Below are 288,358 nucleotides of genomic sequence, written 5' to 3'. Positions count from 1 at the left end.
TTTCCTCGTACCTTCTCAGGAACTCTCCCTATCTGAGTCTTCCAATAGCCTCAACTCTATCCCATCTCAAAACACAAAATCACAATACTCCCTTCAGCCACACACCCTCTCTAATCACTCTCTTTCCTCCCCTTCACTCTCAGACGTTTCAAAGTAATTTCCTATCGTTGTTTCGTTGGCGTTCTTCTCATTTCCCAGGCACTCTTCAGGCCACTTGAATCTGACGACACACCCACCCTCACCAAAATAACTTTTACTAAGGTTGCCGTTGACCTATTTCCACATTGCTAAAAGACACGGACATTTTCTAGCCCTCTTCCTTAGGTGACTCACCAGCAGAATTCTGCATTATCAACAACTCCTTCTTTTAAAAGTCCATGCTGTCTTCTTGAAACTTCCTGGACATTATACCTTCATAACTTTCCTCTTACCTGTCAGCCAGTCCCCCTCAGTTTGCTTTGGGAATTCAGCCTCCTCTGTCTGGCTTTAAGCATTAGCATTTCTCAAGACTCAATCCTGGCCTCTTCTCTTCTCACTCTGCTCTTTCTCCTCCGGAAATCTCACCATCACCCAAAGCTTTAAACACCACTCACACACCAGTAAGATTCAGAGTCAGACCTCTAGCCCTAACCTCTTTTCTGAGCTCTCAGCTTGGCTCTCCAAATTTTTAATGTATTTTCTTCATTTGGTCATCTTAAGGACACCTCAAAATCAACCTGTTCAAAGCTCAATTCATCTTCTTTCTTTCCCGTCTAGTCCTTCATCCTGTTTCCAGTCTTAGAAAACAGAGTGTCCTACACGCAATAATGAAAGCTAAAAAAGGAGGAGTTGGCAAGGACACCAGTCTCCTTAATTCTCTCCTATAATCCTTCACCAAATTCTGCCAATTCTGCCTCTTAAATATCTCATCTGCTCTCTTCTCCTCTGCCCTTTCCCTCTAATTCCCTTGCTGCCAACTCAGTCTAATCTACTGTTATCCATCAACTTTTATTCTACTTGGTCTCCCCTTTTCCTCATGCTCACTCTGATCTGTTCTCTACAAGGCAAACAGAGAGAGGTTCTCAAAACACAACTCTGATTGTTCTATGTCTCTACCTAAAATCCTTTAGTGGTTTCCCAATGCACTTCAGATAAGACCAAAATCTTCACCATGCATTGCAATGTCTGAAGGAGTGGGTCACCGTATTCCTCTTACACCTACCCCATTCCCTACCCTTCAGACACCCAGGTCCTTAGTGATAGATGGTGAGCTATGCCTCTCACTACCCTGTGGCCTTTTGCCATGCTGTTACCTTTGTATCCAAGAACTTTTCTCACCTAGTTTTGCCTAATTCCTTCCTATTCTTTGCTTATTCTGCTATCTCAGTTCTCAACTCAAATTTTGTAGGGAAAATCATTCTGAGCACCAGCCTGAAAAAGGTTCTCCTACTATACATCCTAATAACTACCTATATTTTCCTTCTGAAACATTCATTTCAGAGAATAAATATACTTATACTTCACTTAATCATTGCTATGTTAACTGATATCTTAGAGGTCCACAGTTTTTTAGTATAATTTCCTAGACTTTATAAGATGAAGATATACTACTTTAATATTACTTTTACATTGGAGGAGAGAAAAATTATTTTTAAAATAAGTGTGCACTAAACAGTTAAGTGATAGTATTTGTTTTCCAGAAATAAAATTATAGACACTGTCATTATTTGACATCACGATTCTAAAATACCAGCTAATGTGTAGGTCCCATCTCTAGACTTTTCTGATGTAATTGGTCTGAAATGAAATTTAGGCATTGAGGTTTTTTAAATCTCCCCCCAGCCCAGGTGATTTTCATGTGCAGTCAGTCAGGTTTGAAAATCACCACAGAAAAAGATGCTTATAACATACTTATCAATACCCTTTTCATAAACTGAGTATACCACAACAACAAATGTACTAATGCGTATGAATACAGCAAAGACCACATCAGTTAATGGCCTTGTGCAGCACTGGGCAGAGTACCACGTAATCATAGGCATGTAGTAATGAAGTCTAACTGGGGAATCATTCGAGTGAAACGATTCAGGGAGTACTCCTTGTTCCTACTGATTTGGAATGTGACTTATATCTGAAGGAGATGTTGCCCAAATGTTCATCCCAAGAAACAGTGCTGAGTCCCTCCAGTTAGGAAGCCAGCAGCTCAATAGCTGGTAAGTCAGGATAGCAGACACTTTTCATGCTACAACAATGCCAAGAACCTGGCTCTGGGCTCCGAATGGTTGGGTTTCACACTTGGCTCTGCTACTTGCTAGGCTATGGTCTTGCACAAGCCCTTCAAAGTTTCTAATCCTCAATCTCTATTTTTAATACTGGGGAAAGGATAAATGTAAAACAAATATATATAAGAGTAATAATCTCAAAGTCTTGGTTTGAAGGTTAAGTAAAATAATGCATGAAAAGCATTGAGGAGAGTGGCCCATAGTTAGCACTAAATACACGTTAGTTAATAGTACTTTCTCAAATTAAACTTGGAAATTCCTACCCAAGGATGGAAACCTGACCATTTTGTTATTCTAAGGCCAATCTGTAGATCAAAGAAAATCAAAACTGAAATTTCAGCATACCGAGATAGTATTGTAAACAGAACTAAAAATAGCACTACATTCTTAAATCCTTATTCCCATGAAGAAAAACGACTCCAAATGGTGAAATAAATATGAACAACAAGGTAAACTTAAGGAAAGCAAAAAAGGAAGGGTTAATAGACCTCATGTGAAGAGTTGACTCATTGGAAAAGACTCTGATGCTGGGAGGGATTGGGGGCAGGAGGAGAAGGGGACAACAAAGGATGAGATGGCTGGATGGCATCACTGACTCAATGGACGTGAGTCTGAGTGAACTGCAGGAATTGGTGATGGACAGGGAGGCCGGGCGTGCTGTGATTCATGGGGTCACAAAGAGCTGGACATGACTGAGCGACTGAACTGAACTGAAAAGAGCTAGTAGCAAACGTTACCAAATAAGATAACAGAAAATTATAGAATGTATAAAAGAACATACTGTACCCCACAGGAACTCAGTTCATTGCAATGACCTGAATGTGAAGTCCAAAAGGGAGGGCATCTATGAGTATGTGTGGCTGATTCACTTTGCTATACAGTGGAAACTAACACAACATTGTAAAACAACTATACTCCAGTAAAAGTTAATTTTAAAAATTTGTAACTTTTATACTTTGTGAGAACCAACTGAACTGACTTATGTTTCAAAATTTGCATGATTAGTATTTTTTGGCACTTTTGACAACCCTATTTAAAAGCTTTTTTCTCTGGGATGGTAGAGCATGCATCCCTCCTCACTTCTCCCCTCCTTCACCCAATCTCTCATGAACACACACACATTACATCTGAGGCTAAGATAGTGAGCAAGTAAATAATCTCTCCAGGGGAGTTGGGGAGGGAGGTAGAAAGCCCTGATTTGTAGTGTCTGACAATTTCTATTGTATGAATATTCTCACCATAGCTGGTTTCAAGCCTCAAGCAGTTTTGCAACAACTGGCTTTCAAAATTTCTGAATATTTAAGACCAGCTCTCATGAGCCTGTTCCATCCTACCCCCAAGTTGCTGCTGGGACTGCATCTTCTTTGTATTGCGCTCCCTATCTTTTTTTAAAAAACTTTCCATTTTGTATTGGAGTATAGCTGACTAACAATGTTGTGATAGTTTCAGATGGACAGCAAAAGAATTCAGCATACAGATCAGTTCAGTTCAGTCGCTCAGTCGTGTCCGACTCTTTGCAACCCCATGAATTGCAGCATGCCAGGCCTCCCTGTCCATCACCACCTCCCAGAGTTTACCCAAACTCATGTCCATTGAGTCAGTGATGCCATCTAACCATCTCATCCTTTGTCATCCCCTTCTCCTCCTGACTTCAATCTTTCCCAATATCAGGGTCTTTTCAAATGAGTCAGTTCTTCTCATCAGGTGGCCAGAGTTTTGCAGTTTCAGCTTCAGCATCAGTCTTTCCAGTGAATATTCAAGACTGATTTCCTTTAGGATGGACTGGTTGGATCTCCTTGCAGTCCAAGGGACTCTCAAGAGTCTTCTCCAACACCACAGTTCAAAAGCATATACATGTATCCATTCTCCTTCAAACTCCCCTCCCATCCAGGCTGCCACATAACATTGAGTAGAGTTCCCTATGCTGCACAGTAGGTCTTTGTTGGGTGTGTGTGCATGTGCATGTGCATGTGCATGTGTGTGTGTGTGTGTTAGTTACTCAGTCATATCTGACTCTTTGCAACCCCATGGATTATAGCTCTCCAGGGTCCTCTGTCCATGGGATTCTCTAGGAAAGAATACTGGGATCTTCTCTACTCAGGGATTTAACCCAGGTCTCCCACACAGCAGGCAGATTCTTTACTATCTGAGCCATCAGGGAAACCCCTTGTTGGTTATCCATTTTAGATATAGCAGTGTGCACATGTTGGTCCCAAACTCCTTATCGCTTCCCCCATCCTTCCCCTCTGTATGTTCCTTATCCTTGAGCACTTAATCTTCAGGCAGTTTGTGAGCTGGAAAAAAAAATAGTACACAATTAAGGTTCAGAACATAAAAAGATACAGATAGCATCACCTTGGGCTTCCCAGGTGGCACTGGTGGTAAAGAGCCCACTTGCCAATGTGGGAGACCTAAGAGACACAAGTTTGATCCCCGGGTTGGGAAGATCCCCTGGAGAAGGGCATGGCAACCTACTCCAGCGTTCTTGCCTGGAGAATCCCATGGACAGAAGAGCCTGGCAGGCTATAGCCCATGGGGTCACAAAGAGTCAGATATGACTGAAGCAACTTAGAATGCATGCATCACCTTGCAGGTCAAGCAGATTTGTTCCACCAGGATAATTTTGTTTGGTGTGGAATTGGAGGAGGATTCAAATGAAAGATCTTCTCATACCCACAGGAATTCATGGCTACCTGTGCCAACAAGACAAACAAGGAGATATTAGTAGAGAATCATCAGCTACACTTCATTGACAAGACAGCTTTAATCAGTAAAAACCTGGATGATACAAGACTACTTAAAGTCCCTGAAGGTACACAAGAACCATCGAGATCTAAAGAAAGAGTATCAGAAGAAGCGTACATAAACACTCTTCAGAATTTTTATGTAATGTGAGAAAAGGAAGCACATGGGAAAGAGAAACAGCCCAGAGCAGCTTTGGGGAAAATGGGTATTGTGAGCAGTTCAGACTCTACTGCTGTCTGAGGACAGTTGGCAGTAAAGACCAATCCATGGATGGTAAGTGCTAAAGACACAACAGCTTCTGAAATAAAGTGTCATGAATGCAGATGAGCCCGCTCTAGTTAAGGCACAAGGGATGGTGCAGTAAAGTTGTTTGCGTCTGAAGTCTATATTTATCCTGAGTCATCAAGTGGAACTGAGGCTTGCTGGCCACATGTGGGGGCAAAAGGGCAGAGAGCAGGTCCTGGGCCATGTGCAACGTCTCCTTAGAACCATCTGGTTTTGCTTATTTTAGCTATGTCTACTGACAACTCTTCAGGCCACAAAATACAGGGAGTGATAATTATTCCCCAGCTTTCACAGCTGCTAAGATGGTTCTACCTGACACCTCTATACCAGTAGCTATAACCCAGAGACCTCTGGGTGTTTTTTTTTGTTTGTTTGTTTGTTTTTTGCATGTGAGCAGATGGTGTGAGCTAAGAGCTGAAGGGTCTTAAGGCATTTTAGGCAGTTCTCTACTTCAGTGTTTGCTTCTTTGAGTTCCTGTCAGGGTTTTGTTCCTCTTCTGTTCCTATCATTGTTTACACCATAGATTTAAAGGATTTGGTTAGAATATTTCCAGAGCCACTAAAAGCTGGTAGGAAGTCTTCTTCTTTTTACCTACTTCCCTGTCCCTGCACAAGACATGAAAAATAAGGCACCAATACATGCTGCGTGAATTAACATATAGCAATAATCATGATCCTACCTATGCAAAAGTTATGCGAAGTCGGGTGGGAAAAATAACCAGCCCATATTAGTAGAAATGGGAGAATGATAAATCCCAAATTGAAACAATGGAAATTAAATAGCATAGAAATGCTGAAGCAGAAGTGGAATTCAATGGAAACGGTCTTGATGACTTTTCCCCAACTTGAAGGAAGCCCACTTGGCTTCCATCTCTGCTCCTCATGTTCAGTTTGCTCCAGCTCACTTTCCATGCTTCCCATCTCCTGCATTTTCTGGGCACCCTCCCTCCTGTTTAATTTCCTCTCTCATTCTCTCCCAAATGCAGTCTTCTGGCTTCAGCTCAGAATTTCCTTTGGAGCAAGTCACTTCAAAGCCACTCGGATGTAAGGTAACCATGGCTACCACTCTTCAGGGTTGTCCATAAACAAGGGGTAACGTGAAGACTAGATGCCCATCACCTACTCAGGATGTACACACTGAAGAAGCACCATCCAAGGAGCACTCTCAGGTATCAAAGGAAAAATAACCTCAGTAAAAATGTCTCCTAAGGAAGAAATCACAGCCAAAGAAATCATTTAAAAAGTTGGCATGCGACATGACACTAAAGATCTGCTGTCCTTAAAATGCAAAATCAGCAAACATTTTTCTAATCCCAAGACTGACACTGGGTAAAATTTTAAAACAAACACTGCTTATATTTTTATTAATTTCTATTTTTACCCAAGTGGCATATGTAGAATTTACAAATCAAATAGAAGGAGTATCATTCTGTGGGTAAGAGTGCATGCGTGCATACATGCTAAGTTGCATCAGTTATGTCTGACTCTTTGCGAACCCATGGACTGTAGCACGCCAGGCTTCCCTATCCTTCACTCTCTCCCAGAGTTTGCTCAAATTCATGTCCATCAAGGGGGTCATGCTAATGACCATCTCATCCTCTGCTGCCCCTTCTTTTACCTGCAATCTTTCCCAACATCAGGGTCTTTTCCAAAGAGTCAGGTCTTCACATCGGGTAACCAAAGTATCGGAGTTTTAGCTTGAGCATCAGTCTTTCCAGTGAATATTCAGAGTTTATTTCCTTTAGGATTGACTGGTTTGATCTTCTTGCTCTCCAAGGGACTCTCAAGAATCTTCTCCAGCACCAAAATTCAAAAACATCAGTTCTTTGGTGCCCAGCCTTCTTTATGGTCCAACTCTCACATCCATACATGACTACTGTCATATGAAAACCATAGCTATGATTAGACAGACCTTTTTTGGCAAAGTGATGTCTCTGCTTTTTAATATGCTGTATAGATTTGTCATAGCTTTCCTTCCAAAGAGGAAGCATCTTTTAATTTCATGGCTGCATGAAATGCATGTGAATGCATATATTAAGAACCATTTTGTTTTGAGGAACTTCTTAATGGTTGGATGGATGGCTAATCCAATTGATGCATACATTATGAATGACTTACTGCTTTAAAATCTGTAAAATCTTGTTTGAGTAAAAGGAAAGTTTAAGTGCCAGGCAGCAAGAAACAGTGGATTTGGATTTCATTTTATTTTACTTTTGGGGGGATTTGGATTTTAGTAATACAAATCCATTATTCCTGTTCTTGATCTCAAATAATTTTTTCGAGCTAAAAAGCATATTGATTCTTAGTAAACAACTGAGATCCGCTCTTGAGTCACCCAGTCCCACTTAGAACAGTCTGGAAGCATCACACTGACGTCCAGTTCTTTCGTGTGAACAGACAGATATCACCACCTGCCCCGCACCTGACTCACAAGGATACTGAGTATATTAACTAATAATGACTGTGAATTGCTTTTGAGGTTCAGGGAGATAACCACTATGTAGGCATAGAAAATATTAATTAAAAAGATCAAACATTTGGCAGTGTTTCAATAAACCTTGCCAACTTTACCAAGGTCAGACAGGAGCAGAGGAGCTAGCTTTTCTTTAAACAGAAATCAAAAATGCTCTACATTCTGTGTCTGCTTCTTTCCTAGAAACTTCATGTATTTGATGCATAGAACTCTTTCCTTTAAAAATATGAATGGAAATGTCACATCAAAAACCTGGGAGGAATAGGTGAAGAGAAATAAAAATATACTACTAAATTATCAGGATGGAACCTTTTTTAGTATGACATAGTAGGAGAGAAAAAAAACTCAAGAATTCTGCTAAGTACTTACAACCAATTTCAAAGACAATAACATAAAATTGAACTACACTCCAATACTTTGGCCACCTGATGCGAAGAACTGACTCATTGGAAAAGACCCTGATGCTGGGAAAGATTGAAGGCATGAGGAGAAAGGGACGACAGAGGATGAGATGGTTGAATGGCATCACCAACTCGATGGACATGAGTTTGAGCAAGCTCAGGGAGTTGGTGATGGGCAGGGAAGCCTGGAGTGCTGCAGTCCCTAGGGTTGCAAAGAGTCAGACGTGACTAAGCGACTGAACTGAAGGGCCTTCCAGGTGGCACAGTGGTAAAGAATCTGCCTGCCAATGCAGGAGACACAGGAGATGAGGGTTTGAACCCTGGGTCAAGAAGGTCCCCAGGGGGAATAAATGGCAACCTACTCCAGTATTCTTGTCTGGAAAATTCCATGGACAGAGGAGGCTGGTGGGCTACAACTCAGGAAGAAGCATAAGATTCAGACACGACTGAGCACGCACACTTTTAACTATATTTCAGCTTCCCTACTTTTGAATCTGGCAAAATGAGAGTCACCTCCCAGGGATGCTGGGAAGATAACATGGCACGAAATAGAAGGTTGCTGGGGAAGAGGTTGTTTATCAAACAATACCTTTGGTTTTTATGAATCAATCATTGGCATTTTGTTATGATGGAAATGATACTTCAGCATGATACTAATGACCTCCTGAATGTACAGTTTATTACAGTTTATAGAGATCTCTTACAAACATATTCCTGATTAATCTACCCAATAATGCTGTAAAGTGGATATTAGCATTTCCACTTTATACATAAATGAGTATAAGAAAAGCTTAGTGAACAGCTGAAGGTCATGATTAATAAGTGGCAGAGCTGAAACTTCCACCCAGAACTTTTGGCTGATCTTCAAAGTCAAATGCTCTTTCTACCACAGTGTGGTATAATGTATAATGAGAGGAAAAGAGAAAGAGAGAGAAAGAGAGAGACAAAGGGACAAAGAGAGAGGGAAAAATAAAGACAAAGAATTTCCTAAAATTTCATAAACCAACATTTGCCTAGAACAATAATGCTAGGTTCCAAATTGAGTGATTCTAAATCCAGCTTATTTAGGAGATCATTTCAATTCTCATATTCTCAACTTTGATACTAATCAGAAAAATTCTAACAACAATATTTTCTTGGTAACCAGACAATTCTACATAAAATCATAAAATTTCTCATGAAATCCTAATGTCTTAACTCTAGAAGTTATTTTCATAATCAGCACATCCAACTCCTTCATTTTACAAATCTGGAAAATGAGGTTAAATGATATCAAATTATTTGCCCAAAGAGGTAGTTAGTTAAGGAATAAACAGATCTAGAACCAAATCTCTGATTTTCAAATCTATCTTCAATCTATTTTCCTATAGTAGCTCTCTTAGCTTGTATTCTGGTGAATCATGAGACAGGAGAGGAATAGAAGATTCTGATACAATTGTATTTTACAAATTATGAAAGCATCAACACTAAAAATATCAAGGTTGGGCTTCATTCCTCACTACTGGGGAGGAATTATCCCTAATCTCTTCTCTATTCTGCTTGAGAGGCTTGGGGCAGGAACAGGAAAGAGATATAATCAGAAGTCATCCCTTCTCTTCTGCCCACTCCCACCCCCTGCTGGTTTCTCTTTTGAATTTTTTACCTCTAAGAAGGCTACCTTTTCCAGCTGTTCCAGGTATTATCAAGGCAAGAATGCTGAAGCGGTTTGCCATTCCCCTCTCCAGTGGACCTCCTTTGTCAGACTCTCCACCATGACCTATCTGTCTTTGGTGATCCTACACAGCCTGGCTCATAGTTTCACTGAGTTTATTTTCTTGGGCTCCAAAATCACCTTGGATGGTAATTGCAGCCAGGAAACTAAAAGACCCTTGCTCCTTGGAAGAAACGCAATGGCAAACCTAGACAGCCTATAAAAAGCAGAGACATCACTTTGCCTACAAAGATCCATATAGTCAAAGCTGTGGTTTTTCCAGTAGTCATGTACGGATGTGAGAGGTGGACAAAAAAAAAGGCCGACCACCAAAGAACTGATGCCTTTGAACTGTGGTGTTGGAGAAGACTCTTGATAGTCCCTTGGACTGCAAGGAGATCCAACCAGTCCATCCTAAAGGAAATCAACCCTGAATAGTCACTAGAAGGACTGATGCTTGAAGCTGAAACTCCAATACTTTGGCCACCTGATGTGAAGAACCGACTCATTGGAAAAGACCCTGATGCTGGGAAAGATTGAAGGCAGGAAGAGAAGGGAACAACAGAGGATGAGATGGTTGGATGACATCACCGACTCAACGGACGTGAGTTTTAGCAAGCTCCGGGAGTTGGTAATGGACAGGGAAGCCTGGCGTGCTGCAATTCATGGGGTCGAAAAGAGTCGAACACAGCTGAGTGGAGAAACAACAACAAAGAAGGCTGCTCTCCTCTAGTGCTGAGGGACTCAAGAGCCACATCACATTTAAAGAATGTGGTGCCTTTGGGCAAAATAAGAAAAAGTATCCCTTCCTCAGGACTCTTTTCTTGCATCTTCTGAAAAGTCATCAAAATTAATACAAAATCTATGTGCATGATGGGAGCCTTAGAGCTGTACAATGCACTAGCCTTGTGTGCAGGGAACTGCTTCTTCCTTATTCTTATTCAGAAGATCCTAGCCCTACTAGAGACTCTATCTTAGTCTTAATTTTGCCTAAGAGGTAGATGCCTTTCTTGCTGAGAGGTGATCTGTTGCCTTTCTTCTGGTTCAATCTTATCCAGGTAGTCATTGCATTAAAATTTCATCAAAAACACATGTAATACATTTTTAAAAGTCATTGTTATCAGGCAATTCTAGACAGCAAAGAATCCAAGTAGTTGCATAAGGGATATCTGAGGTCCAAGCAAGCCAAATATTGGGTTGATGAGTAGGCTTAGTCTTGAAGTCTTTCTCCTTTTTATACACACCCACAGCCTAGGGGATCCTGGATGGTTTTACATACCAACCATAATAGGCAGCTTCCCTATCTTTATGAACCTGACCAAACTCCTCCCTAAGCTGCATTCTCCCATGTAGAATTTCCTGCTCAAAGTTTCTCTTCGTTTTTTTTTGTGTGTGTTGCAGTAAATGATTCTGGAGAAGATGGCAGGTCAGTAGAGGGTGGTGGGATTCTGATGATTAAATAAGATAGCAGACATAAAATCTAGCTCAAGATTGATAGTCAACATGTAATTTCTCTTCTTTCCTCTCCAACCATTCCAGTAAGATCCATCTAAATTCTATCCTCCAGATTCATGACCACAGTAGTTGATACAGGGGACATGCCCTTGACTTTAATAGAACACAGTATACAGATAACCACATTCACACGTAGGCTGAGTTAGGGGATGGCTATTTGTGTTACCAATCCGGTGCTCACTTAACCAATAAATTGGTTACAAGTTTCCTCAAGGTATCCAAAATCTTCAGTGTACTTAAAATGTCACTTAATTGGCAAACTTTCATTTACAAGTGAACTATTTAAGTCTAATGAATTTATAGGTTTCCAGGAATTTCTCAGCCACAATAATATTTCCCAAAGTCAAAATTTGTCCTCTGATGTATTAGGGAAACTGATAATTGGAAGGCTAAAATGTCCCTGAAAATAACCTCTGCCATGAGGTTCATTTATACTGTGGCTATGGAAAATCTGATCCAGTGGGAACAAATAACTTCCTCTCTCACTGAAATAAAATGGGAGAGAAAGAGACAGAGAAACAGAGCCACAGAGACAAACCTCATAGGTTGGAGAAAAAAGACTTAGGTCATAAGGATTCCATTTACATGTTAACTATTATCAAATATATTTTATTTTGTAGAATTTTAGCATCAAGTGGGTGAACATGATAAAACATCTCTTTCTCCAAAGTTTTGCTTAAATCCAGTCTTCAGAATGAAGGTTCTGGTTTAAAGTTGACTTTGTGAAGTAATATTTGGATACATATTTTTATGTATTAAGAATTCACTCGGATAGAATGATGAGATAGTGGCAAGATTTTCTGGCATTGTGCATTTAGTTTGTTTTTGTTTTGCTTTCCATAATCCTGAAATGAAAAAAATAAAATATGGAAAAACAATGAAGCTGAAAATGGATTCATGTATTATACAAGCACTGATAACTCATTAAATATGAGCAGCTGAAGCTAAAATACTGCTCTCAAAATATGGGCTAAGGACTCCTGCATCACAGTTGTCTAGATTCCAATTAAAAATAACTTCTGGACTTACTCCAGGTCTTCTGTGAATAAGCCCAGAGACAAGTCCTAAGGTTTTTACCCAACATGCCCATGTAATTTTTCAAGCTGGATATTTTGAGACTTTCTGGACTTAATACTGGAATGGAGGCCAGGAAGCAGGTAGGAAAGAGGAAGAAAAGAACTAAGAGAAAATGTGCTATAACTAGGCAAAAGAAAAAGCAGATGAAGGCAGTTGAAAGAGCCTTTTCCACAACCCAGAGAAATGCTATATTGAGCCCCTGGCTATCAAGCTGGTTTTTAAAAATGCCCCAAAGCCTGATGAAGGTTTCCCAGGTGGCTCAGTGGTAAAGAATCTGCCTTCCAATGCAGAAGATATGGGTTCAATCCCTGATCTGGGAAGATCCCCTAGAGAAGGAAATGGCAGCCCACTCCAATATTCTTGCCTGGAGAATCCCATGGACAGAGGAGCCAGGTGGGCTATAGTCCATGGGGTGGCAAAGAATCAGACACTACTGAGCATGCTCTAGAGGCGTTATGAAAAACACAGTTCTCAAACACTATTCTGTTGGATTACTGTCTCTGCTCTGTGGGTGTATGATGTTTAGTGACCGTCTATAGAAGCAGGGTGTTTGAAAAACCAGTCTCCATTCTGGAGAGGATAAACAGCTTCACAGGGTGACCCCAGGGTACTTTTGTGTCCAGAGCACCCTGAGTGGGATGAATAGTGTTGGCAGCTGTAATAGTGCCACTGGGAACTAACAGGAGGTCCTGCAAGGCTTAGTTGAAGAGAGAATTGCTGGGGAAGACCTTCACTTACAGGATAGACAAACTTCTGTGCCCTAGGCAACCCCTTTTCAGGGGGGTCTGGATCACTTCTCATTCATTCTCTGTAGACACTTTGTTCATATGTACAAATCCCACTGTAACTGACCGTGCACTGGAAAAGGACAGAGAGACGTATAAGGTCTTCCCCACTGGAGACCCCATTATTTATTGCCAACTAATACATGCTTGCTCAAATCTCCAGAATTTAAGTGATCTTCTCTTCTCATTGTGGCCCCCACCCTGACCACCCTGCTTCAGGCCACTGCAAGCAGATACCTCTCCTGGATGCCAACTTCCTGCCCCCACAGACAGTGGTTTTCAGAGGCTAATAAACACAAATTCCCTTGTAACTCACTTCTCTTCTTCCTGCTTGAGAGAGTGAAGATATAAAGCAGGCACATTTTAAAAGAAAAAAAAAAAAAAGAGCCTGTTTTCATGCTTTGTGCTTGCACTGTGCAGGCAGGGCTGATGACTTGATCTGGGAGTGCTGCCCTTGCGATGATGGGGGTGGAAGAGGCAACCCAAATGCACCTGATTGTGTTAGGAGATGATGATATGTGGTAAGAATGGTGGATGAGCTCCATAAATTACAGACTCCTTTCCTGGGAACTAGGACACATGTTGAAAGTGGAAAGGTCAAACTCCAAAGAGACCTTCCCTCTCTCTCTTGCAGAGGTCCTTTCCCTCCCCTGATTTAATGTCTCCATGCTGCAGAGGGCCCGAAGGCACAATCATTGCAGAATTTGAACGTTCATTGCTACCTCCAGGCTGCACTATGCCTTCCCAAGACTAAGAGTGAATGAGAAATCCTTTTTTAATACAACATTCAATTTTCTTTTTTACTGCAACATTTAATTTTCTTTGTCTAATTGATTTGTTATAATTTTGGGCTGTGCTTGGCTTTGTTGCAGTGCATGGACTTTCCATCGCAGTGGCTTCTCTTGTTGTGGAGTGCAGGCTGTAGGTGTACAGGCTTCCGTAGTTGCAGCTCACTGGCTTTAGAGAGCTGGCCCAGGCTTAGTTGCGCGGAGGCAAGTGGGATCTTCTGGAACCAAGGATAGAACCTATGTCCCCTGCATTGGCAGGCAGATTCTTAACCACTGGACCACCAGAGAAGTCCTAAAAGAGAATTTCTTCATGAGAAAGTATATTTGTCTAGTTTACATAGTAGAGGCATAACAATTTGGAGGGAACCTAGGGGAGAAAGCCTTTTAATCCTTCTGGAGGCCTTCAGTCCCATTTGTAGTCCTACTTCTAAACAAATACAAGCTGTCCAAGGAACCCATCTCCTCCACTTCCTGCCTTCTTATTTCTCCTCTTCCTCATTCTCCTTTTTTTCCTATTGCTTCTGCAGAGCCTCAGTGCCAGAGCATTATTTCCTGGCTTTAGCACAATGGACAGAACACTCCCAGGTCCTTTTCACACACTTCACGCTTGGTCTGCTAACTATAGGTGGTGCCTGCCATGAGCTTCAGAATATCTGAAGGAAGAGACGCTATCAGGACTGAGACCTTATACAACAGCTATTAAGAATTGTCCTTCTTGTATCAGAACATGCTTACATCTAGGACTCAAGAGAAAAATAGGTAAGCATGAATGAAAGATGTTAAGAGTTCACTGGAAATCTACAGATTGGTTCCTATATTAGTTAGGGTTCTCAAGAGACATAACCAATAGTATTGGGGGAAGAAAGAGAGATAGGACAAGGAATCAATTCACGCTGTTATGGAAGCTGACAAATCTCGAGATTTGCAGGGTGGGTTGGCAAGCTGCAGACCCAGGAGGGTCAACGGCAGACTGGGGACCCAGGAAGAGCTGATGTTTCAGTTCAAGTCCAAATGCAGAAAAGAATCAATAGTCCAGTTCAAAAGCAGTCTAGCAGGAGGAAGTCTCCTTACGTGGCAGCAGGTCAGTCTTTTTATTCTGTCCAGGCTTTCAACTGATTGGGTGAAGTCCACCCATATTAGGGAAAGAAACTTGCTTTACTTGGTCTACTGCTTTAAGTGTTAATCTTATCCAGAAACTCCCTCAGAGACATATCCAAAATAATAGTTGGCCTAATATCTGGGCAATTTGTAGCCCAGTTAAGTTTACATATAAAATTAGCCATCACCAACAGCTGAGTGTTCATAAATCGGGACTCTTGTGAAATATAATAGTAAGTATACCATTATGTGTGTGTATACTCAGCCCTGTCCAACTCTTTGCGACCCCAGGGACTATAGACCACCAGGCTCCTCTGTCCATGGGGTTTTCCAGGCAAGAATACTGGAGTGGGTTGCCATTTCTTTCTCCAGGGGATCTTCCCTCCCCAGGAAATCGAATCTGGCTCTCTTGAACTGGCAGGCAGATTCTTTACAACTAGCGCCACCTGGGAAGGAAGTATACCATTAGGAAAGATTATAACAAACATATTCTTTATCATTATGGAATCCTATCTCAGGAGCTGTTCACTTGAGTTTTAAGAACAATAGCTGTGTGACATACCACTGATTAGAGGTCATATCCATAGTAATATCCCTTTGGAGAGAAGAAATATTGGTTAAATGGTAAAAAGATTCCCAACTATAACACAAATGTAAGTGATGGGCTTAGTTCCTTATTGGAGGTATTTGGAATTGAGGAGTTTTGCTATTAGAATAGCCTTCTAACCCCGAGAGCCCAGAAGCCTCCAAAGGCAAGGAATAGAGTGATAGGATATCTATCCATTTAATTCTTATATTCCATGCCTCCTTATTGGTTATTTGAAGCTCAGACTATGCCTCAGCTCTGAGCTATGATTAGTTTCACAGATTGTTCTGTAGCAAAAGTCCTCAGGACTTTCCTATTAATGGTCCCTTTTGGGGGATACTGATCTTCATGGGAATATTGCTTGCATCCTGACACATACCAAACTTATGGCTTTTATTTTGATCCCAAACCAATCAACCTTTACTATGCAGACAAGACAAATACACTTTGTGTTTGGTCCTTTTGACCATTACCTTTTCCGGGTCAATCTTGGAGAAAAATCTAGCCTCTCTGCAAACTTCCCAAAAAGTGGGATCTACTTTCAAAGACTAAAAAGAGTACATGAATCTCAACCTCCAACAAAGGTGAGTAGAAGGAGCCACTTGAGTGCTTACCTGGTCTCCCCCTGAGCCTGAGAATGTCCGGACCACCTGGACAGTTTGCCTGAGTGTATATCAAGGATGCCAGTACATGAAGGAAAAATAAGAATGCCAGACAGCAGTAGCAAAAGAGGCATCCTCACACAAGCATGCAGCTCCCAGGGCAACCCTATCTATCAAAGACCGTGCCATTTATCCCAATTAATCAAGAAGAGAAGGAAGGCAGTGAAATTGCTTAAAGCCAACTCAGAGCTAAACTTAAGCTCAAGGGACATGTAAAGACCTGGGCCTTAGTATAATTGCATAATAAAGTGGCACAATTGATTTATTTAAACATTACCTCATTGGCGGTAACAAATATTCTGATATTAAAAACATTAACCTGAAGAGCAGCAATAAATTCCCTTCAGAGGGACAGGCTGTGGTCTCTTTGTATCATCAGTAAAACCATGCCATCCGCTGTCTAATGTAATAATACACACCCAGACTCTCCCTCACATACACTTAAACTACTTTTGGAGGATATGAGGAGCGTGTCTTCCAAACAATCAATCGATAATATTCTGTTCTGAGAATCATCAACATCCAGAAATGGCAGCTCATCCCTTTTGATTCAAGTCCCATGTATTTATAGAACAAAACAAAGTTCATTGCTTAGGTAGAGAGCTGTTTCCAGGTACTTTTTTCTCTTTTCTCTTTTAACTTATATAAATGAAAAGCAGCCATCCTTTTGACTATGTATATAATTATTTTTTAATTTAACTGTAAGGATTGAAAATCAAAATCCTTTTCAAGGATCTGAAGAAAAGGGAACTATTTGCATTTCCACCAACAATGAAAGAGGCTTCCCTTTTCTTCACATCCTCTCCAGCATGTATTGTTTGTAGTTTTCTTCATGATGACCATTTTGACCAGTGTGAGATGATACTGCATTGTGGTTTTGATTTGCATTTCTTTAGTAATAAGTGATGTTGAGCATCTTTTCACGTATTTATTAGCCATCTGTCAGTCTTCTTTGGAGAAATGTCTCTTTAGGTCTTTTGCTCACTTTTTGATTGGGTTCTTTGTTTTTCTGGTATTGAGCTGCATGAGCTGTTTCTGTATTTTGGAGATTAATTATTTGTCAGTTGTTTAATTTGCTATTATTTTCTCCCATTCTGAGTGTGGTCTTTTCACCTTACTTATAGCTTCCTTCATTGTGCAAAAGGTTTTAAGTTTAATTAGGTCCCATTTGTTTAATTTTGTATTTATTTCCATTACTCTGGGAGGTGGGTTATAGAAGATCTTGCTGTGATTTATATTGGAGAGTGTTCTTTCCTCTAAGAGTTTTATAGTTTCCGGTCTTACATTTAGGTCTTCATCCATTTTGAGTTTATTTTGTGTATGGAGTTAGGAACTGTTCTAATTTCACTCTTTTACACATAGTTGACCAGTTTTCCCAGCACCACTTGTTGAAGAGACTGTCTCCATCATATTTCTTTTCTTGCCTCCTTTGTCAAAGATGAGGGGGCCATAGGTGAGTGGATTTAACTCTGTGGTTCCTATTTTGTTCCATCAATCTGTATTTCTGTTTTTATGCAAAAAAGAAAAAGAAACCATTGAAGTCTGTCGGTGGGAATATAAATTGGTACAACTAATATGGAAACAGTATGGAGGTTCCTCGAAAAATTGAAAAACAGAACTTCTGTATGATCCAGCAATTCCACTTCAGGGTGTATATCTGAAGGAAATGAAACCAGAAGGATATCTCAAAAAGGATTGTTCACAATAGCTAGGATGTGGAAACAATCTACAAGTCGAATGAATGGCTCTTTTCAAAAGGATAAAAAATATGTACAATCAGTTCAATTCAGTAGCTCAGTTGTGTCCGACTCTTTGTGACCCCATGGACTGTAGCACACCAGGTTTCCCTGTCCATCATCAACTCCCGGAGCTTGCTCAAACTTATGTCCATCAAGTCAGTGATGCCATCCAACCATCTCATCCTCTGTCATTTCCTTCTTCTCCTGCCTTCAATCTTTCCCAGCATCAGGGTTTCTTCTGATGACTCAGTTCCCGTATCAGGTGGTCAAAGAATTGGAGCTTCAGCTTCAGCAACTATCCTTCCAATGAATAGTCAGGACTGATTTCTTTAGGATTGACTAATTTGATCTCCATGCAGTCCAAGGGACTCTCAAGAGTCTTCTCCAACACCACAGTTCAAAAGCATCAATTCTTTGGTTCTCAGCTTTCCTTACAGTCCAACACTCACATCCATACATGACTACTGGAAAAACCATAGCTTTGACTAGATGGGCCTTTGTCGGCAAAGTAATGTCTTTGTTTTTTTAATATGCTGTCTAGATTGGTCATAGCCTCTCTTCCAAAGAGTAATTGTCTTTTAATTTCATGGCTGCAGTCACCATCTGCAGTGATTTTGGAGCCCCCCAAAATAAAACCTCTCACTGTTTCCATTGTTTCCCCATCTGTTTGCCATGAAATGATGAGACTGGATGCCATGATCTTAGTTTTTTGAATGTTGTGTTCTAAGCCAACTGTTTCACTCTCTTCTTTCACTTTCATCAAGAAGCTCTTTAGTTCTTCTTCACTTTTCTCCCATAAGGGTGGTGTCATCTGCATTTCTGAGGTTATTGATATTTCTCTCAGCTCGTGCTTCATCCAGTTTGGCATTTCGCATGATGTACTGTGCATATAAGTTAAATAAGCAGGGTGACAATATACAGCCTTGACGGACTCCTTGATATAAATGATTGACCACTAAAAAGAAGGAGATAAAATCTCAACTGTTACACTGAGGACCGTTCATGTAATGGCACAGATGTATCCATCATACTATTAGAAAGAGTGAAGTCGCTCAGGTGAGTCCAACTCTTTGCAACCCCATGGACTGTAACCTATCAGGCTCCTCTGTCCATGGGATTTTCCAGGCAAGAGTACTGGAGTGGGTTGCCATTTCCTTCTCCAGCGGATCTTCCCAACCCAGGGATCGAACCCAGGTCTCCCGCATTGTAGACAGACGCTTTACCGTCTGAGCCACCAAGGAAAGAGTACCAGACCTAAAACCAAAGATTAGTCTTTGAATTCTTGCTCTATCATATACACTAACTATGGAACATGAAGCAAATGATTTAATTTCAGTAGGCTTCTGAGTCTTCAGCTGTGAAACAAAAATAACTACTATAAGCATGCGGGAGGGATGAACTGAGATGCCATATTTTAGAGCATATAGAACACGTTTTCTGATGCCTCTTAGAGACTACATTAATTGTTTTAAGAGCAGAGCATTGAGCAGCCCAGTGTGGCTAATAATACTATATGTCTAACCAGTAGTTATTTTCCTCTTTTTAAGTAATCAGATTTTGCCCAGGGTAACAGTGGGCCAGATTAAAATAATTCTTACCAGCCATGAGCAACCTACCTCTGGACAAGAGACAATAGACCCGTATCTAATCAAGTCATTAGAGCTGGGGCTCTATTAGCTGCAGCCAGATGCAAACCTGACTGACAGAAGGAGAGACAAGAAGCAAAGGGAGGCATCTGAAACCCAGGTTGCTGGTTGGACTATAAAGAGTACTCAAGGCAGGATGCTAAAGCAGGCAAGGTAGATGTAAAAGGGGAAAGGTAGAGGTTTATTACAAAAAAAAAAAAACTGAAGACCTGCTGGCTATCAGCCACAGGAGGGACTGAACACGTGCTGAGCAGTTCTCAGCAGTCTGCCTTCCTGTAGACTAGATTTCCTATTCCTGCAGAAAAGTGTTCCTGGGTACCACGTTTCTATTTTATTTGGTGCAAACTCATTTAACAACTCAAATTATTTTTTAACCATTTGTCATGTTTATGTTTCAAAAAGGCTTTTTTGTTGCCAGACACACAGAGGGTGATAAAAATGGCTGAATTTATTTCAGTCCAAGAGCAATGGTTTCTTACTTTTTTCAGTGCTAAATTGAAGCATGGCTGGACTTGGTTAAAGAAATTCAATTGATTTTAACTAAACTTTGTGTATAAAGGCATCCTTAAGAAGAGGTCCACTAGAATCAAACCCACAGAAATATCTTACCATCTCACCTAGGTGCTGGGACAAAACATGTCTGTCCATCATCTCAGGATACCATTCCTTAAATTCTGTGGGCACCCACTGGAGAAACATCAGTTTGGCCTGTTCCTGTTTAAATTATATCTTAATATGAAGCAAGGATCAAAACATGGAACTAAGCTGATGCAAGTAAGGCATGCGCCTCAAGCACCAAACTTAAGCGTATTCAATTAAACTCAGTAATCAAGGTAAATAATATTTTATGAAATATTTTAAGAAAAGTAATCCCCCCAAATCCATACTGAACAAAATAGAAAGTTTTAAACAAAGACAAAATCTGACCTTGCGTTTGCAGGAGTCACCTCGTCTTAATCCCAGTCCTTTTGTCATATTCAACTGGAAAATCTTCTCTGGTTCAGATCTGATGCTGCTCTGATTTTTGGATGGAAGAGTTGCAAAATAAAAGCACACAGAGAGAAAACAAGAGCCACTGGGATAAAACCATGGGAAGTCATTGACTGCTCATGGAGGCTCTGAGAGCCCTCATTGATAGTGTTAATGGGCTTCCCCAGAAAACCAGTGTTCCCTTCCATGGTCCCATCTCCAGGATCAGGGTGAGGTCCAGTTGGCCTCAGAGGGATCAAGCATAGTGTGGGATGTTTCCACACTACTGTCTGTGCACTCCTTGGATGGGACATCCTTGCCCCAGCTCCACTGAAATTGGTGTATCCCCATGGAATCCGGGCCTGAATGACACTCAGAGGTCCTCTCTGAACCCAGGCTTTGATCATGTCACATCATGCCTTATGCCCACATCTTCCTGATTCTAACAAAGTTTGTTTGTTTGTTTTTTAAATCAAGTCAGTAAGCAACAGTAAGTTGATACTTTTTATTTTTTAAATGTATTTGAAAAAGTTAACACTCTGTATTTCTCTTCTATTTTCATACAAGTAACTCAATAAGGTGACTTCCTGTTAATGGATGTTTTATTTCTCCCTCAAGTGTGGCTAGAACTCTCCAGGCTGAGTTGGTCTTCATTGTGAAGCCCTCATTAGTGCAAATAGCACAAGAGTTATAAATGGAGCTCCATACCCCAGCCTTATTTTAAATATCGTAGCCATGTGTGCTCATGAGTCATCAATTGTGTTTTTAGGCAATCCTGCTAGCAACAATACTTGATTCAGGAAGGTGTCTGACCTGAGGCATTAACTAGAGAAAATAATTTCTTCCTTCAATTCTGTCCCAGCAGAGCACCACATTTTGAAAATGAAAACAACTGATGTGGATCATGCAGAGGGGCATGCATTCTCCAGAAGTAAATGTTTCCCCCAAATCTTGCAGATCCCATTGGAGATGGTCTTCATCATCTCCTGGTAGTCGTTCTGAATGATACAATTTGACTGTCACTCATGCCATTTGATACAGGCAAAACTCTAATCCTTCCAGCCTAGGATAGCCAAAAATATTCCTGAAGTTCCCCCTTTTGGGAAGTGAAATGCTGTGATTTTCCATAACTTCGAGTTGAAATGGACCTTAATTTGCTGGTTTCCTCCCACGTCTTTTCATACGAGGCATCCTAGTGTCAATCATGGAACCGTATGTCACATTTATAGCCTTTGTTTCATAGCAGAAATTATTCCAATGTTATGTTTCCCTTAATTTTTATGATAAATACAGTATCTATCTACTTCTTTCATATTGTAATCTATTTGCCTTTGAGAAATTGGACCAAATGGAAATGGACAGTTTCATCTAATTTAGCCCATTCTTTCTTACTTTCCTTATTCTGGGCCTTTATTGTTTCCTACTAGAGCACCTCAGCTTCCAGGTGGCGCTGATGTTAAGGAATCTGCCTGCCAATACAGGAGATGCAGGAGACGTGGGTTCAATCCCTGGGTTGGGAAGATCCCCTGAAGGAGGAAATGTCAACACAGTCCAGTATTCTCATCTGGAGAATCCCATGGACAGGGGAGTCTAGCAGGCTACACAGCCCATAGGGTCACAAAGAGTAAGAAACGACTGAGCAAGCACACACAGAGATCCAAGCGAGAGAACACCTCAAAGAGATGTTGGCTCTGTATATACCGGGGACATCGGATGAAGGCCAGCTCTGAAGGCACAGCACTACCTCAGAGGAAGACCAGCTCTGTATACAGTATGGTCCCTCAGAGTTAGAGCGGCTCTGGATGTCCTGTAGTGGTTGTACAGAGCACACGAGAGGAGGCCTTGAGGCCCACTGGGGGATGGGCTTTTCTACTGAGTGCTCTGGGAAGCTTACTGTCCTCAGTAATAGTGTTGCAAGGTCCAGAGGTAATGAGAGCAATATTTTTTCTATCAAAATATAGTTGGTTTATAATGTGCTAATTTCTGCTATAAAGCAAAGTGATTCTGTTACACATGTATATACATTCTTTTTTATATTCTTTTTCATTATTTCCCTGTGCTGTACAGCAGGACCTTGTTGTTCATCCGTTTTCTATATACTAAATAGTTTACATCTGCTAGCCCCAAATCCCATGGACGGAGGAGCCTGGTAGGCTGTAGTCCATGGGTTCGCAAAGAGTCGGACACGATTGAGCGACTTCAGTTGCACTTTTTTTTTTTCATGCATTGGAGAAGGAAATGGCAACCCACTCCAGTGTTCTTCCCTGGAGAGTCTCAGGAACAGGGGAGCCTGGTGGGCTGCTGTCTATGGGGTCACACAGAGTCAGACACAACTGAAGTGACTTAGCATCAGCAGCCCCAAACTCCCACTCCATCCCTCCCAACCCCAGGGGATTAATCTTGAGTGTGTGTTTGTGAGTGAGGGTAAAGCCTGAACTGAAGGAAATGTGATTGCCTGGGGTCAAGGGTACAAAGGAAAGAAAAGAGTCTTTTGTCTTGCATGGAGCCTTGTTTTAATATTTGTTTTTGTCCCAGGTATTCAAGCCACTCAGAAACCAACCTCATTTTCCATCCCTCCTTCTGCCCCACCCCCCTGCCCTGTTTTACTCTTCGTTTCTTCATCTCTCTCCATCTTCCTTTCTTCTCTGTCTTCTCTCCACTAAAATAGACAGCAGGAAAAAACGCCAGCCCTCTCAGGATCTGAGTGAGATGTCGTGGTATGGATGCAAATAGGTGGTGTGGAAGCAATCCTATGGTTTTAGCTGCTGAATCAGATTCTGGGGTCTGTTCTATGAGACCCCTGTTCTCTAACAATTTCAGCAGGAAGTCTGAATACAGAACCTCAGCAAGCATCTCGCTTCAGAAAGCAGACCTGGCCTCTGATTGTCTGGAACTCCAGGCTCACAGAGTGTACTCATTGCTGATACACAGACAGTCATTCAGGGTTTCAGTTCAGTTCAGTTCAGTTGCTCAGTCGTGTCCGACTCTTTGTGACCCCATGAATCACAGCACGCCAGGCCTCCCTGTCCATCACCGACTCCCAGAGTTCACTCAGACTCACGTCCGAGTCAGTGATGCCATCCAGCCATCTCATCCTGGGTCGTCTCCTTCTTCTCCTGCCCCCAATCCCTCCCAGCATCAGAGTCGTTTCCAGTGAGTCAGCTCTTCGCATGAGGTATCCAAAGTATTGGAGTTTCAGCTTTAGCATCATTCCCTCCAAAAAATCCCAGGGCTGATCTCCTTCAGAATGGACAGGTTGGATCTCCTTGCAGTCCAAGGGACCCTCAAGAGTCTTCTCCAACACCACAGTTCAAAAGCATCAATTCTTCTGCATTCAACTTTCTACACAGTCCAACTCTCACACCCATACATGACCACCGGAAAAACCATAGCCTTGACTAGATGGACCTTTGTTAGCAAAGTAATGTCTCTGCTTTTCAATATGCTATCTAGGTTGGTCATAACTTTTCTTCCAAGGAGTAAACATCTTTTAATTTCATGGCTGCAGTCACCATCTGCAGTGATTTTGGAGCCCCCCAAAATGAAGTCTGACACTGTTTCCCCTGTTTCCCATCCATTTTCCCATGAAGTGATGGGGCCAGATGCCATGATCTTCGTTTTCTGAATGTTGAACTTTAAGCCAACTTTTTCACTCTCCACTTTCAATTTCATCAAGAGGCTTTTTAGTTCCTCTTCACTTTCTGCCATAAGGGTGATGTTATCTGCATATCTGAGGTTATTGATATTTCTCCCGGCAATCTTGATTCCAGCTTGTGCTTCTTCCAGTCCATCATTTCTCATGATGTACTCTGCATAGAAGTTAAATAAGCAGGGTGACAATATACAGCCTTGACATACTCCTTTTCCTATTGGGAACCAGTCTGTTGTTCCATGTCCAGTTCTAACTGTTGTTTCCTGGCCTGCATACAGGTTTCTCAAGAGGCAAGTCAGGTGGTATGGTATTTCAATCTCTTTCAGAATTTTCCACAGTTGATTATGATCCACACAGTCAAGGCTTTGACATAGTCAATAAAACAGAAATAGATGTTTTTCTGGAACTCTCTTGCTTTTTCCATGATCCAGTGGATGTTGGCAATTTGATCTGGTTCCTCTGCCTTTTCTAAAACCAGCTTGAACATCTGGAAGTTCACGGTTCACATATTGCTGAAGCCTGGCTTGAAAAATTTTGAGCATTACTTTACTAGCATGTGAGATGAGTGCAATTGTGTGGTCATTTAAGCATTCTTTGGCATTGCCCTTCTTTGGGATTGGAATTAACACTGACCTTTTCCAGTCCTGTGGCCACTGCTGAGTTTTCCAAATTTGCTGGCATATTGAGTCCAGCACTTTCACAGCATCATCTTTCAGGATTTGAAATAGCTCAACTGGAATGCCATCACCTCCTCTAGCTTTGTTGGTAGTGATTCTTTCTAAGGCCCACTAAGATGCTTTCTTAGGCCCACTTCACATTCCAGGATGTCTGGCTCTAGGTGAGTGATCACACCATCGTGATTATCTGGGTCATGAAGATCTTTTTTGTACAGTTCTTCTGTGTATTCTTGCCACCTCTTCTTAATATCTTCTGCTTCTGTTAGGTCCATACCATTTCTCCCCTTTGTTGAGCCCATCTTATCAAGCCCACAGCCTTGTCTAACTCAATGAAACTAAGCCATGCCCATGGGGCCACCCAAGATGGGCGGGTCATGGTGGAGACGTCTGACAGAATGTGGTCCACTGGAGAAGGGAATGCAAACCACTTCAGTATTCTTGCCTTGAGAACCCCATGAACAGTATGAAAAGGCAAAATGATAGGATACTGAAAGAGGAACTCCCCAGGTCAGTAGGTGCCCAATATGCTGCTGGAGATCAGTGGAGAAATAACTCCAGAAGGAATGAAGGGATGGAGCCAAAGCAAAACCAGTACCCATTTGTGGATGTGACTGGTGATAGAAGAAAGGTCTGATGCTGTAAAGAGCAACATTGCGTAGGAACCTGGAATGTCAGCTCCATAAATCAAGGCAAATTGGAAGTGGTCAAACAAGAGATGGCAAGAGTGAACGTCGACTTTCTAGGAATCAGCAAACTAAAATGGACTGGAATGGGTGAGTTTAACTCAGATGACCATTATATCTACTACTGCAGGCAGGAATCCCTCAGAAGAAATGGAGTAGCCATCGTGGTCAACAAAAGAGTCTGAAATGCAGTACTTGGATGCAATCTCAAAAATGACAGAATGATCTCTGTTCATCTCCAAGGCAAATCATTCAATATCACAGTTATCCAAGTCTATGCCCCAAACAGTAACGCTGAAGAAGCTGAAGTTGAACAGTTCTACGAAGACCTACAAGACCTTTTACAACTAACACCCCAAAAAGATGTACTTTTCATTATAGGAGACTGGAATGCAAAAGTAGGAAGTCAAGAGACACCTGGAGTAACAGGCAAATTTGGCCTTGGAATACAGGATGAAGCAAGGCAAAGACTAATAGAGTTTTGCCAAGAAAATGCACTGGTCATAGCAAACACCCTCTTCCTACAACACAAGAGAAGACTCTACACATGGACATCACCAGATGGTCAACAGCGAAATCAGATTGATTATATTCTCTGCAGCCAAAGATGGAGAAGCTCTATACAGCCAACAAAAACAAGACCAGGAGCTGACTGTGGCTCAGATCATGAACTCCTTATTGCCAAATTCAGACTCAAATTGAAGAAAATGGGGAAAACCACTAGACCATTCAGGTATGACCTAAATCAAATCCCTTATGATTATATAGATTTAAGGGCCTAGACCTGATAGATAGAGTGCCTGATGAACTATGGACGGAGGTTCATAACATTGTACAGGAGACAGGGATCAAGACCATCCCCATGGAAAAGAAATGCAAAAAAGCAAAATGGCTGTCTGGGGAGGCCTTACAAATAGCTGTGAAAAGAAGAGAAGCGAAAAGCAAAGGAGAAAAGGAAAGATATAAGTATCTGAATGCAGAGTTCCAAAGAATAGCAAGGAGAGATATGAAAGCCTTCCTCAGCGATCAGTGCAAAGAAATAGAGGAAAACAACAGAATGGGAAAGACGAGAGATCTCTTCAAGAAATTAGAGATACCAAGGGAACATTCAGGGTTTAGCTAAGGTAAATGGCTGTGGTTCGACAGGCATGACACGCCTTTGCAGTCAGCCTGGAGGAGACTGATCACCTCAGTTGACAGGAAACTGTCCTCACAGGCGGCGCCTGCTCTCGCCTTGACCCAACTCAGATCAAATATTCCTCTGGAGCCAGCCTCTCATTCTCTTCTCTCATTCAGCCCTAGGATCCCCACTGATATCAAAGGATATTCCCACAGGGCATGATGAAAAAGGCCAGGCTGGCCTCTCTAATTGAGCTAGCAGGACCACAGAAGTGTGGAAGTTAAGATTCCTTTGAAATGTGCTTGTAACATGCAGGCTAGCAGGGGAGTCAGGAGCCCTGGCAACACAGTCATCCTTGCCTCGCCTCACCTTTGCCAGTTTCATTCTAGAATTTCTGCTCCAAAGAAAAAATGTGTAAATAAACTCATTCATTCCACGATATTTAAAAATAAGAGCACAGAACATATTTTTAATCTGGTATGTCACAATTTGTAGACATTTTCTGGTTTCCTTTATTGCTTAATGAAAGCAAGCTTATCAATCTATTCATTACAAAAGTGTGCTCTTGATAAGACAGAGCGATAGAGCCTGATACTGATCAGGTCAAAGACGTCACTGCCAGAAGGACCAGTTAGTTTTACTTCATTTCAAGCCTTCATTATTCATGTATCCCAAACAGCTGGGATATATCTGCCACTGTCACATGAGAGACAAGAAGATGAATGGTTTTGTACCACCTTTTGTGGGATCTGCACCATCACATCCAAGAGATAACTTTGCTTTGTTGTTCTTGTCGTATCATAGCATCACATGGTGTTCTATAATGGCTAAGAGAGGCTTCAGCCAGAAGTAGAAAGCAAAAGACCCAGATTGTTCTTTCTGCCAGTTCCTAGGTGTGTGACTTTGGGTAAATCACTATCCTTCTGTTTCTTCATCCCTAAAATAATAACTAATCCCTGTATTACTTTCTGCACAAGACTGCTTTGAAGGACTTCCCTGGTGGTCCAGCGGTTTCAAATCTGCCGGGTAGTGCAGGGGACATGGGTTGAATCCCTGCCTAGGGAACCAAGGTCCTACATGCCATGCAGCAACTAAGTCCACGCCCTGCAGCCCACCAGCCACAACAAGGGAACCATGAGCCACAGCAAAATATCCCGCATGACACAACGAATGTCCTATAAGCCACAGCTAAGACCCATTGGAGTCAAATAAACAAATAAACATTTTTTAAAAGACTGTTTTGAAGTTCACAATAGATCAAAACATCCAAAAGCAGTTAAATATTATAACATCTTTAACAATTACTCAGTAGTGATTTTCATTCACCATTTTGAGCTATAATCCCCCATAAGTTGTGGGTAGAAGCTAGCTAGGTGCAACCTGAGATGGTACACAGCTCGAGTTTACTGCTAGGACAGTGCGTTCATTGACTTGGAGTGGGGAGAAGGTCCTCTCTCATATTATATACTGGGACAGGATTCTAAGAGCCCACTCCCTCCCAAATCAGGTGAACCAGATATGGAAAAGGGGGCTTTCATCCATGAAGTCAGAGTTTGGAAAGAATTGATGTAAAGGAAAGCCATTATTAGCAGTAGAGACACCCACTGAATTTGTGGAAAGAAATGTAAAGGAAATACCAACTTGGGACAGATAGTATGGGGATGAGACATTTCTGAGCAGAAAGATCCTTTCTTCAACACATCTTTGTCACAAAACTCCCAAGATTCTTTGAATTCTGAGAGGACCCAAGTTGTCATCACTAATTCATTTCTTATATCACTATAGACCCTTATCACTGTGGATAGACAGATACAAGACACACAAGTGCTTGTCTCTCAGTCATGTCTGACTCTTTGGGACCCCATGGACTGTAGCCCACAGGGCTCCTCCATCCATAGGATTTTCCAGGCAAGAATACTGGAGTGGGTTGCCATTCCCTTTTCCAGGGGATCTTCCCAATTCAGGGATTGAACCCAGGTCTCCTGTGTGGTAGGCAGACTCTTTACCTTCTGAGCCACCAGGGAAGCTGGGTAGACAGAGGTTTCATGAAAAAGATGTGTGATGCCTGGGACCCTGGGGCTTTGAATAGCCAGTGCTAAGTTTCCCAAATTGATAATAGATGAGACACTGCCTGAACCCCGGCAGCATCTCATAGCCTCCAGGCTGTGAGACAGAGAGCAAGCTCAAAACATCATGTGTTCGACAGTCAGCCCGGCTGATGCTCACGATGGAAATTTGGAAAGCAAAAGTAAATGAACAACCCTGAGAACTTCCGACTTTAGCTTAGGACAGTTTTATTTTGTGAGTCTTTGGTCTATTGTGCTAATTCAGTGTGTCTGGAGGATTCAATTTGCAGTACTTTGTTACCTATCTCCTTACAACTTAACAAATAATAACTTTCAGATCTTTTATTAAGATGTTTGAAAACAAAACCATTAATCTGCTTCTCTCTGGGTAATTTCAAAGCACTTATCTCCAGAGTATCCAGGAAGGAAGAAGAAGATAAATTTAATAACAAGGGAAGAGAAAGCATCCTTGGTGTTTCCCACAGAGAAACCAGGTGAATCTGAACGAACCCATGTGTTGAGTACCCTTCTTTCTGCCAAATACAACACTGAGATATGGTCAGCCAAGCTTTTCAGGATGCTAAGGTTTTCCTCCCTTGGTTTTTGGTTGTTTGGATGCGATTCCTCTGCTCTACTGAAAACATTTGCTAAACTGAATTATTTCAATCTGTTGTTGATCAGATTGGGCTTCCCTGGTGGCTCAGCTGGTAAAGAATCTGCCTCCAATGCCAGAGACCTGGGTTGGGAAGATCCCCTGGAAAAGGGATAGGCTACCCACTGCAGTATTCTGGACTGTATAGTCCATGGGGTCACAGAGAGTCGGGTACAACTGAGCAACATTCACTTCACACTTCATTGATCAGACTGTCTAAATTTTACATAAGCTGGAGAATTTGTCTTCCCCACAGCTTGCCAGGTAACTAACTAGTCAGGTGCAAACATTGTGTGTACAGGATAGAGGTGTATTTTTCTCATCTCCCTCTCTCTAATCCCAAGTCTAGTCATGTTAGAAACAGAAACAATATTAAATTTTATTGGAAGAACTATTATCTCATGAATATTGCAGTGTGCCTGTGAAGTCAAGACTGTATCGTCTGTACTCTTCAACTCTACCCACACAACTCACATAAGTTATTTGACACTGTCACAAAATATGGTGTTTCACATAAATGAATCTTCCAGGTAACTATAACTTACCTGTTAGAGCCAGTGAACATGTTTTATTTGAACTATTTTATTTGAAGATATTTCAAAAATTCATTGAATGTTTCTCTGCCTCTTGAACAGAGGTTACCTGTCATGATTTTATCTCTATTTTGCCTGACAATTCAGGGTCAGCGCAATGAACATCCGATTACCCTGCAGGGTTGTAATACAAAAACACTTTCCAATCCGATTGAAGAGAGCCATACGAAATGGCCTTAGGCTACTTAAGTGTTTGTTTATTTGTAGTTCTTGAATCTGCCTTTTCTCATTTTTCTGCCTGCCCCATCTGGATATGATTATTTTTGCGACCCTTGCTCATTCAAATAGGTTTGCTCTTTCTGATATATTGTTTCTAATATATTATGAACTAATAAACTATATTCCTAGGCTTGTTAAAGTTGTGTATACTGAAAGAATATACTAGCATAAAGTGAAGATCAAAAGGACTACACAAAAAGTACATGAACTTAATACATGGATATTGAGAAATCCATTTGGCTGTTTATAGGCTTTTTAAAATATTACTTTCTGGCCATTACATTTCAGATAGAACTAGTGACCAATAAAAAACAGGGAAGCATTGCAGCATTTAGACATGTGAGATGGCTCTGAGTACTATTTGTTCAGAGCATATTTCTTGTAAAAACATAGTTCAACAGCCAACTTATAATTTTGAGTGAGAGGCAGATGTTGAAGGAGGTTTCTGTGTTAGAAAAAAATCTCAAACATTATTAACAAGTCAGTAATCAGAGTCTCTGATCGTTTGATCATTGGCAATATTAATTTGCCCATTTTATTTATTAGCAGTCACTTAAGCCTTGATTAGCAAAGTTTGTTAACGTCATGCCTTGCCGTTTCCCGAAAGGTTTTAAATTACTTTATTTATTTGGCTGAATCAGGTCTCAGTTGCAGCCTGGGGGCTCTTCATTGCACCTTGCAGGATTTCTGTTGCAGCACACAGACTCTCTAGTTGTGGCACACAGGCTTCGGATTACGTAAGCTCAGTAGTTGCGATGCGTGAGCTTAGTAGCTCCATGACATATAAGATCTTAGTTCCCTGACCAGGGATCAAACCTGCATCCCCTGGATTGCAAGGCAGATTCTTAACCACTGGGCCACCAGGGAAGTCCCCATAAAATGCTGAAAGGAGAAAGTGGCTCTGGTCATGCCAAGCTTCGTCATCTCCATGAGCTGTGTGGGATGGCCACAGATGGTCTTATGCTCTGTAGAGGCAGCAAGGGAGAGAAATGAGAGTCCTGAGGGTCTGAGTAGGATTGTCACCACCAGGGTCATCCAGAAAGATGGAAACTGGCCCTGAGATAAGTCAGAAGCTGCTAATTGCAGAACTATTAGCATGGGGGTTTCTGACTCTCCGTTAAACAGATGTCTCTAAAAACAGATCTTGCCTTTTCTCCCAAACATCTGATACCACAGGAAGCTAGAAATTGGGGCAGCCAAGTATAGTCAAAGGACTCTCACAGAGAACCTGACAGAAAAGGAAGAAACGTCCTTGATGTAGATCCCCATGTCTCTTCCTAAATAGTCAAGAAGCTCAGGTCCCCAAAAGGAAATAAGTTAAATCCCTTTTACTTCTAGTACCTAGAGAGGCTACCAGTGAAAATATTTACAGTTTGGTCTGTTCTCTTTGTATTTTTAAGTAGAATCTAACGATTTTTGTTAAATAATTTTAAAAAGCCTCTTCTCAGCCTATTAAAAATTGACAAATGGCAAAAGTTTAAATATCTGAAACACACTTGGCTCTCTTTTAGCTACTTTATGGCCATCAATTTCAGCCAGTTTATCTTGTCATCTGACCCTGGCTTCTATCTTTTCAAAGGATCAAAAAGATCCTTCTATAAGTCAGAAACAATTTAGAGCTCTAAAAAGGGCTGTGACAGATCAGCCTCAATCAGCTTATTTTAAAAACTTGGCCTCTGACATAATATTTCTTTTGACTATATATGTGGTCCTTGAGTGTGTGCACGCTTAGTCATGTCCAACTCTTTGTGACCAGGCTCCTGTCCATGGGATCTCCCAGGCAAGAATTCTGGACTGGATTGCCATTTCCTTCTCCAGGGGATCTTCTCAACCCAGGGATCAAACCCACATCTCCTGTCTCCTGCGTTTGCAGGCAGATTCCTTACCACTACACCACCCATAAAGTCATGTGGTCCTTAGCCCAGACCTAAACAAAAACACAGTCTTTAAAATACGTCAGTGCTACAACAAGGAAGAGCTCTTTTGTGAGATGTAATAGCCAGGCATCTATCTAGGCAATCAACAAATATGTATTGAACTGCTAATACCTACTCAGACTGTGCCCCAATTTGAGACCATAATGAAGAGCAAAACAACCCAAACTGGGTGCTGATGGAGCTGGAAGTCCAGTGGGGCAAACAAGCATCAAAAAAAAAAAACAAAAACCCTCACACAATTAATAATTTAAGTATCATTGTGGAGAGTGCCCAGAAAGAAATCAGGGAATTCTGTAACTGGAGTCACAACTAAGCCTGGGAGTCAGCAAAGATTTCCTAAGAATGAGACATGGAAGTCCTGAGTCCTGAGACTGAGCAGGCATTACAGTAACCTGGTGAAGATGGGGAGGAGACCATGCCCAGGTGAGAGAAGGGCAAGCACCGACCCTGGGAGAAGCTCTGTTCACACAGACCCCTCACGTGAATCCTGAGGCGGCACATTCCAAATGTGCATGGTCTTTTTTTTTTTTTTTTGGCTGCACTGGGTCTTTGCTGTGATGTGCAAGCTCCTCATTATGGTGGCTTATCTTGTTGTAGGGCACAGGCTCTATCTAAGGCATGTGGGCTTAGGAGTTGTGGCCCGTGGGCTCAATTGCCCCATGGCATGTGGGATCTTCCCAGACCAGGAATTGAATCCATGTCCCCTGCATTGCAAGACAGACTCTTAACCACTGTACCACCAAGAGAGTCCCTGTGTGGTCATTTTGTGTTTTTGCTTGTGTCAGCCACTTCCTCTTCCCAACCTCGCTGAGTCCTGGGAGCCTTATCTGACCACCACAGATGTTCAGATTCCTCCCTCCTCTCAAATATTTTATTATAGTCATCACTTACTGCTAAGCACTTACTACTTTGAGCTACTTCTTAAAAGCATCTTCCTTGTATCATCCAGCTCGAGCTACAAAAACAAAACACCATGAGCCAGGTGGCTTAAATAATAGAAATTTATTTCTCATAGTTCTGGAGACTGGGAAGTCCAAGATCAAGGTTCTGGTAAGGTAAGTTTCATTCTGAAATTTCCTCTTGGCTTGTAGGTGGTACCATCTCTCTGTGTGCTCATTGGCCTCTTCTTTGAGGGCACAAGGGAGAAAGAGAAGGAGTAAGGAGCTCCCTGGTGTCTCTTGTTAAAACGGCACTAATCCCACCATGAGGACCCCACCTGCATAAACTCATCCAACCCTAACTACCTCCCAAAGGCCCCATCACAAAAATGCCATCACACTGGGGGTTAAGAACTTCAACATGTGAATTTGGGGGAGATATATAGACCTTTAGTCCATAACTGTCCTCTATGATTATACATCTTGCCTCTACAACAAGACTGTCAGCAAGAAGAGTTTTTACATATTCATAAATCCCCAAAGCCTCTTATACATATCAAATGCCCATAGCATTTAACAGATCACCATGAATTATTTCTGCCACTATGCAACTAATCAAACACACAGAACCAATTATATACACCAAGTCATTCAAGGGTAAAGCTCTATGTCAAATGATTCAATATTTTACTAGAAATATGTATCGTTTCCATTACTTTTTATCTCTGCGTTTATGTGTGTATGTGTGTGTGTGTGTGCTGGGGAGTACATTTCTTCTACCTGATTATTTTAGCTGCTTGTTACTGGCATGTTCTATTTCTTGGTGAAATATTTATTTCTATATCCAATTAGGATGAGTATAACCAAGAAAAAGAACTATATGAATGCATGCTGAAGACATATAGTTAGATACAAAATTAAAGAACAGGAATACATAACATGATTCCAATTTTGCTGTCTAGGGGTAATGAGATATATGCATATAGGAGATATGTATATATGTAGAGCGAATGGTTAAGAATGGGACTCAAATCAGACTGTGTAAATTTGCATGTGAGTTCCACCATTCATCAGTTATGGAATTCCAGACAAATTACTTAACCTGTCTCATTTATATTATGGGAATAATAATAGTACCTGCTTCTTAATATTACTATGAAAATTACTAAGCTAATATTTATAAAGCATATAGAATGGTGCATGGCACAATGGAATCTGTACATGTTTTCATACATAAAGTGAAATGAAATAAATTGAAATGCAATAATATAAAATAAAAATGAGTCACATAAAAGGCCATAAATAGATATGAAAATATACTGACTGAGGTGATCTCTGATGACTAAGTTATTTGATAACAGAATGTTTATATATATATATTGGGCTTCTCAGGTAGCACAGTGGTAAAGAATCCACCTGCCAACGCAGGAGATGCAAGAGACACAGTCTCTATCCCTGGGTCAGGAAGATCCCCTGGAATAGAAAACAGCAACCCACTCCAGTATCCTTCCCTGGAAAATTCCATGGACAGAGGAGCCTGGTGGGCTACAGTTCATGGGGTTTCAAAGAGTTGGACACGACTGAGGAATTGAACATAGATAGATAGATAGATATACACACACACACACATATATATAATTGCTTCACTGCTTACAAGTTAGTTTCCTTTTCTGAAAAACTGGGACAGTAATTATCTTGGAAGGATATTGTAAGGATTAAATAGGTAATCCATGCAAAGGGCTCTATTTACCCTTTTACATATAAACCCAACCGTGTACACCCGTGGCGGATTCATGTTGATGTACGGCAAAACCAATAGAGTATTGTAAACTAAAATAAAGTAAAAAAAAAAAAACCACCCCGTCTCTACCTTGACCTATATGGACTATACCTAGGGGCTCTATTGACCTCTGGCTTCAGATTGAATTTGGCCACTGAAGAGCCCTGGCACTGGGTCATAGGGGAGGAGAATGAGGGTGTGGCATGTATTTCCTGAGCCCCTCCCTTTGAGGTCATTGGGCAGGCTGGCCATATTTCCTCCAGCTAAGGTCAGGCTCCATCAAGCCAGCCTCTCCTCAGAACTGACTCCAAGTTTGAATAACGGCTTCTCTCTCACCTTCACTAGGGTGGTGATGGTCCCACTCCTACTAGCCTAGGGGTCTGGCCCTCTTCCTCCTGGGTTTCCTGTACCTTGCCCACACCTTTGTGCATGTTTTTTTTGTTAGACGCTCTGTGATTCTGTAATTTATCTTAATTGAGCCTGCAGTCTGCTTCCTGTTGTGACTGCATGAATATAGAACAGACATCATCTGACCCAGGGTGACTGCTCAGTAATTGCAAGGTGGGTATTACCGTATGGGTGAGAACAAGTGCAAAGGCTGAATCTCTGGGGCTGGACCCTAATGACCTACCAGTGGTGCAAGTTCTTTGTCCTTTCCAGAACCTGATGCCTTGTTTCAGAGGAAAGAGCACATATAAGTATATATCCTATACGAGGTTAATTAACCAGGTAACTAAGTAGTGTCTGAAGTGTCTAGGTCCAAAATGTATCCTCTTTATAGGCATTCCAAGGCTCCCTGGGCAAAGGTCACCCAAAGCCAGCAGGGGCTTCCACCTTTGAGGGGACTTCTCAATTTCCAATGATGCTAGAGGAAATTGAACCCCAGCAATGGCAACTAGCAAGGGCAACCCTGATCTGGAAAGAGAGGGCTATGATAAGAGCATTTTGATGACACTGAAGTCCCTGGTTGTCAGGAGCCAGTTTTCTTTCCATCATGCAGGGTGATAGAGTCAACCACTTGGTTGGTACAGAAGGATGACCGTTCAGTTTGTCTTTCTTCAGGTCTGGTTGGTGTCACCTTTGGAGGCTACATAGTGGGTTATAGACCTCTTCCATGGCAGGGCTGGAACTCTTAATCTGATCTAACCCCATCTTTTGTCAATCTGCTTATATAATCATGACACTGCAAATAAACAAACCACTTTTGTTATAAGTATGATTTATTAACAACATGCAGAGCAGGCTTTCTCCCTCAGTGTCTCCCTTTGTGCATGCGTCCCTTTCTACATGCACTATAATTTCAGGAACTCAGTAGTTTTGAAATAAAGAGTTTGGTGCTATAGTCATTGAAGACACAGCATGTCTAGTGATTAGGACTGTGAATTCTAAAGCCAGATTACCTGAGTTCATCTCCAATGCTCTCACTTTCCTACTGCCTCTCGCTTTTCTCGTCTGCAGCATGAGGATAACTATGGTATCTCCTTCACGGAGTGGTTGTAAGGAGGAAAAGAGTGCATGAATACCAAGTGCCTGAAACATTGTTTTGTGTGTGACACATATATGTACTACAGGAATATTAACAATAACTATATTTGACCAGGAACTAGAGCAAGTGTTTCTGAAATCTTGACAGGGCAGGGAGAGAGATGTTAGGAATTATGAGCATGGGGGTGGCGGTGGTGTTAAAGTAACTTACTTTCTTGCAAGTTTTAAAATCACTACACCCTAAAAGGAATAAAATACCATGGCTTCTCAGATGATTCATTCATTAAATACTTTTGAGCACCAAATATGGGCCAGGCAGTCTTTACTAAGCATTAGAGATACAGCAGTGAGGAAAACAAGCAACAAAAGGCAAATAGGAAGGTAAGCAAAAGCTAGTATTATATAATATTTGAGTTTAGTCACTAAGTCGTATCCGACACTTGCTACCTCATGGACTGTAGCCAGCCAGGTTCCTCTCTACATGGAATTCTCCTGGCAAGAATACTGGAATGGGTAGCCATTTCCTTCTCCAGGGGATCTTCCCAACGCAGGGATTGAACCCGGGTCTCCTGCACTGGAGGCAGATTCTTTACCAACTGAGCTATCCAGGAAGCCCATAATATTTAATAGTTATTAAATATCACATTGATTGTGTTCAGTTGAGTTACTGTGCTAGTCACCAGGATCAAGACCTAAGGCCCCATCTCATAAGACATTTCATTCTCTTTGGCAACCCTGGGCAGTTATGTGGAAAGGTCTTTTTTTTTTTACCAAAGGCCAATGAGTGTTACTGATAAGTGTTGAAGATAGATAGAGGTGGAAAAAGTCTGAGAAGGAGGCCTTCTAGATGCCAGATATTCACTAAGCAGGATGTAGTGGAGTCACCCTGATCTAGGTTTTGGGCCTCTTGTTTGCAGATTCAGAAGCTCAGTTTAGTTATGGTGGCAGTGCTGTTGAGAATGTGGGGAAATGACTCCCAATAACCATGTTCACAAAAGACTGATGCATAAATCAATACATCAAAGTATTTGCAAAGGTGTTTCTATTCCTGTGACAAAACTACAAGTTCGATGCACGAAACAGGGCGCTCAAAGCAGGTGCACTGGGACAACCCTGAGGGATGGGATGGGGAGGGGGGTGAGAGGGGGGTTCAGGATGGGGGACACGAGTCATGTCAATGTATTGCAGAAACCACTACAATATTGTAAAGTAATTACAATAAATAAATTAATTTTTTTAAAAACCCAATTGAACCTGATGGGACAGCCTCCTGGTAGAACTCAAGATACCTGAGGAGGTGGGGAAAGGGCAGAGGAGCCTGATTTTATTAATGAGGTAAAATCAAAGAAAAATGAATTAGTCACAGCACTTACCTAGATAGGACCCTATACAGATTGTTCAGGAAATGTGAGTTTTGTTCATTCAGCAAGCTGTCAGGTGAGGAGGCAGCTTCCAAATGATACTATCATGAATAATGAGGACCAGGCCTCCAAGAAACTGTAGCAAGCTCCCTGGGGCAGTCGTTTGAAGCTCTGTCTTTCCACATGTGCCTGGGGCAGAGTAAATCCAGTGAATCTGTGAAACCCTGGCAGGATGAAGGGGCTGAGCTATCAATCAGCTCAGTTTAGACAGTGCTGAGCTGTGGGGTGTAGGGGTGCTGCAGGCTCCAGATCACTCCCACTCTTATAAACTTCACTCTCCTTCCCCTATAACCCATTATCATCCCCATTTCTCCTGGGGATTCTCAGAGCCACGGTACTGCTGCAGTGCTGGGATAGTAATTCTGTAAACCACACTGTAAACCAATCCTCACCGCATTGCTAACCCCTCAAAAGAATCTCAGGATGCTGAAGGAAGACGTGACCCATCTTCTGTTAAAGGGGAAATCTATTTGCGTCCCTGCACGAGTTTCTCTATCTGAAGACTCAAACCTAAATGTGCAAAAGCCCCCACTTAGTGGGAGCTGAGTTTTATTCATGGAAATATCTTTTCCACTGAGTTTTGAGCATATCTGAAAGCTATCTCAGAAGTTAGAACTCTTAACTCAGCTGTTTCTTTCCCATCATGCCCCAATGAGGCTCTATGATACGAAGAAACACATTCCCATTCTGTGGACTTCTGAAGCCAGTTAGGGGACTTGATTTTCTACATTGTACTTCCATTTGGACTGGTTGAATGTCATTCCTTTCCTAAAATATGCCTAATTTTGAACAGGTGGGCTTCTTGATTCAGTTCATTATAACACTATTCCCAAACTGGCTAATAGAATCCTTGATGTCCTGCTTAGATGTAACTGGCGCAAATGTCTTCCTTAATAAAGCTGAACATCTAGGGGTAGGGTTTTCTCCCCCCTGAAAAACGCCAAGTCTAGGCTGAGTGCAACACATTTACTCCAAATTCCCTGCTTCAGTCAGGAGAGATTTGTCCCCATGTGACATGATTTACATTTCCTTATAACACATCAAGAGTCTCTGAAAGATATATTACTTCAATTAGGTATGTCAAACCATCTGCCACAGAGGATTCAAAATGTCCTCTCTGCCACCTGATGGCACATAGTTAATTTATTCAGGAGGTGGCTGGAAAGTTGGCAAAGGCTTAGTGCTTCATGGAGGGAAGCTTTGCTGTTATGAAACTCAGAAACAAAAGCCTCACTCGTGATAAAAGAGGCATGCCTGCTGAAGGCAACATGAAAGTGATCGCAACAGATGCCCTTATTAAACTAGTTTAGTTTACAATAGATTGCAGATCCCAGGTGGGCTTCATGTGAATGAATCTTGGCATAATCTGTGGACCTTGGAAACATGATCAGTTATTCTGCAGCTGCCTGGCCATACCACTTGCATATTTTGCCTGCTGATGACATGCAGCTTCTAAAAACCTCCTCATGAAAGGTTGACATGCAAATTGCCACGTATGAACAATCTACAGTCCCTCATATATTTGGGTGGAGGTGATTAGAAATAGGATGGGAGTAGGGCAGGTCATAAATTTACTCTGGATTTCTTTCCTCCCTGAAGGCTTATTGGGAAGTGGGGGAGTAAACGCTGGATGCTTTACCATCAGCAGTGAGGTGTGAGCATTATTAATGAAGTTCCTAAAGGAGAATGGGGGCCTTATGTCTTTCTCATAACAGGAATGTTCTGAATTAGATTTTATCACTACCAAATTGACCCTTTTCATAGCCAATGTGGAGTGGATCCGACCCAGGCTTATGGTTCATTTTCCCAGTCCCCCATCAGCTGTCTCTGAAACCTATTACCTCAAAAACAGGGTTTCTCAATCTCAGCATTATTGACATCTTATATCTGATAATTCTTGTTGTGGAGGGTTGTCCAGTGCATTGTAGGATGTTTAGCAGCATCCCTAGAGTCTACTGGGCTTCCCTGGTGTCTCAGCTGGTAAAGAATCCCCCTGCAATGCGGGAAGCCTGGCTTCAATCCCTGGGCTGGAAAGACCTCCTGGAGAAGGGAACAGCTACCCACTCCAATATTCTGGCATGGAGAATTCCATGTACTGTATAGTCCATGGGGTTGCAAAGAGTTGGACGCAACTGAGCAACTTTCACTCACTCGCTGGGGTCTACCAGGTTTCCCTGGTGGCTCAGATGGTAAAGAATCTGCCTGCAATGCAGGAGAGACGGGTTCAATCCCTGGATCAGTAAGATCCCCTAGAGAAAGGAATTGCTGCTCCAATATTGTTGCCTGGAGAATTCCATGTACAGAGAAGTCTACCTACTCGATGCCTGCAATTTCTCCCCAGTCACAACAATAAAAATTGTTTCCAGACATTTCTAAGTGTCCCTTGAAGTGGAAGGGGTAAACTGTCCCCAGTTAAGAACCACTCCATTAATGGGCTTTTGGCGGGGAGGGCAGTGAGAGAAACCAGTGTTAACTATGGCAAGTCACATGACAGTTTTCAACGAACTGCAGCCTGTTGGCATGTCAGGGTGGTAGCTGTCTCTGTTACTAAGGAGTACCCATTGTTTTTATGCTGGTAATGGAACTAGCATGAGACCAAATTCTTGGACTTCAGTGATTTTTGGCTACAGGATTATTACAAGCCTATTGTTGGAGAAGACTCTTGAGGGTCCCTTGAACTGCAAGGAGATCCAACCAGTCCATCCTAAAGGAGATCAGTCATGGGTGTTCATTGGAAGACTGATGTTGAAGCTGAAACTCCAATACTTTGGCCACCTGATGCGAAGAGTTGACTCATTTGAAAAGACCCTGATGCTGGGAAAGATTGAGGGCAGGAGGAGAAGGGGATGATGGAGGATGAGATGGTTGGATGGCATCACTGACACATGGACATGGGTTTGGGTGGACTCTGGGAGTTGGTGATGGACAGGGAGGCCTGGCGTGCTGCCGTTCATGGGGTCACAAAGAGTCAGACACAACTAAGTGACTGAACTGGACTGATTCCCTTTTATGAGCTGAATTAAACTGTTCAAAGTCATAAGGTGTCTAGTGGTCTTCCCAGTGAAACCAAGGCAGGGCAGAACAAGAACTCATAACCTTCATTTCTCATGTTGTTAGTCAACCACAACAAAAACAAAGCACTATTCAGTCGGATGACAAGTGATAACACATCAGACTTCAACTCCATCTCCTGTATGAGTGTGTCAGAAAGCAGTGATTTGGGCTTCCCTCCAGCTGATGAATGATGAGGGCAGTGAGCACTATGACACTCAGGAGAGTACAACGATCACACACGCAAACGATACTGTAAACTGACACATTTTGGGGAAATGCTTTATGCTTTAAATCAAAAAATAAATGTTAGTTAAGGAAAATGGCATTTATCATTGACAGTCTCTCTCTCTCCCTCCCCCTCTCTTTCTCTCACTGACCCATACACAAATAGAATTTCTCACGGCATATTTTAACCTAGGATTTGGAGTCTATTCTACTCAATAAAGAATCTGGCCTTGGGTCCTAAATCACTGGTATTCATGATCTAGAAGTTATCCTTTTATCATTACTCATCAAACTGATTAAAAACACTTTAATGACTCAAAAAAAAAAAAAAACCCTTTTCTAAAATTCTACTTCAGTCCTTATGAAATGCAAAACATATTTTTCCAAAGGGGAGATGTCCCCTTCTTATACATCTATTGGATGCTTCTTATATCTTAATTCTTATAGCATCAGAGTGTAATATTCCTGGCTAATAACAGCAAGATCTTACACATTTTTATAATGCTGCCCCTTATAGCACTTAGCACTTTTCCACATATTACCTCAATTAATTTTTACAAATACAATCATCTTCATTTGAAAACTGAAACTTTAGGTTTTTCTCAAGATCATCTTGGGAGGGAAGGAACGGAGAAGATTAAACACTGCTCCTCTGATTTACAACAAACAAAAAAGACAGCTTTAGCCTTTGCATTTTTTGTACTTGTTGGAATATAAAAGAAACAAACTGCTTGCTGAAACTGTGCAGTGCTGTAAGTTGAGATGTTTGCATCTGAATGGTGGAAGATGAAATGTTTAAAAGAGAAATGGTAAACTGCACTGTGACATGTTAGACCGGTTCTTCAAGAAGGAGATAATGCTTGGTGGATTATATTCTTTAAATAGTGCAGTTTCAGGCATCAAGTACAATTGCAAGGCAATTGCAATCTCCGGACATATCACACGTGTGTTCCTCTTACTCCTTCCTTCACAAATGTACTCAGGTTAAATCAGAGAAACCTGAACACCAAGCTTTGCTCTGCAATGAAAGGAAAATCATAAAAAGGCAAGAGAAGACATGTTACATGGCTAGGGGAGGGATCCATTTTCATTATTGTATTTTGGTGATTGTAGACAATTTATACATGTCATCTTTAGGTACTTTTTTTTTTTTTTTAGCACCAGAACCTTTTTTCTCTCAAGCCAGCTGCGTTTTCAAGTCATTGTCTTCTTAGCAGCAAGCCCAGGTCAGTCTCCCACTTACCACCCCAGCCCCCCACCCTCAGCTGCCTGCTGTATGGCCAGTGTTCTTATTTTAGGGTGGTATTGACAGTGGGAGTAAAAAATGAAACATTGCTTCCTAGTTCAGCATATAGGGAAGAATGAGCCACCAAAGTGTCATGGTCTCACACTCCTCTTAGGAACTAATTCACCCTGAAATATGTTTTCATGTTCAGTGGCTTATGGGAGAATTGAGGCTCCTAATATGAGCCAGCCTCCCTAAGGTGATGTGAATAACTCATAACAAAACAATTTTGACTCAGCCAATGTTCAGCAGACAGTTATAAAAAATAGGGCCCAGGTGATGGGCACTGTATAAACCTGAAGCCGAATAGATTAAAGAATTAAAGACTTCAGAGCTTGTCAGCTGCTCCCCCATAACAATGTGTGGTCCTGCCAAACGGTGTTGTCTACGCTTGCCATCCTTTTGCAGTCACTGGGCACCAATTACCTCCACACGTTTATCCTCATTATCTCTGATTATAATAATGCGGATCTACATTTTCGTGGAGCCTTAGGTTACTTCCTGATACCGAGAGGACAAACATTAACTCTTTCAAGTATTTACGGCATCATTAAGGATACAGAATGCTAAATAACATCTACTTGGGGAAAATAATCTACTTCTTTTAGTGCTTGGCACAAAACCATGAGTTCCGTTCAGATGACAACATGATAACCCTGTCACATAAAATAGGGATATGAATAGTAATCCTAATCTGTGTATAAAGTTGCAGTGAAAAACTAGTCCTGATATTTATGGACCTCTCTTGGGTGCAGCTAAGATTTTAATTTCTCCTGAAGAGTTTTTGCAGCACAGTCAAAGCCAAGATAAAACTTTGATTTTTTTTTTTGTACTTAGTTCCATGGCTCTTACTAAACAGTAAGGTCTTGGGCTTCATAAGTCCGAGTCTCTTGAATCTGATAGCACCAGCAAACACATTTTGAAGAACTCCAAGACTTTCATGAAGCCTCCCAAGAGAAGTAAGGTCTCTAGGATTTACAGACTATTTGGAGACCATAGAAAGATGTCATATTACTGATCTAGGAACCAGCTACTCCTCAGTGAAAATTATTCAACAAAGAGTTGAAACAACAGAGCTGTCCTTCCAGCAGCATCACTTGCCTTCCTTAAACAGTCCAGCTTCTTTCTCAGTATTCATGGGAGTTCCAACATCTATAGAAACCCAGCTTATATCATGGAACATTTGTGTTCAAAATGTTTTTCATCATGCCCAATCCTGTAAACATAGCAGATGTCATTCCAATTTGTCTAGGAAACTCCTTGAGAGATTATGTTTTTGCTCATTATAATGATTTTATTTTAGACCCTGACATTTTGGCATATACACCATCACTATAGTGTTTGACTATCACTGAACCAGTATCACTCTTGTCCTGAAAAGAGGACATGTGTTCATTTGCTCTCAGATTTGATGTTTTATATTTGATGAAATATAAATAACAGGATGAGAATTTTTAGCTTTTCAATTCAGTTTCTGGCCATGATGTTAATATAAAGGCTTATATTCCCATTGTATAAATAAAAAGAAAGAAGGAAGTTTCTTCAAAACAAATAATGTTTTCCATAGGTTCGTAGGCTTTTTTACATTATTATTGCAGTGTATTTCTTCTGAGACCATTTCACATTTTGAATTGAGACACTTACCTATCTTATGTATAGTAATAATGTCCAAAGCAACCCTCCTTCTCTTTAATTTTTTAATATTGTCATTTTAAATGTAGATTATCTGGTTGTGTGGTTGCATCAATCACAGGTCCAAGAAAATGGAATTCATTAAAAATGTGCATAACATTGTGGTCTAATGTCTTTAGAAATGAAAGAATTTTCAATAAAAGCCCAGTTTTTCATTATCATGTAGCTTTTACCTATTCTTTCTCACAGTTTTAACCTCTGTACTCTTGCCAAAAAGAAAAAAAAATAAGCCAGAAGAAACAAATACTTTAAAAGTTGAGCCTATCATCGAAGTAGGGGCATCCATGGTGATTCAGATGATAAAGAATCTGCATGCCAACATAGGAGACCAGTGTTCGATCCCTGGGTCAGGAAGAGGCCCTGGAATGGGAATGGCAACCCACTCCAGTATTCTTGCCTGAAGAATTCCATGGACAGAGGAGACTGGCGGGCTGCAGTCCATGGGGTTGCAAAGAGTCTGAAACAACTGAATGACTATCACTTTCATTTTCACTATCATCAAAGTTGTTTCTGTTTTATCTTACCTTACTGTAGCAGCTGAAATGGGACTCCAGAGAGTTTTACATTCCTGAAACAGCTTCTTCATAGATTTTAAGAGAGACACCAGATAATCTTAAAAATCCTTGACAAACACTGCTAAAGGAAAAACATTCCACGAAATATATCATACACTGAATCTAGAGACATCCATGTGAACAGTTACCGTTCTATTTCAAAGTTTGATCAGGTAGAAACCTTCTCACAGACAGTTGCATCTCCAGAAATATTTCTTTCACCCCATCCCCCTTCTACCCATGTTACGTCCATCAAACCCTCAGCAAACAAGCGCCCCTGAAGCTTTCTTCCTGGGTATCCTGGTATTACACTTGTACCTGCCTTCACAGGTCATCTGCGGAAGCTCTTTTTGCAACATGGCTGGGTTTCCCAAGTGAACGTGACAGTCGCTCAGTCATGTGCAACTCTTTGTGACCCCATGAACTGTAGTCCATGGAATTCTCCAGGCCAGAATACTGGAGTGGGGAGCCTTTCCCTTCTGCAATGGATCTTCCTCACCTAGGAATCAAACCGTAATCTCCTGCATTGCAGGCAGATTCTTTACCAACTGAGCTATCAGGGAAGCCTGGGTTTCCCAGGGCTTCTAAAAAACAGAGTCAGTGACTCAGGAATTCATAAACCTCTTTTGTCTATATCTCTGCAAGATTTCCTCCCAGAGTGCAATGCTTTAGAGAGCCCCACGGATCACATAAATCAAAGTTTTTAAAAACACAAGGCACCTCTGTCACTTAGAATTTAGTGCTCAGTTATGGTAACATTCAAATCATAACCTGAAACATTCATGCTTATAACCGATACCATTCAAGTCCTAGGAAAACTCTTCTGCTCCTCTCTGTATATCCTAGAAACAGTAGGTACTATAACCAAACCCCACAAAGGTTTTGGACTGTATACCTATTGACACTGAAGATGGGCACAGCTATGAAGGTCAGAGGAGGATTAAGGCAAAAAAAAAAAAAAATTTCACCTTTAAATTAAATTGACAATTGTGAATATTGTTTTATAAAGCTACATAAAAACAATAGCCTAATCCAAAATTCTCACTTTGTCATTTATGAAGGTGAAATCTCAAGGTTCAGTTCAGGTCAGTCACTCACTCATGTCTGACTTTGCAACCCCATGGACTGCAGCATGCCAGGCTTCCCTGTCCATCTCCAACTCCCAGAGTGGGCTCAAACTCATGTCCATCAAGTCAGTGGTGACATCCAACCATCTCATCCTCAGTTGTCCCCATCTCCTCCTGCCTTCAATCTTTCCCAGCTTTAGGGTCTTTTCTAATGAATCAGTTCTTCACATCAGGTGGCCAAAGATTGGAGTTTCATCTTCAGCATCAGTCCTTCCAATGAATAATTCAGGGTTGATTTCCTTTCAGATTGACTGGTTTAATCTCCCTGATGTCTTAGGGACACTCAGAAGTCTTCTTCAACACCACAGTTCAAAAACATTAATTCTTCAGTGCTCAGATTTCTTTATGGTCCAATTCTCAGAGCCATACATGACTACTGGAAAAACCACAGCCTTGACTAGATGGACCTTTGTTGGCAAAGTAATATCTCTGCTTTTTAATATGTTGTCTAGGTTGGTCATAGCTTTTCTTCCAAGGGGCAAGTGTCTGAATTTCATGGCTGCAGTCATCATCTGCAGTGATGTTGGAGCCCAAGAAAATAAAGTCTCTCACTGTTTCCACTGTTTCCCCATCTATTTGCCATGAAGTGATGGGACCAGATGCCATGATCTTTGTTTTCTGAATGTTGAGCTTTAAGCCAGCTTTTTCACTCTCTTCTTTCACTTTCATCGAGAGGCTTTTTAGTTCCTCTTCACTTTCTGCCATAAGGGTGGTGTCATCTGCATATCTGAGGTTATTGATCTTTCTCCTGGCAATCTTGATTCCAGCTTGTGCTTCATCTAGCCTGGCATTTTGCATGATGTACTCTGCATATAAGTTAAATAAGCAGACTGACAATATAGAGCCCTGACATACTCCTTTCCCAATTTGGAACCAGTCCATTGTACCATGTCTGGTTCTAACTGTTTCTTCTTGGTCTGCGAACAGATTTCTCAGGAGGCAGGTAAGGTGGTCTGGTATTTCCATCTCTTTAAGAATTTTCCACAGTTTGTTGTGATCCACACAGTCAGAGGCTTTAGCATAGTTAATGAAGCAGATGTTCTTTTGGAAATCTCTTGCTTTTTTCTATAATCCAACAGATATTGACAATTTGATCTCTGGTTCCTCTGTCTTTTGTAAATCCAACTTGAACATTTGGGAGTTCTCAGTTCATGTACTATTGAAGCCTAGCTTGGAGAATTTTAAATTGAGCATTACTTTGCTAGCATGTGAGATGAGTGCAGTTGTGCAGTAGTTTGAATATTTTTTGGTATTCCCTTTCTTTGGGATTGGAATGAAAACTGACCTTTTCCAGTCCTGTGGCCACTGCTGAGTTTTTCAAATTTGCTGGCATATTGAGTGCAGCACTTTCATAGCATCATCTTTTAGGATTTGAAATAGGTCTGTTGGAATTCCATCACCTCCACTAGCTTTGTTCATAGTGATGCTTTCTAAGGTCCACTTGACTTCCCACTCCAGGATATCTGGCTCTAGGTGAGTGATCACACCATCATGGTTATCTTGGTCATTAAGATCTTTTTTGTATAGTTCTTCTGTGTATGCTTGCCACCTCTTCTTAATATCTTCTGCTTCTGTTAGGTCCATATTGTTTCTGTCCTCTATTGTGCCCATCTTTGCATGAAATATTCCCTTGGGATCTCTAACTTTCTTGGTAGGAAGATAGAAAAGTGAACGTGTTAGTCACTCAGTCATGTCCAACTCTTTGCGACCTCATGGACTATAGCTCACCAGGCTCCTCTGTCTGTGGGATTCTCCAGGTTAGAATACTGGAGTGGTCAGCCATTCCCTCTTCCAGGGATCCTCCTGACCCAGGGATCGAACCTGTGTCTCGTGCATTGCAGGTGATTCCTTACTGTCTGAGCCATCCAGTTAAATGGGAAGACAGAACACATTTTAATTATCAATTTGTCAATTGACTTATGATGCCCAGGCCACACAAATGTTAGAGGTAAGCCTGTTCTTTGCCTTTAATCAAGAATTCCCAATTTCGTGTTCAGCTCTGTGTTACCCATATGACTTCTCACCAGACTTCTCTCTCTTCACTGCTATTCTAGAGTTTTCTTCAGAATTCTTGAGAGGGCATAAAGATGGACAGAAGCAATAAAGCTTCTCCAGCCTTCACCCAGGACTTTATCTTCCGTGTCCTTCTCTTTCTTCTAGCATTCATAAATTCACAAAGATATAAGCTCAATGCTTAGGGAAATTAAAGCTATGAAATTCTCACCAGAATTCTGGGGGAACCTACTCCCAAATTTATCCTAGGATATGTGTCCAAATGAAAACTTTCCCTCTTGCCCTTCATGTTTGACTTTATGACCTATTCTAAAGCTATAAATGGTTTCTTATCAGGCACATAATACATATTCTGTGAACAAAGCAAGTGTTTTCTGAAGAGTGAGTCATTCTCTTAAAAAATAAAAAAATAAAAATTATTCATGTGGGCTACAATTATTTGGTGAAAGTTTCTGGAACATTACTTTTTAACACTCCTCATATTTTTAGATCTTTGCTTTAAGGTCTAAATTTAAGTTAAACAGCCCTTTGAACTTCATTTAGAATAAACTACTCTTCTATCACTATTTTAAGAATACCAGGATCTAGCTTGGGGAGGAGGCTATTTCACCAGTCCATGCTGTAAAGTCTGTAGGGATCTGTCTCTCAAGATGCGTCATACACGTGTGAGTTGCTATTAATAATAATTTGTCATGATTAGGAAAAAAAATTAGGTAGTCCTTTCACTGTCAGGTTGTTGTCCTAATGAAAAGCTGTCAAGATAATTTTGTTTTACTCTGAAATGTCTCCATCAATTAACTTCAGCTGATTGCCAGAACATTAACCTTGGTTTGCCTTTCAGATCTGCTGTTCCCAGAATATGTAAGTAAAGATAGGGTATCAAATATCTCACTGTTTGAAGTTGATTTGTTGGACTTTTTCCAAGCTATGTAAATAAAAATCTGTTGTCCTAATCATTTAAGTATTGCTCCTGGGATTAAGAACATATACCTGAAAGTGCCAAATGAACTCTAAATCTTATGGCAGGTGCAGGTCTTATTTGGGTTTTTTAATGTCCATAGAACTGCTGCTGCTGCTGCTGCTGCTGCTGCTCCTGCTGCTAAGACACTTCAGTCGTGTCCAACTCTGTGCGACCACATAGACAGCAGCCCACCAGGCTCCCCTGTCCCTGGGATTCTCCAGGCAAGAACACTGGAGTGGGTTGCCATTTCCTTCTCCAATGCATTAAAGTGAAAAGTGAGAGTGAGGTCGTTCAGTCGTGTCCGACTCTTCACCACCCCATGGACTGCAGCCTACTCCTACTCTAATATCCTATGAAGTTGTAAGATAATTGACCAAGTGACATCCATTGTTATGATCAGTACTGGAAGTGACACATATGGGATCTCCTTAACAACACTGGTTATTACAGTCTCCCCGGAAGGTCATACTGATGGTTCACATAAGTGAGGCAGGTTCAGACAACAGGAGATAACAGACTATATCAATTTTTTTAATGGACCCAAGAGAACAAAGTTTACAAAGATAAAGAGAGCAAACTAGAGGTTGCCATTGATGGAGGGCAAATATCTCACTGGGGATGGGCGGGAGGGACGTGGGAGGTACAAACAGTTGGGAGTAAGACAGGCTCAGGGATATGTTGCATAGCACAGGGTATATAGCCTATATTTTGTAATAGCTGAAAATAGAAAGTAACATTTTAAAATTGCATTAAAAATTTTAAATTGTATTTTTAAGCTCTTAGTAATATCCTTGGAACCCTCATCCCCATCCTAGTTTTGTTCCTAAGTTTCTTTCTCTTAAATCTCTGTTCCCTCATAGGAGCCAGAAAATATTGGGGGTGTTAATACGGAGAATAATGATTCACAAATTTCTTCCCACAAAGCTAGATTCTTAGTACTTGAATTGCATTTGGGAAAAACATAGACATTGCATTGTAATTAAAGTTAAACTTCTCTACTTCTGTTCATAAAACTTATACATTGATTAGTCTTCACGTACTTCCTCCTGAACTTAACTGTAAGCTCTTCATGACATGAATAATATCCAATATATAATTGCACCCCCCAAATACCCAGCTCAGTAGCAGATATCCAATAATCGTTTGTTGATTGAGAGAATAAATGAATGGACTTCTGTTCATGAAGGGTTTCCCCAGTGGCTCAGCTGTAAAGAATTCACTTGCAATGCAAGAACTGCGAGGAGAACCCAGGTTTGATCCCTAGGTTGGGAAGGTCCCCTGGAGGAAGGAGGCCATGGCAACTCACTCCAGTATCTTGCCTAAAGAATCCCATGGCCAGAGAAGCCTAGTGGGCTACAGTTCAGAGGGTTGTAAAGAGTTGGACATGACCAAAACTTAGCACGTGCTGTTCATGATAAAATATTTGGCCAAGTATCCAACTGAAACCAACTAAAAAGACAGGAAAGTAATTTTTAAGCCTTCTTAGTTGCATTGAAGACCTTAAAAGATTATAGGAATTTTTCAGGCCCAATTCTTCTTGTAGGAGAAAAACATAGAAGTCCCTTCTTATAGGAGAAAGCTACTTTCTCATGAGAGCATTTGCTAACCTGGCAAACTTAAATTTCAGGTTCTATGGCCTCATTGGTACAGGAACAGAAAAACATGCTAAGAATGGATAAGTGGGTAGTTGAATAGGAGACCTTCTTCTCATAAAGCTAGATCTCAGTTTAAATCTGAATCAGATGTAAACCACATTTTCTTCCAATATGAGGACACTACAAGGAAAGTTACTTTGGTGCTGAACAAAAAATGGAGAATTGTCCTGAGAAGTTATATATATATGTATATAAGTTTGTTATTATGCAGCTTTGTAAACTATATTTAAATTCACCAGGGAACTGTAACAAATGTACCCTATTAATATGAGATGTTGAGGATGGGGAAGGCTATGTATAGGGAAAGACTGGAGTATGGGGAAATCTATTTCACACTCAGTTTTGCTGTAAACCTAAGAATTCTCTAAAAAATAAAGCCTATTATTTTTTAAAAGCTCACTAAGATGAGTCTTCAAAAACCTGAAACTAATGTTTTGTTTTAAAAGGGTTCTAGAATGGGACTTCCCTGGAGGTCCAGTGGTTAATACTCTGTGCTTCCATTGTAAGGAGCATAGGTTCAAACCCTGGTCAGGGAACTAAGATGTCACATGGTGTGGTCAAAGGTGGGGATGGAGGAAGGGGGTGGGGAGAAAAGGGTTCCAGACTGCTGATGCTCCATGCTTTACAAGCAAATGAAAGTCTTCAGTGAAAAAATGAACCTTCATTCTACACTTCAAAAGTTCCCAAAACACTTTTGTGAGGATTATACAGAGAGTCAAAAATCAAAAATACTCAAGGAAACAAAACTTCATGAGCAAAATCAAGCAGGAATGAAGCCTTTAAAATGTCAAATATTAAAGTAATATTGCTCACAGTTTAAAATAAGTCAAATACATACTTAAAAAGAGTTTCAAGAAATATGAAATTATGGTGTAAGAGATTTGAATGGCAATGAAATATTACTTTTAGAAATGATAAATATAATAATTATAATAGAAAACCCTCTGTATGGATTTATCAGCAGATTAGATACATCTGAACAAATATATCATAAACTGAAAAACAGACCAAAGGAAATGCTTCAAAATTCAGCACAGGAAAAAAGAGTTAGAGAGACAGATGAAAAGCAGCCAAGAGACAGAGAAGATAGAGTAAGAAAATGTAACATACGTTTAACTGAAGTTCCAGAAAGAGGAAGAAGGAAGAAACTGAGGCAAGAGTGAAGAGGAAATCTTCCACAACTGATAGAAGGCATTGATTTATAGATTTAGGAACTTAAAAAATTCCCAAACAGGAAAAATATTTTTTTTTAAAACCTCATATCTAGTCATATCATAGAGAAACTGCCAAACAAAGGCCACTGGAAAATTTAAGGCAATCAGGGAGAAAAAGATGATTACCATCAAAGGAACAACATTTAGACTAATAGCCACTATAGTAGTCATAGGAAGCCCACAGGATCAGAGCCCATATAACTGAGCCTGCCATTTTGTCTGTAGCCTTATTTCAGAATATTTTCCTCATTGTCTTTATTCCAGTTTGTCTGGATTTCCACTGTTCTTTCTTGCACTAGAGTTGCTGCTGCCTCAGAGCATACTTCCCTGGTGACTCGAATGGGAAAAAATCTGCCTGCGATGCAGGAGACCCAGGTTCGATCTGAGGGCAGGGGAGATCTCCTGGAGTAGGAAATGGCAACCCACTCCAGTATTCTTGTCTGGAGAATTCCATGGTGGGCTATAGGTCCAGGGATTGCAAAGAGTCTGACAGGACTGAGTGACTAACACTTTCACTTTCAGAACATTTAAAAGTTATGCCCACTCAGAATTCTGTTTCTTCAGAAATACTCATGACTCTCTCTCTCATCTCCTTCAGGTCATTACTCAAAAGGTTTTCAAAGAGACCTGATTGAGAAAAGATATTCAGGAGGACAACTTCTAATCAACAAGTAATGTTATATTCCTCTTATTACTTAGGTGTTTGATCTATAATCATTCTTTAAAACTATTACATATAGTTTATATAACTCTTGGTATATTTCAACACTTCTAAAATGAAAATAAATAAATAAATAAATAAATGAACTAACAAAAAATGAACAACGACTGTTGACTAGAAATCATCTTTTCCAGACATCTCTTACCTTGAGATTCATATGACATTGCTGCTCACTTTTGGGGAAAGCTACTTGAGCCAGATGCCATCCCTGAAACTGCTAGCAGTCCTATGTTGCTTAAAAGAATATGAAGTTTTTCTTTTAAAAAATAGCAATAGCCATTCTTAGAATCTCATTCAATAACATTTTTAAACAATCATTTTTTTTTTCCTTTTTAAAAGCTTTTTATCTTCAAAGTTCCTGCTAAAGCTTTGGATTTTGTTTGCTTTTTTGTTGTTGTTGTTCCTAAGCCAGGCACTCTAGATAAAACTGTATTTCATTTGAAAATTCCACACTGTTGTCAGAAGCTAGCTGCCTGCCCACTGTTTGTAGCATGATATTGGTATAGCTGAGGATTAGCCAACTAAAGTAATAGTTATAATTATTTATGTTGTGTTTAATTCCTGCTCCTTTCCCAAGCTTGTGGACAAGCTTTAGACTTCTTTGATGTCCCCTGCATTGGCAGGAGGGTTCTTTACCTCTAGTGCCACTTGGGAAGCCAGAACTAAACCTGCCTGTGGTTAAATCCTACCTTTGTTATTTACTAACTGTGTAGCCTGGAGGAATTCTATTAATATCTCTGAACCTCTGTTCCTTTAACTTTGTAAGGTAGATGTAAAGATTTGAAATAATAGTATATTCAAAAGCAGAGACATTACTGTGCCAACTAAGGTCCGTCTAGTCAAGGCTACGGTTTTTCCTGTGGTCATGTATGGATGTGAGAGTTGGACTGTGAAGAAGGCTGAGCACCGAAGAATTGATGCTTTTGAACTGTGGTGTTGGAGAAGACTCTTGAGGGTCCCTTGGACTGCAAGGAGATCCAACCAGTCCATTCTGAAGGAGATCAACCCTGGGATTACTTTGGAGGGAATGATGCTAAAGCTGAAGCTCCAGTACTTTGGAAACCTCATGTGAAGAGTTGACTCATTGGAAAAGAGTCTGATGCTGGGAGGGATTGGGGGCAGGAGGAGAAGGAGACGTCAGAGGATGAGATGGCTGGATGGCATCACGGACTCAATGGACGTGAGTTTGAGTGAACTCCGGGAGATGGTGATGGACAGGGAGGCCTTGCTTACTGCGATTCATGGGGTTGCAAAGAGTCGGATACGACTGAGTGACTGAACTGAACTGAACTGAAGATACCTCTCACCCATATCTGATGCATATTAGACATTCACTAAACAGAAACAGTAACTATATTAGAATTGAACTGAACTACCTCATGCGAAGAGTTGACTCATTGGAAAAGACTGTGATACTGGGAGGGATTGGGGGCAGGAGGAGAAGGGGATGACAGAGAATGAGATGGCTGGATGGCACCACTGACTCAATGGACGTGAGTCTGAGTGAACTGCGGGAGTTGGTGATGGACAGGAAGGCCTGGCGTGCTGCGATTCATGGGGTCGCAAAGAGTCGGACACGGCTGAGCAACTGAACTGAACTGCACTGAAAACAGAATACATTGATTTGACTGATTCAGAGCCAAATAATATGAGAATGGGAGTAAAAGAGTCTAGGAGGAAGACTAGAATCCATTTCTTTCTCAAATGCTTTCTTCAAAAGATAAACAGGATTTAGGTCATTAGCAGGCTTTTGTGGACGGTAGGTGATGCCTGCCATCACAGGCATACAGGAGCTAAGACAGGAATGCGGAGTTCTCAAGAGACCATCAGGCCAACAGCCTTTCAAATAAGGCTCAATGCTCTAGGGACATCTAGCTTTATTTAGTGCCCTTCTGAAATGCTTTATGGGTTATCTTGGTTCCAACCTGCACCTGGATCTGGCCCCTGGGGTCTTAAAAATATCCTATGTCCCCCATGAAGTCTTCATTAGCTCTTTTAGCCTAATTCTCTTTCTGACTCCAGCAGCACCTCATGATTATCGTACAGTTTCCTAGGGACCCAAAGTCCCCTCGAATGAGGTTCCTGAGGCCATTGTTCTCTCAGTCATTAGAAGTTCCTCATCTTTTGGTCTGTATTAGTCCTGTATTCCCTCACACTGTGAAGTTACACACTGATGCTGGCCTCTCTTCTCTTCCATTAACTTAACCTCAGAGTAAATCTAGTACTGGAATGAACAAGATGGAAATAACCATTCCTGGCAATTGTAGGTCTCTCTACAAATTGTGCTCATTTTTCCTTGTCTTAGTTTTTGCCTGAATTTTTGAAAAAAAATCTAAGTTTTACATTTTCCTAAGAGAAACAGGACTATGAATTATGTCTCACAATTTACAGAGTTAAATATATAGCCTATCATTTTTTGTGTTCTTGCAACAGCTTCCTTCCTACAGTTCCCTTCCTCTCTCCCCATACTCCATTTTGTGCATTCATCATGTAATGCTTACTTTGCATTATTATGAAGGACTTGTCATATTTTAATATGATTAGGTCTCTTTCTTACAATATTTTGCTTATCTAGAGTAGGACCCAATACAAAGTTCTGTTTGTGTAGAACCTAGTAGATTTCCACACAAGACAGAAAAAGGTAATGATTTAAAAGCTCTGATAAGGAAAAGAATGTTCCTTCTGCAACAAAGAGAATGACTTATTTCTTTTATAAAATATCTTAAAAAAAAATTATTTGCTTATTTTTGACTGCCCTGGATCTTCACTGCTTTCTGCATGGACTTTAGCTGCAGTGAGCAGGGGATACTCTTCACTGCAGTTTGCGGCTTCTCATTTCAGTGTCTTCTCTTGTCCTGGAGCACAGGCCCTAGGTGCGTGGGCTTCAGTAGTTATGGTATACAGGCTCAGTACTTGCAGCTCACGGGCACTAGAGCTTGGGCTCAGTAGTCATGGCACACAGGCTTAGTTGCTCCTTGGCATGTGGCATCTTCCTGGACAAAGGATCAAACCCATGTCTCCTGCATTGGCAGGTGAATTCTTATCCACCATGCTACTAGGGAAATCTGTGACTTATTTCTGAAATTGCCTAAATTGAAGTAACTGATAGCCAATTAATATCTTTTTCTCTTCATTCTACCACATATAAAAATTTTTTCCATATGGATTTGAGAGAGTGATTTTCTCTTCTGGTCCTTTCCGTTCCCCAACCTCCAAACAGATTTTTATTCTTTTTTAGCCTAATGAGAGGGGGCACTACGTTTGCCCCTCATACTGCTACAGAGGCCTTATCTTAATTTTATGTTGTCTTTATGTCATTTCCATAGTAGAATTCCAGTAAAACAGATTTCTAACTGAACATACAATTTAAGATTATACTATCACTCTGAACAACAGTAGAGTGTACTCCATAATTTAAGACAGAAAATATCACCTATTCATTTATCTATGCCCTTAGGAAATATACCATCTGCTACTGGATTAAGAAGTAAACACAAATAGGGATTCATTAGAGAAAGAGAAAACATCCAGCTTCACTGAAAAGACATCATTGAGCTGGACCTTGAAGGGTGGGAAGGATTTAAATGTGTAGAAAGACATTCCAGGGAGAGAGAATAGAGTGAGCAAAGGCTGTTAAGTGGGAGGGGGTCAAGAAAAACATAAATATCAGAAAGGTGCTTGTTGTCTTGCTGTCTCAATTTCTGGCATTATTACCTGCAAAGCAGTAACACAATATTTGTCTCCAAAAGAATTTTTATCTCCCACAGATTTATGTAGAACACTGAAATAATGTCACATTAGACAATTACCATCTTACTTAAAATTACAAATGCTGTTTCTGTTGTCAAGTGGTAAAGGAAAGGCTCTCCCATCATTTCCATATATTTTCTCTACTACTCTTTACTCATATCATCCTTGATCACGTAGTAAAGAAAGAGGCTGAAACATGGCCTAATTGTCTTTGCAGAATGTTTCTGATTAGCTGAACATTCCAGAGACCGAGGATGCTTGATCAACCTATTGCAACATCAGTGTCACTGCACTGTGGGTGGTGTGATTGCATTCAGAAGGAATAGAAATTGGTTGTTGAGGATGTCGACTAGCTGTGATGCAGTTTCCCTGGCCCACCTGGACCCTGCCACTATATTATTGTGTCTTTCCTGTTCACTAAATGTAGTTTTCAGTTTCCACCATATTTGTTGTCCATAGTATATTTGTTGAATCCATAAAATGTTTACCAGCCAGGTGGTCTCCTGTGGTTTCAATCTCTGTACTTCTACTATGAGGATCTCATGACAGAATCAGTAATGATCATCTCTTAACATTCTTCTGATGGTACACGCTAAGGAAGAGTTTGCACAGTGACCCATAGATGCATTTTGTCTGGTCTGCACAGTGACCTAAAATTTCTAAATTAAATGCCCAAATCCTGGAGATTCACATATGAATTACACTTGAAAAATCAAAAGACATAACAACATTGTGCCAAGCAATTTACTCGCCTGATGTGAGTCAGTTGGTTTAAGTGAGATCTGATCACTCCAGTGGGCTTCATTACACATCATTCCCTATTACTCACCACAACTCATTTCATCTGTTTTCTTTAACTCTCTGGTTTCTGTAGACATTTGACTTAAATCTTACCTAAAACACAACCCCTTCCCATTTAGGATATGGGGCTATAGACACTAAAAAATCATGCGTGTTCAATTTCCCATTGAGTATCAAAACCTGAAAATAGAATTCAAATTCACTCAAATTCAAACTATCCACGCCACTGTATATTTCTCCTAGTTCTGAATTTTTTTCACTGCCAAGATTTCAGCTCTCTTTCATGTAAAACTTTCTCAAGACTCATTTGGAATAGACAAATGTAAAACTCTATAAAATTGTATAAAGTAGGTTTTGTAGAAACTGTGTGTGTGTTTAGTCACTCAGGTGTGTCCAAATCTTTGCGATCCCATGGATTGTAGCCCATCAGGCCCCTCTGTCCATGGGGATTCTTCAGGCTAGAATACTGGAGTGAGTTGCCATGCCCTCCTCCAGAGGATCTTCCCAACCCAGGGGTTGAACCCAGATCTCCCACACTGGAAGTGAATTCTTTACTATCTGAGCCACCAGGGAAGCCCATAGAAACTGTAGTAGCATCTATATTTTACAGTTATGAATCCATGATTTTGAAAAGATTATTTTTTCCATGAAGCATTAAGCTGTATTTACTCATGCCATTAGAAAATTTGCCTCTTCCTTGACCCTATAGAATATTATTTCTTGCATTGTTTGGAATGACAGTATTAAGGATCTAAGAGACTTTCTAGTCCATTGTCAAAGTCATTTTCGACTGTCTATAGAAAGTCTCTTTTGGACAATGGTGGCTGTCCATGTTTTCACTGACAGAAGGAGAAAACAGGCTCCCAAGGTTTGAGTGCTTGCACAGAGCAAATAAGTGGCAGAAATAGAAAAATAGCCTGTATCCCTTAACCTCTATTTGAGCTCTTTTTCCATTACACAGTGCTGACCATGCTGCTCCCAACTCCACTCTTTCCTTTTCCAAGCTGCAGGGAGAACTGTTACTTTGCAGAACAACGGTGGTAATATTTTAATTAGGGCCCAATTTACCAAGCATAGAGATGTCAACAAAATTGTGAAATTTCACAGGCTGCATGGCTTTTTCCTTATCTCTCTGAAATCCTTCCTGTCTAAAAATTGAACTATCACTCCTGGAGAAAACATTGATTAAAAATGGGAAATTCCACTGCTTTAATGTTGACCATGGCTAAATATTATTCCATATTTGGAGCATTCTCAAATCACTCAATCTAAGAAACTAATAAACCTATTAACCAATTAAGATTAATTACCCACTAATGGACCATTCATTGTGTGTGCTGGTGGGGAGGGCACTATAGGGTCTCTAAAACAAAGAGAAGTCCTAGGAAACAATTTAGATCAGTTGAAAATACAGTAGGAATTCAGTGAAGAAACTGATAAAGCAATCTGGGTTAAATTGAACAGGCTGCTTGGAGGAGATGGGACCCCCATCTGGATGCTAAGGTAGAAATAAATTACAGGTAAATGAAAAAAAAAAAAGTAGCTAAAATGCATGAGAATTTATAAAAATCAGGGCAAGTATAGCATGTATATAAATTGCAAACAAGTGTCTCCTGAATTACCATAGAAGGAAAATGTGGGGTGGGGAGTAGTGGAGAAAAAGATAGTAGGTACAGCAGGACTGAATGACTTTCAAGAAAGTGACTCTAAAAATAACCAAATGGAAGCAAAATTAAAATGATTAATTTCAGAATTAGCATATACACTAAAATATTAAATTTTAAAAAATAGCTAAAATCTAAAATCTAAAATAACTATTATTTGCTCATCTTGCTTATGATGGCTTTCCCTGTTAATAACTGCTTGCTTGCTTTAATTTCCCCAATAGCAATTTTTGTGTGAAGAGATTTAGCTTAAGTTCAGAATGCCAGAGGGGAGGTACTTAGCAATGTTGGATGGCCAGTCTTGCCTGGGAATGTCTTGGCTTGGTACTGCTTGGGAGGTGCCTCTTACTGTTACGACGATCGGCTACTTCTCTTCAGTACCCACCTCCTCCCGTTGTACCCTGTCTTCAATTTCTCTTTATTTTTGCATTTGTAGAATGATTTATTTCCCTCTTATTTGTCTCCTTCCACATCATGATCTTGGGGTCTCGTGTTTCATTTGCAAACTGGTCGGTCAAGGTATTTGACCGAGCCCCAAACCATCTTCTCCCCTAGGGATAAATGAAGCCAGTGCAATCAGTTACGGTTTAAATAGCCAATATAAGGGGGTGTGTAGAAAGATACAGATCGATGATAGATACACATAGATACACATAGATGATAGATAAAAAGAAGAAAGAGAAGAATGAAGCAAGGAAGGAGGGATGGAGGAAAGGAAGGGAGAGAGGGAGGAAGGAAAAAGAGTTTTCTTACCACTTATTTCTCTTACCATTACGTTCCTTCTTAAATATAGAATTTGATTTTTCTCCCTTTCAGAAAATGTTAGTACTGACATACTAAATGTAAATCATAAGCCTTTAAAAATAAACCAAATAAATCTGCCCTGGAAACAGGTCTGTGAATTTGCAGCTGATTAACTTGAAATAGGGCAAAGGTCCATTTCACCATTCCCCAGCACAAGATGGCATGAAAGAATTTAAGTGTGAAAAGGCTGTCAGGGTAAATACCTGGGTCTTATGATCCAAAGCCTGGAAAGTAAACAGAATTTCAACAGAAACATAGGTTCTTTTAGGCAGGCGTTGCTGAGGTCTTAATGGCAAGCATAACATGGGAGCAGGTGGGTACTGAGGATAAGGAGCACACGTCTCTGCACACAAAAATTGCTATTGGGGAAATTAAGGAAAGCAAGCTGAATCTCACGAATAGACCACTGGAGTGAAGAGAGGAGCAAGTGGATATGAGGGGTGAGTGAGTGAAAGAGTTCAGAAGGAACAGGAAATAGGAGCAAGGTCCTACCAAGAGAATGTAAACTCCCTGGAATTTGAAGAAATCTTGGTGAGTACTTCAGAATTTCCACTGGATGGGAATAGGATTTTAAAGTAAATCCAATGTAACATTTGGAGAAGGAAATGGCAACCCAGTCCAGTATTCTTGCCTGGAGAATCCCATGAACAGAGGAGCCTGGTGGGCTACAGTTCATGGGACCACAAAGAGTCGGACACGACTGAGCAAATAAGCATAGCACAATGTAATATTCAGGGTTGAACAATGTCATTGGCCTTACACTGAATATCTACACACTTTGTCTACATTTATATCTTTATTCAAAGAGAGATATACAGTCTTTGTGTGTAAGTTCCCTGCTCTGTGGATTGAAATCATAGTTTTAAGAACTTGTCAAGAAATTTAAATTATTGTACTAATAATCTCAGAGCCATTTACCTTGCAACTTTATTTAGTTCTATGGTTCTAAATGGTTATAGGTCACCTCTACCTCAGCAAATACACTTTCCCGTAATTCTCCCCTCTTCTTCCATCCTCCTTTTTCCTTCCATTTTTCTGTCTCTTGTCATATCTTTCTCCCAATTTCCTAATTAATAGACTGATGCCTATCTTTACTTTTTCTTTCCTTTTCCTTTACATTCCTCAAGCAAACCTTTGGGCGTTTCATTTATAATATATTCTGTGTGTGTCCTTGCTTTCAACTATTCTTATCACTAACAATTACAGATTCTCATAAATTTTATTCTCAATTATTAAAATATCTTAACTAGTCTTACCATCTTGAGTCTCCCTTCTTCAACAACCGTCTTTGCTTCCAAACTGTCTGCACTGAGTTTGTACTTAGCTAAACTGGAAGCATATTTTCTTAATTGTTTTCTTTGCCTGGCCCTCATAGCTCAGTTGGTAAAGAATCCGTCTGAGATGCAGGAGACCCTGGTTTGATTCCTGGGTCCAGCAGATCCACTGGAGAAGGGATAGGCTACCCACTCCAGTATTCTTGGGCTTCCCTTGTGGCTCAGCTGGTAACAAATCTGCCTGCAAAGAGGGAGACCTGGGTTTGATCTTGGGTTGGGAAGATCCCCTGGAGAAGGCAAAGGCTACCCACTCTGGTATTCTGGCCTGGAGAATTCCATGGACGAAGTCCACAGGGTCGCAAAGAGTTGAACACAACTGAGCGACTTTCACTTTCACCTTGCATGGTTCTGGGCTGGCAACAGAAGAAATTTATGTAAGATTGGGAAGTGAAAGTGAAGCCACTTACATGACTTTCTAAAGGTTGTTGTATGATATGAGGTACTTTACAGTTCATGCATGTTCTCACTGATCTGCTGGCTCACCTTTTGTTATAGGGAAGTATCCAGACCTCTAGCTGCTGCTAATTTCTTCCCTGGTTTCAGAGTCCTGACCCATGCGCATGTGAAGTTCCATGATGACAGGTGTGTGCGTCTTCCACATCAGTTATTGGGTTGGCCAAAAATGTTGTTTGGGTTTTCATAAGATGTTACAGAAAAACCCAAACCAATGTTTAGCTCACCCAGTATGTTATCAGACTGGAGATGAGACAGGTGCAGATTCTAGTTTGTCTCATGGGTTCCAGTGTGTATTTTCTCTCCCCTCTTTCATGTCCCGCTGGTGTACTGAGCTATAGTGATGTTACACTCATTTCCAGAAGCAGAGGTTATCCATGGGTTTTTCACCAGCTCCTACATTGCATCAGTTCTAATTCCTGTAATAAATCCCTTCTTTCTTATCTCTCAACATGGCCCTTCTCTCCTAGGTGATACTGCAGTTGGTACCAGAAGTAGTTCTAGGAAAACAGAGCTTTATGGGTAGGTTCTCTAGCTTCAGTTCAGTTCAGTTCAGTCACTCAGTCGTGTCCGACTCTTTGTGACCCCATGAATCGCAGCTAGCCAGGCCTTCCTGTCCATCACCATCTCCCGGAGTTTACTCAGACTCAAGTCCATCGAGTCGGTGATGCCATCCAGCCATCTCATCCTCTGTCGTCCCCTTCTTCTCCTGCCCCCAATCCCTCCCAGCATCAAAGTCTTTTTCAATGAGTCAACTCTTCACATGAGGTGGCCAAAGTACTGGAGTTTCAGCTTTAGCATCATTCCTTCCAAAGAAATCCCAGGGTTGATCTCCTTCAGAATGGACTGGTTGGATCTCCTTGCAGTCCAAGGGATTCTCAAGAGTCTTCTCCAACACCACAGTTCAAAGGCATCAATTCTTCGGCGCTCAGCCTTTTTCACAGTCCAACTCTCACATCCATACATGACCACTGGAAAAACCATAGCCTTGATTAGATGGACCTTAGTCGGCAAAGTAATGTCTCTGCTTTTGAATATGCGTCCAGGTTGGTCATAACTTTTCTTCCAGGGAGTAAGCATCTTTTTATTTCATGGCTGCAGTCATCATCTACAGTGATTTTGGAGCCCAAAAAAATAAAGTCTGACACTGTTTCCACTGTTTTCCCATCTATTTCCCATGAAGTGATGGGACCAGATGTCATGATCTTTGTTTTCTGAATGTTGAGCTTTAAGCCAGCTTTTTCACTCTCCTCTTTCACTTTCATCAAGAGGCTTTTTAGTTCCTCTTCACTTTCTGCCATAACGGTGGTGTCATCTGCATATCTGAGGTTATTGATATTCTCCTGACAATCTTGATTCCAGCTTGTGGCTTATCTGGAATTGTTCTCTGATTTAATTAAATTTAAAGACATTGACTAGTGGTAAAGAAGACACCATTGGTACATGGCATGCAATAGCAAATAACCATTCAAATGATCACTTATGGATACCTATAATTAAGTGCTAATAGAAGTAAGGCTTTGAGACGCCACATAGCTACTTTCATAAAATGTCTTAGTGAAAATAAGTATAATGGGATTATTGGTTGCGTTATGTATGGTGGAGAACTTGAGGGAAAAATTGATGAGTTCAAAGCTTTAAATTTCCAGATTAAAGTTCAAATAAATGACCAGAAAGTATTTATGTTTCCCCTGAAAGAAATCCTTATCTCCTATAGCCACAGGCCAATGATTTCTGAAAAATAAACCCAGACTCTACCCCTGTGGATGGCTATATTACTGCACAAATTGAATTCAAATCTCACAGGGTCTCTTATGTTAAAATTAGGACACGGATTGGTAAGGAGTAAACCTAAAAAATTTGGGTTGGGACATATATTGAAATAGATAAATTCTAAGTTTTGGTGAATAGAAGTCTAATTTGAATTATCACAATAGAGAGTTCCATTCTTGCAACCAATTCCCAGACCCAAGGTAGTTCACAAAACCACAAAACCTTGAAGGAAGGGGAAGTTGGGCCTCCTTGAGAAAGGACCTTGCAACATAGCCTAAATTTTATACTATAAATCTTCCTCTAGCCTTCCTCAAGCAGTTGTTTAGCAGACTGACCATATCTGGGAGATTGCTGACCACTTTCTGTGAAATGGCCAAAATTCACATAGACCCCCAGTTCCCTTGTGGTCCCCTAGTTACAGTAGAAGCTTCTGGTGGATAGATAATTAAGGGAGTTTGGCTTGAATACATCCTACCATTATTTCAGGGGATCACCAAATTCATTCTATGATTATTTTCCCAAATCTAGAAAGCACAGTTGGAACAGACATACCTAGCAGCAGCCATTGAAATCCCCACAAGTGTTCTTTGGCTCATGGGATGAGGGCTATTATGACAGTAGATGGTAGGTAGATAGATAAATAGAAAGATAGATGATAGATTATAGATAGATAGACAGACAGACAGACAGGGCTTCCCAGGTGGCTCAGTGGTAAAGAATCTGCCTGCCGATGCAAGAAAATGTAGGAGACACAGGAGATCCCTGGGCCAGAAAGATCCCCTGGAGGAGGAAATGGCATCACACTCCAATATTCTGACTGGGAGGATCCCATGGACAGAGGAACCTGTCAGACTATAGTTCATGGGGTAACAAAGGAGTGGGACATAATTGAGCTACTGAGCATGCACACACACACACACACACACACAGATAGATAGATATTATAATAGTAATAAAGTGGAAGCCACTGGTACTGCCTCTACCGACCAGAACTGTATACTCAAAGCAGTGTTGCATTGCAGGAGGGATTTGAGAGATTCATGCTACTATCAAAACTTTGAATGGTACACTGATAGTGATTTGTACCACATTCCCATTCAACTTATATGTTTGGCCCAACAGATCTACTTGGCCAGCAGATAACAGACAGATCTTAAAGAAAGACAGTGGATTATCTTAAACTTAGGTATCCACTTCAATTACAGCTGTTTTTCCAGATGTGTGGTTTGTTTTTTTTTGCTGGAGTGAATCAATACAAGTCTTGGCACTTGGTATACAGTTATTGATCTGGCTAATACTTTATTTCTCTGTATCTTTTGGTCAAGACCAACAGAAGCAGTTTTCTTTCAGTTCACAGAGCTCATAATAGACCTTCACTTTCTTATCTTACCACCTTGCATCATAATACCATCTGCAGGGACCTCCACTAAACCGGACATCACACTGACTGCGATGTGTCATCATTACATCGATGTCATCATTACGTCATTACATAAATGTGCTGATTAGATCTGGTGAGAAGGAAGTAGCAATTACTAATGCACCTTAAGGCATGTGTGTACCAGTGGTAGGTAATAAATTGCTCAAACATTCAGGGTCCTGTCACCTTGATGAAATTTATAAAGACCTGGTAATCTGGGGTATGTCAAGACATTCCTTCCAAGGTGATAGACAAGCTGTGGCCTCTGGAATAGCCTACACTAGGAAAGGAGGGTACAACACATAGTGAGTCTCTTTGGATTTTTGAGGGAACATATACCCAGTTTGGGTATATTCCACCGACCTGTCTACCAAGCAACCTAAAATCTTGCCAGCTTTGATTGGAGCCCTAAATAACAAAGCTCTACAGCTTGCCCAGGATATTGTGCAAGGGGTTTTGTCACTTGAGTCCCATGACATGATTCAATGGTGCTTGATGTGCAGGTGACATATAAGAATGCCATGTGGAATTTTTGCAGGCCCCTTCTCTGTAAGCTGGTCACAGTATCAGCCCTTAGGGTTTTGTAGCAAGCTATCCCAACCTCTGTAGGAAACTCTTCTATTGAGAAACATCTTCTGGCTTTCTACAAGCTTGACAATTGCTTTCTTTTAGCACTTAAAAATGTCACTCCACTCTCCCATTTTTATTTAAGAAGTCACTCTCCAACTTATTCTTCCTCCAATAAAAGTAATGTATCATTTGTTCTTTTGGCTGCTTTTAAGATTTCTTTTGGTCTTTGATTTTTAGCTACTGGCTTCTGGTATGCCTAAGTTTTTCTCTTTGTTTTGTTTTCATTCTGCTAAGGTTTGGTGGAGCTTCTTTGAATCTGTGACTTAAGTTCTTTTGGCAATCTTTAAAAACGTTGGTCAATATTTTGCCAATTAAAGCTCCAGCCTCATTCTCTATTTCCTCTTCTTCTCTAACATTTTACACAGATATTAGATCTTTTTCACTATGTACCATGTGTCTCTTACACACTTCTCAGTATTTTTTATTCCTTTATTCTTTCTGTGCTTCAGTTTGGATATTGTATATTATTCTATCTTCCAATTCACTAATCCTCTCTTTCACCATCTCATCTACTCTTATATTCATCTATTGAGTTCTTAATTTCACTTTATCATATGTTAGAATTTCTCTGGTTAAATTGTCTATCTCATCTATTTTCTTGAATGTATTCACCTTTTCTAATGTCTATGTCTGGTGACTCCAACATCTGGATCATCTATCAGTCAAATATCGTGGCAATAATTTGAGGGTTTTTCTGAGGTCCTCTTGAGGGGAGTTTTCTTTTTTTTTTTTTGTGGGGTGGAGTCAGATTATAAACAGATCACCTTATTCCACTCATGGAATGAGATGTTTCAGAAATGGGTTTTCATCTTTACAAAGGCTTGCCAACAGATACATGTGTCTGTAACTGAATCACTTTGCAGTACACGTGAAACTAACCCAGCATTGTTAATCAATTTTATCCAATGCAAAGCAAAAAAACATTTTTAAAAAGACTTATCTATTTCCAGGTCCACCCTTACTTCTGAGGTAGCCCTTCTGGGGAACAACTGGAATATTAAATTGTTAGCTAGGAGCTTTTCTTTCCTGCTGCCTTAATTTCTAATTTTTGTTTCCCCAACTTCATAAGGCAGTTTAAGCTCTTCCAATCTTTTCAGACTCTTTGCTGTCACTTTATATTTACTTTCTCAGTGTTTTAGCTATACAAGTCTTGTAAATTAGCAAGTACCTCAAGGAGAAGAATACCATGGAATGTCAAGTTTAACAATATAAAGCTAACCGGATTGTGCTTCTATTTTTGTTGAAAGTTTCAGCTGCCTTGTGTGCTCTTTGATACCCTCAAACCTTTTTTGTGTGGTGAAAGTGGATGTGGGGGGGGGGGGGGGGTCATGTGAAAATGGATATGTTATCCAGCTCTCCTGGCTGATTGCTTTCTGTGACCAGTTTTACCAGCAGCAGTCTGCAGCACCATTACTGAAGCAGAAAATTCCCTCCTTGCTTTTTAAAAGAGTAATTTTTCTCATTCTGCCATCAAAAATGCTTATTGTCTGCTTCACAAAAGTAGACAGACCTGGAAACACACATAATTACTGGTGGTGCAATGCTGGTTTTTTCATAACTTCTCGTAAGAAGGGCAGAACAAGCAATCATTGAATATTTTTACATTTTTACATCAAGTGTCCTTGGCGATAAATGAGCATTGATGAGAGACCACCATGAGAATTTACATTTGTCTTTAACAGCTTAATCTTTCAGCATTTTAAATCACCATTAATTTCAATGCCCATAATTCTTGATTTTATATGCTACACTTGGTTTGGAAGAGGACAGATAACTGAAACCCACAGATAATCCAATATCTCTTTTTGACTATTAGTTTTAAGCTTTTGTCTCCATAATGAAAAGTTTTACTATACATAAATATTTTTCATGTTCAGGGGCTACGCAGACACATAAGAAAATTAAACTCATAAGAAAATTTCTGAAGACAAAAGGAAAAGCAAAAGTAGAAGAGCAGGGGTCCTAAAAAATCTACAAATGAAAAAATTATCTCCAATGTGATGGATTTTTTAAAAATGGTTTCTATGTATTAGGCACTTAAGATATATTTTTTAATACTAATAACATCACTGTCAAGAAAATACTATATCCATTTACACCTTAGAAAATCAACTTATTTAACTAGTGAATGATATTCCTAGATAATAAACAACTTCCAATTATTAGTAGGAAGATTTCAACTTTTTTAAATTCCAAGTGAAAGAAAAAGTCAGAAAGAACATCTGCCAAAGTTTTGAGTAGGCAGTCTTTGAACTTTCAGTTATTTTTGCACTTATTTTTTCATTGAAACTTGTACTGAGATAATTTTACATTCTCATTCAGCTGGGAGAAATAATACTGAGATGCCTAATTCCCTTTACCTGTTTTCCTTCAATAGTATCATCTTACAATATCAGAAGCAGGTTAATAACATTGATACAAACCACCACTTTTATTGCATTTCTCATTTCTGTATGTGTTTAGCTGCCCAGTCATGTCTGACTCTTTGCAACCCCATGGACTGTATATAAATTTAGTTCTATGCAATTTTATCACATGTGGAGGTTCATGCATCCACCACCATGGTTAAGAAACAGAAAAGGTGAGGATCCCTGCTATGATTCTATGATAACCACACCCATCCCCCTTCCACTCTCATCAGATCCCTAATCCCTGGTAACCATTAATTTTTCATCATTTCAAAAATGTTACATAAATGAAATTATATAGGATATAATCTTTTGGTATTGGATTTTTTTTCACTCAGCATAATTAATCCTAGGGGTTACATGTCTCAATACCATTGGTTTATTATTTTTGTTGATGTGGACCATTTTTAAAGTCTTTTAAAATTTGTTATATATTGCTTCTGTCTTATGTTTTGTTTTTTTAGCCAGGAGGCATGTAGGATCTCAGTTCCCCAACCAGGGATCAAACCCACATCCCCTGCATTGGAAGGCAAAGTCTTAACCACTGGACCACCGGGGAAGTCCCATTCATTGCTTTTTAATGCTGAGTAGTATTCCATGGATCGGATTTACCATAGTGGTTTACCATTCATTCACCCACTGAAGGACATGTGGGCAGCTTCTAGGTTTGGGCTTTTATGAATGAAGCTATTATTGATACTCACTTACAGGTTTCTGTAGGCCATAAGTATTAATCTGGGGGAGATAAACGCCTGATAGTGAATTTGCTAGGCCATTGCTTGCATGTGTGCTCAGTCATGTCTGACTCTTTGTGACCCCGTGGACTGTAACACATGAGGCTCTTCTATCCATGGAATTTTCCAGGCAAAAATACTGGAGTGGATTGCCATTTCCTCCTCAGGAGATCTTCTCAACCCAGGGATCAATCCTGCATCTCCTGAATTGGCAGGTGGCTTCTTTAGCACTGAGTTACCTGGGAAGCCCTTGGGAGGCCATATGGTAATGCATATTTAGTCTTTAAAGAAACTTCTGAACTGTTTTACACAGTGGTTGCTCCACTTTACATCTGCAACAACAGCTATGTAGGACTTATGTAGTGTCTTCACATCCTCATCAGCATTTGGCGTTTTTGCTTTTTTATTGTAGTTATTCTGGTATGTTGTTATCTCATCAAGGTTTTAATTTGCATTTCCCCAAGGACTAATAATGTTGATTGTCTTTTCATGCTTTTTGCACTTGTTTTAATTCTATTTAGCATGAAGATTTGCTTTACTAGTGACTAGAAGAATTAAAAAAAAACTTAATTTAAAAAAATCCATCCTCACATCATCTTATCCACTGAGGCTACAGTTCCTCTTGACTAAATTTATTATCTAAAATCAAGTAGATCATCACTAAATATCCTTATTCAGAACTGTAGTTATTATAATGATATTGAAATGGATATTTATTTATACACTTCCTTTGAAAACTCTTTTAATATGAAAAAATTTCAAACACACAGGAAGTGAATAATAACAATTATTCCATTGTAACCATTCTCATGTAACAATTGCCCTCAGCTTCATTAATTACCACAATTTTGCCAATACTATTTCACCTAACTTTGGAATCTTTATTACTTTTCAGAGCATTTTAAGGCAAATGCTTACATCATATAATTTCACCCATGAATTAAATATCTTTTCTGATAAGGTGGACATGAGATTGTCTAAGCTTGAGGACATAACTTGATTGTGGAGCAAGGGTTCAAAATGCTCTTTTTCATATTATTGAAAAAAATCAGGGCAGAACATAATCTATGAAGCAGGTGTACTTCTCAGAATGTTTTATTGAATTACTTTTCAACACAATTACCCTTTTTCTGGACTGGACACCACTTTTTATACATATAAGTAGATGGTTCATTTTGTGCTATAGTCAATAAAATAAAAAAGACCTTATTAAATGGAAGGCCATATGAGATAAACAGAAGCGCTATCTACTTCCATGTATAGGAGAGTTGTTTCTCTGGCTTTAGGCCTTCATTTTTTTCCTTGCTGCCATAAGAAATGACTTTTAAGTTTGCGCCTCAGTTAACTTTTGCAAACATGTTCTGCTGTCCTTGGACTATTTCTGCTTCTCCATGATACTGTAGATGACAATGAGGTCATTTCACAATTACTTCTTTTCTGAAAAACACAGCTGGCTCAGTTTGGTCAGCAATGTTCTCATTGCTGCATTTTCCAAGCAACACAGCATTTCAATTGACCTCTTCAGAGCAGATTGTATCTATGTCATATCCTTCCACAATAAAACCTCCATAATCAAATGAGTACAATAGCCACTGAGTGGTATGCACCTTACTCTGAACCAGAATTGTTCTATCCCATATCCTTTCAATAACTCTAACTCACTGACACTTTCAAGTTCAGATTTTCTCAAACCAAACATAACTGATGGTTGATGTTCGTCTTCTAACCACTCCTTGCCAGGAGTACTGCATTGTTTGGGACAGAATTCCTTTTGATTTTGTATATATCATAATACTCACAAATTACTTGATTTCTCTATTGTTCGTTTGTATCTCATTTTTATTTTTGATTCTTAAGAATCACTTTAGCTCCTTTTTCTAAACATGGTTACACATTTTATTGAGCAACTTGGATATTTAAGGATGTGCTAAACAAAAGCAAGTATGTTCAAGATCCTTCTAAATAATCTCTCATGGTACACATATTTTTCCTTTATAGGAAAATAATTTTTATGTTTACTCTTAATTATGATTATTTGATTAAGCTATATGCAGGTCAGAAAGCAACAGTTAGAACTGGACATGGAACAACAGACTGGTTCCAAATAGGAAAAAGAGTACGTCAAGGCTGTATACTGTCACCCTGCTTATTTAACTTCTATGCAGAGTACATCATGAGAAACGCTGGGCTGGAAGAAACACAAGCTGGAATCAAGATTGCTGGGAGAAATATAAATCACCTCAGACATGCAGATGACACCACCCTTCTGGCAGAAAGTGAAGAACTAAAAAGCCTCTTGATGAAAGTGAAAGAGGAGAGTGAAAAAGTTGGCTTAAAGCTCAACATTCAGAAAACGAAGATCATGGCATCTGGTCCCATCACTTCATGGGAAATAGATGGGGAAACAGTGGAAACAGTGTCAGACTTTATTTTTCTGGGCTCCAAAATCACTGCAGATGGTGATTGCAGCCATGAAATTAAAAGATGCTTACTCCTTGGAAGAAAATTTATGATCAACCTAGATAGCATATTAAAAAGCAGAGACATTACTTTGTCAACAAAGTCTAGTCAAGGCTATGGTTTTTCCTGTGGTCATGTATGGATGTGAGAGTTGGACTTGAAGAAAGCTGAGCGCTGAAGAATTGATGCTTTTGAACTGTGGTGTTGGAGAAGACTCTTGAGAGTCCCTTGAACTGCAAGGAGATCCAACCAGTCCATTCTAAAGGAAATCAGTCCTGGGTGTTCTTTGGGAGGAATGATGCTAAAGCTGAAACTCCAGTACTTTGGCCACCTCATGCAAAGAGCTGACTCATTGGAAAAGACTCTGATGCTGGGAGGGATTGGGGGCAGGAGGAGAAGGGGACGACAGAGGATGAGATGGCCGGATGGCATCACGGACTCGATGGTAGAGAGTCTAAGTGAACTCCGGGAGTTGACGATGGACAGGGAGGCCTGGCGTGCTGCGATTCATGGGGTCGCAAATAGTCGGACACGACTAAGCGACTGAACTGAACTGAACTGATTAAGCTATATCTCTCCACTCTTACTGCTGTATCCTTAGAACCTAGCATACTTCTGGCTTATAATTGGTGCTATGTCAGCTATCAATTTATCACCGTTCATCTCCAACCCTACCCTTCACTGTCTGCTCCATGATAGTGGAGATGGACCCTGCAAATAGTACATCTTAGCCAATTGGCACAATGTTTTGTCAATAGAAGGTGCTGGATGGGCACTTGAAAGAAAAAGAGGTTCCTCCCTCTGCTATGGTGTGCTTCTCTTGTCAGGCCATGGTTTTTCCACTGTCCAGTCCCTGCAGCACATACAGCTTTTCTACATCCAGAAACAACCGCACAACCGACTTCTCCAATTCCTGGCTCTGATGGTGTGATGGCCAAGGGGACCCCATGCCAGAAGCTTCCCCCAACACTTCCTCAGAGTGCTTTTCAGTGGAGTGAGATATCTTCCTGTGAACACTTTCCCTGGCATCTCTTTAGGTGAGTTTCTGGCAGTGTCTGAAGTGTGGCACTCCCCCCATAACACCTTCCTTGGGCACTTCAGAGGCAGATTTCCAACAAGTTCTGCTGATGTGGCCCCATATCTCAACCCTCGGGTCATGGCTCCCCCTTATACACACTATTCCTATGTTGTGTGGGGTTTTTTGGTGAATATTTAGGGCATTTTTAATTAAGCAATTCTGTTATGACATTTTTGAACTGTAATCTCTTTCCACATGTCAACTGTTACCTTCAGGTATATAGAGCTATTGGTCCTTGGTATAAATGTTTAAAAGATCAAGTTCTGGAGTCAGGTGGTCTGGACTTATGTCCTAGCTATACTGTTAACACTTACTAGCTGTGTGATACTGGAAAAGTCACCTAACCTCTCTGTGCTTCAGTTCCACTATTCCTATTTTGAGTTGTTTTGAATTCTCTTTCCTTCTTATTAGCCAGTTTCTCATCACTTCAATCCCTGTTACAGTTAATAGCTTTTTATATTGAATTTTCCCTGTTCAACTTACCATGTAATATCTGTCTCCTGAGTAGACCTTGAATGATTAAATATCTATTGAAAGAAAATTAGGAACAAAAGAAAAAAGAAAAAGGAGGGAGGTAAAGAGAAAAGAGAGATCTAAATTATTACTGTCATATCACCAAATTAGCTATGTGGTTATTAGTTGTTATTATTTGAAATTAGAAATTTAAAAAGATCAAGTGAATTCTGTATGAATATAATCCTGTGCCATTAATTACTTGTAATTACTTTATCCACTTTTTATTTACTGTGTCACTAAAACTTTATTAAGAAATTAGTTTTTCGAGCATATAAAAGATTTCTTAGGATAATGAGAAGGTTGTTGTACAGGTAAAGAGAATACAGACCATAAAGTCAATAGAAATTTCCTTGAATATCAGACTTCAGGAACACTGGGTTTCACAACTGCCTTTTAATCAACTACAGATTACTTTTCCTGTCCCTCTTCTACTTCTACCAATAAAAGAATAAATGAATGAGTAAACAAATGAATAGGTAGATAATTAATTTCTGTTCTTCAAAATTTTACTGTCAGGACATGAGGCTAAATGTCTAAATTAAATTCCTCACCCACCTTGTGTTCTTCTTTCCTTCAGACCAAGGACATTCTTCATTAGTTATGCATAGCAGCTCTTTAAATTCTTATTAAATCACTACTCTCACTTCCCTTCTACAAATTAAATATTCCCATTTTATTCTCTCACCATAGTTTCATTCTTTTTTAAAACCTTTTATTTTATATTGGAGTGAGCAGAGGCTGCGCTTTGCTGGAGCAGCTGTGAAGAGATACCCCACACCCAAGGTAAGAGAAACCCAGGTAAGACAGTAGGTGTTGCAAGAGGGCATCTGAGGGCAGACACACTGAAACCATACTCACAGAAAACTAGTCAATCTAATCACACTAGGACCACAGCCTTGTCTAACTCAATGAAACCAAGCCATGCCTGCTGGGCAACCCAATGGGCGGGTCATGGTGGAGAGAGCTGACAGAATGTGGTCCACTGGAGAAGGGAATGGCAAACCACTTCAGTATTCTTGCGTTGAGAACCCCATGAACAGTAGGAAAAGGCAAAATGATAGGATGCTGAAAGAGGAACTCCCCAGGTCAGTAGGTGCCCAATATGCTGCTGGAGATCAGTGGAGAAATACTTTCAGAAGGAATGAAGGGATGAAGCCAAAGCAAAAACAATACCCAGCTGTGGATGTAACTGGTGATAGAAGCAAGGTCCGATGCTGTAAAGAGCAATATTGCATAGGAACCTAAAATGTCAGATCCATGAATAAAGGCAAATTGGAAGTGGTCAAACAAGAGATGGCAAGAGTGAACGTCAACTTTCTAGGAATCAGCAAACTAAAATGGACTGGAATGGGTGAATTTAACTCAGATGACCATTATATCTACTACTACGGGCAGGAATCCCTCAGAAGAAATGGAGTAGCCATCATGGTCAACAAAAGAGTCTGAAATGCAGTGTTTGGATGCAGTCTCAAAAATGACAGAATGATCTCTGTTCGTCTCCAAGGCAAACCATTCAATATCACAGTAATCCAAGTCTATGCCCCAACGAGTAACACTGAAGAAGCTGAAGTTGAACGGTTTTATGAAGACTTACAAGACCATTTAGAACTAACACCCAAAAAAGATGTGCTTTTCATTATAGGAGACTGGAATGCAAAAGTAGGAAGTCAAGAGACACCTGAAGTAACAGGCAAATTTGGCCTTGGAATGCAGAATGAAGCAGGGCAAAGACTAATAGAGTTTTGCCAAGAAAATGCACTGGTCATAGCAAACACCCTCTTCCAACAACACAAGAGAAGACTCTACACATGGACATCACCAGATGGTCAACACCGAAATCAGATTGATTATATTCTTTGCAGCCAGAGATGGAGAAGCTCTATACAGTCAGCAAAAACAAGACCGGGAGCTGACTCTGGCTCAGATCATGAACTCCTTATTGCCAAATTCAGACTCAAATTGAAGAAAGTAGGGAAAACCGCTAGACCATTCAGGTATGACCTAAATCAAATCCCTTATGATTATACTGTGGAAGTGAGAAATAGATTTAAGGGACCAGATCTGATAGATAGAGTGCCTGATGAACTATGGACGGAGGTTCATGACATAGTAGAGCAGACAGGGATCCAGACCATCCCCCATGGAAAACAAATGCAAAAAGCAAAATGGCTGTCTGAGGAGGCCTTACAAACAGCTGTGAAAAGAAGAGAAGTGAAAAGCAGAGGAGAAAAGGAAAGATACAAGCATCTGAATGCAGAGTTCCAGAGAATAGCAAGAAGAGATAAGAAAGCCTTCTTCAGCGATCAATGCAAAGAAATAGAGGAAAACAACAGATTGGGAAAGACTAGAGATCTCTTCAAGAAAATTAGAGATACCAAGGGAATATTTCATGCAAAGACAGGCTCGATAAAGGACAGAAATGGTATGGACCTAACAGAAGCAGAAGATATTAAGAAGGGGTGGCAAGAATACATGGAAGAACTGTACAAAAAAGATCTTCACAACCCAGATAATCATGATGGTGTGATCACTCACCTAGAGCCAGACATCCTGGAATGTGAAGTCAAGTGGGCCTTGGAAAGCATTGCTACGAACCAAAGCTAGCGGAGGTGATGGAATTCCAATTGAGCTGTTTCAAATCCTGAAAGATGATGCTGTGAAAGTGCTGCGCTCAATATGCCAGCAAATTTGGAAAACTCAGCAGTGGCCACAAGACTGGAAAAGGTCAGTTTTCATTTCAATTCCAAAGAAAGTCAATGCCAAAGAATGCTCAAACTATCGCACAATTGCACTCATCTCACATGCTAGTAAAGTAATGCTCAAAATTCTCCAAGCCAGGCTTCAGCAATACGTGAACCGTGAACTTCCTGATGTTCAAGCTGGTTTTGGAAAAGGCAGAGAAACCAGAGATCAAATTGCCAACATTCGTTGGATCATGGAAAAAGCAAGAGAGTTCCAGAAAAACATGTATTTCTGCTTTATTGACTATGCCAAAGCCTTTGACTGTGTGGATCACAAGAAACTGTGGAAAATTCTGAGAGATGGGAATAGCAGTCCACCTGACCTGCCTCTTGAGAAATCTGTATGCAGGTCAGGAAGCAACAGTTAGAACTGGACATGGAACAACAGACTGGTTCCAAATAGGAAAAGGAGTACATCAAGGCTGTATATTGTCACCCTGCTTATTTAACTTCTATGCAGAGTACATCATGAGAAACGCTGGACTGGAAGAAGCACAAGCTGGAATCAAGATTGCCGGGAGAAATATCAATAACCTCAGATATGCAGATGACACCACCCTTCTGGCAGAAAGTGAAGAGGAACTAAAAAGCCTCTTGATGAAAGTGAAAGTGGAGAGTGAAAAAGTTGGCCTAAAGCTCAACATTCAGAAAACGAAGATCATGGCATCTGGTCCCATCACTTCATGGGAAATAGATGGGGAAACAGTGGAAACAGTGTCAGACTTTATTTTTCTGGGCTCCAAAATCACTGCAGATGGTGACTGCAGCCATGAAATTAAAAGATGCTTACTCCTTGGAAGAAACTTTATGACCAACCTAGATAGCATATTCAAAAGCAGAGACATTACTTTGCCGACTAAGGTCCATCTAATCAAGGCTATGGTTTTTCCTGTGGTCATGTATGGATGTGAGAATTGGGCTGTGAAGAAGGCTGAGCACCGAAGTATTGATGCCTTTGAACTGTGGTGTTGGAGAAGACTCTTGAGAGTCCCTTGGACTGCAAGGAGATCCAACCAGTCCATTCTGAAGGAGATCAGCTCTGGGATTTCTTTGGAAGGAATGATGCTGAAGCTGAAACTCCAGTACTTTGGCCACCTCATGTGAAGAGTTGACTCATTGGAAAAGAGTCTGATGCTGGGAGGGATTGGGGGCAGGAGGAGAAGGGGACGACCCAGGATGAGATGGCTGGATGGCATCATGGACTCGATGGACGTGAGTCTGAGTGAACTCCGGGAGTTGGTGATGGACAGGGAGGTCTGGTGTGCTGTGATTCATGGGGTCGCAAAGAGTCGGACACAACTGAGCGACTGAACTGACCTGAACTGATAGCTGATTTGGGGCTTTCCTGGTAGCTCAGATGGTAAAGAATCCACCTGCAATGCAGGAGGACTGGATTCAATCCCTGGGTTGGGAAGATCCCTTGGAGTAGGGAATGGCTACCCACTTCAGTATTCTTGCCTGGAAAATTCCATGGATAAAGGAGCCTGTTGGGCTACAGTCCATGGAATCTGTCCATGGGGTCACAAAGAGACAGACACGACTGAGCAACCAACACTTCCACTTTTCATAGTTGATAAACGATGTCGTGTTATATGATAACCTAGAAGGGTGGGATGGTGAGGGATAGGAGGGTCAAAAGCGAGGGGATATATGTATACATATAGCTGATTCACTTTGTTGTACAGCAGAAACTAGCACAACATTGTAAAGCAATTATACTCCAATAAGGAAGAGCAAAGCAATGTGTTAATTTCAGTTGTACAATGAAGTGATTCAGTTATACATATACATGTATCTATTCTTTTTCAAATTCTTTTCCCAGTTACGTTGTAACATATTAAGCAGTGTTCCCTGTGCTATATACTAGGTCCTTGGTTATTTGTTTTCCTGAAGTTTCTCCAAGTTTTTCACACTCTTCTTAGTTCAGGCTGCAAGTGCTATAGACTAGGTAGTTTAAACACTAAATATTACTTCTCACAGTTCAGGAGGCTGAGAAGCCCCAAATCAAGGTGCTGGCAAATTCAGCGTCTGATGAGAGCCCTCCCCAGGAAGGCTACAGATGGCTGCCTTCCTGTTGTATCCTCAGGTGGCAAAGAGTGTGGGGGATTCTGATCTCTTCCCTTCATAAAAGGGCACTATTCCCACCACTGAAGCTCCACCTCATGGTCTTCAGTTTAGTCACTCAGTCATGTCCGACTCTTTGTGACCCCGTGAATCGCAGCACACCAGGCCTCCCTGTCCATCACCAACTCCCGGAGTCCACCGAAACCCATGTCCATTCTGTCGGTGATGCCATCCAACCATCTCATCCTCTGTCATCCCCTTCTCCCCCTGCCCTCAATCTTTCCCAGCATCAGGGACTTTCAAATGAGTCAGCTCTCCGCATTAGGTGGCCAAAGTATTGGAGTTTCAGCTTCAACATCAGTTCCTCTAATAAACACCCAGGACTGATCTCCCTACCTAAATCTAATCTAGACCTCCTGAACAGCCTACCTGCAAATACTGTCACAATGAAGATTAGGGTTTTCAACATGTGAATTTGGGTGGAGGGGCAGAAACCTTTATTCCACAGCAACAGTCATCTCAAATGACAGTATACTTTCTTCAGCAATCTCTTGTCGAGTTTGATACTTTTGGCTTAATGAAAGTGCCTCCTCAAATGGCTTGGCCTTCCATGTTTATGTATTTGGGTATCAGTGATATGTTAAACACTTTTAGTTATAATATTAAAAACTTTTCACAGGTAGAGTAAACTTGTGTATACCTAAGATAGAAACTGTGTACACGGAAAAGATGGGAGTTAATGAAGGAGGAAATAGGGACATACCTGGAGGGCAAATTGTAATAGGAACATTACATGATAAGCACTTGACCTACTTGGAAGAATTATTTTAAAAACTATTTACACATACACACACTAATAAAATTATTGACTCTTTTCTATCCATAAAACAACTCCCTAAGAGTCTTTTTCTATGCAATCAGCTCCTTGTGTACTTGAGTTATAAAATAGGTCTCTTTAAAATATTCTTAAATCATACACTATGCTAATTCAGAAAATCTCAGAGGACCCTTTCAATTTATTGACCCCAATATGAATTATTCCCCACATGTTTAAGTCTTTGGAACTGGAATGCTTTCACAGCTGATGGAACTGTCCAAGTCCTTGACCCCTTCATCTTCCGGCAGCCCTACTGCTCCAGGAGAAGATGAGACAGGCACCTCAGCTCCCTCTCACCCTTATCATGACTGATCTCCAGCCCAGCCTGTTCCTTGGACAACTCGAACTCTCTTGTCAACGAGAAGCCCTGATAGTGAATGCACAAACTTCGGGAAGGGTGGATTTCCTTGGGCTATTAACTGCTTATGATGTCTATCAACTGAATAAAGCATCCATTAATGGCCCTTCTTTATTTTTGTTTTATATTTTTATTTTACTGAATATAGTTGATTTATAATGTTGCTAGTTTCTGCTGTACAACAAAGTGCTTCAGTTATACATACATTAAATCATACACTATTAAATAAAAGAATATATACATATATATTCTTTTTCATCTATAATTCCTTGGGCTATCTAGTAGGAGCATGTTGTTTATCTATTCTATGTACATAATAATTTGCATCTCCCAATCAAAAAAGGAATGCCAGGCCAACTCTCCTGAGACTGAGGGAAAGTCTAAAAATATCCTAATATGCATACAATAAAATAGGTGAGTGATAAAAAGCAAATAAAATCATAATGAATTTTTAAATGGATGTGTTTTATAGACCAATGGAAAAGAACACAGAGGCCAGAAATAAACCCTTGCATATATGGTCAACATTTGTTGGCAAAGCAACATCTCTGCTTTTTAATATGCTGTCTAGGTTGGTCACAACTTTCCTTCCAAGTAGTAAGCATCTTTTAATTTCATGGCTGCAGTCATCATCTTCAGTGATTTTGGAGCCCCAAAAATAAAGTCAGTCATTGTTCCACTGTTTCCCCATCTATTTGCCATGAAGTGATGGGACCGGAAGCAAACATTTAAATAACCTAATTTTAAAATGGGCAAAGGTACACTGTTGGTGGGAATGTGAATCTAGAGTTCTGTACTTAATAATACCATATTTAAGAGGGTAGATCTCATGCCAAATATTCTATTATTATGAAAAAAAAAAGATGGTGTCATATTCAAAGAAATACAATAGTAACAATTGGACATTCTCATATTAAGGCCCTAAAGCCTTCCCACACTTACACTCACGTTCAATAACAACATGGGTTTCAGTGCTGTGACTAGTTTTCTTCTTTCCAGCACCTGGTGACTGGAATGGCACTAGATCTCGCTGGGCAATGCTCTTGCTGTGTCACCATTTTCAGACTCCTTCCCGGTAGCTCAGCTGGTAAAGAATTCATCTGCAATGCAGGAGTCCCTGGTTCAATTCCTAGATCAGGAAGATCTCCTGGAGAAGGATTAGGGTACTCACTCCAGTATTCTTGGGCTTCTCTGGTGGCTCAGATGGTAAAGAATCTGCCCGCAATGTGGGAGACCTGGGTTTGATCCCTGGGTTGGGAAGATCCCTGGAGAAGAGAATGGCAACCCACTCCAGTATTCTTGCCTGGAGAGTCCCCACAGACAGAGGAGCCTGGTGGGCTACAGCCCACGGCGTTGCAAAAAGTCAGACATGAGTGAGTGACTAAGCACAGCACAGCATATCAACCATATCTCTGGGGTTCAACTGAATGAGTCTGAACTACAACTCTGACTTTGAAAGTGAGTTAAGGTTAATGTCATGAAAATCAAATTTCAGGTGTTCAGCTACAAAGATAAAGCAGTGTTCATCAGCCCCTCCTGCTGGTGTCAGATGAGCATCCTCACCTACAAGCCTAAATAGGTCTTTTATAGGAGCAAACCCAGTCATTACAAACCTTCCACATGCACAATTTACCTGGTGTTGCCATTAGCCTTTTTAATAACTACTGATTTCCTTGTAAATTGGGTGGACAATAGCGGTGTGGACAAGAACAAAACCTGAAGACATACACCATTAGGTTGAAAGGTTTTGAACTCTCTGCTTTGTAACTTACCAGAGAATAACAAATCTAGTTCTATTCAGGGGATAAAATTCACATTAAGTACCTGGGCAAAATTCAACATTAGCCCTGAAAAGTTAATCTGATTAAAGAGTTGATGGACATTACTTCTCTCAGACTAATAGTTAATTTTAATGGACTAATGTCTCCCTGGCAGATTACTGAGAATGAAATAACTAGCTAGGTGTTTTATACATTTACAAAATGCTCAACAAATGCAGGTCATTATCCAAGGCTCTATTCTTTTGTTAGCCTCCAGATTCTGCCTCTTATTTCCTTCCTTTTCTTTTCCTACATCTTCTTTAGAGACCTTAGTCTAATTATTTAGCTGATGGAAACCCTCAGGCCTGGCTTACTATCACCTCATGTTTTCAACTAGTAAATTGATTCAATAAACACACTTGGAAAACTACCATGGGCTTCCCTGGTGGCTTAGAGGTTAAAGTGCCTGCCTCCAATGCGAGACCTGGGTTCGATCCCTGGGTCGGGAAGATCCCCTGGAGAAGGAAATGGTAACCCACTCCAGTATTCTTGCCTGGAAAATCCCATGGATGGAGAAGCCTGGTAGGCTACAGTCCATGGGGTCGCAAAGAGTCAGACACGACTGAGCGACTTCACTTTCACTTTTCACTTTATACTAATATACAAGATATTGAAACAGCACACAGACATTGTATGCTACATTCCAAAGACAGACCATTACACACACATTTTGGAATATTTGGCTAAGAAAGAGATAACTCTGTATACCCTTGCTTACACTGGACACATGAAAGAGTTGAGAGAGATTAAGGTCATATCTGAGATTTGCAGACTGGGCACTCTAACCCAAGAATGCAAAGTAGATGCTACCTCCTATCCCCAAATCAAGAGAGAGGGGTCTCAAACGCAGCACCAGGATTTCTATATGAGCTTCTGCCCTGGCCTCTGATGTGCTCTTGAAAAAGTTATAGGTAACAGATGGGATGCCTAAAAATGAGACAAAATAAAATGACTACATGAGGGGCCTGGGCTTTCATGGTTTGTCAGTGGAAACCAGGAGTGTTTTGTATAGTTCCTATGTAATTCATGCTACAAAGAAGCCAGAATAGTGGCCTGACATCATTTCCCAGTGGAAACCCAGTGTGGCACCCCATTAAAGACAATAATGACCATGATAATCAAGAATGCTTAACCTTCACAAGTAAGTATCATTTGTGTGGTTTTTTAAAAAATATTTATTTATTTGGCTGCACTGGGTCTTAGCTGTGGTGCACAGGCCATCTATTTGTAATGTGTGAGCTCCAGAGCTGCGGGCTCAGGAGTTGCTGCATAAGGCTCAGTTACCTGGCATCTTGGACCCCTGCTCAGGGATCAAACCCACATTCCTTACACTGAAAGTATGGGATCTTAACCACTGGACAACCAGAGAAGTCACTCATTTGTGCTTTATTGCAGCTTTAAGGGAAGGCATTGTCTTAAGCAATTACTTACTTGGGTTGCTATTGGCATCACACTCATGAGACTTGCTGCGTGGTCCATGAAGAGTGCCTTTGGATGACTTCACATAGATATACTGAACACTATGGAAGCAGGAAACTTCAAATATATGTCACATAGCCATGTGCTCAGACCACATGACTTTTATTGACACGTTTAAATTGATTCTCAGTATGGCAGTGGAAGCAGAAAGATAGTGTTGAAAAATAAAAGGACAGAACAACTCATGATTCTGGTAATATTATGACACACATTTTTAAAAGGACTGTCAGTATTTTTACAATCATATGTTATTAATTATATTGTATTGAATCTATGGTAGAAGATACTAGATGCTTTCCTTTTCAAAAACAAAGAATCTGAAAATAGGCTAAAGAAACCCAAGATCTTATTTTTTGAGAAAAGGGAAAAGGTTAGTGCAAAGAAACTCATCCATTAAATAAATCTCTGCTTATACTTTCATTGGAATAATTTGCAAAGTTGTGCTGACTATGCTGAAACTGTAGAATGAAAGCCTCCACCCACAACCTTCCTGCCCACTGGGTAACACCTATAGATGCTCTTACATGTGTTCGATGGGTCCAGGGAGAAGCAGATTTGCTTATATTCTGCATACCTTCTATAGGAGACAGATCCCTCCCAGGACTTAAGAACTACCAAAGTTGCTTGAATTCACACTCTGGCTACAGGTGACAAAGGATCAAACAAGAAGGGAGACTTGTGGGCTCATGTCCAAGCATGGCTGCAGAGAAGTTGGCCTTAGATGGTACAGAACCAGAAACTCGAATACCACTGGGATGCCCCATCCCTACAGCTCAATGTTTGTGTTTCCATTTCTTTCTCTCTAACTGAAGCTCAGTGTGTTGGGGGGAGGGGGAGGTGGGTGTTGGTGCCAGACTCACATTCTTCTTATGGCTCAGTGAGCAGAGATGAATAAGAAAATTGGCTTCTCTCTCATCTTCAGTTTTCAACATAGTATAAATAACCTGAATCGTACATTTTGGGCCATACAGCCACCCCTTGTAAAATCACTCTGGACAAAGGAGAGTTACCAAAAGAGGCATACCTTTGGCTCAGCTCCTTGGACAGGGAGTGAGTCTGTTACAAGAGGAGCAACATAGATGCTGGTTAGACACCTGGGTAGGGCCACTTCAAAATGCAAGCAAAATCTACATATCACTGGAAAATTACTCATTACTAAAGAAATGTTGGACTTCCCTGGTGGTTCAGCGGTTAAGAATCTGCCTGCAATGCAAGAGATGTGGGTTTGATCCCTGGGTCTGGAAGATCTCCTGGAGAAGGGAATTGGCAACCCACTCCAGGATTCTTGCCTGCGAAGTCCCATGTACAAAGAAGCCTGGTGAGATACAGTCAGTCCATGGGGTTTCAAAAGAGTCAGACACGATTCAGCAACTAAATAGCAACAACAAAGGAATGTCAGATACATGCGAATAAATAATAACACATGGAAATCTGGGATAATCGATTTTTATAGACAAATAAATGATGACTCTGACAAGAAGCAAAGTCAGAATTCATGCAGGTAAACATTTCACTTGTTCTTTCATGAAGGGTAACATCTTTTCTTTGACAAGAGCAAAAGAAAAAACACTCACTTGATTAGAAGTAGTAAAGTGTGCTAACTTTATTATTGGCTATCACACCAATCACTGTTGTATCATTCCCACATTGAAACCATTCCCAAATGAGAAAAAGGACAACCACACTAATTGACATCCATTTGGAATATTTATTGTAGTTCTTAATGCATTTCCTAACACCTATGACACTCTTTAATCAAGAATATAAAGTCATCTACTTAGAATTTGCCACTCAACATGAGGTGCTTTCTTAGAATCACAGAAGTAAGTTTACAAATACAGCAACCATCAATATCATACATTTTCCAAACCATAACTCTAACACGGATGTAAATTATTCTCCAGACCATGAAAATTCTCTAGAAAGTCCATTTTACCAGTATTGGGAGAGGAAGCTTTCAAACACGCAGCCAGCCAGAAAGACCGTTTTATATATGGAGTGTGCTTCTCCTCTCCTTCCTCTAAAATGATAGAACTGTAGCTGTATCTGAAGAGAAAGTGAATTTAATGACAGCCATTAGCTAAAAACTTGCAGAAATGCCTATATCTGGTATGAGAGGAATGATATATTGCACTGTAACATGCCTACCTCTGTCCAGAGGACAGCAATCTGGCCTGTCTTCAGGTGCCTGGACTTTTCTCCAATTTGATACCCAGGATGCTTGGTAGACCCCCTGGGGAACTGTTTGATAACTGAGGATACCTCGGAGGAGAAGGTCCTTACAAAATCTAATCTACAATGTTTATTTTCTGAGGATGAAGTTCACTGCACTTCAAATCCTGGATTTGCTCATCGTTATTTTCCCTAGTTTGATAAAGCTGAATAAAAAGTATTTTGCTCAAGGAAGAAGCCTGGGCAGAAGAAAGAACACTGTTCTGTAGAAAAAGGCTTTCAATATTTAGAAACTTTCCCGAGAAGAAAAAAGAGACCCTGAAAAGAAAGAATTCTTAAAAAAAAACAAAACAAAAAACTAAACCTCTCCTGTCATTGTTACTGCAGGTTCATGATAAATTACTCCACAGCTCCTCTTACCTTAAAGAGGAGGTATTATACAAGAAGCCCACAATACCATAGAGAAAGACTTCTAAGGATCCTTCTGGATACACAGGAATACTGCACTGTTTGAAAATGAGAAAACTGACTAATCAGTTAGGTTTATAGCTGTCTTCCTAAAAAAAAAAAACAAACAAACAAAACTGTCATCTTTGGCAAAGCACAGGTAGTTATTTGGTTTGTTTATAAAGGCAACTTCTTGGTTGGATGTCAGCACCAACAGACTCTACACCCTTCGGTCTCTCCCACAAACCCGGTTATTTCTTTCACAGAGATGTTCCTGTTTGCTTTCTTGGGCATTTATTTTAGTTACCAAAAGTGGGGAGGGAGAAGGGATACTAAGGTGTAGCACAAAGTCAGAGGCTCCTAAAGAAAAGACAGAGAAGGCTAAAGGAAAAACCTAATCTTTAAGACAACATTTCTCCTAATTCAATCCACACAAATGTTATCTTTTAGAACTAGAACAATGCTGCCCTGGGTATACTCTGAGTGGAGTTCTTCTCCTCCCTCCTTTTTTTACTACATGTCATGATTTAGTTAGGAGGGAAAGCATACCAATGAAACTCTCCCTAAGGGCCCATCTTGGTACAAATTGTGCACAATTTAATGTATCTACCACAGAAGATGAAGATAAATCCAATGTGAGCACCAACTGTAAATATGACCTTCTCAGCACTTATAAAACAAATAAGCTAAACATACATATTTTTCCTTTCGGTTATTCATTAAAATGCCATAGCACGCTGGAGAGAACAAAATCTATATGGCTATAAAAGCAGTAAGATGCTAGAAGAAAACTAGACAAAAACTGTAAGATATACAATTATGATTACTGATGTCCTTCTAATAAACTCCTATGTGGTTAAAACAAAGAGCACAAGGCCTAGAACAATGGTTTACTACACATTTCAAGTTGAGATCTGCTGCATCGGTATGAGTTTTGGTGAAACCTGGTAAAAGAAAGAGAAAAAAAATTATGGACTTATGAAAAAAACTTCATGGTATAAAACATCTCTGCTTTGAGTTTCCAGAACTGAATGATGTAAGCAACAAGTAGTCTTGCCATAGACCCCACCTGGAGTTTCCTCATTATTTTCCCATTTGAGCCACCGAGAAAAAAACACTTTTATCCATTTACATTTTGTGTATCTGGTAGTTCTCAACCTTCTTGCATTATAGCTCTTAAAGATATTTAAGACTCGCAACCAGGAGGAGGTGGAGGACGAGCAGCAGGAGATGAACAAGGGTCCAGATGACCAAACTCTCCTGAATGGCCCCCTGAGCTCTGAGACTGATGAAACTTCACTCAGAACAGAGCCATGGAGCAAGCCACAAGTTTCAGAATCCTTAAAATAGGTCCAGTCAATTCACAATTTTGCTAAGAGATAATGCAGTCTTTGGATAACACACTTTTATCAGAAATTTCATAATCAGAGTGGAAATGATAAAAGGGCAGTAAAAAGATACCAGGTTATTATAAAAAGGAAGTAATAGCATTACAAATATTAAATATTAACTATGATTATGTTCAAGGTACCAAATAGCAAATGAATTCCAAGGAGTCTTGAAGTAGAGAAATATGAGGGCAGATCTATATTTAATGCTAAAGCTGGTGGAGAAGGAAATCTTAATGTAAGTGTGTGTGTGTTAGTTGCTCAGTCATGTCCAACTCTTTGCGACCCCATGGACTATAGCCCACCAGGCTCCTCTGTCCATGGAATTCTCCAGGCAAGAAAACCAGAGTGGGCTGCCATGCCTTTCTCCAGGGATCTTCCCAACCCAGGGATCAAATTTGGGTCTCCCGCATTGTAGGCAGATTCTTTACCATCTGAGCTACCAGGGAAACCCTGGTGGTAAGTAGTCTGGCTTAATTTTGATGGATCTTTCAAGGTGTAATAGCAGGTAAATTTAATCCGGCAAATATCCATTAAGTCTTAGTTAACAGGCTACATGGAAAGCACAGTAAGGAATACTAAAATTTAGGTGATTTTTGAGCCCTTCATAGATGTGACAATTGAAGGGGATCTAATTTGTCTTCCAGAATAAACACTTAAAATTTTGATAAATGAATGAATAAATGAGTAGATAAGCCTCAAAGAACTAGAAGAAAGGTCTCCTAGTAGAGGTTAAGTCAGTAGGAAAAACACAAGACAATTATTTGGCTATGATGAGGTTAAATATTGCTATTCATTTGTAAATTGTTTTCTTATTAAGTCTTCACAATGTCAAAAGTTAATGTCCCCTCTTCCATTTTCCTACCTAAAAATGCCATGACCAGAATAAAAACGATCAGAATGGCTTGGTACGTATCTTAGGATAAATGAGAGCTCACTCAGACTTGCCAGCTCCAAGAACAGATATATAATAATAGACAAAATAAAAGATGTTAATATACAAAAGTCACAGATCTTCAATTCTACCGAAAAGAATGAAGATATATGGGCTCTGAATATTTGGAGAGTGTGTCTCATAAACAATTGATTTTCTTTTTTTAAACAACAGAGCATCGGTAGAAATAATTTAATGAAATAAAACTCTTCTTTGGAAACAGGTCATTTTCTAATAGATGCTTTATAGCATTGCCTTTAAAAGGAAACTGGACACCTTGATTTTTTCAAACTAAACATCTGATCCTTATCCTTGTCATGTTGGCCCTATTTTGAGCTCTTAGTAACCTTTATAGCCTCAGCATGGAACTTGACTTTTAACAGAAAAGAAGATGAACCTTTAGGTACACTGACTTGGCCTGTCTATTTCTGTAAAGAGAAACAGCTACTAACCCACCATTATTCATTTGTTTTCTCACAGTCTCATCAACATGGTGAACCCATGTAAGCTGAAGCAGATTATCCTGCCAAAGTGATCTACAGGCTAAGCATAGGACTACATGATTTATGAGCAGAGGATAAGCTAACAAGTTGTCTTCCTAGTCCACTGAAATCCAAAGAATATACTGTTTAATTCTGGTATAATACCAGTTCATAATAGACATTGAGAATACAAATTTATTCAACTTGGCAAAGAATGCCTGTAGCTGGCCTCTTTCAGATTCCCCTGCAAACGTATCAATAGGCAGGATTCTTATTTGACTTGTTGCCACTGGTGGTTTAGGCGTATTTTAACCTACAGAAAAGACCAAGGCTCTTGGGAGTAGGAACTATACTAGTTTGTCCTGTTTTATTCATATTTCATAGCTTAATATGGGAGATACACTAGGTGTTTAATAAATAACCATGGACAACTAATAACCTCTGAAAGTTTATTCTACTACATGATGTTCAACTATGGATTCAATTTATTTTTAAGTTTTTATATTAAAAAAAACAGAAAACTTAAAAAATAAAACAGTAATATTCTAGTTCAAAAAGGCCCACAGATACATGTTGTAAAGAAAAACCTATCTTATGTAATTCAAGCATGAATCAGAAAAGAAAGAAATGAATATCGAATTGAACCAACTATTTATTTAAAAAGATACTTTGGAATATAATGGAATTCAAGTGGTAGGATGCCACCTTCCTCTTTTTTTTTTTGGCTGCACCACACAGCTTGCATGATTCTCAGTTCCCCCGACGAGGGATTGAACTTGGGCTGCAGCAGAATCCTAACCACTAGGCCACCAGGGAGCTTATTTCCTTTTTCTATTTGGCCCATGAAGTAGGTGGCAGTAACACACTGAGTGATGTAAGTGTAGCCAGAAATAAATTTAATGTGTTCATTAGCTTATCACAGCTTTAATATGAGAACTGTACAATATCACTTTGGCTCTTTGAAAATGAATTATTACTGACTACTTATTTGAGAGATTTTTTTCAAAATGTGAGTGCTCTAGAAAAAAAGTAAACCAGAGAACTCCTTAGTCATAAAAATGTTTGGAGCTAAAATTATTAAAAAAAAAATAAAAAGCATTTTTGCACAGCATCACAGTCAAGCATTTGTAGGGCATGAACATGTGTGTATGGCTTTACCAACCAACAGTGCTGGTGTCAAGCATTTATTCCCCACTGCTCATGGGAAAGGACACTTATCAGTGTGATATTCTGGCCTCAAGTGTGTCCCCTAAGAATGATTTGGGCAGAGGAACTGGGGGTATGTGGAACACAGTCTGACCCTTCTTCCTCAGCCTTCTGTAGGGAGCATGTGCTGTTTTGCTTTCAGCCACATGGAAAGAAGTTCAGTAGTAAAGGCTCTCCCCTGCGTGGAAGGTCTCATATTTCAAGGCTGCCTATAACTGGGAGTGGAGGTCCCTCTCACTTCATGGGTTTGTAATTGGGAAAGTTTATATGGCTGTACATCTAAGCCATATTCTTCATCCTAAGCTTTATAACATGATATTTTAACCTCTGCTTGTCCAACTCATTTATCTCTCTCGATAGATTTGGAACTCAATCTCCAAGAAATACAGAGGCAAGTCCCTTTCTTTATAACAACTGCATTTTGAAGGACAGCAATCATATGGAACAAAACCTCTGTCCATTATGGTTGGCTTCTTTTGCTGTCAACTACTCCTGACGAGAATCGTATTTTAGAAGTGTGAGGAAGTTTCCTGAAATATAGTCAACATTTGCATTTCTTTTACAAAACGTCTACTGCTTTCTCTGGAGTTTCAGACGTAACATGACAGAGACTTTCCTACTAACTGAAAAGAAAATTCCTTTCTACTCACATTATGGTTACTATAAATTTTTTAAGAAGCTATTTCAAGTGATACCTAAAGGACACATTTCCCTTCACATTTTCTGTTTTTGCTAATTGTACTGTGACAACTGAAGACATAAGTCTTCAGTTCAGTTCAGTTCAGTCACTCAGTCATGTCCAACTCTTTGCGACCCCATGAATCGCAGCATGCCAGGCCTCCCTGTCCATCACCACCTCCCAGAGTTCACTCAGACTCACGTCCATTGAGTCCATGATGCCATCCAGCCATCTCATCCTGGGTCGTCCCCTTCTCCTCCTGCCCCCAATCCCTCCCAGCATCAGACTCTTTTCCAATGAGTCAACTCTTCACATGAGGTGTCCAAAGTACTGGAGCTTCAGCTTTAGCATCATTCCTTCCAAAGAAATCCCAGGGTTGATCTCCTTCAGAATGGACTGGTTGGATCTCCTTTCAGTCCAAGGGACCCTCAAGAGTCTTCTCCAACACCACAGTTCAAACGCATCAATTCTTCGGCACTCAGCCTTCTTCACAGTCCAACTCTCACATCCATACATGACCACAGTCACTTTTTTTTTTAATGCTCAGATATTTCATTACCATTATTTTTTATACCCTGAAACCTCAATTTTGTCATGTCCTGTTATCTGATGTTGTCATATTTGTCTTTTTCTTTGAAATTCTCAGGATTTTCTCCATCAGCTCACATCCACATTCTATATCCTTTGCCCAGTCCCTTACCCATATTCTTAGGTACATGGGATTTTTACCAACACATTTTCATATTTACTTTGATCAAGGTCTTTAGCTTTCTTTGGGCTAACTATTCCTTTCTAAAATGTTCACTTCTCAGTATACAGTGAAGGCTGAGTGGCCTTCGCCAAACAGAGATCTTGAGTAAGCTGTAAGTAAGCAGTCACATAGAGTAAAATGCTATCTATGCTGTAATAATCACGAGATATCTTTTGAATTATTAAATAAAGAGATGTTATCCCAATGTACTTTATTATTAAATGTAGCTTGTTGAAGAAGTGAAGTGAAGTCGCTCAGTCGTGTCTGACTCTTTGCAACCCCGTGGACTGTAGCTTATCAGGCTCCTCCGTCCATGGGATTTTCCAGGCAAGAGTGCTGGAGTGGATTGCCATTTCCTTCTCCAGGGGATCTTCCCGACCCAGGAATCGAACCCGGGTCTCCCGCACTGCAGGCAGACGCTTTACCGTCTGAGGCACCAGGGAAGCCCTGATAACCCAGCTATTAAACAGAACTTCTTATGAATAAGAACACTTCAGTCTCTAGTCTTACAGAGAATTTGATACATGTGGCTTCATCTGTCAGGGTCTAAAGAGATGCCATTGATCATTAGATCCTCAAAATCCAGTTGAGATGGCTTAGCTGATACTACTAGATTTTTTTCATTTTCAGAGCAATGTTGACATAAAAATTAACACTTCATTTCAACAGCCTCATTTGGAGGAAACAAAATTATACGTCAATACCAAAAGAGGAGGAGGGTTGCTACTGCGATTAGAGAGATGCCACAGAGATATTTTTCAATGTATCAAGACATGGAAACTAGCACTTAAAAAACAAAGCAAAAACAGTAAAAATCCATCTTTTTCATTCTTGATTTACCTACATGACTTAAAAAGAAAAAAAAAACTGATAACAGTGAGGATCTTCTATTATAATTCTCTTCTGTAGCAGAGATTTGAATATTCTATAGAATGTCTCAAAAATGTCATCTGCTGAAGAAGAGGTTAACTTATCCACAGAGGGAAAAAATATAAAGAATAGCTAATTAAGGAAGAAAAACTGTTTGCTTTCATCACTGGAGTAAGGAATTCTAAATTTAAACTATAAACAAATCCCATTTGTTACCCACTGAGGTCACTGAAAAGTTAATTAAAGATGCACTTTTCATGTAAGGAATTGTTGGAAGACTTCTTTTTTCTGAAAGGAAATTCAAAGAAGGTTAATAGACAAAGACCTTCACACAGTATCAGAAACAGTTATATGTGGATCATGAATTATGCAGAACAATTGTGTTTACAGATGTTTGTTAAGCACTAATAGGTACCAACCAATCACGTAGTACCTCAGGAAGAAATGTATGAAATACATGCATGATTTATCAAGTAAGTTCCTTGGTTGCTCATATGGTAGAGAATCTGGCTGCAGTGTGGGTCAGGTTGATCCTCATTGGGTCAGGAAGACCCCTAGAGAAGGAAAAGGCAACCCACTTCAGTATTCTTGCCTAGAAAATTCGGCGGACAAAGAAGCCTGATGGGCTACAGTCCACAGGGTGGCAAAGAGTCAGACATGACTGAGCGACTAACAGTTCGTTAAATTACTTTCTCCAGGATGGGTAGCTGCAATATTTCTTCTCATTATAAATATATTTCATTTTAACATGTTCTTAAAAAGGTACGTGAGAAGCAAAGTCTATTTCTTCATTTTTCAGACACATTTCACCTTTACTTTCAATTAACTCCAAAGGGACTGAACTCTCTGCCCAATCCCATCAGTTTGGTGACTGGTGATTCACAAATAAGCTCTTATATTAAAAGGCCATTATTTATATTATCAGGCCCAAGCTGGTCTCAGTAGTAAAGAATCCACCGGCCAATGCAGGAGGCACAGATTCACAGGTTTGATCCCTGGGTTGGGAAGATCCCCTGGAGAAGGGAATGGCTACCGACTTTAGTATTCTTGCCTGAAGAATTCCATGGACATAAGAGCCTGGCGGGCTACAGTCCATGGGATCGCAAAGAACTGGACACAACTGAGTGACCCCGTGGACTTTATTCTCTGTTTAAAAAAAGGATTTGGAGATTTCTTAGCGGATACTCCTGATGTTCTAATATGCTTTGTAAGTCAGAGTTTTAAAGCACACAGTTTTTCTTCAAATACAGGAATCATCTATTTTGTGATTATCAATCCAGTGGTGTTAAAAGCTCAACATTCTAAGATCGCCCATAGATGGAATGATCAGGCAAAGAAGTTAATCAGAGAGAAAATCAAATTCCACACATACATTTCAAAATAAGGAAGAATCATTTGTCTGTGTGTGGCTCACATTTTTTAGTTAATTCAGTTTGGCTGTGCCCAATACATAACCCAGGAACAGAGGACTGCAAGGAATGTTACAGCAAATAGCTTAGAGCTCAAGCTCAACCTGCTGTTCGCAGCAGCTCCTGGTGGTTCCTCCCCCTCCTGCTTCTGATCCCTGAGCCAACCCTGTCCCCTGAGTCAGAGCCTGTTCCTGCTCCCACCTGCTCTCACTGGAGGCACCCATCCTTCCACTTCTGTTCCCGCAAAGGTCAACTCCAAAAATGATCACAAATTAATGGTTCATGTTCCATAAATACCCATTAATCAAGCTCGGGGTACAGGACAAGTGGCTGGATTTGTTCATAGAAACACTTACTGTGAAATCACACCCAGTGCTCTTTTTTATGTCATCCACTGTCAGGCCTTCCCAGAGTTCAATGAGAGTCAGACCCTTCTTGTTGTCCACATCAAACACAGCCTGTCAAAATCAAGAAAATGACAATGACTATTCCTATCACTGTAATTATTCTATAGCACCAAACAGAAATAAGCTCACAAGTTTTTTAAGGACAGAAAAGACCCAGGGTAAAAGACTGAAAATCAGCAATGAAAACATGTCAACTGTAACTACTATATTTTGGTGAGAATAAACGCCAATGCCTTAATTGGCAATTAGTTGGGGAGTGCTGTTGATGCCAGAAAATAAATGAATGCTGACTATTAATGGCATTTGCCACTATTATAACCAGTTTTTTTTTTTTTTTTAACTACTTTCCTTTTGTTAGATCTAACACTTTTTGGTCAAAATTTAATTTGGCAATTAATGATCTGAAAAAAAAGGAGGAAGAAAAGCAAGGAGGGAGGAGAGATTTAGAAGGTAAAAGTACAGGGATGATGGGGGAAAGTTGACTGATGCTTCTCAGTAAATTACCAGAAACAAAAGCAGGTAGTCTGAAGTAGCTAGGAGTTAACTGTAAAGGGACAGTTCGCCCTGAAAGACAACCCCCTCCCCTAGGTAAATATTAAAGCTTTCCCTTAAGTCCTGTGAAAACACACAAATCTGAAAGCATAGAGACTCTCCCTCTGGTATGGAAATCAAATGAAGATGCTTACGCTTAGGACAAGCATGAGAAGGCTCACCTCACCCTAAACACTGCATTTCAACATTCTGATTGGTTATACTAGGTGATGGTGGTGCCAGTTGGTATAGCTTGACCCAAGCAGGTAGATTCAACCAGCTGTGTCTGATACAGAACACATGTGGTCACTCTTGGTAATGCAACAAATTGAGTAGAAGGGACCCACAAAGTCATGCAATAAAATCTTCCACACAAGAATTCTTCAAAGCATCCTTCTGAGATGGTCTCTGGGGCTTTGTTTAGAAACTTCCAGTGGTAGAAGGCTCACTTTCTAAGGCAGATTACCTACCAATGGGAAGCTCTAACTGCAAGAAGCGAAACTGCTTCCCTAAACATTCACCCATGGACTCTACAGTAAATTGTCCTCCCATGCACTGGAATTGTTCCCTCTTCCAGTTTTCAAGGTCAGTCTTCCAGACTTAAATTTTATGCTTCCCAGACCTCTCCTCTCCTCTGGAATTACCTTAAATTCAACTATTATTTGCAGCCTTAGAATCTTTATTTTCATCTAGCTTGGAAGTCCATAACAAATTGACATTTTTAAACACACTCCTGGAGGCTATTAAAAAGACACAGTACTGTGTACTCCAATATAAAATAGAAAATTTTAAAATAATAAAAAAGAAGACAAAACAATATGTAGCGGAAAGAATCCTGGCTTTCAAGATGAACTGGAATTCCAGCTCAGCTGACAATAGCTATGTAATCTTCATTGAACCTGTCTTCACATCTGTAGATGTATGTCCAACAAACCTAGTCCCCAAGATTGTTCTACAGGACAAATATAATAACAAACCTACTCTGAGCAGCTGGCCTCATGCCTGAGACATAGCAAGGACACCACAGAGGCATGTTCTTTCTCCCACATGTGTGTATGTGTGTGAACACAAATTAAAGCCTCCAAATGATTATCTGTCTCCAGATAACTGATATTTCTCCTCAGGAGCAAAACATTAAGGGAACTAGTGATATTTGCTTTGTTTGATGAATACATAGACACCTGATTGGTTTTACTGGAAAAGATGATTTAAACTTGGGATGATAAATTTCAGCAAACTTTTCTGTTTCCACATTTTTATGTTCCTAAAGAAACTTTTTTCAGCTGAAATATGTTTTGAGGGGGAAGAAATTATCAGTGAGGAATGTCCATATGAGGCAGTACGTTATTCAATTTCAAAATGACAATTACAATTTTTTTTTAATTGGCAACTTTTTATTTGCAGAAAATGTGTCTGGAGCATCATTCATACTATATTCTTTCCCTTGTATTATGAACAACCACAAATTTATCAAAATGGAACAAATAAGAGGAAAAGAGCCTTATTGTGTGTAACTGTGGTATTATGAGTATAAGGCTTCGGTGATCAAGAAGATAAACTCTGTGGCAAATGACACTGCTTTTAAAAACCTTTTATTAACATCTTTATCAATCCCTAATTAGCTCTCAAGGTCATATATTAGAAAACTAAGCATTATGAATTTTTAAAAAAATGAGAAACCTACTTTTGAAATATTGAGGGAGATTCCCCACTTAGTCATATAAAGTGTAAACAAAAACTTGATAAAAGACAGACACTAAAATCTAAAAGCTACAACCAACTGTTCAACTACCAAGAATAATATTTCAATTACTTTGTTTTACAAATGAATAATTTTATTATTTTTTTACCACCATAACAGGCTGCATTATGGATAAAGCAATTAGTCACAGCCCAAGTGCTGTGGAGGAAGGCATCTATCATCCCATCATTCTAGCAACACAAAACCAAGAAAGCCGAGTTGTAATATCTCTGAAGCCTCTTTCAAATGGCAGGCAACTAATGGAACTTTCCTTAAGAGCTGAAAATGGAATTCTAGTCCCACATCTGCTCTGGCAGAGTGGTCACAGTCATTAAACTTAATAGCAAGGCAGCATTTATTAAGCATCTACTGTGTATAGAGCACAGGGGAAATAACCTACCTACTCCATTCTCTGAGGCACCCAAAGTGCCACACCTAGCTCCCTTTATCTACACAACGCCACCTATAGGTTAGGTTCCAGTTACCCCCGTCGGCTAATGAGTTCACACGTTCTTTCAAACAGTGACTTCTCTGAGCTCCAGATACCCATCTCTACTTGTTTATGAGAAATCTCAGACTGGATACTTTGCATGTCACCTTACTCAGGAGTATCAAGTTGAGTATGTTCAAACAAAACCTATTTTTTTCGCTGCCTCCCCTTGCTACTCCCTTTCTCTTCCTGAAGAGCCAGGCTTCATTAAAGATAAAAGAGGTAAACCATGACTCTAGCCAGAAAACTCAGGAATCACCTCTGCCTTAGCGACTATGCCCCATTCATCACCAAGTTAGGCTGAGTCCATCTCCTAAATCTTTCTGAAATCTCTCTTTGGGTCTTGCAGTTCAGGACCTTGATATTTCTGACCAAGATACCTGAAGGGGGTTTCATGGCTTCTCCCCCTATTCTATGTAAAAACCACATGGCTCTTTACAAAATGCAAATCTAATCAATGGTGTCCCCAACTATTAAAAATCATGAAAGTGAAAATGAAAAATTTGATCAGTTGTGTCCAACTCTTTGTGACCCCATGGACTATACAGTCCATGGAATTCTCCAGGCCAGAATACTGGAGTAGATAGCCTCTTCTCCAGGGGATCTTCCAAACCTAGGGATGGAACCCAGGTCTCCCACATTGCAGGCGGATTCTTTATCAGCTGAGCCACAAGGGCAAAGTCCATTAAAAATCATGAAGGGCTCCCAACTGCCCTCTATATAAAACCCAAATTTATTAACAATATATTCACATTCCTTCATAATTCAGCCCCTCACTGGCTTTTCACCTTCAGCCTTCAAAATCCCTGGCTATACCCTCACTCCATGCTGTCCCATGCTCCACACTGTCCCACATGCAAGTCCTTGAGTAAGCTGTGTTTTAATACCTCTGTGACTCTGCCTATTTTCTTCCTTTTGTCTAGAAGGGCCTCTTTGGTCTTATTTTCACTTATAAAAACTCATATTTGTTTTTCAAGACTCATCACTCAATCTATTAATTTTCTCATCAAGGAATGTATGGTATTTATTCAACAGGCATTCACTGTGTACAGGTCAAGCATTATGCTCAGTGTTGATAAACAGTAATGAGTGAGACAGGCAGAGCTCAGAGGTTATTTCAATACAGTGCTAAGTTAGGGTGGAGTCCTAAGATTCAGGGAAGCAATGACAAGACTTGGGGACAGATAGGGAAGGTTTGCCAGAAGAATAAATAGCTGAGACATAAAACATGAGCAGGAATTAGCCAGATGGCTAGGGTGGGACGAGCATGCCAGAGAGAGAGACAGGATGTGCAAAGTCCCAGAAGAACATGGTGTGTGTTAGGGGGGAAGGTGCAAGTGATGCCACATAGTTCATAGCATTTAGGATGGTAGAGGTGGGGAGAATGTTAAGGCAAAAAGAGAGCAACAGACTGGGGGAGAAAAGATTCAGACTGTGAAATGCCTTGCAGTTAAGAGCTTATATTTGATGGGAATTCCCTGGTGGTCCAGTGGTTAGGACTCAGCTCTCACTGCCGAGAGTTGTTCTGTTGTCACTGAGACCCTCAGTCCTGTCCAACCATTTGTGACCTCATGGACTGTAGCCTACTATGCGTCTCTGTCCATGGGATTCCCTAGGGAAAGATACTGGAGTGGGTTTCCACTTTCTTCTCCAGGGGATCTTCCTGACCCAGGAATCAAACCCATGTCTCCTGTGTTGGCAGGCGGATTCTTTACCGCTGAGACTACTAGGGCCTGGGTTCAAACCCTGGTGTTGGGGAACTAAGATCATAAAAGCTGTGTGGTGTGGCCAAAAAAAAGAGAGAGAGAGAAAGAGAGAAAAACTTATATCTGATACCACTTAGAAGCTTTCCTGAGACTCTCTTGAGCTGCTACGCAGCCTTCCTCTGTGTTCCCAACTCAGCATCCGACCTGGCACATCTCTCCTGTGCACTTTACTCCATGCATCACTCTAACTGCTGGCACCTCTGGATGCTGGATGTCAGCTCCCGCTGAACGTGCTCCTGGGCAGCAGACTGTCCTCCTTTCTGAGCCCACTGTTGGCAATAGCCTGCCTCAGAGAAGGAGCTCAGAAATACTTATGAAATGAAAGGATGTACAAAACAATAGTGCAGATGGAGAGAAAGCGTAGAAAGCTTTTTAAAATGGCAGTAAAGTTAAATAACATATAAGTAATCTCATGAGAAAATGCAGGCATGTAATCAGTAGTTCCCAAGCTTTTTTGGTGCCAGGGACTAGTTTAGTGGAAGACAATTTTTCCACAGACTGGGGGTAGCAGGTGGGATCGTTCAGGTGGTAATGTGAAAGCCAAGGAGCGATGGGAAGAAGCAGATGAAGCTTTGGTTGCTCATCTTAACGCTGACCTCTGGCTGCGCCAGCCAGGTTTAAGATGGGTGCCCGGCGGGCTAGGGGCCCCTATATTAGATGGTAAGTGCCAAAATGAATGGTGGGCCACTCTGAGGGTGAAATTGTGAGTACTAAGTTATCTGAAACCTCTTCATGATGAAGCTGAAAATTATATTAAAAGATGGGTAGAATTTGGGGAGGCAGAGTTGAATGGGAGTCGTTCCACATGAAAGCACTAAACTGGTAAGAACAAGGCAAGGGCGCACATGAAGGGGGGCCAGGGAGAAGAGGAAGATCGGGGGTAAAATGTGGCTGGGATTGCCCTTAGAAGCTGTACCGCATTACTTTATTAAAGAAAACAGGAGCAAGGACTGTTTTGTCTTTGATTTCAAAGTAATGGATTCTTTTCAACAAGTCCTGTCCATGATTGTGGAGGAATTTAAGAAATGATAAGACTTGGAATAAATAGTAGGTTAAATTTGTGCCCTTTTATCTGCTTGTTCTTCTCTACATGTCATCTTTATGGATATAAACTGCCCTAGGGGCAGGCACCATTTTAGGACAAAACTCTCCTTAAAATGTGGCTTCTGAAAAGTATTATAAGCCTTCTGCTTCAAAAGGCTGCTTTAGGGTACCTCGAACCACAACTGAATGAGGGTTCTAAACCAGACTGATGCCAAAAGGAACAGCACCATTATGAAAAAACAAATAAACAAACAAACTCTTGATCTAGAGAATTCTGTTCTGTGGTTCATCAAAATACTGAATCAAAACAATGGAAATGACACCCTCCTGGCTCACTTACCAGAACAATGTCATTCCAGCATCACAGGTTCAAATCTGTGTCGGAAAGGAACTACAGCACCTGCAGTGATGCTGCTCTCTCAGTTTCAATTTACCAGTAACAATTTTCTATCAAAGAAGATAGTATCTAGAGGCCCTCTAAAACGCAGGTGTGTTCTAAAGTCCACTTTATGCAAGAACCAAAGAACAGATTTTTCTGGTTCACTGTGGGAGCCATACTGCAATTTGTACCTAAATGGTTAAAACCTAATTTTTACTGAGTTTCCTAAAATGAGATCCAACAATGTGTACTTGTGATTCAGGAAATCAAAGAAGACAGAAATGATAAATATATTCTTAACTTTGTATAGATCATCTATTGTATTAGTCATAAGGCTCAATATAACTTTTCTTTGATTGTATCACACTGTCAAAGTTACCAAGGGGAGGAGTTCAATTTTGTGTGTATGTATACTTCCAGAGAAGTTCACTTAAGAATTATGCATCCAGAAACATTAAATTGATGAATCTTCCTACTCAGTCTACCCACAGATTAAATTAATCCCAAGACTATCAATGTAATACACTTTTAGAAAATAACAAAAAGTTCTAAAATGCTTATACATTTTTTTAAAAAGGTAGCAGGCACTAAAGGAAATAAAAGAGAAAGGCACTTTACCTTTTCAGTAATGATACGGTTGACACACTGCTTTCCTGTTAGAGGTAATGTACATTTCTCCATGATTTTATGTGCATTTCCCTGTTTTAAAAAACATCAAAAAGAGTAGTTAGGGGCTGATTCTTATTTAGAATTGGTATAAGATAGGACAATAGGAATTATCAGAGAAATTGTCTCCTAAGTACAGGCTGTTTCAAAACCTTGCGCTATCATGCTTTCACCTTTCTAGAGGCAGCTTGTGTTCCTGCAGTAATTTAAGGAGAAATACAAATGAGTAGCCAAAGGCATAACTGGTTTAATTGGGAAACAGCCAGCCACAGATTTGATCTCTCAAGTCTCCACCCTTAGATCTCCCAAGGAAGGGTCTCCTTGACAAATGAGTTATTTTTTTACCAAGGGTAGGGGGCATACATAGGATGCAAATGCATATTATACATTCCTTCAAGTTTTATTTTTATTTGTTGAAAAAGTAATATATTCACAGAAAACAGCAGTTCTGGACTCCCCTCTGTATCCTTAGACATACTCTGAACAGGAAATCAATTTCAACTTTATTTAGCATTTTTCTATATACTTTTATACATTTTCTTCTCACCTCTGCATTTAAAAATTTTTTATTTTATAACAAATTTTACTTTACTATCTACTATGGCTTACTACAGGATATTAAATATAGTTTTCCATGCTATATGACAGGACCTTGTTGTTTATCCACCCTATATACAATAGCTTACATCTACTAGACCCAAACTCCCAATTCAACCCTCCCCTGCCCACCTGCTTTCACAAGTCTGTTTCTTTTTATTTTTATTTTTTGGCTGAGCAACATGGCTTGTGGGACTTTAGTTTTCCAAAAAGGGATCAAACCTGAGCCCTAAGCAGTGAAAATGCTGAGTCCTAACCACCAGACTGCCAGAGAATCTCTTACAGGAATTCTGTTCTCTATGTCTGTGAGGCTGTTTCTGTTTCATAGGTAAGTTCATTGTGTTGTATCTTAGATACCACATGTAAGTGATATCATAGGTATTTTTCTTTCCCTGTCTGACTTACTTCACTCAATATGATCTCTAGACTCATCCATGTAGTTACAGATGGCATCATTTTATTCTTTTTTATGGCTGAGTAGTACTCTAGTATATATATATTAATTAATGTGGATATTATTTGATATGTAATATTGTATACGTGTGTGTGTGTATATATATATATATATCTTCTTTATCCATTCATTTGTCAATGGACGTGTAGGTTTCCATTTCTTGGCTATTGTAAGTAGTGTTGCTATGAACGTAGGCATGCCTGTATCTTTTAAAATTAGAATTTTGTCCAGATATACACCCAAGAATGGGACTGCTAACTCACAGGACAACTCTATTTTTAGTTTTCTGAGGAACCTTCATACTATTTTCCACAGTGGCTGTACCAATTTACATTCCCACCAAAAGTGTAAGAGGGTTCCATTTTCTCCACACCCTTTGCAGCATTTAGCGTTTGTAAACTTTTTAATGATGGCCATTCTGACTGGAATGAGGTGGTACCTCAACGTAGTTTGATTTGCATTTCTCTAATAACTAGTAATGCTGAGCATCTTTTCATGTGCTTATTGGCCATCTGTATGTCTTCTTTGGAGAAATATCTATTTAGGTCTTCTGCCCATTTTTTCATTGGGTTGTCTGGTTTTTTGTTATTGAGTTGTATGAGCTGTTTGTGTATTTTGGAAATTAAGACCTTGTCGGTTCCATTTTTTCAAATATTTCCTCCCAGCTTGTAGATTATCTTTTCATTTTATGGTTTCCTTTGCTGTGCAAAAGCTTATAAATTTGGTTAGGTTCCATTTGTTTATCGTTGCTTTTATTTCTATTGCTTTGAGAGACTGCTCTAAAAAATATTGCCATAATTTATGTTAGAGAATGTTTTGTCTATGTTCTCTTCTAGTTTTATGTTGTCATGTCTTATATTTAAGTCTTTAAGCCATTTTGAGTTTATTTCTGTGTATGGTGTTAGGTAGTGTTTTAATTTCATTCTTTTACATGTAGCTGTCCAGTTTCCCCACAACTTATCGAAGAGACGGTTTTTTCTCTACTGTATATTCTTGCCTCCTTTGTTGAAGATTAATTGACCAAAGGTGTGTGATTTTATTTCTGGGCTCTGTATTCTGTTCCATTGAAACTCTGCATTTTTAAATACTATGTTGACCAAGCTATTTATGTTTTAATTAATCAGCTTTAGGTATTATCTATTAACTTCTTACAGGGGCACAAGAAGACTTTCCTCTCCTGCAGACCTCTATGCTTCATCATCTTCAGTTCACCCAGCGTAGCTATGTCACAGTTCGTACATAACTCAATAGTCAGAATTTACACCATGCTGGCAAAATGATTGTAAAATGGCTCACTGATGCCCCAGGCAGTGTGGAAAACCATGATTATATTCACTTTCTTATATAGCTATTTGCCTTTCCTGGAATATATCTGGGCCTCTATCTGCTCACTGGTAAAATGTGTGTGCTGGTCTATAGTCATATTTTTTTTTCAAAGTTTCCTTCAGCTACACTACCTTTTCTTCAAATATGAAGGAGGGATTGAGATGGGAAGCAGGTTTCCAACCATCAGCCCCTTTCTGCCATTCCCTACTCCCCCAACCCCGCGCAGTACAGAGCTGACCGATGGGGCACGTCTCCGCCACACAGTTGAAACATTAGCTCTGATGATCTGATCTTCAGATCGTTTTCTTCTGAGTATGATGAAGCTCCTTTCTAAGGATCAAGCGCCAGAAGCCTAAATTACTATTTCCCTTGAGGCTGAAGGCTAATTTGTCACATTTTAGATCCTCTATTTAAAATGGCAAAAATGCTCCTACTGCTTCCATTTTGGGTCTAAAAGCACCACACATGATGCCATCATCATCTTAAGCCATCTCCAAGTTTACCTTCTCAATTATGCACCACTGTCTGACTTATGTCTCTCTCAAAACTGCTACCATACCAAGTATGATCAGAAGCAAAGGATTTCAAATAACTGGGCTTAAGATTTTACTCCTTCTGATAACATGTCAATGAACCAACATATGAGCAATTAAGAGGCTTTAGTATACTTAATCCAGTGTACAGCACAAAAGATATTCAGTGTTTTTTGAATGAATGAACGGGGAAAAAAGGGGAATTCCATTGGGAATCTTGGGTGAATCTCAAAAAATGACAAACTGTATTAATTTAGTCAAAATTAGTGCTAAATATATATAGAGAGAGTGGATAGACATTACACTTTTAACAAAAAACTGTATCTTTCTAGACTTTACTGTGTAAGAAAATTTATAGCTGTAGAAATAAAACCTCTTTTCTGCTTCATTTTTAATGATCTATTTTCATTCCCAGATTTCAAAGAAAGCTTGCACGTGTGACAGACGCTTACTTAAAGAGCTGAAATTAATGATGAATGTTCGAACTTCTACAGTTGTCAGGACTCCATGCATGTCATATAACTCAAATAAGACATGTCACAGTGAATTCCAGGTCTGCGGATGAACAAAGTGAACAATCTGTGGGCCTCCAAGGAACGTTTTCTGTGGGGAGCTCTTACTTAGTTCCCGTTATTTGAGCAAGATCTACATCTGGTGTGAAAGCAGCCACTTGGGTTCCAATGAACAACCAACTCTGGTTTCGGAGAACTTCAACTACCAGAATTAACTGTGCCCTACCAAGACAGAGGGCCTTCCCTGGTAGCTCAGCTGGTAAGGTATCTGCCTGCAATGCAGGAGACCTTGGTTCAATTCCTGGGTTGGAAGATCCCCTGGAGAAGGGATAGGCTACCCACTCCAGTATTCCTGGGCTTCCCTAGTGGCTCAGACAGTAAAGAATCCACCTGTAATGCAGGAGACCTGGGTTCAATCTCTGGCTTTGGAAGATCCCCTGGAGGAGGCCATGGAAACCTATGCCAGTATTCTTGCCTGAAGAATCCCCATGGATAGATGAGCCTGGCAGGCTACAGTCCATGGAGCCAAAAAGAGATGGACATGACTGAACAATTAAGCACAGCACAGCATATCACCAAGACATACCTTTCAAAAATCATTTTCCATGTAAACAGTACAGCTGAGTGATTCAGAGCAGAGTCAAAGGACCTGAGTGTAAAGCCTCACTCCACTCCACACTAGCCGGGCAAGGATCCTGTGTCTATGCTTATCCATCTGCTATATCTCAGGGGGGACTGTGAGTGTCCAGCACTTACCAAGTGCTCAATAACCTTGAACTGTTTACATAACGTATACTGAACATTTCCACAATCTACTAGGGAATTCTTTAGGCTTTCTTGGTGGCTCAGATGGTAAAGAATCTGCCTGCAATGAGGAGACCCAGGTTTGATCCCTGGGTGGGGAAGATCCCCCGGAGAAGGCAACGGCAACCCACTCCAGTATTCTTGTCTAAAGAATCTCATGGACAGAGGAGCTTGACAGGCTACATGGGGACCTACATGGACAAAGTCCATGGGGTCACAAAGAGTCCTACACAACTTAGCAACTAAACCACTAGGGAATTTTTCAGGGAAGTCTTAAGTTCCTCAATGAAGTTGAACACAGAATTACACAGAAAATGGCCTAAACAGACTTCCTGAGACCCACAGAACCAATGAAACTACAACCCATATTTGGGAGCAAACCATATGGCTGGCCTAGGATGGGAGCACCAACAGTATTCTTGCAGTGAGAACAAGGTATTTAGATGACTCCATTCACACTGAGCTTCAAGACATAACACAGATCAAGGAAAAAGAGAAAATGAGATGCAGAAGGATTAAAGAATGTCACAGTTTCAATATTCAACAATAGGTTAGCTATGAAGCCAAGATATGACTAACTCTCACTTGAGCACTCTATTCTAACCACGCCAGGCTGAGCCTTACAGTGTGCTATGATTCACAAAGCAGGAACAATCGCTGGGTTTTTAGCAATAAAAAATAAATCCCCCAAAAGAGATGCAGTGTAGTGGGGTAGCAAAGAACACTTTATTAGGAGTCCAAAGACCGGGTGTTTCATTTTAGCTCTTCCATTTAATTGTCATTTGGTCCTTTAAATTCTTTGTGCTGTTGTTTCCTTTTCAACTGCCAAGTCTTCTTCCTTACCTGATCACAGCAGGAAGGAATGTTCTGAAAGAGCAGTAAAGTGAGAGGGGTTGAATCTACATGTGAATTTTTAGGGTGAGTGGTGTCTTGTTCATCTCCATCAATCTGCTCCTTTCTTTCTCCACGAAGAAATGTCAGAAAAGGTAGATGACCAGACACCAAGTGAAGCATCAAAAAAGCTCTGACTGGTCCTCAAGGCTTCTGATTTTTATATATATTTCCTTCTTTGCTAACTTCGTCATAACCTTGGTGAACATTTAAATCTCTTTCCTCCACCTGCTTTCCAGCTTTTCTCTTCCCCACTACATCACTTACAGACCTCCTACAAAATCTAGGAAACCACCATTTTCTTTTTATCCAACCGAATGCTTTCTATACCTTGCTTCATGGTGATGTCTCTTTAATTCTTTAGATAACCTGTGTGCAATTTTGCTAAATTCTTCAGTATAAATAATTCTGGTTAAATGATAATAAACCCCTTGTCATCATTACAAGCTTCATGTTATCCCAATAAACTTAATCCCAGATAACAAGTTCTCTATTTTACAGTGATTTTTGCATTCCATGTCAACACTCATCTGAGGCAACAGAGCATTCATGTAAGACTTTGATTTACATAAAACCCCATTTCGTGCCCATCTTTTCTGTTAAGTGTTTCTTAAATGTGCCCCAATATTATTTCTTCTTTCACGTGTCTTTTTTGGGAAAGCCCTGTGATCAAGTACAAATAAGGCAAAGTCTAGAAGGTGGTTGCTCCTTAAGGGAACAAGTCTTCAAGGGTGTGTTCATGCCACCTGAAACACACTCCATGTACCCCTTCACCCCACATTTGAATGGCAACACCCGCCCCACTCTTCATGACTTGGCTCTGGTGTCATCTACCCTGGAGAAACCATCTCCAACATCCTCTGTAGAGTGCCCCTACCCCCAGTGTCCAAGGGACATTCCCAGTCTGCACTGCTTAGGCACTCCTGTGTTTGCTCTCCACAGATGTAACTGTTGCCTTCTCTTTACCCACCACTGGACTCTGAGCTCCCTGGATGCTGAAACAATTTATCTCTGTATCTTCAGCAATGAGTAGAGTACTAGACAAACCACAGTGAACAATAAATGCTGTCTGACTTTTACAATTCTGATCCAAGGAATCTAGCAGCATTAGAGTTGTAAAATATCGTATGGCTGAGTGTCTGTGGTCTACTGGAGGCTGCTTTAGTCCTAGGAAATGTACTTCTACCTCCTGAGCGTCTCTGAGCTCACTAGGAGAAATAAAGCTCACAGAAGTGTGCAAAGGAACTGAGGGGAGATAGACAGAGGCATGAGCAAAGGGAGAAGCAAAGACACCTCAAGAGTTACTATAGAGAATGCCCTTGTGGTCCACTGGTTAGGACTTCACATTTTCACTGCCCTGGCCTGGGTTCAATCCCTGGTCAGGAAACTAATATCTCACAAGATATGTGGCAAAGCCAAAAAAAAAAAAAAAAAAGGACTGCATTATGAAGCATACAAAAGTGGAAGACAGAAACTGAGTGAATTATACTTATTCTACTTCTTCTGCCTGCTCTCTCTTAAACCTGCAATGTTTACATTCATCTGCTGAAAAGCAAGGCTAAAAGGCTGACTCTGCCAAAGGAATACTCCATACTTTGTCTGGTGGCAAAACAAAACCAAGGACAGGTCTCTCTTACAGCATGCCAAAATATCATGGAAGAAACCTGAGTGTCACTGCCCTCACCCCTTTCTTCTATACAGACACACACAAGCACACACAGAACAGACATAAAAAACTGGGGAACACTCTATTACAAAACCCACGGCTGTCAAATCACTGTGATGATTGGTATGGTACCTAGAAGAGAAACATGTGACTTGCTAAAGAAAGAAAATCAAGGTACACAGAATAAAAGGACAGGATGATGATCATATTACTCACACTGAGTTTATCCTCATGGGATATTTTTAGCCTTTACATAGCACCTATTTGGTCAGGATGCCAACAATCCACATAGGACTTCAGTGGAAAGACTCAGCTAGCTCTGAAGTGGAGAGCAATTGCTATTACAAATGGTTTTTACAAGCGGATATAATAACAGTTTGTAGTTACACAGGCACATTCTCAGGGGAAGACCAGCCAAATGAGACAATAGATACAGCAAGTCATTTCCCTGAAAGTAGTCTTTAGGGCTTTGAGACCTTAGAATAGAAGGCCTTTTTTCTTCAATATAATACAAAGGTCTTTATCATGGCCTTTTATTTTCTCTCCAAAGACTGCATCCTATGGTCTCTAGACGAAGGATGGCAGAGTCCAGGACTGAGCAGAAATTGTTTTCTCTTTCCATCCCTGAACTGTTAGCTTTCCATCCCTGAAGTGTTAGCTCTCCTATCAAGAACTATGGATACTCAAGATCACAGGACTTAATGTTATTCATTAAATTCTATAAGACATTTTAAAGGGCTTTATTGGTTGCTGGGTTGTGTTCTGCTATTTTCTTCCATTATAACATTTTTTTTTGCAGGCATGTCCATCATTAAAGGACAAATAAAAAAGACAAAACCATGTGAGGATTTCTATTTTTAATGGTGAATATTGTTTTTTTTTTCCCAAACAAGCCTAGCCAAGAAGTTTCATTAACAAATTATAAAACAGAGACAAGCTCTTATGAATGAAAAAAAATTAAACCAAATGAAACTGTTAGTTATGGATTATCCTCACAAAAGAATACTTTATCTTGAGATACTTTTCAATGTTGTTGAAAATTATCTCAAGGACGTATCTGAGAAGGCATTTTTAAAAAAAACTCTTTGATATTTGCGGCTTTTGGTAATATATTTGATCCAAATTAAAAAGGATGAATAAATCTCATCTATACTTTGTATAATTCCTCTGCACAAAAAAAAAAAAAGAAAGCAAAGACAAGGTAAAACAGTATTCAAGATTTCCATATGACACCTTTCCTATCATATATGAAATGGACCTAATAAAAGTATTATTCACAAAGATTTATTCTCAACTTCATGACAAAAAAGACAAATGAACTTATATATGAAACAGAATCTGAGACCTAGAGAACAAACTTCTAACTGGGGGGAAAGGTGGGGAGGATGGACAGATGGGAGGTTGGAATTGACCTATACACACTGCCATATTTAAAACATAAAATCAACAAGAAGCTACTGTATAGTTCAGGGAACTTGGCTCAATATTCTATAATAACCTAAATGGGAAAAGAACTTGCAAAAGAATAGATATATGTAAATGTATAACTGAATCACTTTGCTGTGCCCCTGAAACTGATACAACATTGTTAATCAACTATAGCCCAATATAAAAGTTAAAAAATAAGTTACATTATATTTAAAAAGCAAAGACAAAGTAAAACAGTATTCAACATTTTGATATGACTGCTTTGCTATCAGATACGGATTAGACTTAATAAAAATATTATTCACAAAGATTTATCCTCATCTTCGTAACAATATAATTATGACTCTTTTTATCCTTTAGAATCCAAGCCTCCTACTGTAATAAAAATAAAACCTAAGCCTGTTTCAGAAATAGAGCTCTCATTTATGTTCTCAAAAATAAGTACTGGAGCTTTGCCTGTTTCCAATAAATGACAACTATGACTGAATTTCTTTGCTTTTGTGCTCTGAGAGTTATACCCTTAGGAACACATTTCCAGTACACAATACTGAGAACAAAACTTTCCTTTATATTGTTAGTGATGATGGTAGTTGCCAGACAGAAGAGTTTAGTAACAGAAAAGGGAGGCAGGATATATAGGTTCTCAGCTTGCGTCTGGTCTTAATTTTCTACTTGGTCTTAATTTTCTACTTGACCTTTATCAGAATGTTTAATCTCCATGAAATTTGGTTGGATTATCTTTAGAAGGAAAACAGTTAAGACTTACCTCAAAAGAGTGTTATAATGATAAAATAGAGGCAGTTTATGAACATGTAACTGCTTGGAAAAAGTTAAAACTGGTCAAGTATGTTCAAATTAATGAATTCAACAATTACTGATTCCTAATATGCACTGGGCATGATTCTCCTCAGCTGTTGTGATAGAAAGAGCCCCTGCCCTCATGGAACTCACATTCTAGTGCAGAAAGGAGATGAATAATCATCAGAAGAGGGGGGAATTTCACTTTGTGTAATAGTCAGGGGAAGCTGCTCTGGTATTCTCAAGAGAGATCTGACTGAACTGAGGAGGCGAGCCATGCAGATACCTGAGGAAGAGCTTTCCAGGCACAGAGAGCAACAAGCACAGAGGCCCCGAGGCAGAGGGTGTTTGGAATGTTCCAGAAACTTACAGGAATAGAGTCTGGCTAGAGCTCAGTCCACTGGAGAAGGAAATGGCAAATCATTTTAGTATTCTTGCCTTGAGAACCCCATGAACGGTATGAAAAGGCAAAATGATAGGATACTGAAAGAGGAACTCCCCAGGTCAGTAGGTGCCCAATATGCTACTGGAGATCAGTGGAGAAATAACTCCAGAAAGAATGAAGGGATGAAGCCAAAGCAAAAACAATACCCAGCTGTGGATGTGACTGGTGACAGAAGCAAGGTCTGATGCTGTAAAGAGCAACATTGCATAGGAACCTGGAATGTCAGCTCCATGAATCAAGGCAAACTGGAAGTGGTCAAACAAGAGATGGCAAGGGTGAACGTCCACTTTCTAGGAATCAGCAAACTAAAATGGACTGGAATGACTGAATTTAACTCAGATGACCATTATATCTACTACTGCGGGCAGGAATCCCTCAGAAGAAATGGAGTAGCCATCATGGTCAACAGAAGAGTCTGAAATGCAGTACTTGGATGCAATCTCAAAAATGACAGAATGACCTCTGTTCATCTCCAAGGCAAATCATTCAATATCACAGTTATCCAAGTCTATGCCCCAAACAGTAACGCTGAAGAAGCTGAAGTTGAATAGTTCTATGAAGACCTACAAGACCTTTTAGAACTAACACCCAAAAAAGATGTCCTTTTCATTATAGGAGACTGGAATGCAAAAGTAGGAAGTCAAGAAACACCTGGAGTAACAGGCAAATTTGGCCTTGGAATGCAGAATGAAGCAGGGCAAAGACTAACAGAGTTTTGCCAAGAAAATGCACTGGTCATAGCAAACACCCTCTTCCTACAACACAAGAGAAGACTCTACACATGGACATCACCAGATGGTCAACACCAAAATCACATTGATTATATTCTTTGCAGCCAGAGATGGAGAAGCTCTTTACAGTCAACAAAAACAAGACCAGGAGCTGACTGTGGCTCAGATCATGAACTCCTTATTGCCAAATTCAGACTCAAATTGAAGAAAATAGGGAAAACCGCTAGACCATTCAGGTATGACCTAAATCAAATCCCTTATGATTATACAGTGGAAGTGAGAAATAGATTTAAGGGCCTAGATCTGATAGATAGAGTGCCTGATGAACTATGGAATGAGGTTCATGACATTGTACAGGAGACAGAGATCAAGACCATCCCCATGGAAAAGAAATGCAAAAAAGCAAAATGGCTGTCTGGGGAGGCCTTACAAATAGCTGTGAAGAGAAGAGAGGCGAAAAGCAAAGGAGAAAAGGAAAGATATAAGCATCTGAATGCAGAGTTCCAGAGAATAGCAAGAAGAGATAAGAAAGCCTTCCTCAGCAATCAATGCAAAGAAATAGAGGAAAACAACAGAATGGGAAAGCCTAGAGATCTCTTCAAGAAAATTAGAGATACCAAGGGAACATGTCATGCAAAGATGGGCTCAATAAAGGACAGAAATGGTAGGGACCTAACAGAAGCAGAAGATATTAAGAAGAGGTGGCAAGAATACACAGGAGAACTGTACAAAAAAGATCTTGACGACCCAGATAATCATGATGGTGTGATCACTAATCTAGAGCCAGACATCCTGCAATGTGAAGTCAAGTGGGCCTTGGAAAGCATTGCTACGAACAAAGCTAGTGGAGGTGATGGAATTCCAGTGGAGCTGTTTCAAATCCTGGAAGATGATGCTGTGAAAGTGCTGGACTCAATATGCCAGCAGGTTTGGAAAACTCAGCAGTGGCCACAGGACTGGAAAAGGTCAGTTTTCATTCCAATTCCAAAGAAAGGCAATGCCAAAGAATGCTCAAACTACCACACAATTGCACTCATCTCACATGCTACTAAAGTAATGCTCAAAATTCTCCAAGCCAGGCTTCAGCAATACGTGAACTGTGAACTTCCTGATGTTCAAGCTGGTTTTAGAAAAGGCAGAGGAACCAGAGATCAAATTGCCAACATCTGCTGGATCATGGAGAAAGCAGGAGAGTTCCAGAAAAACATCTATTTCTGCTTTATTGACTATGCCAAAGCCTTTGACTGTGTGGATCACAAGAAACTGTGGAAAATTCTGAAAGAGATGGGAATACCAGACCACCTGACTTGCCTCTTGAGAAATCTGTATGCAGGCCAGGAAGCAACAGTTAGAACTGGACATGGAACAACAGACTGGTTCCAAATAGGAAAAGGAGTACGCCAAGGCTGTATATTGTCACCCTGCTTATTTAACTTCTATGCAGAGTACATCATGAGAAACGCTGGGCTGGAAGAAGCACAACCTGGAATCAAGATTGCCGGGAGGAATATCAATAACCTCAGATATGCAGATGACACCACCCTTATGGCAGAAAGTGAAGAGGAACTAAAAACCCTTTTGATGAAAGTGAAAGTGGAGAGTGAAAATGTTGGCCTAAAGCTCAACATTCAGAAAACGAAGATCATGGCATCCAGTCCCATCACTTCATGGGAAATAGATGGGGAAACAGTGGAAACAGTGTCAGACTTTATTTTTTGGGGGGCTCCAAAATCACTGCAGATGGTGACTGCAGCCATGAAATTAAAAGACACTTACTCCTTGGAAGAAAAGTTATGACCAACCTAGATAGCACTTTCAAAAGCAGAGTTATTACTTTGCCGACTAAGGTCCGTCTAGTCAAGTCTATGGTTTTTCCTGTGGTCATGTATGGATGTGAGGGTCGGACTGTGAAGAAGGCTGAGTGCCGAAGAATTGATGCTTTTGAACTGTGGTGTTGGAGAAGACTGTTGAGAGTCCCTCAGACTGCAAGGAGATCCAACCAGTCCATTCTGAAGGAGATCAGTCCTCGGATTTCTTTGGAAGGAATGATGCTAAAGCTGAAACTCCAGTACTTTGGCCACCTCATGTGAAGAGTTGACTCATTGGAAAAGACTCTGATGCTAGGAGGGATTGGGGGCAGGAGGAGAAGGGGATGACAGAGGATGAGATGGCTGGATGGCATCACTGACTTTATGGATGTGAGTCTGAGTGAACTCTGGGAGTTGGTGATGGACAGGGAGGCCTGGCGTGCTGCGATTCATGGGGTCGCAGAGTCTGACACGACTGAGCAACTGAACTGAACTGAGAGCTCAGAAGGCAAGTGGGAGAATCCCAGTAGCTGGAATCACAGAGGTACTGGGATTGATGCTGACAAACCAGGGAGCGCCTTAGAGATCATATGTAGCACTCTGAACTTGATCAAAGGGAGATGGGAAGCCATGGAGGGTTTCTGAGCCCAGGAAGAAGTAATATAATCTGATTTATATTTTAAAAACATCACTCCTTCCACTGTGTGGAGAACTGTGTGTGTGTGTGTGTTTCCACCCAACTCTTCTTTTTTTTCTCTGACAATAGGGATCTTAACTTGCATTGCCCTCCAACACCAGTGCCTATTCCTCTGACCTGCAACACACAGGTCCCTTCAAACTTTGCCCCATCCATCAGATCTCCATGCAAATGCTGCATCCCATGAGATGCACTTTGATGTGTAACTATTCTAAGTATTGGTTTATATGACTCTATCCCCATGAGACTCTGATCTGTCTAAATGAAGGACCACATCTTTCTATTTTTAACTTCCTCAGAGCCTATTATAGTGCTCGGCATATAGTAGGTACTCAACAAATATTTGGTGCCTGCAGAAACAAGTAAATTAACATACTTACATACAATAATTCTGCTAAATTTCCAGAAAAAGCATCAAAGAATATTCATCAGAGGATGGAAGGTGCTAAGCCAGCAAATTCATAAAAAGCTGGCTCATTTATATTTGATAGGGTAGAGGTCAAAGTGAACTATATATAAAAAAGAAAGAGAACAGAACATGGAAACAACTAAGAACTTGAAACAACACGATGTATTTGTAGAGATCCTAGAAGAAGTGAAGCCCTGGAAACAGAATGAGGTGGGCTGCTGGAAAGTTGATGATAAAAGATTGGGAGGCTCAGGTAAGCTAAATAATGTGGCCCTAATTCAATCCAGCTTTAGTTTGAGACTAGTCACTTTGGCAGTGGCATGGCATGACTGGTTACCAGGAAAGAAAGTCTGTCTAGCAGTAAGAGGACCTTTGGGATGCTATGCAGATGTGACAAGGACCTAAACAAGCAGAAATGGACAGGATGGAGCAGATCACAGGGGTGTTGTGGATGCGATACGTACAGTGCTTGGTGCCAGGGGAGGGGCAGAAATTCCATGGGTAATTTCCAGAAGGGGCAGGGACATCATCACTTCTCCAGCTGCACTAGCAGATGGAAGATTTTTAGAGGAAATGATGATTTTACTTGTATAAGTGTTATAGCTGAGGTAGTTATGGAACAATCAGGGGGAGTTATCTAATAGGGAAGAAATACAGTCCTAAAATTCATCAGACAATTCCAGTGTGGAAATAAGGATCAGGGATTCACTAGGTAAAGAATAACAGTTGGGGCCAAAAATTTATATAGCATCCAAGAAAGATGCAGAGGGTCAGAGGTGCAGAGGGCCTTGCATGAAGTTACATGGAGCCCTGGAGGAACTAATAAAAAAGATGTGGTGCCTAGGGATCCAGGTTGTTGAGAACAGCTTTGCACTGGGGTAGCATGTGGTTTACAACTTTGGGTCCAAGGCTATAGTTAAGGTCTTTCTCAGAAGACCAGAGAGGGGCAAAGAAAGTCCAAAGAAATGGGCTTTATCTTTAAGAGTATGATCCAGAAATTACATGGGTTCAAATGCTCAAATCCCACTGACTCAAACTTGGTCACATGGATTGACAGCAGGAGGAGAAGGGGATGACAGAGGATGAGATGGTTGGATAGCATCACTAACTCAATGGACATGAGTTTGAGTAAGCTCTGAGGGATGTGAAGGACAGGGAAGCCTGGCATGCTGCAGTCCATGGGGTCACGAAGAGTCAGACACGATTTCGTGACTGAACACCACCACGCAAGGGAGGTCTGGAGAATGTACTCTGTCACTGGGCTACAATGTGCCCAGCTAAAGCCTGGGAGGGTGCTAATACAAAAGGGAAGAAGGGGAGATGAGTACTAAGTGACACAATTCTGTTGCTTTCTTTTAAATATTTTGCTGAGAGAATTCTCTGGCGGTGGTCCAGTGGTGAGGGCTCCTTGCTGTCCCTGCTGAGTGAGAGCAAGGAGTTCAATCCCACAAGCCAAATGACATGACCAATAAAAAAATAAATGAATATTTTGCTGATATCCATCTCAACAAAGCAAGGAGAGCTTTGACCAGGAAAAATGAAAAAAAAGAAAGAAGTAATTCTGAAACCCGATGCTTCCAGAAAATGGCCAGTGTGGGTGGGATGGTGACACAGAGGTAACTCCTGTGAGGATGCAGCATGGAATCGTACGATGAACATGGACTAGACCAAACTGAGTAAAACTTCAAGCTCTGCCGCTGACCTGGACAAGTTTCTGACCTGCCTACATCCCAGCCTTACATTACAGGGTCACCGAGTGGTTAATAGACTCAGTATCTACAATGCCATACCCAGCGCCTTGCACCTAGTGAGGACTCAAACTCATACTCCTTTCCCCTATTTCTCCCCATTTTTAGAGGGCAAAAGAAGGACATGCCAAGAGATCAAAAGAAGAGAAAAAAGACGGTGGACAGACACCAAAAACTACCACTACTTTTTTGTAATTCTGCCTGGAACCTTGACGCCTAAGTGGAAATGAAAGCCATTCTACAATGCCAGTCTGACACCAGTGCGTGCTCTATGTCTCCAGGGGCAGTTTCAAGGCCAGGAAAATGTTATGATGGTTACTCTAGAGCAGCATGGTAGGCAGCCAGGCTTCAAATACCAGAAGCTGCTGGCTGGCTGCAAAGACTTGCAAGGAAAGTTTCCTTCATTTGATTAAAACATTTGTAAACATTAGGTCATGCTATTTTTGTAAGTAACCTACAACTATAACCCTATAGATGAAGAAAAGGAGCAGAAAGCTATACTTAAGACCAGCTGATGGCTCCATCCACTTACTGAAAAAAAAATTAGCAGCCCAAGAATACAAGATTATATTTCCTTTTTCAGATTTTAATTCGTCACTGCAAACTATCCACTCTGTATCTTAGAAAACTGTAGGGATTCTCCCCCTAGGCTGTCCGATTAGTCATAAGGCAGTAGAAGTTACCTGGCATGTCTAAAAGAACTGGTCATTAACTGGAGAGGCCACTAGGAGTGAAAGAACTCTCCTCTCTCTTTTCTTTCCAACCTCTACCAATCTTCAGGCAGACAAAAGATGCAGGAAAGAAGTGGTGAGGTCCTTGTGTTTCCTTAAGTTGGGCCAGTAACAATGAGTCCAGGTGAACAATATATAGTAGGAATCACATTCCAGGAGTAAAAGGTGAAGGTGGCAAGATAGGAAACCTCTTCTTTTGGTTAGTTTTCAAGGTTTGTTGCTATTTAGTTGCTAAGTCATGTCCCATGCTAGCAAAGTAATGCTCAAAATTCTCCAAGCCAACAATATGTGAACCGTGAACTTCCAGATGTTCAAGCTGGTTTTAGAAAAGACAGAGGAACCAGAGACCAAATTGCCAACATCCGCTGGATCATCAAAAAAGCAAGATAGTTCCAGAAAAACATCTATTCCTGCTTTATTGACTATGCCAAAGCCTTTGACTGTGTGGATCACAAGAAACTGTGGAAAATTCTGAAAGAGATGGGAATACCAGACCACCTGACCTGCCTCTTGAGAAACCTATATGCAGGTCAGGAAGTAACAGTTAGAACTGGACATGGAACAACAGACTGGTTCCAGATAGGAAAAGGAGTACGTCAAGGCTGTATATTGTCACCCTGCTTATGTAACTTCTATGCAGAATACATCATGAGAAACGCTGGGCTGGAAGAAGCACAAGCTGGAATCAAGATTGCTGGGAGAAATATTAATAATGCAGATGACACCACCCTTATGGCAGAAAGTGAAGAGGAACTAAAAAGCCTCTTGAGGAAAGTGAAAGTGGAAAGTGAAAAAGTTGGCTTAATGCTCAACATTCAGAAAACGAAGATCATGGCATGAAGTCCCATCATTTCGTGGGAAATAGACGGGGAAACAGTGGAAACAGTGTCAGACTTTATTTTGGGGGGCTCCAAAATCACTGCAGATGGTGACTGCAGCCATGAAATTAAAAGACACTTACTCCTTGGAAGAAAAGTTATGACCAACCTAGACAGCATTTTCAAAAGCAGAGACATTACTTTGCCAACAAGGATCCATCTAGTCAAGGCTATGGTTTTTCCTGTGGTCATGTATGGATGTGAGAGTTGGACTGTGAAGAAGGCTGAGTGCTGAAGAATTGATGCTTTTGAACTGTGGTGTTGGAGAAGACTCTTGAGGGTCTCTTGGACTGAAAGGAGATCCAACCAGTCCATTCTGAAGGAGATCAGTCCTGGGATTTCTTTGGAAGGAATGATGCTAAAGCTGAAACTCCAGTACTTTGGCCACCTCATGTGAAGAATTGACTCATTGGAAAAGACTCTGATGCTGGGAGGGATTGGGGGCAGGAAGAGAAGGGGACGACAGAGGAGGAGATTGCTGGATGGCATCACTGACTTGATGGATCTGAGTCTGAGCGAACTCTGGGAGTTGGTGATGGACAGGGAGGCCTGGGGTGCTGCGATTCATGGGGTCGCAAAGAGTCGGACACGACTGAGCGACTGAACTGAACTGAACTGAACTGAAGTCATGTCCAACTCTTTTGCAACCCCATGGACTGTAGCCCACCACGCTCCTACGTCCATGGGATTTCCCAAGCAAATATACTGTAGTGGGTTGCCATTTTCTTTTCCAGGGCATCTTTCCAACCCAAGGATCGAATGTGTGTCTCTTGCATTGGCAGGTGGATTCTTTATCACTGAGCAAACAGGGAAGCCCAGTTTTCAAGGTTATCTAACTATGAAGTATGAAGAAATCACTATTATTACTGCATCCTCCTGTCAATGGTTGTTCAACTGCTACTTGTGATTTTGGGACTCTCGTAAGAGGAGATAGATAAACACACGTCCTTCTATTCCACCATCTTGAACCAATCTCTTAATCACAAGAATACTTTTTGTTAGTTTGTTCAATTGAAAGTATCTAGGGAAAATATCTAACTTCAGTTCTGGTCTAAAAGTCACTGCCAATTTCCTCACTGTGAGAAGAAAAACAAGAAATGCTAAAAAAAAAAAAAAAAAAAAGCAGAGTATCTTCCTTCTATGAAAAGCTTTAATAAGGGCTTCTAATCAGAAGTTTGAAGTGCCATATTTCCTCTATCAAAAATTCCAGCTGAGGAGAAAGAAAACAGTTTGGGGGTAAAAGAGAAGTGAGAGAGAGAGAATTTGCTAAATACAGGCCCAATGTTTTGAAAACGAATGCACAAAAATAATCTGAAATGAGTCGGACTTCACTGCCTATGTGTCAACATTGAAGGAACAACAAAAGGAAAGTCGGCAAGAGTTTCCTCCAAATAGACATTATGTTCTGGAAAAAATCTGGATTTGATTTGCACGTTTGGCATTCTTTTGTCTCTGAAATGGAGTGTTTTGGATGCTTTTTGCCAGGCACTGCTCAGAAGTCACCTGTGCTGGTTTCATTTCTATTGTTCCATATTTATGCTTCACGGCTCAGTTTTCAGTGTTTACTAAGCAATTTATGATAATTTTGTATTTATTACAGTTTTCACAATGAAACTGCTTCATCATACATATCATTCTGTAACAGAACTCCCCATGGGAAGCAAGTCAAATGCAAATCTTTCAGATCCAGGCTCTCCAACAACACTTCATCACCAAATAAAAAAAGTGAAAATGAACTACCACTTCCACTCAAAACAGCAGGTATCAAGGAAAAGACCCTGATGCTGGGAAAGATTGAGGGCAGGAGAAGGGAACGACAGAGGAGAAGGGAATGACAGAGGGCAAGATGGCTGAATGGCATCACTGACTCAATGGACATGAGTTTGAACAAAATTTGGGAGATAGTGAAGGACAGGGAAGCCTGGCGTGCTGCAGTCCAGGACTTAGCAACTGAGCAACAACAATAAGGTGAAAACAAATAGTTTTTGTTTCAAAACTAAGAATTTTAAAAGGAGAATGATCAAAGGGCATAGAGAGTGAAAAGCGTACTTGTCACTCAATATCAACTTTGCAAATTATCAGAAGCCCAGGGATTCGGGTCAGGAAGGCAATTAAGCTCAGCTGGTTCAAATATAAATAAAAAAGGAATAAGAAAGGAAGTCATACTGATAGCTTGGCATTTAGAAGACTGGGCTTCAAAGTCAGAGATACCAGGACTAATCTCAGTTTCACTAGTTATGTGACCTCAGGCAAGTACTTTACTTCACTGAAACTCTGTTTCTGGACCCACAACAAATACCTATATCAAGCTCATGGGCTTGTACAGGCAAATACACACAGAGCTTAGCGTACCTTTGGAGCAGAGTAAGCTCAATGAATGGAAGCCATCAACACTGTAGGATAATGATATCATCATTATCATTAATTACACACCACGAGGTCAAGGATTCTTGTCCATTTTTAGTCACAGCCAAATTTCAGCAGTGCCCAACACAGAATAGGCATTCAATAAACACTGAATAATTTATCAAAATAAAAGTGTAATATTCTTCAGAATAGACCACTTGCTGTTACCAAGTCCATCATTTTCTAACACTTTCTCAAAATGGCAACTCCACAGCCTTGGTAAAAGGCCATATTATCCATATGAAAATAACTGCTTTTAAAAACCCACATTCTGTTGCATTTTCATTTTTCACAGAAATAGCAACCACTATAACCATCTTTTAACCTGAATCAGAATTCACTGGCAGTCCAGTGGTTAGGACACTGAGCTTCCACTGTATGGCAGAATGAGTTCAATTCCTGGTTGGGGAACTAATATCCCTCATGCCGCCGGGTGTGGCCCCCAAATTAAAAATATCTACAAACCTGAATCAACACCTCTTCCCTAACATCTTTTCACTGCCTTTGAAGACATTATAGCTTTTACCTTTAATGCGCATGTGAGGCAAATAATCAAAGAATGCCCTGATGTTTGCTTCAAAGTTAAACCATTTAGCTGAAGGATAGTAAATAACTGTCTTTATTTGCAATGTTTTGGTCTAAAATATAAACACTATCAAGTTGAGTGATCCAGAGCAAACAATAAAAACCACAGCCACATGACCTGGTGCACAGGATTTCAGCCTCGTGTGAATTTCCAAAAGTAGCCCTCCTTACCTTTGCAGAATGTTCCATGGTGACCACTACTTTGGTTCTGGCACTGGACACTAGATCCATAGCCCCTCCCATTCCTTTCACCATCTTTCCCTGCAAAACAAATAGAAAATAAGAAGTAATTATCTTTCAACCTTTCAGTATGTGGTGTAACAAAATTAACTTGCAAGAAGTTGCTGGAATAATTAATCAGAAAAACTCATTGACCGTCATTGCTTAGTACTTGAACTTTATCACCTTAATATTCTGCTGTTCTCTATTATTCTGTGGCTGAAGGATAAGTTCAGGATAAATATTACTATGTCACATTTATTAAATATAGCTAACATTATTACATCAAAGAAATATTAGCAATAAGGCAATCAGTGGATAAGAAAAGCCTCAAGAATCTTCCCAAAATTCTGGGCACATTACTACTATCAGAATAACAGGAGATTAAAATCTATATACCCCTGACATTAATTTCTTTCTTTTTAAACATACAATTGGCACCAGAGTCTTCAATCACAGACCCTTTCTAAAGCACTCTCTTGAATGTCGTGCAGATTAAATGCCACTAGGTAATAAACTAATGGATTAGTGGTATTTCCCTAGTAATGATTAATATGAAAGGTGGGTCTGTCTTTCTAAAACTTGGCACTCCTCTTGCTCTTACAAAAATAAACCAAAACAAAAATATTTATTTCTGTGAAGCAAAAACGGAAAACAGAAGCAGAGTTCAGGATCCTTTCATCAAGACATTTCTATTGTTGTTCATCTGTCCAGCTCCTCATTCATTAAACATTTACCAACCACATTCTCTGTGCCATATACTCTGAATAATTCCCACTGCCTAGTCTGTCTCCTGGTTACAGAATTTTGAAAAAAGCAAGCGCTTCCAGAGATGATGAAATAAATTCTTACTCAAGTAGATTGACGAGAAATGTTTCTAACACTGAAACCTCCTGAAAATTTAATATATTTTTTCATACAAGTCCTCTTGCTGATTTGACAGTAAATGCTTACAGGGCTCTTGGCTCCTTTCCCCTAATTTCATAGCTTTAAGGAGATTAGGCAATATACTCACACCTGGCTTTAAAACAGTCTCAAATCCCCTGATTTCAGAAACATTTTAGAGGTCAATGCAACACTGCATGAACATGAATTAGGAAACAGAAAAGGGAGTAAGTAGTCAGGATATCTTCGTGGTCTGGAGCTTGTCATTAAATGACATGAGAAGCATGGCAATGGTTGGAGAATGGAGCAAGAAAGGAGTAGAAGAGACCAAATGAGTCTGTCTTCAGACATTAAGATTACCATGAAGCAGAATATCCATGTAGAAATGTCTAATTTTATGTTTCTATAAGTCATGCCTTCAACCTTACTTGACTGCAATTTTAATAAGTTAAGCACCAAGTCATAATATTTCTGTAGAGAACACTGATATGTCATGGTACAAAATACGAAAGTTATAGATGGAAGCAGTGAATGTCTATCATAAACTCCAATTCTTAGAAGTTTGAGATTTTTAAAGCATTAGAAGACACTAAAGCTAGTCCATTTTAAAATATCTCCAACTGCTGTGGTAAGAATATCAGCCAGTCTGAGCTTCCACACAGGGTTTCCCTAGGCAGACTAAGAGTGTAAGTGCCAAAAAATGAGAAAGCCAAAGAAAATTGGAAACTAAGTTAGTGCATTAAACGTTCCTTGAATTAAAACAAAATTCTTTGAATTAGAATATACCACAGTCCAATTTTGTCCATTGTGACACAATGATACTGGTAAAAGTTTATGACAGCCTCTAAAAAGAAGCTTGTCCATTTTAGGTGAATCTGATGTATGTATTTTAAACCACTGTCAATTATTTAAGAAAGACTTATAGAGTACCAACTAGGAACATAAAACCATAGTGGCACGAATATGAAGAGCTATAAAACATGCTGAAAAGAACTACCTCTTGTTTCTGTTAAAAAGAACTTTATCCCTCGACTCAATGTAAATAAACAGCCTTCACCATGCAAAGGAATTCAAGAGATCTAATGTCCTGTCCTCAAAGCACATGCTATGCTTCAAAGCACTCTTCTGAAACTTACACATTTGTTTCCAAGAGTGAAAAATGCAAAAGATTAAGTGCAGAACACCTGAGATCTATTAACCCATTGTGTGTCATGTGCAAAAACACCGAGAGACAGGTTAATCCCTGGGTCATGATCCCCTCAGGAGGCCATGGGAACCCACTCCAGTATTCGTGCCTGGAGAATCCCATGGACAGAGGAGCCTACAGTCCATGGCTACAGTCCATGGGGTCGCAAAGAATTGGACACGACTGACGTGATGTAGCATGTACACTCACAAATCTCTCTGAATTTGGGCTCATTCTTCATAATTCAGGAATAAGAATATCTGCCCTACCATAAAGCTGTTGTGAGAAATGGATGAAATAATGTATGAAAACTGTGGAATAAACAAAAGTTTCTAAGTTTACCGACTTACATATTCAGTCAATTCCGTTTCCTGAGTGTTTTAACATAAGCCTGACTGTACTCGGTGCTAGAGTTAGAGATGATCAAGACAGGCTTCTTTCCTCGTAAATTTCACCACTGAGGGAAGGGAAAGCATCTTTGTGCAATTAAAGAGACTGGAACCAAATCTCTTCCCTGTAAAAGAAGCATTCTCCACCTCTCCCTCATCCCAAGGCAGAGCTAAGTGCCTCTTCCTGTGTCCTTGGCACTATTCGGTATGTGATTCTATCACAGTGAATGTCAACTCTCCTTTTCTTTCTGTCACTGTACTGTTCATTATTATTATCACTACATTATAGGGGCTCGGATGAATAAGTGGATAAATGGCTTCAACTAACATAGGTATGTTGGAGCTCTAGCAGAACACTGCAGATGCAAATGCTAACTGTGCCTGGAGAGGAAGGAATGGGAGGAAGAGGCTGGGGCAGGGGGGTGTCACAGAAGAGATGCTTCACAAAAGCAGCCTGCCAAATGGGAAAGAGAACAGCAGTGACCCCTGAGGGAAAGCAATTCTAGCAAGTTAACAGGAAAAACCTTCAAATGTTTGTTTTCACATTTTTTAAGTAAGTCCATTGTGTTAGAAAAAGAAAATACAACATTTCCTTCCATTTCAATTCCCAAGTGATTTCTGAAACAGAATCAATTACTAAAGGAAAACAACTTATTCTATCTATACCAGCAGAAAAAAACAGTTATATAAGACATACTCTCTGAAGCAGGTGGGAAATTCAACACAGTCTCTCAGCCCCACTCAGCAGGCACTCTTCTGGGACTCTACTTGCATATCTCAGTTCTCTGCTGCAGCTGGGAAAGACATCTGCCTGAGTGCTAGACAACGGAAGAGAGGGAGGAGACATCTGTGGTTTCAGGTTCTGGCCCATAAAAACCTCTCACATGGAATCCATCATGCTCCTTCAAGTTCTATAATCTGCACACTGACATTGTAGATGACTGAGCTTCCTTCAGCCTGAGTCCTTCAATGACCATGTGGAGCAGAGCCCACTTATTCAGAAACAAACTGCATTGTTCAATACAAGTGAAAAATAAACATATAAGGTGCTAAACCACTGAAGTCAGGAGGCTTATCTCTTACATCAGCTAGTGTGACTAATAAAATGGTGTATTGTCCAAAACAGTTCTATGTAAGAGACAGGATTCTGCACAGAAACAGAACTAACTGTTACAGCTGCACAACAGTGGGGGACCTGAGGCCTCCTAAGGAGACGTTTTACCACTGCTCTTTTGTGGGGGGGTGGGCGGGGGGGGGGGGGGGTTTGTGACTCAGCCAGATACTGTCATAGGCACTGTAATTACCTGTTTATCCAAATGTCCTACACACTGATTGACATTTGATAGAGTTGAGATACAGATCTTATCTCCATCTTCATCTCCCTCCTAGAAACCCTATATCCTATTCAATATACAAAATAAAAAGCTGATAAAACAGAGAGGTTAAGGAGCTAAAAATATACTTTTAAATAAATCACAAGAGAGAAAGTGGTATTTAGAGAAAAACAGGCCTATAATAAAGAAGAGATTCTGGGCACGATTGAAGCACTGGGCCAGGGTGACACAAAGTGTGGCTTTCTTTAGAATCTCATCAGCAAATACACATTTCTTGAATGGGGCAACTTTAGTTCTGAAATGTATTCTGGCTAGCATAATGGGGAGATGATTGCTGGATACTCATTTCATAGCCAGCTCATTTTATGGATTGACTCTGACATCAAGTATGAAAAGAATACTGAAATAAAATGCACTAGAATGCTGCATCCTGTATTATTTAATACGACAGTTATAAAACTTTTCTAAAAAGATACTGACTCAAGTGTTATCCTCCATTCACAAATACTTCCAGGGTCTATTATGAACCAGGAACTAAAGAATTAGGAATAAAAAATGAATATGATCATCTACCTCTTTTTCCTAGGAAATATATTTAAACCCAAATAAATATGTTAAACACATTTTTATTTACTTTGATACTATTTCCTAATATCAGAATTCTGAAGAAAAGTGAAGGAAACTGTTAAAATACCATTTAAAATAAAACATGAAACAACTTTTAAAGCATTTTAAACTACTGCTATGTGCCCCACTGAAAAATGTGAATCAAGTGTAAGAAAAAGGGAAAGATAGCTGTTATTTATTAATAAAGCTAGGGTTTGTTGTTCAGTATTAAATACCAGAACATTAAGAATTCTTCTCAACCCAAATGTAAGCTTCTTTACTTCTATTTCAGTTCCCCATTATTAAAAAATGTTCTAGGATAGAAAAGGGCCTCTAAACATGTTCCCAGCTAAAGTGCAGGATAGAGGGAAAGTAAAAACCATAATAATCAACATTGTTTAAACAAAGAGAGAAAGGTTATAAAAGATTTAAATTTTGTTTTAGCTTAGCAAAGTTATAACAGAAGTACAGCAGAATATTTCTCTTTTCTGTTATACTTTGTATTCAGAACCAAGAAAAACGTGACTTTCTTTTCTAAGATTAATGTGTATTTCCCAGGACAGGTGAATTGATCATGTAAACCAATTAATATGTAACTATGAATGAAATAATAGTCTCTACTGCTAAGTAAATTGACAAAATTGCTTGTAACCAATATCAGTTATCAATCATAATATGGGCTGAAAAGAAAAGCATTATATAAAAAGCAATACTTGAATAAACTCAAAATTTCATTTTAGTAAGCACCCTTGCTCCTGTTCTCTCTCAGATCTTGTTTCATCAATTATCCCCCTCTTTGTAGACTCTTAATACACTGAGGTCCGATTTCTGTCTTGATCATGCCCTTGAAGTGAGAACTACTCAATCCATTCTCTAATATTTAATCATTTGATTCAGTAATACTGAGGGTTTATTTTATACATTCCTGGGACTTTTCACAACGTTTTACACTCTTGTCCACCAATTTCTGAACACTCGCTATACTCACTGGCTTCCACGGTTCATAAAATACCTCCTACTCTCTTTCAGGCCCCTTCTCACATCCTTTTTCCCACACCAGCTTTGTGTGCTGGCCAACTTAAAACCTCTACCCTTGGGCTCCTGCTCTTGTCACTACTTGTTCTCCACGAGTGACTTCATCTGTGTGCTCATGATATAAATCACTCCATCTCTGATGTTTCTAAAACCACACTTCAGCTCAAATCTTGGCTCTGAGTTTCAGATTTCAATATCCACCAGTCAACCCTGTGGCACAATCTATTGGCTGATTCCCAAAATAATTTCCTCTTGTTTCTGGGCAACTGGCTACATTTCCCAGCCTTCCTTGAAGTTAGGGTTCATCATATGGATAATCTCTGACCAATGGAACAGGGTGAAAGTGATATATAATACTTCCAGGACTGGACCATAAAATCTTCCAAGAACAAGTTTCCATGTTTTTCCCCTTCCTGCAAACTACATGTTGAAGATGGTGCAGCCACAGAACAGCAGAAATCTCAATCCCTGAATTACCGAACAGAAGACAGCTGTCTGCCAATAAGGAGTACTCATTCTGGTCCTGTGGGTGTGAGAACTAAAAACTTCTATTATAGTATGTTAATTATTCATGCCTCAACTCAGTATAGTCCAAATGAAATTAAGCATCTTTTCCAAGGCAAATCTCATCTGTCCACCAACTTCCTATTTCTGTTAGTGGCCAACCATCTCAGGGACTGAATCAGAAATGTTCCTATCTCTTGCTTCTCCTTCACTATCTACGTACAATCAATGAGTCATTCAATCACAGTATTTCTTGAGTTTGACCATTTCTTACCCTAGATAAGATCTTTAAGACTTCTTCCTAAGTGGTGTTATAACATCCCTAGTAGTCAACCTGTGTTCAGCGTTGACCTTGGTGCTATGCTGTGCTTAGTCTCTCAGCGATGTCTGTTTCTTTGTGACCCCATGGACTGTAGCTCACCAGGCTCCTCTGTCCATAGGGATTCTCCAGGCAAGAATACTGGAGTGGGTTGCCATCCCCTTCTCCAGATCTTCCCAACCCAAGGATGGAACCCAGATGTCCCACATCGCAGGCAGATTCTTTACCATCTGAGCCACTAGAGAAGCCCCTTGACCTTCTCAAATCTTTCCAACTCACAACCTCAAAAATAATCTTCCTATAATTAGCATTTTATATCATTCCTCTGCTTAAGACTCTCCACTAGTTCCCCAGTGCTGCAGGGTAAAGCCTAAGCACCTCACTCCGTCTGGCATAGAAACTATGATGGCCTGGCCTGAACCCTCCTCATCTCCTTACACCCCAGTTCCCATGTTTACTCCAGGAACAGTGAGTTTCTGGTCTACCACATATGACTTTACATTATGCTATAAGGCTCCACCCTCATTCTTTCAAGTGTACTCCAGTTACCCTTTATGTATCAATCATGATTACCTCTCCCAGGAATCATCCACATGCGTCTGCCCTATCCCATCAACAAGACAGATTAGGGACCTCTCTTTGCTGCTCTCACAGCATCCTTGCTCAGTCTCACTGCAGAATCAGTCACATGGCCTGCATTAGGGTCAGAGCTGATGTTCCACTGGCAAGTAGTGATGAGGCCTCATCCCTAATCAATCCAGGTAACTATAACTGAAATTATTCCTCATGAGAAGCATACCATTTCCCTCTCTAACAAACTCGGTCCCACCCACCACCACCATCTAACAACTTTAAACACAATACCAGGCCTCCAAGACAATCCAGCTATGACTACCATATGCTGTGATCAATCACATCTATTGTGATTCATCAGTATCTGTGCACTAAAGAAATCAATTATCTTCAAATAGGAAAAAGGAGCCCTGGCTATTAATTACACTGATTCTCTCATTTTGTAAAAGTATAAATACCACTAAGTCAGTTCAGTTCAGTTGCTCAGTCGTGTCTGACTCTTTGCGACCCCATGAATCGCAGAACGTCAGGCCTTACTGTTCATAACCATCTCCCGGAGTTCACTCAGACTCACGTCCATCGAGTCCATGATGCCAGCCAGCCATCTCATCCTCTGTCATTCCCTTCTCCTCCTGCCCCCAATCCCTCCCAGCATCAGAGTCTTTTTCAATAAGTCAACTTTTCTCATGAGGTGGCCAAAGTACTGAAGTTTCAGCTTCAGCATCATTCCTTCCAAAGAAATCCCAGGGTTGATCTCCTTCAGAATGGACTGGTTGGATCTCCTTGCAGTCCAAGGGACTCTCAAGAGTCTTCTCCAACACCACAGTTCAAAAGCATCAATTTTTCGGCGCTCAGCCTTTTTCACAGTCCAACTCTCACATCCATACATGACCACAGGAAAAACCATAGACTTGACTAGATGGATCTTTGTCGGCAAAGTAATGTCTCTGCTTTTGAATATACTATTTAGGTTGGTCATAACTTTTCTTCCAAGGAGTAAGTGTCTTTTAATTTCATGGCTGCAGTCACCATCTGCAGTGATTTTGGAGCCCCAAAAAATAAAGTCTGACACTGTTTCCACTGTTTCCCCATCTATTTCCCATGAAGTGATGGGACCAGATGCCATGATCTTAGTTTTCTGGATGTTGAGCTTTAGGCCATCTTTTTCGCTCTCCTCTTTCACTTTCATCAAGAGGCTTTTTAGTTCCTCTCCACTTTCTGCCATAAGGGTAGTGTCATCTGCACATCTGAGGTTATTGATATTCCTCCCGGCAATCTTGATTCCAGCTTGTGCTTCTTCCAGTCCAGCGTTTCTCATGATGTACTCTGCATAGAAGTTAAATAAGCAGGGTGACAATATACAGCCTTAACGTACTCCTTTTCCTATCTGGAACCAGTCTGTTGTTCCATGTCCAGTTCTAACTGTTGCCTCCTGACCTGCATACAGATTTCTCAAGAGGAACGTCAGGTGGTCTGGTATTCCCATTTCCTTCAGAATTTTCCACAGTTTCTTGTGATCCACACAGTCAAAGGCTTTGGCATTGTCAATAAAGCAGAAGTAGATGTTTTTCTGGAACTCTCTTGCTTTTTCCATGATCCAGCAGATGCTGGCAATTTGATCTCTGGTTCCTCTGCCTTTGCTAAACCAGCTTGAACGTCGGAGTTCACGGTTCACGTATTGCTGAAGCCTGGCTTGGAGAATTTTGAGCATTACTTTACTAGCGTGTGAAATGAGTGCAATTGTGTGGTAGTTTGAGCATTCTTTTGCATTGCCTTTCTTTGGAATTGGAATGAAACCTGACCTTTTCCAGTCCTGTGGCCACTGCTGAGTTTTCCAAATTTGCTGGCATATTGAGTGCAACACTTTCACAGCATCATCTTTCAGGATTTGAAACAGCTCAATTGGAATTCCATCACCTCCACTAGCTTTGTTCGTAGTGATGCTTTCTAAGGCCCCCTTGACTTCACGTTCCAAGATGTCTGGTTCTAGATTAGTGATCACATCATCATGACTATCTGAGTCATGAAGATCTTTTTTGTACAGTTCTTCCATGTATTCTTGCCACCTCTTAATATCTTCTGCTTCTGTTAGTTCCATACCATTTCTGTCCTTGAAGGGATGGAGCCAAAGCAAAAACAATACCCAGTTGTGGATGTGACTGGTGATAGAAGCAAGATCCGATGCTATAAAGAGCAATATTGCATAGGAACCTGGAATGTCAGCTCCATGAATCAAGGCAAACTGGAAGTGGTCAAACAAGAGATGGCAAGGGTGAATGTCGACATTCTAGGAATCAGCGAACTAAAATGGACTGGAATGAGTGAATTTAACTCAGATGACCATTATATCTACTACTGCGGGCAGGAATCCCTCAGAAGAAATGGAGTAGCCATCATGGTCAACAAAAGAGTCCGAAATGCAGTGCTTGGATGCAATCTCAAAAATGACAGAATGAACTCTGTTCGTCTCCAAGGCAAACCATTCAATATCACAGTTATCCAAGTCTATGCCCCAACCAGTAACGCTGAAGAAGTTGAAGTTGAACAGTTTTATGAAGACCTACAAGACCTTTTAGAACTAACACCCAAAAAAGATGTCCTTTTCATTATAGGGGACTAGAATGCAAAAGTAGGAAGTCAAGAAATACCTGGAGTAACAGGCACATTTGGCCTTAGAATGCAGAATGAAGCAGGGCAAATCATAGAGTTTTGCCAAGAAAATGCACTGGTCATAGCAAACAACCTCTTCCAAAAACACAAGAGAAGACTCTACACATGGACATCACCAGATGGTCAACACCACAATCAGATTGATTATATTCTTTGCAGCCAAAGATGGAGAAGCTCTATACAGTCAACAAAAACAAGACCAGGAGCTGACTGTGGCTCAGATCATGAACTCCTTATTACCAAATTCAGACTCAAATTGAAGAAAGTAGGGAAAACCACTAGACCATTCAGGTATGACCTAAGTCATATCCCTTATGATTATACAGTGGAGGTGAGAAATAGATTTAAGGGCCTAGATCTGATAGACAGAGTGCCTGATGAACTATGGAATGAAGTTCATGACATTGTGCAGGAGACAGGGATCAAGACCATCCCCATGGAAAAGAAATGCAAAAAAGCAAAATGGCTGTCTGGGGAGGCCTTACAAATAGCTGTGAAGAGAAGAGAGGCGAAAAGCAAAGGAGAAAAGGAAAGATATAAGCATCTAAATGCAGAGTTCCAAAGAATAGCAAGAAGAGATAAGAAAGCCTTCTTCAGCGATCAATGCAAAGAAATAGAGGAAAACAACAGAATGGGAAAGACTAGAGATCTCTTCAAGAAAATTAGAGATACCAAGGGAACATTTCATACCACTCAATAGTGCCTACATAATTCACTTTTGAGTTGGGTGAATGTGGGTGAATTCGGCTCAACCCACTCTAAGTAAATAAAAAAATTTCAATGTGCATATAATTGATTGCAGGTCATTAACTCCATCGTTATACAAGAAATTGATTATAAATTTACTGTGAATAGTTAAAAGTAGAAAATTTTAATATTTTCTTTTCCTAAGGTATAAGCAATATATGATGAAGTTTCCCTGAGTTATAAATGAAGCATTTTGGGTAGGTTAACTTCTTATAAGGTCAGACAGATTGATAGTCTAATTACTCTGTTTGGTTAATAAAATGAACAGCAGGAGGAACACTCTGTTATTCTTAGCTCTGTTGTAAAGCTATAGTTTCAGTCTTCACAGACTCTATTCATTATTCTGCAAAGATGGAAACAAATATCAAATAAGGTGGCTAGGTGAGTTCACCTTGTTTTATCAGACCTCCTATAGAAGACATCAATAGAAAGAGCTTGAACAAGTGCTCCAGGATAGATGCAAGGGGATTTGTTTTTATTTAACATGATTAAGTATTGTTACAGTATAAATAAGTTATTTAATTGAACTTTCTTACAGTATAAATAAGTTATTTAATAAGAGTTTAATTGAATTTATTAAATACAGCTAAGCACTGGCATTTCTGGCCCTGTACATTATCCAGAAACAGGATAAACACAATATTTTAAAATCCAAGGGTAAGTTATTTTCTTCATTAACAACCTCTTCTTTGCATTGGGTCACAAAGAGAAATGCATTAGAATCATATGAAATTGTCCCTATGATGCAAAGAACTAACTCCTTGGAAAAGACCTTGATGCTGGCGAAGATTGAAGGCAGGAGGAAAAGGGTGCAGCAGAGCATGCGCTGGTTGGATGGCGGCCCGACTCCATGGGCATGAGTTTGTGCAAACTCTGGGAGATGGTGAAGGACAGGGAAGCCTGGAGTGCTGCAGCCCATGGGGTCACAAAGTTGGACACAACTGAGTGACCAAATAACAACAAAACAGAAACACACATGCCCTAAAAACACAGAAATTTCATACGGCTGGTTCAAATTAATGTTCTAATGGTGGGAACACAGATCCCATTTACTATCACACAGAATATTTTTAAGGGTTTATGTTATTTTTAGGAAATCCCTAGATAATCACAACAAAAATGACAGCTAAAATACAAATGGAAAGATAACAATCATTTTTATGTGTCTGAATGTACAAATATATATCAACATCCTTCAACAAGTCACTCACATGGAATATGAAATTATTACATTACTTTTGGAACTAGGAAATAATCTTTCTCACAAAGTTTATCATCTGCTTCTTCAGGGGGTGTGGGTTGGTTGGAATGAAATACAGGCAGTGAGCACAGAACCATGGGCAGAAGCACACTTGCTCCATCACCTCCTCCCACTGTCTGCAAAGCTCTAAAGAGCACAATTACAGAATTATTATAATTACACAGCCATCTCTGACAGCTGGATGGAATTTTCAGAGAGGGAGGCACAGTGACTGAAAGAACATTACTAAGGAATACATCAAAATCATTACCAGTGTTTTTAACCACAGTAGAAAAGATCAAAAAATAGTGTAGAAGATAATTTAAAAGCTAAACACATATATACTTAAGAACAATTGTGAAAGAGCATAAAGGCTTCCCAGGTGGGTCAGTAGTAGAGAATCCACCTGTCAAGCATGAGACGTGGGTTCAGTCCCTGGATCAGGAAGATCCCCTGGAGAAGGGAATGGAAACCCACTCCAGTATTCTTGCCTGGGAAATCCCATGGACAGAGGAGCCTGGTGGGTTACAATCCATGGGGGCGCAAAAGAGTCTGGTACGACTTGGCAACTAAACAAAGACAACAAATGCTATGTATACTAAATGTAGATTCCATATTAAGCAAGTTAGAGGGTTAGGTAAAAGAACAGGAAACCGTTTTGATTCTAAATTACTAAGTACTCTGTTTAACTTCCAAGGTATCCTCTAGATTCAGCTGAAGATCCTGTTTAATGATTGCTAATTACTCACAGAGTTAATATCTATGAATGTTCACAGTGAATTGATAACCCATTAGTCATTGGTGGAGTGTCTTTTAAATTTTTTTCTCCAAAGCAAATCCAGTTCTATAAAATGTGTACCCAGTGCCTCTCACATGTGAATACAGTTCTCATTCTGGTTTCCTCAGAGAGCATACTCTACTTTCAGGACTAAGAGAACCATGGCTTACATTATTCCAGAGATTCAGATCCTAGGACTAGCAGGAGGTTTGAGCTCGAAAAGGAAGAAGCATAGCATCTTTGCTAGAAAGACCCAATTCTGGTAGCCAACACAGAAAACTAAGGAGCCACGTCACTGTGGGAGGGTCCTGACATCACAGGCATCAGATGGTTTTAGGAATCAAGGACAAAATTTTTCCTCTGAAGACCCTGGAACTGCAAGTGCATGGAAGATAAAATGGCTCCTCCTCAAACTAGGGAGAAGAAGGCGGAAACCAAGAAACTTTTCAAACACTGTAATCAAGTTAAAAAAATTACTTTCTGGGGACTTCCTTGGCAGTGCAAGACTCTGTGTTTCCACTGTAGGGGGCACAGGTTCAGTCCCTGGACAGCACGGCCAAAAAAAAAAAAAATTTTTTTTTAAGCCTCTATATAAAAAATTGGAGATTTTCCACAAAGTTAATATTTTTGAAAGATACTTAATGAGGGAAATTGAGGAAGCATTAACTGGCTCAATGGTAAAAGAATCTGCCTGCCAATGGATTCTTAGAGACAAAGGAGACACTGGTTTGATCCCTAGGTCAGGAAGATCCTCTAGAGAAGAGCACGGCAACCCACTCCAGTACTCTTGCCTGGAGAATCCCATGGACAGAGGAGCCTGGTGGGCTACAGTCCACGGGGTCACAGAGTCAGACATAAATGAGCACATACACATTCCACACTATCTTTTAAGTCAACTGTGCCAGATAAAGCTCTTAGATGGCAAGAGGGAGGGGTCGGGGGAATGGTTCTAGGACTAAAAATGAAAAATGAAGTGTCTTTAAAGAAAATTAACAAAAAAAACCTCTTGGTGAAGGTCTTGATAATGTAGAAATCAAAACACCAAGGTCAGAATGACAAAAATATAAAAGATATTCTTCTGAAGCAATTAGAAGAGGGTAGAAAAATAAACATATAAACTAAGTTATTTCTTGATATGTTAGTGCTTTAACTCCCTATACTTTGTAAGTGACCTGATTTTAAGTTTCTGATCTTGATGGTTTCTGTAACTTTATCTCTGGTTGCTCAGATGGTAAAGCATTTACCAGGAATGAAGGAGACCTTGGTTTGATGATCCCTGGCTTGGGAAGATCCCCTGGACAAAGAAATGGCAACCCACTCCAGTATTCTTGCCTGGAAAGAATGGACAGAGGAGTCTGGTAGGCCACAGTCCGCGGGGTCACAAAGAGTCAGACACAACTGAGCTACTAACACAATAACAACTTTATCGCTAACTATTCGTGATATCAGAGACAGATTACATATATGGCAAAACAGCATTCAAAATCAATGAGAGGGCTTCACTGGTGGCTCAGTGGTAAAGAATCTGCCTGCCAGTGTGAGAGAATCTGGTTCAGTCCCTGGTCTGGGAAGATTCCACATGTCAAGGAGCAACGAGGCCTGGATGCCACAACTACTGAGTCTGCTCTGGAGCCCACGAGCTGCAACTACTGAGCCCACAGGTCACAACTATTGAAGCCCGAAGACTTTGGAGCCTGTGCCCCACAGGAAGAAAAGCCACTACAATGAGAAGCCCATGCACTGCATCCAGAGAGTAGCCCCTGAGAAAAGCCCACACAGCAGCAAAGACTCAGCAAATACATAATTTAAAAAATCGTGTAAACCCAAAACTTGATTATTTCACACCTGTTTTCCATGGAGCCTAAGTTGAGGTACATTCTAAATCTAATACTTACATTCTCAGGTGAGCAGCAAGAGCTGCAGTGAGAAAAAGTTTGTTCCTTTTACTGCTATAACACCCTATGGCAAAAATGACTTCATTCACATTCACCTAGAATTCACGTATGGCAAATATCTGGAGCTGTGATGTACTCCCAAAAATATCATTTTTATTCCTAAGAATGCTATCTTTAGGCTCCATATTTAGAATGAAACACGCTTTCTTGATAACCACTTGAGACACAGCTATTCAGGAAGGAGTTGCTTTTTTCTCTAACCTCAGTTCAGTTCAGTTGCTCAGTCATGTCTGACTCTTTGCGACCCCATGGTCTGCAGCACGCCAGGCTTCCCTGTCCTTCACCAACTCCCGGAGTTTGCTCAAACTCATGTCCATCAAGTTGGTGATTCCATCAAACCATCTCATCCTCTGTCATCCCTTTCTCCTCCTGCCTTCAATCCTTCCCAGCATCGGGGTCTTTTCCAATGAGTCAGTTCTTCATACTAGGCGGCCAAAATACTAGAGTTTCAGCTTCAGTCCTTACAATGAATATTCAGGACTGATTTCCTTTAGGATAGACTGGTTGGATCTCCTTGCTGACCAAGGGACTCTCAAGAGTCTTCTCCAACAGCACAATTCAAAAGCATCAATTCTTTGGTGCTCAGCTTTCTTTATGGTCCAACTCTCACATCCATACATGGATACTGGAAAAACCATAGCTTTGACTAAACTAACCTCAGTGAGCAGGTTTAAAATGGAAAGTTGTTTACCTTCATTATTCAAAACTGTATTAAGTGTGAGTTTACGTGCATATATATATATATATATATATATATATATATATTACTTAGCTTTGTTCATTGAGAAGGCTTAGAAGCAAAGATATCACAGTGGGAACAAGCACACCCAAACACCCAGATCTTGGTTTCAAATACCTTTCTCAAGCAAAAGAAACCAGGATTCCTTGGAGAAATAGCTGATACTGGGTACAATAAAAATATAAGATGAACACCCTGTGGTAACAGAAAGGAAGTACTCAATGAAAAAATTTTTAAATGAAGGTATATAGAAACCAGTGTGAAAAAATTCCCAGTGGCCATAGTTGGAATAACTTGGGCATGAAAATAAACAACATGGAATTGGATGATAACTCAAACTATAAAATATACTTGAGTCCATACTGCCATAAACAAATAAATGGTAGAGAAGAGACAAATCTCTCTCGAAGAACTGCAAATAATATATAATACCTTTCTTTTAAGAGATCTTTGAGGGTGGGCTGAATATACTGACTTCTAAAGAATAAAGTATGGAAATGGAAAAATAGTAACCTTATAGTAAACAAACCTTGTGAACAGTATCTTAATCAAAAGATAAAGGTTAATGTCAACAGTGTTATCATGTGGCTATCCTATACTCCTTAACATGATGCAAAAAGAAGAATATTTACCTCTATAGTATTCTTCCCAAAAACTCAGAACCTCACTCTAATGATGAAAAAAAAAAATCAGACAAACCCAGACTGGGGAACATTATACAGGATATCTGGCCAGCACGTCTCAAGACTATCAAAGTAATAAAAAACAAGAAAGACTAAGAGACTGTCACAGACCGGAAAAGACTAGGGAGATGTGACAACTAAGTGAAATGCAGTACTCTGAACTGGATCCTGGAAAAGAAAGGAAACATTAATGGAAAAACTGACAAAATTCAAACAGAGTCAGGAGACTGATATTGATGTACACAAAAGACCTGCACACTGAAAACTATAAAACACCTGCACACTGAAAACTATAAAACACTGATGAAAAAAAATTTAAATGAAAGAAACTCTATGTTCATGAGTTGGAAGACTAATATTATTAAAATGTCCATACTATCCAAAGTAATTTACAGATTCAAGGCAATACCTATCAAGATACCAATGACTTTTTTTTACAGGAATGTTTTAAAAATTCTAAAATTTATGTGAAGCCACGAAAGACCCCAAATAGTCAAAGCAATCTTGAGAAAGAAGAACAAAGCTGGAGGGATTATATTTCCTGATTTCAAAATATACTATAAAGCTACAATAATTAGAACAGTATCATACTGGTATAAAAACAGACACATAGATCAATGGAACAGAATATAGGGCTGTGAAATAAATCCACACATATACAGTCAACCAATTTTTGACCTAGCTGCCAAGAATGTACAACAGAGAAAATATAGATTTTCCAATAAATGGTGTTGGGAGAACTAGATATCTGCATGGAAAGAATATAACTGGGCTCTTATAGGGATAACAAAAGGCAAGAAAAGCAAAAATAGGCAAGGAGGACTACATCAAACTAGAAAATTTCTGCACAGCAAAGGAAATAATCAATGACATTAAAAAGTAACCTAAGAAATTGGAGACAATACTTGCAAACCACATATCTGATGAGGAATTAATACTCAAATATAAATGAAACTCCTACAACTCAACAGCAAAAAAATTAAATAATCCAACTAAAAAATGAACAAAGGACTTGAATAAAAATTTCTTCAAAGAAGGCATACAAATGGCCAAGGTATATGAAAGTGAAAGTTGCTCAGTCGTGTCCAACTCGTTGAGACCCCATGGGCTATACAGTCCATGGAATTCTCCAGGCCAGAATACTGGAGTGAGTAGCCGTTCCTTCTCTAGCAGATCTTCCCAAGCCAGGGATAGAATCCAGGTCTCCCACATTGCAGGGGGATTCTTTACCAGATGAGCCACAAGGAAAGCCCAAGAATACTGGAGTGGGTAGCCTATACCTTCTCCAGCAGATCTTCCCAACCCAGGAAGCAAACCAAGGTCTTCTGCATTACAGGTGCATTCTCTACCAACTGAGCTTATCAGGGAAGCATGAAAAGTATATGAAAAGATGCTTATAATCACCAACCTGCAAGGAAATGCAAATCAAAACCACAATATAGTATTACCTATTGTTAAAACAAAAAAAAAGATATGTGTTGACAAGGATATGAAGAAACTGGAACCCTTGAACACTGTCTGATGGAATGGAAAATGGTGCAGTTGCTACTGGAAAATAATATGCCAAATGTACCACAGTAATAAAGGATTATAATAATGATGGAAATCAAGTAAAGGGAATATGAAAACTCTTTGTACTATCTCTACAGCTTTTCTGTAAATCTAAAATTATTCCAAAACACAAAGTTTATTTTTTTAAAACCTCAATATGTGGCTTGTTCCTATAGTTTTTTTTTTTTTTAATGAAACCAATACAGATTAGTACTCAGATTTCCCTCAATGAGGGCCTCTCCTAGTAATTTTTTAGACAATTGCTTTAAAACTTTGCAAAATCTGACTCTAAAAACAATAAATTTATGACAGTTAAATGAATCTCTGTTTTGTTTTTAGCTATGATCTGTTTTCTTGTAGTAACTGAATTTTATTCCAATACAGAGTATACTAGCTTAACAGAAAGTCATAAGTTAGTATCTGGATAAAGAACAAGAAAGATAGTTCTGAGAACTGTTATGTGTGGGCTTTTCATTGTTCTTGTTATAATTTTCTTTTTGACATCCTTCACTCATTTTTCACACCTCCACCCCCAACCTCTAGCAACCACCAACTTGTTCTCTAAATCTAAAAGCTTGTTTTTGTTTTTCAGATTCCATATATAAGAGAGATCATATGGTATTTATCTTTCTCTGTTTGACTTATTTCACTTGTTGTAATCCCCTAGAGGTCCACGTATGCTAAGATCTCATTCTTCTTTATGGCTGAGTAATACTCTGTTGTGTTTGCTTCTGTGTGTGCATACATACATATAGCATAGCTTCTTTATTCATTCATCCATAGATTGTCACATAGGTAGCTACCATATCTCAACTACTATAAATAATCCCTCAATGAACACAGAGGTGCATATATCTTTTGAAGTTACAATTTTTGCTTTCCTCAGACAAATACACAGAAGTAGAATTGCTGGTTCTTATGGTAGTTCTATTTTTAATTTGGGGGAAACATCCATACCATTTTGCACAGTTGCTGGACCAATTTACATTCCCATTAACAGTGCACAAGGGTTCTCTTTTCACCACTTTATCACCAACACTTATTTCTCGTCTTTTTTATAGTAGCCATTCTAACAGGTGTGAGGTGATAACTCATGTGGTTAATTTACATTTCCCCAGTGATTAATGATGTTCAGCATCTGTTCATGTACTTGCTGGCCATCTGTGTATTTTCTTTGGAAAAATGTTTATTAATATCTTCTGTCCATTTAAAAATTAGATTGTTTGTTTTTTCTGCCATTGGATTGCATGAGTTCTTTAAATATTTTGAATATTAGCCCCTTAGCACATACATGATTTGCAAATAATTTCTCTCATTTGGCAGGTTGCCTTTTCATTTTGTTGAAGATTTCCTTTGCTCTATTTTATTTTTCCCAATAAATAAACTTTGCCATCTAAGTCATTATTATTTTGATAAGCCAATTCTGATATTAGACAGCTTAGGTTTTTGATAGAATTATTTTTTTAAAAAAAAACTTGAAACATGGTAATGAGGATCTTTTAAAACAATGTTCTACAACCATATTATTACAAGTTTGAAAAAATCAGAAATACAGACTGGATCTTTGTTCTAGGATACATAATGTACCATTTCTACTTTGTACTATTATTTCATTTTTCCTGTTATGGCTTACTTTTTCCACAGTGAGAGAGAATCTTTCAGTAAAAACAATTTATAAAGATAATTCCTCATTATAAACAGTACTTACAAAAAGTAAGTAGATATTATTTAAATTTTCCCTTACACAGAAAAGAAAACACAACAAAGAAAAGTTAAATAAATTACCTGAAGTTAAAAGAACAAGTCAGAAAAAAATTGAAGTTTTTAAGTTTTTTCTGGAAGTCATAACTTCCAGAAAAATGTAACTGAATCCCCACAGAAGATGCTTCCTATTTAAAATGTCCATTATGTTGGACCTACTGCACTATTTTTTCTCTTATTGTTCCTAATCTATTGTATGTTGTTAATTAATTTAGTTAAGTAGCAGACAGCAAGCCTAGAGATGATCTATACAGTTTCAGTTTAGACAACTTCTAAAAATACAGTTGGATCCTTAAGGACAAAAATTATAAAACTTTCCAAATGTGCTTATAAACAAACCATGTATCCTTCACCAACCTGAAAGCCATGATTTAAGAAAATTAAATTTCCTAAAAACTACATGACTATGAGCAGAAGTCACATTCAGGATGGAAAATGTTAGCTGATTAAGTTTCTAAGTGCCAGAGTAATAAGTTTATTTTTCATAATGTTCTGGTAGTAAGAAAAATATTGCAATTTTAAGGGAGCTAGTTCTATATTGTTTGTGGATTAGCTTTTCAGGTTCTGATTATATAGATGATAAGCTTTTTTTTTTTTTTTCATTTTAATATGTACTTTTTTGGCCCTTTATTATTTGGTAAGTACAGGATCCCCACCAGAAGGCGGTGTTTTGAAAAATAAATGATAAGACGCAAATCATGATAAGAACTCTCCAGTGAGGAATTCTCTTATCTAATTCTGTTAGTGTTCAAAGTTATAACAATATTCCATAAATACCAAAACAGATAATGAAAGGATAAAACATGTCAAATCTCTTATATATGAGTTAAAGCTTATGTTAGTGTTAGTTGGCTCAGTTGTGCCTAACTCTTTGTGACCCCATCGACTGTAGCTGCCAGGCTCCTCTGTCGACAGGATTCTCCAGGCAAGAACTCTAGAGTAGGTACCCATTCCCTTCCCCAGGGGATCTTCCAGACCCAGGTCTCCCACTCTGCAGGCAGATTCCTTACTGTCAGAGCCACCAGGGAAGCAAAGGACTCTGTGTCAAGCCTTTGTGCAAAACATACTTATGTTTTTTATGCATAATTGTAACAAGACTGGTAATCTGGTTTTCTATCCAAAATTATCCTTAGAAATTGGTACTTATATAGCCAAATTTGGGCTTCTCTGGTGGCTCAGATGGTGAAGAATCTGCCTGCAATGCGGGAGACCTGGGTTCTATCCCTGGGTTGGGAAGCTCCCCTGGAGAAGGGCAGAGCAACCCACTCCAGTATTCTTGCCTGAAGAATCCCCATGGACAGAGGTGCCAGACAGGTTAGTCAACGGGGTCGCAAGGAGTTGGACACGACTGAGCAACTAAGCATAGCACACAGCTAAATTTGGATAATCTGAAAAAAAAAAAATGGAATATCCTATTCTCTACTAATTTTCAATAAATAAAGTATTATTACAAATGATCCACTTTGAGTTAGCAAACAATAAATGGGCAATGTTATATTTATTATTGGGTATAATAAATGTTAAATTTATTATTGGGTACAATAAAGCTCAAAAACTCTATCTGCCTTTTACTTAAGAAAATTCTACCATACTGACTGAGGAGGGAAAAGAAAGGAGAAAGAGCTAAAATGTAAACTGTTAATGATTTTGCCTGGCATTCTATTTAGTCACTGAAGTTCTAGAAAGAGAGTAAGATGGGAGATGAGAAACTGATATTCACTCAGTCTCAATCCCATATGCTTCCAGCAATGAATATTTATCAAGATAATTCTAGGGTTTAAAGATACATGTTGTCATATCATATTTGTTTTCATTTAATCACTAAGTTGTATCTGACTCTTTTGCAACCCCATGGACTGTAGCTCACCAGGCTCCTCTGTCCACGGGATTTTCTGACCTCCTCAAAAAAAGTCAACTTCTCTAGTTCTTTGCAATGATAATCATGATCTAATTTAGTATTGCTCCTGAGGGTCTTAGCAATACACATCCCAGGGCTAATAGGATCAGATAACGGAAGTCCTAACATTGCCACACTGTATACATTACACTGGTAAGGAATGCAGGCAAGAAAGCCAGAAGGGCCAATTCACAGTATCTGCAAATAATAAAAGTATTTATGGCTCTCAACTTTTTTCTGAGTCTAATTTTAATTGTATTCTATAAGCTTTGACATAAAGTTTTATTCGCATTGATTTCTAGGTAATTCATAATTTAGGTTTTGATTTCTTTTTGATTCAATGCCCTAAGGGAAAGAATACAAAAAATACAAAGAATACATGATAGACTTTATGGGTCTTCCAACCTTTAACAAAGAAATAAAACACGTTCTTAAGTGTAATTTGAATAATGTGATTTTCACCTAAGGGCTGACATTTAGAAGCTAACCCTCAGTATAACTTAGTATTTCAAATTTAGATCACCAAAGGCTCAATCTTTTTAATGTTAGAAGCTTGGACTGAGTATGAAACTTCTGAAATTTTGCCACTTCTCAACTATTTATTTCTCTAAGCATTCAAATTTCCCAGTATATCACAGCATCTTTAGAAATACCTAATATGTAACTTTACAGTTTGAAAGTTAAAATAAAATTTATATGGTTGGGCTCCCTTGAGATTTATTGAGTGTAAGACTTTAATAGATTATACCTGCACTGTCCAATATTTGGCTATATAAATTTGAATTAAATAAAATTTAAAATTCAGTTATTCAGTAATACTAGCCACATTTCAAGTGCTCAAAAGCAACATGTTACTAGTGCTACCATATTGAACAAAGTATATGCAGAACATTTACACAATGGCACCAAGTTATTTTGGATAGAACTGGATTAGACCAAAAGAGAGAAAGTCATTTAAGATCACAATTTGTTAGCAGCAAAGTTAAAACTAGAATTCAGGTCTTTTGAATTCTCTTATTTGCTCTCTATTAAACCACATACTGTCCTTAAGAACTAGTGAATAAATAAAGGATATGACCACATTAAGTAATAGGCTGAATTTAATATAAAATTATTCTATTTCCATATGAAGTTCAGAAAAACAAATCATGTACTTGGCCACACAGAAAACTTAGTAAATTCAAAAAGTATAAAGAATACCTCCCAAATCGTTGAAGGGAAAAAATTCTTCTAAGAACTTATTGAATCAAAAATGAAATTAAAACTGAAATTCTGGGGCTTCTCTGGTGGCTCAGTGGTAAAGAATTTGCCTGCCAATGCAGGAGACACAAGAACAATCCCTGATCTGGGAAGATTCCACATGCAATAAAGCAACGAAGTACGCGCACCGCAACTGCTGAGCCTGTGGTCTAGAGCCCAGGAGCTGCAACTACTGAAGCCCATGAGCCCAGAGCCTACACTCTGCAACAAGAGAAGCCACCGCATGAGAAGTCTGCAAGCCACAACTAGAGAGCGGCCCCCACTGTCCACAACTAGAGAAAAGCCCATGCAGAAACAAACTCAAAGCCAAAAATGAAATCAGTGAAAGCATAAAAAGAAAAAGATTTCAAATGACCTAGAAATTAATGAAAATACAAACTTCACATTAAAGTTTATAGTATACAATTAATATTGTACTAAGAGAAAGCCCTAAAAGTTTTTATTATTAAAACAGAAAGACTGAAAATTAAGTAAGCAATTTATAAATCTAGAAACTAGTATAACACAGAGAATAAATAATAAAAAGAATAAAATTAACAAACCATATGCTTCTTAAACTTTATTAATTTAAAAATAATTAAGAGTTCTTACAAGCCTGGTGAAAACAGAAGAGAGAAAGTGAACATCTACAGAATTAGGAATAAAAAGCAGATACAAATTCCTAAGCTATTAAAGAAATTATACAAAAATATTACATGTTGTTTTGGACCAATAAATTTGAAAATCCAAAAGAAATAAATGCTATAAAGAAAAATATACGTTAACAAGATTGTCACAAAAAAGGTCACAAAATATGAGGAGACCAATAAACAAAAAAATTTTTTTGCAGATTGTTAAAAACTGATCATCTGTATTAAAAGAGTAACAATGATTCAACACCTATCAACTTAAAATATAACATTAACAAATTCCAATAATCCCAAAGAAAGGCAATGCCAAAGAATGTTCAAAGTACCGCACAACTGCACTCATTTCACACGCTAGCAAAGTAAAGCTCAAAATTCTTCAAGCTAGGCTTCAAAGCATCTGTCTACAATGTGGGAGACCCGGGTTCAAGCCCTGGGTTGGGAAGATCCCCTGGAGAAGGAAATGGCAATCCACTCCAGTACTATTGCCTGGAAAATCCCATGGACAGAGGAGCCTGGTAGGCTACAGTCCGTGGGGTCACAAAGAGTTGGACACGACTGAGCGACTTCACTTCACTTCACTTCAGGCTTCAACTGTACATGAACATAGAACTTCCAGATGTTCAAGTTGGATTTAGAAAAGGCAGAGGAACCAGAGATCAAATCGCCAACATCCACTGGATCATAGAAAGAGCAAGAAAATTCCATAAAAACATCTACTTCTGTTTCATTGACTATTCTAAAGCCTTGGACTGTGTGGATCACAACAAACTGTGGGAAATTCTTAAAGAAATGGGAGTACCAGATCACTTTACCTGTCTCCTGCCTCCTGCCTCCTGCCTCCTGTATGTAGGTCAAAAAAGCAACAGAACCGGACATGGAACAATGGACTGGCTCCAAACTGGGAAAGAAGTCCATCAAGACTGTGTATTGCCATTCTGCTTTTATTTAACTTATAGGCAGAATACATTATGTGAAATGATGGGCTGGATGAAGCAGAAACTGTAATTAAGACTGCCTGGAGAAATATCAATAATCTCAGATATGCAGATGACACTACTCTTATGACAGAAAGCAAAAAGGAACTAAACAGTCTCTTAATGAAGAAGAGAAGAGTGAAAAAGCTGGCTAAAAACTCAATATTCAAAGGAAGATCATGGCATACAGCCTCATCACTTGATGGCAAAATAGACAGAGAAATAATGGAAACAGTGACAGGCTTTATTTTCTTGGGCTCCAAAATTACTGTGGATGCTAACTGCAGCCATGAAATTATAAGATTCTCGCTACTTGGAAGAAAAGCTGTGACAAACCTGTGTGTGAGCTTAGTCACTCAGTCATGTCCAACTCTTTGCAACCCCATGGACTGTAGCCCAGCAGGCTCCTCTGTCCATGGGGATTCTCCAGCCAAAAGTACTGGAGTGGATTGCCATGCCCTCCTCCAGGGGATCTTCCCAACCCAGGGATTGAACCCAGGTCTCCCTCATTGCAGGCAGATCCTTTACCAACTGGGCCACCAGGGAAGCCCTAGATAGTGTATTAAAAAGAAGAGACATCACTTTACCTACAAAGGTCCTCCTAGGCAAAGCTATGGTTTTTCTAGCAGTCATATATGGGTGTGAGAGTTGGACCATAAAGAAGGCTGAGTGCCAAAGAACTGATGCTTTTGAACTGTGGTGTTGGAGAAGACTCTTGAGAGTCTGTTGGACTACAAGGAGATCAAACCAGTCCATCCTAAAGGAAATTAATCCTGAATATTCTTTGGAAGGACTGATGCTGAAGTTGAAGCTCCAATATTTTGGCCACCTGATGCAAAGAGCCCACTCATTAGAAAAGACCCTGATGCTGGGAAAGATTGAAGGCAGGAGAAGAAGGGGATGACAGAGGATGAGATGGTTGGATGGCATCACAGACTCAAAGGTCGTGAGTTTAAGGAAGTTCTGGGAGATAGTGAAGGATAGGGAAGTCCAGTGTGCTGCATAGTCCATGGGGTCGCAAAGAGTTGAATACAACTGAGTGACTGAACAATAGCCATGTGTAAATCAACAGATTAAAAATACATTGGATAAAATTCAACAGCCATTAAGTTTAAAAGCAATCAGAAACTTCTAGAACAATATAAACTTCTAGAACAACAATTACAAACAGCAAGCGTAGTATTACAAGCAAAAAGTTTAAATAAAATCTCATCAAAATCAAGAGAGTCCTCAATCACTGTGACTTCCTCATATTTGTTTGGGATAATACGTTAAAGAAAATAAACGTGGCAGGCATCTTAGAAAAGAAAAATGATTATTATTTGCAGATAAAAGAGATATGTAGAATATCTAAGAGAATTCTAAAAGAATCATGATAGCAAATAAAATAAATAGATTAGAAGTTGAAAGGGAATATCTAGCTCAATACATTGACAAACACTTAAAAATAATTAGGAGTAAATGTAATGCAAGAGGTAAAACAAGACCAATGACAAAGTAGGCCACACTCCTGGACAAAGTAACTTTACTATTGTAAACCTATCAGTCCTTTCTAAATCAACATAGTTAATGCTTAGTGCACTCCAGGAAAAAGATTCTTCCTGAAGAGGTGTGCTCACCACTCTATCCACAGTCCTTAATACAACACATAAAACCAAAGAAAGTAGGTATAAAACACAAAAAGTTGTATAAAATACAACCTATTGCATTCATCCCATTTTACAAACAAAGAGCTGAGGTCTAAAAGGTTAAGTGACTTCACAGAGACGCAGAGCTTCTTCTGAGTGTACTTAAAAGGAAAACGGAAGGCTTTTTACGTGAGATGTTGCATTTTAAAAGTAAACTCTTCCTCTTACAGTGCCTCTGGAAGTGCCATCCCTCTAAGACTACAAGGCTGGAGTGATGCATTATAGCACCGGCTGAGCTGCTGCCTAGTTCTGTGACCTGGGTCAAACCATCTCATTTCTTTGAATTCAGGTTCTCCATTAGTAGAAGGAGGGTGCTATATCGACGGACGATATTAAGGAATTGCATCCTTAATCGCTTATTGTTAAGGGAATACATAATTGTGGTTTATAAAAGGAACCTTTATCTTTCCGAAATAATGCTAAAAAGTTTATTGATAGGATGATATGACGATGAGATCTGCCTCAAAACAATTTGGGGAGGGCAGAGGTGAATAGGAGTATAAATGAAATAAGACTAGCCATGAATGGACAACTGCCTAAGCATTAGTGTTCTATTTTTGTACACATTTGACATTTTCCCTAATAAAACTTTTTTGACAATAAAAGTTCTAGTCAAAAATTATCTCTAAAGCAAAGGAGTAAAGTAAAAAGTAAAGCTTTCACCAACTGGAAATGCTAAATTCAGTCATTCAGTAACATTTAGTCTTCAAGATTCATTAGTCTTTAGCTGCAGGGTCACACTGTCTTCAGCCCTTTGGCTTCATTCCCTGCTAAGTCATATCAGAAGCACCATTATTTATGAAATTACTAATAATGGGTTTCTAGGAGACCTCATCTATCATTTTTAATGTTTCCTCCCCTTCTTTTAAGTGGGCTCTTTAATGAGAGGAGGCTGCTGCAGTCATACTAACCATCTTTAACGAAAGGGATAATAACTGAAAATAACAAACTCACGCATTGCTTAGTCTCTTTATAAAGAAGGAGAAAGGGGACAGATACTATTTTAATAAAAAGGTCGAAACTCCCGCTTCATGCATAGACTTCTGCCTTCCAATACCAAGGAGGTGGAAAGTATGATCAAATTCATACAGAGCTGCTAGGAGGCCAAGTAGCATCATGGCTTGGAACCAATCAGATGTCTAGCTTACCTTTCTTTCAGTGTCTGACGAATATACCTGAGTTCCAGTGAACAGAGTTCTTAGAACCAAGCAGTTGTTCACAAACACATCATATGCAACATACAAAGGAGGAAAATATTTCCTTTCCTTCAGAGCAAAAACAGACTCAGATAGCAATCAAAAGACAAAGTCTCTTTTAAGATTACTGAAAACTGAAATATTTCAAAAAGAAAAATCTATTTCATATTCTCATGTTATTTTGCTTACTTAAAAGATTAACACTGGTGGGGACCTAGGCTGAGTGAGTTAACTTGCTAATGAATCTGCTATTGTTCCGTCCTAATCTTACATTTAATCTTTTTCTTTTTTAAATCTCCGTTTAGGATTCCCCTTTGCATTGATTCCCATATTTCTATAATTATGTCTCAATGTTTTCCATTTAAGAAATATCGAAAGCTAAAATTATAAAAATCCTAGTAGAGGACAAGAACTCTTTCAAAGAATGCTTCAGTTGGTAGATTATAAAAAACAAAATGGGTAGATAATGGATAAAATACTTCATACAGGAGTCTGATGTTAATTACTGTGATTAGGCAGTGGAGACTTTAGAATTCAAGTGAGGACTTGAAAGATAATATGCAGAAGAAAGAATATGCAAATGGTCAATCCAGCACCTTCCAATGCCTGCAGCTTGAACTAGTATTACACATACAGCATGTATCCTTCCAATTGTAATAGCCTATACCCCACACCTGGGCTTCCCAGGTGACACCAGTGGTAAGGAACTCACCTGCCAATGCAGGAGACGTAAGAGATGTAGGTACAATCCCTGGGTCAGGGAGATTCCCTGGAGAAGGGAATGGCTACCCGTTTCAGTATTCTTGCCTGGAAAATCCCATGGACAGAGGAGCCTGCCAGGCTGCAGTCCATAGGTTCACAAAGAGTCGGACATGACTGAAGCAACTTAGTATGCACACATGCTATCCCACACAATGAAACCGAGATTTCTTTCTCAAGTTTACAGAAATGCTGTATTTATTTATTTTGCAGGTAGTTCTGTCTCATCACAAAAGGCATTAGTAAAATACATCCAAAAAAAGGAACAAAGAAACTTGTGGCAGAATGCAAAGTACGTAAAAGCAAACAATACTGTGACTAAATCCCCACTGCACAACTTGCAACACAGGTAAACTTGAAAAGTTAACTCTTCTGGCCTGAGTCTCTTCATCTATAACAACAGGACTATTGTATTTAACTCACAGAGTTACAAGGATTAAGTGACAATAAACATACAAATAAACAGCACAGAACCTGGCCAATGGCATGAACCAAAGAGCTTCTAGTAAAAATAGTAGATTTATACCTTAGTTGTGGCTTCCTTGGTAACTCAGGGGTAAACAGTCCACCTGCCAAGGCAGGAGATATGGATTCAATCCCTGGGTTGGGAAAATACCCTGGAGGAAGGAAATGGCAACCCACCTCAGTATTCTTATCTGGGAAATCCCAATGATAAACAAGTCTGGTGGGCTGAGCACACACACACAGCTTTTGATCATCCATAGGATCCTCCAAGTAAGAGGAATTTTCGTTATAAAATTCGTATGTCAATATGCTAGTCAATAAATATTTTTAATCTGAAAAATATTGACTGTGAGTAATAAAACTAAAGACTAGTTTTCAACATAATGTTTTCCAGACAGTGATAGATTAAAGTATTTTTGGATAACCAAATATAGTTTCCAAGTGAAGAACAATAAACAGTTTATGTTCCTAATAACACCCTAAATTCATAAATTTCACTAATCCTAGGTTGTCTTTTTTTTTTAATGTATGCTCATTTGTTAAATTGCAGAACAAAAAGAAATCATTCTTTGGTCTCAGAAATTTTGCAGATATTAACTGTGTCTCTAATTGGCACAGGAAGTGAAGTTCTATCCATGGGGTCAATGTACGTTTTATTCCCTGGTAGGATGAGAAGGGCTTGGCTAGGTTCTGCTATGGTCCTCTATTCTATCCAGGGGAGCTAGGAACAGAATAAACTGGGGGGATCACCCTGGTATACAGGAACCATAGACAGAGGACACTCCCACATATATGGAGACTTAGCTGAACATGAGCTTACAAGGGAGAAATAATGACAGCAAGGACACAGCAGGGCCACAAGCCAAAGTGGTAGAAACCAAATGCTAGCGTGGGACTTTTTTTGTCTCACTTTTGACTGATGTTCAACTGTGACAGCTATGAGATATCAGCATGTGAGACAGATGTTCAGTAACAGAATTTTCAGAGAAAATGGTCAAAAACAAGTTCTATGATTTTTGGATCCACTGGCAAGATTAAGGAGCAGAGTATAGGCCACAGCAGAGGATTCTCTATAAAGGGCTTGAAGAATGGTCCATCCCAGCAACCAAAAAGAGGGGCAAGTGTTTGTCTACCCCTAAATCACCATCTTAAGAGCCAGGATGACAACAGGAGAGCATCATACCCTTTGGAGAAGAGCCAGGATGCAACCAGGGAATGGCATGTCTGACTTCTACCTTAGGAAGTAAAAGCTACCATTCTGGCAAAGTAGCTAAACTATTCCTGAAGGTGGACAAGAAATGTGTGGGTGCTTCCCAGATGTGGGCCATGTAGGAGAGGGCCAGCATGAAAATGCTTTAGTATTTTCTCAACAAGATGCCATGGAAGGAAGTGAGGGTCCTATCACTGAGAGTGTATGTGTGAAGTGGACAATAGGAAAACCAGGAGCTTCTGGGAAAGCATCCAGCCATCATTCATCAGGACAGACACTACAGAAGGAGCCCAGAAGGGGGTCCCCAAAACCCCAGCCCAACCACTAGAGAAAGGGATCAGCTCTAAACATCTGAAAGGACCAGAGAGCATGGAGGCAGTTCACAGCATTAGTGTCAACAACCATATAAGAACTTTCCCGACCTTCTTCCTCACCCCCTGCAGTGCCAAACTGAGTTGGTGGACAAAGTGAGTGGAGAGAAAAAGCAAAAGAACACTAAGCAACCTTCCCCAAATGCAGGCAGCCTGTTCTGCCCATAGCTGGGAAGCAGTGGTTAAAGGAAATACATTGCTTTTGAATGTATACTGAAGCAAAGTTCACTAGTTTGCACTGTGTGTGTTTAGTTGCTCAGCTGTGTCTGATTCTTTGTAACACCATGGACTATAGCTTGCCAGGCTCTTCTCTCCATGGGATTTCCCAGGCAAGAAAACTGGAGCCATTTTCCTTTCCAGGGGATCTTCCCAATCCAGAGATTGAACCTGGGTCTCCTGCATAGCAGGCGGATTCTTTAGAGCCACCAGTCTGAACTGGATCCTTTAATTTTAGACTCACTACTGAGTTTGGGAATTAAAGTGACCCACTGAAAGTTTATTATCTGAGAATGAGCTGACACAGAAGGAAAGCTTCCCAACTGAATAAAGCACCACAGGAGATAAAAATTGCTGTGCTTTGATTTCATCCCAAGTGTAAGACTTGTTCAACATATCAGAAACAAAATACAAACACACACGTTCACACATGCTTGCTTGTTACAGCTGGTCTCTTAAGACACATTCACAACAGAGAATAGTCAGCATCAATACTGCTTTTTAAAATGATCAAAGACAGCAGCACTGGAAACAATATTTGACAAGATATAATAAACACTAAAAGCCAAAAGGAAGGCCTCCAGAACAACAACAACAAAAAGGATTAAGTGCCCCTTCAGAAAAATAAGACATTGCCTGCTCTTTAAATAGTCAAGGATGCAGTTTTTAAAGAAATGCAAATAACAGATTAGAATAACAAGAAAAACAAACAAATAAAAACTGATACCAGTGTTGATGATAGAGTGAAAACAGCATGAGTGTAAATTGAGACAATCTTTTGACAAGAATTCAGTAAGTTTCAAAAACCCTAAAAATTGACCAAGATGTTCTATTAATAGGGATTCACACTAGGAAAATCATCTAAGAGCTATATAAAGACCAAAGTTCAAAAATATAATTAATGGTTTTAAACAATTAGAAAATCAGACAGGGACTTCCCTGGTGGTCCAGTGGTTTAGAACCCACCTTGCTGGGAGAAAATAATAGCAAGTGAAACACCTGACAGAAAATTAATCTCCAAAATATACAAAGCAGCCCATGCAGTTCAACACCAGAAAAACAAACAACCTGATCAAAAAGTGGGTAAAAGACCTAAACACACTCTTCTCCAAAGAAGATATACATATGGTAATAAATACAAGAAAAGATGTTCAACATCACTCACTATTAGAGAAATGTAAATGAGGTATCATTTCATGCCAGTCAGAAGGGCCATCATCTACAAAAAAAAAGTCTACGAAGAATAAATGCTGGAGAGCGTGTGGAGAAAGGGAACCCTCTTACACTGTTGCTGCTGCTAAGTTATGTCAGTCATGTCTGACTCTGTGCGACCCTATAGATGGCAGCCCACCAGGCTCCTCATTCCATGGGATTTTCCAGGCAAGAGTACTGGAGTGAGTCACCAGTGCCATCTCAATTTTCACTGTTGGTAGGAATGCAAACTGGTACAGCCACTATGGAGAACAGTGTGAAGATTCCTTAAAAAACTAGAAACAGAACTTCTATATGACCCAGGAATCCCACTGCTGGGCATACACTCCAAGGAAACCAGAATCGAAAGAGACACATGTACCCCAGTGTTCACTGCAGGAGTATTTACAATAGCTAGGACATGGAAGCCACCTAGATGTCCATCAGCAGATCAGTGGATAAGGAAGTTGTGATACATATACACAATGCAATATTACTCAGCTATAAAAAGGAATGCATTTGAATCAGTTCTAATCAGGTAGATGAAACTGGAGCCTGTTATACAGACAGAAGTCAGAAAGAAAAAGACAAATACTGTATATAAATGCATATATATGGAACTTAGGAAGAGGGTAACAACAATCTACATGCTGGGCAGCAAAAGATACACAGATGTTAGGAACAGACTTTTGGACTCAGTGGGAGAAGGCAAGGGTGGGATGATTTGACAGAACAGAAACATGTACATTGTCATATGTACAACAGATGACCCATGCAAGTTCAATGCATAAAGCAGGGCATTCAAAGTCAGTGCTCTGGGACAATCCAGAGTGGTAGGGTGGGGAGGGAGGTGTAAGGGGGGTTCAGGATGAGGTGGACACATGTATACCCATAGCTGATTCATGCTGATGTATGGCAAAAACCACCACAATATTGTAATTATCCTCCAATTAAAATAAACTAATTAATTAAAAACAAAATATAATCTACCGTGCAGTGCAGGGGACACGGGTTCAATTCTTGGTCAGGGAACTAAGATCCTACATGGCATAGAGCAACTAAGCCCACATACCACAACTAAAGATACCATGTTTTGCAATTAAGACCCAAAACAGCCAAATAAATACAAATAAATAAATAATTTTTTTTAAAAAAGAAATACAGACAAAAAATAGAAAAAGCACCTTTCAGACATCAGAGAGCAGGCAGTACAGGACTGTGATCTCTGAGAAAAGGAAAGCCAGTGAGATCGGCCCGCAACTTCCCAGGCCACTGTCTACAGAGTTTCCAGCCTGCAGCAAGGAGGGGAAATCAGAAGTCCAGCTGCCTCATTTGGGTTGAGATCTCTGATCAACTAGAATTTCACTTGAGATCTCAAAATACCAGAGGGGAGCTTGCTTTACAGAGAGAGAGCTTAGAAGATTTGCAAAAGGTGAACTCAAGTGGTTTACCAGAGTAATGATGTGTATATATTACAAGAAAAAATTATCCGAGGCCTGAGGAAGAATCACTAGAAGTATTAGGTGAAAAATGTCCAGAATTCACACAGGTCTGAGAATAATTCACATTCCCACTGGCCAAAGGGGAAATGCCATGGACATCAGGTAGTGTCCTCAGAAAGAAACAGTATGAGTAGTGGAGCTAATCAGACTGAAACTAAAGGCTGCTGTCAACTAATCTCAAAGAGCTTAAGAGCAAATTTTCCATAAATTAAAAATTAAAAAAAAAATTTTTTTTAAGCAAATACTGAAAGAATCAACCTGAGTAACACCTGTAAGACATGCATTAAAAAAAATATCAAAGGATGCCCTTCCAGCAGACAGACAATAAGATCAGATGGCATTCTGAATTGATGTAAAGGAAAACTGAAGGAAAGAGCAAATATACAGGAAAAATAGATAAAATACACAATTTAAATACATAAATTATAAACAATATTTTTCTCATTTTCAATCTCTTTAAAAGAGACTTGACTGTTTAGAGCAAAATAATAACAAACTACCATGGATTTATGGGGCTTCCCAGGTGGCACTAGTAATAAAGAATCTGCATGTCAAAGCAGAGGACATAAGAGACACAGGTTCGATCCCTGGGTTGGGAACTTCTCCTGGAGGAGGGCATAGCAACCCACTCCAGTATTCTTGCCTTGAGAATCCCCATGGACAGAGGAGCCTGGTGGGCTACAGTCTACAGAATTGCAAAAGCTGGACAAAACTGAAGTGACTTAGCACACATGCATGCACCATGGATTTATAACACACGCAGAATAAAACATATGACTAAATAGCAAATAAGATAACATAGAATATAAGGTTATAGCTGTATGGTTCTTTCATTATATATAAAGTGATATAACTTGAAAGAGACTGTGATAAATAAAAGATGGCCTGTATTGCAAACCTTGAGAGAACCACTAAAATATATATAAGAAAATAAGTCAAGACTGGATAAAAAACCAAAATCTAACTATATATGTTAACTGCAAAAATTCACTTAAATGTAAAGACAGGTGATAGGTAGAAGAATGGGAAAAGATATACCATGTAGAGTGATCATATTAATATTAAGACAGTCAGCTTCAGAATAAGAAATATTATCAGAGATAAAGAAAAATATAATTTTTTAAAAAGGTCAATTTGTTAAAAGAATATAACAATCTTAAGTACTACTACAATGGAGCTCTAAAATATATGAAGTAAAAAGTGATATAACTGAAAGGAGAAATATACAAACGTACAATTATAACTCAAGATTTCAATGTTCTTCTCTCAGTAACTGATAGAAAGGCACAGTAGGCATGAACCACACCATCAGCCTACTTGACCTAATTGACAGTTATAGAACGCTCTAGCCAACAAGAGCAGAATACACATTCTTTTCAAGAATGGAAACAGATGGAACAGTCAAAACAATAAGTTATATTCTAGGCTGCAAATACATCTCAAACTTAAAGTATGTACTCTGACTTCAAGAGAATAAACTAGAAACTAGCACAAAGTTTTGTGGAAAATCACCAAACATTTTGAAATTAAATGACATACTTTTAAGTAACCAATAGGTCATGGGAAAAAAACACAAAAGAGATTTAAAAGATCCTGAAGAGAATAATAATAAAACAAAATAGACAAAAATTTGTGGGATGTTACTGATACAGTGCTTATAGAGAAATTTAGAGCATGGCCCTTAATACACATCTAATAGATATTTGTTGAATGAATGAGCTAACTAAATCCCCAAAGCAAGCACATGAGTTATGTTATCATTTTACAAATGAATATATCAAGGTTAACCTAATTTGTTCAGTTCAGTTCAGTTCAGTCGCTCAGTCATGTCCGAATCTTTGCGACCCCATGAATCTCAGCACGCCAGGCTGTCTGTCCATCACCAACTCCCGGAGGTCACTCAGACTCACGTCCATCGAGTCAGTGATGCCATCCAGCCATTTCATCCTCTGTCGTCCCCTTCTCCTGCCCCCAATCCCTCCCAGCATCAGAGTCTTTTCCAATGAGTCAACTCTTCGCATGAGGTGACCAAAGTATTGGAGTTTCAGCTTTAGCATCATTCCTTCCAAAGAACACCCAGGGCTGATCTCCTTTAGAATGGACTGGCTGGATCTCCTTGCAGTCCAAGGGACTCTCAAGAGTCTTCTCCAACACCACACTTCAAAACCATCAATTCTTCGACACTCAGCTATCTTCACAGTTCATACATGACCACTCACTCACATCCATACCTGACCACTGGAAAAACCATAGCCTTGACTAGACAGACCTTTGCTGGCAAAGTAATGTCTCTGCTTTTCAATATGCTATCTAGGTTGCTCATAACTTTTCTTCCAAGGAGTAAGCGTCTTTTAATTTCATGGCTGCAGTCACCATCTGCAGTGATTCTGGAGCCCCCAAAAATAAAGTCTGACACTGTTTCCACTGTTTCCCCATCTATTTCCCATGAAGTGATGGGACCGGAGGCCATGATCTTCATTTTCTGAATGTTGAGCTTTAGGCCAACTTTTTCAGTCTTCACTTTCATCAAGAGGCTTTTTAGTTCCTCTTCACTTTCTGCCATAAGGGTGGTGTCATCTGCATATCTGAGGTTATTGATATTTCTCCTGGCAATCTTGACTCCAGCTTGTGCTTCTTCCAGTCCAGCGTTTCTCATGATGTACTCTGCATAGAAGTTAAATAAGCAGGGTGACAATATACAGCCTTGGCGTTCTCCTTTTCCTATTTGGAACCAGTCTGTTGTTCCATGTCCAGTTCTAACTGTTGTTTCCTGGCCTGCAAACAGATCTCTCAAGAGGCAGGTTAGGTGGTCTGGTATTCCCATCTCTTTCAGAATTTTTCACAGTTTCTTGTGATCCACACAGTCAAAGGCTTTGGCATAGTCAATAAAGCAGAAATAGATGTTTTTCTGGAACTCTCTGGCTTTTTCCATGATCCAGCGGATGTTGACAATTTGATCTCTGATTCCTCTGCCTTTTCTAAAACCAGCTTGAACATCAGGAAGTTCATGGTTCACGTATTGCTGAAGCCTGCCTTGGAGAATTTTGAGCATTACTTTAGTAGCATGTGAGATGAGTGCAATTGTGTGGTAGTTTGAGCATTCTTTGGCATTGCCTTTCTTTGGGATTGGAATGAAACCTGACCTTTTCCAGTCCTGCGGCCACTGCTGAGTTTTCCAAATTTGCTGGCATATTGAGTCCAGCACTTTCACAGCATCATCTGTGATGACAGAACCAGTTCTTAAGCAAGGCTTCCCTGGTGGCTCAGATGGTAAAGAATCTGCCTGCAATAAGGAAGATCTAGGTTCACTCCCTGGGTCAGAAAGAACCCCTGGAGAAGGGACTGGCAACCCACTTCAGTACTCTTGCTTAAACAATTCCATAGACTAAGGAGCCTGGCGGGCTGCAGTCTCTGTGCCCATCCTAAGTCACTTCAGTCGTGTCCGACTCTCTTTGACCCTATGGACTGTAGCCTGCCAGGCTCTTCTGTCCATGGAATTCTCTAGGCAAATACTGGAGTGAGTTGCCATGCCTTCCTCCCAGGGTATCTTCCCGACCCAGGGATCAAACCTACATGAGATGCAGGTTTTGCACTGGCAGGCGAGTTCTTTACCACTAGTGCCGCCTGGGAAGCCCAGCTTACAGTCCATGGGGTCGCAAAGAATTGGACACGACTGAGCAACTGACATGACTGAGCGATTAACACTTTCACTTCAGTACTTAAGAATAGGTATATCTAACCCCAAAGTTCTGTAGTTTCTATTACATTAAACTGATGGAGCAAAAGCACTACTGAATAATTGTTAAAGTACACATATTTCCCACCTGTCCTTTTTCCTTGCCCATGGTTTGCAGCTGCCTGAGCATTGGGACGAACGGACAAGACACCAATATCTTAAAACAACTATCTAGATCTGTGTTTGTATCTATGCACACAATAATCTTTATATTTCTGTATCTGCACCTACAGTTTAATATATGGGCTATACTTCATGCATCTAAACCATGAGATTAAATGTTGAGCACAAGCCCTTCCCCTCAGCTGTACAAGTAGGAAGACTAGAGAATTAGCTTATTTAAAACAGGCATCATATCTAAGAGACCAAATCAATGTTATGCACTCATACATATAGCACACATGAATATGACGTTGATTTGTGCTTAATCTTCTAAAATGCACTAAGAAATGAAATATATGAGGGAAAAACAAACACTTAAACATCCTATTCGTGTTTGTCCCAAGAATCCCTCGTTTCTGTTCTCCCCGTGTAGAAGGAGCAGGCCCTCGGCTGTTACATTCAGCTCAGATACAGCAACTTGTCCAGAGGGCAGCTCTTGCATGCCTTTAATAATCAGCTCCCATAGTAGGTCATACACATCTACTTCCCCTCACAAGTCTATCATCTATAGCAGCTGTTTCCTAGAAATAAGCATTAGAAAAGCCATCCAGCTCTGGATGGAGAGTCAACAGACTACACATCTTCTCATATTTCTGCAGCTTGCCTAGGGTTACCATCATCAAGGAACTAGAAAGAGCCAATCACTGTTCTGTCACATTTTCTCTCTTTGTATGCTCAGGGCAGAATTTTCAAAAATCTGTGAAAACAGGACCCATGCTGCATACTAAGAAGCTATTAGAGGATAAGACAAATAGCATCCACACCATTTGCTTGCCTTAAAAGCTTAAAGTTTATTATAATCTGACATTGTAATGATTGATGGAGATGATACGGTGCAGAGAAACTCAAGACTTTATAGCCATTGAAAGATTATTAAAAACTCAGTAAAAAAATAAAAGTAAATGAAAAATGATATAATAAAGCTGAACCCTTCAGCGCCTTGACTGCCAGGTCTTGCAATAAAAATATATCTAAATTTTATAAATCAACATAAATCTTTAGGGCAAACAGAAATAGATAGCTCACTGAAACTACATAAGGAGGCTAGGCTGTTATCCATAACCAATAAAAACAAGAAATGTGTCCTCAGATCTGGTACTTGAATATGAATTTGGATACACAGGTTTTACAGTTACTGTAAAATAGTCTTGCTTACACCAGTGTTTTTTGAGGCAAATACTCCCTCTCAATGTTAAGCAATAGTAAATGAAGAAGTTAAAAATAATAGCCACTATTTATGGAGTGCTTTGAGTCTTCACTTTTCATTTTCATTTAATCCTAACAAAAACATGTACTCCAGATTGTGTAATTTTTAAGGGGTAGAGCTGAAATTCAAATCAGATTTCTTCCAAATTAAAGCTCATGGTCTTGACTCTTAAGCTATCTTGAATCCAAAGAAAGCAAAATATATACCATGTATCACATACAAAGAGTCCCAGAAGTGATTATCAATTACTAAAAGAACAAAAGAGGGCTTCCTTGGTGGCTGAGGGGTAAAGAATTTGCCTGCCAATGCAGGAGACAGGGATTCAATCCCTGATCTGGGAAGACCTCACCTGCTGTGGAGCAACTGAGCCCATGCACCACAACTACTGGGCAAGCACTCTAGAGGCTGAGAGCTGCAGCCACTGAAGCCTGTGAGCCTAGAGACCATTCTCTCCAACAAGAAAAGTCACCGCAATGAAAAACCCATCCACTGCAACTAGAGAGTAGCGCTTACCACAACTAGAGAAAAGCCTGCGCAGCAATCAAGACCCAGCATAGCCGTCAGTAAAATTCTAAAAGAACTAAAGAAATGCTCATTCAGAAAAGACACTACTAACTTCCACGACCAAAAGAGTGGAACCAGACACAAGAACACTTTTTAAGCTTAATTTTTCTCCACACCCCTTCAGAACTCTATTGCTGCTCCACTAGATCCAGTCCTTTGCAAAAGCATGATCTCCAAACTATATTAGGAAAATTACAAAGTGTAACAAACACTGATGTTTTAATCATTCACAGCAATCTTCATAGGATATATAAAACCATGATACATGTTGGAAAATCTTTCCTACAAATGACAACTACATAATGCATACTCTCACCATGAGAGCTTCTAGTCTCACTGTGTGCTAAATCATAATAAAAACAAATTGTATAGTAGCTTGTTAAAGATGCCCAGGTTCCCTGAAAGCAAAAATATGTTGGACTTGTTTCTGTGATTTTAAAACTCACTAATAGTCCAGAGAAATAGACTCTACTTTGGACTCTCTTGCTTCTGTTCACAGTAACCAATCCTCTTCCGTCCTCTGCCAGGCATCTCCAACTTCTCCTTCTTAACTTATCAAATAATAACAACCCATTTATCTAGCATATACTGTGTCAAGCTCTATGATATGTATTATAACCTTAGAGTCAGGGCTAAAACTCAGGGCTTGCTATTTTATGCTCCTTCTACTACCCTCTATTAGCATTGTTCTAAAATTTGAAATACACTCTTTCTACCCAAACATTCCTATAAAGTATCAATCTGACTTACTGTATAATGCTCAGGAGACCCCCTGATTTCTTCAAAGCCTCCAAAAGTTGCCAACTCTTATAACTATGGCTAATTCAGAATAACAATATAATTCATAATTTGCTAAGTGTTCTTACTATTAATGGGTCAATGATATTTTCCCTTTATATTTTAAATATGATTGATGATCATTCTTTAATGCACTCAAACTTGATTTTCAAATGTGGTTACATATCATCACCATATAGGACTGCTTTTAAAATGACCAGTTCCCAGGTTATATTCCAGATTAAACTGGAAATTAATGATGGGCCAGAGGCATCACTATTTTTAAAAATTCCCAGGTGCTTCCAATATGCAACCAAGTTTGAGAACCTGAGCTGTAATAATAACTGAAATTTTAAAATAATGTTTCAAGAGATCATAGTTCAAAAAAGCTAAACTAATACAATCTCTACCATTGTTATCAACTACATTAATTCACCCTCCTCAAAAAATGAGCAGGAAAAACTAAGAAATTAAAAAAAAAAAAGAAAAACACCTTTCATTATAGAACACCAACCTCAGTTAAACAAAATATTTTTTAGCTCAAGCTTCAGAGAAACACACAGAAACCTTTAAAGATACACATTAAAAGAGTAACCTGAAAAAAATGAGCTCATAATCATGGACACTCATTGTTGTTTGCCTACACATATAAAGAACCACACTCTGGAATGTAAAGAACTACACTCATAAATCAACTGATTGTAGTCTTTTTTCCAAAGCTAATTTCAAGAGGCTTCTTCCTTGATTTAGATCGTTAGTAAATGAAAACTGTTTGCATTTCACAGACATGTTTAAATATCACAGGTTTTGTATTCGGTAATAGAAGACAATGTGATTGATTACTCATAGGGTCACATGACTAATCAAGAGAGGATTTTACCCACTGTGAATAAGAAAAGAATACAATTAACATAAAATTAGTGAACATATTAATTACTCTTTCTAGTTATAAAGCTTAGTTATAATAAATATCTGTATTTCTTACTTTTATCAGAGTATAATTCACCCATATTTTTTACCTTCTGAGGAAGTTCTCTGTTTTTCTAGGGAAAATTATGCTTTGACTCTGATCTTATCTATTTTTAGTTCCAATTACATAGTAAACTGGCAAAGCTAAATATTTTTCAGGAGAATTAGAAATTTGATTTTTATTAAAATTTGAAATAAGAAATACATATTACAATATCTACGTTTGTAACAATTATATTTGTACTCATTGCAATCTGACAAGATTTTTCTTAATATTAATACTTCAAAAACAGTTATTCTAACCCAGGCATAATTCAGAAGAAAACATGCCTACTTACAGGTATCATCCAGTTAGCTAGGTCACCATATTTGGAAACCTGCATGGCTCCTAGCATTGTTAGATTGACATGTCCCCTGAGAAAGACAGAGAAGAAATATAAAGCAAACTTCCATGTTTTATGTCCCTTTTGCTTGAAATTGCCAGCAATTAAATAATCCTACTCCCCCTGCCCCCAAATATATTTGCTTTCCTCCACCCAACACTTGATTTCCAAATAGACTGGCTTCAAGCTAATGTAGAAAAATAACTATTAAGAGTTCTTTTTAAAAATTATAGCCTATATTGTCTCCAAAAGCAAATTAAAAACAGGTGTACACAGTGAGTTTGTTTCCTTTGCTAAGGGAAAATGGGGCTCGATTTGAAGGCTAACACTAGCTAGAAAATGAAAACACAGTTTGTAGAAAACGTTAGGATCCTCAGAAAGAGCCTCAAAAACGTTTACTTCAGTTTAGTTGGCACACAGACACATATTCCACTTTGAAGGTTCTTTCAATAATCGCAGGCTGCATGTTCCAACTGCCAACATTCAATGTGAATAATTTCACATCTTGGTGCAGCCAAGCAAGTCCATGATCATTTTCCGGCTGGGGGAGGTGGTTATCTTTTGGAGTCTTGTTAACAGACTCAGGGATGACTCAGCTCATTCCACACCGTGGGAAACATGAGGAGCTCCATTATTACATACCCTCTAATCATCGCAAATGATTCATCGCTGGAGAAATAAGAGGCTCCTGGAAGAACAGTAACTGTTTCCTTGCCTACACACACACAGACACAGGGAAAACAAAAGAAAGAAAAGGCTATTAGATTTCTAAGAGCGGAAATCACGGTGAAGACAGAGGTCTATACCTTCTCTATTTCACACAGAACTAAGTGTCCCTTAACCAAAACACAGCAACAACAGGGGTATGGGGGGACACAATGGGAACTGTCAACCTACAAAGACAAGTGTTTCGTCACTAACATTGTTCAGATTTGCCCTTGCATGGGGATAATGAAAAGCAGACCAACTTTTCATTTTATTATTGTTTTGAAATTGTCCACAGACAATGCACTACTCTATCGCCTATTATTACATAACTATCCCTGTCTCCCACCAGACCCAGTCCCTTCACAAGCCCCTATTAAATGCTAATAGGAGTGAAGAAGAACGGGGTTCCTGGGATGCACCTGTCAGAACCCAATGCTACTGTAAGTCACTGGACCGAAACATTGTAGAATAAATATGAAGAAATACTGCTTGAAGGGAATGAAGCAGGAGATGCTTCTCAAATATTTCTTAAAAATCAATGAATAATCTAAAAAGAGAGGTTCCACCTAATTCCTTAATGTCACTGAGCCTGAATCTCTTCTTTCAACCTTTCTCTCTCTCTCTCTCTCTGCTTCATCTTTCTGCCCTTGCTTCAGTAAATTTCTATTAATAACCAGAAAAGGTCCTCTTAGAAGGACCTCTCCCAACACTTACATCCCATAATAAAAACTCAGAACTAGAAAAGTTCTTCAGGGTCATCCAATCCCTACACAAGCAATAATATAACCTAACTCAAACCTGAGCTGCTTAGTTCTTGTGACCTGTCTATTCAGGGGCTTGAGGTACCTAGGAGATGCTTCTGGTCTCAACAGAAAAGTGTTCACGTGCCACTCTGCCAAAGGTTAAGTCATCTCTGAGAACACTGCCTGCCACTGCGCCAGTATAATAGGGCAGACAAGAAGATGGGGACGAAAAGTGATTCTAAGACTGGAATAGAGCAAAGCTCTTGGACACAACAGGACCAGAATGATTTGACTGTGCCCAGATGTGCAACAGCTGTCCCCTCAATTTCTCAAGTCATGTCCAAGAGCTAACTTCACTAACATCCCCCTCCATCTGAGCCCAAATATAGAGCATGACTATCTATATCATGCTGAATTATTTACTGACCCCCAAAAGTTTGATTCTAATCAAAGGAAACATTCTCACCTCTTTTAAAGGAACATAAAGCTGAAAAGCTTTGGAAAATACTTTCTGGTATGGTTAATAAGGGCTGGCTTGTAAACAGCATGTAAGATTTGGAGGATTAAATGAAATCATGCATGAAAAGCCCTTACTCTAGGACCTGGCACAGAGAAAGCACTCTGAGAAGATTAATTTTTAATATTATTTTCACTGTTACTCCTCACTCCAAACCTACTTGTGAAAAAGACAATGCCATCAACCCTCTAGGGATAAATGCTACAGGGGCAAGCAATCAGCTTTTATGATACGGTTATATTCCAGCGTGTGAACTCCAGGTTTCAGGACAAGCAGAATACAACTAAACCTTATCCTAACACCACTTTCATGCCCAGAAAATACAGTTCCTCTCCAGTCCTGTGAGATGGAGAGGCAAAGAAGAACTTGCAGGCTGAAAATGCAAAACAAACAAACAACAAACAAACAAAAATTTCAATTCTTCGTTCTCTATGTGATAAATCAAAATAACTTCCAAAGGGCTATCTCTACCAGCTGGCAGTACAAAGAAGACATTATTTACCACTTACTGTAAAGGAAACTCTGAGATCAATGCACACAGAGCTTCCGATCTCCCCATGTGATTTATCAAGGATAGTATTTTTTAAAGAGCCCAGAAAATAATTCTTATAAAAGTTATTGTTAGGTCCCCTGTTATATATTTTGGCATCTTATAAATATATTCTTTGAAAAAAAGTTAATTTTCATTTTTAACATCCCAAAATCTAAATAAAAATAGGATATCCTAAAGTTGATATCAATGCTTTTCAAATACACTGTCCTAATTTGGTTAAATAATTATAATCAATAATACAATCAATATGTTAAAGAAAAAGGCTTTCTTATTTGGCTTTTCCTAATTATTTGCCTCCTTCAACTTTCCCCTGTATACGTCTATATCCTCTCATGATATTCAGGCAATAGAATTATCCAATTTCATGGTTATAGAGTCATTTGGCTCATGACATAACATGTCATTCACTCAATATCAAGTAAATGTTCCCTCTGTGCCTTAAACAAAATGCAGATGCCCTAAACAAATGGTTCTCAAACACTTATCAGAATCACATGGAGGGCTTATAAAAACACAGACTGTTGAGCACAACTCCCAGAGTTTGAGAATTTTCATCTCTAGGAAGTCCCCAGTGATGGGGATGCCAATGCTGTGGCTCTGAAAACCACACTTTGAGAACCACTGCCCTAAGCAAGGGCTTCCCAGGTGGGTAAAGAATCTGCTTGCAATGCAGGAGATACAGATTCAATCCTGGATAGGGAAGATCCCCTGGAGAAGGGCACAGCAACTCACTTCAGTATGCTTGCCTGGAGAATCCCATGGACAGAGGAGCCTTGAGGGCTATAGTCCATGGGGTCACAAAGAGTCGGACATGACTGTAGCAACCAAACAAGCATGTACGCCCTAAACAAAAGGAACACGATACCCAGCAAGAGATGAATATACACAAACAATAACAAAGCAAAATGTGGTATGCTTATGCGATGCTAAATGTGTTGTGGGTTCGAAGAAGAAGCACTTCTGAGCCGCAAGAGGATTTGGAGAGGACAAATGAACTCGGACTTGAAGGATAGGCATTACCGATAAAGAGACGGGGATGAACAAGGAAGGGATAGAGCGAAACAAAAAGGAAAGGGCACTGAAAGAGCTAAGACATGGAAGAAGGAAACAGAACAGATCGAGCAGTTCAGTATGGGTGGACTCAGTTATAGCGAAAGATAAACCTGGAAAGGTCAGTCACAACCATTAGAGACATCCTGAATGCGGTACTATTTGTACTTTAGACTACAGGCCTGTAATTCTTCAGATGTGGCACACAGACCTCTAGAGCAGATACTACTGATGCTGGGGGCTGGAAATTGCTCTGATTATTGCAGGATACTTAACAGCATCCCTGACCTCTGCATACTAAATACCAGTAACACTGGCACTCCAGACATTATCAAATGAATGTCCCCAGAAAGGTGAAATCATCCCTCTTTCCCACTGAAAGCCACCGCTCTAGAGGCACATGGCAGGAAACAAGGATATTCAAGAGCCATGAGATTAACATGGTTCTTTCTAAGTCGTTGTTGTTTAGTTGCTAAGTCTTTCTAAGTAATTTTTTAATCAAAAGGTAGGGAAGCCTGGCATGCTGCAGTCCATGGGTTCACATAGTCAGACACGACTTAATGACTGGACAATGACCAAGAAGAAGTCATTAAAAACATTTTGATATTAAAATAAGAAAAATATTAAGAAATAAGAAAGAATGCAAAATGCACATGAATATGAAAGCTAACATGAGATTTATTAGAAATTTCACAATTGCACTAGGATGCTGCAAATCTCCCTGAGACCTCAGAAATGCTCTAAATGCTGCCTTCTGCACCCTTGTAAATTCTCAAGTTATCAGCAGATGTAGCTTAATGTGCAGAGAAAAAGGCCTGTGGCTAAGAGCAGGAGATGACATGTGAATCTGTCCCTAGCAACCTGATCTTGAGCACATCACTTCACTTTTCTGGGCTTCAGTTTCCCAACGTGTATAAAAAGTTTTCACTTGAGGCTCAACTTTCACTTGATATATTGATCATATATGTGAAAAAATATGCTGTAAATTATGTGGTTCTATACAAGTGGTCATTCACTGTTATATAACCATATAAAATTATTTAGAAAAAAGGATCCTTAGAAATAGTTCTAATTATTATTCTAATACACTTTTTATGCCCAGAAACATAACTCTCTGTCTTTGTTCTAATGGATTTCTATGAAAACCCTTTCAAATGAACACAAACAATGGGTTCTGGAGTTCAAAGTATTTCCCCTCTAACTTAGCTCCAAAGTCAAAAGCATCATAAATCCCAAAAAGGACTTTGATGAAAGAGATAGAATACTATTAAACTGATTTGCAGCCTGGCTTCCCAAAAGCAATGAATTCTGGCTTTACAAAGTACTTTAAGATTATATATGGTATTTCAGAAGTTGAAATCTAAAACTGGTGGCTTCATTAGGATTGAGCTACTTTTAAGCTCAATGGAATCAGAAATGTCTACTATCCAATGATGTCACTGAAAAGATTAACTACTTTCCAAAGAAAGTGGGTTTTATGAGCTCAAGCCTGAAATTTGGAAAATGGAGTTATTCATTTTGCAAATAACTCACTAACATCATAAATTAATTAAACCAAGCAGCAAATATTTTCACAGATCAATGAGCTATTGCTAAAGGGTACAGTACAATTAAACCACAGCCTTGGTTAAATGTCATTGCTTTATCACAGTGCGCCTTTCATAGTTAAGTCATGTTAACTAATTCAACTATTCAACCAGAAGCTGTTTTACTTCCAAAACTCCTAAGTATTAAACATCAATTCTACTTGGCAGCTGGCCTTTATATTCGGTTCCTGTTGCTTCTCTTCGGAAATCTACACATACTATTTTTGAATGCAAAGTAAGAATTATACTTTTGTGGGGGTAGGGTGAATAGAAGTAAAAGAAGGATAAAGAAAATCATGCTGGAATATAAAAATTAGCTTCTTATAGGAAACTCCATTCCGAGGAAAATCAAAATCTTTTGCTCTAACACGGTGGCAGTATTGCCTCATATATGGGCAATGACGGAGGCCAAAGGTCTGACCTGTTTATCCTCCTCCTCTAGGCTGCTGCAATGTGTGACTCTCTGTCCCAGTCAAATAAAAGGCTAATAATAAAAGGCAAAGCATATGAATACCAGAGCACAGGCGAAGACAGGCTAGAGTTCCCAATTCAAAGAAACTCTGTATTTATCACCTATATCATTAGGTTGCAATGAGTATCAGAGTACATCCTTAAGTACCCTTGAAGTTTTGAAGGATGCTCTACTAACCAGCATTCTTGCCTGGGAACTCCTACAGACAGAGGAGCCTGGCCAGCTACAGTCCGTGGGGTCACAAAAGAGTTGGACACGACTTAGCAACTAATCAACAAACAACTCCTAACTCTGATGTCAATTAGAGCAGCAATCCCCAATCTTTCGAGCACTAGCGACTAGTTTCATGGAAGACAATTTTTCCATGGACCAGAGGGCGGAGGGAAGATTTCTGGATTACTCAAGCATATTACATTTATTGTGCATTTTATTTCTATTATTATTACATCAGTTCCATCTCAGATCATCAGACATTGGATTCTAGTGGTTAGGGACCCCTGGATTAGAGGACAGAACATATCACCCATGACAAAAACCCCAGAGCCCCAGATCTTGGTTTTGGCTGCTACTATGGATCCACTTCCCACCTTCTCATCATGAGAAGACAGATCTATTTCAGCCTGGGGTCTGCCAATTGGAGGCACAAGCAGGAGATACAGCAGAGAAGACTCCCATTCTCACCCTCACCCAGGTTTCTGCAAGATGTTTGTGTTCCTCCACAAAGACCCTGGTTCCTGTCTGGTGACCCTCTCCCACAGTCGCCCCGTAAGGCCCAAGGGTGATGAAAACTCCCTGTGGTATTTCAACATCCTTTCTGGTTTGCCTTAACCCTGTTTACACCCCTGTAAACTATCCTTTCCTTTAATTCTCATTACCCCACCTGAGAGCATTCTCTGTGCACAGTCCGCATGGCGCCTGACTGACCCACCAAAGCTCCTGCCATTTCATGCAGCCCCTCCTGCAATTTCTCCTATATCTTACTCTGCTCTAAATAGGGGAGACCTCTGATGGGCAAGCAGACCAAGATGGCACTGGGAAGGCTTCTCTCGCCTCCTCCATGTAAAGTACAGTGCATATTCTCCAGGAAACATCAAAGAATCAAGCCCAACTCCTTACTCTAACATCATTCGGCAGAGAGCGAAACTAATAGCAAAGGATAATGCTGGAAGAACATGTAATGAGTTATTTTACCTGCATTGATTAGATCTGCATCAACTTCATTTTTTAATGGGTATGGACCCTGTCAAATAAAGCACATGTCCAGTTAGGAAAAGAAGTTTCTCACTGAATCACACACTAAAACTTTAATGCAAACAACTTTATTTAAAACCTTAGGAAATGATTATCAGAAGACTTGAGGTGAACCTTTTCAAAGTAATCCTGATGTTTTCATGGCTCTGTTTCTCACATTGATTAGTCTTTTCTATGCTAATAAGTGATCGGGTAAGCAAAAAATAGTTTCTTCAAACTACCAAAGTCTGAAAGAAATGTTAAGCTATTGGAAATACAGGTCAATAAAAAAGTAATTATTTAGTATCTACTATGCAGTCTATGCTATAGTATATCAATGCTGCTGCTAAGTCGCTTCAGTCGTGTCCAACTCAGTGAATACAAACCAAATGGCTACTTTATTGAAGAAGCAAGTCTCATTTTTTTTGATACCCTTCTTGTCCCTTTGACTGGTAATCCTCAGTTTTTATTTTTTATGTATCTTTATAACCCATCTCTAATAACTTGAATAGGGTGAGCAGTTTCATAACATAACATATATTAAAATAAAAGAGAGGAAATAGAAAAAGAGAAAAGAAAAGTTCTAAGTTAGAGCCAAGAAAGAGGAAATAGTGGCTGTGAAACTTTAACATACTTTCAAAAAATGGGATCAAAAATGTATTCTTTAAATAAACTGAAATGGTAACTAATGTTTTAGACCTGTGTAAATTTTTCTTTAAACAGCGATCATAGTTACGCATATCAACCTATTTCCTTTGTCTTCAAAACGAGGGATCTGGTCACTCCAGATAATCTATAAGGTACCTGAAAAATGTGAGTCTTTGCAGTATGAATCTTTTTTTATCCAGATTATTGCCATTTTTGAGTTTTTGAAAATGGTCACAGTCATTGCCTCAATCAAAACCAACTACATGCTCATGACCATAATTGATATTTTCAATGCTGGATATAAATTTTCCATATGTACGATTTATACTGCATTAACAGTTAAGATCTACTGAGAAACAATAAAAGATTAGGAATATTATAAACTGTCAGACTGTAAGTTATCTCTGCCATAATTGTAAGTAAAGACACGACTGAAGCGACTTAGCAGCAGCAGTAGCAACAGCAAAAGTTATTCAGGAAGCTAAAGCATTTAATTTTATTTTATGTTAAATAAATATTAAAATAAAAGGAATGGTCAACTTCTATGAGAATACTGAGCCCATTTGGAAAGTTATTCTTGAGAAAGGGAAAATTCTACCCTTTTGAACAACATGGCCTCAAAATGATTATGACATGAGAACTTTTCGAATTAGTCAACTGCAAAAAATGTCCTGTTCTAAAGGATCAATAGAAATGTTACTCTTCAGTTTCTCATGCTGAGACTTCTGATTTTTATTTAATGCAGAATTATTAATAACCTTCATTATCTTGTGCAATCACACAAAGGTTAATAAACAGTTTACCTGAACAGGCTGGTGTGAGGTCTCTGAAGTGGGTGTAATAGGGGAGATGGAAGCTTATACAGTGATAAATGAGGAGTGATTTAAAAGCTCATGGAGTTGGGAAACTACCATCTACTCCATAAAGTATGACAGGACATGTTCATAAGTACTACCACTTAATGGGAAAAGTTAAACATTTTATTACAAGGATAAAGAGAAAGAAAAATAAGATTGGAAAATCTAAGCTAACAACTCTAAGAAGACTGCACTATATAAAATATCTTATTTTCCATCAAGACTGGATAAATAAAACATTAATTTCTGTCTTACCAAACCCAGGACTCCATTTTCACTTTGCAGATGGACAGTCATATTGGGGCTGATATAGTTGCTGGCCAGAAGTGGTATTCCTATGCCCAAATTGGCTGGAATAAAAGATGTTAAGGTCTAACATACAAAAGGTAGAGAGATTATGTCATAAATCTTCCACATGAATAATCTGCACAGAGCATTTAAAGTCACTTTTTCTGAATGTATTCTCCCACCACTCTCTAGGTATTATTTTGTAATTTTTTCAAAAAGAAAATCTCAAATAATCACAGCTTTCACCATGAAGGTATCAAAGTAGTGGCTTCAGAAAACTAATCAAAAGGTCATTTTTATTGTAAGAAACATTTAGCAAATTTTTGGATTGTATTACGACTTATATACTATGTATTAGGACTAATGTATTATGATATATGTACTATGACTGCTGACTGATGTAACACAGCCTGAGCTTTTTTTAAAAGCATTTTTCACTATTCGAAACTCCAACTGAGACTAAAGATGATGAAAATATTTTACAAGGGGCTTCTGTGTTTGAATTTTAACAAAGTTTTCTGACAACATCAAAACGTCTACCTAACTTGTATGGGTTTCTTTGGGTCACTGTAATAACATCCCTTTGTCCCTTTGACTGGTAATCCTAAGTTTTTATTTTTTATGTATCTTGGTAACTGAATCTTCTCTAAGACAATAAAGAGGACGGTAGGGATGCTTAAGTTTCAGTGAATACATCTGAGACCATCTATTAAAAAGAAGCTATAGCTACAGCATCAAAGTGCTAACTGACTGGGATTAGCAGATGCCAACTATTATATACAGAATGGATAAAAAACAAGGTCCTACTGTACAGCACAGGGAACTATATTCAATATCCTATGACAAACCATAATGGAAAATAATCTGTAAAAGAATCTATGTATGCATAACTGAGTCACTTTGCTGTGCAGTAGAAATTAAATACAACACTGTAAGTCAACTATACTTCAATAAATTTTTTTAAAAAGAGCTAACTGAGGCTATTAAACCTTCTTCAGACATCAAAGTCCTGACTTGTATGCAGTGGTGTGAACTTGATCTTGCCTCTCAAGATCAAAGCAGCTGACCAGATCAGAAATACTGACTGACTGTGGGAATTTCCTTGCATCCAGTGGTTAGGACTTAGCATTTTCACTGCTGTGGGCCTGGGCTTGATTCCTGGTCGGGGAACTAAGACCCCACCAGCTACGCAGCACGGCCCAAAAGAAAAAAAAACAGCTGACACTGTCTAGAACTGGTGTCCATGCTGTCCACTACTGCACACCACAGACCCTGACCCAATTAAAGAATAATAGCATTCTGATGAGATTCTAATAACAGAGAGTGCTTTAAGAATCAAGGCCAGAAAAGATAAAGCGGGTATATGGTACCATATTATAAACTACAAAGGCCAGCAAAACAACCCAACATGCCAGGTCACCTCTAGTGAATATAGTGAGTCTATGAAGGTATGATGTTTCATTGGAAAAGACTCTGATGCTGGGAGGGATTGGGGGCAGGAGGAGAAGGGGACGACAGAGGATGAGATGGCTGGATGGCATCACTGACTCGATGGACATGAGTCTGAGTGAACTCTGGGAGTTGGTGATGGACAGGGAGGCCTGGCGTGCTGCGATTCATGGGTCGCAAAGAGTCAGATACGACTGAGTGACTGAACTGAACTGATGAAGGTATGATGATAGCTACTTGGATTACCTCCTACCAAACCATCTAGCATAGAGTTAATTGTGTTTCTCACAGTGATGCACGTAACACACTGAGGTACTGATTCCATTATGAGCAGGTTATTTTCAAGAAAGGGCAATCCGAATTACAGGTTTTATACTTCAACTTTCTTATCATATGCTGCAATTTTCAGTTCTTTAATATTATTTAGTGAGTCAACCACCAGAGAGGAAAAAAGTCCACGCAATTTGGGTTGAAAAAGAGTAGGTGCTGTGGAAAGACCATTATATGAACTGACTTGCAAATATTTTTCAAAGGCAATACAATGGCAGTGAATAAAGGATACCTAGAAGAGAAGCCAATACATCTGAAATCAGAGTTATCATTTAGTCAGTGTTAACAATGTCAATGGTAAACCAGCTGACTGGAGGTAAAAAGAAACCCACAGACAAGCTTTCATCTGCTCAGCCAATTCAGCTGACTCTGTATCTTGCTGATATGGGAGCTGAAAAAGGAGGCACTATAATATTCTCTTCCCTGTGTGAATTCCCACCATAAACCAATGCATAAGCTGAAAGATAAAAAAATAAATGAAGTGATGGAAGTAAGAAGAAAGTAAAAAAAAGGAGTTTTCCCAGTCAGTATCAGTCTGAAAGAAGGTTTCTATGGACCAGAGGAAGTTCAGAGAATGGATACACATGTCATGTTTCTACCTCCTGTCCCAGGACTTTACGTACGGCTTTACTGTATTCACCATTCAACAAATATTTACCTTATCATACATTATTTGAATTTATATATATTATTTGTAGTATATAGTTCCATGGTTAACATCTCAAAAATTAGCAAAGCGGCAGACTCACTGACATTTAAACACATTCAAAATTCAAACACTTTATCTACCCTTTTCTTGACAAAGTATCTAAAGCAGAATTGAGTCATTCATTGAATATAAAACATCAGCCATGAAAGGGTACACTCACAGGGATCTTTGTCATGGGAAACAAGAGGCTGTTAAGAAGTTGGATCTTATGTTTCAAATGAGTATGTAAATGTCAGAACACAGAGAAAGCAAATAGCATTGGTTATAACTACTACTTCTGAGAATTTAAACCTTCATCCTGGGTAATCTCTTTTCCCAATTAACTTTAGCCAAATGCCAAATTAAACTGAAATTCACTGTATATCAGAGAATAGCTAAGCAAATTTTCAGTCACTATTTTGCTCCAAGAAGGTAAAAGGATTGTAATTTCAATTTCATTTATTTTTATATCTTTAGATTATATGCCATGTTTTGTAAAAACTGATCAATTGCTTTAGAAGCTACAATGGACTAGAAAAGAATCCTTATGCAGGAAGTCTAGTAACCTGATGAATATATAAAAAGGGCTAAGTCTTTGCTCAGCCGCAAAAGGAATAAAGGATACCATACATGCCGTCCTCAAATTCAAGAGCTGCCCGCTTGATGATACGTTCTCTGACATTATCTCCAGGTTTACCAGATGTGGTTTTTATATCTTCCTCTTTCCGGATTGATAAACGCTTTAAAATAAACAAATAAATTATTCATGGTTGAGGTATGCCTTGTATTTTATCACTGCTGAAATACGAAACTGTATTGGAAAAAATTTTAACTCTCCCCTATTACTAACAGGAAGCAAATCTGCAATATAATATAGATGGTTTTTTTTTAACAAAAGAAGAGTAACATGGATGACATTTGATGACAGAAGTAATTCTTTAGGAAGTAAATGAAAGGTCAGATGTGTTTGAAGACGAAGATACACTTGTTCTATCTCTGAAGCAAATAAGTCCTCCGTTACTGTCACACAGAGTGCTACTGTTACTCTTAAGAGTCCTACAACTGAATTCTCCTCAGGTGCTCAGGGATGGAGCCGGAAAAAGAAAACAAATAGACCTTTCGACTCTGTTTTTTGTGGGGCTACCAGAATGTGTTTACGAAGTACTGCTGCTATCAATCTCCTATTTCCACCTGCAGAGTCCAGACTGGTTTTGCTATAAGTGCATCACGGAAATCATAGAAATATACAGAAACCAGCCAGAGAACTATTTCCATCACTAGATCTCTTTGACACAGACTCTGGTCCCTGTTTGCAAATGTCCTCTTTTTCATCCCTGGCCCCTGACATTAGTTTTATATTGCAGTGTCTTCCTGTTTGATGTCAACAGGTAAAGGGCATCTCTGAATCTCTTGTATCTCTTACTGCTTGTCTATTCTGTTGCTGATCCCTACACATTTCTGAATCTTAATATCGACTCTGATCCAGCTGATCTTCATGCTCTCAGTAGCCTTAGTATACCTCCAATGCTCCTGATAGCCTCTCCTTACCGTGATCTCATATCTATCCACCAGCTGCCCAGAGCCCAGCACTTGTGGGAAAACATGAAAAGACATCAAGATAGTTAGCTCTGAACACTTAAACACTAAGAGTCCAGCAGGGGTAAAGCAACCAAGACCTGATTATTGTTCTCTATCTTGCAGGACAGCCATCCAAAACTATGCATTATAAATCAGAACAGTTACAAAAGCCTGGAAGACACAGTCTAGAGAATCATGTAACTTAGTGATATACAAGTTGTAAACACAAGGCACCGCTAATCTAGACAATCACACAGACATCCCCTTAAAATGGACACATGAGAAGCGTCTATTAAGATTCAAAGCAAGACCTCCTGCTCAGCTTTAATTCCTTATCATCTGCAATAGCTCCAGGGACACATCTCTCTGACAGTCAGATCCACAAATACTGACAAACAAGGTAAGTCAATTACCTCAATTCTTTTCTCATATTTTTCTCCCTTTATAAGGCGATGTACATAAATCTTAGGAATATGAATGTCTTCTGGGGCAAATGATCCAATATCGACAACTTCTTCAACCTAAGCAAAGAGAAAAACATTTTAAATTAAATAATGAGAGTTTAAATTGAATATTTTTATTTTAAAAAAAATGAAGAATATGCATCTTTACCTCCAACTTAGGTTGGACACACAATGTAAAATATATATGTATATACATACAAATATACAAATATAAATCTACATATACATCAGAGAGAAAGAATACACACATACATACATATACACAAACTTCTAGACCCACAAAAAGAGAAGAAATTCAAATACATGGCCTGAACATAAAACACAGAACATAAAGTTCTAGAACTTTGCTTAAAACAGCCTCAGCTACAAATTTGTCAAACGTTTGTCAGTACAGCTGCTTGAACTTTCACAAATTGCAGCTCAACTATGCAAAATTTGAAAGCACATCCCTTAAACCCAGATTTTCAAAATTAATGGAAATTTATCATATCAAAGACAAAAATCTGTAACAACATCTGCTTGGTCAATTGCTTTTTAAATATAGACACAAATGCTATTTGTAACCATTTTAAATTATTCCTGTTATTAGCTTCCTAGGATCGTGATAGAACTGCAATTGCTGAAATGATTTTACTTTAAGATTGATCATTAATTTCAACATGGAAATCTGAAAAAGAAAATCTTAACAACTGTAAGTTCTAAAAATTAAAGTTATTCATAGAGCAAAAGGGTACTTTATAGCAATATCCAATGTCCCAAGTCAGTCTGCTATTTTAAAACTCATTTTTAAAAAGGACAAAAGAAAATTTTTTATATCAACATTTAAAAAAACCCTCAGAGTAAAAAGGATCAAGAAAAACTAAGATCAACATTGTTGAGATCAAAAAATTATCTTTCTGGTGCCAAGAAAAAATATTATCTTGAAGACTGAGAGTACTCAGTTTAATAGATGTCATACCCAAAGCGAAGAACTATCTGCAAAGGAAATGACTTGTACAAAGGGAGTTGTATTATACTTGTCTCCTAAACTAGTAACTGAACTCTTCAGAAGTTTTTGAGGTTAGGCACCCCTCCTTATGCTATTCTACAATGTATGCCTAAATCACACTCCTCCCACAATGAAAGAATAATAGAGTAATAAGAGTCAATTTCATTATTATGCACTGCTCTCAAATAGCTGAAAAAAAAACAGGACATGGTACATAAAAACCATCTTCTCTGATCAAACAAAACTCCAAAGAAGAGTCAGGAAACATGTGGGAATCCAAAAATGAAATAGTTAGTAGAGATGTATATCTAATATCCATCTGAGAATGAATCAGGGGGAGGCAGAGGGCTCCCCATCACTGTGCTCTGTATCTTTTCCTCCAAATTTCTCTATACTCCGATATATCAAGAACATAACCCTCACTTTTTACATATCCATCAGGTTATTAGGCCTCCTGCATATTGATTCTTTTTTAATCTACTGCAACCAAGGTAGGGATCAGGTAAACAGGAGGTGGATATAGGAAATGCAGAGCAACTAAACATTACTTCCACCTCTTCAACAAGCCAGAAATTTTAGCCATTAGGGTTCATTCACATTTTACACTTACTCAACTCAAGCCTTCAAAGAAATTCTTGACTTTAAAAAATTTATCCTGAGGATATTATTCTAAGGATATATATAAAGCCATTATATTGAGGATATGTGTGAAGATTTACTTTTCATGAAAATACTGGCCACAGCATTTGTTAAAATAACATTGAGCTGGGGCTTCCCTAGTGATCTACTGGTCAAGAATCCGCCTACCAAGGCAAAGGACGCAGGTTGAATTCCTGGTCCAGAAGACCCCACATGCCATGGATCAACTAAGTCTGTGAGCCACAACTGCTGAGCCAGTGCTCTGAGCCACAGCTGCTGAAGCCCGCAAACCTAGAGCCCATACTCCACAACAAGAGAAGCCACCACAGTGAGAAGCCCATGCATGGTAATTACAGTTCAGCCCTCCTCATGTCGTTAACTAGAGAAAGCCTGAGCACAGCAATGAAGACTCAGGGCAGCCAAAAACACACACACAAAATTTTTTTAAACTGAGTTGGGAACAACCTAAAGGATCAGCAACAGAATAACACTAAAATATATATGTTATCAGGCTCAGTCTCTGAGTTGGAAAGATCCCCTGGAGAAGGGAATGGCAAACCATTCTAGTATTCTTGCCTGCAGAATTCCATGGACAGAGGAGCTTGGTGGGCTACAGTCCACGGGATCACAGAGCTGGACATGACTGACAGACTAATATCTTGGCTCAAACAATTATTTATATGTCTACAAAAACTAAGAGGAAAAACCAAAGGAAACTAGTACTGAAATGTTCATTTTTATCCCTAGGCGACAGTACAAGTTATTTCTGTTTAATTTTACTTTTTTAATCAAGAGGTGAAAAACATGCAAGTTTTTTTTTTTTTAAGTTGCAATAGACATTAAGTAGATGGTTTCTAAAACTAGGAAATACGTAAGTGGAGGATGTGATAAATTGCTTAGTTAACTATGTATCAAAAGGACATGTTAAAAAGAAAACAGAGCCCTAAAAACTGTGGTTTCTAAACCCTAAAAACATTTACAACACTATGAAATTTAAGTTATAAAAACTTTTTGTTTACATTTTTTTTTAAAATGCAAATTATTCTCACTGCCTTATGTTGTTCCAATAGATCAGGCCCTCTCATCTCTTGCTTGAATTACTGCATCAGCTTCCTAATTGGTTTCCCTGCAATGACCCTTCAGCAGGAGCAAGAAACACATGGGGAAAGAAAAGAAGTCATACTTCTCACTTAGCCAAAAGTGATGGTAACCAATCTCTACTTTCTTCTGGGTTCCATCAGAGAAAGTTCTGACCAAAAAAAAAATAAACCACCAAATCAAGACCAATTTTCTTTACCAAGGGCAACTATATCATGACTTTGACAACAAATGAAGTGAAAGAATGTGTCCCAGTAAAACAACTCCAATGAAAAGCAAGAATCTGGTTAAGCGTAATCAGTTCCAGGCTTTGTCATCCTAATAGGAATGATTTTCATCTTGTGGAAAATGCATGGGCAGCATTTGTCAAAACAATATCAACACTCAACAGGATTGAAAATTTCCATACAAAAATCAAAGCTTTCTCAGAGTTGGTTAGCAGAGTTAATCACAGAGGAAGAAAATATCTGAAGTATAAACCCAAAGAAGAAAACATATGTTTTCAGACAATCTGTGAAAAGAGTTAAAAAAAAAAAAATAACGCAAGAGGCAGAACTATCTTAATGTTAGCAACTGAAAGTTTCTGTGCTGATTCTGTGTGATCTTGAAAAATAATAAATGGGGAGAGAGGGAAGGATCTGGTGAGATCAGACAAAAACCTAAGAAGTCAAAGGAAATCTGAAAAGAAAAAGATGAACAGAATGAGTTTGTTAAGGAAGAAGTAAAAATAAAAGCTCACAAGAGCACTCACTAAGCATGGCAGAAATGTATCTCCTGAAATCAGAAGTGGGGAAGACAAGAGAAGAAAGAACAAAGAAAAAGCCTCAGTGCACAGTGATGGGCATGTTTAAGGGTCCTCAGACAAGATCACAATGGAGGAGAGGTGGTAGCTAAGAGCAACCCAGGCTTTCTCCTGGCACGATGCACAGTTCTCATGAAGCCATCTGGCACATCCAGAAATCCAGACACTTGAGGCTTCTCTAATTAGTACTTGTCTTCAGTTATTAGCAGGAGAAGAGAGGCCAGTGGATGTTAATTGTTATTGATTTGAACTTTGTTTTAAAAGGTTGCTTTCTCTGCCCTAAACCCTTCCCACTTTATAATTCTGCAAAAATTTAAAGCACAGAGAAGGGTAAGAATTCATCCTCAGGTGACAGTGTTTTTGTTTTCCCTTGGCAAACATTATTTATATCTCAGAGGAGCAGCAAGGTAACCTCCTTATTTCTTACTTTATTTTAGTAACAACCTCAGTCGGTTATGGCCACAAAAGTGTGCCCAACCCTGAAGGCTGTTAGTGGAAAAAGCTGCACACCTGCAAACCTCACCATGTGAAATAAAGTGAGGTCTGAGGTGGGAGGAAGGGGAGGAATCACATTGCAGATTTTATTCCTGAGTCATCTTAGCCTTCAAAAAGACTTAGGATGAATATTCTTCTCTTATCAGGAAACTTAAAAAGCAAATAACAGGCCACAATGGCTAGAAACATTAAAAAAAAAACACAAAAAACACCAGCACCCAAATTAGCAAAAAAAAAAAAAAAAGCCTTGGAAGACTAGAAAAATGGAGAAAGGAAGCAATGAGCAATAACAGAAAAATTAGAAGATGCAGCGGTGTTCTGTATACTACTTTAACCAAGAAAAAACAAGGAAGAGAAAGAGGAAATGTAAAGCAAAAGGAGGGTCGGCCTGAAGGGTGTCCTTCCCCACAAATCCAACAGAGAAAAATCATCCAAAGGAGCAAGAAGGTGCATAGCTTCTTAAGCTCCATCCTAGGGAATAATTTGACTACTACAAAAATATAACAGAAAATGGCATGAAAGCTGAAAAGGTCTGGAAAAATACATGGGGTCTTAGATGTCTTTATAGAAAGGAACAAAAACTGAAAAGATGAGTGGCTATTAATGAAACTGCAACCTTACAAACAGTTGTAAACGTAATCGCATAGTCATTGAATGTCTCAGGCCCATGGGCATTCTCCAACGTCTGATGACAATAAGCTCAAAGGCACAAGGTATGTCATGAAAACAGGCACAAGCCTGGGAAGCCACTGACCTAGCAATGATGTGGCAAAATGCATTTAAAGTGATTTTAAAAGGAGAAAGAATATTGCACTAATGGACATGTAATCAGGAGTGCTCACCAAACTAAAGACGTAGATGGCATATTTTTTAACAGAAATGACAAGACTGGCTCAGAAACAAGACAGTGATATAAAAGGGTGATATCATGGAAAATGTCAATTATTAGAACATCTTCTGTTCATCATATCCTTCTGATAAATTCTATATTGCCTTCTGACAAGTTCTATTCTTCAGAATGAAACAGTGAGAGAAACCATGATTCTGGACTTTTAACCAATAAAGATAAATTCCTTGGTAAAGTAGAAATGATGGAAACCCTGAAGGAAAGTGACAATGTAAAATTGGAATTTGTAATAAGCCAGGAACTGAATCTTAAGATATACACAAAAATGGATCCTGGTTTTTGAAGGGAGGAAGATTTTGAAAAGTTGCGAGGATGAAAACAAAGATCAGGATCAAGTGGTCAGAAACTGTAAATGATAGAAGCCTATGAGGGATGTAAGGCGCTCAAAACCCCCATTCTGACAGTATGAAAACGGATCATCTTGACAACGAGAACACGGTATACAAAGAAAGAATATGATAACATGGATAGCAGTGTGTCTTCTCGTATTTTAAGAAGGCTATCTGTGAACAGAAACAGACTCACGAACACAGAGAATGGACTTGTGGTTGCCAAGGGGGAGAAGGAAGGGCGGGGGATGGACTGGGAATTTGGGGTTAGTAGAGGCAAACTATTACATTTAGATGCAAACTATTACAGCAAGGTCCTACTGTAGAGCATGAGGAACTAACTACATCCAATCTGGGATAGAGCATAATGGAAAAGAATATAAAAAAGAATGAACATATGTGTACAGCTAAGTCACTTTGCTGTGCAACAGACATTAGCACAACGTTGTAAATCAACTACACTTCAATTAAAAAAAAAAAAAAAGCTCATACAAAAGAGAGACACGCATGACCTAAGACAAAAGGAGGTCACCTGAAACTTTAACAGGAAAGTCAAAAAGTACAAATTGTAATGAGGTGAGTCCTGTCCAAATACTAAAGACGATGGCAGAGTGGTTTCTGGGGTGATTCTGTTGCTGCTGATGGGGAGTTCAGACATGGTAATCACAACCACTGGAGACAGAAGACAGATAGCTCAATTCCATTTCACTTCTGGCTTCACCATCAGGGAGAAGAAAAGGGAAGAACTAATATGGCTAAGAAGGAACTGAATTCCAAGAAGATACACCCAGATTCTCCAAATTAATTCTAGGCTGTAGACCCACAAAAATTACAAGTCAGGATTCTTAAAGAGCCTGAAAATATGGTCACAGAATTACAGTCAAGTAAAAAATGGCACAGATGTCAGCATATGGAAAGGCAAATATACTCCTTTTCAAACTGGGGCTCTATTCACAAGAGTGCGCTAATGAATTATTGAGACTTCACTGGTGGTCCAGGGGTTAAGAAGACACACTTTCATTGCAGGAGGCAAGGATTCAATTCCTGATCAGAGAACTAAGATCCATGTTGCGTTGTGGGGCAGGGGCAAGGTTATTGAACAAATGGCCCACAAGGTCATAAACAGAGGAAAGAATATCGTTAGACCGCAGGACAAGTTTTTTCCCACACCAAGCCCTGCCAAGTGAACTTCATCAATTTGCAGATCTAGCTAGTGCATTGCTGAGTCAAGAGAAAAGCACACAGTATGATTTCACAAAGCACCTGACCAATTCCCTCACGCTACAGTTTTACAGACATACTGAGAAAATGTGACTTGGTTTCATTCACTTTAAAATCAACAAATATGAATTAAGCACCTACTAGATACAACAATGAAGAAAACAGGGAGCCTGCTCTGATGTAGAGACAGAAAGATAACAGAAGGACCACAAAACTACTGGATGGCTTGACAAAGTCTTAGAGGCCCCTGATACTGTGGTTCTTAACTTTGAGGGAAACAAATACTTGCTTAAGAATCTGATGAAAACTACAACATCTGTCCACACGCGAAAATATTTACTGACCTGTAAAATCCCTCTAAGGATTATGGAGGATTTGTCCTTAAACATCAACCCATTTCTACCCTCCAGCCTCAGTGAGACCCTACATTAAAAAAGGACCCCTATTCTAGTGCTTCTGTTATAGGGAAGAATAAAAATCTGACTAAATGTTTCGTCTGTTTTATTTTAACCTTTCCTTCTCACTGCTTCTGTTCACTAAAAGGATACTGTCTATACATAATGGCCTGCCTCTCTGCCTCAATGTTAAACCAAAGTGCTATTATTCAGGACCCAGTCTACCCTTGGGTGGCTACAGGAAGGAAAAAATTAACCCATCCCCTTCCCAAGTCTGGTCATTCCAGAAGACACTGCAAGATTAATGGCCATTTTATTTTACTTCCTTACTCCCTTCCTTAAGACTCTGATAAGATTGTTTTTTGGAGACACTAGTCTGCCAGCTTTCTGAATGAAGTCATATTCCTTGCCTCAACAACTCCTCTCCGATTTATTGGCCTATTGTGCGATAAGCAGAGCAAGCTTGGACTTGGTAACACTTTGCTGTCTTTGGTCCTATCCTTTTCAATATCTTTATCAAGCCCTTAAATGAAGACAGGGAATACATCCTGAGCTCACTGTGGTAAGGGGCAAGGATCTGGGTACAACAGACAATTCTGAACATCTACATTCCCGTTTGCATCTTAGAAGACAATCTTAAGCTCATGACCTCTAAGTATTCAACAAAACTTTGAGCAAAAAAAAAAAAAAACAGATTAAGGAGCCCAACCAGTCTTTTAATGCTCCAAGAATAGTATGCTCTTGGAGAAAACCTACACCACAGTTATAAAGAGTTTTCCCTTCCAATTAAAACAGGGTGCCTACCATATGTAAAACAAATAGCCAATGGGAATTTGCATTACATCTCAGGAAACTCAAACAGGGCTCTGTATCAACCTAGAGGGGTGAGATGGAAAGGGAAATGGGAGGGAGGTTCAAGAGGGAAGGGACATATGTATACCTATGGCTGATTCATGTTGATGTTGGACAGAAAACACCAAAATTCTGTAAAGCAATTATCTTTCAATTAAAAAATAAATTTTTTAAAAAAAATTAAAAACAACAACAGGGTGCCTAAGATAAAATTCTGTCTAGTTTTAATAGCAAGAATAGTTGTACTTCACTTGATCATTATTTTCCTTTAAATTACATGTACTATGAGGGGGGATGGAAAAACTAGAAGTTTGGTATTACCATATACACTATTATATACAAAATAGATAATCAACAAGGATTTACTGTATAGCACAGAGAAAAACAACAGAATGGGAAAGACTAGAGATCTGTTCAAGAAAATAAAGATACCCAGGGAATATTTCATGTAAAAATGGGCCCAATAAAGGACAGAAACAATAAGGACCTAACAGAAGCAGAAGAGATTAAGAAGAGGTGGCAAGAATACACAGAACTATACAAAAAAGATCTTAATGACCCGGATAACCACAGTGGAGTGATCACTCACCTACAGCCAGACCTGGAGTGTGAAGTCAAGTGGGCCTTAGGAAGCATTACTAGTGGAGGTGATGGAATTCCAGCTGAACTATTTCAAATACTAAAAGATGATGCTGTTAGAGTTCTGTACCCAATATGCCAGCAAATTTGGAAAACTCAGCAGTGGCCACAGGACTGGAAAAGGTGAGTTTTCATTCCAATCCCAAAGAAGGGCAATGCCAAAGAATGTTCAAACTACTGCACAATTGCATGTGTGCGGTAATTTTCACATCATTTCAGATGACACCAAGGCAGTGCTCAAAACCCTTCAGCTAGGCTTCAGCAGTACATGAACTGATAATTTTCAGATGTACAAGCTGCATTTAGAAAAGACAGAGGAACCATAGATCAAATTGCCAACATCCACTAGATCACAGAGAAAGCAAGGGAATTTCAGGAAAATATATACTTCTGCCTCACTGAATACGCTATAACCTTTGATAGTGTAGATCACAACAAATTGTGGAAAATTCTTAAAGAGATAGGAATACCAGACCACCTTACCTGCCTCCCAAGAAATCTATATGCAGGTTCAGAAGCAACAGTTAGAACCGCACGTGGAACAACATGTTACAGACATGGTTCCAAACTGGGAAAGGAGTACGTCAAGGCTGTATATTGTCACCCTGCTTATTTAACTTCTATGTCTTTGTGACCCTATGGGCTGAGCCCGCCAGACTCCTCTGTCCATAGGATTCTCCAGGCAAGAATACTGGAGTGGGTAACCGTGCCCTACTCCATGGCATCTCTCAGACCCAGGGATCGAACCCCTGTCCCTTATGTCTCCTGCACTGGCAGGAGGATTTTTTACCACTAGCACCACCTGAGAAACCCTCTATGTAGAGTATATCATGTGAAATGCAAGGCTGGATGAATCACAAACTGGAATTAAGACTGCTGGGGGAAATATCAATGACCTCAGAATGCGGATGACACCACCCTAAAAGCAGACAGTGAAGAGAAACTAAAGAGCCTCTTGATGAAGGTCAAAGAGGAGAGTGAAAAATCTGGCTTAAAACTCAACATTCAAATGAAGATCATGGCATCCGGTCCCATCACTTCATGGCAAATAGATGGAAAAACAATGGAAACAGTGACAGACTTTATTTTCTTGGGCTCCAAAGTCACTGAGGACAGTGACTACAGCCAGGAAATTAAAAGACACTTGCTCCTTGAAAGAAAAGCAATGACAAGCCTAAACAGCATATTAAAAAGAAGAGACATCACTTTGCTGAGGAAGGTCCCAGAGAGTCAAAACTACGGTTTTTCCAGTAGTCATGTATGGATGTGAGAGTTGGACCATAAACAAGGCTGAGCGCCAAAGAATCGATGCTTCTGAATTCTGGTGTTGGAAAAGACTCTTGAGAGTCCCTTGGACAGCAAGGAGATCAAAGCAGTCGATCCTGAAGGAAATCAGTCCTAAATATTCACTGGAAGGACTGATGCCAAAGCTCTAATACTTTTGCCACCTGCCGTGAAGAGCCAACTCAATGGAAAAGACCCTGACCTGATTCTGGGAAAGACTGACGGCATGAGGAGAATGGGTAGACAGAGGATGAGTTGGTTGGATGGCATCACCAACACAATGGACATGAATCTGAACAAACTCTGGGAGATAGTGAAGGACAGGGAAGCCCCGCATGCTGCAGTCCATGGGGTCACAAAGAGTCAGACACGACTGAGCGACTAAACAACAACAACAACAGGGAACTGAATGTTCTGTAATAACCTACGTGGGAAAATAAATCTGAAAAAGAATGCATGTATGTATAATTGAATCACTTTGCTGAACACCTCAAACTAAAACAACATTGCAAATCAACTATACTCCAATAGAAAACAAAAAATAAATTTAAAAAAATTAGATGTACTTCTAACTACATAAACAAGTCCTATAATTTTTATTTGATATCTTGCACTTGCTATTATGGTATAATTTTTCAGTCTCGTCCTTGCTCCATTTTAAAACCCTATCATTGCTTTTCTTTCTTTGTAGAGCCTTACTTTTAACTGATGTTATCTTGTGTATTTTCTGTGCCTTATAAGCTACTTTATAATATCTGGAACAAAATGTATAAAAATTAAACAGTATATTTATCAAACTGGAGAATGATACAAGGCCATAAAAAATACTGATACAATGAAGATAGAAAATGACCTCTACTGGTTAAAAAAATAAAAGAGCCAATTAAATGAATGAAATTAAACAGGGATCAAAGATAATATTCTAAAATAACAGCTAGCCTAGTCATTTTTTCTAGGAAATAAAAGGGCTTAGCTAACTACCAGCAAAAACACTATAATATGACAAAGATACCCAGAGAACAATGAAAGAATCTTCCTTTCTTCTCTTGTTCAACCTAAGTTTATGATAATCACCTTCAACCTAATGTTCCTCATTACAAAACAAAAACAGTTCTTTGTCCCTACAATGTCTCATTTAGAACCACGGGATGAGGTGGAAAAGGGGATGAGTTTGAACTCATTAGGAGAAAAGCTTCACCTAAAATAATTCAATTTATTAAAACTGTGACTAGCAGCAAAATTGATAGGACATATTGATCAAAAAAAAAAAACCAGTAAAAACATTACTTACGTCATGGACTAATCCAATAGTTTATGTAGAATTGAAATGTTTTTTAAACAAATTCAAATGCAGCCTATGATAAGTATTATTTTCATTTTCACTAACTAATACAACATCCAGATAGTCTAGACCATGATGGCATTCTGCCTTCACACTTTCTATTTAAGCAAAAAATGCCAACCTTCACTAAGTATGTGATTTAATAACATTCAGTAAGTCTTTGACTGTGTGGATCACAATAAACTGTGGAAAATTCTGAGAGAGATGGGAATACCAGACCACCTGACCTGCCTCTTGAGACATCTGTATGCAGGTCAGGAAGCAACAGTTAGAACTGGACATGGAACAACAGACTGGTTCCAAATAGGAAAAGGAGTACGTCAAGGCTGTATATTGTCACCCTGCTTATTTAACTTCTATGCAGAGTACATCATGAGAAACGCTGGACTGGAAGAAACACAAGCTGGAATCAAGATTGCCGGGAGAAATATCAATAACCTCAGATATGCAGATGACACCACCATTATGGCAGAAAGTGAAGAGGAACTAAAAAGCCTCTTGATGAAAGTGAAACAGGAGAGTGAAAAAGTTGGCTTAAAGCTCAACATTCAGAAAACGAAGATCATGGCATCTGGTCCCATCACTTCATGGGAAATAGATGGGGAAACAGTGGAAACAGTGTCAGACTTTATTTTTTGGGGCTCCAAAATCACTGCAGATGGTGATTGCAGCCATAAAATTAAAAGACGCTTACTCCTTGGAAGAAAAGTTATGACCAACCTAGATAGTATATTCAAAAGCAGAGACATTACTTTGCCGACTAAGGTCCGTCTAGTCAAGGCTATGGTTTTCCCTGTGGTCATGTATGGATGTGAGAGTTGGACTGTGAAGAAGGCTGAGCGCCGAAGAATTGATGCTTTTGAACTGTGGTGTTGGAGAAGACTGTTGAGAGTCCCTTGGACTGCAAGAAGATCCAACCAGTCCATTCTGAAGGAGATCAACCCTGGGATTTCTTTGGAAGGAATGATGCTAAAGCTGAAGCTCCAGTACTTCAGACACCTCATGCGAAGAGCTGACTCATTGGAAAAGAGTCTGATGCTGGGAGGGATTGGAGGCAGGAGGAGAAGGGGACGACCGAGGATGAGATGGCTGGATGGCATCACGGACTCGATGGACGTGAGTCTGAGTGAACTCTGGGAGATGGTGATGGACAGGGAGGCCTGGCTTGCTGCGATTCATGGGGTCGCAAAGAGTCGGACACAACTGAGCGACTGAACTGAACTGAAGTATTATAAATATCCAATTTTATTTGTCCTATCTTTTTCTAAAAGAAAATATTAGGCTGTGGCAAATCCAAAGAAATAATTAAAATGAGAACATCTACCCAAAGGAATTAAAATACCTCCAACACATTTCATTCAAAGCACTAGCCTTATCTATAATAGTAAGAAAAATTACACCATTATCACACACTCCAAGAAAAACAGCGAGACATGATATAATTAATAGAATTAACTAGGAACAATTTTCAATGAAGAGAGTTGTGGAGAAACAAGGAGAGAAAAAAAGTTTCTGTTGGGTTTTACACCCACTGATAAACTACCTATTAGTGATGTCAGCTGAAACTTTAAAAGGTTACTTTTTAAGACTGTTTCCTTCAGCTGGGGCCTGTTAATCATCCTTGGAGCTTTTTATAATGCAAGAACACAATATTTAACATAGAAACTTCAAAGGAGAACTGGGATTAACTCTAACATTTCCAGAACACAGATAACAGCTGCCTAACCCAACAGGGATTGTGACTCGAATTCAGTTTGTGAATGACTCAATTTCTAAATTTAAAATCGTTTAGCATACGCCATTTTGAATATGAGCTTTAGTTTTCACTTAAACTTCGATATGTTCTCAGTATGTTTTAATTTTTAGGAAGCAGTAGGCAAAGTTGAACCCTTAATCTTTATTTGATTAAGAAAATTAAAATGCTGTTTGCTTTCTCTGATTTAGTATAATAAAAATAGTCATAAGGTGCAAAAATAAACTTCAAAACATCTTCTTTCCTCTCTCTGTAGTTCAGTTTCTAAAACTGGACCTGTAAGTCGTAAAAGACATTCAAACATATTCATCACAGTCTCAGCTCTGATTTTAGCATTAAGATCAAAGGACTCCTCCCTTAGGACAACTGGCAGAGACAAACAATCAGTTTTACAGCTGGCATCACTTGTTCTGATACAGAGCAGGACCCTATGGGAATCCTGGGTAGGAACGTCTTTTGGTGTTACCCATCTCTTGATTACAGGAAATAGGTTTCATTCAGCATCCATGACCTTCCCCCAAACTTCCAATGAACAGGTTCAAAAAGTTGGCAATTAGGAAAGGGAAGGGATGCAGAGACAAGAGAGGAATGAACAGTCAGAGAAACAATAGTGCAGCCTTGGAGCAAGCTCTTGGGTCCCCATCAAAGGATACACGTAACAATATCTTTGAGCTGTTTTGCAGATATGGACAAGGAGGCCTGGCGTGCTGCGATTCATGGGGTCGCAAAGAGTCGGACATGACTGAGCAACTGAACTGAACTGAACTGAAAAACCCCACCAGCTGAGAGAAATTAATGGGATGCTGCCCACGAGCACATAGACCCCAGACTCAGTTGGAACCAGAAGGTTGACGACACTGACTCGAATCATCAGAAGAATGTCCATGAGATGATCATCCCTCTTTGAAGCATTACTATAAAACTTTTCACTACCCACTCCAGGTGGGCACACACAGTTTTGAAGGCATTAGCTCACTGTGGCCCCCTTTGCCTGTCAAAACAATAAAGCTGTTCTTTTCTACTTCACCCAAAACCCTTGTCTCTGAAAATTAATTTGGTGTTGGGCACCAAAGAGGCTGGATTTGGCTTCAGTTTTCAGTCTTCTTCCAACAAATTGAATTTTAACCTCTAGTTATCACTAGGAAAGCAGGGCTAGTCCTAACTCTGAGGTGTTCATTCACAGCATTAACTGAAAACTAAAGTGAATAAAGCTGATCAAGGTCCTGCATCTAAAATGTCTTCTGAGTATATACCGCTCATTCCTGAAACTCAATAGCATATTTGAAAAGTTAAGAATGACAATTTAAAAAGCACCCTGTTATTTTAGGCAGAATTTCCCCCTACCATTAAAGAAAAATGACTATGGTTGACAGAAAAAAAGTAATTTACTGATGTCAATAGTTTGTAAGAGAAGGACTTTTGTCCATACATTATTTTTCTTCTCCTTAAGAAGATAGCAGAGTGTGAAATAAAGAACTGGATTTGGAGTCAAAAGATATAGACTCTGGGTTTTAGCTGGAATACCTTCTTGTACTATGCTCTTACATGAACCACTTAAGGCCATTTTACCTCTAAAATGTGACAGGTGAACTTTCAGCGATGCCTCGTTTTCTTTCCAGCCCTTATGTGTTGTAGGTCTACATCAGTTGCTGGATGTTCTACAACCACTCTTCCTGCATAGCTTAGGCGGTAAGAATCTACCTGCTGTGCTGGAGACCAGGGTTCAGTTCCTGGGTCGGGAAGATCCCCTGGAGAAGGAAATGGCAACCCACTCCGGTATTCTTGCCTGGGAAATCCCAGGGACGGAGGAGCCTGGCAGGCTACAGTCCATAGGGTCACAAGAGTTGGACATGATTTAGCTCAATCTTTCTTTCTTCCTACGATAAAGACCTCAAAGTACACACATTAACCTACTGCTTTCTCATTATTCTGGGTTATTGGGCACTAGATCAAACCCCTTTTACTGGGTGTACTTTGTTAAATGCAACACATGATCTTAATTCCATGCCACTTAGTACACCTTTAATACTCCTGTGCACTTGTGCATTTGCTATGCCAATTCTCTCCTGCCTTATCAGGCTGTTGCATTTAAAAGGCCAGTTTATTTGCCACCAATTTATAATCCTTTGCAAATCTAGTTAACTACCATATGGCTTGTTCTCCTTTAGCTGAGGAATAAAAGCTATCTATTCCAGCCAGCATTAAAAGGCACACCTTGAGATAAAGTGATCCCAGAGAAATCAGAGGAAACTAGTCACTGTAATAAAGAAGGGAATTACAGAACATCTGGTGGCAGGTTATCCAGCCTCTCCAAGCAGGGCCCAATCAAGAACTCAGTCATAAAGCCACCAGGAAGAACTACTGAACACAAGGCATTTTTCACTTTCTTAGCCTATGGCAGGATAATGTCAAGCAACTAATATGGGCAGAACATTTCTACGCCTGCAAAATGATGCTCATATTTTAACCTTCTGGCTCAGTGACTCAAATATCATTTAATGAGCACCTCTTGTGTGGCAGGCATTGTGTGCATGGGCAGAGGATACAGAGATGAATAGGACAAGGTCCCATGAGGTGCTCACGATCTACTGGAGGAGACAGGTGGACAGCTAATCACAATGTAATGAGGTAATAAATGAGGTAATAAATAATATAATAGAGAACAAGCTTCACCAAGAAGGCAGAAAATGAGCCACATAAAGAAGGATGAGGAGGCCATTCTAGGCAACAAGAGAGGCCAGGGCAAATGCCTGGAGTAAGGGAAGGATTTGGCCTATGAAGGAATGTGGAGAGAGGATACTTGCGAAAAAATTTTGGGGACATAGGAATGGAAATGGCAGAAATATGTGTGAAATTTTTATTTTATGGAATGAGGAACCAAGTTCTGGAAGAGGTATTAGAAATGGCAACAGCTCACCTGAACAAAAAAGAAATATGATTCCCTTCATACTTCAAAACTCTCACAAGAGTTCACCTTAACTAATGTTGCTAGGGAAGTTTCTTTTGATCATGGTGGCCTCTCACCAGAAAGAAATTTTCAATACCTTGGCAATCAGAGTCTCTCACTTTTACTAATTTTTGGTTGTGCACCTGGATTTTCTAGGGGCCTTGTGAAAGGCTATGGGGAAATCTGAATATATTCTAATTTTAGGAGACTGACATATGTTACATGCTCAAACTACAATAATGATACAAGCAAAAATGTATTTATAAAAATTGTAACCAGAAACACAAAAAAGGTCAATGAATAATATTTTTCCTTTTTCCTCTCACTCATTCCTTACTTAAATCATTTACGTAAGCCATCACTTTAAAATGCCTTTTTTTAGCTATACACTCAAACCAGAACAATTTGGAAAGTAAATCCTTTAAAAAAAGAAAAAAGCAGCTAATTTTTCAAATGAAACAATCTTGCACAAGCCCTAATTATCACTTCAGTATTTGTAGGCCAGATCTATATTTGAGGTGGAAAAAATAAGACTTTTTGACAAAGTCTCTGGAAGGAGTGAGGAAAGCCACTATTATTTTAACAGGAGTGACTAAAATCACAAGCTAAATTCTTAACACCAATGTGGAATAAATTGATAAGTAGGTCTAACATTGTTCATTAAAATAAAGGTGAAAACAAAATTAGTAAATGAAACTTTTGTTCTTTCTCGCAATAAGACAATTCATAACAGGGCATCTCCTCAATTTATGTCACTCATACTGTGCCTCATTATTCAATAACTTTTCAAGAGAGAATATCACAGGTAAAGACTCTAAATCCATTAGATTCTGTTAGAAATACCCTCTGGCCCTTTTTTCCCTTCTCTTTTTTCAACAGGATTTATGTCCTCATTTGCAGTGAGATGATTTTGTGGGAAATCACGACTGTAAGTTTTAGAGAGCTGTCTCAAAATGGTGAATCAACGGTGCACTTGACTCACACCTTATTTTAGGAATGAGTTCTGGGGGTACAGCTGACAGCCATGGTTACTTTCTGAGAGTCTTATTCATCTTTACTCCCATAACTGAGTGACTGTCTCGAAGTTTACATGCCCTCCTTTGCCTGAGTTCAGCAGATGGGGGATTCCTCAGGAAGCTAGGTTCAAATCCAGAAAGCCTAACTCCAGAGCTCATGTGTCAACCACAATCCTGCACATCCTCTTTCTCCCTTTTATAAAAAACTTTTTTTATATTATATATATATCTATACAGTCAATTAACAATGTTTTGATAGTTTCAGGTGGACAGCAAAGGGACTCAGCCATACATACACATGTATCCAGTTCAGTCATTCAGTCGTGTTCAGCTCTTTGTGACCCCATAGACTACAGCATGCCAGGCCTCCCTGTCCATCACCAACTCCCAGAGCTTACTCAAATTCATGTCCATCAAGTCGGTGACATCATCCAACCATCTCATCTTCTGTCATCGCCTTCTCCTCCTGCCTTCAATCTTTCCCATCAGGGTCTTTTCAAATGAGTCAGCTCTTCACATCGGGTGGCCAAAGTATTGAAGTTTCAGCTTCAACATCAGTCCTTCCAATGAACACCCAGGACTGATCTCCTTCAGGATGGACTGGTTGGATCTCCTCTAACACCACAGTTCAAAAGCATCAATTCTTTGGCACTCAGCTTTCTTTATAGTCCAACTCTCACATCCATACATGACTACTGGAAAAACCATAGCTTTGACTACAATGGACCTTTGTTGGCAAAGTAATGTCTCTGCTTTTTAACATGCTGTCTAGGTTGGTCATAGTTTTTCTTCCAAGGAGCAAGCATCTTTTAATTTCATGGCTGCAGTCACCATCTGCAGTGATTTTGGAGCCCAAGAAAACAAAGTCTCTCACTGTTTTCATTGTTTCCCCATCTATTTGCCATGGATGGCATGGGTCCATTCTCACCCAAACCCACCTCCCATCCAAGCTGCCAGCCACATAACATGGAGCAGAGTTCCATGTGCTATATAGTAGGTCCTTGTTGGTTATTCATTTTAAATATAGCAGTGTGTATATGTTGATCCCAAAGTCCCTAACTATTCCTTCCCCAACAGTCTTCCCCTGAAGTCAAGATAAGTTTTTTCTCTACATCTGTGAGCCTGTTTCTGTTTTGTAAATAAGTTTATTTGTATCATTTCATTTTAGATTCCACATACACGGAATGTCATTCGATATCCCTTATATAACTCCCTCTTATACAACTCATGACCTAAGAACTCCTGGGAATGAAATACTAGACATGCCCATTCAAATTATTATCATACTTACAGCAACACATAAAACCACACATACGCAAATACCAAAAAACCAATAAATATTCAACTTCCCTGGTCATCAAAGATATGCAAAATTAAAACCACGAGACAGTTTTTCACTGAGCAGATTATCTAAAGAAAAACTAAGTATAATATTCATGTTGTTCAGAATGGTTCAATATGACACTGTTATGTATCATTACGGGGTTATAATTGAAACCACCTGCCTATAGAACAATGCAGCAATATTTATCAAAAGTTTGCAAAATGTTGAGGTACACATCCAAAAAATTCACTTCTAAGAATTTCATCAAATCATCAGACACTCACAGATACAAGATACAGACGTTTATCACCGCGTTACTAATAATAGTGAGCAAGGAAAAACAACCATTAAAGTACAATAGAACTGTTGATATAAATTTGAGTATAATTACTAAAATATCCTCTTTGGGGGAATATTTAATGATCTCCAAAAACTTTCTTGGAACTTCCCTGGTGGCCCAGTGGCTAAGATTTCATGCTCCCAGTGCAGGGAGTCCAGGTTCCATCCCTGGACAGGGAACTAGATCACACATGCCTCAACTAAGAGTTCACACACTGCAACTAAAGATCCTGCATATTCCAATGAAGATCGAAGATGCCACCTGCTGAAACTAAGACTGGGAAGAGCCAAATAAATATTTTTATTAGAAATGTTTCACGCTTTACAGTATGAAAAAAATAAAAAATATGATCCTTATTTTATAAAAGCAAACATATATGTAACAAATAGGAATTAAGAAAATCGAACCAAGAGACTTCCATTCCATTTTTTCCCTCAAGGCCCTTGATTCTGTGGAAGATGTATCTCCACACTCCATTCTGGCCCATCCCCACCCAAATGTCCTTAGACCTGTGAGCCAAGAAAGAGACTGTAAAATACCTGAAGTCCTATACTTTCTTTGCTTGCCCACATGCTAAGTCGCTTCAGCCGTATCTGACTCTTTGCAACCCCATGGATTGTAGCCTGCCAGGCTCCTCTGTCCATGGGATTCTCCAGGCAAGAATACTGGAGTGGGTTGCCATGCCCTCCTCCAGGGGATCTTCCAGACCCAGGGATCAACCCAATGTATCTTACGTCTCCCACACTACAAGAGGATTCTACTGCTGAGCCATGGAGAAAGCTCATTCTTCCTTTAAAAGCCATCATACACATGTATCTAAAGAGGGCTTCCCTGGTGGCCCAATGAGTTTGAGCAAGCTCTGGGGGTTGGAGATGGACAGGGAAGCCTGGCATGCTGCAGTCCACAGAGTCGCAGAGTCGGACACGACTGGGCCACTGAACTGATTGCAATGCAGAGGACATGGCTTTGATTCCTGGTCCAGGAAGATCCCACATGCAAAGAGCAACTAAGCCTGTGCGCCAGCTGCTGAAGCCTGTGCACTGTAGAGCTGTGCTCCACAACAAAAGAATCCACTGCAGTGAGAATCCTGCACACCACGACCAGAGAGTAGGCCCCACATTCCGCAACTAGAGAAAGTCCATACGCAGCAACAAAGATCCAGCACAGCCCAAAATAAAGATAAACAATTAATTTTTTTAAAGTATCTACACAAACGAAGCTAAGAAACACAACACTTCTGAGGTTACGGCCACAAACCGTCAGGATCCCACAGCAATGACTATCTTAATCATTAAACTTAGCACCATTGCTCTATATACAACTTCTAATTTCAGGCTTATCCTATCCCAACAACTAAACTGAGGTATCATCTAAGATCATCTCTGTGTCTCACACAGCAAATCCTTATCATTGTGAACTTAACAGTCATTCTTTTTTACTATCTTTCCAAGCAACTCTGAAGGTGGTCATTTGTAGATTTCATAAAATATGAACTTGGTCCAGTGTGCAGTTAGAATGACTTTCTAGCTCATTGTTCATTTCCCACATTTAGGTGAAATACTGTTTTCTATCTAAACATGGCCACACATTAACTTCTTGAAAGAAAGAAATGTTTATTTCCTTATGAAAGTCAGCACTGGACTAACAAGAGTTCTTGGTTACTTGGACAAATACAAGTACCTTATGACACAGTATTATCTCTCCTTCCCGCCACTTAAAACATTGCTTTCATTCATCTATCGGTTATAATCATGGACTACATCACTACTATTATTCTTGTGAGCAAACTGTTTCTGCTGATTTTCAGTTTGTTCACTTTTTTATTGTGAAGACAAGACTGTTAACGTCTAAGGTTCTTAGATGTCAGAAAAGAAAATGGAAATTCCTAGTTTTTAAGTAGATAATCACGCCACTATTTATTACCCAGAATCCTAAAATTTCTATCTTGTTTTCAAACTATTGTCTGAAGTGAAATTAACATCATCTACATCATTTTTATTGGGGAGAAACCATTCTAGCTTCTCAAGTGTAAAGACTCATTTTATAGCTTTCAGGAGATTATCCTATTTTATAGGTTTTACAAGGTTAACATTTCTGAATGATTTTTAATTTTATGTTTATGGAAGTATTAACATTATCCTGGAGCCATACTTAGTTAACTGAAAAATTCAATTAGCTAAAGGTCTATGACCCTGCCCTTAAGGAGGTAATAAATTATATTTTAAATATTAACACTGCAAAGTATAAAACAAAACGTATCTTAAAATACATCCATTATCCTTCACTTTTCCTTAAGAACATGGCTTTGGAGGAAGAAAGAACTGTCTTTAAATCTTAACTCTCCTTTATTAGCTTTATCATAAAGTTTCTCCTTATCCTCATTTCCTCCCTCTATAAAATAAGGATAATAAAACCTACCTTACTAGGCTATTATAACACATGACCTTATTTGCTTTGTACGTAAGTTCATGGTATAAATAGTACTTGTTGCTATTGCTGTTCTTATTATCATTAGGCTATAACTCTATCTGTCATTGCCACAGTTGAAAATATTTCAATTATGGATCTACTCCACTTTATGTAAGGTACCCCTTAGCTGCTATCTTTTCTACTTGGACCATTTTACTGCCCCTTCTATTTCCTGAGAATGAGTTTTATGAAGAAAAGTTTTCCATTCTATTTTCTTCTCTCCTTATAAAATCTAGTCCTCATTAGTCCACATATAAAATGCTAATCTGTATCATCAAAAAGGAAAAGTAAGTGAAAACTTTTCGGGTGCAAACATAACGCCAAAAGTATTGGAGGGAAAAAAAATCTATAAATAAAACAGCAGCTAAAACACTCTTTACAGCAGAAACTGATCTATAGAAGTGCCTTTAAAATATCATTTACTACTTCCTTTCTTCCTAAAGATTTGATTCCATTTCTGAGATGTCAGTTTTCAAAATGAGTGAGCTTTGTAAATTTCTCAATCTGGATGAAATTTAAATTACACCAAAACTTTCAAACTCAACAATCTTAATCCTGTAGCTTTTAACAGTCAACCTGTATTTGTCTGAATTTGATAATAATGAATTTTTTTTCCCGGAGTTTTGTCTGTGACAGCAAACTTTTTCCAAAATTTAAAATAAAATTCTAAACTGAAAAGAATCTTTTCAAGAATACAAGGCAAAACTTGTATCCTTTCCTGTAATTATTAAGGAAACTAAAATAGCTTCTTTAAATGAATAACCCAGCTCCTTTCCACAGCAAGCACAGCAAAGATACTAGGTTATTCAGGTTCCTGTTTAACTTCCCTCCATAGGATTTGGATTTAAAATTCTCTTCAGAGAAACTGAGTGCAGGCTTAGTTATTCAGTGACAGAAATTAACATTAAATTTCAGGAGCCAAGTCAGAGAGAAAGTGATCTATATTCCCAGACATGAGTGGTCTGGCCTTCTTCATGGAAAGAAAAACAGAACAAAAAACCATTACCAGAACTTCCTGTCCACACAGAATATATTCCAAGACCTCAGTGGACGTCTGAAACTGTGGAGAGCACTGAACCCTTATATACATTTTTATTCTATACATACAGACCTATGATAAAGTTTAACTTATAAATTAGGCACAATAAGAAATTACAATAATTAATAATAAAATAGGGCAATTATAACATATATTATAATAGAAGATATGTGAATGTGGTCTTGCTCTCTCAAATCACCTCATTGTTCTGTGCTCCCCCTTCTTCCTGTGATCATGTGAGATGACGAGTTGCCCATGAGATGAAGTGAGGTGAATGACAGAGGCAATGTAACGTAATGTTAGACTACTACAGTTAAGTACCCTACGTACGAACCTTCAGGTTGCAAATTTTCAAAGGTGTAAACGTGTGGTCTCGTGTCCAGTCATGTAAGTTAGTTCACATTTCTGGCATACATTGTCACGTGTATGCATCCTCTACGAGGAGTGACTTTGTGTACTTTACTGTACAGTACCGTGTAGAATACAGTGGTACAGTATCATGATTTCAAACCCAGGATGTCCAGAAGCCAGCATAAAAGCAGTGGTGATGTAGCTGGTACAGCTAAGAAGCACCAAATGATAACAATGAAAACATAAGTGAAAATAATTTAGAGAGTGGACTGAGGCAAAAAGTTGTACTTTAAGAATACTGTACTGCTGCACTTTTCAAGATACTATACTGTAAGATTAAAAATGTTTTTATTTTTGTGTTTTTTATCCATTATTTGTGTGAAAATTATTAAAACCTATTACAGAACAGTACTATATAGCTGATTGAGTTAGTTGGGTACCTAGGCTAACTTTGTTGGACTTAACGAACAAACTGGACTTTTGAAGGTGCTCTCAGAACTGAACTCGTACATATGTAAGGGACTTACTGTACTGACCTTCTGATGATATGGCAGAAGGAGGACCAACTGCTCTGGGTGATCCTGGATCACAAAGACATTATATTGATGGCTGGATGTTAGGAGCAGAAGATGTTGACAACTGGGGATCCCAGGTGGGACAGAGCTGGACGGGATGAGATTTCATCACCCTATTTAAAACCTATGAATTGTTTATTCTGGAATATTCCATTCAATATTTTTGAACCACAGCTGGCTACAAGTATCAGAAAATGTGAAAAGCAAAATCTCAGGTAAGGAGAAACTACTGTACTTTCTAACAGTTAAGTCATTCTTGGTTTCTAATCGTTCATTATTTCTCCCAAATAAACTGTTTCAAATCATTTCATCGAAAAACAAACTAAATAAAACATACTTTTCCCTGAGTCTGAAAATTCAGTAAGGCAAAGCTTTCATAAGGAGGCAGTGTAAAACACACCTGCAGGCTAATTTACTTATATGTAGCAGTGTGCTAAATCCTAAGGAAATAAGCATCTATTTCTGGACTCCAGGTCCCTCTGATGTTTGTAGGTAGTGGTGTGCACTGAGTTGAACATAAAGCATCAACGAGTATCTAAGGCTCTCTTTATTCATTCTGTTTCTCTTACACCCCCGAAACAATAAATGTTACTTTCAGTGGAAACAATTCAAGAAGGATATTCAGCATAAGTATGTTTTATCAGAGAACAAACATTAGTTTCCATCCAAAACCAGAATATTTGAACCTTCTGAGCCAAAGTACAAAAAGAGATAAACAGATCATGGCTAATCCTCCATTCAAAATATGACAGCAGAGACTGGTCATCATTTTTTTTACTGTATGCAACCTGAGCTAATGAAATGACAGATCTCTAACAACATTACTTTTTATAAGGGGTCTGTAGTGCTCCCCTTAAACGTCATCACTGCATTTGCTTGATGTAAGCTATCAACATATTTAGGCTGACTTTGATGAGCTTTAAATATTAGATAATTTACTGCTGATATATGCAGGTCAGGAAGCAACAGTTAGAACTGGACATGGAACAACAGACTGGTTCCAAAGAGGAAAAGGAGTACGTCAAGGCTGTATATTGTCACCCTGCTTATTTAACTTCTATGCAGAGTACATCATGAGAAACGCTGGACTGGAAGAAACACAAGCTGGAATCAAGATTGCCGGGAGGAATATCAATAACCTCAGATATGCAGATGACACCACCCTTATGGCAGAAAGTGAAGAGGAACTAAAAAGCCTCTTGATGAAAGTGAAAGAGGAGAGTGAAAAACTTGGCTTAAAGCTCAACATTCAGAAAACAAAGATCATGGCCTCCGGTCCCATCACTTCATGGGAAATAGATGGGGAAACAGTGGAAACAGTGTCAGACTTTATTTTTTGGGGCTCCAAAATCACTGCAGATGGTGATTGCAGCCATAAAATTAAAAGACGCTTACTCCTTGGAAGAAAAGTTATGACCAACCTAGATAGCATGTTGAAAAGCAGAGACATTACTTTGCTGACAAAGATCCATCTACTCAAGGCTATGGTTTTTCCTGTGGTCATGTATGGATGTGAGAGTTGGACTGTGAAGAAGGCAGAGTGCCGAAGAACTGATGCCTTTGAACTGTGGTGTTGGAGAAGACTGTTGAGAGTCCCTTGGACTGCAAGGAGATCCAACCAGTCCATTCTGAAGGAGATCAGCCTTGGGATTTCTTTGGAAGGAATGATGCTAAAGCTGAAACTCCAGTACTTTGGCCACCTCATGCAAAGAGCTGACTCATTGCAAAAGACTCTGATGCTGGGAGGGATTGGGGGCAGGAGGAGAAGGGGACAACCCAGGATGAGATGGCTGGATGGCATCACTGACTCGATGGACATGAGTCTGTGTGAACTCTGGGAGTTGGTGATGGACAGGGAGGCCTGGGGTGCTGCGATTCATGGGGTGGCAAGGAGTTGGACACGACTGAGCGACCGAACTGAAATGAACTAAAAGCTAACAATAAGGACTTCCCTGGTGGCTCAGATGGTAAAGCGTCTGTCTACAATGCGGGAAACCTGGGTTCAATCCCTGGGTTGGGAAGATCCCCTAGAGAAGGAAATGGCAATCCACTCCAGTACTATTGCCTGGAAAATCCCATGGACAGAGGTGCCTGGTAGGCTACAGTCCATGGGGTCGCAAAGAGTCGGACACGACTGAGCGACTTCACTCACTCACTCAAAGCTAATAATGGCTTCCCAGGTGGCGTTAATGATAAAGAACCCGCCTGCCAATGTAGGGTAGACATAAGAGATGCAGGTTCAATCCCTGGGTTGGGAAGATCTCTCTGAGGAGGGCATGGCAACCCACTCCAGTATTCTTGCCTGGAGAATCCCATGGACAGAGGAGCCTGGCGGGCTGCAGTGCATAGGGCTGCACAGAGTCAGACACCACTGAAGTGACTTAGCACACATGCACACAAAGTGAACAATATATTTAAGAAACAATTAATTTTTGCTTTTTGTTATTATCAAAAATAATTAGTTTTTGATAATGCACTAAGATTTTAGAAATTGGCGGTATTATGAACTTTTTATTTCCTTAAATCTCAAGAACTGTGGAAGACAGGGAAGGGATAAGGCGGGTATACCCTGCCAGGTACTATTTACAGGGTGGTTCTACGGTCATTGTCACTGGGCCAGTGAAAACCACAGTCATCTGAGGTTCATTAATCAAAGCAGCAGGAGGGATCAAGGTGAGAACATAGCACTTCAGAGCTTCACAAAACACATCCAAATGCCCTAACCCACAGACATTCAAAATAGACCTGAAATAGAAATAGGAGATGCTACAAAGAAGCTGGGATTCTTAAGTACATTTATTTGTCCAAAGTCACAATGTCACAGGGAGACAAAGCTGTGATTCTTAATCTCAGGTACTGTTCACCAAATAAATAAATAAATATACTGAGACTCCTAATGCTTGATTCCAGGACCTTTCCCCTAAGTGGTCTTTTCCATTCCATGACTACTTATCAAATACATGTAGATTCTTTCCAACTGTATAACTCTTTCTAGACCTCTCCTCTGAGCACAACACATACATGTCCATCTTCACCTACATCACCATTTGAAAGCCTAAAAATGCCAATCAATCCTAGCTGGGTTCTTGTTACTTCTCCTTCCAAAAGCTGTTACCAGGCTTTCTTAACTCTATAGGTGACACACAGCACTGCTTAAATAGAGTAGGAATCATTTTAGTCTCTGCCATCCCCCTACCCCAGTCCACATCCAAGGCATTAGCAAGTCTGAAAATATTCCTCTTCCAAAATACTGTATACCTCAGTTCCAGTACCTCTCCCCATCTCTACTCCACCACTGAAGTCCAAGCCACAATCACCTCTTGCCTGGATCACAGCAACAGCCTCCTCTTTGGCTACCATGTGTCTTCTTTCCTGCCTCCATAAAAATCCATTCTACACACATCACCTAAAATCACAACTCTCTCATTTTTATTTAAAATAAGGTACAAGCTTCTATAAAAGCCCACTTAGCTACATTTTCAGAGTTTCACAATTCTTCTTGTTCATTGTTTTAGAAATAAAGCTTCAGAACTTCCCTGGTGGTACAGTGGATAGGAAAGAATCTGCCTGCCAATGCAGGGAACACGGTTTCATTCCCTGTTATGGGAAGATTCTACATGCCTCAGAGCCACTAAGCCTGTGGGCCACAACTACTGAGCCCACGTGCTACAACTGCTGAAGCTCGTGTGCCTAGAGCCTGAGCTCAGCAACAAGAGAAGCCAATGCAATGAGAAGCTCATGCACCACAACGAAAAGCAGCCCCTGCTTACTGAAACTAGAGAAGCCCATCCATAGCAATGAAGACTCTACGTAACAAAAAAAAACCTTAATTTTTTAAAAAAGAAAGAAGGATAATCAACTGTGTCCCAATACAAAATCTTTTGGATGTTAAAATAAAAACAAAAATTAAAATTTAAAAAAAAAAAAAAAGGAAAGCTTCAGCATTGTAATGGCAGGACCATGGCAGAGGAAATGTGGAAAAGCAGGGCTCCAAGTCTTTCAAATGTCCCTTTCATTAAGCCATTCAACTTCCTACTGATCTATTCCAGAAAGGTATCTATGTCTCAGTTTCCTCATGGGTAATATTATAATAAAACTGCTTCTCCTCCTACCTCACCTGGTGATTAAGAGGATCAAACGGGATACACATAGACAAAATCACTTTGAAAACATAAAGCATTACAAAGTTATATAAAACGCATGCTAATACAGAAGTGGTACTCAAGCATAGGGTTTTCTGGGCCTTTGCTTACAAGAATGAGGAGGCGAATCTAGCTGAAATAATAGACTTTCAGGAATTCCCTGGTGGTCCAGTGGTTGGGACTCTCACTGCCAGGGTCCCGGGTTCAATCCCTATTCAGGGAGCTAAAATCCCATAAGCAGAATGGCAAAGCAAAAATTAGTAAATAAATAATTGACGTCATCTTTAATTATTAGAATACATTTTGGCTGGATGGAGCCTTTTCTATTTCTTAAGAGGACTAGTGCCAGATAAGAAAGCACACAACTACCCTAGTGAACTTTCTGATTTCAAGTTTCCCTTAGCAATAAATAAGACATAATCAGATAACTCTTACAAACATATTCCTGATTAAAAAGAAAATCAGAAGCTAAAATCCCTGGTTTGGAAGGCTGAGACAACCAGTCTCACCTTGCCCAAAGTCTATCCACAAGTCTTCTCCTAGGCTGTCTCTGAGAGGTGGGGGGCAGAGCTCCAGAGGAGATGAAAACCCAGGGCTGCAGAGCCCTTCCAAACCCCAGGCACACAGGACAACTCCAACTCTGGACCATTTCTGCAGCTCTTGGACACTCTGCCAGCCAGCAGGAGTTGCAGGTGCGTGCTGGGCCCAGGTCAGGTTGGAGAAGTCCTCACCCCATCACCCCAGGATACAGGCACTATACATAAGAAACTGGCCCTCAAGTATGTGCTAAAATCTAATGGGCAAGAAAAAGCAAGATGCTTCCAATAAAATGAGTCTATCAGTACAAAACTATTAAAGTCAGATTTATTGACAAAAGCACTGAGATAGTAAAGAAACTGTAAAAACCATGGCAAGATAAGTAAGTTGCTGTATATAATCTTCCTTTCTTCATGGTTGTCCCCAATACAGACCTACTAAATTACATAATCATTTTACTACTTCTACACAAATTCATATTACTCAATTTAATTTTTTCACTGATTCTCTTCAAACCAGCTATCATTATTTATTTCAGTTCTACTTAAGTTCACTGGTCCTTTAGAAAATAATATTCAATGATATTTAATATATTTAGAGTATACACATGGAAATTATGCCATAAATCAAGGGTTTGAAAGCTTTTTGCTGTAAAGGGCCAGATAATGTTTAAGGCTTTGCAGGCTCCATACTGTCTCTGTCACATATTGTTCTTTTCTTTTTTCAAACAACCCTTTAAAATATATATATTAAAAAAATTTCTTACCTCTTAGGCAGTACAGAACAGGTCACAGATAGCAGTTTATCAATCTTCGTTGTAAATAATAATTATGAACTAACAGTATATAGGATATATACAGTATACACAACAGAAATTAGCCTTTCACTTATATCACACTTGTTCAACAGGCTCCCTTTTCCTAAAGCAGGTTCTAAAACTAGAAATGCTCTATATTAGAGAAGGACGATGCATATGTCCTCACTATTTTTATGAGAAAAAAATTCCACACAGGTATTCTTTTCTCTCCTCTTAAGTGGTCAAGTATAAAAGATGTTCACTAAGAACTCATGAACAATCACTTAGAACATACATATTTATGATGAAATTCAAAAGCCTAGGTTTATACAGTGTAGACAGATAAAAGACAAATTTGTGAAGCCTCAAAAATTATACATAGATACAAAGCCAAAAAGCCCAAAATAGCTAGAATAAAATCTACCAATCCATCAAAAAAGGAGGGATGTATTATTAAAATGACTTTCTTTTAGGATCTCTGCACTAACAATAAAAAAGTAGCACCAAAATTTTGTAAGGATAATGGCATACAATGACTTGCTGTAATTGGTATTTCTACCCCACAATGCAATGAAGTCCATTGTAGCTGAGATAAAGGAACTCTCACAGAGTTCTCGCATTGTTACCAAGCAACAAGAAATAAAATGTCAGGATTAGCACTTGATTTAATATATTTTTACCATTAATAAACCATACTTCTATCCTGCTATTCTTCTGGATATAAATGGTCATTAGTTTAAGGATTATATTCAGTACTCTTTAAGAGTATGCAAAAAAAAAAAAATTGCAGTGAAGTTAATTTGGGCATTCACCAACTTCATATTTTTTGTATTAACTGCTTCCTTGGCAGAAACAACAAATAATAATAGTGATTCTATTACTTAGAAGGTTATTTTGTCAAAATATTCAACTACAATGTGTCTTCACTAAATACATCTTCATTAGTATTCAAATATTTTCAAATTAGTTTTGCATTTTATGAAAAGTCAAGGAAATGTCTCTAAACACTCCAATACTTCAAAATAAGTAGAATCAATCAGTTCATTTAGTTGTGTAAGGATATTATCATCTGTCAAAGCAATGTATATCTGGCTAAATTTGTAGCATGAAGAATTTATAGCTATCTCTTTCAGAGAGGCATAGCAAACAATTAAAAAAAATGAAATCCAAAAGCATGAATAAAATCTTATAAGTGAAAAACTGTAATAAGAGAAAAACATGTAAATTAAGGATATTAGATAATTTAGCAGGCTTAAAAATCAATCATTTAAAATGATATCCATAGCTCACCACGTCTATTCCCAAAGTTAACACTTGAGAAAGTGACTGTATTAGGCCTTAGGAGTGAGGGATCCCAGGGTTTTTGCTAGACTGGTGGGAAGAGGCTGTTCCTTCTTTATATTTTGCATCAAATAGCTTTCCTACCCCACCTGTGTTTTTAAAGAACTTGTGTTGAGTGCTCATCTCAACTGGCCTGTGGGAATGAAGTAAAGAAGACTGGGATTAAACAGGTCCTTGCTGTCCTCATCTTCTGCCTAACGAAGAGAAGTAGAAAGCATTACCAGGTAAATACTAAAGTGCAGTGAAAGGCATTTACTGTATTACGTTTCACACAGTGAATGTCACATTTGACATTTCAGCCAAGTTTTCATAAACATCACATCTCCACATGTCAATCAGAGATTTGTGTGCGGGCATAAATCCCACACAGGCATGAGCAGGGGTCGTCTGTGTGTGGATGTGTGTCCTTAACAGTGCATCTGTCTAACAAAGTTTCTCAATGTGGTTAGATGTGTTTCTCTTGGGTGGATAGAACCTTTCATTTTTTCCTGTTTGGACCTAATTCTTTTTCCTTTTTACTGTTTCTTGGAAAAACTATGAGTTTCTCTGTAGTATCAAAAGGCATTAGCAATCTAAAGATTAAGAACAGAAGCAATCTAAGAGGAAAGGAATTATGTTTATCTCTTGGGAAGTTTCATTTTTTCTAAAGCAGGATGGAAGATGACCAGTCTCTAAAATGTTGATACACTAACTGGCCTGCTTGGTGGAGATTAAATGTTCACAAGATCCACTGAAGTGATTAAATCAAACAGTTAAAACAAACCCACTGCGTTCCCACCTTCTAGTATAATGTGAACTAACCACCAGTATGATTTCCTCTACAAAGGTAATGCATAAGCTGGTATCAACACAGAGTTTTCCAAAGAGGGCCAGAAAGTCACAAAAGCCAGGAGGTTCCAATATAAAAATCACATTCTCCATTCATCTCAGAGTTTTAAAGTCAGATTTAGGTCTTATCATCCCAGGAGCAATTACAAAATGAACTAAGTATAGAAATCATACTTCACACAGGTAGGAAGAAGATCCTGCCATTACTCTCAAGATGGCTACCCTCACGTAAAGATTCATTGGCCCACCATCTCACACTGGAGAAAGGGGAGTATGGCATTTCAACTCTTCAAGTCCACCAGGAATATTCCACCTGCTCCTTCTTCTGCCACCCAGCTTACTGCCCCGCCGGATACTGCATAGCTATCTTCCTTACTTCCCTGAGGTCTCTATTCAAATGTCATCTCAGTAGCATTATATCTCATCTCTGTTATAGACCAACCCATCCAGATTTCACTTTTGGAATTCCTGGTGGTCCAGTGATTCTGCATTCTCACTGCTGAAGGGCCAGGTGCAATCCCTGGCTGGGGAAGAAAGAACCCAAAAGCCTCACAGTGCAGACAAAAACAAAATTTAACTTTCTTCTCTTGACAGCTGATGTCCCTTTTCATGCTTTGTTCCATTTCTTTAGTATTGATCACTATCTAATATACTATACATTTTACTTATTTATTGTACCTATTGTCTATCTTGAGCATCACCATGTAAGCTTGTGAAGGATATAATATCTGGTGCTTATTTCAAAATACTTCAAGAGGGGGCTTCCCTGGTGGCTCAGTGGTAAAAAGTCCACCTGCCAAAGCAGGAGACGTGGGTTCAATCCCTGATCCAGGAAGATCCCACGTGCAGAGGAGCAACTAAGCTGTGTGCCACAACTCCTAAGCCTGTGCCCTAGAGCCCAGGGAACCACACTATGGAGCCCACGCACCACAGTTCCTGAAGCCCACCTGCCTGCAGCCTGTGCTCTGCAACAGGAGAAGCTGCTGCAATAAGAAGCTGACACGCTGCAGTGAAGAGTAGCCCCCACTTGTCACAACTAGAGAAAGGCCAACCACAGCCACAAAGACCCACCGCAGCCAAAAAACAAACAAATAAATAAAAATCACTTAAAAAAATATTACAAGAGGAGAAGGAAGGAGATGGGGATGTAGATGGGGCAGGAGTTATCAAGGGTGGGCAGGTATTGGAACATTAGGATGAACTCAGATAGGTTCATTACACTCTTCCATTTTCTGCTGTATATGTCCATTACCTTTCATAATAAACATTAAAAGCAAAAATCTATAATACCTTTACACTGCAACATGCCCTTTTCCTCCTCCACTAATCAGAAACATGTCTTCATGCCCAGATGGCAGATGAACCCCTAATACTTTCCTTTAATTAACCTCCTCAGGAGCCATGGCACGTGCCAAGCGCTAGCACAGAACACAGAAGTCACAGTCCCCAGAGCATGGCTCTTCTAAACAAAAAGTCTTATGATATCACTTTGGAAAATGATTTTCCATATGTCCACACCTTATGACTTTGACGTTTTTTAAAGGGACTGATAATCACAATATTCCTGACAGTGGGTCTCTCTGCAGGAAAGGCAGGCAGATGACAATGAGAAGAAGCAATCCTCTAATTCCTATAGGTAGGTCTGGAGGTGTTTGACTTATTATTATGCCTTCTAACCTGCACAGGCTACATGTATATAATACCAGTATGCATCAAATATTATGTAATAGACATAATTATTTCACAAATACATAAATATACCATAATATAAATATAATAAAAATAACTTTACTGAAGTTATAGTAACGAATATATTTGTCTTAACTAAAAGCTGAAATTAGCTAAAACAGGTGAAGAAGCTTTGTGTAAACCTTGCCATCTTCTAACACCAGCCAGAGCACACGTTTGACGAAACCAGCCAGGTTATTTTGGTCACAGGCAGCCTTAACAGCCTTCTGTGGCTGAGTCAGATGACCTTTCCTGACAGCACAGACATGCCAGGCTGCTTGCAGGAGACAAAATATCTACAGTCTCCTGAGTGAAGTGTTCCCGCCCCTCCTCCGGGGTTTTCTATTATAAGTTGCCTTTTTAAAAAATGCAGAGACAATTCCCAGAGAAACCTAGACTGATGGGATATGCACCCAAGAGACTGGCCAAGGAGCACATGGGAAGTCGAGGGTTAACAGATCCCTGCAGAAGCCAAATGAGTTCCAGAGTCCTGCTGCTCATGATACACATGGAACACAGCACCAAGAATTGTTCCCTGGCTGGTTTTGCACTTAAACTTGTGAAGTTTATCAGGGAAGATTTCACCCACTCAAAGAGAAGGTCCAGAAATAACACTGCCTGGCCTAAAAAGAGAAATGTGTTTGTGGCATGTGTGCCAATATGTACACCCACTTGTACTATTTTTCCCAAGCAACTACCCCCAGGTTCCTTAAGAGGGAGAAAGAGAGCCAACTTTGTGATGAAACAGACCACTGGCTGCAGGTTTTAAGAGATGCAATGCAATATTCCTATCAGTTTTGTTAAAGGGAAAAAGACATACTGATCACCTCTTTGGTTTTCCACAACTCACTTTTGTTTAGAACACATCTGAAAGGTAAAACATTTCCAAAAAGGAGGAATGTCTCACTTTAAGAGAAACCAGAAATAATTCATGCCAAGGGTCATTTTGATATTCTCTTCAAGATAAATATACTGGTTTTACGTCTTGTCAATTAGAGGAGAAATTATGAAGCAAAAAAAGAAAGAGATGGCTCGCATGTTCTTTCACCATCCTGTTTCTAAGTTCAAAAAGAGGGACTTCCATGGTAGCCCAGTGGCTAGGACTCTGAGCTTCCAATGCAGTGGGCAGAGGATTCGATCTCTGCTCGGGGAACCAAGATCTCACATGCTGCACAGCACAGCAAAGAAAAAAGTCCCCAAAGATTTTAAGGTACCTGAGGGAATCATCAGGGTTTCCCTGTATGGTAAAGAATCCCACCTGCAGTGCAGGAGACCTGGATTCAATATCTGGGTCAGGAAGATCCCCTAGAGAAGAGAATGGCAAACCACTCCAGTATTCTTGCCTGGAGAAGCCCATGGAAAAAGGAACCTGGCAGGCTACAGTCCATGGGGCTGCAAAGAGTTGGACACAACTGAGCAACTACACTCTTAAGGAATCATCACTAATATTTTAGATATTTATAGTACTACCACCCCCTGACCCACTGACTCCCTTTAAAACTCAAGTTATAGTGGGTACCAAGGGAAAAAGGCTGAAAAGATGCAGCCCCAGGAGTGGGGTGAAGCTGCAAGGAGGCAGGCTTCATCCCAGATCCTGCTACTGAAAAGTTCTCCCTGGTCTGATCTATAAGAGAAAGAAGATGAGCTAAAAGGTCTAAAAAAAATGTCTTTGTCTGAAATGTAGGGTGCAGTTGTTGTCAAAGTGCACACTGCTTTAAGTTCCTGCTGGACTAGAATAGACATTCAATCACCACATTCAGGGAAGTTTGTGAAAAGCTGCACAGCTCAGAGAGGCTACGTAACAGAATGAACAGAGTCTAAGAGGAGGACTGAACCAATTCACAGGGCTACTGATCCCACCCAGGATGATGCTCTTCTCAAAGCCCTCTTGGAGGCAGATGGTATAAGAGGCAAAAAGACCTTCACTGGAATAACTGGCAAAGAAGACTGGAGATAGAGGAATATACTGGCCTCTAACTCCCTATCTGCTAGATTTTAACAGTTAGCATTGAAATGGACTACTTTCAGAAATTCAGTATCTTTCAGGATTTTGAAATATCACCCACTGATGATGATTTGAGAGTATTTCATGAAATAGTGGAAAAGCGCAGGCACCTGGGAATCATGTTTCCTATGGGTCTATCTTAGCTCCACCTAGCTGTGTGACATAGGTACGCAACCTCACCTCTCTGTGCTTTATAGCCCTCATCTGTAAAATAAGGATAATAATGACTCCTATCTCATAAGATTGTTGTGAACATTTTTTAAAAAATCAATTAAAATATAGAAGTGAGTAATATATAATAAATACTTGATTAATAGTAGTCATTATTATTGTCAATACTGAACAGGCAGGAAAATATGCAGCTAATTTATGATCTCTAAGGACTCCCTATTAAACCAGCTCACAATCACCCATCTTACCAAGACCACTATACAAGAAAGCAGGATAGGGCTGGAGGAAAAGAATTATCGAGTCCTGAAGGCCAATGCAGGTCACAGAGTACCCAGAACACAGCACAGAAGAAGAGCTGGAGGTCCAGGGTACTCACTGGACTAAGAATAATACAAAACTCACACCCTAGATAGAATCTTCATTATCAGAAAACACCCAGTCTACTCATCAACCCCAACTTCAAATATTTTACGCTTCCAAGAGCTCAGTTCTTCCAGTTCAACCTAAAGCCATGTGGACCTCTTCTACTATGAGCAGGCAGAGGGGGCAACCTTACCATAATTTATTGTCTAAATTGCTGTTTTGCTTACATTCCTAAACTAGAATTACAAATTAGATTTCATCTTGATACTTCTAATTAGCCTCTGTCTAATAAAGCTTTCTACAGGGATGATCATGTTCTTATCTATGTTGATCAACACAGTAGTCACTAGTATATGGAACCGATGAAAAGAAACTGAACTTTTACTTTATTTAGATTAATTTAAATTTTTAAATTTAAATAAGGACAGAAATAGCAAGGACATAACAAAAGTGGAAGACATTAGCAAGAGGTGGCAAGAACACACAAAAAGAAGAGGTGGCAAGAACCACACAAAAAAGTCTTAATTACCCAGATAACCATGATCGTGTGGTCCCTCACCTAGAGCCAGACATCCTGGAGTATGAAGTCAAGTGGGCCTTAGGAAGCATTACTATGAACAAAGCTAGTGGAGGTGATGGAATTCCAGCTGAGCTATTTCAAATCCTAAAAGATGATGCCCTGACAGTGCTGCACTTAATATGCCAGGAAATTTGGAAAACTCAGCAGTGGCCACAGGACTGGATCCCAAGGAAAGGTAATATCAAAGAATGTTCAATTCTGCTCATTTCTCCTGCTTAGCAAGGTAATGCTCAAAATCCTTCAAGCTAGGCTTTAGTGGTACATGAACTGAGTTTCCAGATGTACAAGCTGGATTTAGAAAAGGCAAGGAAATCAGAGATCAAATTGCCAACATCTGTTGGATCATAGAGAAAGCAAGAAATTCCAGAAAAAAACATATACTTCTGCTTCACTGACTATGCTAAAAGCTTTGACTGTGTAGATCACAACAAACTGGAAAATTCTTCATGACATGGGAATACCAGACCACTTTACCTGTCTCCTGAGAAACCTGTATGCAGATCAAGAAGCAACAGTCAGGACTGGACATAGAGCAATGAATGGACTGGTTCAAAATTGGGAAAGGAGTACGTCAAGGCTATGTATTGTCACTCTGCTTATTCAACTTGTATGCAAAGTACATCATGCAAAATGCTGGACTGGATGAAGCATAAGCTGGAATCAAGATTACCGGGGGAAATATCAACAACCTCAGATATGCAGATAATACCACTCTAATGGCAGAAAGCGAAAAGGAACTAAAGAGCCTCTTGATGAGGATGAAAGAGGAGAGTAAAAAAGCTGGCTTAAAATTCAACGTTCAAGAAACTAAGATCATGGCATCCAGTCCCATCACTTCCTGGCAAATAGATGGGGAAAGTAGTGACAGATTTCATTTTCTTGGGCTCCAAAAATCACTGCGGACAGTGACTGTAGCCATGAAATTAAAAGACATTTGCTCCTTGGAAGAAAAGCTATGGCAAACCTAGACAGAATATTCAAAAGCAGAGACATCACTTTGCTGACAAAGGTCCATATAGTCAAAACTATCATTTTTCCATTAGTCATTATGAATGTCAGAGCTGGACCATAAAGAAAGCTGAATGCTGAAGAATTAATGCTTTTGAACTGTGGTGCTGGAGAAGACTCTTGAGAGTCCCTTAGAGGGGGACTAAGGAAATCCCAAAGGAAATCAACCCTAAATATTTTTTGAAAGGACTAATGTTAAAGCTGAATATCCAATCCTTTGGCCATCTGATACAAAGAGCTGACTAGTCACCAGAGAAGACTCTGATGCTGGGAAAGACTGAGGGCAGGAAGAGAAGGGGGTAATAGAGGATGAGATGGTTGGATGGCATCACCGACCCAATGGACATGAGTTTGAGCAAATCTGGGAGACAGTGAAGGACAGAGGAGCCTGGCATGCTGCAGTACATAGTCACAAAGAGTTGGACACAACTTAGTCACTGAACAACAGCAAGAGTTTAAATTAAAAGTTGCATGTGGGTACGGGCTAGCATATTGGACAGTGCAGGTATGATCAATTAGGAGTGGCAGTCAGCAGCACTATATTGAAGGGGATCCTAATGTGAGTCTGTCTAACAGGACAGAGTGCTGTGAATAAGAGATGTCTGTTCTTGTACATGGGAGGGCAGCCTTTATCATATTTGCAGGCTCAAATAAAGGATTTTATCTCCCTTTCCCTTTTGCCAACAGCGAACATCTTTTCAAATATCTTCACTAATTCTCAGACTACTAGAGGTTCACTTCCTGCTTTCAGAAGAGATAAGACTAGCTGAAAAGAACTAGATTATAAAAGGGAAAAAAAAGAAAGAAAATCACCCAGGACAATGCATATTGCCCCCATAGTACTCAGAGAAAAAATAGTCGTTTGTGGCAGTTTTACAGAGGTACATACAATCAACAGAGTTAAACTACCAGTTAGTTTAAGCTGTGTTATAGGCTTTTTTCAGTACTGTTATAGGTGTGTGCAATGGAGAGGTCATTAAGATGATTTGATTTTTAAAAATTTCACAGATTAAATCACATTATCCATTTTAAATGCAGAAAATATACTGAAGCCGTTGCAAAAGAAACCGTCCTGCCAATGTTGAAAGTACCACATTTCCCAGCACTTTAAAAATAGTATACTTCAAATATTGTCAATTAACCATTCTTCCATTAGAGGGGAAAAAAAGAAGCCAAACTATGGCTATCCAGTAAAATAATAATACACTGTACTTTCCAAGAGAATTCTAACATTTGACTGTTTCAAAAATACAGCAGCACTGCCTCCATGAAATATCATTTTGGCCAAGAGCTTGAAGGAATGAAAAGATGTCAAGTACAATGGTACCATAACAAGAAAAATCAAGAACATACATTCTCATTTCCAGATCCCAAGATGGGATCCTATAAAGCCCTCTTGTGGGGAAATATATCTCAAATCCCATGAAAATCTGGTTCCAAAGTGATCCTCAAAGCCTACATGAATCATTTTGAAGTCTCCTTTCAGGTTCTAACATATACACACAAAATGGCAGGGTTTTGGTTATAAGCACCTATTTCTATCCCAGAGCTTTAACCCTAGGCACGTTCTAGAATTATTCAAGTCTCTTCCGAATGAACCCTGAGATGTTTAAAGGAGAGTCAGTTCGTGCATTAATTCAACTGTTCCAAACAGAACTACATCGAAGCAAGGAGTTATACTACCCTCCTTCCTCCTCAAAGTATCACCACTCTCTGTCACAATGAGATAAAGAACTTCTCCTGATACAACTTATTATTTGCCTTGGGATTCTGTTTAGAAAAATTCATCCCTGAGATTTTACCCAAGAAGGTCCACTTTGCTCAAGTACCAAAGAAGTTTTATGAGCTGGTCAGCCTCATAGCTTGGTTCCCAAAGTGAGCATTCTGGTGAGATCCTAGCTAACCAGAGAGCTCAAATTCCAGCAAAATTTAAACTATCATATATTTAAATAGAATCCTTCAACATCTCAAATGAAAAACATGGTCACTGTCCTTCTTCATGAAAACAAATGAACTGCAGTATTTTTTCTTAAACTAACACATAACATCAACTTTAAAAAAGTAACATTAGGAAATCAGAAATAACCTCTTCTCTTACCTCCACCACTGTAGTTTCTGCAGCTTTGCACATCGGCAAGTTGAAATTCCTTGCACTTTTCCTACAATAGGGGTGAGGGAATAAGGGAGTGTGGAAAGAAGGCAAAAATAAGTGTCTCTCTCAGCTTTAATTACAGACTAAAAGAATTTCTGTAATCTAAGACTCCGTGAATCTTTTTAAGAGTATATCGTATTTTCTATAAGTTCTATAGCTATTTTATATATAAAAACAATGCAATGGCCACTTAATGGAATCATATCACATTTACGGGGTTAAGAGAAAGAACTAGTTTTCATTTTCAACATATAATTGTATACAGAAAAATAAAATGGATATTAAAGGGTCTAATTTCTCTAAATCTTTTAACTGAAATGCTACTTTGTTTCTGTAGTTAAATATTTCACTGAACTTGCTCTTGTTAAACATTAAGAAAAGTAGCAAGTGCTTTATCTGAGAAGGTATAGTAATTATACTCTTATTAAAGAGAAATCTATTGCTGAAATTAACTGAAACATTCATGGGTAATTTGTGAGTCACTTATAAAGATCATTCTGGAGAACCAACTTCCAATGAAATTTTTGAAACTACAACCCCCACATCAGACCCTGAGGTATAAAAAGAGGGGGCCAATTTTGCTGATGCTTCTGCATTCCCAAGTTCCTAAATTCATGCACTTACTCTAATAATAAAAATTGAAATGTGTTCTTGTTTCTGAGAGTGTAAATTGAAAGGAAAAATTCTTTTGTAAAGAGGAATAATTCATAGCTGTGTCTTAACAGCCCTTTGTGCTAGCAATGTTTCTATCAGTTGGATTCAAGGATAGGTGTGTCCTTGAGAGAGGAATATCTCTACGTACTTTCACAAGCTACTGTGTTGGATTCCATCAAACATCCAGCATCAAAACTCCAAGGACAGAGTGGCCTGAGGAGCAGGTATGCAGGGCCCACCCACTCTACCAATGGCCTAGACAGACCTCTGTACCAGTTGTCCCACTAATCATGAAGGTCAGCCTAGAAGTCAGGATCTTAAGAATCTAGGCCAGCTGACCACTGGCGATAAGCACTCTCATTTCACATCAAAGCTCAATGGCTACTGAGCAGAAACCACAGGCATAAAGTCTCTGCTCAGAATAGCCCTTGTGCTGTCTTTAGACAACAGGCAGTAAAGCACAGGATAAACTCATGGAAATATTTTAGGAATTCATTTTCATTTGCTACTACACAATTTCATTAATCTTCAAAAAAAAAAACTAGCTTCAAGAACATTACACCAAGGTGTCAAATAAAGGTAGACAGCATTCAGTGTCCTCTGTAATTGCTGAAATTAGTTATAATACCCAAAACTGACTAAATCTGGGGACTTCCCTAGCAGACCAGTGGTTAAGACTCCACATTTCTACTGCAGGAGGCATAGGTTCGATTTCTGGTCAAGGAACTAAGATCCTAAGTGCCGTGGCCCCACCAAAAAAACAAAATCAAACAAACAAACAAAATTGGCTAAGCTCAAAAAATCAAATACAGTATATTTAACGTCATATAAAGTGTTAGTCACTCGGTTGCGTCCACTCTTTGTGACCCCATGAGCTGTAGCCTGCCAGGCTTCTCTGTCCATGGGATTCCCCAGGCAAGAATACTGGAGTGGTTAGATATTCCCTTCTCTAGGGAATCCTCCCATTCCAAAGACTGAACTCTGGTCTCAGGCACTGCAGGCAGATTCTTCACCATCTGAGCCACCAGGGAAGCCAATGTCATATAAGATCTTCAGAAATGAAACAGTAACATGAGAGTGATCACTGATAATTTAATTGTGATCATACCAAAGCTGCATTTGGTAAAGATTCTTTAAAAATCACTAACAAAAAGCAGGAAACGGACCATATTATAAAAAAGAAATCTAGTTCGGTAACCTAACAGGTGAAGTCTTCAAAATCAAACATTTTGAAAGCTTTTATGAGTATATCCAATGGTGGCACAATTTTCAAAACACAACTACATAATACCTAAGTCCAAGATACTGAAACTTGGTATTTAGTATGCTTAGCATAATCAAAAGATGTTGAAATCTATTAAGTGGCTTAATCTATCTGTGGCCATCCAGATAACGAAAATGAAAGCTAGGCATTATTAATGTTAATCAACTTTCCAAACATCATCTTTATAAGCATTTTCTAGTATACACCAACAAGCTTGGAAAAGAACTGACCTAAATGCTTATTAGCAATATTTTTCCAGAATATCAAACTAACTTAGGTGTTTTAAGACAATGCATACAAATAACAATGTCAAAAATATAATTGTGTGCTTCTGTCAGCTTTTCTAAGTATGTCACAACACTGTACTTAGTCTTAACCACTAAAGTACACAGGACAAAAGTATATGTGACTATATATAAGACTAGAATAGATTCAGATAGTCAAACAGTGCACCACGGGCACCAGTCAGAACAGATGTCCTCAAGTGCACCAAACCAGCATGGCCACACAGCAATGGTTCTGCACACACCTACACACACACACACACACACACACACACACACACACACACACACACACACACACACACACACACACGTGATTGATTTTAAGCAATCTTTAATATAAATTTTTAAACACCAAACACATCAAGATATCCATTTTGTAATCATAATTTTGAAAACATAAAGTTGCTAACAGGCATTACGTTGAACATTTTTTAAAACCATTGTACTACCTGAAAATCACGTTTCCGGCTCGGTCCGCCTTCCAGGCTTTTACCAAAGCAAAATCCCCTGTGATTGCTTCCTCCAAGATAAAATGCTGACCTTTAAACTCCCTCACCTGCAAGAGACAAAGGGCATCATCAGGATCTCCACAGGGCTTGGTTGGTTGTGATACCTGGTCTGATGTGTGTGCATGTGTGTGCTCAGTTGCCCAGTCACGTCTGACTCTTTGAGACCCCATATACTGTAATCCACCAGGCTCCTCTGTCCATGGAAGTTTCCAGGTAAGAATACTGGAGCAGGTTGCCATTTCCTACTCCAGGGGATCTCCTCTACCCAGAGCTCAAACCTGCGTCTCTTGTGTCTCCTACATTGGTAGGCAGATTCTTTACCACTAAGCCACCTGAGAAGCCCCGCTAGTTACTTATTTGTCTAAGCGTAACTTACTTATTTTCTTATGTGTGTTACTAAACTATTAACTTCCCAACCCAGGGGCAGGTGGGTTCTTTGCTACTGAGCTACCTGGGAAGACCCACTTGCTCTGACAGAGACAGATAAAAGGGATACAAGCCTAGTTAGGGCAAGAAGGAGAAGATCTAAACTGAGACTTTTTATCATACTAAATGGGTGTGGAGGGTAGTTTGGGGATGATTCAAGCGCATTTTATTTACTGTGTACTTTATTTCTATTATCATTACATCAGCTCCACCTCAGATCGTCAGGAATTAGATCCAGGAGGCTGGGGACCCCTGGACCAGGGTTCACTCAAAGTGGTGAAGAGGAAACTAAGGAAGCAGCATGTGCAAAGGCCCAGTGGTAGGAGAGCTCGGTAACTCTGAGGAACTGAAAATTCTACATGCTTGTGGCACAGACTGCATGTGTTAGCACTCACTTTACTGTTTCTGTGAATAAGTTACATACTGACATGAAAAAGGCCCCTCTTTCCCTCCACTCTGGCCTCCATGGTGGCTCAGACAGTAGGAAATCCACCTGCAACGTGGGAGACCTGGGTTTGATCCCTGGGTCGAAGAGGTCCCATGGAGGAGGGCATAGCAACCCACTCCAGTATTCTCACCTGGAGAAATTCACAGACAGAAGAGCCAGAGGGCTACAGTCCATGGGGTCACAGAGTCCAACCCAGCTGAGAGACTAACACTTTCAGTTTCCCTCCACTCTAGAAAAAAACTATATAGTTGCATGAAACGGGCAATGCATTATTTTCCTACCTAAAATAGTTTTAAAAATCCATTCCTCTCTCCTAATTAATTCATAATCATCTGCTGGGATTTTTATTGGGATTCCTAGAATTTATAGACTAATCTGGAGAGAACTGATATGTATGCCATTTCCCACCTGTGAGCGTAATATAGGCCTATATTTTTTTAAGTCTTCTTTTACCTCCTTCAATAGTTTTATAATTCCCCCCTCAAAAGTATATATTTCCTAGGTTTACTCACAGGTGCTTCATGGTTTTTGATGGCCACTGTGACTATTATATTTTATTCTATTACACCTTCTTTTCTGTCATTACTGGTCTAATGGAAGGCTATTGATTTTTGTATGTTTACTGACTTTTAATTCTACTCCAAATGGAAGAGATGGGGAGAAAAAGCATAAAGCAAAACTATGCTGTACCATTTTGTTCCCTTTTTCTTCATGGGGACTTAGCTCTGGGAGTTGAAACAAACAGAGGAAACAAAATCAACATTACACTCCCATCACCACATGGGATGGAAGCCATTTGAAGGCTGAAGTCCATTCTCATTCCTACTGCGCCTCCTAGTGGAAAAAACTGCATGCATTTTACAGAAACTTTTGAGAGACAGTTTGGGTACATATACTTTTCTTAAACTATAGTTTAAAAAAAGAAACTTTTTAAAAAATTATAGTTAATTTATAATATTGCATTAGTTTCAGGTATATAGCAAAGTGATTTAAATCCCAGATATGGGATTCAGATATCCCATATGTGTACATATATGGGATTTCTGGGTAGCTCAGCTGGTAAAGAATCTGCCTGAAATGTAGGTGACCCCAGTTCTATTCCTGGGCTGGGAAGTTCCCCTGGAGAAGGGATTGGATACCCACTCCAGTATTCTTGGGCTTCCCGGGTGGCTCAGACAGTAAAGAATCCACCTGCAATTTAGGAAATCTGGGTTCTATCCCCAGGCTGGGAAGATCCCCTGGAGGAGGACATGGCAACCCACTCCAGTATTCTTGCCTGCACAGCACATGTATACATATACATATACATATATATATTCTTTTTCAGATTCTTTTCCATTATAGGTTATTATAAGATATTGAATAAAGCTCCCTGTGTTACAGAGTAGGTTCTTATTGTTTATTTTTATATAATAGTGTATATATGTTAATCCCAAACACCTAACTTATCCCTCTCCCCCACTTTACCCATTGGTAACCATAAGTTTGTTTTCTATGTCAGTGAGTCTATTCCTGTTGTGTAAATAAGTTCACTTGTATCAATCTTTTAGTTTCCACATACGTGATATCATATGATATTTTGTCTTTGACTGATGTCATTTAGTATGATAATCTCTAGGTCCATTCATGTTACTGCAAATGGAATTAATTCATTGTTATGGCTAAGTAATATTCCATTGTATATATGTACTACATCTTCTTTAACCATTCACCTGTCGATGGACATTTAGGTTGCTTCTGTTTCTTGGCTACTGTAAATAATACTGCTATAAAACACTGGGGTACCTATATCTCTTTCAACTAGGATTTTTATCTTTTCCATATATGCCCAGAAGTGGGACTGTTTTCCACCCTGGCTGCACCAATTTATATTCCCACCATCAGTACAGGTTCCCTTTTCTCCACAGTCTCTCCAGCACTTATTATTTGTAAACTTTTTGATGATGGCCATTCTGACCAGTGTGAGGTGATACTTCATTGTAGTTTTGATTTACATTAAAACAGAAATCATTTCTTACAGAACAGTTTCCTTAAAGGTATTATATGACACATTATGTCAGAAAAGATTAATGAATTTAGGGAATTACAGATGAATGAGGATCATATTAATATGAACTTAGATAAATTATATGAAGGATATTTGTAAGATGCACATCAACAGTTTTTTCAGTTCAGTCACTCAGTTATGTCTGACTCTTTGTGACCCCACGGACTGCTGCACGCCAGGCTTCCCTGTCCATCACCAATTCACGGAGCTTGCACAAACTCATGTCCGCAGAGTCAGTGATGCCATCCAACCATATTATCCTCTGTTGTCCCCTTCTCCTCCTGCCTTAGTTTTTTTAAGTCTTATGAATTTCAGTCATCACTAATGATGATAGTTGAGTCTTTTCCATGCAGACCTAGAAAAACACATCTAAATATACGCCAACTCAGGGCAAAGTAAAAACACTGGCATTTTTTTCAATTCCAATTATATAACTTCCTGAAGGGGCTACACATCAGCAGTTGCTAAGTGTTAGCTATTTTAAAATTTAAAAACAGGGACAGAATTGGTTTTGTCAAACTAGCTATTATACTCACTTGAGTCACTCATTTCACAGTCTCCACGATCTCATCTTTCCATCCTTTCTTGAATCCACTCCATTCAAATGTTCACCATTCCAGAAAAACCTTCTGTTCCAAAAAAATCACCCTTTAAGGTCACCAATGACCTCCACATTTTCAGCTGCAATGGTCAACTTCCAGTCCTATTACTCAACTCCTTCACTCTCTGACACAGTTGATCACTCCTCGCTTTGTAAAAGTTTCCATCTTCCAAATCACCTCCCCTGGATCTCCTCTTTACCCACTGGACACCCTCATTTTATTCACTGCTTCTTTTCCTCTTTTCAATCTTTAAATGCCAGGCCTCTTCTAAACCCTTAAATGCAAAAGAGGTGTTCTCTGCACTCCAGCCTTCATCACTCAAGTCCCATGGTTTTAAACACCACATGCTGATAATTTCTGGGTTGGGAAGATCTGCTGAAGGGATAGGCTACCCATTCCAATATTCTTGGGCTTCCCTGGTGGCTCAGTTGGTAAAGAACACGCCTGCAATGCGGGAGACATGGGTGCGACCCCTGGGTTGGGAAGATCCCCTGAAGAAGGGAAAGACTACCCACCCCAGTATTCTGGCTTGGAGAATTTCGAGGACTATATAGTCCATGGGGTTGCAAAGAGTCAGACGTGACTGAGTGAATTTCACTTGCTGATGCCTCCAAAGTTCCTATCCCAGCTCTCAACCCTCCCTGAGCTGACCTAAAGCCTACTGAGTAGCTCCTCTTGGAGGCCAACGAATCTCTTAAACACTTCAAGTCCAGAAAGAGCTCCTTGTTAATTCTCATACTTGGCCCAAGTCAATAAGCAGCATGCTTGATTCATGTCTTTTCTTACTCAGTAAATCGTGTTGGCCCTACTGTCAGTGTATTTCCCACCTGCAGCCACTTCTCACAAATTCCACTGTTACCACCTCAATCTAAACCGCCTTCTAATTCCAACTGGATTAGTATTAATACAACAGCCCCTCATCTCTCTTGCTGCTTCTGCTTCTGGGTCTCCGACAAAAAACCCACTCCCAAAAGCCACAGTGATCTTTCCAAAATGTAGCTGAGATCCCATCACTCTCCCACTTCTATTCAACACTCTCAGCCCCTCACCACACTCAGTGAAGTCCAAGTTCATGTGACCTGGCTCCTGCCTCTCTTCAATCTCTAATCCTACCACTCTCTGCCTCATTCACTCTGTTCCAGTCTCAGTGCCCTGCTATGGCACACCCTCGGCAAGCCTGCCAAGGACCATGTCCTTCCTCTTTCTTCTGACTAGAGCACAGCCTACAATCTTCACCCGGCTCATTCTCCTATCTTATTCAGGTCTCTACCAAACATCACGTCTCAGAGAGGTTCCCCTGACCCAGCCTGGAACACACCTTCCTGGCCACTCAGCACCCTCTCTGCCTTTGCCCTACTTGATTTGTTACATTATGCATTTGTCTCTTCATTCCTGGTCAGTTCCCCCACTACAGGGGGACTTGGCCTAAAGGACTCCTTTTTCCACCACATTTGGACTAGTGCCTGGCAAACAGAAGGACCTCAAATAACTATCGCTAATCCAAGGAATTCACTCATTTCCTCTTCCCACCATAATCAAGGAAAATAAAGTTGGCTAACAAGAATCATTTCTAGAGATTATCTGTTGTATTCCCCGGGATTCAGACAAAATTACCAAACTGCTAGATGCCTACACCTGACTCCAGGCTGAAATGAACCCAGGCATTCAGGACAGATTCTAGTCTATCCTTTGTTTTCACAGGGTGAGTTAATGATGTAACTTCTAGCAAGTTCTCAAAGCATTCACCAGATTTTGCTGGCTATCCTGATCTATATTAACTAGGATCCATCTTAATAATTAATTAGGTTCCTGTCTTTTTCTTTGCGAAAACATTTTAAACCTAATTAGGCAAGAAGCAAGATAGAGTATAAAAAATGTTAACAAAAGCTTTGAGTCAATATAGGTAACCCTAAGCAGAAAAGGCACAGCTCCAGATGAAGGACGCTGCTGGAGACAAACATGGGACAGCAGGGGGATGAGAGTAATGACCTTTATCTTCCCTCAAAACCCCAAGGGGCACAGCTAACATCCCTATACGAAGAAAGGTAACAAGACCCCTTGATATACTAAGTTCTCACTTCTCTAGAGATAAGTTCAGCAGTCCATGACTTTTGTTAACTCTCATGAGCCATGTGGGCAGAGAGAAGGGAAAGATACCAAAAATGCAGCAATGAGATACTGGCCTGTGTCATTTTAAAAACTGGCTCCTGAATATCTCAAATACCTGTATCTAGAGTTCTATTCTTTTCTAATGTGTGAGGAAAGTTACCTAGTATAAAGATACTCCATCCTATCCAGCACTTTAAATAAAACTAAGTTATTCAGTCTAAGGCTCAAATGTGTCCAGTGTACAAAATGAAGGATAAAGAAGATAATATAAACTTGGTATTTATTCTACTCATATATTTATAACCATTCTCTGCTTTTTAAGATTATAGACAAATTTGTGATTTCTTTAGCTTTTTTTCCCTTCTTCAATCATATCCAGAAGGGGCCTGAACATGAAGGGTTTAATATCATACATATTATGGTATTAAATAAAGTAGCTGTATTTTATTTTCCACATAAACATAATCAGCAATTACACACACTCCTAAATGTCTTAAAACCTACCATAAAACTAACCTTGAATTTCCTTCCTTCTCATTTGTTTATTCTAGTTTCTCTACGTGACTTTAATTACTAGCAGATGTTCAGTTTTAGCTAGAAATTGTACCTAGCATATGTATGTTACTAAATGAATGTGTTTTATTCTCACCCAGGTATGATTTTATACTTTTTCACCCAATGAGCCCACCTGGAATCCGTGCGTCTTACCTCTCTCGGCTTACTGGCAATGGCAATGCTGCCATCTTTGTTGTATTTGATTGGTGCCCCCCCCTCTTGCACCAGGGTCCCATACCCTGTGCTGGTGTAAAATGCAGGAACTCCAGCCCCACCGGCACGAATCCTCTCTGCAAGTGTGCCCTACAAGTGAGCAAAAAACACTGCATCAAAAGTCCATCAAGCACACTTCTGTCTGCGGACACAAATACTTAGCCACATGCTCCCTGCTCTCTAGGTGTTTATTCATCTAAACCACCCCTAGCAGTGCATATTGGTCTACCTCACTAACACTGCAGGCTAGAAGATCAATGCAAGGCAATGACTGTCTCTCTAGACAACAACCTCTCTATTTTTAATCCTTATTTGTAATGGAACTGCTTATTTGTATACTCATGTTTTCGGTTTCCGTGTCTCCACTGGCTTCTCAACATCATATTTAACAAGTCTATTTGTAATATTTTAAAATCAATTTTCAAATCTGAAGTATATAACTTTAACTGTATACATTAAAAAACATACAATAAAATATCGTGTCTTACTGTGTGCTACATGTAGGTACAGCCTGAATCTTATCATAAATAACAATATCATGATTATATAATAATAATGAAAATTTTCCAGTTATTTAGAATGTATTCTAAACCTTCTCTTAAGTATTTTATCTACTATGTTATCTAATTAAGGAAAAATACAAATGACAAAGACTACAACATACAGCTAAACTGGTTTTTAAAAAGCCAAGAGAAATTCAAATTTTGTTTCAGAGTAGGAACAGCTCTAGGAAAAATGTCTTTGTATCATCTTCTGATCACTTTGTCTCCCTTTTAGGTACTAGTCATTTCAAATCTAATTTCCCCAGCTGTCTCTCACCACCACCTGCCTTTCCACCCAGTTTTCCTACTGGGAAATAACTCTGGCCCTAAACACTTGCAGACACAACCCCTAACATGAAACCTCTTGTTAGGTCTAGTTACATCATATTCAGTTCAGTTCAGTTCAGTTCAGTCGCTCAGTCGTGTCTGACTCTTTGTGACCCCATGGACTGCAGAATGCCAGGCCTCCCTGTCCATCACCAACTCCCAGAATTTATTCAAACTCAAGTCCATTGAGTCGGTGATGCCATCTAACCATCTCATCCTCTGTAGTCCCCTTCTCCTGCCTACAATCTTTCCCAGCATCAGGGTCTTTTCCAATGAGTCAGCTCTTCATATCAGGTGGCCAAAGTATTGGAGTTTAAGCTTCAACATCAGTCCCTCCAATGAACATTCAGGACTGATTTCCTTTAGGATGGACTGGGTGGATCTCCGTGAAGTCCAAGAGACTCTCAAGAGTCTTCTCCAACACCACAGTTCAAAAGCATCAATTCTTCGGTGCTCAGCCTTCTTCACAGTCCAACTCTCACATCCATACACGACTACTAGAAAAACCGTAGCCTTGACTAGGTGGACCTTTGTTGCAAGTAATGTCTCTGCTTTTTAATATGCTGTCTAGGTCGGTCATAACTTTTCTTCCAAGGAGTAAGCATCTTTTTATTTCATGGCTGCAGTCACCATCTGCAGTGATTTTGGAGCCCCCAAAAATAAAGTCAGCCACTGTTTCCACTGTTTCTCCATCTATTGCCATAAAGTGATGGGACCAGATGCCATGATCTTTGTTTTCTGAATGCTTTAAGCCAATTTTTTCACTCTCCTCTTTCACTTTCAATAAGAGGCTCTTTAGTTCTTCACTTTCTGCCATAAGGGTGGTGTCATCTGCATATCTGAGGTTATTGATATTTCTCTTGGCAATCTTGATTCCAGCTTGTGCTTCTTCCAGCCCAGCATTTCTCATGATGTACTCTCATGATGCATATAAGTTAAATAAGCAGGGTGACAATATACAGCCTTGACGTACTCCTTTTCCTATTCCCTGGTGGCTCAGACAGTTTAGTGTCTGTCTACAATGTGGGAGACCTGGGTTCGATCCCTGGGTCAGGAAGATCCCCTGGAGAAGGAAATGGCAATCCACTCCAGTACTATTGTCTGGAAAATCCTATGGACAGAGGAGCCTGGTAGGCTACAGTTCATGGGGTCGCAAAGAGTCGGACACAACTGAGCGACTTCACTTTCACTTTTCCTATTTGGAACCAGTCTGTTGTTCCATGTCCAGTTCTAACTATTGCTTCTTAACCTGCGTATAGGTTTGTCAATAGGCAGGTCAGATGGTCTGGTATTCCCATCTCTTAAAGAATTTTCCACAGTTTATTGTGATCCATGTGGTCAAAGGCTTTGGCATAGTCAATAAGGCAGAAATAGATGTTTTTCTGGAAATCTGCTTTTTCAATGATCTAGCAGATGTTGGCAATTTGATCTCTGGTTCCTCTGCCTTTTCTAAAACCAGCTTGAACATCTGGAAGTTCACAGTTCACGTATTGTTGAAGCCTGGCTTAGAGAATTTTGAGCATTACTTTGCTAACGTGTGAGATATGTGCATCATATTCAGACTAGATAACTGCCTGACTAACCAGTAGTGAGAATAGGCTTGAATATTAATGATGGTGAGTTTAATATTGCCCCAACCTGAAAACAAGGGTCTACTTGAACTGGGACCTTTAACTATATTGGATTGGCCAAAAAGGTTCCTCAATGACAAACTTTTCAATCAGATAGGAAAGGAAATGGTAGATAAAGGGAGTGGAAACTTGCTAGATTAACTGCAGTCATTGCTTCCTTTGTTTCAGTTCCCTGGAAACCTGGGCTCTGACCCCAGCATTTAGTCTGTGATGCAGACAGTTTTACTCCCCTCCATGGGCTTCATTTTCCTGATACGTCTCAGCAAGACCAGATTCTGCACAAATTTCTAATTCTATGATTAGTAGGAGTTGACTTGTAGGACAATCTTCAAACATTTCAGCAAATGCTTTTGCATATGCCACAGTGAAATACACATTCCAGTGCCAAATTTAACATTTTATCCTGAAGCCTGGATATTTTCACTAGAAATACCTTCTTTTACAGTGCATAGCAACAAAACATTAGTCCTCTAGCAGACAAGAGGTGTGACTTATAAACAAGTTTTCTTGGTTTGGCAAAAGAGCATTCTATCTTACCTCTCTTACACAATGAAATTTCTAGAAGGAAAAAGGTAAACTTCAAAATAAGTTTTTATTATTAAAAAAAAAAAATTTTTTTTTTTTTTTACCTGAGGTGTCAGCTCTACTTCTAATTCGCCAGATAAATACTGTCGTTCAAATTCTGCATTTTCTCCCACATAGGAAGAGACCATGCGTTTTATCTGCTTGGTTCGAAGTAAAAGGCCCAAACCAAAGTTGTCAACCCTAGAAAGAATACACAAGCAGCTTACAATCAAAAGAACATCCAATGGAACACTAACATCCTCACATTCAAAAACTTGAGATTTTATTTGACAAATCACTGACATTACTCCTAACAACTTCCTCTTCTCCCTCCTTCAACTTCACATCCTAATCCTTCTCATGCCAACAAGTAGTCATTCTCGCTCACTTAATTCTTTCCTAATTCTCGTAATGTGTCATTTCCAAGCCTATAACCTCCCCCAGGCAGTCCAGACACAGTGAACACCTTAAAGCAGTCCAGGTAGGTACCTGTCAACTTTCTGATAGATCTGTTTCATAGTCCAAGTCTTCCAATACTGACTCTAATAACATTTCCCACTGACCGTGGGTGTAAGGAAAGACCTGCATAAGAAAGTTCCCTGACGGTCCAGTGGTTAGGACTCAGCACTTTCACTATGGTGGCCAGGGTTAGATCCCTAGTTGGAGAACTAAAATCCCACAAGCTATGAAGTGTAGCTATATATATATATATATATATATATATATATATATATATATACACACACACACACACATATATGCAGATTTTATTCTTACCTGAAGAAACTTGGCTGCCTATGTGCTCCGTCAAGTCCAACTCTTTTGTGACCCCATGGACTGTTGCCCTCCAGATTCCTCTGTCCATGGGATCTTCCAGGCAAGAATACCGGAGTGGGTTGCCATTCCCTTCTCTAGGGACTCTTCCTTATCCAGGGATCAAACCCATGTCTCCTGTGTCTCCTGCATTGGCAGGTAGATTTTCTAATACTGAGCCACCTGGAAAGCCCTTCCAAAGAAAACTGAAGCCTAAATAGCAAGTATTTTCAGGAATGCAGTTTTGAAATGTGGAAATTCCCTGAAGATTAATAATATACTTGTCCACTAGAAGGCTCCAAATCACTAAAGAGCCTCTCCAAACACTGATTATGCACAAGGCTTTACACTTTTTGTTTATTCCCTTCTCCCAAATGGCAACCCACTCCAGTATTCTTGCCGAGGAAATCCCGAAGACAGAGGGACTCGGTGGGCTACAGTCCATTGGGTTGCAAGACTCGGACATTACTGAGCACACACAAATACACACAGACATTAAACAATTTCCCAGTTCTTTGGGTAAACAATTCTATTCCCCTCAGTTCAACTCTACCTACAGCCTTCTTCACCTCACCTGATGGCAGCCTCATCTTACAGATCTTCAGAACAAAACTCAGGGAGTGATTCCTGACATACAGGTTCCACGTCAGCTCTACTGGAAAATCCTGACTCTGCATTCAGTATCCACCCAGAATCTGAGCATTTCTCACTCCCTCTCTGGAACTGGCACCATAGCTTACCCGGATACCACAGTAACCTTCCCTGCTTCTACTCCCGCCCACTACGATCTACTCACAAAATGATAGCCCAAACGACAATATGTCAGATCATGTCACTGCTCTGCTTGAAACCCTGCAGTTGTACCCATTTATTCAGAATAAAAGTAAAGGTCTCACTCTAGAGTGGCCCCCTAGGATGGGTTAAATGCCCTTTCACACCTCTGACCTCACTCCTCCCATTCTTCTTTTTGCTCAGTTCTCTGCCTCTGCTGGCCTCCTTACGGTCCCTCAAATACACCAGGCATTCTGCATGGAGGCCCTTACACTGGCCTTTCCATCTCTCTCGGAAACTCTTTCCCCATATAGGGTTTTACATAAACATCTCTTGACATCTGTCAAATGAGTTTATTGCTTGATTTCACTCTCCCCTCCTCACTGACTGGCTCTTTAGTAATAAAAATGAAAATCATTAAGTCTTCAAGCTGGATATTTGCTATGTGTCCCTCCAGATCCATTCTTCAACCTCCAGTCTGCCTACGCCTAGGGGGGCTGCCCTGTGTAGACTGAATCATGGGGTCCCCTGCCCTCTGGCTTCTGACTGAGTCCATCCACTTCTGACTGGGTCCAGCCAATCAAAGTTACCACCAGGAGGATCAGGGGAGTGAGGGGAGAGTGGTGTCAGGACTTCTGTTCCCTTAGCTCTCTCCCTGGCACCTGAAGCACACTGGATACACCTCTCCATAAGACTTTCTTCTGGGTTCTAACAGCCCCCATCCCCTCGAACTTGTCAGGGCCAAAGCTGGTGGTAACAGCTCTCCACTGTTACTAACTCTAAGGTTCTTCAATACTCATGTTTGCCTTCCCTCAGCCTTGACTCTTCCTTTAAAAAGAGTCTCTTTGGCAAATTCTCTCAATTATCTAATATAACAATACCATTGATATCATCTGGAGCCCTGTCCAAATAAAGTTATTTTAATAGTAAAATAATCTATGAATGTGGATATAACCCATTTGCTTTGTAGTTTTAAAAAATCTGAAACTCCCTCCAAGAATAGAGGTCCATACCATAAAACAGAATACAGTTGGCCATTCACTGACTTAGGAATTTTTCCAACCACTCTTTCATTGATCTCTATGTGATCTTCCAACCCATTACACATTTGAACTTATCTCTGTTTGGAAATAACCTCTCTGTATTTGTTGATCTTGGCTCTGGACATCATGTGTGCTTGGCTATTGGTTTGTTTCTGGACTAGCAAGCTGGCATAGCAACCCAGCAGAGCATAAGATACTCAGCTGAGGTTACCACCTGACCAGGTACAAATTTAGTGTTTATGCCTCAAAAAACGCTGCTAGATAGCTTATCATAAGAGTGTCTTTCCTAGTTTTCCTGGTGGTCCAGCGGTTAAGAACCCACCTTGCGATGCAAGGGACACCTGTTTGATCCCTGGTCCAGGAAGACTCCCCCCTGCCATAGAGTTACCAAGCCCGCGCGCCACAACTCCTGAGCCAGTGCTCTAGAGCCCGAGAGCCACAACACCTGAAGCCAATGTGCAGAAACTACTATAGCCTGCCTGCCTAGAGCCCGTGCTCCACGAGGGAAGGCGCCACAATTAGAAGCCCACACCCCACAGAGAGCAGCCCCCACTCACTGCAACTGGAGAAAGCCCTCGTGCAGCAATGAAGACACACCACAGCCAAAAGACTAATAACAATAAAATAAGTAAATAAATCTTAAAAAAAGAGTGTCTTTCCTGCCATCTACTTTCCAGTTCACAAATTCAGTAAATATGTACCCCTTATCTACCGTGTATCAGACACTAATGATAAAAAAATGAAAAGGGAAAGGCCCTCACACAATATAAGAAAAAAGAAAGACATATGTAATCTTTTGCTAATGAAAAATCTACTATATTCCTAATAGAGAAACACACATATTAAAGCATCTTGAAGCTCTCTGGTATTAAAGATAATCTGAATGAACTTTCAAAGATATTATCTACTTAGTGCCTTTAGTAGCCATTATTTTTCTAGCATACCTAAAAAGAGATCTGACCTTTCTCCTACAGCACCACAAACTCATGTTAAAAAGAAGTCTAAGGCCAAGAATTCATTAGAGAGGTATACTAATGTAAAACAAATGTATATTTCATGGAAGACATCAATGTACTGCAAATATTTTTCATTTTCTGAATCTCAAATTTCATTTTCTGAAATCTCACTGACAATTCTAAAATAAACCATCAAAATAAAACTCTAATAATGAAATTGCAATCAATGATGCAATCAACAAGGGGTTAATTTCCAAACTATACAAACAGCTCATACAACTCAATATCAAAAAGCCCAAACAATCCAATCAAAAAATGGGCAGAAAACCTAAATAAACATCTCTCCAAAAAAGACAAGCAGCCAATAGGCACATGAAAAGATGCTCAATATCACTAATTACTGCTGCTGCTGCTGCTGCTGCTGCTGCTGCTGCTGCTAAGTCACTTCAGTCGTGTCCAACTCTGTGCGACCCCATAGACAGCAGCCCACTAGGCTCCCCGGTTGGAGTGGGTTGCCATTTCCTTCTCCAGTGCATAAAAGTGAAGATGCTCAGTCGTGTCTGACTCTTAGTGACCCCATGGACTGCAGCCTACCAGGCTCCTCCGTCCATGGGATTTTCCAAGCAAGAGTACTGGAGTGGGGGTGCCACTGCCTTCTCCAATCACTAATTACTAGAGACATGCAAATCAAAATTATCAGGAGGTATCATCTCACACAGTCAGAGTAGCCATCATCAAAAAGTCTACAAATAATAAATGCTGGAGAGGATATGGAGAAAAGGAAACCCTCCTACACTGTTGGTGGGACTGTAAATTGGTGCAGCCACTCTGGAAAACCGTGTGGAAGTTCCTTTAAAAACTAAAAATAGTTATCATATGATCCAGCAACACCCCTCCTGGGCATATATCCAAAGAAAACTCTAATTTGAAAAGATACATGCACCTCAACATTCACAGCAGCATTATTTACAACAGCCAAGACATCAAAGCAACCCAAGTATCCATCAACAGATTAATGGATAAAGAAGACATAGTGTATATGTATGTATACATAATGGAATATTACTCAGCCATAAAAAAGAATAAAATGTTGCCATCTGCAGAAACATCAATGGACCTAGAGATTATCATAATGAGTGAAGTAACTCAGAGAAATAGGAAATTATATGATATCACTTATATGTGGAATCTAAAAAATAATACAAATGGGGAAGGGACAGGGTGATAAATTAGGAGTATGGGATTAAGAAATACACACTATCATATATAAAATAGAGACTAACCAGTGGACATGCTGGACAAAAGGATGATTCTTGTCCAGGGCAGGACAGAGCAGGAGGGTGTGAGATTTCATCATGCTACTCAAAATAGCCTGTAACTGAAAACTCATGAATTGTTTATTTCTGGAATTTTCCATTTAGTATTTCCAGATCAAGGTTGATGCCGCATATCTCAAACCATGTAAAGCAAAACCATGGATAAAGTGGGGACTGTTGTACATATGTACATATGCTGTACATATGTTGTACATATTACCACTATTTTTTAGTTTTCTACACGAAGTGGGGCTGCCCTTGGAGCTGTCTAAATCCTCACCTTCAAGAACCGTAATCTAAAACAACCCTGTCCTGAGGAAATGAAAATGACTAATATGGCACACCTATTCTTCCCTTGACTCTGTGATTTAATTACCTGAAATAAGTTTATTGTGAAACACTTGCTCATCCAGGTTTGTAATTCGTATGTTAAAGTCTTCTAAAAATCAGAGGAACATCTGTGATGTTCCCGCTTTTCTAATCAACCCATATCAAAGCATTGATTCATCTCAGTGGTCCTAAGGGAGGGTTCATCTTATCAACATTTAATAGTCAATACTCATAGCAAAGTAAGTGGTACCTCAGGCCAACAGGTCTTAGTGGTCATTAAAAGCAAACAAATTTAAAAAAAATAAACAGATAATTAGAAGTCCTGAGCTTTGGAAGACTTCCAATTCAGGCAGAACTTCTAAAGATGGAGTCTTTTTCTAAAGGAGAAAATAGTCATTACTTCCTTATTTTAAAAAATGAAGTAGAACTGATTTCCAGTGTTGTATTAGTTTCAAGGTGTGGAGCAAAGTGATTTGGTTATATATTCATATACATTCTTTTTCAGTTTCTTTTCCATTACAGGGTATTACAAGATATTGAATACAGTTCCCTGCGCTATACAGTAGGTCCTTGCTGCTTATCTGTTTTATATACAGTTGTGTGTATCTGTTAAAGGCAAACTCATAATTTATCCCCCCCCCCTCCTTTCTGCTTTAGTAACCAAAAGTTTGTTTCTATGTCTGTGAGTCTGTTTCTCTTTTAGAAATAAGTTCTTTTGTATCATTTTTTTAGATTGAACATATTGGTGATAACCATTACTTCTAATTCCATGTTCTCTCCCTTTACCCCACAACTCACACTATGTTTGGTGCTCAAATACAGACATACTTAAGCTTTCCACCTCATTTATCTAATTATCAAAACAAAGCCCTCATCCCTATAAACCTTAAACGCCTCTAATTAAGATAATCAACTGCAAAAGAAAAAAAAAGATAACCAACTGCCAATCAAGGAGTGCCCAGTGCCTTCTTTGAGTTCAATGAAGTCGGTTATCGGTACTTACTCTGCATCAAGAATTTACATTAATCTGTACTACTCCCTGCGCTTCTCAGGTGGTGTTAGTGGTAAAGAACCTGCCTGCCAATGAAGGAGATGTAAGAGACATGGGTTTGATCCCTAGGTTGCTAAGATCTCCTGGAGAAGGGAATGGCAACCTACTCCAGTATTCTTGCCCAGAGAATCCCATGAACAGAGGAAGCTGGTGGGCTACAGTCCATGGGGTCACAAAGAGTCAGACATGACTGAAGCATCTTAGCATACATGCATACACTACTTAAAAGCACTGAGTTATCAGGAAAATTCAACCAAGTATCAATAATCAAAAGTATTTTTAATAAACATTAAGTAAGTTCAAAGGGCACAGGATATGTTTCAGAAATAACAAGTGACCATGAACAAGTTACTTCCCTATTTAAAGAGGGTTTCCCCTGTTAAATGAAGGAACTGGAACATATGGTCTCTATAATCCAATCCAGCTTTAAGTCTCAATGACTCTGAGACTATAGGCTAAGCATAAATAGTATGAAACAGAAACCTACTCTAGGGATTTCCCTACAGTCCAGTGGTTAAGACTCCCCACTTCCACTGCAGGGGGGCACGGGACTGATCTCTGGTTGGGGAACTAAGATCCTGCATGCTCCATGGTGCAGCTAAAGAATAAAAAAAATTTAAAAAGAAAATAGAAAACTACTCTAAGTAAAAGGATTGGCCTGTAATATACATCAGAGATAATAAATACATATCAGTACACAAAGACAGGCTAACCATCTCCACAGGAATTCAGGAAGGGACAAGATCAATGAAGGCTAGAGCAGTTTTCTAACTGGATATGGCTTCTGTAAGACGGGAAAAGATGTGGATACCCAGAGAAGTGGACAGGCTTCCAAGCAAAAATAACAGCATAAAGTCAGCAAAGAAAAAAATGAGCAAGAAACAACAGATAGATCTGGACATGGAACAATGGACTGGCTCCAAATTGGGAAAGGAATACATCAAGGCTCCATACTGTCACCCTATTTATTTAACTTATATGCAGAGTACATCATGTGCCATGCTGGACTGGATGAAGCACAAGCTGGAATCAAGACTGTCAGGAGAAATATCAACAACCTCAGATATGTAAATGATACCACTCTAACAGCAGAAAGCGAAGAGTATCTAAAGAGCCTCTTGATGAAGGTGAAACAGGAGCGTGAAAAAGCAGGCTTAAGACTGAACATTCAAAAAACGAAGATCATGGCTTCTGGTCCTATCACTTCATGGCAAACAGATAAATGCAGTGACAGACTTTATTTTCTTGGGTTCCACAATCACTGTGGACAGTGACTGCACCCATGAAATTAAAAGATGCTTTCTCCTTGGAAGAAAAGCTATTACAAACCTAGACAGTATACTAAACTGCAGAGACATTACTTTGCCAACAAAGGTCTGTCTAGTCAAAGCTATGGTTTTTCCAGTAGTCATGTACAGATGGGAGAGCTGGACCACAAAGAAAGCTGAGCACCGAAGAATTGATGCTTTCAAACTGTGGTGTTGGAGAAGACTCTTGAGAGCTCCTTGGACAGCAAGGAGATGACACCAGTCAATCCTAAAGCAAATCAACCCTGAATATTCATTGGAAGGTCTAATGCTGAAGTTGGAACTCCAATACTTTGGCCACCGGATGTGACGAGCCAACTCATTGGAAAAGACCCTGATGCTAGAAAAGATCGAGGGCAGGAGGAGAAGGAGGCAAGCTGAGAAGGTTGGATGGCATCACTGACTCAATGGACATGACTTTGAGCAAATTCTGGGAGACACTGAAGGACGGGGAAGCCTGTCTTGCTGCAGTCCATGGAGTTGTAAAGAGTCAGACATGGCTGAGTGACTGAACAACAAAAACAACAACGTATATCAGTTTTGTTGCCTAAATAAACTGCTATTTCTTCTAAATTGCACTAAACTGCCAAATTAATTAATTTCTTTAATTTTTAAGATCTTTGAAGTCTTTCATTGTTAGAAGAGCTGATAAATTACTATTGTGAATTAAAATGGCCTTTCTCTTGATAACTAAATATATCTTAACATGCAGGCCATTAATCATTAAGATTTTATGGGTCATTGCTGACCATTTTGATATGCAAGCCTACTGTCTTAATGCTGGCTGCATACCCTCCTCTTTTTACCAAGACCAGCAACATTTTTAATGATTGATTATATTCTTCATGTATCTTCTATGGTAAGGGCATAACCAAAATAAAAGAAACAGATTTCAAATGGATGTCCATCTGCCTTTGTAAATAAAGATCTACAATAAGGTACAACATACAATCTCTAAGTTTTAAAATGAAAGAGTGCTTTGCTGGTGGATCAGTGGTAAAGAACCTGCCTGCCAATGCAGGAGACATGGGTTCAATCCCTGATCCAGGAAGATCCCATACGCCTTGGAGCAACTAAGCCTGTGCTCGTCAACTACTGAGCCTGTGCTCTAGAGTCCTGGAGCCACACCACTGAAGCCCACATGCCCTAGAGCCCATGCTCCACAACTAGAGAGGAGCCCCACCTCGCCACAACTACAGAAAAGCCCGTGCACCAATAAAGACCCAGCACAGCCAAAAACAAAATAAATAACTAAATAAACTTTAAAATGAAAGGCTCAGTTTGAACTTTTTCTTTTCTTGCAGCATCTTGGTTCCCTGAAAAGCCAGCAAACCTGGGCCCCCTGCAGTGGCACCATGGAGTCTTAATCATTGGAATGATAAAACCATCTTCTGATCCTTAAGCTTACTGCTCCTATCAATGAAGAAATATTTCACTTCACTGATAGACTTCATTTCAATATTATGAAGGATTATCATTTCTTTCAAGTCAATTGTTTTAAAAACACACACTTACCCAGCATTGTTGCTGACTGCAGTTAGTCCTTTTACTCCAGTCTTTAGCAAAGCTCCTATAAGATTCTCTGGAATTCCACATAACCCAAAACCTATAATGGGCCAAGAAGATAAATAATTTTATGTAAAGGGTAATTTTCTTCCAAGGAAATGTATCTGTTACTCTTTTTTAAAAAAAGAAAAATGTACCAGCACATTATTAGACCTACTATGCAAATGCATAGATATATCTCAGCAACTTAAGAAGTAGTCGTAGACAGTAAAAAGATCAATGGTTGCCAGGAATTTGAGAGGTAGGGGGACATGAATACACAGAGTACAGAAGTTTTCATGAGCAGTGAAATACTTTGTATGACATTATAATGATATGTGTATGTATATATATATATGTATATATATGTGTATATATATATAATGATATATATATATATATATATGTCATTATACTTTGGTCCAAACCCATAGAATGCACAACATTATTTACTTCATTAAAGTGTACCCTAAGATGAACTGTGGATTTTGGTGATTATGTCAATGCAATTCATCCTTGGTTAATAAAAAAAAAAGTTCCACTCTGTTGATAATGGCTATGCATGTGTGGGGAGGGCGTATATGGGGAATTTCTGTACCTTCTTGTCAATTTTATTATAAACCTAAAACTGCTTTGAAAAAAAAGTTTCCAAAAAAAAAAAATTAACACTCAGGATAGACATTTTTGGTAAAACTTTTGTTTCACTTATATATGTATACATATTACATACATGTGTGTTTGTTGGATTGTAATGTAAAATGTGTTTTTAGATCAAAAAAGTTTGCAAATCACTTTACTAAAGTTCTACTGGCAAAACAAAGCACAAATAAACCTCAAAAAAACAAATAAAATAAATGGCCATATAGCTATCTCCAAATGTTTTACATCATTATATAGTACCAGATATCACTGCCAAGTCCTTGATTCATAAGTATAAAGCCAAGTGCAATGTGTTAATGCAGCCAGCTACACATTGCTCTTCTTGCACTTAACTACATATTTGTTATTTTCCCACTTTAAAATTGAACCTTTACACAGTTACTTTTTCAAGCATGTTTGTTTTACATTCCTGGGTAGATTCTGCAGATCTAGAAGCCTAAGCCAATGACTTTCATTTCTTTTACACAATTCCTCAAACAGTATTGGGTCTAACAATTTAATGACTGCCGAGTTGAATGAATGAATGAAGAGCAAGCCTAAAAATAACCCTTGATTTTTATGACCAAGGCCTAGAAATCCAAAGAAACGTATAAGAATCAGGCAACAAGTTTAATGAGTGTGAGAGAGGGGTGCTAAAAGACATTCTAAACAAAAAGAAGCAACAGAACTTGAGAGGCTCACTAACAGATAGATGCGGATGTGTGCTCTAGCTTCTAAAATGAGGAGGAACAAAAGGAATGGCCAGTGTGGGCTGCTGAGATCAATGCAAACTGTTTTTTTTTCTTGATGCAAACGTTTTAAGGTAAGCAGAATTCCCAAGTATCTAGGGATTTTTCAAAGCTACTAGTAAGATATTCCCATTTAAGGTGTCAGCTTTTCAAATAATAGGAAAAGAAATAGAAAAGGAAAGAAAAGGTCAGATATAAAGTGCTAAACCTTGCTAAACTTTCAGAAAGGGGACACTATAATAAAAAAATAGATAATATGTAATAAATAAAATAAGATAAAGAATCGATAATTAAACAATAAAATAACTGGCAGTTCTAATAATTGGCATTTATTAACAAAGTAATAAAATAATTAGCCTTTCTAATCACCTCACCATTGTGATTTCCCTGCTTTGCGAAAATCAAAAGGAAAACAATACTATTACTCACCACCAACCAGTATTGTTGCACCATTAGGAATGTCTTTTACCGCTTCCACTGGGTCTGTATAAAATTTGGTATGGTGAGCTGTGCCAGTTGAAAAGTAGCAAATACATCCCTAAAACATTAAAAAACATTTTTAAGTGAATAAGCATTTGGACACTTGTGTTTATTTTGCATGTATACAAATATATTCAATTATTATATATACAAGGATAATTTCACTAGCTTGTCTTTGAAAGAGTGGGGCTGTAAGTAGTTCATCTTAAGAGTAGGATGGACAGAGACTTCCCTGATGGTCCAGTGGTTAAGACTCCAGGCTCCCAATGCTGAGGACTCAGGTGAAATCCCTGGTTAGGGAACTATATCCACATGCCAAATCTAGGGTTCACGTGCCACAACTAAAGATCCTGCATGCCACTGTTTACAATAGCCAGAACATGTTATCAACCTGATGTCCATCGACAGGTGAATAGATGAAGAGGTTGTGGTACATATACACAATGGCATATTACTCAGCCATAAAAGGGACAAAAGGGTGTCATTTGTAGTGATGTGGATGAACCTAGAGTCTCTCATACACAGTGAAAGAAGTCAGAAAGAGAAAAACAAATATTAACGTATATACATGGAATCTAGAAAAATGAACCTATCTGCAAGGCACAGATACAGAGAACAGACTTGTGCACACAGAAGGGAAAAATGAAGGCAGGCAAACAGAGAGTAGCACTGACATATGTATGCTGCCATGTGTAAAACACAGCTGGTGGGAAGCTGCTGTAAAACACAGGGAGCTCAGCATGGTGCTCTGTGATGACCTAGCGGGGTGGGGTGGGGGCGGGGAGGGAAGCTCAAGACAGAGGGGATATATGTTATGTATACTTATAGCTGATTCACTTTGTTGTACAGCAGAAACTAACAGGACATTGTAAAGTAATTATCCTCCAATTTTAACAAGTCCTATGGTAAACCATAATGGAAAAGAATATTTAAAAACATAACATATATATATATATGTATAACTGAATTACTTTACTGTATGACAGGAATTAACACACTGTAAATCAACTATAAGTGAAGTGAAGTTGCTCAGTCGTGTCCGACTCTTGGCAACGCCATGGACTGTAGCCTACCAGGCTCCTCTGTCCATGGGATTTTCCAGGCAATAGTACTGGAGTGGATTGCCATTTCCTTCTCCAGTGGATCTTCCCGACCCAGGGATCGAACCCGGGTCTCCTGCATTGTAGACAGACGCTTTACCATCTGAGCCACTAGGGAAGTCTTACTTCAATAAAAATAAATAAGAAAAAAAAAGATACTGTGTGTGGCAACTAAGACCCACAGTGGCCAAATCAACAAATAAATATTTAACAACAACCAAAAAAACAGAGTAGAGATTCACAAATTACCACCAGAATCCCCTTATGATCGATATCTTCTATTATATAAGAAAAGCTCTGTGTCATTTGGGGCCCCTTGAAAGAGTGAAAGAAAGCAGATACTGTGTATGATGGGACTCAAATTCACAATATCAGTGTCAATATTGATTTTTGATAGCAATACAACCAACAAATATTTCCTGAGAACCCGTATGTGCCAAATCCTCTGCTATTTATTCCAATCTAGTAAGTATTAGGCAATGGCAACCCACTCCAGCACTCTTGCCTGGAAAATCCCGTGGTTGGAGGAGCTTGATCGGCTGCAGTCCATGGGGTCGCTAAGAGTCGGGCATGACTGAGTGACTTCACTTTCACTTTTCACTTTCATGCACTGGAGAAGGAAATGGCAACCCACTTCAGAGTTCTTGCCTGGAGAATCCCAGGGACGGGGAGCCTGGTAGGCTGCCGTCTATGGGGTCGCACAGAGTCAGACACGACTGAAGTGACTTAGCAGCAGCAGTATTAAGATACAACTGATGCTCTCAATACTATAAATACTACAGATTTGGGCCTTGATCCAATCTTGGGTATCAAAGAACACCTCCGGAAGGGACAAGAACAGCACACAAAAACTCATTCCCTTCTAGGGCCTAGAGTTTATGGATGCCAAAGAAAAGCAGCAGACTGTTAACTCCAAGAGGGGCATGGCCAGTCTCATCACAGTGTACTATCTGGTGCAAGTCAGGCTATCTGGCGAGCATTCACCATCAGTTTTAAACTGTTTCCCTCTTTACACTTCACTCACAGTATGAACAGGAAAAATGATAAAGTCGATTGAGTTGCAATCAATCACTCATACTTAACATCATCTCTCCTTTATTCTTATTAAATAGTCGACCTAAAAAAAGAGGGCTTCCCCAGTGGCTGAGGGGTAAAGAATCTGCCTGCCAAGCAGGAAATAGAGAAGACGTGGGTTTGATCCCTGGATTGGGAAGAACCCCCTAGAGGAGGAAACAGCAACCCACTCCAGTAGTCTTGCCTGAAAATTCCCATAGACAGAGGAGCCTGGTGGGCTACAGTCCATGGAATCGCAAAGAGTCAGACACAACTGAGTACGCATGCATAAAAAGAGAGGGGGTAGAGAGAATGACACCTGACTCCTGAGACACTGCCCCTTAACCAGCCCATCGATGTAAGCTCACACCCATGCCTATCAGAGCCTCCCAGACAGAGAACTCTAGGAGATCAAAGTAAAAGCATAAATGAGTGCTCTCATTTTTTTAATGCCTCGAAAATCTCCTTTCATAAAAAGTGTCAGTTCAGTTCATTTCAGTTCAGCCACTCAGTCGTGTCCGACTCTTTGTGACCCCATGGACTGCAGCATGCCAGGCCTCCCTGTCCATCACCAACTCCCGGAGTTTACTCAAACTCACATCCACTAAGTCAATGATGCCATCTAACCATCTCATCCTCTGTCATCCCCTTCTCCAGCATCAGGGTCTTTTCAAATGAGTCAGTTCTTCGAATCAGGTGGCCAAAGGATTGGAGTTTCAGCTTCAGCATCAGTCCTTCCAATGAACACCCAGGACTGATTTCCTTTAGGATGGACTGGTTGGATCTCTTTGCAGTCCAAGGGACTCTCAAGTGAAGTGAAGTCACTCAGTCATGTCCGACTCTGCGATCCCGTGGACTGTAGCCTACCAAGCTGCTCCATCCATAGGATTCTCCAGGCAAGAATACTGGAGTGGGTTGCCATTTCCTTCTCCAAGGGATCTTCCTGACCCAGGGATCGAACCCGGGTTTCCCGCATTGGAGGCAGACGCTTTAACCTCTGAGTCACCAGGGAAGCCCCAAAGACTCTCAAGAGTCTTCTCCAACACCACAGTTCAAAAGCATCAACTCTTCGGCACTCAGCTTTCTTCACAGTCCAACTCTCACATCCATACATGACTACTGGGAAAAGCCATAGCTTTGACTAGATGGACCTTTGTTGGCAAAGTAATGTCTCTGCTTTTTAATATGCTGTCTAGGTTGGTCATAAAAAGTGTCAATTAGTACAAAAGGTAGAGAAGGAAATGGCAACCCACTCCAGTGTTCTTGCATAGAGAATTCCATGGACAGAGGAGCCTGGTGGGCACCCCCTGGGGTCGCAAAGATTCGGACACAACTGAACAACTAACACACGATACAAAAGGAGATTGAGAAACTATACTGAAAGTGCAATGAGATCTGCAAAGGTATAGGTTGCTAAATGACCTTTGTCCTTTTAAATTGCAACCTTGGTCAAGGTCAGATAAGGAAGAGTGGTTTACTGTGGCACACTGCCCACACACAGGGAAATAAGCAGAGGTGGGGATAGGAAGGAAAGAGCTTGAACCACCAACAGCGGTCTCCTCTTTCCTATACTCAAGTAGCAGGGATTTACTTGATTCTGTTTTAACACACATATATATATGAAAATATGTTTTTAATCTTAGAACTTGAAAATCTGATAGCCTAACGAGGCCAACGTATATATCATAAAATGAAACTGAGGATATCTCCTAGAAAACAGGGGCTTCTCAGGTGGTACAGTGGAGACACAAGAGACGGGGATTCAATCCCTGGGTCGGGAAGATCCCCCTGAGAAGGAAATGACAACCCATTCCAGTATTCTTGCCTGAGACATCCCAAGGACAGTCTGGCAAGCTACAGTCCATAGGGTGGCAAAGAGTCAGACACAACTGAGCACGGATGCATGCCTAAAAAACAGAGAAGAGAAAAATACACACGTATCTAATCCAACCATCTCATTTTACAAGTGAAGTTTCTGAAGATAGAAGGATCTTGTAATTTACCCCACACTGTTAAAGCAAGACCAGCTCCCAGGTTTCGCCTTCTATCACTGGGGCCCTCTACCACAATATGTTCCTTTCTGTCCTTTTCAAAAATCCTCAGTCTTATACTACTTCTATTTTATTACTTATGTACAACAAACCTTAACGAGTGTCTTATTTTTTCATGAAGAACTCTGTTGTCCTTATTTTCAGTGAAAGGTAAAGAGTCAGGGCCTTAGTAGGAAGAGGAAGAAAGTTAAAGAATTTGTCTGGGGGGGTAAAACTGCTGAAGACTGAAAATTCTCTCAATATGACCGTACACTCTAGTAATCTAACACAATTATCTATTAATGTTTCCAAACTTATAGCTCCTCTGACATTTTTTACTGTAGTTAAAATCGTTTGTTGTTATTCAGTCATGTCCAGCTCTTTGCGATCTCATGGACTACAGCATGCCAGGCTCCCTGTCCTTCAATATCTCCCAGAGTTTGCTCAAACTCATGTCCATTGAGTCGATGATACCATCCAAACAGCGCATCCTCTGTTGCCCTGTTCTCCTCCTGCCCTCAATCTTTTCCAGCATCAGGGTCTTTTACAACAAGTTGGTTTTTTGCATCAGATGGCCAAAGTATTGGAGCTTCAGTTTCAGTATCAGTCCTTCCAATGAGTATTCAGGATTGACTTCCCTTAGGATTGACTGGTTTGATCTCCCTGTTGTCCAAGGGACTCTCGAGAGTCTTCTCAATCACCACAATTCAAATGGCAAGCCACTCCAGTATTCTTGCTGGAAGAACCCCATGAACAGTATCATTCATTACAAACAGTCATAAATTACTGAGAAGTGGACTTACCTGGTGGTCCAGGGGTTAAGACTGAGCTCCCAATGCAGGGGGCCCAAGTTTGAACCCTGGTCAGGCAACTAGATCCAACCTGCCACAACTAAGAGTTCACATGCTGTGATGAAGATCAAAGATCCCAAGTGCCACAACTAAGACCCACGGCAGCCAAATACATATATAAATCTTTTTTTTCTTAATTACTGAGATGCTTGTGCTACATCTCCCCCCAAAACAACCTCAGAAGTATTTTAGAAAAAACCCAAGTGTTTCACATTTACCCAATCAAAAGCTTAAAAGCAATAAACTAATTCATATTTTCAGAGAATGTGAGGACTCAAGATAATAAAGAATTTACAGGTACTCAGCATTGGTCTGTTCATTTTGCATATGTTCAGTTAACAATATTTGTTGATATTTATTATCTATTTATTATAACAACATTTGATATCTATTGACTGACAAACAGTGGCATAATGGGCCACACTCTATTAATCTCAGAGTCTAAAATATCCTTGTTTCAAATGCCAGTAGAAGTATTAACTGGAGAAAATTATTTAACTTCTGAGCCTCTTTTTTTGGTGGGTGGAGCGGAGGTGGCAGTGACATTAAGTTTATAAAAGTGAAAGTCACTCAGTCATCTCCGACTCTTTGTGACCCCATGGACTATACAGTCCATGGAATTCTCCAGGCCAAAATACTGGAATGGGTAGCCTTTCTCTTCTCCAGGAGATCTTACCAACCCAAGGATCAAACCCAGGTCTCCAGCATTGCAGGTGGATTCTTTACCAGCTGAGCCACAAGGGAAGCCCAAGAATACTGGAGTGGGGAAAAAAAAGAATACTGGAGTGGGTAGCCTATCCCTTCTCCAGCGGATCTTCCCAACCCAGGAATCGAACCTGGGTCTCTTGCATTGCAGGTGGATTCTTTACCAACTGAGCTATCAGGGTTTACAAAAAGATGATCATTTTTTAAAAATTCCTGTCAATGATTTCCATATAATTAGACATGTAATTGTATCACATAACAAGATACTCTTCTTAATTTTTTTTTTAAAAAGCATGATACAAACAATGATAACTGTTTCCCAGGGATGTAGTACAGATCAAACAATTATGTATTATTATTATAAAGCTAAGAAGCACTTAGCCCTGAGCCTGGATTACAGAAGATACCCAGGGGATATGATCTTTGCTTGGGAAATGCAAGCTTTTCTCCACTCCCCACCAGGGCAGTAAGAGTAACTTGACATTGATTGGGAGTTTAGTTTTCATTTTTAACCTCCCCACTCTACCCTCCACGAATGCAAAAACAGACACCTTACTGATTTTACAAAGAATTTAACATGATCCATACTATAACCAATTAATCCAAGCAATCTTTGTTGAGGGTTTTGAAAAAAAAAATAAGCCCCAGCTTTAAGATTACTTTAATGTAACTATTTTATTCGCAATCAAGTTGCCAGTGTAAGTATCCAAAGATTATTGGGCAAACAGCAATATGAACTGCAGGCAGTGAGGCGAAAAGGAAGCACGATGCCTGAGGCCAGTTACCACAGAAAGTTTGCTGTGGATCTTCAAGGCCTGAAGACCAGCGAACTGCCCAGAACCTGGGAGGCAGCACCCCTGAGAAAGCCTTGGAATCTGTTCTCTGACACACATACTCCTTGCCCACTATCCCTTCCCACATTCCCTGCTTCTGTTGGTCAAGAAACAGACACCCAACACCTTCCAAGAATTGGCAGGGAGGTGGGGAGAAAGATGTCTCTAATCACCTACCTTTATTCCTATGATAACTGAATTCAAGTAGAGCTCTAAACTGCTCTACCTTCTACTATATTTTAAATATTAAAATAATGATGTGAAAAAACCCAAGCATCATCTGCTACAAAAATAAGTAAATAAATAAAATAATCTTCAACTTTGCAGAAATTACCTAAAAGAATGAAGAGTAATGACCTGTACAGCTTTGACAGCTACTGATTCTAGGAGTAATTTTTTTTTTTTTTCCACTGAGATCTTCCTTTACATTAACATAATATATTTTGTTTTGTTTTTCCACCCTCCTACCTTCTGCAAAATTCCATTTCATTGTTTCCACTAGTTTCTGCTAATACTATTGAGGGAAAGAAAGAATAGTGATTTAGTACATAATGAAGCTAAGAAATAAAATTCTTGCAGTGAAAAATTGTTTTCTATTAAATCTAGTTCTTTGAAAATCTTCTCCCTCTTCCCACTTTGTTCTCATCTTCAAATTCTTACACTTAATCTTTGAGATCAGATTCTACTGTGGAGCCTAAGTTTTATCTCATGACTTCCCAATCCAGAACTCCTTCCTTTCTAACCACTTCTACCACGAATTCTTTCACCTGAATTTCTCTTTTTTCTGTCATTCAACACTCCAGAACTTAGTGAAATGAAAATGCACTTCACTTTGCAGATGTCTGAGGGAAAATTCGCAAAGCACACTGTCTTTTTTTATTTTTAAACAGATTTTATCTTAATGATAGGAACTATACACCTACACGCTCTCTGCCTTGTCTCCTTATAGTTAAATATATCAGGACACAGAAAGATTGACATTGCCTAGGTCAGTCTCAAAGTTGTATATATAGAAGTGGGGAGGATAGGCCATCTGGAGAGAGGGTCAGAAAACACCATTAGAAGGAAAGGGCATTAACATGCAAGTGGATATACACTGTCTTGCAAGGAGAGCATGGCACTACTGCCAAGAGGAAGTAGTGACATGTGCTAAAATGCTTTAGGTATCCAGCACTGGACCAGTGTTGACCAAAGATGGACACTGTCATTAATAATTAATCACTCACTTATGACACAAACGAATCACAAGGAGCTCACAGGAGTTGCTGACACGGAGCAGTGCTCTACAGCAATTGCATACTTTGTTTTCTAGGGAAGGTACATATCGTATTCCTGTTTCGAGGGATGCCCTGAAGCACTCTGAAGGATCACAGATAAATAAGCAATGCATTCTGCCTAGAGGATCAGAAAGTGTAAAAGTGTGCCAAGACTTAAAAAAAATAATGAGGGTGGGGTTGGGGAGCTGCCTGAGCAAAGGTACCAAGATGTGGAAAGACTATGTTTTCAAGGGCATGCAGGATCACACTGTGGAGAGAAGCTCATGAAGATCAGGCTGGTAAGGAAGTCAGGGCAAGTTGCAAAAGGCCTTAAAGACAACATTAGAGAGCTTCAACTTCATCCTTCATTGAGGAAAGGACAGCAAAGTGTTTTGTTCTGTTTGAAACAGAGATGTCACAACTCTCATACAAAAGCCTGAATCAGGAAAGTGGCAGGGGAACTCATTCTTTCATTCATTCCTCTATTTGTTCTAAAATACCCATTCTGGTGCCTCAGCTGGAAAAGAATCTGCCTGCAATGTGGGAGACCTGGGTTCGATCCCTGGGTTGGGAAGATCCCCTGGAGAAGAGAAAGGCTACCCACTCCAGTATTCTGACCTGGAGAATTCCAAAGACTGTATAGTCCATGGGGTCACAAAGAGTCAGACACAACTGAGCAACTTTCCCTTTCATACTTAATACTGAGACTAGAGAGTTAACAAACAAACAAATAACCTCACAAGCATAGTCTCTGCTCTAGTGAAACTTACAAACTTACAAGGATAACAGCCACTAAATAACTGAAAAATTATCACACATGAAACTGGTAATCAACTGCAAGTTAAAGAAAGGAGCAGAGGAGAGAATGGTTCCAAATTTCTAGCTTACATTCTGGATGGATACCGGTGCTGTTAACCATAATAAAAACAAAACAAGGAAGGAAAAAGCCACATTACAGCTGGTTCATTTTTGATCAGAAAGTCCTGAGAAGTACTGAGTGACATGAACCAGTAAGTTGTACTGGAAGGAAAGCAGTTCAGGAGAGTCTGGGGTTGGAGATAAATCTGGAAAAGATGGTTTTCAAAGAAGAGAAATAGCTATAAGTGTTAATGGTAGTTTTAAGATTTTTTTTTTCAGTAACAATTTTCTATAGTGAATGGAAAATAGTATTTAACATACCCTCCAAAACAATCATGGACTAAGGAAGATGGAAGATACCTTCCGGTAGTCTGTTTAGGTCAAAGCCAATGCCACTGGCTCTGAAAGTGCAGTCCTCAGACCAGCAGCTTTACTATCTGGGAACTAATTAATGCAAAGTACTGAGCTCCTACCAGGACCTACTAAATGGGAAACTCTGGGCATGAACACAGCAATCTATTTGATAAAACCTCCAGGTAATTCTGATGCACACTCAAGTCTGGAAGACATGTTTACCACAAACAAACAAGAAAAAAAAAAAAAAACCACCTCATTTTACCTGTTGGTTATATTTAGTAATAAAAAATATCCTCAAGGTTACTCCATAAGCTTGCCCACAGTGTTTTCTCATCCTCGTAGGAAATGTGTTGAGTGTCTATTCTATGCATGGCAGTGTGTCATGCTCAGAGAGGAGAATAAGGCATACAATATGGTCTGCAAATTTCATCTGGTTATGAAGATGATGTCTACACGTTCAAAAAGTTAAACAAGTACACAAGTGTTACAGTTAACACAAGTATAGGAGGTGAGGATTTAAGGGGTAAGCAGTAAGAGATTTAAGTGCCAAGTCCTGGAGAACACCAAGCAAGGGGAGTTGGACCTACGATCAACAAATCCTGAAAGAGAGATGAGATACAGGAAAACCCCTAATTGGTAACTTGGCCATCTAAGAAGACGTTTGCTGGGCTTTGGGAATAGTTTAATAATACACTTAAGAAAATAAGTAAATTACACTTAGGCAAATAAGTAACTAGCAGGGCTTCCCAAGTAGCCCAGGGGTAAAGAATCTGCCTGTCAATGCAGTAGACACAAGAGACGTGGGTTCAATCCCTGGGTAGGGAAGATCCCCTAGCATAGCAAATAGCAGCCCACGGCAGTATTCTTGCCTGGAAAATTCCATGAACAGACGAGCCTGGCGGGCTACAATTCATGGGGTCGCAAAGAGTTGGACACGACTGAGCATGCACACACAACTAAGTGCCAAAACAAGGAATGTTATTAACCTTGGCCCAGGGAGGTCGCTGTGTCCTGATCTGCACTCGTTTCAGCGCCCACAGCAATGACAGAAGGTCGAGCTCCCTTCTAACAATGCTTTACAAATCCAAAGCTACCTGCAATTATCAAAATGCCTCCTAACAGGTATTTACGTGTAAATCTTCCCAGTTCTTAATCACCATCTAGCACTCACCTACGGGCTTTGTCACAGCCCCTCCCCGTTCACCGCTCTCAGAGTGGATGCCAGTAAGATGCCACAGCAAATGGGGAGGAAGCGAAGTTCCTTGTGAGGAGATAAGTGTTCAAGGCACACTTTTTAAGCTCAGAACTATTATTCAAAAACATCACGTTTCCTTGTCTCTTCCAAGGAAAAGGCTCCCGTGGTGACGGAGGTAGCTGAAGTAAGCTAGTCTCCTAGACTCGCCACTCCGGTCCTGTCCGAGGACTCCGGATAAGAACCGCACTGGGGCGACGGCTTACAGGCGGGGACAGAACACGCGGGGGAAAAAAAAAAAAGACGACACAGCCCACAACCGCAGCGCGAGGGCCTCGAGATACTACCGTTAGTGAAGAGTTTGCAGTAAGAGTGGACAACGTTTGCAAGAACTTTGAAAACGGAAATCCTAAGGAGCCTCAGAAGAAAGGGATGCCCGCGCTCGAAGCCAGACCTCCACAGGGTACTCGGCGTGGCGAGGTAAACGCGCAGGCAAGCGCTCCAGTCCGGGTTCCGCTTCCCACCGCCGAGGTGCGGCGCAGCCCCATGCGGAGAAGGGGCGCAGCGTTCCACCGCCTTGGCGGCAAACTCGAGCCGACCCCTGGCTAGCCCAGCCCTCAGTTCCTGGCCTGTAGAGGTGCCTCCGCCCCGAGATCCCCAATTCAGAGCGCAAACCTACCCCTTGCAGCCGTCGCCCCTTGCCCTCCTTAAGCCGGCGAACCCTCCTGGTCCCGTTTCGGCCGCCAAAGCCCCTTCCCAAGAAACTGCCCGCGAAACGGAGATGGGAGCCAGGGCCTCTCCGCGCACTTCCGTGCCTCGTCTCGCCTCACTGGGCAAGCAGGTGCAGAACCAAGTCAAGGAGGCCAGGCGGAGAAGCAGCGAGGCAAGGAGGCGTCGGCGCGCCTCGGGGCCCTGGGAACCGCGCTCAGATGCCGGCTCCCGGGCTGGAGAGGTTGGGTGTGGGCAGACAAGAAAAAACGCTCGGGCTTTCGTCCGCGTTCTTCCGGGCGCGGCCTTGTTCTTCACCTGCACTTTACCTTGGACCAGACGCCCGCTGAGGGGAGGGCGGAGGCGCAGAACCGCAGGCGCGGGGAGAGGCGTGCGAGAGCTGCCATGCTGGGGTGGGCGCAGGCCGGGCCGCAGCGCGCGTGTGTGTCCACTGACGCCGCCGGGCCGCCGCGTCACTGGACGGGAGGAAAAGGAAGGCGCACGGAGGGCGGTCTGGAGGCTCGAGAGCGCTGCGGTGACGTCGTGGGTCCTCTGGCGCCGGGGCTTGGCAGACAGAGCAGCGAGGATGGGAGGGGCCCGCGGGCGGGGCGGGTCGCGGGGGAAGGTCCCAGCCTAGCGGCGGTCGGATACATCACGCGGTCGGGAGTGCCTTGGTCTGCCCTGGTGCGCTCACTTTCCGCAGCAGCCGCTAGGCTGCGAGCGGTCATGGGTAACTGTCTTTGCCAAGGTCAGAGATAGGTCTTAGCGTAGTATTCGGGCAGTGGAGCTTGTTGCTCTTTCTTATCAGTGTCTAGAACCTGTGGAGGCTGCGAAGGTGGACCCGCCTTGAGGCCCTTCCCCATCTATGGACAACGTTCCTACGTCTTCCGTCTCTCAGTCTTGTCTCCCTACACCCGTCCTCGCTTGTGTAAGAGTAAGTTTGTTCTGAGAATCAGCCAGGAGCCGTCTGCCCTGAGATATGATCAGACAGGCCGCATCAAGATGGTCCCTAGTGAAGAAGGCTAGACGAGGACTGGCCCTGTGGGACCGAATGTAGGCACACCTTTTCCCCGCTCGGCATCATCCAAGTCTGCATTGTTCAGGATCTTCGGACACTGGAGTCCTGGAAAACCCCGAGATTAATCAACAGATGCAAACATGTAGCTGGTAATCCCTTTGACAGATCTGAGACAAGTTTCCTAATAAGCCTGTGTCCTTATCTGCAAATTAAAACTGTTAGTAATACTCAGAACTGTTGTAAAGATTACATAAAGTAATTCATGCAAGGCTTCTGGCTCCATTATAAACACTCAATAAATTTTAGACGTTATTCTAAGTTTATTCAAGTTGCAATGGTGTATTGATACGGCACATATATTCAATCCAAGCCGTATCTTTTAGCCAGCTAGCTCCTTGAAGACCTGAGCCAAGTCAGGTTTCTTCAAAACCATCAATGCTCTTAGTAGCTGGATGGAAGGACCAAGTGAAAAGTCCATAATCATGTTATTGGATTAAGGACTGACCAAAGGAATGTGGTTGTGAGTTTTAAACCAAAGCAAAGCAAACACGAAAATTAAATGAGCCCTTAGCTTCCTTAGCAAGTACACTGAGGTTCAAATGGACAGTCAGTCCAGTTTAAAGTCTATCCATCAAAGTGCTTACCCTTTCATGCTATTCTTTCAACTCCTAAGTTTTTCATTTTTCCTATAAATACTATAATTTTAATTGAAATCATTGAGGGAACAAAATACCAAGTTAAATTGTCCAACTACATGAGCAGAAATTAACTTCGCATTGCTCAATATTTTCAACACATAAGAAATTGGATGGAGGGGAAATTCAAGTATTAGAACTAAAGTTCCATTGCTAATCTTAATACAGTATATTACAGTTATTGTGCTGTAGCTGATAGAATGTGAAAAAGCTATCCTCACAACTGGGTCTGCTTTTCCATTTTTGCCCTTCCACAGGGCACATGAAATGGAAAATAGCATTAGCAACTTTGTCAAACTGCGGTCATATGACACACTCTTCTTGGCTGGTCTCACTCTGTTGCTCCTGGCTGAGGAAAAGACGCATATTTTTAGTGTTACTCTGTGTGACTCTAAATCTTGTGAAGAAAATCAGCCTCATTACTTTGTGGTCAAAACACATTATTATTTTTTGGCTCTATGGCTCTGTTTTATACTTTATAAATAAAACATGAGTATCTTCAACTGGAACAAATTATAGAAAAGTTTTTCTGTACACATTTTCCTTCTGGTTCCACAAAACCATTTCAAATTTAATCAGTTTGAAATCAACTTTTTAAAAATATCTTAATTTTTCTGAACTAATAAGAATAGCTCCCTTTTGTTTAAGGAGCAGTTTGTGACAAATATATATCATATTCTGGAAACTTTTCTTCGGGTAATGTTGTAGTGCTTAACTTCCACATTCTTAAAACAGGGGAACTGAATTGAATTCAAAGCTTTTAAACAAATGATCTGATTTTAGACACGCAATAGGAAAGTTTATTTTGTATTATGTTATATATAAAAATACATATATTTTATACATATATTGCATGTATTATTATTTTTACATTTTTTAATTTCAAAATTGATTTTATCGAAATCAAAACAGTGTCATTAACTGTACATAATAAATGGCTCAGTCAGTAAAGAATCTGCCTGAAGTGTGGGAGACCTGGGTTCAGTCCCTGGGTAGAGAAAATCCCCTGGAGGAGGAATTGGCAACCCACTCCCAGTATTCTTGCCTGAAAAATCAGTAGGCAGAGGAAGCTGGTGAGCTACAGTCCATGGGGTCACAAAGAGTCCGACACGATTGAGTGATTAACACTTTCACTTTTCAATAAACTATTTTATATATGTGTGTGTGTGTTAGCAACTAAGCACATACATCTATGTATACTTATACAAAAACATTCTCCTCCCTTTATGGCTCAGACACTGAAGAATCTGCCCGCAATGCAGGAGACCCGAGTTCAGTCCCTGGGTTGGGAAAGTCCCTTAGAAAAGGAAATGGCAACCCACTTCAGTATTCTTGCCTGAAAAACCCCATAGACAGAGGAGCCTGGCAGGCTACAATCCATAAGCTCCCAAAGAGTTGGACACTACTGAGGGACTAACAAACCCTTTCTATCAAATGATTGCCGTCAATGTGTCAGAGTTGGTTAGACTATAAGTTGTTATTCTCTGTTTAAGAGAGTTTTATTTAAATTCTGCTAAAATATGGTAGTTACCATCTCTCATTACTGAAAGATAGGACATTTTGCCATCACAGTTGGAGTATTTCTTCAAATTGATAATCAGGGTATTTGAAGACTTGTTTTCCAATGTTGTTTGACTGGTTTAACTAGTAATAGGAGTTTTTAACCAGATCATTTGAATATTAAAAAAAATCTATGTATGCTTCATTTTATACAATGATTCTTAACCATATGGAAAACAAATCCCTTCAGACAGATAATTTTCCTCTGATGGGTATGAAAGACATAAAAAACTTTTTACTTAACTGCTGCTGCTGCTACTAAGTCGCTCCAGCCATATCCGACTCTGTGCCACCCCATAGACAGCAGCCCACCAAGCTCCCCCGTCCCTGGGATTCTCAACGCAAGAACACTGGAGTGGGTTAATCTGTACTAATATTTGTTCAATACATTAAAAAGTTAGTTTAATTTTACTGTGTGGATCACAATAAACTGTGGAAAATTCTGAAAGAGATGGGAATAACAGACCACCTGACCTGCCTCTTGAGAAATCTGTATACAGGTCAGGAAGCAACAGCTAGAACTGTACATGGAACAACAGACTGGTTCCAAATAGAAAAGGAGTACGTCAAGGCTGTATATTGTCACCCTGCTTATTTAACTTCTATGCAGAGTACATCGTGAGAAATGCTGGGCTGGAAGAAACACAAGCTGGAATCAAGATTGCCGGGAGAAATATCAATAACCTCAGATATGCAGATGACACCACCCTTATGGCAGAAAGTGAAGAGGAACTAAAAAGCCTCTTGATGAAAGTAAAAGAGGAGAGTGAAAAAGTTGGCTTAAAGCTCAACATTCAGAAAACGAAGATTATGGCATCCGGTCCCATCACTTCATGGGAAATAGATGGGGAAACAGTGGAAACAGTGTCAGACTATTTTTCTGGGCTCCAAAATCACTGCAGATGGTGATTACAGCCATAAAATTAAAAGACGCTTACTCCTTGGAAGGAAAGTTATGACCAACCTAGATAGCATATTGAAAAGCAGAGACATTACTTTGCCAACTAAGGTCCGTCTAGTCAAGGCTATGGTTTTTCCAGTAGTCATGTATGGATGTGAGAGTTGGACTGTGAAGAAGGCTGAGCACTGAAGAATTGATGCTTTTGAACTGTGGTCTTGGAGAAGACTCTTGATGGTCCCTTGGACTGCAAGGCGATCCAACCAGTCCATTCTGAAGGAGATCAGCCCTGGGATTTCTTTGGAAGGAATGATGCTAAAGCTGAAACTCCAGTACTTTGGCCACCTCATGTGAAGAGTTGACTCATTGGAAAAGACTCTGATGCTGGGAGGGATTGGGGGCAGGAAGAGAAGGGGACGACAGAGGATGAGATGGCTGGATGGCATCACTGACTCGATGGGTATGCGTCTGAGTGAACTCCAGGAGTTGGTGATGGACAGGGAGGCCTGGCGTGCTGCAATTCATGGGTTCTCAAAGAGTCGGACACGACTGAGCAACTGAACTGAACCGATAGTTTTTCCCTCAGGAAAAAATACTAAAATAAATGCATAAAATGTTTGGAGACTCAACTCCTGGAATGAATTTGAAAATTATGTTAAAGTGCTAAGGAAACTCAAAGAAGCAAAACATACCAACATTATCTCTCATGCACTTAAGTCTGATCATGTTCACTTCAGTTCAGTTCAGTTGCTCAGTTATGTCCGACTCTTTGTGATTCCATAGACCACAGCACACCAGGCCTCCCTGTCCATCACCAACTCCTGGAACCTACCCAAACTCATGTCCATTAAGTCAATGATGCCATCCAACCATCTCATCCTCTGTCATCTCCTTTACCTCCTGCCTTCAGTCTTTCCCAGCATCAGAGTCTTTTCAAATGAGTCAGCAATTCACATTAGGTGGTCAAAGTATTGGAGTTTCAGCTTTAACATCAGTCCTTTCAACGAACACCCAGGACTGATCTCCTTTAGAATGGACTGGTTAGATCTCCTTACAGTCCTAGGATCTCTCAAGAGTCTTCTCCAACACCATAGGTCAAAAGCATCAATTCTTCGGCGCTCAGCTTTCTTTATAGTCCAATTCTCATATCCATACATGACTACTGGAAAAACCATAGCCTTGACTAGATGGACCTTTCTTGGCAAAGTAATGTCTCTGCTTTTTAATATGCTGTCTAGGTTTGTCCTAGCTTTTCTTTCAAGGAGTAAGCGTCCTTTAATTTCCTGCATGCAGTCACCATCTGCAGTGATTTTGGAACCCCCCAAAATAAAGTCTGACACTGTTTCCACTGTTTGCCCTTCTGTTTGCCATGAAGTGATGGGACCGGATGCCATGCTCTTATTTTTCTGAATGTTGAGCTTTAAGCCAATGTTTTCACTCTCCTCTTTCACTTTCGTCAAGAGGCAATTTAGTTCTTCTTCGTTTTCTGCCATAAGGGTGGTGTCATCTGCATGTCTGAGGTAATTTATATTTCTCCCAGCAATCTTGATTCCAGCTTGTTCTTCTTCCAGCCCAGCATTTCTCATGATGTATTCTGCATATATAAGTTAAATAAGCAGGATAACAGTATACAGCCTTGACGTACTGTTTTTCCTATTTGGAACCAGTCTGTTGTTCCATGTCCACTTCTAACTGTTGCTTCTTGACCTGCATACAAGTTTCTCAAGAGGCAGGTCAGGTGGTCTGGTATTCCCATCTCTTTCAGAATTTTCCAGTTTGTTGTGATCCACTTGGCATAGTCAATAAAGCAGAAATAGATGTTTTTCTGGAACTCTTTTGCTTTTTCAGTGATCCAATGGATGTTGGCAATTTGATCTCTGGTTCCTCTGCTTTTTCTAAATCCAGCTTGAACATCAGGAAGGTCACAGTTCACATACTGTTGAAGCCTGGCTTGGAGAAGTTTGAGCATTATTTTACTAGCGTGTGAGATGAGTGCAATTGTGTCGTAGTTTGAGCATTCTTTGGCATTGCCTTTTTGGGGGATGGAAATGAAAACTGACCTTTTTCCAGTCCTGTGGCCACTGCTGAGTTTTCCAAATTTGCTGACATATTGAGTGCAGCACTTTCATAGCATCATCCTTTAGGACTTGAAATAACTCAACTGCAATTCGAACACCTCCACTGATCATGTTACTTCTGTTTAAAACCTATCAGTGGTATTCCTCATTGTTTTTAAGATCCAAAATTCACACTAACTTGGCATAGAAGGAGATGAGCTCTTTTGGTTTTTCTCATCACCTTTAAATTCCAAACTCTAGTTGCCTCTTGATTTTCACAGAATGAATCTGCATAATTCAGAATCAAATCCTGATATCAAAATAGTAAAAGGCATGGACTCTGTAGTAGCAAGACTGTCTGGATTAAAAATCTCAGCTCTGCTGTTGCCTAGCTATATGGCCTCTTGTAGTGCAATAGTTAAAGAGAGCTGCCAAACAGCAAGATAAAAGACATGTCTGGACCAATACCTGCTTCTACTACTCTGCTGTTAAAAGATTATACTCTGAACATATATGTCAAACATACACTGTGAACATCTTTCAGGAAAACCTGAAAGAACTATTTGTTCAAACCAGTCTTTCTCAAATACTTTCTATGTTTTCATAAACTGGGAAACATCAGACAGGGTTCAAACGCTGCACTGTGCGGTGTTAAACACTATACCTCCTTCCTTATGACGTATCTTTGAATCGGATTCCACCTCCGCAGTTTCACTCATTCTGCCCTAGTGCAGGACTTTCAGTTTCTCTAAACTAGATTATTGCAGTTGCTTCCTAAATGAAGTAGTAGTTGTTCTTGTTGTTGTTTACTCAGGCATGTCGGACTTTTGTGACCCCATGAACTGCAGCACATGAGGCTTTCCTGTCCTTCACTATCTCCCCGAGCTTGTTCAGACTCATGTCCATTGTGTCAGTGATGCCATCCAACCTCCTCCTGCCCTCAGTCTTTTCCAGCATCAGGGTCTTTTCCAGTGAGTCAGTCTTCACATCAGGTGGCCACAGTATTGGAGCTTCAGTTTCAGCATAGTCCTTCCAATGGCTATTCAGGGTTAATTTCCCTTAGGATTGACTGGTTTGATCTCCTTGCTGTTAAGGGGCTCTCAGGAGTCTTCACAAGCACCACAGTTTGAAAGCATTAATTCTTCAGCACTCAGCTTTCTTTAGGGTTCAACTCTGACATCCATACATGACTACTAGAAAAACCATAGCTTTGGCTATAAAGACCTGTGTCAGAAAACTGATGTCTCTGTTTTTAATACACTGTCTAAGTTTATCATAGCTTTTCTTCAAAGGAGCAAGCATCTTGGAATTTCCTGGCTGCAGTAACCATCCGCAGTGATTTTGGAACCCAAGAAAATAAAGCCTGTCACTGTTTCCATTTCTTCCCCATCCATTTGCCATAAAGTGATGGGACTGGATGCCATAATCTTAGTTTTTTGAATGTTGAGTCTTAAGTCAGCTTTTTCACTCCTCTTTCACCTTCATCAAGAGGCACTTTAGTTCCTCTTCAGCCCGCTTGACTTCACACTCCAGGATGTCTGGCTCTAGGTGAGTGACCACGCAATCATGGTTATGTATGTCATTAAGGCCTTTTTTTTGTATACTTCTTCTGTGTATTCTTGCCACCACTTCTTATTATCTTCTGCTTCTGTTAGGTCCATACCATTTCTATCCCTTATTGTGCCCATCTTTGCATGAAGTGTTCCCTTGGTATCTAATTTTCTTGAAGAGATCTCTAGTCTTTCCCATTCTGTTGTTTTCCTCTATTTCTTTACACCAGTTCACTTAAGGCTTTCTTATCTCTCCTTGCTATTCTTTGGAACTCTGCATTCAGATGGGTATATCTTTCCTTTTCTTTTTTGTCTTTTGCTTCTCTTCTTTTCACAGCTGTCTATAAAGCCTCCTCAGAGAACCATTTTGCCTTTTCGCATTTCTTTTTCTTAGTTGTATTTGACCACCGCCTCCTATACAATGTCATAAACCTTTGTCCATAGTTCTTCAAGCACTCTGTCAGATCTAATCCCTTGAATCTATTTGTCAGTTCCACTGTATAATCATAAGGGATCTGATTTAGGTCATACCTGAATGCCCTAGTGGTTTTCCCTACTTTCTTCAATTTAAACCTGAATTTTGCAATACAGAGCTCATGATCTGAGCAACAGTCAGATCCCTGTCTTGATTTTGCTGACTGTATAGAGCTTCTCTATCTTTGGCTGCAAAGAATATAATCAATCTGATTTTGGTGTTGACCATCTGGTGATGTACATGTGTACAGTCGTCTCTTGTGTTGTTGGAAGAGGGGGTTTGCTATGACCGGTGTGTTTTCTTGTCTAAACAAGTTAGCCTTTGCCCTATTTCATTTTGTACTCCCAAGGCCAAACTTGCCTGTTACTGCAGGTATCTCTTGACTTCCTACTTTTGCATTCCAGTCCCCTATAATGAAAAGGACATCTTTTTTTGGTGTTAGTTCTAGAAAGTCATCATAGAACCATTCATCTTCAGCTTCTTTGACGTTCATGCCTGGCGCATAGACTTGGATTACTGTGATATTAGATGGTTTGTCTTGGAAATGAACAGAGATCATTTTGTTGTTTTTGAGATTGCACCCAAGTACAGCATTTCAGACTCTTTTATGACCATAAGGGCTACTCCATTTCTTCTAAGAGGTTCTTGCCCACTGTAGTAGATATAGTGGTCATCTGATTTAAATTCACCCATTCCCATTTATTTTAGTTCACTGATTCCTAAAATGTCAATGCTCACTCTTGCCATGACCCAGATAACCATGATGGTGTGATCACTCACTTAGAGACAGACATTCTGGAGTGTGAAATCAAGTGGGTCTTAGGAAGCATTACTATGAACAAAGCTGGTGGGTGTGATGGAATTTCAGTTGCGCTATTTAAAATCCTAAAAGATGGGGGTGGTTCTAAGATGGCGGAGGAATAGGATGGGGAGACCACATTCTCCCCCACAAATTCATCAAAAGAACATTTAAATGCTGAGTAAATTCCACAAAACAACTTCTGAATGCCAGCAGAGGACATCAGGCACCCAGAAAGGCAGCTCATTGCCTTCAAAAAGCGGTAGGAAAAAATATAAAAGACAAAAAAAGAGACAAAAGAGGTAGGGAGGGAGCTCCGTCCGGGGAAGGGAGTCTTAAAAAGAGAGAAGTTTCCAAACACCAGGAAATACTCTCACTGCCAAGTCTGTGGCAAGCCTTGGAAGCACAGAGGGCTACATAACAGGGAGGAAAAATAAATAAATAATTAAATCCCACAGATTATGAGCCCAACGGTAGCTCCCCCAGCAGAGAAGTGGTGCAGACGCCTGCATCCGCCACTAGCAAGTGGGGGCTGGGCAGGGAGGCGTGGGCTGCATTGCTTAGAGTAAGGATCGGCCGGAATGCCCCGAGGGTAATCAGAGCGAACTAACTTGGGCTAGCAAACCAGACTGTGGGATAGCTACTACGCAAAAAGTTCTAACATAAGACACCTCCAGGACTGCACACAGAACAAAGGACGGAACAGAATTAGCAGGCTGCAGATCATCCCCCTCCGGTGACAGGCAGCCAGAGCCGGAAGGGCCAGAAAGGGGTAATCGCAGCCCCAGAGAGATATTATTTACCAAACTGCAAGCAGGCTTCTTTGCTAAGACTTCTTGGGGTTCTGGACACCCAGAAAACTGAGCAGCAAGGACAGGAGAGGCAATAAGTCCCAGTGACCGCACTCGCCAAACTCCTGAGGTACTCCGACCTGGGAAGGGCACAAAACACAGGCCCAACTGAGTCTGCGCCTCTGAGGACTACCTGAGTGCCTGAACCTAAGCGGCTTAGACCTGGGAGGTGCATGCAGCCCAGGGCCGGCCTTGGACAATTCCCAGTGGAGCAACCTAGAGCCTGAGCTGTGTGTGCCATGAGTGGGGAGCAGGCCCAGTGTGGCTGAGATACTGCGAGCACACGCCAGTGTTATTTGTTTGCAGCGTCCCTCCCTCACCACAGCGCGACTGAACAAGTGAGCCTAAAAAAAGTGTCCATCACCACCTGCCTTGTGTCAAGGAGGAAATCAGACACTGAAGAGACCAGCAAACAGAAGAAGGTAAAACAGAGGGAACCGCCTTGGAAGTGACAGGTGCAATAGATTAAAACCCTGTAGTTAGTACCGACTACATAGAAAGAGGTCTGTAGATCTTGAGAGATCTTGAGAACTATAAGCTGGACCAAGGAACTATCTGAAAATGAGCTGACCCCACACTGCCAAAACAACATCAGAGAAAGTCCTAGATATATCTTTACTATTTTTATGATCATTCTTTTTATTTTTTCCATTCTTTTTTTTAAACTTGTTTAAATTTTTAAGTCCTCTATTACTCCTTTAATTTTCATTTTTATAACCTACTATTACTTTTCCAAAAAAAAGACCCTATTTTTAAAGCAAACTTCATATATATATATTTTTTTAAATAATTTTTGTGACTTCTTTTTTCTTCTTTTCTTTAATATTATATTTTTAAAAATCCAACCTCTACTCTAGAGTTTTAATCTTTGCTTTTTGGTATTTGTTATCAATTTTGTACCTTTAAAAACCCAATCTTCAGTACCCATTTTTACTTGGGAGTGAGATTACTGGCTTGACTGCTCTCTCCTCCTTTGGACTCTCCTTTTTCTCCACCAGGTAGCCTCTGTCTCCTCTCTCCCCCTTCTCTTCTCTACCCAATTCTGTGAATCTCAATGTGTTCCAGATGGTGGAGAACACTAAGGGAACTGATTACTGGCTGGATCTGTCTCTCTCCTTTTCATTCCCCCCTTTTATCCTCTTGGCCACCTCTGTCTCCTTCCTCCCTCTTCTCTTCTCTGTATAACTCCGTGAACATCTCTGAGTGGTCCAGACTGTGGAGGGCACATAAGAAAGTGATTACTGGCTAGCTTGCTCTCTCCTCTTTTGATTACACCTCATCTCATTCCAGTCACCTCTAACTACCCCCTCCCTCTTCTCTTCTCCATGTAACTCAGTGAACCTATCTGGGTGTCCCTCACTGTGGAGAAACTTTTCATCTTTAACCTAGATGTTTTATCAATGGTGCTGTATAGAAGGAGAAGTCTTGAGATTACTGTAAAAATAAGACTGAAAACCAGAAGCAGGAGGCTTAAGTCCAAATCCTGAGAACATCAGAGAACTCCTGACTCCAGGGAACATTAATCGATAGGAGCTCATCAAACACCTTCATACCTACACTGAAACCAAGCACCACCCAAGGGCCGACAAGTTCCAGAGCAAGACATACCACGCAAATTCTCCAGCAACACAGGAACACAGCCCTGAGCTTCAATATACAGGCTGCCCAAAGTTACTCCAAAACCATTGACATCTCATAACTCATTACTGGATACTTCATTGCACTCAAGAGAGAAGAAATCCAGCTCCACCCAACAGAACACCGACACAAGCTTCCCAAACCAAGAAACCTTGATAAGCCACTGATACAACCCCACCCACAGCGAGGAAACTCCACAATAAAGAGAACTCCACAAACTGCCAGAATACAGAAAGGTAACCCCAAACGCAGCAATATAAACAAGATGAAAAGACAGAGGAATACCCAGCAGGTAAAGGAACAGGAGAAATGCCCACCAAACCAAACAAAAGAGGAAGAGACAGGGAATCTACCTGAGAAAGAATTCCAAATAATGATAGTGAAAATGATCCAAAATCTTGAAATAAAAGTGGAATCACAGATCAATAGCCTGGAGACAAGGATTGAGAAGATGCAAGAAAGTTTTAACAAGGACCTAGAAGAAATAAAAAAGAGTCAATATATAATGAATAATGCAATAAATGAGATCAGAAACACTCTGGAGGCAACAAATAGTAGAATAACAGAGGCAGAAGATAGGATTAGTGACATAGAAGATAGAAATGTAGAAATAAATGAATCAGAGAGGAAAAAAGAAAAACGAATTAAAAGAAATGAGGACAATCTCAGAGACTTCGAGGACAATATTAAATGCTCCAACATTCGAATTATAGGAGTCTCAGAAGAAGAAGACAAAAAGAAAGACCATGAGAAAATCCTTGAGGAGATAATAGTTGAAAACTTCCCTAAAATGGGGAAGGAAATAATCACCCAAGTCCAAGAAACCCGGAGATTCCCAAACAGGATAAACCCAAGGCGAAACACCCCAAGACACATATTAATCAAATTAACAAAGATCAAACACAAAGAACAAATATTATAAGCAGCAAGGGAAAAACAACAAATAACACACAAGGGGATTCCCATTAGGATAACAGCTGATCTTCCAGTAGAAACTCTTCAGGCCAGGAGGGAATGGCAAGACATACTTAAAGTGATGAAAGAAAATAACCTACAGCCCAGATTACTGTACCCAGCAAGGATCTCATTCAAATATGTAGGAGAAATCAAAAGCTTTACAGACAAGCAAAAGCTGAGAGAATTCAGCACCACCAAACCAGCTCTCCAACAAATGCTAAAGGATATTCTCTAGACAGGAAACACAAAAGGGGTGTATAAACCCGAACCCCAAACAATAAATTAAATGGCAATGGGATCACAATTATCAATAATTACCTTAAATGTAAATGGGTTGAATGCCCCAACCAAAAGGCAAAGACTGGCTGAATGGATACAAAAACAAGACCCCTATATATGTTGTCTACAAGGGACCCACCTCAAAACAAGGGACACATACAGACTGAAAGTGAAGGGCTGGAAAAAGATATTCCATGCAAATAGAGACCAAAAGAAAGCAGGAATAGCAATACTCATATCAGATGAAATAGACTTTAAAACAGAGGCTGTGAAAAGAGACAAAGAAGGCCACTACATAATGATCAAAGGATCAACCCAGGAAGATATAACAATTATAAATATATATGCACCCAATATAGGAGCACTGCAATATGTAAGACAAATGCTAACAAGTATGAAAGGGGGAATTAACAATAACACAATAATAGTGGGAGACTTTAATACCCCACTCTCACTTATGGATAGATCAACTAAACAGAAAATTAACAAAGAAACACAAACTTTAAATGATACAATAAACAGTTAGACCTAATTGATGTCTATAGGACATTTCACCTCAAAACAATGAATTTCACCTTTTTCTCAAGTGCACACAGAACCTTCTTCAGGATAGATCACATCCTGGGCCATAAATCTAGCCTTGGTAAATTCAAAAAACTCGAAAACACTCCAAGCATCTTTTCTGACCATAATGCATTAAGATTAGATCTCAGTTACAGGAGAAAAACTATTAAAAATTCCATCATTTGGAGGCTGAACAACACACTTCTGAATAACCAACAAATCACAGAAGAAATCAAAATATGCATAGAAATGAAAGAAATTGAAAATACAACAACCCCAAACCTGTGGGACACTGTGAAAGCAGTGCTAAGGGAAAGTTCATAGCAATACAGGTATACCTCAAGAAACAAGAAAAAAGTCAAATAAATAACGTAACTCTACACCTAAAGCAACTAGAAAAGGAGAAATGGAGAACCCCAGGGTTAGTAGAAGGAAAGAAATCTTAAAAATTAGGGCAGAAATAAATGCAAAAGAAACAAAAGAGACCATAGCAAAAATCAACAAAGCCAAAAGCTGGTTCTTTCAAAGGATAAATAAAATTGACAAACCACTAGCCAGACTCATCAAAAAACAAAGAGAGAAAAATCAAATCAATAAAATTAGAAATGAAAATGGAGAGATCACAACAGACAACACAGAAATACAAAGGATCATAAGAGACTACTATCAGCAATTATATGCCAATAAAATGGACAACGTGGAAGAAATGGACAAATTCTTAGAAAAGTACAACTTTCCAAAACTGAACCAGGAAGAAATAGAAAATCTTAACAGACCCATCACAAGCACAGAAATTGAAACTGTAATCAGAAATCTTCCAGGAAACAAAAGCCCAGGTCCAGACAGCTTCACAGCTGAATTCTACCAAAAATTTAGAGAATAGCTAATACCTATCCTACTCAAACTCTTCCAGAAAATTGCAGAGGAAGGTAAACTTCCAAACTCATTCTATGGGGCCACCATTACCCTAATACCAAAACCTGACAAAGATGCCACACAAAAAGAAAACTACAGACCAATATCACTGATGAACAAAGATGTAAAAATCCTTAACAAAATTTTAGCAATCAGAATCCAACAACACATTAAAAAGATCATACACCATGACCAATTGGGCTTTATCCCAGGGATGCAAGGATTCTTCGATATCCACAAATCAATCAATGTAATACAACACATCAACAAATTGAAACAGAAAAGCCATATGATTATCTCAATAGATGCAGAGAAAGCCTTTGACAAAATTCAACATCCATTTATGATAAAAACTCTCCAGAAAGCAGGAATAGAAGGAACATACCTCAACATAATAAAAGCTATCTATGAGAAACCCACAGCAAACATTATCCTCTATGGTGAAAATTGAAAGCCTTTCCCCTAAAGTCAGGAAGACCATGACTATTCAACATAGTTTTGTAAGTTTTGGCCACAGCAATCAGACCAGAAAAAGAAATGAATTCAAACTGGAAAAGAAGTAAAACTATCACTGTTTGCAGATGACATGATCCTCTACATAGAAAACCCTAAAGACTCCACCAGAAAACTACTAGAGCTAATCAATGAATATAGTAAAGTTGCAGGATATAAAATCAACACGCAGAAATCCCTTGCATTCCCATACACTAATAAAGAGAAAATAGAAAAAGAAATTAAGGAAACAATTCCATTCACCATTGCAACAAAAAGAATAAAATACTTAGGAATAAATCTACCTAAAGAAACTAGAGAACTATATATAGAAAACTATAAAACACTGGTGAAAGAAATCAAAGAGAACACTAATAGATGGAGACATATATCATGTTCATGGATTGGAAGAATCAATATAGTGAAAATCAGTATACTATCAAAAGCAATCTACAGATTCAATGCAATCCCTAACAAGTTACCAACGGTATTTTTCACAGAGCTAGAACAAATAATTTCACAATTTGTATGGAAATACAAAAAACCTCGAATAGCCAAAGCAATCTTGAGAAAGAAGAATGGAACTGGAGGAATCAACCTGCCTGACTTCAGGCTCTACTACAAAGCCACAGTCATCAAGACAGTATGGTACTGGCACAAAGACAGAAATACAGATCAATGGAACAAAATAGTAACCCCAGAGATAAATCCACACACCTATGGACACCTTATCTTTGACAAAGGAGGCAAGAATATACACTGGAGTAAAGACAATCTCTTTAACAAGTGGTGCTGGGAAAACTGGTCAACCACTTGTAAATAATGAAACTAGAACACTTTCTAACACCTGCAAAAATAAACTCAAAATGGATTAAAGATCTAAACATAAGACCAGAAACTATAAAACTCCTAGAGGAGAACATAGGCAAAACACTCTCAGACATAAATCACAGCAGGATCCTCTATGACCCACCTCCCAGAATACTGGAAATAAAAGCAAAAATAAACAAATGGGACCTAATTAAACTTAAAAGCTTCTGCACAACAAAGGAAACTATAAGCAAGATGAAAAGACAGCCTTCTGAATGGGAGAAAATAATAGCAAATGAAGCAACTGACAAACAACTAATCTCAAAAATATACAAGCAACTCCTGCAGCTCGATTCCAGAAAAATGAATGACCCAATCAAAAAAATGGGCCAAAGAACTAAATAGACATTTCTCCAAAGAAGACATACAGATGGCTAACAAACACATGAAAAGATGCTCAACATCACTCATTATCAGAGAAATGCAAATCAAAACCACAATAAGGTACCATTTCATGCCAGTCAGAATGGCTGCGATCCAAAAGTCTACAAACAATAAATGCTGGAGACGGTGTGGAGCAAAGGGAACCCTCTTGCACTGTCGGTGGGAATGCAAACTAGTACAGCCACTATGGAGAACAGTGTGGAGATACCTTAAAAAACTGCAAATAGAACTGCCTTATGACCCAGCAATCCCACTGCTGGGCATACACACTGAGGAAACCAGAATTGAAAGAGACACATGTACCCTAATGTTCATTGCAGCACTGTTTATAATAGCCAGGACATGGAAGCCACCTAGATGTCCATCAGCAGATGAATGGATGAGAAAGCTGTGGTACATATACACAATGGAATATTACTCAGCCATTAAAAAGAATACATTTGAATCAGTTCTAATGAGGTGGATGAAACTGGAGCCGATTATACAGAGTGAAGTAAGCCAGAAAGAAAAACACCTACAGTATATTAATGCATATATATAGAATTTAGAAAGATGGTAATGATAACCCTGTATGCGAGATAGCAAAAGAGACACAGATGTATAGAACAGTCTTTTGGACTCTGTGGGAGAGGGAGAGGGTGGGATGATTTGGGAGAATTGCATTGAAACATGTATAATATCATATAAGAAATGAATTCCCAGTCTAGGTTCGATGCAGGATACAAGATGCTTGGGACTGGTGCACTGGGATGACCCAGAGAGATGGTATGGGGAGGGAGGTGCAAGGGGGGTTTAGGATTGGGAACATGTGTACACCCGTGGCAGATTCATTTTGATGTATGGCAAAACAAATACAATATTGTAAAGAAAAAAATAAAAATAAATAAAATCCTAAAAGATGATGCTGTGAAAGTGCTGCACTCAGTATGCCAGCAATTTGGAAAACTCAGCAATAGCCATAGGACTGGAAAAGGTCAGTTTCATTCCAATCCCAAAGAAGATTATAATAGCAAAGAATGTTCAAACAACCACACAATTGCACTCATTTCACATGCTAGCAAGGTAATGCTCAAAATCTTTCAAGCTAGGCTTCAACTGAAATGAGAACTTCCAGATGTACAAGCTGATTTAGAAAAGGAACCAGAGATGAAAGTTCCAAATCCTTTGGATCATAGAGAAAGCAAGAGTATTTCAGGAAAACATCTTCATCGGTGACTTCACTAAAGCTTTTGACTCTGTGGATCACAACAAATTGTGGGAAATTTCTTAAAGAGGTGGTCACCTTACCTGCCTCCTGAGAAACCTGTATGCAGGTCAAGAGACAAAAGTTACAACCAGACATGGAATAACAGATTGGCATGCTGCAGTCTATGGTGTTGCAAAGAGTTGGATATGACTTAGTGAGACTAAACAACATAGGCTACAGGTTAAAGTTCAACATCCAATTATAACCAAGCTCTTTCTAAACCATCATACCTTAAGAGCTTTGCAGAAGTTATGTTCAATGTTATACAAACATTGAATTTTGAAATTAAATTTTAAATTATATTTTTACTTTTCTATCAACTCTAACAAAGTAGTAGCTTCTACACTCAATTGTGGTGTAACTGATTTTAACTTATTAAAGATTACCAGATCATGAAGCTGGGAAGTAGAACTCAGAATAATATATGACAGATTGTCTTTTTAACTAGAAGAAACAGATTAACTAGTCCCTGAATTGGATTAGGAAAGTTTGCTGTAAATTTAGAAAAATATATAGATTGCTATGTCTCAGAGTATATATAAAATACAATCCAGGTTGATTGAACTACTAAATACATTTAAAAAGACAATTTTGCTGCTATTTGCTAAGAATGTTTACCTCTACCTAAATACCTCAAAAAGGGTAGGGACTCTGTCTTTCTGTGTCTTTCTTAACCCATCGAGTCTCATAATATAGTACTTAGGCTTCCCTAAGAGTGATGTGAGCCATGAGCCAACTGCCAAAATATGTCTGTAGAATTTACTTGACATGAAGTGTTTTTGGAGCTATTTACAAAAAGGTGATAGTCTAATAGTCCAGATCATCTGTATGAACGAATAATGATTGGTTCAGCAACAATGAAAATCAACTACCTCAGAAATCAGCTAATGACTATGTCCTTAAAACCCCCCTGTGACACCTAATTGAAACAAAGCAAAATATAAAATAATAATTTTATTCCTGTGTTCTGATATCATTTTTTGTGTATGGCAAAAACTATAAAAGCATTCATAGTAAAAATGAACATGTCCTATGAAAATAGTGTCATTCAAGCTGGGGAAAACTTCTTGCCAAAGATACCCCACAAAATGAATGTCAGTTTTCCACGTGATTTTTGCAGCCTGCCAAGCCTCTCAGCACAAAACAACTTGAACTCCATCCAAACTCTTCTCTCCATCCAAACTATTCTTTCCATCCCAACTCTTCTCTAAGAAACCTTACCAACTCTAACAGCCTGAGGCCAGATCCCAGGGGTTACCCAGCCTCCTTTTGAGTTCCTGTCTGCAAAATATCAGGTTGGCTATTTGGCTCCTGATCTCCTTTTCTCAGAACATTCACTTACAATTACAAATCCTTCCACTGTCCCTATGAGATGTATTTTGTTGTCACTGTTGTTTAGTCTCTAAGTCATGTCTAACTCTTTGCAACCCCATGGACTGCAGCACTTCAGACTTCCCTGTCCTTCACTGTCTCCCAGAGTTTACTCAGACTCATGTTCATTGAGTCAACAGTGCTATCTAACCAGCTCATCCTCTGCTGCCCTCTTCTCCTTTTGCCTTCAATCTTTCCCAGCATCAGGGTCTTTTCCAATGAGTTGGCTCTTCATATCAGGTGGCCAAAGTATTGGAGCTTCAGCTTCAGCATCATTGCTTCCAATGAACCTTCCAATTCAGGGTTGATTTCCTTTAGGATTGACTGGCTTGATCTCCTAGCTGACCAAGGGTTTCTCAAGAGTCTTATCCAGCACAGTTCAAAAGCATCAATTTTTTGGTGCTCAGCCTTCATATGGTTCAACTCTCACATCCATACATGACTACTGGAAAAATCATAGCTTTGACTATACAGACCTTTTTCGGCAAAGTGACACTTCTGCTTTTTAATGTGCTGTTTAGATTTGTCATAGAGATGTAATCATACCTCCTGCTACTCAGAGGTATCTTTCTCCAGGACCTGAAAACTATTCCTTGGAAATATAATTATCAGGATGAGTTGGGCCTTGTCTCCTAGTCTCAGTGAAAGGATAGAATTTCAGTTTCCTTAACTGCCAGCTGGCAGACACAGCTAGCCTAATCACTTTGATACCACCCTTTGTAGCTGTAGTTTTCTTTTCCCTTTTTATTTGAGCCCTGCTCACTCTTCCCTGCTCCTTCATTCTGCCATTAAAATGCCCAGTCATCTCTGCAGTAATCAGATGGAGCTCAGCTCTTGCCCCTACAGTCAGTAGTTATTGAATAAAATCTGTTTTCAAAATTTAATGTCCTGCTTTGTTTATCTTTGACACTGGCAATACAGGAACAGAATTTCCTATATAGTTCCAATGACATATCTTGCTTAGCAAACCAAATATTATCTCTGCAAATATACTTTAAAGACAGATTGTACACAGAAATATAAAAGAAATATAAGAATTAATCTTAAATAAATGACATGGAATTAACATGAGATTCAGTAGTTCATATGCATGTGAATTTAATATGTGGCTAAACTGGTTTTTTTTTCTAATATTTATTTATTTGGCTGCACCAGGTCCTAGTTGCAACATGTGAATTCTTGGTTGCAGCATGTGGGATCTAGTTCCCTGAGCAGGGGTCGAACTCAGGCCCTCTGCATTGGGAGCTCAGAATTTTAACAACCGGACCATCAGGGAAGTCCCTAAACTGGTCTTTTTGATTGGTAGAAAAAGATGAGTTAGTTCCTCAGTTGGTGTTAGTATGTATGAAGTAAGTGAAGTATGTAGAAGTAAATGTAGAGGAATTATTTTATAATCTTAGAATGGGAAAGACCTTTTCAAAGAAATCATAAAATCCAGAAGGTATAAAGTGAAAGACTGATAGATTCAACAAAGCGCATAAACCTTAAAGCCGTAATCTCATACTCGTGAGCAAAATTAAAAGACAAGAAAGTGGGAAAAAGTATTCTTTACATATACTGACAGTTAATAGCTATAACTCTAATGTCTACAGAAAGAAAGCCAAAACATAGTCACCAAAAAAGAAAAATGAACACACATAATAGAAGGATATATGTAAATAACTATTATATGAAAAGATGGTCTAACCAAGGAAATGCAGTTTCAAATGAGATGTCACTTTTGTTTATCAGATAGGCAAAAATTAGAGAGATTAATTATAAACAACGTTGTCAAGAATGTAGAAATATTTTACAAAGCAAACTATCAAACTTTAAATTTCTACCTCCTTCAACATCTTATATCTTTATTGTGGGATATTGTTGTTCAGTCGCTAAGTTGTCTCAGACTCTTTGTGACCCCATGGACTGCTGCATGCCAGGCTCCTCTGTCCTCCACTATCTCCCGGAGTTTGCTTAGATTCATTCAGTGACGCTGACTCTACTCTACTTCCCCCTTCTCATCCTCTACTGCCCCCTTCTCCTTTTGCCTTCAATCTTTCCGAACATCTGGATCTTTTCCAATGAATTGGCTCTTCGAATCAAGTGGCCAAAGTATTCTAGCTTTAGCAACAGTCCTTCCAAAGACTATTTGAATATTCAGTATGGATTGACTGATTTGATCTCCTAGCTGTCCAGGGGATTCTCAAGAGTCTTCTCCAGCACCACAGTTTGAAAACATCAATTCTTTGGCACTCAGCCTTCTTTATGGACCAACTCTCACACAGTAGTAAAAAAGAATGAGAGGGATCTTCACATACTTACAGTAACACTTTACCAGGACATATTGTTAAATAAAGGAATCAAGTTGCAAGATAATGTCTATGATGTGATTCCACTTATGTAAAAAAGAGATAGATCAATTCTATACTAGTGGTTAGGGTACTTGTATAGAAATTCATAGAAAAATTAAGTGGGTTTAAAATTATCCATTTATATGTGTTGCCTCGTTTTAATTTTTACTATATTTAGTACATATTATTTGTGTAATTTTAAAAAGTGAAGAGCCAATAATTATCTAATAATTTCTTAAACTCAATTTTATATGTTCAGCAATATTAAAAAGAAAGACACATTTCAATATCTTCAAGACTTTGACATGTCATAAAAACAAGTTAAAACCCTATAGTTTGGTTCCATGAAAAAATTTGACTTCTGTTTGTGCAGAGATATCTGGAAGAATATTTATAGACATTTTACTAGTAGTCACTTTTATTTCAGGTTATTTTAACTTTTTTTTCCTTTTTTTCTTTTTTCTGATTTGTCTGCACCCCGCAGCTTGTAGGATCTTAGTTCCCTGACCAAGGATCAAACCTAGGCTCCCTCCATTGGGAACATAGAGTTTAGCCACAGGACCACCAAGTTGCACTGCTATTTTTGAAGACAGAAGAGGGAGTCATGAGCCTAGGGATGCAAGAAATGCAGCTCTAGAAGCTATGAAAAGACAGGCAATTGATTTTTCCTTAGAGCTTCTGGGAGAGAGTGGACCTGCTGACACCTTGACTTTAATCCAGTGAAACTGATTTTGCAATTCTGACTCCCAGAGCCATAAAATAATAAATATGTGTTGTTTTAAGCCACTAATTTCATGTCAATCTGTGACAGAAACTAATAGAAAACTAATAAATTGAGGTTGTAGGAAGAATCTGTTTCCTTGCCTTTGCAGCTTGTAGCAGCTATCCATGTTCTTTGGCTCATAATCCCCTTTTTCTATGTTCAAAGTTAGCCATGGCAAGTCAAGTTCCTTCTCAGAAGGTATCACTCTGACCTCTTCTTCCTCCGTCTTCCACTTTTAAGAATCCTTGTGATTATTCTGAGCACATCCAGATAATGCAGGCTAATATTGTGGTATTAAGTTCGGTTGATTGACAACCTCATTTCCATCTGCAACCTTAATTGCCCTTTGCCGTGTAACATGCTCACAGGTCCAGATATTACGACGTGGACGTCTTTGTGAGGCCATTGCTCTGCTTACGGGGAGTTAATTATTCACTTAGTAAAGTTGAACACATTAATCAACACTCTGGGTTGGATAGTTCCTCACCTCAATCCAGAAATGGAAAGAAGTTAAAATATTCAGGACTTTGGTTGGCCGGATTGGACTGGAGTGGGGCTGAGTGAGTGATGGGATTTAAGAGTGATTCCATGGTAGGAACTATGGATGCACAGAAGGGCAGAGGATTGGGGATGATGATTCTGGGTCTGGACATTTTAAATTTGAAGTGCCCATGGCATCTGCAGCTGAAAATGCCTAGCAGTCAGTTTTGTATGAATATATGGAGTATGGGGTTTCCCAGGTGGTTCAGTAGTAAATCTTCCTGCCAATGTGGGAGACCCAGGTTCAATCCCTGGGTCAGGAAGATCCCCTAGAGAAGGGAATGGCAACCCACTTCATTATTCTTGCCTAGAAAATTCCATGAACAGAGGAGCCTGATGGGCTACAGTCCATGGGGTCACAAAGAATCAGACATGACTGAGCAACTAACACAGACACACACAGTATAGGTGGTAGCTGAAACCACGTGTGTAAGGTATGTTAAGCAGGGCAGGAGAGTGAGAGGCAAAAAAAGCAGTGAGCTAAAGACAGAATGGGAGGGAAATTCTCACTGTAGAAGAACCTATACTGCACCCTCAGTTCACCCTTCACAACCAAGGCACTCACCTCCCCATCTCCTAGGAACACTGACTGTGGATTGCTTCTAGCTCTGTCAGAGGGATCAGAGAAGGCAATGGCAACCCACTTCAGTGTTCTTGCCTGGAGAATCCCAGGGACGGGGGAGCCTGGTGGGCTGCCATCTATGGGGTCGTGCAGAGTTGGACATGACTGAAGCAACTTAGCAGCAGCAACTGTCAGAGGGATATCACTTCTCTAGAATCGCCCTACACCCAAGGGAGGTGCTTTGCCCTACTTTGAACCAGCCCATTCTGTGGGGATATCCCTCATCCAAGGAATGATCAATGTAGAAATCCAGTCCCTTGGCTCCTTTGCATCAATTAGTGACATCAATCAAGGACCGTCTAATTCAAGAACTCTGTACAATCAGTGGAGGCTTCTGTTGCAACTGCATCACAGTTCAACTTGTCTCTTGCCTCATCTCCCTCTCCTACTGATAATCATCTTCCTGAGAGTAGTCCAAGCACACACCTACACACTTCTCCATTTTAGTGTCCATTTCCAGGGAAGTAGCTCACACTAATCCTCTCACATTTAGTGGTATAGTAGGAAAGTTTAATTTTGTGGAAGGGACAGTAAAGAAATGAATTAGAACAGTATTAACAGAGTGCAGTCTTTGAACTGTGAAATGAAACAGTGTCACATGCTGCAGAGATGTTTGGTGAGATAATGACTGGACCATGATGAGGGAAGAAGACACACTGAAGTATGGTGATGATCGTTAAAGGATAACGATCAGTGACAGGTAATCGTGAGGGCAGTCTATGCTTCTGCAAAGATTGAATGTTGGGATTGAATTCAGAATGGGAAGGAGCCAGAGAAGAACGCAGGAACAATGAATGGAGAATCTCAAGCATTTTAAAGGTGCGTTCATTTGTTAAAAAAAAAATTAACAAATTAATTAACATTTAATAAGTTAATAGATATTTATGTCTGTTGTATAAGTCCGTAGTCATATGCAAGTGATCTGACTGCCCATCAGGCCCTCAATTTGCCCTCAAGGAATTTACTGTCTGAAAGGGATGAAAGGAAGCTGACTAAAGGTAACTGACTAGGGACTGCTAAGCAGTAGGCAGGCTCCAGATCAATTTATAGTCTGTTGGCAATAAGTCTGCATGCCAGTCAGTGTACTGGCAATAAGTCTGTTGTGCTTCACGGCAAGGCAGAGGAACATTCAGTGAAGATTGTCAGGGTTTCTAGAGTGGAAGGATAGGAAACCAAAGTGCCCATTTGGATGACCAATCTTGTGACCCAGGGAAAGAGGCCAGAAAGAACCTAAAAGAATTGAGAGAATATTTCACCAAAAGGTTTTTTTAGATTGAAAATCTGCAATGTTGTGAGATCATGAGAGAATGATAAAGGGTATATGGGATGTGGTTAGAGACTGAATTTTGGAATTTAAGGCTTCTGAGAGCTATAGCCTGGTTCATTGGTCTACCATGATGTTGGCCTAGTTTAGGCTTATAGCAGGGTCTAGGGTGAAGATAAATGATGTAAATCAAGACAATATCTTTACTGAGTTGTGAGAGGGAGCCAGAGGTCAATAGAGGGGAAGAGAATTATGAGGGAGCTTGACATCAAACAGATGAAGTATTAATAGGCAAGTGTCCATTGAAATAAATAGATAAACATTTTGAAGAGATAGCTGCATTTGTTAACATTGAAGCTAGAGTTCCAGGGCGTACAGTGAAAAGAAGTGGGAGGGAGGTGATTGTTGGGAAGAATCTTGGAAAAGGATGTTCAGGATAGTAAGGATATGAGGAGACAAAAGCAAATTGTAGCTTGTAGGACTTCCCTTCCCTAAGACCACAGGGTTTAGAAATCTGGTAAAAAGTGACTGACTCCAAATCATTAACTTGATACGAGTTGTCTTGGCACAAGTTGTTTGCATTTACCAGAGGCAGTTAATTATTACTGGCAATGAACTAAAAAAGAGGTTTCTGGATCAAGTAGAAGAAATGAAAGTTTATTCAATTTTGGCAATGTAAGAAGTGGAATTTTTTAAATTAGAAAAGTATTAGCTTCTCTTTTATATGGTATTTTATTGTCTTAATTTTTACTGATAAATTGAAAAGAAAAACTAAAGCTGCTAAGCCTTGTGCATTAAAAGCATTTTTAAAAATCACTGAAGTTAGTATAAACAATATTATACAGTGGGGTAAGGAGAGCTTTTACTTCGGTGGATTCAGTAGCAATTAAAGGATGGATTTTTCTTACTAATAGGCATAAAGCAATGCTCTTGGGCTTTAACTTTGTGCTATGTTACTGACCAATTCTTGGTCAGAATCCTGATTTTGTACAGGTTTCCATTTTCACTCTTCAACATATTCTTCACGGGTTTCGAAATGGATCTTGTGATGATTAATTGTTTTAATTAATTAATTAGGCTGCTTCGACTCTTGATTGTGGTAATGTGGGATCTTCCATCCTTCTGCTGGAATGTGACCTGTGGGATTTACTTCCCTGACCAGGGGTCAAACCTGGGTCCCCTGCATTGGGAGCTCAGAATCTTAGCCACTCAATCACCAGGGAATGATGATTCTGTGATGATTACTTTTATGTGTCAACTTTGGTAGGCTATAGTATTAAGTTATCTAATCAAGTACTAACAAAGGTGTTGTTGTGAAGTATTTTTTAGGTGAGGTTAACATCTATGAGTTGACCTTAAGGGGATTATTTTTGTGACATATATGTGTATATATCTCTACCTATATATCTATCCCCTATTGGTTCTGTTTTTCTGGAGAACTCTGACTGATACAGACCTGATTGGTATAAGGATAATTTTAACCCTGTGTTAACAATTGGTTCTGGACCAGTATGTGACACAGATTGAACCAATAAAGTGTGAGGGAATGTTTGATCCGGACTTCTGGAGAAGTACTTCCCTATAACTCTGTGAGAGTTTCCACTAATACCTGCCTCTCTCTTCCTCTGACAGTAGTTTCCTTAGATATGAGGCTTGGAGTGGGTGCATCTCTTTCACTGTCAGGTTGAGGATGAAGCCAACAAACAAAGAAGGCAGAGCCAAGACACTTGTAGAGACATGGAGCTGGGGCTGCCGGTTTAAATCTGCACTGAAGCCTGTCCTGCCTCTGAGATTCATAATCCAAACCATGTGTCATATTTCCTCACTGTTTATGTGGTAGTTGGGCTTTCTGAGTCCTGCAGCCAAAGTTATTCTACCTAATACAACACTCTTCCTTAAAATGAGTTCTTTCGGATATTAAGAAGCTAGTATATTTGATCTGTTAGTTGAAATTTGTGTCCTGTGTGGATACATTTTTTATATTTGCATATTAGGGATTTAAAAACGTAATATGTTGATAACGGACAGGGAGGTCTGGCGCGCTGCGATTCATGGGGTCGCAAAGAGTCGGACACGACTGAGCGACTGAATTGAACTGAGCTGAATATAAATCAAAGAATAGCTTTTAATTGAATCTTTTCAAGTTAGACAGTGTGTTGTTTGTAAAGTTTCAGTGTGTCCTGTTAACTTCTTTTAGAAGTATTAAGATTCTCAAGATTCCAGTGGACTTATAATATCATACCCAATCTTTTTTAAAAAATTGGGATATAGATGCTTTACAATGTTACGTTAGTTTCTGCTGTACAACAAAGTGAATCAGCTATATGTATACATATATCCCCACCCTCTTGGACTGCCTTCCCACCCCACGTCCCCATCCCATCCCTCTGGGTCATCATAGAGCACCAAGCTGAGCTCTCTGTACTATAGAGCAGGTCCCTACTAGCTATCTGTTTTACACATGGCAGTGTACATAAATCAAGCCCAATCTCCCAATTCATGCATGTCTTTTTTGCATTATGATTTTATCAGAGTATATGCCTAGTATTGGGATTCATTTCAGTCACTCAGTCGTGTCCAACTCTTTGCGACCCCATGGACTGCAGCACGCCAGGCCTCGCTGTCCATCACCAACTCCCACAGTTTACCCAAACTCATGTCCATTGAGTTGGTGATGCCATCCAACCATCTCATCCTCTGTCATCCCCTTCTCCTCCTGCCTTCAATCTTTCCCAGTATCAGGGTCTTTTCAAATGAGTAAGCTCTTTGCATTAGGCAGCCAAAGTATTGGAGTTTCAGCTTCAACATCAGTCCTTTCAGTGAATATGCAGGACTGATCTTTAGGATGGACTGGTTGGATCTCCTTGCAGTCCAAGGGACTCTCAAGAGTCTTTTCCAACACCACAGTTTAAAAGCATCAATTCTTCGGCACTCAGCTTTCTTTATAGTCCAACTCTCACATCCATACATGACCACTGGAAAAGCCATAGCTTTGACTAGATGGACCTTTGTTGGCAAAGTGATGTCTCTGCTTTTTAATATGCTGTCTAGGTTGACCACAACTTTCCTTCCAAGGAGTAAGCGTCTTTTAATTTCATGGCTGCAGTCACCACCTGCAGTGATTTTGGAGCCCAGAAAAATAGTCTGCCACTGTTTCCACTGTTTCCCCATCTATTTGCCATGAAGTGATGGGACCAGATACCATGATCTTCGTTTTCTGAATGTTGAGCTTTAAGCCAACTTTTTCACTCTCCTCTTTCACTTTCATCAAGAGGCTCTTTAGCAGTGGGATTGCTTGGTCTAAAAATAGAACTACCATATGACCCAGCAATCCCATTACTAGGCATGTACCCAATCTTTAAATGCCATGTCACTGACGAAGCACAGAACTTGGAAATTATTTGATATTGCAGCAATTGTGCACACTTTTTTAGTTTATCTGGCAGATATATCTTGCAGGTAATATGGATATCCCTAAAAATGCTAAAGGAAACAGCCAAATAAGGCTGTCCACAAAACAGGGGAAGTGATTAATTACCTTGGGGAGTGGAAAAGGAGAAACAGCTTCTTGTAACATAAAAGAAGACCTAGAAAACCTAAATGGCACAGCAGTCTTTCTGCTCTGTTCCAGAAAGAATTTATTCTAGAGCTTAAATTATATATTTAACCCTTTAATCATCATACTTTTAATATTTTGAGTCCTTTTGCACAGGGTGCTGTTAATTACCAGTATACCTATAGGGAATCACTCTCTCTCTCCCTTTCTCTTTCTCCCCAGTGAAAACTTAAAAATTACTTGCTAACTGCTTTTTTAGATGAATGTAAAAATTTAGATAGATAAAAGTTTTAGTCAAGGACTTAAGGACATGTACATGCATATTCACAGCAGCGCTTTTCACAACAGCTGAATGGTGGAAACAGTCCAAATGTCCATCAACAGTGAGTGGTCAAACAAGTTGTGATATATACATACACACAATGGAATTTTATTCAGCCATAAAGAGAAGTGAGGTGCTGATATATGAGACAGGATGTAGCATCTCATAAACACTATGCTCAGTTTAAGCCAGACAAAAAAGAGCACGTGATTTTATGTCTGTGAATTACCCAGAATAGGTAAATCCACAGAAACAGAAAGCAGTTTGGAGTTGTCAAGAACTTGGAGGAAGAAAGAGTGAAGATGGTTGTTTAATGGGTATGGGGTTATCTTTTGGAGGAGTTAAAGAAAATGTTTTGAAATTTGATACAAATGGTGACTGAATGATATTGTGAATGTTCTAAATGTCACTGATTTGTATACTTTAAGCTGGTTAGTATTATTATGTAAAATTTGCCTCATTAAAAAAACGGGGGGAAAGTTTTATTGAGCTTAGGTTTACATATAGAGCTCTACAAATCAATAAGGCTGAATTAATTCTTGCTTTTCCCCACAAATCTGTTCCTCCTCTATCTTCATCTGAGCCAACAAATGTCACTGCCATTGGCCAAATAGCTCTTGGCAAAACCTGGAAAACATTCTCCATAGCTCTTTTTCCTTCTCCTCTCCCATCCAATCCTATCACCAAGTCCTATTGATTCTTCTTCTATAGTGTGTCAAAGTTAATCCTCTGTATTTCAGCTGTGCTCATTCTGATAGGAATTACTTTATTTGCATCCAGAGAACTAGTCTCCCAACTGAACTACCAAATTTTCTTTCACATTTCTGTCATTCCATTCTAGCCCGAGTGAGTCATTAAAATGCAGTCTGATCATATCAGTTCCTTGTCAAAAACACTTCGATAGCTTTTTTTTCCCATTTAAGATAAAGTCTACAATCTCCAACATGTTATCAGAGGCCTGCTTGATCTGCCTCTACTGTCCTATACTCATACTGTTTACATATACATATAATATTTTGTTTACTTATTTATTTGATTATGCTGGGTGTTAGTTGTGTTCTATGGGATCTAGTTCCCTAATCAGTGATCAAACCTGGGGCCCCAGCATTGGGAGCTCTGAGTCTTAGCCACTGGACCACCAGGGAATTCCCTCTGTTCATGTTTTTGTTTTATATGGCATGCAACATAAACTGACTCTAATTAGTTTCAGGATACAGATACAGGAGACGATCAAGGAAAAGTTGAGCAATCAAGACAGAAGTGGGGAGTTAAAGGAACCAAGTCCTCCCCAGGGACTTCTGCAGCAGCAGGTGGGTTCCTCTCACTGGAGTGCTGACATGGATTTGTTTAGTGTTCTGTCTTTAGTGTCTCGGATTACCAGGGGAAAGAATCTAATTGGCTTGTGTTCTGTCAGACTTTTACCCCTGGATCTGTCTGTCCTTGAATTGATCTCCACAAAGATAGGTCTGTCTTCTGCCATATTATATGTGCCTGGCGTAGAGTTGGGGCTCATTCAATATTGAACGAATTTATGTCCAACTAATTGAATAAATGAATTGGCCATGGCCATAAGACAAAGCTGATTAATTCAGACACAGCTGCTGGGGGCTCACTTCGGGGTGTGGAGTTCATTTCCATGGTTGAGGGTGAGGCATCCACCTCTCACTTTGCTCCTCAGCCTCACCTTGTTCCACTTGCCTCCTTGCACCAGAAACCTTTGCCCTTCTCTCGTCCCTCAAAACTCTCAAATTCTTTCTAAACTCAAAGGCTTTGCATATGCTATCTCCTGTGCCAGATATGTTCTTCTCCATTTTTCTGGTTGTAGATTTATTGCCTCTCGGCTACAAATTTATTAATTTTGCCTGTTTTATGAATATATATTCACAAGCTCCTCCTCTGCCCATGGGATTCTCCAGGCAAGAATACTGAGATGGGTTGCCATTTCCTTCTCCAGGGGATCTTCACCCAGGGATCAAACTCACGTCTCTTAACCTCTCCAGCATTGGTGGTCGGGTTCTTTACCACTAGTGTCAGATGAGAAGCCCATATATATATGTGTATATATACATATGTTTGTCACTCAGTCATGCCTGACTCTTTGCAACCCCATGGACTGCAGCCCACCAGGCTCCTCTGTCCATGAGATTTTCCAGGCAAGGATACTGGAATGGGTTGCCATTTCCTTCTCCAGGGGAACTTCCCAACCCAGGGATCGAACCCAGGTTTCCTGCTCTTCATGCAGATTCTTTTACCAACTGAGCTATAGGGGAAGCCCAATATATATTTATAAATATATATATATATTTACACACATATCAGTTCAGTTCAGTTCAGTCGCTCAGTCATGTCGGACTCTGCCAACCCATGAATCGCAGCACACCAGGACTCCTTGTCCATCACCAACTCCTGGAGTTCACTCAAACTCATGTCCATCAAGTCGGTGATGCCATCCAGCCATCTCATTTTCTGTCGTCCCCTTCTCCTCCTGCCCTCAATTCCTCCCAGCATCAGAGTCTTTTCCAATGAGTCAACTCTTCGCATGAGGTGGCCAAAGTACTGGAGTTTCAGCGTTAGCATCATTCCTTCCAAAGAACACCCAGGAATGATCTCCTTTAGAATGGACTGGTTGGATCTCTTTGCAGTCCAAAGGACTCTCAAGAGTCTTCTCCAACACCACAGTTCAAAAGCATCAATTCTGGGGGCGGTCCTAAGATGGCGGAGGAATAGGACGGGGAGACCACTTTCTCCCTCACAAATTCATCAAAAGAACATTTCAACGCTGAGCAAACTCCACAAAACAACTTCTGAATGCTGGCAGAGGACATCAGGCACCCAGAAAAGCAGATCATTGTCTTCAAAAACAGGTAGGAAAAAATATAAAAGACGAAAAAAGAGACAAAGGAGGTGGGGAGGGAGCTCCGTCCCAGGAAGGGAATCCCATCCCGGGAAGGGAATCTTAAGAAGAGAGGTTTCCAAACACCAGGAAACACTCTCCCTACTGAGTCTGTGGCGAGCCTTGGAGACACAGAGGGCAACATAACAGGAAGGAAAAATAATAGTTAAAATCCACAGATTACAAGCCCAACAGTAACTCTTCCAGTGGAAAAGCAGCGTAGACGCCTGCATCCACCACTAGCAAGTGGGGGCAGGGCAGGGAGGTACGGGAGGCGCCGGCTGCAGTGCTTTTTAAGAATTGTGCAGGAATGCCCCGCGCATAACCAGAACGATCTAACTTGGGCTAGCAAACCAGACTGTGGGATAGTACCGCCGAAAAGCTCGAACATAAGACACCGCCAGGACTGCACACAGAATAAAGGACGGAGCGGAAATAGCCAGCTGTAGACCATCCCCCGCTGGGGACAGACAGCCAGAGCCGTAAGGGCTGGAAAGGGGCAATCGCAGCCCCAGAGAGACTTTACCTACAAAACTGCAAGCAGGCTTCTTTGCTAAGACTTCTGGGGGTTTTGGACAGTCACCATCTGCCTCACAAGGGGTGCCAGCGGTACACCCAGAAAACTGAGCAGGAGAGACAGGAAAGGCGACAAGTCACAGCAACCGTGCTCGCCAAACTCCTGAGCTACTCGGTCCTGGGAAGGGCACAAAACGCAGTCCCAACCGAATCTCCGCCTCTGAGGGCTACCTGAGCGCCGAACCTGAGCGGCTTAGACCGGGGAGGTGCATGCAGCCTAGGGCTGGCCTCAGACGGTTCCTGGTGGAGCAACGTAGAGCTGGAGGGGTTTGTGTGCTGAGAGCAGGGGCAGACCCAGCGGGGCTGAGACACTGCATGCACACAACAGTGTTATTTGTTTGCAGCATCCCCCCCTCCCCACAGCTCGAGTGAACAATTGAGCCTAAAAAAAAAAAAAAAACCAAGTGTCTACCACCGCCCCTCCTGTGTCAGAACAGAAATCAGACACTGAAGAGACCAGCAAAGAAAAGAAGTTAAACAGAGGGAACCACCTTGGAAGTGACCCCACTCTGCCCACAACACCAGAGAAAGGTCCAGATATATCTACTATTTTTATGATAATTTTTTTTCTTTTAGTTTTTTTTGTTGTTGTTGATGTTGTTGTGTGGTTGTTTTTTCTTCTTTTTTTTTTCTAACTTTTGAAAAATTGTTAAGTCTTCTATTTCTCCTTTAATTTTTATTTCTATAACCTACTATTACTTTTCAAAAAAAAAAGGCCCTATTTTTTTAAAGCAAACACCATATATAGTCTATGTCTGGTTGTTGTTGTTTTTTAATAATTCTTGTGGCTTTGGTTTTTTTTTTCTTTTTCTTCTTCTTCTTTTCTTTAATATTGTATTTTTGAAAATCCAACCTCTACTCTAGATTTTTAATCTTTGCTTTTTGGTTTTTGTTGTCAATTTTGTGCATTTAAAAACCCAAACTTCACTACCCAATTTTACTGGAGAGCGAGATTACTACCTTGACCACTCTCTCCTCCTGTGGACTCTCCTTTTTCTCCACCAGGTGGCCTCTGTCTCTTCCCTCCCCCTATTCTTCTCTACCCAACTCTGGGAATCTCTGTGTCTTCCAGATGGTGGAGAACACCTAAGGAACTGGTTACTGGCTGGATCTGTCTCTCCCCTTTTCATTTCCCTCCTGGCCACCCCTGTCTACTTCCTCCCTCTCCTCTTCTCTGTATAACTCCATGAATACCTCTAAGCGGTCCAGACTGTGGAGTGCACATAAGGAAGTGATTACTGGCTAGCTTGCTCTCTCCTCTTTTGATTACACCTCATCTCATTCCAGTCACCGCTAACTACCCCCTCCCTCTTCTCTTCTCCATGTAACTCAGTGAACCTCTCTGGGTGTCCCTCAATGTAGAGAAACTTTTCATCTTTAACCTAGATGTTTTATCATCGGTGCAGTATAGATGGAGAAGTCTTGAGGCTACTGTAAAAATAAGACTGAAAACCAGAAGCAGGAGGCTTAAGTCCAAATCCTGAGAACATCAGAGAACTCCTGACTCCAGGGAACATTAATTGATAGGAGCTCATCAAACACCTCCATACCTACACTGAAACCAAGCACCACCCGAGGGCCAACAAGTTCCAGAGCAAGACATACCACACAAATTCTCCAGCAACACAGGAACACAGCCCTGAGCTTCAATCTACAGGCAGCTCAAAGTTATTCCAAACCATTGATGTCTCATAACCCATTACTGGTCACTCCACTGCACTCCAGAGAGAAGAAACCCAGCTCCACCCACCAGAACTCCAACACAAGCCTCCCTAACCAAGAAACCTTGACAAGCCACAGATACAACCCCAACCACAGTGAGAAAGCTCCATAATAAAGGGAACTCCACAAAATCCCAGAATATAGAAAGGCCACCCCAAACGCAGCAATATAACCAAGACGAAGAGACAGAGGAATACTCAGCAGGTAAAGGAACAGGAGAAATGGCGACCAAACCAAACAAAAGAGGAAGAGATAGGGAATCTACCTGAGAAAGAATTCCAAATATTGATAGTGAAAATGATCCAAAATCTTGAAATAAAAATGGAATCACAGATCAATAGCCTGGAGACAAGGATTGAGAAGATGCAAGAAAGGTTTAACAAGGACCTAGAAGAAATAAAAAAGAGTCAATATACAATGAATAATGCAATAAATGAGATCAGAAACACTCTGGAGGCAACAAATAGTAGAATAACGGAGGCAGAAGATAGGATTAGTGAAACAGAAGATAGAATGGTAGCAATAAATGAAGCAGAGAGGAAAAAAGAAAAACGAATTAAAAGAAATGAGGACAATCTCAGAGACCTCCAGAACAATATGAAACGCTCCAACATTCGAATTATAGGAGTCTCAGAAGAAGAAGACAAAAAGAAAGACCATGAGAAAATCCTTGAGGAGATAATAGTTGAAAACTTCCCTAAAATGGGGAAGGAAATAATCACCCAAGTCCAAGAAACTCAGAGAGTTCCAAATAGGATAAACCCAAGGCGAAACACCCCAAGACACATATTAATCAAATTAACAAAGATCAAACACAAAGAACAAGTATGAAAAGCAGCAAGAGAAAAACAACAAATCACACACAAGGGGATTACCATAAGGAAAACAGCTGATCTTCCAATAGAAACTCTTCAGGCCAGGAGGGAATGGCAAGACATATTTAAAGTGATGAAAGAAAATAACCTACAGCCCAGAATACTGTACCCAGCAAGGATCTCATTCAAATATGAAGGAGAAATCAAAAGCTTTACTGACAAGCAAAAGCTGAGAGAATTCAGCACCACCAAACCAGCTCTCCAACAAATACTAAAGGATATTCTCTAGACAGGAAACACGAAAGGGGTGTATAAACCCGAACCCCAAACAATAAAGTAAATGGCAACAGGATCATACTTATCAATAATTACCTTAAATGTAAATGGGTTGAATGCCCCAACCAAAAGGCAAAGACTGGCTGAATGGATGCAAAAACAAGACCCCCGTGTATGCTGCCTACAAGAGACCCACCTCAAAACAAGGGACACATACAGACTGAAAGTGAAGGGCTGGAAATGTATATATCACGCAAATAGAGACCAAAAGAAAGCAGGAGTGGCAATACTCATATCCAATAAAATAGACTTTAAAACAAAGGCTGTAAAAAGAGACAAAGAAGGCCACTACATAATGATCAAAGGATCAATCCAAGAAAAAGATATAACAATTATAAATATATATGCACCCAATATAGGAGCACTGCAATATGTAAGACAAATGCTAACAAGTATGAAAGGAGAAATTAACAATAACACAATAATAGTGGGAGATTTTAATACCCCACTCACACCTATGGACAGATCAACTAAACAGAAAATTAACAAAGAAACGCAAACTTTAAATGTTACAATAGACCAGTTAGACCTAATTGATATCTATAGGACATTTCACCCCAAAACAATGAATTTCACCTTTTTCTCAAGTGCTCACGGAACCTTCTCAAGGATAGATGATATCCTGGGCCATAAATCTAACATTGATAAATTCAAAAAAATTGAAATCATTCCAAGCATCTTTTCTGACCATAATGCATTAAGATTAAATCTCAATTACAGAAGAAAAACTATTAAAAATTCCATCATTTGGAGGCTGAACAACACACTTCTGAATAACCAACAAATCACAGAAGAAATCAAAAAAGAAATCAAAATATGCATAGAAACGAATGAAAATGAAAACACAACAACCCAAAACCTGTGGGACACTATAAAAGCAGTGCTAAGAGGAAAGTTCATAGCAATACAGGTATACCTCAAGAAAGAAGAAAAAAGTCAAATAAATAACGTAACTCTACACCTAAAGCAACTAGAAAAGGAGAAATGGAGAACCCCAGGGTTAGTAGCAGGAAAGAAATCTTAAAAGTTAGGGCAGAAATAAATGCAAAAGGAACAAAAGAGACCATAGCAAAAATCAACAAAGCCAAAAGCTGGTTCTTTCAAAGGATAAATAAAATTGACAAACCACTAGCCAGACTCATCAAAAAACAAAGAGAGAAAAATCAAATCAATAAAATTAGAAATGAAAATGGAGAGATCACAACAGACAACACAGAAATACAAAGGATCATAAGAGACTACTATCAGCAATTATATGCCAATAAAATGGACAACGTGGAAGAAATGGACAAATTCTTAGAAAAGTACAACTTTCCAAAACTGAACCAGGAAGAAATAGAAAATCTTAACAGACCCATCACAAGCACGGAAATTGAAACTGTAATCAGAAATCTTCCAGGAAACAAAAGCCCAGGTTCAGACAGCTTCACAGCTGAATTCTACCAAAAATTTATAGAAGAACTAACACCTATCCTACTCAAACTCTTCCAGAAAATTGCAGAGGAAGGTAAACTTCCAAACTCATTCTATGAGGCCACCATCACCCTAATACCAAAACCTGACAAAGATGCTACAAAAAAAGAAAACTACAGGCCAATATCACTGATGAACATAGATGCAAAAATCCTCAACAAAATTCTAGCAATGAGAGTCCAACAACACATTAAAAAGATCATACACCATGACCAATTGGGCTTTATCCCAGGGATGCAAGGATTCTTCGATATCCGCAAATCAATCAATGTAATTCACCACATTAACATTGAAACAGAAAAGCCATATGATTATCTCAATAGATGCAGAGAAAGCCTTTGACAAAATTCAACATCCATTTATGATAAAAACTCTCCAGAAAGCAGGAATAGAAGGAACATACCTCAACATAATAAAAGCTATCTATGACAAACCCACAGCAAACATTATCCTCAATGGCAAAAATTTGAAAGCATTTCCCCTAAAGTCAGGAAAAAAACAAGGGTGCCCACTTTCACCACTACTATTCAACATAGTTCTGAAAGTTTTGGCCATAGCAATCAGAGCAGAAAAAGAAATAAAAGGAATCCAAATTGGAAAAGAAGAAGTAAAACTCTCACTGTTTGCAGATGACATGATCCTCTACATAGAAAACCCTAAAGACTCCACCAGAAAATTACTAGAGCTAATCAATGAATATAGTAAAGTTGCAGGATATAAAATCAACACACAGAAATCCCTTGCATTCCTATACACTAACAATGAGAAAGTAGAAAAAGAAATTAAGGAAATAATTCCATTCACCATTGCAACAAAAAGAATAAAATACTTAGGAATATATCTACCTTAAGAAACTAAAGACCTTTATATAGAAAACTATAAAACACTGACGAAAGAAATCAAAGAGGACACTAATAGATGGAAAAATATACCATGTTCATGGATCGGAAGAATCAATATCATGAAAATGAGTATACTACCCAAAGCAATCTCCAGATTCAATGCACTCTCTATCAAGCTAACAGTGGTATTTTTCACAGAACTAGAACAAATAATTTCAAGATTTGTATGGAAATACAAAAAACCTCGAATAGCCAAAGCAATCTTGAGAAAGAAGAATGGAACTGGAGGAATCAACTTGCCTGACTTCAGGCTCTACTACAAAGCCACAGTCATCAAGACAGTATGGTACTGGCACAAAGACAGAAATATAGATCAGTGGAACAAAATAGTAAGCCCAGAGATAAATCCACACATCTATGGACACCTTATCTTTGACAAAGGAGGCAAGAATATACAATGGAGTAAAGATAATCTCTTTAACAAGTGGTGCTGGGAAAACTGGTCAACCACTTGTAAAAGAATGAAACTAGATCACTTTTTAACACCACACACAAAAATAAACTCAAAATGGATTAAAGATCTAAACGTAAGACCAGAAACTATAAAACTCCTAGAGGAGAACATAGGCAAAACACACTCCAACATAAATCACAGCAGGATCCTCTATGATCCATCTCCCAGAATTCTGGAAATAAAAGTAAAAATAAACAAATGAGATCTAATTAAAATTAAAAGCTTCTGCACAACAAAGGAAAATATAAGCAAGGTGAAAAGACAGTCTTCTGAATGGGAGAAAATAATAGCAAATGAAGCAACTGACAAACAACTAATCTCAAAAATATACAAGCAACTCCTGCAGCTCAATTCCAGAAAAATGAATGACCCAATCAAAAAATGGGCCAAAGAACTAAATAGACATTTCTCCAGAGAAGACATACAGATGGCTAACAAACACATGAAAAGATGCTCAACATCACTCATTATTAGAGAAATGCAAATCAAGACCACAATGAGGTACCACTTCACACCAGTCAGAATGCCTGCGATCCAAAAGTCTGCAAGCAATAAATGCTGGAGAGGGTGTGGAGCAAAGGGAACCCTCTTGCACTGCTGGTGGGAATGCAAACTAGTACAGCCACTATGGAGAACAGTGTGGAGATTCCTTAAAAAATTGCAAATAGATCTGCCTTATGACCCAGCAATCCCACTGCTGGGCATACACACCGAGGAAACCAGAATAGAAAGAGACACGTGTACCCCAATGTTCATCGCAGCACTATTTATAATAGCCAGGACATGGAAACAACATAGATGTCCATCAGCAGATGAATGGATAAGAAAGCTGTGGTACATATACACAATGGAGTATTACTCAGCCATTAAAAAGAATACATTTGAATCAGTTCTAATGAGATGGATGAAACTGGAGCCGATTACACACAGTGAAGTAAGCCAGAAAGAAAAACACCAATACAGTATACTAACACATATATATGGAATTTAGAAAGATGGTAATGATGACCCTGTATGTGAGACAGCAAAAGAGACACAGATGTGTATAGCGGACTTTTGGACTCTGAGGGAGAGGGAGAGGGTGGGATGATTTGGGAGAATGGCATTGAAACATGTATACTAGCATGTAAGAAACGAATCGCCAGTCTATGTTTGATGCAGGATACAGGATACTTGGGGCTGGTGCACGGGGTTATCCAGAGAGATGATATGGGGTGGGAGGTGGGAGGGGGGTTCATGTTTGGGAACTCATGTACACCAATGGTGGATTCATGTCAATGTATGGCAAAACCAATACAGTATTGTAAAGTAAAATAAAGTAAAAATAAAAATTAAAAAAATAAATAATAAAAAAATAAAATAAAATAAAGGAGAAAAAAAAAGCATCAATTCTTCAGCACTCAGCCTTCTTCACAGTCTATGCTGTTGCTGCTGCTAAGTCGCCTCAGTCATGTCCGACTCTGTGCGACCCCATTGACGGCAACCCACCAGGCTCCCCCGTCCCTGGGATTCTCCAGGCAAGAACACTGGAGTGAGTTGCTATTTCCTTCTCCAATGCATGAAAGTGAAAAGTGAAAGCGAAGTCGCTCAGTCGTGTCCGACTCTTAGCGACCCCACAGACTGCAGCCCACCAGGCGCCTCCGTCTATGGGATTTTCCAGGCAAGAGTACTGGAGTGGTGTATGGGCCGTTTAATTTTGGTCAGCTGATATAATATTAAACATTGTCAGTAGAGGGAGCTAGAGAGACATTGCAGGAAACAGATCGTCTTTGGGTTCTCCTATGCTTTCTTGGCAGACTTTTACAGCACTGCCAGCAGCTTCTCCTGGCACCCATCTCAGGCACGTTTACTGTATGACACCGTGCCATAAGCAGCTTTCCAGCACATTGAGGGCAGATTTCTGGCAAGTCCCAGAGGGTAGAGTTCCAGCAAGTTCCAATGGTGTGAACTTCAGTGATTTCTCTGCTGGCTAGCTATCCACAGCCAGAAATTCTCCAACAAAGTCTAGATGTATATCCCAGGGGTAGTGGCTGCCCCTTGTCCCTGTTGTTTCTCTATTCTTACTTCTTACAAGCAGTCCATTGTGACTTCAACCCCTTGTTAATAATCTTTTCTTTTTTTTCTTTTTTGCCCATGCCGTGAGGCATTGTGGGATCTACTTCCCTGATCAGGAATTGAACCTGGATGCCCTGCAGTGTAAGCGCATGTTGAACAGCACTGCCACCCTTGGGGTATCACTGGTATTGCATTTTGTACTTTGCTCCCTCTACTGACAATGTTTAATATTTTATCTACTGACCAAAATTAAACGGCCCATACACCACTCCAGTACTCTTGCCTGGAAAATCCCATGGACGGAGGAGCCTGGTGGGCTGCAGAGGCTTCTATTGTATACTGTGTCCACATGACAATATTTCACATCAAGCAAAGGGTGCCAAGCTGATCCTTGCCAGGAACCAAAATCTACTACTGCTAGCAACACTCAAAAGAGTGCACACTTTCCCCTCCTCCCTTTACTTGCTATGTGTTAATAATTAGATTTGTTACAATTAGGCTATGGAGTCAAGCAGACCTGGTTGGGTTTCATGATCAATTCTTTTTTACTTGCTAACTTAGGTGAAGATATTTAGCTTTTCTAATGCTGGGAGGGATTAGGGGCAGGAGGAGAAGGGGACGACAGAGGATAAGATGGCTGGATGGCATCACTGACTCGATGGACATGAGTTTGAGTGAACTCCGGGAGTTGGTGATGGACAGGAAAGCCTGGCGTGCTGCAATTCATGGGGTCGCAAGGAGTCGGACACGACTGAGCGACTGAACTGAACTGAACTGAACTGAACTGAAGCTTCTGTTTCCTCCCTTGTATGGGTGAGATAGGGAGTAATATCTATATCAAAAGGTAGCAGGTAAGGATTAAATAAGTTAATGAATAGTGCTTGGCAACAAAATGTGTGTACGTAGGCTAGCTGCTGTATAAAAGGCCCATGAAGATAAACCCATTAAGTTTTTGAAAAGATGAACTCTTCTGATATTAATGTTCATATTAGCTAGCCTTATTTTCCACTGTTTCCCAGTCAAAGGATTGCACAAAGTTCTCGGGATCTTCAGTTCATTTCAGTTGCTCAGTCATGTCTGACTCTTAGCAACCCCATAGACTGCAGCATGCCAGGCCTCCCTGTCCATCACCAACTCCCAGAGTTTACTCAAACTCATGTCCATCGAATCGGTGATGCCATTCAACCATCTCATCCTCTGTTATCCCCTCCTCCTCCCACCTTCAATCTTTCCCAGCATCAGGGTTTTTTTCAAATGAGTCAGTTCTTTGTATCAGGTGGCCAAAGTATTGGAGTTTCAGCTTCAGCATCAGTCTTTCCAATGAATATTCAGGGCTGATTTCCTTTAGGATGGACAGGTTGGATCTCCTTACAGTCCAAGGGACTCTCAAAAGTCTTCTCCAATGCCACAGTTCAAAAGCATCAATTCTTAGACACTTAGCTTTCTTTATAGTCCAACTCACACCTGTACATGACTACTAGAAAAACCATAGCCTTGGGTGGACGGACCTTTGTTGGCAAAGTAATGTCTCTGCTTTTTAATACGCTGTCTAGGTTGGTCATAGCTTTTCTTTCAAGGAGCAAGCATCTTTTAATTTCATGGCTGCAGTCACCATCTGTAATGATTTTGGAGCCCCCCAAAATAAAGTCTGTCACTGTTTCCAGTGTTTCCCCATCTATTTGCCATGAAGTGATGGGACCAGATACCATGATCTTAGTTTTCTGAATGTTGAGTTTTAAGCCAACTTTTTCACTCTCTTCTTTCACTTTCATCAAGAGGTTCTTTGGTTCTTCTTTGCTTTCTGCCATAAGGGTGGTGTCATCTGCATATCTGAAGTTATTGATATTTCTCCTGGCAATCTTGATTCCAGCTTGTGCTTCCTCCAGCCCAGTGTTTCTCATGATGTATTCTGCATATAAGTTAAATAAGCAGGGTGACAATATGCAGCCTTGAGGTAATCTTTTCCCTGTTTGGAACCAGTCTGTTGTTCTGTGTCCAGTTCTAACTGTTGCTTCTTGACCTGCATACAGGTTTCTCAAGAGGCAGGTCAGGTGGTCTGGTATTCCCATCTCTTTCAGAATTTTCCACAGTTTGTTGTGGTCCACACAGTCAAGGCTTTGGCATAGTCAATAAAGCAGAAATAGATGTTTTTATGGAACTCTCTTGCTTTTTCAGTGATCCAATGGATGTTGGCAGTTTGATCGCTGGTTCTTCTGCCTTTTCTAAATCCAGCTTGAACATCAGGGAGTTCACAGTTCACATATTGTTGAAGCCTGGCTTGGAGAATTTCAAGCATTACTTTACTAGCGTGTGAGATGAGTGCAATTGTGCAGTAGTTTGAGCACTGTTTGGCATTGCCTTTCTTTGGGATTGGAATGAAAACTGACCTTTTTCCAGTCCTGTGGCCACTGCTGAGTTTTCCAAACTTGCTGGTATATTGAGTGCAGCACTTTCACAGCATCATCTTTCAGGATTTGAAAGAGCTCTACTGGAATTCTACCACCTCCCACTAACTTTGTTCGTAGTGATGCTTTCTAAGGCCCACTTGACTTCACATTTCAGGATGCCTGGTTCTAGGTGAGTGATCACACCATTGTGACTATCTTGGTCTTGAAGATCTTTTTTGTACAGTTCTTCCATGTATTCTTTCCACCTCTTCTTAATATCTTCTGCTTCTGTTAGGTCCATACCATTTCTGTTCTTTATCGAGCCCATCTTTGTAGTAAATGTTCCCTTGGTATCTCTAATTTTCTTGAAGAGACCTCTAGTCTTTCCTATTCTGTTCTTTTCATCTATTTCTTTGCATTGATCACTGAGGAAGGCTGATATGGATATATATATATATCTATCTCCAAGCTGGATTTAGAAAAGGCAGAGGAACCAGAGATCAAACTGCCAACATCCATTGGATCACTGAAAAAGCAAGAGAGTTCCAGAAAAACATCTATTTCTGCTTTATTGACTATGCCAAAGCCTTGACTGTGTGGACCACAACTATATATATATATATATATATATATTTTTTTTTTTTTTTTTGCCTCACCATCCATCATGTGGGATCTCAGTTCCTCAACCAGGGATTGAACCTGTGGCCTCCTATAGTGGAAGCTCAGTGTCCTAACTGCTGGACCACCAGGGAAGTCCCCTCTTTAGCCCACCTTGATCACATAAGATAACATTCTTTGCCTTCAGCTTCCTTATTAGAGATTGTCCTGCACATTCTTTGGAAGGACTGATGTGGAGGCTGAAACTCCAATACTTTGGCCACCTGATGCAAAGGACTGACTCACTGGAAAAGACCCTCTTGCTGGGAAAGATTGAAGGTGAGAGGAGAAGGGGACAACAGAGGATGAAATGGTTGGATGGCATCAGCGACTAGATGGACATGAGTTTGAGCAATCTCCGGGAGTTGGTGATGAACAGGGAAGCCTGGCATGCTGCAGTCCACAAAGGGTCAGACAAGACTGAGCAACTGAATTGAATTGATATTGAGAAAATAACATGGAATTTTTGCTTAATTAATAAACTTTTCCTAAGTATTTATTATGTATCAGGCACTGTAGGAATCACTGAGGACACAAAAGTAATATGTGTTTCCTGACCCCTATATTTAGGGTGAATTGCAGAAGGAAGAAACTAGTTACAAAGGTCAGCTAAGAAATCCATTGTGGCCAATCACTTATAAATCACAACACACAATTTCCTCATGTGAACTGAAAGAAAAAAAAATGCACAGTGAGTTGTGAGTTAAGTTTTATTTGGGACCTGATGAGGACTATAGCCTGGGCTATACATAGCTCCTAGGACCTGTCAGTATATACATGGTTTTAGTGAAGGGGGATACTTGCAATCAGGCACACATTTTTGCAAAGGTTTGATGCTAGTCACAAGGAACAGATGTCTCTGTTAAAGACTAGTGGTTTTCCAGACATGAGAAGATACAAGGAATTGGGCTCACGAAATCTCCTGAAAATAACCATCCAAAGGCCTGTTCTGCCAGTTTTTCCCAGAGCACAGCATGCCTCATTTCTGATCTCTGCCCTGAACTCCTTTCAGGGTATGTTGAAGGTCAGTGACAACAATGGGTAGTGACTTCATTCTTGTAAAATGGCAACAGATGACAAGTGACAATTTTTAGTTGGCACCTATTTTTAGTATCCCTTATTAAATAAAAAAACTAACTTCTGTAAGACAGAAGATAGGATGGAGATTATTCAAGATACACTGTGTCAAATCAATTAATGAAAAAGATGAATTAAAGGTTTGTTTGATCAGAGGCAAGAAAATAGGGAATGCACAATGGAAGTTAGACTTCTAAGTGCTTTGAAACTCACAGTTGAGAAGAACTTTGCATATAAAGTTTTTTAAACCCTCTTTAAGGGAGGGTCTAGAGATGTGTAGCAATAGAAATTTTTGTAAATGCAAAATTTTTGTACACTGGGATGAGATGAATATGCTAAATGTGAGCTAGACAAAGCAGACCAAAACATAAAGCACACCCAGTTGCTAAAATTCAACTTTAGAAACACTCAACCACACAGACTGGGAATTTCTATCGGAGTTTAGAGGTCCCTCCATTGCTCGCAGATTCTTTACCACTGAGACACCAGGGAAGCCCAACTAGACCCACAGTAACCGCTCAGAGATTTGGATGTGCTCCAGAAGAGCCAGTCGGGCTTTCCGTATTTTAGA

At 39.8% G+C, this 288,358-nt stretch overlaps 1 protein-coding gene across 2 annotated transcripts; it reads right to left on the bottom strand.

Annotated features, from left to right (window-relative positions):
- Positions 1–83,235: 83,235 nt before the first annotated feature.
- OXCT1 (3-oxoacid CoA-transferase 1) lies at positions 83,236–244,880 on the bottom strand. 2 transcript variants are annotated; one of them, XR_008201178.1, is made up of 18 exons: positions 244,754–244,880; positions 233,431–233,539; positions 231,584–231,674; positions 222,547–222,682; positions 219,358–219,507; positions 212,958–213,064; positions 210,250–210,310; positions 171,797–171,904; positions 170,431–170,545; positions 167,306–167,400; positions 165,507–165,555; positions 159,329–159,401; positions 158,642–158,717; positions 118,528–118,617; positions 98,862–98,942; positions 92,242–92,343; positions 83,696–85,110; positions 83,236–83,593 (listed from the first exon to the last, which is right to left on the bottom strand). XR_008201178.1 is itself a non-coding variant. In XM_052658974.1 (17 exons), the coding sequence occupies exons 1-17, from the start codon at positions 244,829–244,831 to the stop codon at positions 85,069–85,071; spliced, it is 1,563 nt and encodes a 520-aa protein (XP_052514934.1). In that variant the 5' UTR covers positions 244,832–244,880; the 3' UTR covers positions 83,236–85,068. The 2 variants fall into 2 exon arrangements, 1 of the variants encoding a protein (XP_052514934.1); XM_052658974.1 differs by having other exon boundaries at positions 83,236–85,110.
- Positions 244,881–288,358: the final 43,478 nt, after the last annotated feature.

The sequence above is a fragment of the Budorcas taxicolor genome, chromosome 20 (assembly GCF_023091745.1).
Source record: "Budorcas taxicolor isolate Tak-1 chromosome 20, Takin1.1, whole genome shotgun sequence".
Taxonomy (NCBI): domain Eukaryota; kingdom Metazoa; phylum Chordata; class Mammalia; order Artiodactyla; family Bovidae; genus Budorcas; species Budorcas taxicolor.
This window is presented reverse-complemented; position numbering and strand designations above follow the sequence as displayed.

What these genes read in the sequence shown, in the direction of transcription:
- OXCT1 (XM_052658974.1), bottom strand. Translation starts at nt 244,831, where the DNA reads ATGGCAGCTCTCGCACGCCTCTCCCCGCGCCTGCGGTTCTGCGCCTCC. An exon ending in TGCAGATCTAATCAATGCAG is followed by an intron (nt 159,402 to 165,506) that starts GTAAAATAACTC and finishes GTGTGTGTGTAG; the next exon opens with GCAAGGAAACAGTTACTGTT. An exon ending in TCATTTGCGATGATTAGAGG is followed by an intron (nt 158,718 to 159,328) that starts GTATGTAATAAT and finishes TGTCTTTCTCAG; the next exon opens with GGGACATGTCAATCTAACAA.